The 246,204-nt window shown below is 34.3% G+C and overlaps 2 protein-coding genes across 5 annotated transcripts; both read left to right on the top strand.

Moving 5' to 3' along the window:
* Positions 1 to 26,184: 26,184 nt before the first annotated feature.
* LOC111046799 (homeobox protein abdominal-A homolog) lies at positions 26,185 to 158,478 on the top strand. Of its 4 annotated transcripts, none has more exons than XM_039433900.1 (4): positions 26,185 to 27,192; positions 39,228 to 39,260; positions 134,057 to 134,092; positions 152,224 to 158,478. In XM_039433900.1, exons 1-4 carry the CDS (start codon positions 26,580 to 26,582, stop codon positions 152,592 to 152,594), a joined length of 1,053 nt encoding a protein of 350 aa, XP_039289834.1. In that variant the 5' UTR covers positions 26,185 to 26,579; the 3' UTR covers positions 152,595 to 158,478. The 4 variants fall into 4 exon arrangements, with proteins under 4 accessions (XP_039289834.1, XP_039289833.1, XP_039289836.1 ...); XM_039433899.1 differs by having other exon boundaries at positions 152,221 to 158,478; XM_039433901.1 differs by having other exon boundaries at positions 26,192 to 27,192; positions 152,227 to 158,478.
* LOC111055187 lies at positions 48,178 to 50,928 on the top strand. The gene is made up of 2 exons (XM_039433898.1): positions 48,178 to 48,711; positions 49,183 to 50,928. The coding sequence occupies exons 1-2, from the start codon at positions 48,533 to 48,535 to the stop codon at positions 50,837 to 50,839; spliced, it is 1,836 nt and encodes a 611-aa protein (XP_039289832.1). The 5' UTR covers positions 48,178 to 48,532; the 3' UTR covers positions 50,840 to 50,928.
* Positions 158,479 to 246,204: the final 87,726 nt, after the last annotated feature.

The raw sequence follows: 246,204 nt of genomic DNA, 5'->3' as shown, positions 1-246,204 counted from the left end.
ACTATAATTCTATTTCATAAACACAAGAAAATAGCCCTGAATTCATACATTTTCTTTTAAAAAATATTGAAAATAGTTCAATATTTTGCAGTGTTTAGTGAGATTTTAGTGTAATATTCCAATTTGATCTTGGTTCTAATTAATTTAACTTAATGCAAAATTTCTGGTCATTATATTTTTGAACTGGAAATTGGACTAAAAGCTATTTGGTGATGGACATAACCTATTTCTGGACTTTTCAATCTGAAATTCCAATTGACAGAGGAATGACACAAGTTTAATCTTATGTTGCCTCTCCCCAATAATTCCAAGTGTATGAAAAATGAATGAATACAGAATTAATGACATTGTTTGATTATATCATCCGATCCAATCACATCATTGCCTTCAATAATGACAATGTAGAGAATTTGAAAGAGAAAGCTGAAATAACTATTGAAAATGATTAGCTCTCATCGTTTTAAAAGACTTTTCTGTGTCGAAAACTCACAAAATGACACTAATTCGAGCATTAAACTAAAGTTTAAAAGCATTTTCCGCAATCAAGTCCGACAAATTGCCGTGTCAAGATAACCGGCAAAACGCTTGTCTAACTATAAACGGTGGTTAATTGCAATGTAGAGAGCCTTGTACAATGTCATTTCAAATGAACGTAATCTGCTTTAGAACGTGTCATTTTAATTTTCATGGTTCTGCTTGAACTAGTAGAACGTCGAAATTGGAAAATGGTAACTTGAAATGTGAGTTCTATTGCCGTGAACATTTTAAAGCTTAGTAAAGTTGAAACTGAATATTGATGAGTATCCAAGTATTACATGCATTTATTTATCACCAGAGAAAAATGATTTTATTTATTTTTCATGCATTCAGTAGGGTAATCCTCATCAGATTATATCAAATTATTACAGTCAAATTAGCGAGTTATACGACATCATAGGAACAGTCACAAGTCTCTGGCCCGGTTGCACAAAAGCACATTTATTTATCACCAGAGAAAAATGATTTTATTTCTTTTTCATGCATTCAGTAAGCTAATCCTCATCAGATTATTACAGTCAAATTAGCGAGTTATACGACATCATAGAAACAGTCACAAGTCTCTGGCACGGTTGCACAAAAGCCGATTAAATTCTAATCTTGATTAATTTCACGATAACCAATCATAGAAGGCGTTTTTGGAAAAAATAGTTCTCGTGGCTTCTCTGATTGGCTCTCTTGTAATTAATCTCGGTTCAAATTTAACCGGCATTTGTGCAACCGGAACTGAGGTAGGATAATGAACGCGCTCATAAATTATGAATCTAACGGAATAATTCAATATTGACATCATTTGCCTAGCAGATAATAACAACTCTTACACAATAGACTTTGATATAGACTTGAAACTGCTTCTTCAGGTCTCTCACTGGAAGACTATTGAACTAGAGAAGGAAGAATACAATAATTATCGAGGTTAAGTTGCAAGATTAAGTTGTTCAAGTTGTTCAAGATTTAATCTTGATAATACAGGTTGTACTGTTTTTCTCTAATTGAACTGAGGAGAAATTAGTTTCAATCTTATGAGATAATTGTACTCTCCACAATGTATTACGATAGGCTCTTGATGTTAACAGAGTTTTAAATTCTGTACAACATTACTTCGAAGATCAACGATCCTCTACCTTCCTCTTTCCCTGATAAATTTCTTGTCGAGTCTTCATTGACTCACATGATAAGTTTATTATTGATTAATAATAACGATAGGCACAGTGGTAAGATTTCTGCTGATCAAGGTGAAATGAACTTAAGCTTAAATTAAAAACTCTCATTCCTGAAATGGATACGTAACTGAGCATGTAATTTATCTCACATATTTGAGAATAAAATTACAGATCATTTGAATATGATTGACATGAAACAATAACAAACTTCTTGGTTCAAAACTATTCTTCACCCAAATCTCAATTTAACAATCAATATCAGTGAGAATATCTAATGAGATATTCGCTGTTAACATTTTCAAGTAGTATGTTAGGGTAGAAAAAATTAGCTCATTAGTCTCCAGACTAGATAGCTAAAGTATTGTACAATAAAAAAAATCTCAATTGATTATATATTTTGAGTATCTATAAATTGAATAGTTCTGATAATAGTTGAACTTATCTATAAATATGAAAGTTCTATAAAAGAATCTATAAATTATATGTAGACCCACAACATAGAGCTAAATGTGAACCCGAGGCACTGTAACATATCAAATATAAAACATTTCGGTTGTTTTTTTCTCAGTGATAAGCTTCAACCACATTGTTTAGGATGACCATTTCTCCCCATGATAAAAAAGAGGGTGCCTCTGCAGCGCTCCCTATACCAGTGGCCACTTTTTTGTAACTTCAGGTTTGGGACAGGGTCCGATAGATGTCGCCACAGGGACCTCCAAAATCTCCTCTCGCTGGAGTGACCTTTGTTCCAGATCGGGCTACAGAATCCTCAAACAAGCCTCTCTGAAAACGCTGAGATGAGAGCTCAGGGAAGTTACTGGATAAGAATCTTGCATATTATTCGATTTTGAAAGACCATCTGGAATCTTTATAGGAACAGTGATGTGTCTATTTTCTTTAACGGCTATATGACAATGGACTTGATAGTCATGATTGTAAAGCTTTCGTTGGCAAAGATTCTTTAACAACATGGTAATATATATAAATCGATTACTGGAACGATTCATATGGATTTGATAGAAATTCAATGAAAAGTAATAGTTTATCACTCACGTAATTTAAAATTGGTCACTTCGAAACTTTTATATGAGGATGAAACGTTAAAGAAAGATAAATTGCTTAGACAAAAAATGATTGGATAATCAAGCTAAATCTATTCATAAATCGAACTGATGTATTTTGTAGTATTAACAAACTAAAAATCGACTCAAATTATACAAACTCATAAATCTGGGAATTGAGTACTTATAATTTGCTGGGCAAAAGTTTCAATAGAACGCTACTTCCGGATGAGTTAAAAAAGCATCATCAACTTTTTCAAAAGTAACTCATTTAAAATTATAACAATAAATGCTCGTCAAGTTATTGACGCTAGCTACTTACGAATCATATAAAAAATTCGTATGACTTCAAAAGAAATATTTCATGGAGAAAGTCAGATCTTGGCTTTTCTGGAAACAAGATTGAAGATTGAAAAACACATTATCTGAGATACAGTATATTAAAAACAAAATTTGACAGAATGGTCTAGCTTCAACATTTCACCATTACCATTCATATCCATGGATAACTTGGGTGGCTTAAGAATGATTGAACAGTTGAAGACTGTAATACAATTTCTTACCACAGATTCGTTCTAATATTCTCGATAATATTAAGTCGTGTCCACACTGAACAAAACATGTTTGTTGAGACAGTTTGGGCAAATTTTATTATGTTTGACAATGTTTGCCCGTGGCCAGTGTGGACGCATCACCAAACAAAATATTTGTAAGTGAGGAGAACAGGTTTCATGTTTTACACTGCTAACACTAAAAATGTTTGAAAAAACAGTAATTTCTTGTTTGACAAACAATGATTGTCCAAACTTTTTAAAATGTTTGTCCCTGAGCTCCTCAACAAACATGTTTGTCGAACATTTGTTCAGTGTGGCCAGGGCTTTAGGTACATGTGATAGTTATATTGGTTATTTATATCCAACTTATATATATATTTATGAAGGTTCTACATACATAAATATATCCCAGCATGATTTAATAACACACCTCCTATATTCTAGTTACCAACTTCACTCCACACTAAGAGCTCTGTAGCCAAGCCTTCATTGCGATCATCTCCACCCCGGGATGAGATAATTAGCATATCAGTTAACTGCAAATTGAAGACAAATTTGAGCTGCTAGAACTGCTGAGAGATTGTCATCATAGTTCTAATTGGCACTGCAAGGAGTGGATAATCTTTAAGCAGTAGGAAGCTCTCAAGTTATCTACGGATCGGAAAGCACTTGATTGCTCCACTTCACTCAGATCGAATCAGTTAATTAGTTGGGCAGACTGTTTCAACTCTAAATTCAAATACTCTGACAAATAGAAATTTTGTTATGCTCAATATTTCTTATGAATTGCTATCTCCTTATAATTGATCTATCCTATTTGTAGAGAAAGAACAAATAGTTTTTTTCCCTCATAATCTTTTAAATAGTTCGTAAAATATATTTATGATCTGGTGAAATGATTCAAAGTTCTTCTAGTTGGTTGAAATGTCTAGTATTAAATATCCAAGAATAACTCCTTATATAATATTGTAATCAAATAACTTGAATGTTCAGCATATTCTAATCTTTTCATTGAACTTTAAAAATAACTATATCATTATTTCAAAGTGAAGCTATATTGTACTTTCTGTCATCGATTTTTAGGAAAGTAATTTTGTGCTAATGAAGAACAATCTTGTCAGAACTGGTTGTAATACTGAAATATAATCAATAACAATAAAGTTTTTTCTATTTGATTTGAGATTCATCGATCCATAATATAAAACAATAAAATCTTCCACATTTTTTATATTCCAATAAATCAAAAGATTCCAAATAAATGAGTAGTTCATGGAATTCCATTACAGTATTTTGTTTCTGAGAAAGTAACAATATCTCTACTGTGAGAATATGAGACAATGGAGAACGCTTACGCTAGCATATTATGCTTCGTCTGTGATGGTGTTTCCTCCATCATAAAGAGTAATATCTATAAATCTAATTGACGGGGCAGGTTATGCATCCCGTCAAGCTCAATAAATGATTAATTTGTAATGATCTTTATTACAACAATTGAAGGAGCAAGTTATGCAATACCGTTAACAGGCCTATTAAACAAACAGTGGAACCTTTATTATAGAGAAACAATAGCATAAGTAGATATCCCATGGTATAGGGCGTTTATGTCGCAACTTTTACTGTTATCTCAAGCTGATAGTCCACGTAGTTCTTTCCTGTGAAGCTTTATGACGCTGGTAGTCTCTCATGTTGTGCCGTTCATAAACTTTTACCCGGTCAAAACAGTGAAAATCGACAATAATCGTCAGTAATCGGCTTGAGATAACAGTAAAAGTTGTGACATGAACGCCCTATACCATGGGATATCTACTTACGCTATTGTTTCTCTATGCCTTTATGATTATTTGGGATTTGACGGGAGTAGTGTTTACTATGAAAAGTTCGACAAGGTGAGGAGTAGGAGGAGGAGTTGTGGGTGGAAGAGGTGGAGGAGGAGAAAGAGAAGAAGGAGGAGGAGGGGGAAGAGAAGGATGAGGAGTATGAAGAGGAGGTGGAGAAGAAGATTATTCATTTTTTTCTAAAGATGAGTCTTTATTTTTGACCTGGGAAGGCGAAGTTAGGGCGCAGCCGGCCCTTTCTTAAGGTGCGTACAGATATACGCGTCGCGAACATGAGCAATTCACTTTAAATAAGCTGATTGTATCCGTATTTTTACAGATTCAGATATAAGAAACTTGGCATCAGCTGATTAAAAGTGAATTGCTCATGTTCGCGACGCGTATATCTGTACGCACCTTCACACTTAAACCCCCATACAATTCTATTTTACAAAGGTACAACTAGAACAAACATAATAAAACCATAGGTTAAAGTAAAAGAAAACAGAATAACTTCAACAAAAAAATATTGATAAAAATAAAAAAGAAAACTCTTTGAAATAGCAAATGAAAAAGAAAACTGGAATTTCTTTCGATTTTTAGTTCGTAGAAGGAGATTGAACAAGAGAGAGAAGAGAAAAAGTGTATACAGTGGAGAATGTTAACTATTTCAATAGATGATGGTAGAGAAGGAGAAGTAGGAGGAGTTGAAGAGGTAGGAGGAGTTGGAGGAGGAGGAGGAAGAGGAGTAGAAGGAGTAGGAGGAGGAGAGAGATGGGTATGGGTTGGTGGTGGTCGAGGGGGTGGAGGAGTCGGTGGAGAAGGAGGTGGAGGCTGATGGAATGTGATGGAGAAATAAATCGAATCATAGAATGCTGGATATTCGATGAATTTTCATGAATATCTATGTATATATATAATATAAAAGCGAAATGGCACCCACTCGCAGAACTGAAGATTTGCCGGACCAAAAACGTTCAAATTTGGTAGGTATGTTCAGTTGGCCCTTTAGAGGCGCACTAAGAAATCTTTTGTCAATATTTTAACTCTAAGGGTTGTTTTTAAGGGTTTAAAGTTCGTCTTTTAGCATCTATATTCTTCTTATTCTCTTAATTATAATTGAAAAATGTCCATACCATATGTTAATATAGAACTATAATCTAGAGAGAGTACCTCTTTGAAACAGTTGTTAACTGGTAACTAAATTAATAATTTTGTCAGGTTGGCATTGAGTTGAGTTGACTTTGTTAGGTTGGCACCAAGTTGAAGATTTAAATGCATTCATCGCGGAAAAATTGATTGGGCACTGCTACTTCAATCCTGGGAATATTATATTACTAGGCGTAAGGCTCGCTTCGCTCGCCATATCCGTTTAGCCAGACGTTTAGTCTGGACCCCCGACTGGATTGTCCTAACATATGATAAAAACGCTCAAATGAAAAATGCAGGCGAGCGAAGCGAGCCTGCTGATCTCATCCTTGGACGATCCAGTCGAGGGTCCAGGGGGCGGAGCCCCCTGGCTAGACGGATATGGCGAGCGAAGCGAGCCTTTCTGCTAGTTATAGATAAAATTGTAACATAATATTAAAATAGTTATAACCTGAAACGTTTTAGATGAAATATTATAAGATGAAATCTATTTTGTGATGAAGATTATTGCATTGAATCAGCCATAGATCATGAAATAAGGAATTTGCGTAAGGATTACAAATACCTAATTCACTACCGTAGGAACTGAATATAACAGAGCAAAAAGGAATGAAGTCGTATCACTCCAGTTCATAACTCCTTTTCGAAAATATTTATGCTCACCTAGTCGTCTATTACCTGCAAACATTCCACCTCTTCTCTCTCAGACTACAGCAGTGGGGTGGCAGCCATAATTTATCTGGTCCATTTCTCATGATAATTTCAGGGAATATATCTTGCGAAGGGTATGTTCTCCCATCGCATAATGCCTCATTTGAAATCTTATACGGGTTTTTGATATGGTACACAGGCTCGTAAATATCTCAGCGCCGGGACATCTCAAAGGCAAGAGGGAGACTTCTTCTTCTCCTTCTTCTTCTTCTTCTTCTTCTTCTTCTTCTCTTCTTCTTCTTCTTCTTTTCTTCTTCTTCTTCTTCTTCTCCTTCTTCTTCTTCTACTCCTCTTTCTGCTTGTCTTCCTTGTCATCTTCTTCTTCTTCCCATATCAATCTCCTTCTTTTTCTTATGGAGAAGGTTTCTTGGCTTTCCTACTCTAAGCAATCGGTCTCACTTTTTCTTTAAATCTTCACTCTCTCTACCCCTCTAACTCACTATCTCTTCCTCTGTCACTCAATTCTTTTCCTTTCCAATCTCTTGAATATACCCTCTCTATTCATTTTTCTCTCTTCTCGCGTCCTATCCCTTCATCTCGTACTTACTCTCTCTTCATCCTTCTTTACCTTTCATCTCCTCTCATCCTCTGTGTGGTAGAGAGGACCAGGAGTCCTAACTCCGCCCTAATAAAGGCATATAATCAATCAATCAATCCTCCCACCAATTCTCTCTTTCTCTCGCTTCCTCTCTCTTCCTCTTTCTTTCTCACTATTCCACTATTTTCCTCTCTCTTTTCCATTCTTTCCTCCATCTCATCCTTACTATCTATCTCTATTCCTTCATCTTCCTCTCTCCTTCTCTCTCTTACATTCCTCTCCCTCTCAATCTCTGAAAAAACTCGTGTAATAGTTAGATATGATGTAATGTAATGTGAATTGGTCTACAAGCCGAAATATATTGTAACTTACATGATTAGAACAGTAATCTAATGATTATACTGTAGAAATAATCAGTTCCCTCTTTATACCACTGTATTTGATTTTAATTATTTATTCATTTCATTATTATAGAAATCACTTACATACTTTCCATTCAACAGAGCTAGTTTCAGCACTCATTTTAACACTTGAAAATGGTATGAGTGCTGAAACTAGTTATCTATATAATAAGAAAGAGTAGGGTTGTGTTTGTTTGCATTGAAACATGTCAACTTGTGGATTGTATACCGGAAAAACTGGAATCATTTAGATCTCCAAATTTTGAACATAGTTACTAAAAATATCAGTCTCGTGCACCTCGATGCCCAAATTTCAATTTTCCTTGTAGATTTTTCGGAATTAATTTTCGAATTTCATTCATGGGACTTGAATACAACATATCATATGTTAATATAGAACTATAATCCAGAGAGACTACTACCTCTTCGAAACAGATTCTTAAAGTTTGGCAACTTTGAAACCATTTGCAAAATTAATAACTAGTCCAATTTTGTCAGGTTGGCATGAAGTTGAGGAAGATTTCTGAACAGGATTTGAGTTCCGTCACTTTATTATGTTGGTACCGTATTGAAGAACTTATCTATACTATAATAAGAGAAAGACCTGTTTATACACGTACGGGATAGGAAAATTTTGTTTGACGCATCATCACGTCTACTGGATTGAAATTAACTTGAAATTTCGCATATAGATTCTTAATTAACCGAGGATGGTTCTAGGCTTACTTAATACTCTTCAAGATTCCACTAGATCAAGTTTTCAGTTGGTCAAGTTTTCAAATAGACCCTCGCGAAGCACGGGTTACCTGCTAGTGTTGAATAAAAAGTATGAAGAGAGTACAAGTGATTTCTATAATAATGAAACAGTTCAAGTAATCAAAATACTAAACACAAACTCCAATCTAATATTATTCAAGTCCTCTCTCTTCCTCTCTCTTCTTCTCCTCTCTTTCTCTTCCTCTCATTTTCACTCTCTTCCTTTCTCTTCCTCTTCCTTCCCATCTTCCCCTCTCTCTTCATCCTACTTCCTCACTCTTCCTCTTTCTTCCTAAAATTTGCTCTCTCTTCCTCTTTCTTCCTAAAATTTCCTCTCTCTTCCTCTCTCTTCCTCTCTCGTCCTCTCTCTTCCTCTCTCTTCCTCTCTCTTTCTCTCTCTTCCTCACTCTCCCTCCAACTCCCTCTCTCCTCCTATCTCTACCTTTCTCTTATCCTCTCTTCCTCCCTCCTCTTGTCACTTCCTCTCCCTTCCCCACTATTCACCGCTCTCTCACCCTCTTACTTTCTCTCCCTGTTTGTTGCTCTCCCTTTCTCTCTCTCTCTTCCTCACTCTTTCTCTCTTTCTATCTTTTCCTCTCTCTCCCTCTCTTTTCCTCCCTCTTCCTTTCTCATCCTGTCTCTTCCTCCCTTTTCCTCTCTCTTCCTGTCTATTACTCTCTCTTCCTGTCTATTACTCTCTCTTCCTGTCTATTACTCTCTCTTACTCTCTCCTCCTCCCTCTTCCTCTCTCTTCTCTCCCCCCTCTTCCTCTCTCTCCCTCACTCTTCCTCTTTCTTCCTAAAATTTCCTCTCTCTTCCTCTCTCTCCTCACTCTTCCTCTGTCCATCTCTCTTCCCCACTCTCCCACACTCACGAACTCTTCCTCAACCTTACTGTCTCTCTCTCTTCATTCCATTCTCTCTCCTTCACTCTGATAGATATAAGCTTTTGTAGTCGATCTTCATCTGACTTTTCCCATTTTTTCTCCTCGATTTATCTTGGTCTCGAATGTTATGTTTGTCTGCTGTGCAAGCACATGGTGCTTTCTTAAGGCGTTGACCACACAGCTATCCATCATCCCTTGGAGAGCTAGGGGTGGTTCTTGGCAACTTGCAACCCTCTTCACTTCACAAGTCCACAGGCCGAGACCGAGTCTAACCCCTGGGAAGGAGGGCCGAGACCCCACTATGGCCGTAAAAATCTTTGACACCATATACACCCTCTGTCTTTTCCAGTATCTCTGTCCTTTATGCTCTTCTCCCTTATTTCGCTTCGTCGTCTCCTTCATCTTCATATTATACTCCTGATTCATTACTTCACCCTTTGCTCCATGCCCTCGACTAATTTCTGTATCGGAATATAACGATTCATTGTATTAAAACAAACAATTTGTGTTATCAATACTGTTCATTGTATAATGATTTATATCAAAAATCAAATCGAAATTTTCATTTGCAATACAAACAATTGCGGGTCCTGACAAACCCGTAGGTTTTTCGGCGGGTGCCCAGTTACGGAAAAAAACGATAAAATAAATAAAAGTGAAGAAAAGATAAATAAACTTAGAACAGAATAAATATTACACTTCAAAGATTTTAAGTATAATGGAAGGAAACAAATACAAATTACAAAAATGAGATATGAAATAAAAATCAGATTTTGATAGAGAATTAATATAAAAAGGAAAATATTGGAAAAGAATGAAATAAAAAGGAAAAGGGAAATATTGTCTTACACAAGTAATAATAAGTTACATTTTTATCGTTGAGGCAGGCGGCAGTGAAAATAAAATTTTAAAACTTCTGCCAGCAAAAATTGGAAAATTCTAATAATGTAAGCATATGCTGTCATTTTTTCTAACTTGACGTTTCTTAAATTATGTGTACGATTGTAATACTATCTATATAATATTATATAGTATTTATACTATTCTCATTCAATTTGGGTTTAAACTTTTCTGTATTCTAAATTCCTAGTCTTTATTATATTTTGAACTCAAATTGGACGAAGATCATGAAGTGTAAACATAACCTATTTTTGGGCAATTTCTGAATTCTGGGAAGGAACAGTTTTGGGCTAAACCTGTTGCTCCTTTTCCTAGTTGAGAATGATATTGTATATATCAATAAATAAATGAATAAAACAGATATATATTATTGAGCTTGAAGACACAAGGCTTTACCGTCATTTGAATAATCACAAAATTAATATTTCATATTTTATAATGACCTGATGGGCTTCTGTTAAATTTAGCTCTGAATTCTAAACCAATTTGAATTAATTTTAGAATTAAAATGGAATTAGATAAGAAGATATTATTACAAAATTTATGAGATTACCAATAAGCACATTCAATTTTCTTTTCTCTTGCTGCTAGCTATGACATTTCATTCAGCAAGATTCATAAGATAATCAAGTCAATAGGACAAATCTATGAGATTTATTGAATTTATCACAAGATTCAAGATATTTTCAATAATCGCATTCAGTTTCATCTCTCTTGCCGCTAGCCATGACATTTGTATTTTATTTAACATACTCTTCATATTTTTTCAAGCTTCTAGGTTTCATTTCATCTAGTTGTACTAGATGAGACGGGAATATTTCTAGATGAGATGAGAATGTCTCTAAAAATTTCAAGATGAGAAATAGCATAAAGTTACCTTATTTTTCCTTCCCCTATCTAATTGATGATGTACTTATCATATGAATCTATAAAGAATCAATAAAGATGAAATGTAGCCTACTTCCAACTCAATTTCCTATTTTTATCCCTTACGGGAATTTGAGAAATTTTCTCTGAATCTGCTCAGCTCCTTCCTTGATCTTCTTAGCATGCCTGATATATTCTTCTCATTATTCATCTATTACGATCACAAGAACAATGCGGTATTATTTTTCAATGATAATTATTGTCTCTTGATTTCCAGTAGCTTTCAATTCATTATGCTCTGATCTTGCTCTACCTTTATTTATCTCTTACTCCTGCCACAGAGTAACTTTATCCTCTTATCATTCTCTCACAAAATATTTCATCCACCATCCTTAACTTTTAACAATTTTTCTCCATTTTTGACACATCTCTCTCCCATTCTATATATAGGCCAGTTATTATTGTAACATACGTAGATAAAGAAATCTAATCTAATCCTTCGACATTCAGCAGCTTGAACCACTGGTTCTAATTTTTGAAAATCACCATCGAATCCTTCATCCTGATACCTTGTGGACCTTTTTTTGGAAAAAAAATGAATTTCTAAACATCCCTACCCTGACCCTACATCCCCTTCTCTGCTCACCTTTCGCCTACCTGCTTCTCTGCCCCCTATTTGCATCAGGAACACAAATTAGGCCACTCGACCTTCTCAATTCTCCTTTTTCCTTTCTTTGTGCCCTTGTTTTCGTTATGATGTTTTTGATACCTGCTTGCCGACAAAGTGGGACGGCTGCTGAGTTTTGAGGAGAATTTTTGGAGAGGGTATCATTCTCGAGGTTGTTTATTGGGTCGATATATTTGGATTTTGATTAGGAAGGTTCAGGTGAGGGAGTTTCCTATTCGTTATTTCAAAGATCATTCGAATTCCTGATGTGGAATGCTGTTGACGTCATTAGTCATACGTTTTTGGTTGTTTTCTCCTATTCCAGAATGGATGAAGATTTTTTGCAGCTTCAGCTCATCCAAGAATGTATTTTATAAATATATCATCATTGTAAATAAATAAATTTCAACAAATTATTCTTTAAGATGAACTATTTTATACTATTATTTCTAGTATTCATGTTATTTCTTGTATGTAATATTTTACGTGTATTTTATTTTGACTGGTGTTTCTTACATTAACCCTCCATGTTATAATATAGGTTGACTATGTTTGCTAAACAATAATTTCTGACGTTGTCCATAACTATTGTAATGTTGAGCGGCAATAAAATTATATTATCATATTTATTTATTTATTTATTTATTTAATAACTGAACAACACGTTAAAGGCTAGCTGCAGACAACGATTTTTGTTCGTACAATATTTTGTCGTCCTTATAAATTCAGATTAAATAGTACTTGACAAACATCATCTGTTTGAAATCATATGTTCAATCCAATAGAATTTTCAAGGACAGCAAAATATCATACGAACGAAAATTGATTTGTATATAGCTAGCCCTAATCTGATAAAATTTATAAGGACGGCAATAGTATATTTCGCACCTAGAGAAGAAAATGAGATTTTTCCGGCTCGAAATCGGGTATCAAGTCCAAGGCCGTAGGCCGAGGACTAAAAAAGATTGAGAGCCTGAAAAACATTTTTGCCCGTGTTGCGAACGCTATTTTTTGCCACACACAAAAATAAACAATATATATATATATGTGTGTGAGAATAGTTGTTTACTAAGCACTTCCGAAAGCAGAAGTGGAAGGTGATAGCTCTAGCAAATATGAGGTAGTCTGAATATCAGGAAATTGTCCAAGTATTTTTATTTCTTATTCTGATTTGTCTGAATAACCTAAAAGATTATTTTCAATTATGTGGGAGGTTGAGTTTATACTTTTTTATTCTTTCAAATGACAATAAGATTATATTATTATAAATGTTTTAATTATTGAATAATAAACACAAATAATAAAAAGTTTTTTTGATCAGCTGTTTTTTGATCACCTTTCTTAGTTCCATGTTAGCGGCTGGAAAGGGTACTCTTTCCGGCCTAGGCCGGAAAGAAACCTGTTCTGACGTCAGACGAGAGTCGTCTGCAAACAATGTCATTCAGATCTACGTAGAGACTGGAAAACAGCTGCTTTCTGTGCAGTGTGGCGAAAATTGATGTGTGTATAGCTAGCCCTAATCTGATAAAGTTTATAAGGACAGCAAAATATCATACGAAAATAATCGATGTGCCTGTACAGGGCTTTAGGGACCTATAAATCTACTTTTTGGAGATACAAGTCAATTTTGAAAAATTTAACAGGAACAATTAATATTACTTTAACATCATTGGATGGAATGAATTCGTCTATATGGATTGGGAAGAGGATACCAAAACTATATTACCCACAGAGAATTCATCCCTTATAACACAAAGCCATACAGCTCAGTTTAACTAGGTGAACATTTCCATTGTTGATACTTATCTCAAATTGAAAAATGCTGGAGGTGTTTGTTTCTGTGATACATACTACCCCAATAATGATATTGTAACTATCAATACATAAATAGATAGATAGATATCGAAAAATCATAACTTATCATCACTAATATCATTTATAGAAGTTTCTCAGCTTTGAAAATTCCCATGATCTTCGCTATGATTTGAATATTTGATCCAAACTGAACCTCAGTATCATTTCTTTCACAAATGATTCTATCATAATTCTCATAGTTTTTATGTATAATTTGGTTCATAATTTGTATATCTCTTCTTACTTGACTAGAATTGAAGCAGAATAAGTTAACCCAACGCACTGCCAACATACAAGGACCCTTATTTTGGCAATGCCGAATATTACATTGATAATTATTGTTGTGCAAGTTACAATCAATGTCTATTTGTAGATAATTGTATATTGCATACTCTAATGATTGTATTGTACAAGTATTTGTATGTGATTTTTGGCAATAGATACAATAATTCAATAAATTATTTAATGAAAAAGACTGAGAAATTGTCAAAAAACCACTGATATATTGATAATTAGAAAGACCTGTTTCGGTTATTACACCATTGTCAATCTCTGATAAACTAAAACTAACTGTAAACAGTACGCGATTATGTTTACCAACTGTTTACATTTGTGTTTATTAACTGTTTACAGTTAGTTTTAGTTTATCAGAGATTGACAATGGTGTAATAACCGAAACCGGTCTTTCTAATTATCAATAAAACAGTTAGTTTTAGTTTATCAGAGATTGACAATGGTGTAATAACCGAAACCGGTCTTTCTAATTATCAATAAAACAGTTAGTTTTAGTTTATCAGAGATTGACAATGATGTAATAACTGAAACCGGTCTTTCTAATTATCAATAAATCAGTGGTTTTTTGACAATTTCTCAGTCTTTTTCATTCAATAATTACCACAATATCAACTTCTCAACTACACAAAAACATTTAATAAATTCTATGAAAGTAGAAATTTCAGTTACAATCTCCGAATACCTGTACAACATCATTGTTTCCGGGGATTAATCCTGATGATTGATCCTGGAAAACGCAATTGTTATTCAATTTTAATTGAATAACTCAATGATTGATTTTAACTCAATGATTGATGACGACAATCATGGGACGAGAGTAAGGGTAGATAGTACCAGGGTTGAGGGCTGCGGAAGTTTGAAATTGGAATTTTCGAGACCGTTAGCTGTAAATCAATAGCTATGAATTGATGTTTAGACGTAGGGCCCCGTTCATGAATGAGAATGTGATTAAGGATAGAAATTTTCTAGCTTTGAAATCTGCCATAAAACAGTTTTTGACAATGGCGTGCCCGGCCAGACTCGTTTAATGGGCCATAAAAGCTGCACTACTGCTTCAGCTGTTAACGCCATGGTACACACGGTCACACAAACACAACCCACACCTATATACATACACATAGTCACTGCCGCAATGATCGTAAAGTCTCATTCTATTGGTTGTTAAGGTTACCACTTAAACTCACATAAAATCTTCGGACCCATTTTCCGGTCCGTAATTTTCAACTGTGTGCAGTATGCAACATCCGAGGACTCGATCTTACGAGATGTGGAGGCCTGATAAGTGACTGATTTGATGCGCAGTTATATAGGCCATCATTTCTTGATATTACTTGTTGATAGTTTGTTATGTTCATGGAATGGAGTACACTTTATTAGCGCACTAGCTGACCCTCGGGAGTAAACAAGAAGTTAGCTAGAGTAGGGAGTAATGGACGTCTTCTACAAATTTGATAGATGCTATGGGATTTACAAATAGTTGATGAACTTTATCGAAAATTGACAATAGACAAGAAACATAGTTTGAATAGAGGTGATTATTTGATCAAATTATTCCACAAATGGTTTCGTTTGTCTGATAATTGATTCCATACTGGAAAACGATGATGACTAACTATGAGATGCTGCAAAATAACATAAAATAGCAAGGTTAAGTTTGGTGTAACTTCTTTTTAACTTCTATTAGGCGTTACATGGAGAGTTATAGTTTTTTGAATGAAAAAGACTGAGAAATTGTCAAAAAACCACAGATTTATTGATACTAAGAACGACCGGTTTCGGCTATTACACCATTGTCAATCTCTGATAACCAATAAGAGGTTTATCAGAGATTGACAATGGTGTAATAACCGAAACTGGTCTTTCTAATTATCAATAAAACAGTTAGTTTAAGTTTATCAGAGATTGACAATGGTGTAATAACCGAAACCGGTCTTTCTAATTATCAATAAATCAGTGGTTTTCTGACAATTTCTCAGTATTTTTCATACAATATGAATAATTACCACAATATAAACTTCTATACTACACAAAAAGTTAAAGTTTTTTCCATGCATTTTCTTCCTTTTCCTTTCTTTTTTTTAATCTATTAAGCGTTACATGGAAAGTTATAGCTCGTTTTTCTCTTCGATATCTTTCTTCTCTGAACTTGCTTACTGATAGGAATTTTCTTTGGTATTATTATTATCATTCATATATGAATAGATATATTATACTTATTATTACAGTATTTTATTTTAGGCTATTTCTTGTACTGTTACTTCCCCACACACAGATCTGTCTATGTGGGAAAAATATTCACAAATTTGTTTTTAGATACCGTATGTTGTCTATGTATCTTGTGTCTTGTGTATTGTGAATTGAATAAATTGAATCAGTTTTAAAGGGATAGTTATTATTGAAGGAATTAAGATATTTTTGAATTATCGATCATATGCTGGGCGAATGAGGTCTCTTGAGCGGCTTCAATGTGGTCCGAATAGAGATTTTCTTCGAAGTTCCATGAAATGGTCTCTGAGATCGAAGTGACATAATGGAGGAATATTGATTTTAAAAAATAATCCCTGGTTCTCTATTTTCATGAAGATAATATTCAACCAAATCGATTTGTAGCTTTATTCTCAACTGACTAGCACTTTAAAATCTCTAACAATAAATATTCAGAGCTAGAACTGTACCAGCGAATGTATATGTAATACAGATTTCTCCATCCATGGTCAACTCTTGACTTGTAGGAAATTGGTATTAGTCTTCGATAAATAATAATGAGATGTGAGAGATATGCAATAATATTCTTGATATAATCAACAATATTATTGTATTGTTTTTCATAAACAATGAACTTATTCTACAAAAGTATCTTATTGTATATGATGGCTACTGAACTAGCAATACTATTGATGAATTGTTGATTACATTATACAGCATATACTTTATCATCGATTCATACAATAAGTATATCATCAAAATGATAGGGAGAGAGAAAATAAGGTTACTTTTTTATATTCCTCTCCCAAATTTGAAATAAGGTTACATATAGTCCGAGATAGTTTTGTCTTGTAGTTGTTTATTCAACAAAATGTTCAGTCCTTAATTATTATAACAAAGTCATCATCATCATCGTCATGAATTGGGCTTTATGGATTTTCAAAAAGTAGATTTTCAAATTTAGATCATCACAATATATTATCATTAAATTAACTTATATTATCACAATGATCCACATCTCCTATTAGATATAAGAAATTTCAAAGAGCAATTTGTTCTATCATGAGAAGCATTTCAAACCCTTTCCACAGTGCTGCAGAATAAAACCAGGGAATACATGTGCAAGATGATGGCTGACAATTGCTGAAGTGTAGACGATGTCACATGCAGACATAGGCTACAAATTATTTCAAGTAGAGTTGCCTGCGTTATATTGAGATGAGCAGGAGGCTGCGAATGATGAAGTGAAGAGCAAAGTAGCAGTTTGGAGGGAAAGCGAGACCATCAGGCATCAGGGAAAGAGTATATTCCAGGGGAACAATGGCGCTGATGTTATTGCAAAGGGTAGTAGTTTCCAGAGGAAACGTCAATACATAGGCGGTGCTAGGCGGGTGAACGGCTAGTACAATAAACTGAATTGCAATGTTTCAGAGCTCAGTTTGTGTTATCTAAAGTGCTGCCGCTATGGGGGCTTATCTCTCTCCCGGCAGGTAGTTGGGGATTCGACCCGTACCCCACCCCACCCTTGAAAACCCCCTCACCCCCTCCTGCACACAAGATTCACCTCCCATCAATTCTTTCCCCAACGTTCTACTGCTAGGCTTCCAGCATCAATCCAGGAACTCATTTTCCTCCTAAAATTCGTTTCTCTCCTCACAACTTTCCACGTTCTTCTCCCAGGTTACTCTCCGACTCTATTCCCTCTCTCACTCCTTCTGAATCTTCCTTTTCTCTCTCTTTTTCTTGCTGTCTCTTTCTTTTTCACACCCTCCATGTTTCCTCTCTTTCACATCTCCCTGATTCTCACAATTTTCCAAGTTTCTCAACACTCACATACTCTCACTCTCTCTGTCCCTATTCCACTCTCAATCACCCTCTCTCTCTCAGTCTTCCCTAACCTCTTATTTTTCCTCTCTACCACATCACCCGTTTCTCACAACTTTCCATGTTTCTCAAATGTTCTCTCACTCTATATTTTGGTAGAGAGTTAGTGGGGATTTGGTAGTGAGTTAGTGGGAAGGATATTTTTAACATTCTTTCCGGAGAATGAACATTGATATGTCCAAAGCTCCGCCAATTTATGTAGATGCATAACAATATAATTATCTATAGTTATCATATTACAAATTACTTTTTCATATCATATACAGTTCAATAATTATTTTCTTAGTCTATATTAACTTATGTAAATTCATCTATAATTTTGCTGTATTGTAAGCTATTGTATATAAGTGTATAAGCCAGTATATATTGTAATCTACATAAATAAAGTACTCAATCAATCAATCTATCTATCTCACTCACTCTCATTCACCCTCTCTCTCAGTCTTCTCTTCACTCTTATTTCTTCTCTATTTAGAATCTCTGTGGTTCCCAAGGCTTTCCAATCCCTCTCACTCGTCTGATTCCATATATCTTCTCTCTCTTAAACTCACTAAGATCTCACATCTTCCCACTGTATCACTCTTCTTATTCCTCATCCCTTTTCACTCTCACTCCAATCATCTCTCTTTCTCTTCCTCATTTTATTCCATGTATACCATCTCTCTTGCTCCCATCATGATCACACTGCATCACACTCTCTCACTCTTTGATTCCTTATTCCTTTTTCTTTCTCACTTTAACCATTGTACTTTCCTTCGCAGTGTCTTTATTCTCCTAGCAATCGTTGCTAGTACCTCTTTAGCACACATTTTTCTTCCAGCTTACCCGTATTTCTCCCACGCCTTTTTATCCCTTCTTTCTCAGTTTTCAAGCGCCTCTGATCACCACTTTTCTTTGTTGAATTTTCCATCCCAAGTTTACTTTTTCCTTCAACACCTTCGTTTTTGGTCAATGCTTCTTCCCTCGTTTTCACTCTCCCTTCTTCTCCTATAATATTCTTCACAGTTTTTTAATGTTCCGGATGAAAACAAAGAGCCCTCAAACGCCCAAATTCATCGCAAATCCTAAATTTTTGTTTGAACAAACCTCCTATTTCCTCAACAATTAACTGATATTCTCAAATCTTCTCTCTCATGCCAGAATCCACCAAGTCAAGTTTTGAAATTGATTGCTTTCAGCACCGTTCGTGAAAATTTGTACTGATCGTTGATATTTTTCGGAATAACTCCATTTCTATACTATATTTGTTCATTAATTCCTCTTCAATCATTATGATCTGAATCAATATCTTAACAATTATCTCAATAACTAACTCTTACTAGTTAGGAATAGAAGTATTGATGCTATTATTCTTCAATTAATTATTTTTTAGTAAGGAATGTTATTTATTTGAATTGATTGTGGTGAATTGTATGTTTGTTTTATAGGTAAATGTTTGTACCCACTATGTGGAAATAAATTTGAAATTGAATATTGATGATCTGGATTCTCAAAAGTAATGAAATTCACAGTTACACATTCTACTGATCCCTACAGCGGATAAAATTGAATTTTGCAATAGATGATTTTTAATTATACAATTAATCACATTTTTATCCAGTTCACAAATTTAAATTATACAATTAATCACATTTTTATCCAGTTCACAAATTTAAATTATACAATTAATCACATTTTTATCCAGTTCACAAATTTAAATTATACAATTAATCACATTTTTATCCAGTTCACAATTTAAATTATACAATTAATCACATTTTTATCCAGTTCACAAATTTAAATTATACAATTAATCACATTTTTATCCAGTTCACAAATGTTAATAGATGTAATCCATTATGGAATATAGCTGATCTTTTCCGAAGACGTATGATCATATTTTGATTCAGATATCAGTTGAAAATATCACATTCATGACTACTTTTTTCCAATGTCTGTCTGTGTATATAAGCATCGTGAAAGACTGAACCCCAGCGATAAGTAGACATTGAATACGGAAAAGGATATTAAATTGCAGTTTACGACCTGGTGATTACATCCCACCGCTAGCTCCAATTTGTCCAAGATCCTGCAGCGATTTAATGCGCCGGAAGCCACCCATAAATTATGGCCTGGACGTCACTAGACAGCGCTGTCAAGTGCCTCAAATTAGTAACTAGCTCTACAAAGATTGATTATTATTTTCAAGAAAGTTTGCTGCTTCAGACGGTCTTATTCCGTTATATTATGATAGACTCGTGTAATCTTTGTTACTCTTGTAATCTTCGAACATGGCGACCTGGCTTTGGTTCATATTATGCGCCATCTAAGTTAATCGCTAATCTACAATTGTACGAATAGATGGTTGCATTTGACATATAACGTGTTCCATACACAGTTTAAACCAACAGCTGATCTATCTCCGTTAGGGACATAATTACTATATCCAAGATAATATAGTTACTGTAGAGCATATGGACTCGAGGTCAGAAATGAAATACATTATACCATAGACAATAGCATAAGTAGATATCTCATGGTATAGGGCGTTTACGTCGCAAATTTTACTGTTATCTCAAGCTGATAGTCCACGTAATTCTTTCCTGTGAACCTTTATGACGCTGGTAGTCTCTCATATTGTGCCGTTCATACACTCTTACCCGGTCGAAACAAAAAGATTCGACAATAATCGACAGTAATCGGCTTGAGATAACAGTAAAAATTGCGACATAAACGCCCTATACCATGGGATATCTACTTACGCTATTGTTTCTCTATGATTATACCAAGCACGACCATGCCTTCAAGTAGATTAGCTTGAACGTAGATGAGGCATGATATGGCGTTTAGTGCCGGTTGCACAAAATTTAATTGAATTTCAATCGTGATTGATTCCACTAGAACCAATCATTGAAGCCTCCTTTTATCTGATGATTATTCGGAAATAGTTTAAATTATTTTTTTTACAACCAGGCCTTAGTCTTTTAGCGTCACAACTTGAGTCTGCACCGGTCTTGGGTTCGAATCCCATTTTATTTGGTATTTATTCGTATCATGCCTCATTTCATTACCGTCTTGCGAGTCATCAAGCAATAGTAGACATCAATAGTGGAGTAATATTTTTTCATCACTCATTATGTACCGTTCTTTCTCTCAAAAAGAACCTACCTATTCTTACATTGTTTTAAATTTGTAGGAGCAGTTATACCAACCACACATATTGTGTATCAATAACATGAATTTCATTTCATTTCATTCCATTTCATTTCATTTCATTTCATTTCATTTCATTTCATTTCATTTCATTTCATTTCATTTCATTTCATTTCATTTCATTTCATTTCATTTCATTTCATTCATTTCATTCATTTCATTTCATTTCATTTCATTTCATTTCATTTCATTTCATTTCATTTCATTTCATTTCATTTCATTCATTTCATTTCATTCATTTCATTTCATTTCATTTCATTTCATTTCATTTCATTTCATTTCATTTCATTCCATTTCATTTCATTTCATTTCATTTCATTTCATTTCATTTCATTTCATTTCATTTCATTTCATTTCATTTCATTTCTTGTCAAATTACATCAATTTTTGAGTAACACTCATTTGACTGGTGACATGTCAATACTAGAACAAAATTATATTTTTAAGACTTAGTTCTAACTTGTTGAAATTGAAATAAATAAATACACTCTATTATGTATCTCATCAAATTCACATGGGAATGAAAGTCACAAAAAGTTAAGTTACACTCCACTGCGCTTTTCACAAATTAAAATTCTATGATCTATGATGGAAACACTAGAATATTGTTTGATATCTCGAATTCATTTTCAATGAATCACATACATGTTACAACACATGTATCTGCTCTCTTAAAAAATTAATTCGTCATATCAGACATTATTCTAGTGTTTCCATTATCGATTAGGCTTTCTACATCTCTCCCAATACAGTATCAGAAGTTATATTTGATCTCCCGACTAAATTGAATAGAGCATCACAAGACAGGTTGGATAATTATGTTGAAAATTGGAAAATTGACGTCTGAACAAATATAATGAGAAATCTAACATGGAAATTCTTTTTTGCAGGTAGGAGATGTTCATTCCTAGAATTTACAGCAGCCATAGGTAAGTCAGCTCCAAAATATATTTGTCAAGCAGTTTTCAAATTTGTTATATTCCCAATTGATTCACATTCTCTACATCATCAAATTCCATTTTACCCTGACACATATAATTATAGTGGGGCATTATAATTAGAGTTATGTTTAGTATTAGCTACATTTCTATGTATAGTATAATAATCATGTATATGTTTTGTCAGTAAACTCCTCTGATTGCATTGGCAATCATAGAAATTATTATAATTATTATTTAAATAAATATTATGATAAATTTATGTTCAAGTCATCACTGTAACACTTAAATAAAACCAAAGATAGGAATGGTGTCAACTACACCTGAAATATGACAGTGGAAGGTGTAAATAATAATAATTTCCAATGATTGTCAATGATTGAGTTTGTATTCAAATTTTTTTAAATAAGTGCAATATTTCTAAAGTTTTTAATTTATTGTGATACATTCTGTGATTCATTTAGAGTATAAAACCAACCTTCAAAATTCAAAATTTAAAATCATCATTTCTGGACCAAAAATCAAGTGACGAAGCAATGTGTGATTATATAACCTTATCTTTCGGACAACATTAACATTTTAGAGAGAAATAGTACAGGCTTAGCCTAGTTTTTCCTCCAATGTCATAATTGTATTATGATTATAGTATTTAATATAGTATTTAATTGCAACCAGAAGAGTTTATTGACAAAATGATAGAGATTTTTAGCTTCATAGATCCATGAGAGATTATTGTTTCACTCATTCAATGAAAGGTGCTTTATTTCGTATGTTCAAGCTAAATCAAGTAAGACAGTAGCTGTATAACCTTCCATTGTTCCTTTGAATCGTCGCTTGATGTGGTTTTGGAATGGGATTCTAGATGGCATCTCTAAGGGCCGTCTGTATTCTCACAGTCCTTACTGTAGGGCCACTCTATTATTGGGTGCTATAGACCAATTTACGAACTAAAGCAGGTAGAAGATAAAGGACAAGTGGCAGATGTGAAAGTAGAAAAAATCGAGGGAAGAATAGAAAACATGGGCGGCAGTAGGGAAGAAATTTTTAAACTGGACGGGTATACGAGAGTAGAGTTTTAGGATATTTTCAATTTTTTTTCTAACAAAAAAAGTATCTTCACATTACACAACGTACACTGAAATACGTCTTCGGAAGAAGTCCTATAGCTGTCCTATCCCCCAACATTGAAATCTACGCTACTTCACAAAGACGTATATCAGCGTAACGTGAAGATACCTTTATACGTCATCATTCCTCATTGGAAAATATATATTTATTTATTTATTTGGTTAGCACAAACAATAAAATGATCGAAAAAGGAAAAAAACAGGCTATTAATTGCCTAAAACCATAGAGAAACGATAGCATAAGTAGATATCCCATGGTATAGGGCGTTTCAAATTTTCAAATTTCAAATTTTTTTTTTAAATTTCAAATTCAAATTTATTCAAGTAAGTTACAATACATTCTGGTTCATACACGAATCTAAAATAAATCACAGTACAACAGCCAATTATGCAACAAATTTCACATATTATGAAAACTTATTAATTACAATGAAGATTGAATGCAACATTAGAATATTGATAATATAGTACTGTAATATAACTACATAAATCATAATGGTGTTTCAACAATGAATGAATGATAATTTCAATGAATGAATATACACCCCACTATATATTATATGTGTTGTTTTATGTCGCAACTTTTACTGTTATCCCAAGCTGATAGTTCACATAGTTCTTTCCTATGCAGCTGTGTGACGCTGGTAGTCTCTCAAATTGTTTCATTCATACACTATCGCCCCAACAAAACAGTGAAAATTGACAATAATCGACAGTAATCGGCTTGAGATAACAGTAAAAGTTGCGACATAAATTCCCTATACCATGGGATATCTACTTACGCTATTGTTTCTCTATGCTAAAACTTTTCCAATTTCCTAATTTAGTTTGAAATTGTCCAAATATTATACATAGGTTATGTCTATTTCAATTTCTACACCAAATCGCAATCTGAGAATATAGATTAGAAAAAACAAACAATTTTAAATTTGTATATAGATTGATAGTAAAACTTTCGTAAAAACATGAAACAAACTTTAAATTCACAAAAAATAAAGAATGAAACCACTTAAATTTTGAACTCGAAAACATCACGTTCACCTTAGCTACATAACAGCTGATAATATAACAATAGTATTACAATCTAATGTACTTGAGTTGAGCAGTTCTGGGATAGGGTGACTATAGTGAGGTCCACGTTATAATGACAGTGGATGAAGATAGAAGAATAGCGATGCCGATTCTCTGCATTAATTAATTATATTTCTACACTGTCAAAAACATAATTGGCATCGTTGTGGACCTAGAAAAGGATAGTACCACCGGCTTCGTCGAATGATTGACAAGGATACCAAAACCAAAGTTGATCAAATACTGTCATTATAACATGGACCTCACTATAGTATAGGGTTATTATATGGAATAGGTATAGCACTATATTCATATATGGAATAGGTATAGGTATACTGAGTTCTGAAAACTTATTAAGAATGACAAGTACTGGCAAAATTGATTAGTTATTGAATTAAGAATCCAAATTTAACATAAAAGGTGGAATAATGTTTTTTATTAATCTATTATTTTTGTTTTCAAAAATATATTTTCTATGGAATATCTGGAGTTTTATTATTATTCGTCATACAGACAACCCTGGAGATTATTTATCGAAGAGTATAGAAGGGATTGTAATTTCAAGCTTTGAGAGTATTAAGCTTCGAATGGGATTAAATGATATGAGAATATAAACTTCAAATATAGAACTATAGTGAGGTCCACGTTATAATGGCAGTGGATAAAGATAGAAGAATAGCGATACCAATTCTCTGCATTAATTAATTATATTTCTACACTGTCAAAAACATAATTGGCATCGTTGTGGACCTGGAAAAGGATAATACCACCGGCTTCGTCGAATGATTGACAAGGATACCAAAACCAAAGTTGATCAAATACTGTCATCATAACGTGGACCTCGCTATAGCTTTGAAGTGCTTAAACATATATTAAAGGGCAAATTTGCCTCTTTAAACTAGCTTTGAAGTACTGAAACAGATGTTGAGAGGCAAATTTTATTGAATATGTAGCTTGAATAAGAGACCTCTGAACAAAGCGACGAGAGAAGAAAGAAACTGATGAATTACAAGTTTGATGAATTCCAGAAGAAAGTAGAAGTTTGAGGGTAAGGAGAGCAGATGAAAGGGAAATTGAATGAAGAGGAATTCAGTGGATCAAAAACTTAGAAATACATTACGATTGTCAAGTATTTATGTAATTTGGTTTCGAAGGACACAAAGAGATAAGTGTAGCATCAGCCTGTGTATAGGGGAGAAAGAAACTGATGAATCAGAAGTATGATAAATTTCAGAAGAGAGTGAGAATTTTAGGATGGGACAGCAGGTGACAAAGAAATGAAATGAAGAGGGATTCAGTGGTTCAAAAAATAAGGATTGGAATGAGGTTTTCGAGTATTTATATAATTTGGTTACGAAGGACACAAAAAGATAAGTGTAGACTCAGCCTGTATAGGGGAGATAGGGAATGCAAACATGGATGGCATGGAGAATGGACAGCGATAGGTTGCTGATAAACAAGGAGAGACTGATATGTGGGAGCATGTGTGAGATGGTGAAACATGGGTTAGGATGGAGTCGGTAGACAAAGAAAGAACGTGTGTGAGATGGAAGTAGTGTGATAATGAATGAGTGAGAGTGACAGAGGGTGTGTTGGTTGGAGTTAGTTGGCGGTGGCGTTCACAGATAGCGCTGCGGTCTCGAAGCGGCAACGAACATGGAGGCGGGTGAGACGATTGATCGAACACAACGAAAAACGACGAGTGAGTTTTGGAATCGACGAAAAAAGATGTGTGCTGGAAGAGGGGAGGGGTGAAGGCGGTGCTGCTCTGTGATTGGCTGAGTGTTAGATGGGTGGGGAGGGGGAGTTGAAGCTGCTCCGGGGTACCCCGGCCTCCTACAAAGGATTCTTGTACACTACTAGACACTCGGTCGTTCCACTAAAACCGTCGACGACTACAAAGGGTGCAAATTCGTCGTTGGCTGATCGTTGACGGCGCCCGTAACAACCGTCCGGGGCCCGCACCCCTCCCGCCCCCGCATATGTCGTCCACCGACCACTGAAACGGACATGAGTTCAAAATTCATCATCGATAGCATGCTGCCCAAGTACCACCAACAGTACCCGCACCAACTTCTCAACCCGGTCATCACGTCATCCTCGGGCTCCACCGATCTGTCACCGTCATCTGCGGTCAACTACAGTCTCACCACCAACAATTCATCATCATCCTCGTCTTCACCGCCCCCGTCTCTGGTGTCCACCGCCTCCAGGATGTACCCGTACGTGGCACACCACCACAACCACCAACAGGCCGTGGCGGCAGCCGCCTTCGCATCGAGCACCGGCTCCATGGTGCCAGGACCCTTCTCCACCCCCAGCAGTGCCCTGGCGGCAGTCGTGGACGCAGCAGCGGCTGGTGACAAGTCGTGTCGCTATACAGGAAACGTGCCGCCCCCAGAGTCGATGGTCAACTACTCGCTGCAACACCACAACGGTGCCGCCTCCAGCTCTGTGTCAGCCGCCTCCGCGACTATGGCCGCTGCTGCTCAGTTCTACCACCAGGCAGCTGCCGCCTCCGTTGCCGCGGATCCGCTGTCCTCCTGCACGTCACAGGTCGCCTCCGCGGCCACTGGACAGCCCATGCCTGACATACCTCGCTATCCATGGATGTCTATTACCGGTGAGTCAATACTCCATCATTCAATGTGTTAGCCTGCTAGATTGATAGGGAATGTGACCCATGTAGACAATATGAACTTCATTGAATGTGTTAGCCTGTTAGTTTAATAGGGAATGTGGTCCATGTAGACAATACTTCATTCAGTGCTTGTTTATAGGGAATGTAATGTGTGGATCGTCATTACTATAAATGACTGTGTTATCCTAGTAGTCAATTAGTCAATAGGCTACTTCATTCAATGTGTTAGCCTGATAGTTTCATAGGGAATGTGATCCAAGAAGTCAATACTTCATTCAATGTGTAACCTGCTTGTTCATAGGGAATGTTATGTGGATCGTCATTACTATATTAGATGTGTTATCCTAGTAGTCAAGTAGTCAATACTTCATTCAAAGTGTTAGCCTGTTTGTTATTAGGGAATGTGATCCAAGTAGTCATAATCCATTCGATATGTTGTCCTGCTTGTTTATAGAGAATGTGTAGATAAAGTAGTGCAGTTGATTAAAACGTAAATCCTTCAATGTGTTCTCAAATGTGTATTTCTAGTCTGTATAGGGAATGTGATCTAAGTAGTGTAGATGTCGGATGTGAATTCTCAATATTTACAACATGCGGTGTGTTAAAGAGTCGACAAATGTGCATTTTGTAGTCTGCATTGATTAATGGGGATTGTGATTTGAGTAGTTCAGTTTGAGTACGTGTAGCCTACTCTATGTATCAATGTAGTTGAAGTATGTGTAACTCACTCTGTGTTAGACTAATTCCATAGTCTTTTTAGACTAATTTCATAGTCTTTTTAGACTAATTTCATAGTATTTTTAGACTAATTCATAGTCTTTTTAGACTAATTTCATAGACTAATTCCATGTATCGTATAGTGGGGGATTTGTTCAAATAGAATACAAATAGTGTCAATACCAACCACTATTGAAATCACTATATCGTCTATATCGGAATCACTACATCCATTGTGTTGCGCTACTGCTCAATATTGTTTGATAGGTGTACAATCTTGTGGAATCCCATTAGTTTAGCTGTCAGATGTGTAGATTGGAGTATTTGTTGATTATTTGGGGGATAAGTTGAATTGTTATATGGTGGGGAATCTGTTAAACAAGTAGTGTAATTATTATCGAACGTTTATAGGAATTACTATACATTCATTGTGTTGACCTGCTGCTGATATTGTGTAATGGGAATTTAATCTCAAAAGAACACATTGAGTTAATATCAGGTTAATAGAAACAGTATAACAACTTATGGTACCCTTTATTATTGAAAACGTATTTAAATATTTCAACGAATAGTTTCGACCATAGGTAATTTTCAAGTTTTTATTGATTTGTACAAAAGTAGCCCATTATGTGAAGTGTTTTTAGTTATCAGATGTTTAATCTAGAGTTTCCATTGAACCGATATGGGATACGCGCCAGTTTTTTAGTTGTCGATTGTGTTTTGTATTGTTCAGTAGCAAATACTGTCTATTAAGACAATACTGTCTTTGTGTTCATTAATGGGGAAAAGTTTTTCTAAAACTAAAACCCAGCCTCTCCATAATCAAGGTTTTGTGCCACCCTGGAAGGGTTGAATAGCTTGAAATCCTCACTATATAATGGTTTTCTTTGAGAGGTTTTTGTTAGGTAAGAGTTACAGGAGAACACAAATAATTGGCCACTTTTTGAATGCTCCACTTGGTAGGCTTTTGTAGCATGGGTAGTTTGTGGACTCAGTGATTGTTTTAGTCTGTGATAGTTCTGTTTGTTGCTGGTAGAGGTTAGTTCAATGGTTTTATGTGCAATTTCATGAGCTATTCATCACAATGTGATTCAATTTGATAAACACCACAGTTTCGACCGATCAATAAAATAGTGTTATTAATTCAAGGGCCTTAGGCTTACCACATGATCAGTTGTGCTAGTAGAAGCTATAGTTTTCATTGTCTTCTAATCAATTTTAGTTCGAATAATATAATAATAAATTAATAAAATGAACTCACTATCCGCATAGAAAAATGAGTTATTTAGCACAGCTCCGCTCTGTACATTACATTGGATGCCTTGTTTCTATTTGTAAACAATATTGACTATTCTCACTAACAATGGTTTCACCTATGAGAAGATCAATGACTTCTACATGTGCCGTAAGATAAATTGGGCTATTAGGTTCTAGGTTTTAGCTATTTAGCTATTCAGGTGTTTGACTAATAGAGTGATTAGGTTTTTCTTGTGTCATCTCTTAATGTTCTCATTTTGTCTGATTTTCTGTCTCTTTGTTTTCATTAAGTTCCAGCTACAGTCAATTTCTGATATTAGTTTTGGAGAGGTGTAGCTTATGAATGGGAATTAATAGTTTATTCTTATACTATTTGTTTGTATTTGATAACAGTTGACTATTCTCACTCTGAATGGTTTCACCTATAAGAAGATCAATGACTTCTACATGCTCCGTAAAAAGAATTGACCTATAAGAGTGATTAGGTTTTTCTTGTGTCATCTCTTAATGTTCTTACTCATTTTGTCTGACCATTCTGTCTCTTTGTTTTCATTGAGTACCAGTCACAGTCAATTTCTGATATTAGTTTTGGAGAGGTGAAGCTTATGAAATGATATTAACAGTTTATAATTATGGTAACTGGTAATTAATTTCTGATTCTAATTCTGGAGAGGTGAAGCTTATGAAATGAAATTAACAGTTTATAATATGCTATCTGGTAATGGAGAGGTTATCAAGAGCATCCCCAATATGGTCTTGGTAATCTACTAATTACCAGATATCGTAATTATTAACCATTAATTTTATCTCATGTGCTCCACCTCCATTTAATGACAATTAATGATAATTGCGACATCTATATTCAACTATAATTGAAAGACAGTCATTATCTTTCGTTAATTACAGTTATGATAATACTAAATGGCGTGATTACATGAAAAATGAATTCAGATAATCAAACAAAGATAGCAATGGAAGAATATAGCTGTATGACATCATCCCTCTAACAAATTGAACGGGGCAACATTCAGCAAACTATTCTATGCAAAAATGGGTGTCCTCACTTGCATAACTTGGGCCGTATATTTGCATGCATAAACAACCATCTCCGAAAGCATTATTATCCATTTCTGTATGCAATTGCCAATGTTATCTGTCGGCTAATTCGTATCCGTGCATAATTCCTATCTTAGTCTGGTTCATGTTCCAAATTTCATGGTACTTACTTAATTCACAAGCTCATCAAATTTGCATATTATCGCCAGGTGTCTTCTGTACAGAATAGATTGTTATGGCATGTCTTCTATTAACCATATGCTGTATACATCTAATAATCTTCGGATAATTTTCAATTTTGTTATCAACTAGGCTGCACAGCTGTAGATTGTTATTTTTGATCTGATAGTATGTCTTCGTAAGGAAACTTAGATTTGATTGGATACTTGGAACTTGTGTTGATCGATTTCATACTCCACGTTACTTGTCAGTTAACAGAGTTCACTTCATATTGTTCTTTTATAATCGATAAATTTTATCACGATTTATGACAGTCAATAACATTATTTTATTTTCACCAACAAATGTCCTCAAAGTCAATTCAAGTTGCTTTGCAATTAGAGCTATTGCCAGCATTTTAGTTTGTATCTTATGTTAATCGATTTCATACTCCACGTTGCTTATCAGTTAAAAGAGTTCACTTCATATTGTTCTTTTATAATCGATAAATTTTATCACGATTTATGACAGTCAATAACATTCTTTGATTTTCACCAACAAATGTCCTCAAAGGCAATTCAAGTTGCTTTGCAATTAGAGCTATTGCCAGCATTTTAGTTTGGATCTTGTGTTAATCGATTTCATACTCCACGTTGCTTATCAGTTAAAAGAGTTCACTTCATATTATTCATTTATAATCAATCAATTTTATCATGATGATAGTCAATAACATTCTTTGATTTTCACCAACAAATGTCCTCAAAGGCAATTCAAGTTGCTTAGCAATTAGAGTTTCATTATTCAAAATTCATAACCCTTCAGGAGATATGACCATTTGAAAATTTAAAAATTTTATGTTTGCAGCTTCATTACTCACTCTGTATAGTAGCTGAGGCTGCCAAATTTGGCTCCGAAATTTCTCATGTCAATCTTTATCAATGGTGCAAATTTCAGCCAAATCTGAGATACTTTTTGTTTGAATAGAATTCAGATGTCTCATTATTTAGTTTGGGAATAGTGTTCCCATTCATCATAAAGAAGCCTAAACTACGTTTTTGAAGCATCATTACAATTTACTGTATGGAGCAAACAATAAATTACAATATTCATAGAAGAAGGAACAAGATATTGTCCAAAACGTCTTCTCCAATCAACTATCAAGCCCTCAAGATAAATATTATTATGATCACATCGCAATGATAAACAGCGATAATTCATAGCTATCGGATTGATAAGCTTCATTAATTGGTAATTCTTTCTCTCACATGAAGTGTTCACACTGAACTGCTCAGTACTCATATTTTGACTGTGTTTATGTTATTCAAAGTAACAGTTCTTCTTCGTTTTATGGAGTACTAAAAATTCAAGACCAATTCTTAATTAGGAATTTCATCAGTGATCATGCATAAAAACTCTTCATAGCTCTTGAGAATGTCGTTACAGACGGAATATCAATCGCAAAGTTAAGCTGCTTTTGATGATGATGACGATAATGTTCATTTTGTCTCATTCGCCTCTGAATTATTGTCTCATCTATGATTAACTTTGTATGGGGTTTGGATTCAGCTTTTTTTAGATAACTCACTAGTCAACTTGATCAATAATTATTCTAACAGTTAAAACATTCTCAGTCCAAATAGAATACTGCATTTTTGATGCTTATACAGCTGATTATTGTAACATCTACTCAATTTCTTGACAAGGTAATGGTATGAAATAGGCTGTCTTCTATCAGTTCAATTTATTTGGTATCAAAAGAATTATTATTTCACTTCAAATATTGTAGAAAATTCTCATCACTCTTGTATAGGAAACAAGAGTGTTTCCTAATTCACTAATTTTCTAATTCCTAATAAGAGTTTCCTGATTTCCTAATTCTCATTACTCTAGTAGGAAACTTATGGTTATTGTAGGTAACTTATTGTCGAAAATCACTCTAAAGATTGGTGTTTTTTTTTTCAAATGAGATGTCACTTTACACTGAAATCACAAAAACTTTCAAATGGCTCTAAGTTTTGTTAAGGCAACAATAATAATTATTATAGGCCTACATAGCCTACTATTTTGATAGTAAACTACGGGGATAGCCGTTCATAATCCACATCATGAATAGGCGAGATGTCACTTTACACTGAAATCACAAAAGCTTTCAAATGGCTCTAAGTTTTGTTAAGTAAACAATAATAATTATCATAGGCCTACATAGGCTACTACGTATTTTGATAGTAAGCTACGGGAATAGCCATTCTCACTCTACATCATGAATGGGCTGTTATTACTCTATTACACCATTGCCCGTTATTATGATCACTCGTTAATGATTGTTATTATTATAACCATAACTCATAATGCCAAAATGAAACATTAATTCAAATGCCTCTTAGTAGGATTTTATACTAATGTTTTTTATTATTAACATTCATTAATTTCTTATTCATGAACAATTATTCATAAAGTCTCTCATTCGAAAATGTGTTACAAATTGAATTTTATTCTTCTTTTTTCACTTTTTGTGTAGTTGAGAAGTTGATATTGTGGTAGTTATTCATATTGAATGAAAAAGACTAAGATATTGTCAAAAAACCACTGATTTATTGATAATTAGAAAGACCGGTTTCGGTTATTACACCATTGTCAATCTCTGATAAACTCAAAGTCAATCTCTGATCTGGTTTATCAGAGATTGACAATGGTGTAATAACCGAAACCGGTCTTTCTAATCATCAATAAATCAGTGGTTTTTTTGACAATTTCTTAGTCTTTTTCATTCAATTTATTCTTCTTCCTTGTGATATGAAATGTGATTTATTTCATAACGAATTATCCTAGTATGAATCTCTCAGTAGTAATAATTATTAATATAGACGCATATTTATCTCTCTTCTGTATAGGCTACCTGTGATATAAATAGAAAGAAAAATAAAAATCTCAGTACCCTTTTTGAATTATTTTATATAGCCTATATATTAATTATTTATATTAATTTACTTAAAGTAGAATTTACTTCATATCACTTGAAAATGGCATCAATGTTATTTATTTATTTATTTACATTGTGTACAAATACTTAACATGAGGAAAGGCACAACAGGCTCATGCCCAAAACTGTCCCATTTCCAATTTATACTATACTGTCCAAATCAAAATGTTGGTTATGTCACTTTCACTTTTCAAAATACAATTTACACTCTTCAATACTCAGATAAACGAGCAAATTTTGAATCTAATAGATACTATTAGAATCTGAAATTAAAAAATCTAGAACAGTAACTAAATAATTATTCGAAAAGTCCAAATTTTGAATGAAACTAGAAATTTTTGAGCTAAAAACTTCTCACTTTATAGAAAACTAGTCTTATTCGTTTTGTTGAAACATGTTGTGATAAAATAATTCAAATAGGGTACTGAGATTTCCATTTCTCTTTCTATTTGGACGCATATTATATGCTTTGACTTTCCATTATATTGGAGTTTGCATTATCCTGCAACTATGTCAGACAATGTAAACAAATTAATAATTCTGGTCACACAGCGTGAATTTTTCACATCGGCTCCAATTGTTTTATCAATCGTCCTGAAAACATTGAGCCTCTCTTTATGGCGGGCCATTCAAATCGAATAGCGAACTGCTTTTTGATGGCAATGTGGCAATAAATGTATAATGTATGGGCCAATAAAACGCTTTTATGCGATATTACATTAGGCATTGCCCGCTTGCTTGGTACTATGACTTTTCAATCTTATCGGCCATAAAATATATCCATCCATTATCGATGAGTGGAAAATATCGCATTGAAACTATCCCCTATAATCGAACCTAACTGGCCTATCTGACTCCTGTAAATTTATACAAATTGAAATTTTTAGTACCGGCTTAATAGCAATGATTACAGATTAAATTTTTCAGCTGAGTAATACTTCCAAGTTGATTCCAAATAACAATGAAATTGCAATGACCAATGGAAATATTGTTAACATCAATATTGTTGATCGTCAATATTACCATTCATATCCACCATCTGTCCAAATAATGGTATTTCTAATGATAGAAATGACGCTATTATAGGCGAGGTGCATCAATTGAATTGCAATTGGAGGAGGAAATTATAGGTAGCTACAACAATAAAATGTTGAAATTGCGCAGCTAAACTTCAACAAATGACTACAAGTACCATGCATAGGGATTTGTATGATAGTTAATTTTAAATTTCATTGTTTTCAATATTAACCATGCCAATAATTTTGCCGTTCCAGAATAGATACTTGGACTTAATTAACATACTACATTTGAAGTTGTAACAATTATTCTGTATTGGAGATTTTCATTTGTAATCTTCAATGATGTTCCGTTATTGGCGATATATATCGCGTGTCTTTGAAATTTGCAGTAATCTTCCCAGGTAGGCCTACACTCTAAAAAATATAATCAAATCTGTAAGAGTATTGCTATTACTAGTAGTTCTGTGAACAGTAGACCTCGCGCTCTGTAAGTTACATTGACCTGTTGTTATGTTTTCTCAAAAATAAATAGATAATTTATCAAATGTCTAAAAAAATACTAAATAAACATAGAGCTTTCTGTCCTATCGTACCGTTACGTGTCATCCCGGAATGTGAGTGTGAGCGCTGTTATCAGGTCTGGCTGTCGTCGATACGCGAAACCTATCAAACCATCAGAAAACATTGTGTTTTCATGACAGCGAAAAATCGGTGTGTTGAAATTAACAAAATAAACTACCATAATGCTGATATCCTACAAACTTCATTTCTCGCTTTTCATGATTTTAGAAATCAATTTTTTTTTCAATAATATTTGTTGCAATTTTAATCATCAGATTCAAAAAGAGAAATGTCAAAAAAGTTTTCTATCAACAACTCCAAACTTGGCCTCAGCTTATAGAAAGATACATTATCAAGAATGTTGGATGTTTTTGAACGGGTAGTATACCTGGTATTTAGGAGGTCCTGGTAGTATTATAGTCCACAAGACAGCTGATTTATGATGAATAATATTCTATTGTCAGATTTTTACGGTAATATTGGCGTTCGATGAAGACTCCTTTTCTTTTTGTATTATCCTTTAAATGCAAAATTTTAATATTGGCGTTCGATGAAGACTCCTTTTCTTTTTGTATTATCCTTTAAATGCAAAATTTTTAAAACCTTATGTATACGTCGACGCCGTACATACGTTAATATTGGTGTTCCTAGGAGACTCCTTTTCCTTTTGTATTATCCTTTAAATGCAAAATTTTTAAATACCTTATGTATACGTCTTCAAAATAGTACATACCTGTCAAATTTCATGAAAATCTATTGCTGCGTTTCGCTGTAAATGCGCAACATATAAACATTTAAACATAAAGAGAAATGCAAAACCGTCGACTTGAATCTTAGACCTCACTTCGCTCGGTCAACTATCAAATACATTATTAGAAGCTGGTGCCTCAAACAAACGCAGTTTCAAATTGGTCCTTTGAAAATATCCTATCAAACTATCAAATCTTTACACCAACACAACATCTTCTTCACAATAAACGTCCCAATATATTCTTCATGAAAATTGAAGCAATATTTTCCAAAATATTTTTGAATGACTTTAATCATAATTCTTCTTTGAAATAGAATGTTTCTGGAGAAGATTCTCAGTGAAACAGCACATTCTCAATGTTATCTTGATTGTTCTTTCTTAATAATGTCGCTCTTAAACTTGGATGACTAAATATAGTAACTCATAACAGATAAATGTACAGTTTAATTCAACTATTGGAAGTAAAGCGTTTGGATGATAACACATTGTTTTAATTACTCTCAATTCAACCAGAATGATTCTACGGGTCCAATGAGTTGTTGAACAACCATGGGACTGCTGGTTTCCCACCCTTAATTATATCCTATTAATTTGGAAGAGTTCCTGACTATCCTACTAATTTCAAACAGTTACTATTATTCTTACGTTCCTTTTAATTCGAAGAGCTATTGAATTCTGACTATCCTTCTAATTTCAGAGAGTTTTTGTATTCTGATTATCCTTTTAATTTCAAAGAGTTATTGTATTCTGACTATGGAATCAATTGAGAGTAGTCGATGGTGTATTTCCGGGCTCCTTTATAGTTACCCTTAGTAAGAATTATTACCCATTAGTTGTAACCCAAACCATAAGGGCTGTACTCAAGCAATAGGGGTCAATCTGAAGATGGGCGGTCTCTGAGCCAATTATTTCATTGTGGCCCATTGTACTAAGAGGCGATTGGTGAAAAAGAGCTCGAATCACACTCGACTGAGGGAGTTTAGAGTCCTGTTAATGGCTGCTTTTACAGATCATAAATGTCATCGTGAAATCGTCTTCGAAGCCTTACAAAAGCTCCGTAAATGCAGTGTCTGTAAATCATTCCGGGTTATCGTTTCGTAATTCCAAACCTATTGTGTGTGTGTAATTTCTTACCAGTATTGGATGTTACTCCTGAGGAGAATCTCAACTCCCAAAACGGAAGCGAGAAGGTGGATGATGGCCAATTGGTTTTCGGATCTATTTCCGGTCGTTGGTAGTCTTCAACGATAGTATAATAGCTATACTATAGTATCCATATAATATTCTTAAGTAGTCTTTATGTACTGTTTGAACAGTACAAACATTGACACCATGTTCTTCAGGTGTGCTATGGAGTGGAGCGGGTTCCTAGACCGGAACATTATGAGAAGTCTATGATTATAACAAGTCTACTTGACTGATGATTATTAACCCTTCTATTACCAAGTGGGGTAATTGCAAAGACCTTAAAGATGCATAGACTCACATGCAGCGCTAGTTTCGTACTTGGAATTGAAATCCGCCATTGAGGGGGCAACCCATAAGATTATTACATACCAATGCCACCAATGCCTTCGTGATCTATAATATTACAAATAAATAATATATAATATCTCGTGCTAAAATACCCCGATGGCGGCCTTCAATTTCAAGTAAGAGCTATCAATGGGAAGGCATAGGCATTGTTGGTCTATATCTCTTTAAGGTATTTGGGTAATTGGACTACCTCAACCCACATTTTGTCAGTTTTTTTGTAGATAATGTTGATATATTCCATTGAAACGTTGAGTACTTGTTAAAAACTTATCACTTTAGTTATTTTATCTCATAAAATCATTCCATTCCTTATACTTCTGGAATTATTAGCAGATATATCCTGGGGGTAACTCTATTACAACACTTGGTATTCCATGTCATGCAATTTTTTGGTATATCTTATCCATTATCAGAATACATAAGATATCAATTTAATGTTCATTTTTTATTTTATTGCCAAACCTGATTCATAATGATAACTTAGAATCTAAATAAGAAGAAATCGCTTTGCTGTAACCATAATTTAATTATTTCACAACATTTTCACTACAACAATATAATAGAATGCTCAATTGTGTTGGCCTGTCAGTTTTTAATTGAAATCCTATTTATCAACAGGAGAAACATATTTTCAATTATTTTAATAGATTTTGTGAAGCATTTGATTGATGAATTAATGGAAAAAATATGAAATAATTATATAAAACAGAAATCTTGTTGGGGTAACCCAGTTACCCCACTTGGTATTTCGTGTATGTAAAAAATGTTGGTAGTGGAAGGGTTAAGGGACAAATGAAGCATTTTTCTACTGGCTTAGTCTGAACAGTATCATGAGCCGTCTATGTTTAAAATTTATCACAATTTATAGTACGTGTGATACAACAATATTATTACTCACATCACTCTAAAGATTTTATTTTAAAACTATAGAAATTGAATATATTATCTTTTATTAAGATCATAGATTATATATCCTTCATAGAATACAACACAATTTGATTGTGATTTGATATAATAGAAAGGGTACTTGATAGCTTTTATTGTGATTCAACAATATTATTAGAAGCACATGAGGTCACCTGATTTCCAGTTTTAATGATGTTATCGAATTGGAAAACCCCAACCTTCCAGTCAAAGCCTATAACGTATTAAAAACGAGACTAGTATAATCTATATAACTTCCAATGTATTTGTATCATATAACTTCCAATTCTAGGGGCAAGGGCCTTATGATGTATTTTTGAAATACAGTAAATCATGAACACGAAGAAATATAAACACAATTTGATTGTAATTTGATATGATAGAAAGGGTACTTGATATAGTTTATTGTGATTCAACAATATTATTATAAGCACATGAGGTCACCTGATTTCCAGTTTTAATGATGTTACCGACATGGAAAACCCTAACCTTCTAGTCAAGGGCCATTACGTATCAAAAACGAGACTTTTATAATATGCAACTTCCAATATCTTTGTATCATATAACTTCCAATTCTAGGGTCAAGGGCCTTATAATGTAATTATAGCAGGAACGATTCTCACCCATACTTCAACTACTGTAGGTGAACAATAGTGCATACTCAAACTTATTCAACCACACGAATTTGTCAATAATTGATTGATTCATAAAATAATTACATCATAAAAATTATAGGGAGAGAAAAAATAAGGTAACCTTGTGCTATCCCTCAATATAGATCAATCGGTATATATGTTTTTTTATGATAAATGGCAGTTCATCAGAGTAGTCCTCAAGCATTGCATGGTTTTAAAAAATATTGCACGACAACGTATAGCAATAACTTTCTATTCCTGCAAGAGCTATTTCATTATTTTACAATTGTAGTTATATAGCATGCCAATTTCTGTATACAATTTGATAATATGGATGACTATATATTTTTTGCATTTTAGATTTCTCTACTTTTCATTTTAATTGAATTTCTATTTATACTGAATGCAATTGTTTATTTCAGACTGGATGAGCCCCTTTGACAGAGTTGTTTGTGGTAAGTTTATGTCTTTTATTTAAATAACTTTTACAGAATAAGTTAGTTATTATGGATATTTTTAATTTTCTGTTTTCATATAGTTAGGGTGGATAATATCAAATCATAGCTTCTTTACAGGTTCAATTGAAATCAAGTCAATAACTACTAGTACACAGGTTACATAACTATCACAGGCTCTATAATTATTCATGTTCAGGCTATAATATGTCAATAGTATGGTACTTTCATAGCTACAGATAAACATTTATTGAGAAGTAAGATGAAAATGAATTCGGAACTGATAATTTAGTAAATGATTGAGATCAATAAAGTAGGAGTCACTAATGCCCGGTTGCAGAGTCGTCACATAAAGTTAGAAACAGGCTGTTAACTCATTCACGAATCCATAAATAGGTATGTTATTTTAAATGGTAGCCTATAACATCACATCATGCTGTTTCATGCAAAAGTGCGCGAACATACTAGTTACAGATCAATCCCATACGCCAACAGAAAAGGTTTCTGTATTTATGAATACATTTATGTAATAAATATAATATGTTATAGATAATAATTATTATCAATGAATTTATGGAACAACAGGAAACCCAGCTAGCAGACTGCTTTCACAAGCAGTTCAATATGAGGTTGATATTATGCTTCTCATCAAATTTTGTGATTCAGATCTGAATCATTTCATCGTATTCTCAATTTAATGGCGCAATGATTAATTACTATGACAAATCCAGTGAATGATGGGAGTTCTCATCACAATGAAACAAGTAGTTCACAATAACTAATAATAATATTTTCTGTTTTTTCATAGTTAAGCTATCAAATGATAACTTTTTAGAGCAATTACCCTTCTCAATTAAGTTGTCAACCGATCTATTAATGTGGGAGTATAATAAATATATTTATCGAATTCAAACAATCCACATAAAGTTCATGTTATGAGCTGTAGAATTGTTCTATAGCTACAGACAAATTCGTAGGGTGGGGATGTTGAGAATATTCTTCCTAAACTAAGAAGTAAGTCTAGGAAACTCAACGGATGTAATTGCGTCTCAATTAAAATAAAATAGCGAATACAGTGGCATTACAACACTCTCTTACATCCGTGATTCTGTTCGGGCGCATTTTGTTCCACTTAGCTAATCAAGCTTCAAGCTTTCATCTCCGTTGTGAATTTTCCGACGTCAGAAGAAAAACAGTGGAAAGCGCTACTGCTGCCACTACACCAGAAATAATCTCACTCGCCGAAATCCCTGCGAGTTTTCTCCAGGCTTTTCCGGCGGCATTTCCCAGGCCTTTTTGCAAACAGCTTGCAAGTTGCCAAAATGAACTCGGCGTAGATTTTATCGTCGCTTTGCAGGAAGTTTGAAGAAAGTTATCGGACGGCTACACGGTAATTTACTGTGCCTTTCAGTGCGCCTGAAATTTTTACCGTTCTTTTTCATCAGCTTCAGTTATGCCAACTGGCTAAATAATAGGCCCAACCCTGATATTCTCAACAAAGATAAATGGGAGGAAATAGGCAGACTTGATGATGTCTCCAAGTTTTTTTCACATTCTTACGGTTTTCAAATTACTTTGGTATATTGTTATTACTCCAAAATTGTCTGAGGTTGCTAGGAGAGCTTAAAAAAAACTAAGAACAATTCTCCTCTGATGACATAATCAACTCCAAATAACTTTCCAATTACTGAAGGATATGATTACGGATTTGAAACTGTATATATCTGTTTGGAAATCTTATCTCAAAATAAAAAAATTGATTCCTTAACATGAGCTGAAGGTTTGTAGTTTGTCTGTAGTTCATCTACGAAATTCCTAATGAATGAAAATAACAATTCACATCCTTATCAACCAACTATAATTTACAATAAACTTCCAAACAGTTATCTAATCATTTTTTATTCAACTGATGGTTATTCCACATTGTCTGAAGGCTGGATTTTGATTTTGAGTGCACTCTGAAGGCGTAATTCCAAAATAACAACTAATAACTAAATGGCATTGGTTTTAAAATTTCATTTCAATTTTTCCTTAAATCAGGCCCAGCCTAATGAGGAGTACACTTAACTATTCTCATTTTGTGATTGTTTGAAAATTTAAAATTAAGTGAGTAAAATCACTCTACTCTAAGGGCTATTTTATTCAAATTAATAAAAAATCATATAAAACTTGTAGTACCCTCTTATTGAAACATTTTAATAAAAAATGTTCTCAAGTTTCTTAAAAGGGCACTACAAGTAGTTTTATATTGTTTTTTATTAAGTGAGTAAGTATACTGCATACCTTGCTGAACCTAACCATAGAGTAAATAAAGAGTATTCTATCCAAGATCTTATATAGGCTTGTTTAGACTTGGAGGATATGAAAAAAATATAAATAGAGTGATGGGATATAGGATTGAACTTCAAATTTTATATAATTTTGTTGTGAATGTTTTAGACAGTTATTCATAATTAAAAATTGAATTACTATTATTCAAAATTACAATATTACAAATCTTGAAACAACTATAATCTTTTCTCATATCAATCAGCTGAATCATATAACTGCAATGTATGTTCCTTTGTTGAGGTACTTGTTGAAGCATAGTAAATTCATAGTTTTTGAAGCATTGTTGAATTGCAATTCGAAATTCAATTACAATATCTGTAATTACAATTACAAATCTTGAAGCAACCACAATATATTCCTATGTTAATAAACTACATCATAAAATTGCAATGAATTCTCCCTTGTTTATTTATTTTACAAATCTTGAAGCAACTACAATCTATTACTATGTCAATCAACTAGATAATATTAGTGCAATGAATTCTCCCTTGTTTATTCATTTATTTAAACATTCAGAATTACACAACTTACATAAAAGTACCACAGGCTTATAAGCCCAAAACGGTTCCGATTCTAATTTATACAACAGTCCAAATGTAGCTAGGTTATGTGTCACTTCAAAATTTCATCCGTGTTTCGGATGGAAACGTAAAGCTGTTGGTCCCGGCTGCCTAAGAAGTAGTCGTTAGGTGATGTCAGAGGCCTGAAATTGATGAGTTGCGACCTGCAAACTCTGAAACCAGATCCTGAGCCAGCCAGGTCACTTCAAAATTCTTCTATTGCACACTCAATTTTCAATTTTCAAAACACACCAAAATCATTTTTAAATTAGAAAAATACTTCTTAATTGAATTAAATAAATTACAAATAGTTGTTGAGATGTTGTTGAAGCATATAGTTCATTCATAGTTCTTGAACTGCAAATTTTCAAAACACACCAAAATCATTTTTAAATTAGAAAAATACTTCTTAATTGAATTAAATAAATTACAAATAGTTGTTGAGATGTTGTTGAAGCATATAGTTCATTCATAGTTCTTGAACTGCAAATTTTCAAAACACACCAAAATCATTTTTAAATTAGAAAAATACTTCTTAATTGAATTAAATAAATTACAAATAGTTGTTGAGATGTTGTTGAAGCATATAGTTCATTCATAGTTCTTGAAGGATTGTTGAACTGCAGTTGAAATGAGCGTAATTTTCAAAAATCTCAGCAATCTTCAAAAGTCTGCACTGAGTTTTGAAAGGCAACAGCACAAGGCTAAGTGCGGTGCTTCCTTGCTGGAGTGTGAGGTAGACCCCAGCCAATGCGTTGTCATGGCAACGCTGACTGGGGCGTTGCCACGTTGTGCACTCACTGCTTCTCCGTCCAAATTATAATAGGGGGAAAAAGAAGGGAATGTCTGATCCAGGAATGCTTGAGACCGTCACTTGGCTTCTTGGTGCTTTTTGACCGGAAATTCTTACTAGTGTTATCTAAGTTAGTAAATTTGATGTGGTTTTCATCCACTTCTAATACAGTGTGGTAGTAAATCTGATTCAACCTAAGCTTCAATTTTCATCTGGCTGGAAATACATTATCAATCTATGGCCCGGTTGCACAAAAGCCGTTTGAATTTTGATCGTGTTTGATTTCACGAGAACCGTCTTTTGAAAAGACGGCTTCTCTGGATGGTTCTCTTGGAATTAATATCGGTTAAAATTTAACCAGCTTTTGCGCAACCAGGCCTTATCCTTTAAACTTGTGGCTTGAAGGAATCCTACAGGGTACCATTCTTGTAGAGGATAAAGATTCAGATAACCGAGATGCAAAGAATACAATGTTATCACAAGCATGCCAATTTTTCTCTTGGTTACTGGAATAGATCAATAAAGTAGGAAAAACAAGTTCTCTCACATCTAAAAGTCAAGTTCATTTATTTTCAAATACTTGAAATATCTAGAAAATAAAAAATCATAATATTTATGATTTCACGAGAACCAATCAGAGAAGATTTTTTTGAAAAGACGGTTAGTTCTCTTGGAATTAATCTCGGTTAAAATTTAACCGGCTTTTGTGCTACCGGGCCTTATTATCTAAACTTGTGGTTTGAAGGAATCCTACAGGGTACCATTCATGTAGAGGGTTAATATTCAAATAACCGAAATGCAAAGAATGCAATATTATCACAAGCATACCAATTTTTCCTCTTGGTTACTGGAATAGATCAATAAAGTAGGAAAAACAAGTTCTCTCACATCTAAAAGTCAAGTTTATTAATTTTAAAATAATTATAATATCTATAAAATAACAATATTCATATGAGCGGTGCCAGTTGCTGCAGTTTTCGAAAATAATATTCTTGAAAAAGGGGAAAAAGCCCTTGGGAGAACAATTTAAGGAGATTGTAATTTATTCATTGAGATTGATGTATAGAATTATGGTGTGATATTTGTTCATTGGGTTAGCAAAAATAATACAAGGTTCGGAAAAGAAAAAACAGGCTATCGCCCAAAACTTCTTCAATTTCCTAATTCAGTATCAAATTGTCCAAATATTATACATAGGTTAAGCCCATTCCAATTCCTACACCAAATCACAATCTGAAAATATAAATTAGAATAAAACAAACAATTTCAAATTTGGATATGTGTAGAAAGTTGACAATTTAGTCTGTAATCATATGGAGACTCAGAACAATCATGGTGTGAATATATTCACTATTTTAATACATTCACTACAAATAAGAGATTGTAAATTCATTGTAGTGAGTCAAAAAAATGAGTTCTAACATCATTGAAAAGCTGTAGAGCCCGAATAGAGTATATGAAAAATAGAATATTTTTTTAGAGTAATCATGGATTTCTGAATTAATTAATAAATCATTAATTGATAAATCATGATCGGAATTAGTAGAAAGATTCCACAAGAGTACCGGAGATATTTGCTCTTAAAATTAAAAAAAATTGAATAACATTCTGAAACTAGCCTATATTGAGTTAATGTTAGTAGAAAGATCCCACAATAGTACCGGAGATATTAGCACTTAAAATCCCAACATTCTGAAATTAGCCCACTATCCTGTTTATTTAAGAAACTGCATCAAAGAATGAAATATACTTTTACCGATTCTGATGTAGATGGATTTTGATTAAGTTTATTTCAAGCATTCAAACTCATATATTCGTTGTATCAAAAGGTTTGAATGGGAATAGACTAACCCATCAAGAGGTGCAAGGATAAAATGTAGCTAGATTACGAAATAGTACCGGTGAAATTAATCATTTACAATCATCCGTACAATCTGAGAAATTAATATCTTTATAATAATACTGAAAAACTGAATCAAAATTCAAATCTACTTCAGACAATTCCAATGACTCCGTGAACTTGTAGTGCACAAGTCCGAAAAAATCTGATTAAATCCAAAATTTATTTTTTGGATGTTCTGCCGACACAAAATTCGTAGTTTATTGTCAATTTTTTCAGACTTGATTCAGCTGCACTACAAGTTCACGGAGCTGATTCCAATGCCAGTTGTATTGATAAGCATTCAAACTCATATTTGTTGTATCAAAAGGTATAAATGGAACGATACTAACCCATTAGAGGTGTAAGGATGAAATAGCATTCATTCCAGTGTTTGTGAAGACATCGACTCTCTAAATCTCTAAAGTTTCAATACATTGTGATTCGGTCGAGTTTGAAAATCGGAGAATCGTCCCGCTTATTGTTTGTAAAGTTCCGATCCCGATTTCAGCTTTCTCTCAGTCTCTCTCTCCCTTCGAGAGCTTTCACCCCTTTATCGATTGCAACCTTTTGTGTACACTACTTTTTCGTCGCTATTCGCGATACAAACCCTTTCCTCCTTTCAGAGAACGGAGAGAGAAAACAAAAATAGTTTGACCTTCGAGGTGGTTTGCTAAAAAATGTGGGAACGTGATCGTGTGCTTGCTTCGATTCAGACTTTCTGCGCGTGTGACAAAAGCATGAGCTTTTCGAAATCTGAATTGGAATACATGGGGATTGTGGACATCATATAGATATTTCTCCGAGATTGTTATCGGATATAAATCTTAAATAGGGAACTTCAAGTCACACCATACAGCCCACTCAAGTTAGGTTGGCTTTACAACCCAACCTGCCACGAGACTCATCATAATAACTTAATACATTCAAAGTGCGGTGATATTAAGTGAAAAATTTTACTATAATTTGGTATTTTAATCATTCTAAATTCAAAATTTCTAGCTTATATATATTCTTGGACAGAACTTTGAACTTTAAATTTCCTCAGTAAGAACATAACCTATTTTTTCGGACATTTCATTATTTATCAAAATTTGGGAACAGAATAGTTTTGGGCTATGCCTGTTGTTCTACCCCGATCATATTCATATGATTTGTAATTATATCAACGAATAAATAAATAAATAAATAAATAAGTGAAAGTGGAAACAACAGATAATGTAGGCCAATCTAAAATAGTCATATGCATCATAGAAATCTTTCATGTAGAGAAACGTGGATTTAAAATATAATGCCGGCTAAAGGTAGGCGCACACAAATCGTCATCGGACGGACGGCACGCATCAGACGGATCGGAAGATTCGATTTGATGCATTGTTTTCAATAGATAGTCATATCCACAGTAACTATACACCCAGGTTATGGGTTATAGTGACTGTATGGTTTAAATAAAAAAATAAATCTCAGTACCCTTTTGAATTATTTTGTAACAACATGTCTCGGACATTAATGCCATTTTACTATATGGTTAATATAGTTACTGTAATCATATTGATTGATTCATGAATAAGTAAAACACCAAAATAATAGGGATATAGAAACATAAGGTAACCTTGTGCTATTCCTCTCCTCAATTTATATAAGGTTACACATAGTCCAAAATAGGTTAAGTCTTGTAGTTGTTCACTTCACAAAATCTTCAGTCTTTAATTATTTTCACAAAGTGGATTTTTGAATTTAGATGCTTCAAAACCATCATGCATTATGGTTGATGCACTATTTATTCAGTCATTATGCATCATAGAACTCTTTCAAGTAGATAAAGTGGATATAGGATATATAATGCCAGCTAAATTAATCATATCTATGTATTCATTAAAATAATTTCATAGTCTTTGTGTAGTAGAGAAGTTGATATTGTGGTAATTATTCATATTGGATGAAAAAGACTAAGAAATTGTCAAAAAACCACAGATTTATTGATACTTAGAAAGACCGGTTTCGGTTATTACACCATTGTCAATCTCTGAAAAACTAAAGCTTAGTTTAGACTTAGTTTTTAGTTTATCAGAGATTGACAATGGTGTAATAACCGAAACGGTATTTCTAAGTATCAATATATCTGTGGTTTTTGACAATTTCTTAGTCTTTTTCATTCAATGATTTCTTAGGATTAAAGCTATGAAGTATTCAAAACCATAGCTTGGGAATGCAATAAACATGTGTCAATTCAAATACGGTTTCCATTACAGTGAAATGAATCACCGTTAAGTCAAATAGCAGATTTTTTTACCAATAAGATTAACTTGAAAGATTTCTAATAAATTACATCATGGAATATTGAAGAAAGAGTAGTGTCAAGCAATGGTAAAATTTCTTTATCACCCTTTAAAATTAAAATCACCCTTTATTTTTAAAGAAACTTCAAAATAGTTCAATGACTAGTTTCGGTGTTATCACACCATCGTCAGGTTATAAAAAAAGAAATTTTTATTACTATCATTTTTTTTTTATAACTTACGATGGTGTGATATCACCGAAACTAGTCATTGAACTATTTTGAAGTTTTTTTTGAAAATGAAGGGTGCTATAAGATTTTATATTGTTTATTAAGAAATTGAATATATCTTTCATATTTAGTTCAGTTTAATTTTGTAACATAGAGCTGTATAATCGAGCAGAGCTCGCGCAGCATGTGATACGGCAGAACTTTATAATCTTACATTTAAAAGGAACAATGTTTTGATATTCTGATTGGAAATGACATCACTTTATTATTCAATAACAATGTTTGAACTTTCATGAAATTTTCTATGCCTCTTATTTATTGAGAATTCATTCTCATTAGTGCTTGATTGTAAACAGAAATCAATTACCCATTTGTGCCAGTACTTCACTTCAATTTATTCACGTATCATACAACACAATTTGTAAATATTGGAATAAGCTAGCAGGGGTCCAGCTAAGAAGATAGCCGATCTTGGCCGAATGTGATTTCAATTTCCGAGCATTGCCAACCTGACAAGTTGACAGCGCAAAGCGATCTATTTTCTTATAATAATATTCACTGATAATAAGATTAACAGACAATCTCTACATAATAATTCATTCCAACATAAAGATGAATATTTATATACAAAAATTGAAGACTTTGAACCATAAAAGTAAAAATCACGATAAAACATCTGAAACAGTTCTCATTTCTGTCCATGTTCCGTTCAGTTGGCATTGGTAATTTTCAATCTGTACAACTGCGTCGACTGCTTATGAGAAAGTTATTTATCTAGTGCAACGGTTTGTAAATCAAATAATTAAGAATGAGTTGATATTTGAATCGCTTCATGCAAAAAGGGCTTCAGTCATAAAAATGGCCAAATTGAGTTAAGAGCAGAATTATGTCTTTAGATGGTGGTTTCATCGTTCTATGCAAAAAGGAATTCAGTCTGACTGCTCTAACGTTGTCAAATCAGTTACCTACGTATAATATTCTATGCAGAAAGGGCTTCAGTCCCGGACTGAAGCCCTTTATGCACAGAGTGACGAAAATTTTTCCGATCAGCTGACTGAATCGTATATTGTGATTCAGCTGCTCTGCATTACTTATTCATTCGCGGTTTTTGCGTTGAGGTTAGAAGCTGTTGTTTTGAGTACCGTTCAAGTAATTATTGATTTATATTATTATTATTGAAGAAATTATTTTTAATTCATTATGGTTAGTAGTAGCGACGAAGACAATGACAATGAATCCAACATTGTTTTTGGAAAGAGGAAAAGGCACGAAGAAACGTATAGAAGAAACGTGAACAAACTGGCTAGGAACAGCGGTGCTGAGTATAAGAACTACAAAGGAAAAACTGTACATGCAAAACAATCAGGACCTCCATGCAAGTAAGAAAAATTAAAATTAACTTAATTGAATAAGATATAGTCATTTTTACAATCTTGGATTTCTTGATCCATCAAAGACTCCAATGTCAACAAAAACTTTTCACACTCATATTAACACAATAAACTGTCTGTGATGAAATATGTCATGCAGACATTGAATAATAATTTTCTCATTCAATGGTGTGTTCAATAGAAGTTTATCTTACCGGTAGTGAATTTCTGCTTTGTTAAATAATTTATTATTAAAAGGTACATCCTTTGTTAAACTTGTTCCTGAGCTTAATATCACCATTCTACCTGGTCTACCCATACCTTGTACTTACTGGTACTCTACCATTACTATTCTTTCTAGCCTAATGTACATGATTATCAGTATTTAAAATTTACTAAATTTTAGTATTGTATAAATCCAGCTTTACCTACCTAGCCTACCTACCTTATCTAATTTGAAACATTTTATTTTTGTTTCAGTTGCAAGAGACACAAGTGCTTTGATGGAATACAGGAGTTGGACAGAATCGACATACTACAACGTATTTTGAACCTACCTTCTAAAAATGAGCAAGATTTATTCATTCAAAGCTTGATTGAAATTCATGATGTGAAGCAACGACGTCCACGGAAGGATGATAGTGCACGTACTGTTGATAAGATGTATACCTACTTTGTTATGGTTGGTAACCAAAGGACTCCGGTATGTTACAAAGCTTTTTTATCATTACTATCAATTAGTGATAAGCGAGTGAAAAGACTGAGATCACTGGCCAAAGAAGGAAAAAATCCATTAGACAAAAGGGGAAAGGCACCTAGTGTTAACAGAATGAGTATTGAAAACCAAGAAAAAATTAGAAGCCATATTCAGAGTTTTCCAACTAAGCTTAGTCATTATGCTGGTAGGGCCACAGAGTATTTGGATGCAAGACTCAGTATTAAAACTATGTACGATCTATTGGTTGCCAAACACCCAGGAATTTGTAGTCCAGCATATTTTTATGAGTTTTTTCACGAAAACTTTAACCTTAGGTTTGGAAGACCCCAGATTGACACCTGTTCCACATGTGAAGAGCTTAGCATTAAGCTTAAGAACCCACACTTGAATGATGCAGCTAAGAGAGTTGCAACTGCAGAATTAATGGTACATAAAAGACGAGCAAAGAAGTTTTACAACAAAATCCAAGAAGAAGCCATGAACCCTAAAAATGAATCACATGTACTTTCCATATGCATGGATTTCATGCAAAATCTCAGCATTCCTCAAATTCCTGTCCAGCAAACTTTTTACCTGCGACAGATTACAGTAAATGTTTTTTCAATCCACAACATAAAACAAAGGACAGCAAAAGTTTATGTTTATCATGAGGGTGAGGCCAATAAGACCCCTAATGAGGTTTGCTCGTTTCTCTATGAATATCTGAAAGAGGTACCATCAGAAGTAACAGAGTTAAGACTTTTTGCAGACAACTGTGGGGGTCAAAATAAAAATCACACATTGACCAGATTTTTGTTGATGCTCACAGATACAGGTCGTTTTGAAAAAGTCACCATGTTCTTTCCAGTAAGGGGCCACTCGTTTTTGCCCTGTGATAGGGATTTTGCCACAATTAAACGGCATGTTAAAAAGTATGACAGAATTTACACTGTTGGTGAAATTCGAAATCTTATTGAAAGTAGCAGCACTAAGCTTGGTAACAATCCAAAATTTGTAGTAAAGGAAGTTGAAAGTAGTGATATTCTGAACTTCAAAGCCTTGTGGCCTACCTATTATAAAAAAAGTTGCATCTCACAAGAAACAAACAAAAAAAGCGTTCCAAAAGCAAATAAAATTCATTTTGAGATAAGCAGCTACAGACAAATGACTTTCAACAAAAATAAGCAAGGTATAATATATGCCTCGAAAATGATTGATAGTATTGTGAGTCACTCGTTTAAGATGTGTAAGGATGCGAATGCGAAGCCAACTTTGCCACCAGCTGCAGCTTATCAAAGTAATATTCCAATCAAAACAGCAAAGCTGAACGACGTCAGGCATCTCCTACCATATATTCCCCAAGAACATCTTGAGTTCTACAAAAGCATCATGGACTGGCCTACAGTAGAAGGAATCGATCCAGAAATACAAGATGATTGAAATTTAATTTGAAAAAATTAAAAACTTTAAAGTTTTTTATTTACTTTTTTCCACATGAGCTGATCATTAAAACTTACTGTTAAAAAATTCTCAACTGTATTGTTTTTAGTCAAAAATCCTTTTTTGTTCATAATATACTGCTTTCCAGTGGCAAAATATGTTGAATTTTGCAATATATAGTCACTTGAGTGTGAAAAAAAGTGTTATAAAGGTGAATTTACATGCAACAAGAGCTTTGCATAGGGTTATGTGCAAAAAGGGCTTCAGTCAACCAACAAAAAAAATTTTTTACTCAATAATTATAAAAAAATTATTGAATTTCTTTATAAAAATTCAATATTGAAAATATCTCCCTTCAAATAAAATAAATATGTGTTTTCAATTTCTCTGTGTTTTTGAGTGAGACAGTTTTTCTTGTTGAATAATTCATAATATTCAAAATGTATACGGTAATTTAATGAGTTCTCATTTTTATTTACTAGAAAATCAGAAAAAATATAGATAGAACAAATTTGCATTCAAAATACACGCCAATAATGTCAACAGCTGATTGGGATGGCTGCAATATAATACGCAAAGTATTAAGAGTACGCACTAGTGCGGAAAAGTGATTCTTTGCGTTCTGTAATCAGTGCAGGAATGGTCACTTTTCAAGGTAACTGTAGGAAAATGTCTTCCATTGTTGGATGATTAATTCATTATTGTTGGGTGATGAACACTGAAATAATAGAGACCAGAAAACACTGAAATAATAGAGAATTATGTATGGTGATAACAACTGAAAAATTAACTTCAATGTAGTAGTTGTCATCACATCATAAAGAGGTCCACGATTAGGTCGTCCACGACTAACTCTTGAGACGACCTTGATCGCACGATTTTGTGAACAGTGAACATGTGAGCTGCATGAACTTTATTATACAGTGTTGCCAGTTCTACAATCTCTTGAAAGTTGGCCGGCTCCATATACCATCTCAAGCTTCTCTGAAATAAGCCTGTATTAGCCTACTAACATCAATACAACTTGAAATTATAGATGCTTATTCAAATTATCGTTAACTGGAATGGAATTCAATAATAAATTGGAAGAGAATAATTTTGTAGGTGACGATTCATTATCTTAATTGATTGAATTTGAGAAGGCTTTTGAAATGTTGTTCAAAACTAAATGGTTGGATTGATTAGGGATTTTTATTCATCCTCATTCTTGAGTAATAGTCCCATAAATCCTGATATTATATATTAATCAATCAATCAATCAATCATTTTATTCAGTAAAATGCATTACAAAAATTGGTCCCGCTTAACCTAAAAGATTTTACAGCAGGTGCCAACAAATAATAAAATACATTAATAGAATGATATGCTAACTTTAACAATAAACTAAGTAAACAATTTTTTCCATGAAACTGGAAGTTTAGGAATTTAAAAAGGAGTATGGGGTATTAGATGGTCTAAGGATGATTAGTAGGGTACAATATAAATTAGGGAAGCTATTATATTAAATTTATACATTTTTAAAATTTATTTAATACATAATATTCAATAAATAATACACATATTTCAAATTTCAAGATGCAATGACCACTATCAGTAGAGATATACCTACCACACCTTCATAAATAACAGATTTAAAATATCGTAATAAGTGCTCCAAACAGCATTGAAAGATCGTATGAAGTGGAAGCCTCAATGAATATTGTATTGTAATGCACAGTAATTGAAATTATGTTTAAGAATTGAACAGACGACTCTCGAAGGACTACTAATTTCAACATAAATAAGTTGCTAAACAAACAAATTCATTGGATTATAATTATTGAAGCGGAATAATTACAACTAAAATGAGAAAAAAGTTAATGGATATTGTTATATTTTCATGACATTATTCATGGTATTGTTCATGAACAATAATTGTCTAAGGATATTTCTCGAACGCTACTGAACTGCAATATAAAATTGATTATGAAATCCATGAATCTGAGTCCACTGAAAAATGCGATCATTAAACAAATTGTTCTAATAAGCCTGTAACAACGTTTAATTGAGAGAAACTGGAATATTAGGTACCCGACATTCTTTGTAGAGTCGAGAAACAATAGTTGGGCTTTCTCCTACTCAAAGGTGGAGCAAATTTTATGCCAGCCAACGGCACGCTCTTGCATTGCAATAAATTCCCTCACAATGCATCAAAATGCTTTTAATACTCCACTTAACAGAGCTGAATGTAAGCTATGTATAATTTTTAGCAATTCTAATGCACTTATTAAATCCACTTTGCATGGACTCTTGCTTATTTACGTTTTATTGACCTTATTTGGCCTGAACAATTTGCTACTGCTAACGTAAAACCCGACATTTCATGACAAAGGTTATAAAATACTCAACTACACGAAGTGACTTGGTAATGTCCCTACTATACTGATTATACCGATTTCAGAACTATAAGAGCTGCTTTTGAGTAAATACCTCTCACAATGTAATTTTATCATTTTCTCACTCATTCAGGCTTTCTTATAACGTTTTTCCTTTCATTTCCCTCCATTTATCCTTCAAGGAATCTCTCTCTACCTCTTCACTATCTAATAGGAACGTAATGTTAAGTACATGGAGCTCCTTCATTCCTTTATAGTCTTTATTGTTTGATTTTAGTATTGAAGAGCGTAACTTGTATTTTAAAAAGAGAAAGTGACATAACCAACATTTTGATTTGGACAGTACAGTATACTTTTTGTGCAGTTGAGAAGTTGATATTGTGGTAATTATTCAATTATTATTGATTATTTAATTAGTGGTTTTTTGACAATTTCTTAGTCTTTTTCATTCAACAGTACGGTATAGATTGAAAATGGGACAGTTCTGGGCATGAGCCATTGTATACAATGCGATAAATAGATAAATAAATAAATAAATTTTGGTGGAGATTTCCATAACAGTAGGATCTTCTCCTCTCATTTGATTCATACAATAAGTAACCTACATCATCAAAATGATAGGGAGAGAAAAAATAAGGTAACCTTGTGCTATTCCTCTCCCAAATTTAGATAAGGTTACACATAGTCCAAAATAGGTTAAGTCTTGTAGTAGTTCACTTCACAAACGTTTCAGGCCTCGATTATATCCACAAAGTAGAATTTTAAATTCAGATGCTTCAATTTTATTTATTTATTATTATTATAATTTTTACAAGAAGCACTGAATGGGAGAGAAAAACTAAGGATACTCCTTGTACAATACTATTTCTCTCCCAAATTTAGATAATAATTTAAAAGTCCGAAATGAGGTTATGATTCCACTTTTCTGAAATTTAGTTCTTTTTCACTCAAAACCAATAAAACTAAGAATTTTGAATTTTAAAGGTTGAGATACTGGATAGGAAACAAAAATATTACACTCGAATCACTGATTTTAAAAACCAAACATCTCTGTATCAAACTCCGATTGAATCCAAAATCAGGGAGATATATTTCAGAGGAAGTACTTGATTTTGGCTAACTTCAGGACACCTGAACTTCAATAACTTATTTCAACTTTTTCTGTTATGGATTGGTTGACTTTCAATAGTCTAGGAAGTCAAGTGGAATGTGGTTGAAAGGTTGTAGAGTAGTAATGGCAATCAGTTCTGCAGCGTCATAGTTCATACATTCTATCTAATGAAGAAAATACAGTTACAAATGAGAAAATTTTGATCTTTAAATTGATTTCATTTGGAGATTTCAATTTAAAAAGATCGGCAATCCACTTTGTCACTGTATCTTCAAAATATTTTCATTAATTCACTAATCTACCGCTAATTGGATTTATATCATTATCACAGATTTAAGCCTTGATTCAAGATTTGTTTATCCAGTCTATGTCATTCATTATCGACTCTCAGAAGCTCGTTTCAATTATGATTCTATCCCTTTAAACTTTAATTACATAGAGATATCAAGTAGTCATTGCATTTCCCATCCAAATCACTAATGGAAATTATTCTCCACTAATTGAAAAATCAATCGTATTTTATTTTCAATTAAATCTAAACAAGTTGGGATTTTCTAGTTTTGGAACAGGTTCCACAACATATAATCCTCTAATCATCTTTGACTTCTAATGAGAGCACCTGATGAGAGATGAGATCCTAGTGAATCAAGATGTTATTGCGATCAGCTCCTTGAGATTCTGCATGGTTGTTACAAAAAAGTTGTAGATTATTCAGTCCGTATCTGGACCATGATTCTCTAGAAAACCTCTCATCTCGTACATAATTTTTCTTTCGCCCCACTTGGATGTAATGAGCTGGTTTTCGTGCGTCATATGGAGGCCGAAAATGATTGTTTTCTGACCAGGCCGGTAAAAGTTTCACGGCCCTAGGGCTGTAAAATAACCTTGAAATCAGCTGATTCTCATTTGATGTGAACGTGTTTACAAAATGGTTTATGAAACGGAATCAGTTTATGCTTCAAGAATTGAATAAGTATTCTGCAATAAGATACTATCATTTTATTTGGATGAATAAAATACAGATAAGATATATATTATAGATTATTCAAATTCGATTTTCAGAGTAGGATAGAGCTTCTAACCTAAACTTCCGAAGTCAACGACAACAAGCATTGTTGACGTTGACATTCAGATTGACCAAATTTCAAGTGTGCTAAAACAGCTGATCAAAAAACTTTTCATTATTTGTGTTTTTTATTCAAGGATCAAAACATTCATAATAATATCATCTTATTGTCATTTGGAAGAATAAAAAGTATAAACTCAACCTCTTACATAATTGAACATAATCTTTTAGGTTATTTAGACAAATCAGAATAAAAAATAAACATACTTGAGCAATTTCCTGATATTCAGATTACCTCAGATTTGCTTGAGCTATGTATGACCTTCCTGTTTTGCTTTCGGAAGTGCCTAATAAACAATTTTTCTCATATTTATATTGTTTATTTTTCTGTGTGGCGAAAAATAACGTTCTCACCATGGGCAAAAATGTTTTTCCGGCTCTCAATCTTTTCTAGTCCTCGGCCTACGGTCTCGGACTTGAAAACCGATTTCGAGCCGGAAAAGTCTCATTTTCGGCCCTAGGTGCGAAATATACTATTATATTCCTCTGTTGTCCCATCAAATTTGTCAATGACTCATTGATTTATATTGATTCACAATCAATGATTTATAAATATGAGTTGTGAGCGGTAAAATCGCAACATGGAAATTCCATTTTCCATTACTAAATTCGTGGTTTTTCTCATAATTTATAGCCTCATGTTACAGTAACATCAGTTTTATATGGAATTAAATCAAGTTTTATTGTTTACATCAACTTAGAACAAAGATATTACACTACATTAAATCAATCCTATTGATAGGAATCATCCTATCAGATATTACTACATTAAATCAATCCTATTAACACAAATCATCCTATCAGATATATCCGACAATATAAGGAGACTGAAATTATTTCAACTTTTCATGTGATGAATGAGCCATTCTACATGAGATAAACTTCAAGCTCTGTGTATCAAGCAGAATCCTCCACATTCTGAATTTTTTCATCAAACTCACCTCCTACATAATATACAAACCTGCAGAATTCCAATGAGCAAATATTCACTACATTATTTTTATTGACGTATGAGCCATTAGCAACTGCATGGAAGAGACTTGGCCAGATTTATTACGGCTATAAAATCACAGTTGCCTATGGAACTTTGATGTATTTACGACCTCGAGGCTGACATGCTTCGCTCTTGCCTGTAGCCTAATCCGGTATTTAATTGCGCGTCACGTGATTTATTGCCTTCCCAAAGCATGAATTTTCAATATGTTTCTGTGAAGCCTCCACAGAATCTGATTGTGGACTCAACAACGTAATTATTGAAGAGACTGCTAGGTGAGGTCATGAAAATATGAGTTGTGAGCGGATAATTTCGCAACATGGAAATTTCATTTTCCATTACTCAAATCTATCAGGAGATTTAAATGTTGTGCTTGAATACTTCGTATTATTTTAAAAATCACATTATCATTCTATAAAACTGATACTGGAAATAAATCCTATTCATTGATCCTGGATATTGATACTAGGGAGCAGTGTTTCGATTCTGTAGGAGATTATGGAATAATGTGTCTGATGATGACCAACAACAGGTCGAAACAATCATCACTACCAATGTGAGTGCATTTTCACTCCATAAGTGTTTTTTGAAATGCAAGTTTATAAAATAATCATAAATTCTAATCCAGGATGATCATATTGTTTGCGTATTCTCTGGATATCAATTATTATTCGATTTCTGAGTCTGTGATTGAATAATAATTGAATAGTATAGTGTCTGGTAACATGACAAGGATGATAAAAATTCAGATACAAGATAAAGGATTGTTGAAATGGAGATGAGGTTGGTTGGAATAAGAGGAAGGTTGAAAATTAAATAGTTCATTTATTCTCAATATCACAGAATAGTTTCTACAGATCGATATTTTTGGCATAAGATCCATGTTCTCGGAAAGAAATGAAAATACCGTGAAAGTCACAAAAAAGCATATTGTTTCCTAATTTCACACAAGAATATTGAAGGAATATGATAATAAATTGAATATTGAAGGCTCAATATGAGAATCTATTAGTTTTTCAGCTTCAGGCGTTGTATGGATAAAGGTGCGTACACATATACGCGCCGCGAACATGAGCAATTCACTTTTAATCAGCTGATGCCAAGCTCTTTATAGCTGTATCTTAACCGTTTCTGTAAGAATACAGATATAGTCAACTGATTAAAAGTGGATTGCTCATGTTTGCGGCGCGTATATCTGTACGCACCTTAAGAATTAGAGTAATATGTTATAAGCATGAGCAAACATTTCTTAGTATAGAACTCAAATAAGGTGAATCACTTCCTTCATCCCAAGAAAAATGTATGATTTAATAGTAAATAATACTATTGGAATTCATCAATCAGTCAAGGTTATTTAGTCTAGAGAGGTGCTCAGAGAATATGATAAAAAATGAATAAATTGGATTGGTCAGTGAAGACTGTAGAGAAAGAATCAGATAAAAATGAAGAGAAGAATTAGACAGAGATAGATGGAGAAATATTGAGGCAGGGACAGACAATAATAGCGAGAGAAAGACAGAGTGACAAAGATGATTTGCATACGAGAGATAGAAAGAGAGAGATCCTGAGTAAAGGAGAAAGAATGAGTGAGAGAGTGAGAGTGAGAGTGAGAGGATTGAAGGAGATAAAAGAGAGCAGTATGAAAAGACAGTGTAGTTATTTCGAAGTGGTCATTTCCTCCATTCTACAAGCCATCTGATGAGACAGAGTTCATTTTGAAAAGCAGAAAACAGTCCTGCAACATTCTTGTTGAAGCAAAAAACTGTTTCATCCATCATTTCTGATTATTATTAGCCAGCTTATGGGCGATTCGTCCCCCATAGCCTAGCTCTATGGCACTACCGCTTTACGAGATACGAAATTGGCCTATTCCTAGGAATAACAGGGTATTTCTAGAATTTACTTAGCGTTTTATGGAACTCGGTCGTTTGACATATCTGCGTAGAGCGACTCCGTATGGTGGGTGACGAGTATTATTGGTCTACAAATAGCCCTAGAGCACCGTGGAGTGACATAGTCGTACGGCTGATGGCAGTATTCAGCTCAAAACTGCTTCAAAACTACTAATTAGTGGAGGCTAATGCATGTCTAGGTCTAGAAAAAAGAAGGAAGGATATGTTTTGTAGTGTAGGGTGTGAGTGGGAGAGAGATATTGGGAAGGAGTAACAGTATGGAACTAAAGTAATAATAATTAGTCCTACTTCAATGTGTCCAGGAGCGGAGGAGAGAGAAAACATAAGATTGTATTGTGTATGAGTGGGAGAGAGATATTGAGGAAGAGATCAGTATGAAAGAAAACTACTAATAATTAGTCCTTCAATGTGTCTAGGAGCGGAGAGGGGAGAAAGCATATGATTGTATTGTGTGTGAGTGGGAGAGAGATATTGAGGAAGAGATCAGTATGAAAGAAAACTACTGATAATTATTAGTCCTACTTCAATGTGTCTAGGAGCGGAGAGGGGAGAAAGCATATGATTGTATTGTGTGTGAGTGAGAGAAACATATTGAGAAAGAGTAACAGTATGGAAGAAAAAATGGAAGTGAGGAAGTAATGGATTGTAGTTCCTGTATTAGTCATAGCAATCAGAGAGAACTTGCCAGACATACATATTATGACTATGTTGACCTGGAAATGCAACAACTTGCATCGAAAGAGACTAAAATTTGAATCTACAGTTCTAGTTTTTTGAATAACAATATCCATCATTTTGGAATCAATATCAGGTTACATTTATATTATGATATATTTTTTTGTTAACTTTGCTTCAAACTTGTAACATAATATGTCTGATTCAAAGCTGCTTTGAAGTAATCATTTAACTCATTTATTCAACTCATTTCAAGTCTCTGATATCATAGAGAATGTGTGAGTCATTAACTCATTCCAAGTCTTTGACTTTAATCATAGCCACCTCTATTACAAGGCCGCGGCCTACGATATTGCAACGTCGCAGTATAGGCCTGGAATCTAATACATGATTGGTGAAAAAGATCAGCTGGTATTCTTTTAAATCTTTTTCACCAATCATGTATTAGATTCTAGGCCTACACTGTGACGTTGCAATATCGTAGGACGCGGCTTTGTATTAGAGGTGGCTATGCTTTAATTCATTCAATATCATAACAGAAAATGGAATGTGTAACTTCTTATTTCTCTTTATATTATTCTCATAATCATTCCAAGCACTTTACAATATAATGGGGATCATGATTATTGATCTGAAGAACGATTAGTATGAAAAATTATTATACCAGTGAGAACTTGTTAATAAAAGTGCTTTCATTGGTTAATGTAAATGAATAAATGAATAAGCTAAGTGAACTGCAGCTGATTCCTAGTCAAGTTGTTCCATTCCTGAATACATTTAATTACACTTGATTCTTAAGTACAAGGTATTTTTATCATTATTTATTAATACATAAGGAATCATTTATTCATGTCTGGTTGAGAGCTATAACAGGTTTAGCCCAAACCTGCTGTTCTCCCAAACTTTATGAACAGAAATACTTTTATATTACAAAGAAATTTCAAAAAATAATTCCAATAAACTTTTGAAAATAATCCAGAAAAACACTACTACCTCTTGTCCTCAAACTAGTTCCACTGACAACCGATACTTATGGACAGTAGTCATGGTGGCCCAACAAGGCTTGCATTCCATTGGCCGTAGTTGACAGCTAGTCCAACGTTATTGATTTATATCCTAGTGACATAATATTTCCCAAACTACACCATAGGGCTCACCAAGGTCATTGTAACGCCCTTAAGTTACATACCACCCTTTCCTGAATAAACTATGCGACACTAACAAACAAAAAACAGAGAGTCCATTGTAATAGACGACTTCTGGTATCTAGTCCCCATCTATGAGAACAAAAACTCGACCTATTGTTTTCCTATTGACCCATTTTTTTTCAAGTTCATTGTGACCGTTGCATTTCTCACGAAGAGTTTTTTTGTGTCTGGAATGTCACCTCTGAGAAAGGTATAGAAAGTTCACAAGTCTAAAACCCTTTTCTTGAAGGCAAAATAAATGTTTATTCGTCCTTTTGGAGAAACTGTCAGAAGCAGTTTGACAAATACAGAGATATGTGTAGTACATGGTACAAGTATAATATGAATTAAATAATTCAGAAAAACACTACCTCTTGTCCTCAAACTAGTTCCATTGACAACCGAAAATTCTGAACAATTCATGGTGGCCAAACAAGTATTGTATTCCATTGGTCGTAACCTGTATAATATGAATCAATATAAACGAGGTTTATAAATAGAATGTAAAATTACTTCACTTATACAGACTACTTTATTCAAATTGATAAAAACAATATAACAACTGGTAGTTCCCTTTATTAAAAACTATAAAATATTTTAACGACTAGTTTCCACCATAGGTCATTAATTTTCAAGTTGAACTTGAGTTGATTTTAACTTGAAAATGACCTATGGTCGAAACTAGTCCTTAAAATATTTTAAAGTTTTTGATAAAGGGTACTACAAGTTGTTATATTGTTTTTATTGATAGAATTTAAATTACTTCAGGAACAAACATTAAAATAAAAATCATCGTGTTATCAGTTTGAACCCATTTTCAAAACACAATGGTTTTATTCAAAAGATAGATTTGAAAATAGTCAAAATGCTTCTCATCTATGTTGAATTTGGTTCAGAATTTTTCATATTCTAGAAGAAATCATTCAGCAAAATGTTTTCAATGAAAATATAGGAAGACAATAATTAAAGAAGTGATAATAATGAATAGAGCATGCATGTATTGCAGTTACCTGCATCAGAATAGGCTGCTCATGACTCCGCTTTGTTCGATCAATAAAACTGTTGTTTTGCCAACTTTCACTGAAAATTATGATGACTCAAATGTGAAAGTGATGATAAGCTTGTTGTTACCTTATTCATAATGACAATAATATAGGTATTTGAAAAAAATATAAAGCGAAATTTTCTTATGGATATGTTTAACACAGTGCAAAGAAAGATCACATTATTTATTTATTTATTTGTTGATATAACTACAAACCATATGAATATGATCGGGATAGAACAACAGGCATAGCCCAAAACTATTCTGTTCCCAAATTTTGATAAATAATAAAATGTCCAAAAAATAGGTTATGTTCTTACTGAAAAAATTTAAAGTTCAATTTCTGTCCAAAAACATATATGAGCTAGAAATTTTGAATTTAGAATGATTAAAATACCAAATTGTAGTCGAATATTGCACTTAGACTAATATTATTTGTGATAAATAAGAATATTATGTATATAAGTAAGAATACTAGCAATCGATGGCAGTCAGACAAACTTATGCTCCCCTGACCGAAAACTGCACAACATCTCAAAATATTTGGAAATATACAGTTTATATCTAGGCATTTGAGACTCATGAGCTATTATATTTGTTGTGTATCTGCCAAACGCTAAATAATAATTATTTGTGATTCGGTTTTGGGCTCCTTTCATTTATCATTTTCGAAAAATCATTGATTTATCTTGAGATGTGAGTACTATGAACATGGGGAAAAGAAAACATCAATCAATATCAATATTAAATATTAATATTATATCAATATCAATTATCGATATTATAAGGATAATTCACAATATAAAATCTGAAGTAATCTGTAGTCTAGAGTAATATTTAATCTCGGCTATGAATCACTAGAATATAGAATACCAGTCTATGAATGATTATTCGTTATTCATAGATTATTAAAACAGTTTTCCATCACAATTTATTCAACTCTTTCTCATCCATCTTCAATCATTATGATCTCTGAGACCATTTTCCTCCTGTAACATACTTCTATTTTGCCTATTAAACTTCCCTCTCACATTCCCTTGATTGCTCCCATAATTCTAAAACCTTGCATTCCATATTTCCCTATTTTATTACCAGTCTCCCATTCTACTCTAGTCCTGCAAGCTTTTACTACTTCTCCGCTTCCTCTACTTCTCTCTCCTACACCTCGCACTTCTCTGTCCTTCTTTTATCACTTCTCCGTTTCCTCTACTTCTCTCTCATACACCTCCCACTTCTCTTTCCTTCTTTTATCACTTCTCCGTTTCCTCTACTTCTCTCTCATACACCTCCCACTTCTCTTTCCTTCTTTTATCACTTCTCCGTTTCCTCTACTTCTCTCTCCTACACCTCCCACTTCTCTTTCCTTCTTTTATCACTTCTCCGTTTCCTCTGTTTCTCTTTCCTACTTCTCCACGTTGTCACAGTCTAGTTCAGTTCGTTAGTAATCGACTGGCATTATACACAATCGTCCACAGAATGAATGTGAGCGATAACTGCACTAAAAACCATAACAAACAAATGAGAATAGAACAAACAAATGAGAATAGAACAAACAGAAAACAATAACAATCCAGTAAGATCGATACAACAGCCTATTGTTTCAACGAGACGTGTAGTAGTGATATTTACCGATCATTGGTAAAAGTCATAATAACTGGGTCAGGTTCTCTCGAGCCGTGGCTCATTAGCTGACGTGTAATTTCGAATAAACTGAACGTTAAAGAAATCATAAAAATTTTATTGCACACTGGCCAGACGGCTTTATGTGCTTGTCACCCAAACAGTAGCTGAACTCGTAATATTTTTAGGTTTCTTATATTGTGCTTTGTTATGACACGATTTATGACTGTGTGGACCGTGGAAGGAGCATGCAAGTGAATTCCTGTCACAAGTCACATTCGTGGCATCAACTCAAGTTCCGAGACTGGGCGTTCAAGTGAAAATTCACTTAATTTCACTTAAACTGGAGTAGTGTGGCATGGACCAAGTTCTAGTGCTCCACCCTGATAAATGTGTGAATAGCTGGGTGGGTTCACAAGAGCCAATCAGTTTTAATCTATTGGGATTTGCAGAACTGAGGCCTCAATTATTTGATTTGCCGGAAACGTACATATAAAAATTAATGTTTCTTACACCGATTTGAGAAAGGATGTCTATATTGGTTGGATTTCTATATGTTTGGATGTCGATATTTTTTGACAACAATATAATATGAGGATAGCCTATCCATATGCTTGTTGATGTGACCAGGAAGTTAGGTGCATTCTTGAGCCGTTATTTTAATTTATAAACAATAATATCTCTGTGATTCAATAAAAATAAGTTATGAGTTATGATTCATCACAAGTATTGTGAATCTGTTCTTCATCATCATCATCCATCATGGACTAGGCTTGTAAAGCCTGTTCCGGTGTCCACCGCTTCCTCGGTCTTCCGACGTCCCTTTTCCCATCCAACTGTAACTTCCAAGCTTGTAGTGGAAGACGAGTTGGTGGCATACGGCGCAGGTGATTGTCCATTTTAATCTGTATTTTTTAATGATTGCTGTTAGTGGTTGCACATTGCACTCACTTCGAATTGTTTTCATTACTTATGTGGTCTCGTCTCGAGTATCCTTGAATGCTGCGCAGAAACCTCATCTCTGATGCCTGAATTCGTGAGTCATCATTCTTGGTCTTTGTCCATACCTCACTACCGTATATCATTAAAGGGATGGCCATTGTCCTATAGAACTTAATCTCAGTCTCTTTTCTGGCCTTACCCTTTAATGTTCGGTGAATGACTCCACAAATTGAGTTAAACTTTCCTATTTTCTGAGGTATATCACATTCTCTGTCATAGGATACATCACAGCCGAGATATTTAAAGTGCTCACCTGTTCCATTATTATATTATTCACAACTATTTTGGAACGTAAGGGCCACTTGCCCTGAAATGCCATTACTTTCGATTTCTGAGCTGATATAATCATATTGAAATCTGTACTTACAGCTTGAAGCTCATGAATTGACATCTGTAGCTTATCCTCACTTTCCTGAACTATCACTGTATCGTCAGCAAACATGAGAGAGTTGAGGAAGACTCCCTGCCCAATTTTAACACCTGAGTCTACTCTTTGTCGCCAATTGCTCATCAGCTCGTCAATATATATATTAAATAGCGTAGGTGAAAGTGGGCATCCTTGTCTAACTCCTTTGTTTATGATCAACTCTTTCTCAGGTTCACCTTTTATACTTATCAGAACAGATGTTTTTGAATACAGTTCAGCAATGATAGTCACCAGCAGAGTTGTCCAATATTTTTATCTAATGATTCAAATTAGATTATTGATAAATGAGATCAATAGCATGGAATTGAATAATTTTTATTCCACTAGATAAAAGATACAACATAGACATTCACGAAATGCATGTTGATTTTTTACAATCCTATTATATTAAGAAAGCAATTTCTGTATATCTGTTTATATTTTTCTATTTTTATATCTGGTTATCTGGCTATCTGATAGAATGTTATTTATGTTCAACGGATCTCGAAAACGGCACCAACGATTCTCACGGAATTTGGAATATAGTAGGTTTATGATATCAAAATTCGATTGCACTAGGTCTCATCCCTGGAAAAACTCACTGAAGGACATGAAAAGGATAATTCATACTTGGGAAAACAGATGATGATTTCGTCGTCTGTCGATAACAGAAGATGCGTGTGCCTGTTTGGGAGATCAGCTGTGTAATCAATTAGCTTACCGTATCTCGCGAGAAATCTAGAAATTTTCATCGACTCGATCAAAATACAGTAATCTGATTTGTTGACATGAGATGGTATATATCATAATATTCAAAGTTAATCATCATTCCACAGTTCTAAGTGATTAGTGAGTGTTATTTTATTATTCAATTTGGTATGTGAACAATCTAAATTAGAACTTTCATGTTTTCAAATATTTGGACTGAAAATTTCACCTGAATTCAAGTGTATGGAATATAAACTACTTTATAGTGTATAAATAAAAATTCAAATTCGGGGAAGAAACAGTTCTGGGCTGTGCCTGTAAGTCCTTCCTCAATCATTTTGAAGAATTGAGTTATGTTTATCGATAAATAAATAACAAGCAAAGCTCGGTGCCCCGATATTGTATGAATAATACAATCACCAAAAAATGATACTTATTACAGAGCTTGCTTGGAAGAACAATGTATATTGAACCAACTCTTGATATTATCTTGATCAATAAGAATCATCCAGCACAGCACAACAAAATGGAAATTGAATATTTCCACTTACACTATATTGAATAAAACAAATGTGGAGGAATCATGTATACGCCTGTCCTAGGGCAGAATACTGATGATGATGATTATGAATAAAACAAAAGTAGCTGCTCATTATTATGAGAGACTCTGAATGGATCTAGGAATTATTATGAAGGTTTGTAGTCCAGCATTGTCAAGGACTATGTCAACGTTTTGTACAACGTGATCAGGGAAGACTAACCTTGTAGTTCACATTTTGCCAAAAATTATTTTTCGTGTCCATTTTACAGCGTACATTAACAAGTTATGTCCTAATCTTGGCTGCTTTTAGACTACCCGCATTATCAATGCCTTTTACAAGGCAACTAGAGGTTCAATTTGTACTTTGGCTGATATTGAGGCGAAATGTGCCGGTCGAATTGGAAGTCCTATGACATTTCCATTAATGGTGACATTCAGGTTGGATGTCTTCATGCCGAAATATCAGTGGAGGGCACAAGAACACATGAACACATTTCCTGCGCCACTCAGTGACTGTGAAACAAAATGTAGTCCAGTTGACCAGTGCTTCCGGTCAAATTAATTATGATGTCTTTACGTTTTTAATACTCATAATCGCAATTTTCACATAGTTATCGATTCCTAATTTCAGTTTTTTGAATCAATATTGCTTTATGAATGATCACTATTCCTTGAATCCCTCATTTAACTAATCGAGTTTGAACAAACTTTTGTTTTAAAATCTTTATTAACATCTTAAATTACTCTTCAATGTTTGTTTCCATTATGAACTGCTTGTTAATGATCACCTATGAACAATTTAATTACGACATAGCAGTCAAATATTTGTAAATTAAGCTATTCGCGCCTATTTAGAGTTATGAGCTCTTTGAAAGCGCTCCACGAATGTGAGTAGAAGCTTCAAGAGCGGATATCTCAGAAACTGTGAGAGATATGAAAAATATGTAGAGAACAAAACCTGTTTGTAATTTTGTGAGCTTCAATTTTGCATGGGATATGAATGTTCATGAAATGCATAGTTTCCGAGATATATGCGAAAAATGAAAAAATGATACTTCAAATCACCCCACCCTTTTAGCACAGGGGGTGGGAGTGAGGACTTTTGATATGTTAATCCTCTTACCATCCTTGAAAGAGCTGTGAAGTTTTAAAATTATTGTGTTGCAAACTTTTCCATCTATACGTTTATTTGAGCATTCGTTGCCTGGACTATTAGCTTTTATTTTACAAATGCTTGACTGCTATGTCGTATCGTAATTTAATTGTTCATAAGTGATCTTAAATTACATTTATATTCTTGCAACTTCACTGCATATACAATTATTGTATATGGATCTATTATAGATCCACTATACAATTTAATGATGATTTTATACAAAAAATAGAATATTATTGATTTCTCTAAATTATGCTTAAAATACTATGTTGAATATCAATATTTGGTTTGCAAAATTCTCTGATGATATTCATGATACTACAGGATTGAAATGTCGATGAAACCCCAGATTATAATCCTAATATACAGCCATGGATCAACAACATACAATCTTTTACTATAGTGAGGTTCACGTTATAATGGCAGTAGATAAAGATAGGAGAACAGCGTTGTCGTTCGTCTGCCTTGATTAATAATATTCACACATTAATTAAAACGGATTTAGCAACGTTGTGGTTCTAGAGAACGATAGTGGTATTTGTTTTGTCGGATGATAGACAAGGATAGCAACAAGAAAGTTGATAAAATACTGCCATTATAACGTGGACCTCACTATAGTATCATTGCAGCGTAAATGTTCTTTCTGCTCATTCAAGTTTGTATTCTAATATTGGTAATCACTTGGTATTATTTACACAATTTCTTCACTTATTCTTCCACTTATGATACTGTTGACAATTCAACAGAATCATTAATAATATGTTCATTTAATGAAAACAATATAAAAACTTGTAGTACACTCTATTATTGAAAACTTTAAAATATTTAAACGACTAGTTTCGACCATAACTCAATTTTCAAGCTGAAATGTAGAAAATAAATAAACAAGTTGAAGTAAGTTGTGTAGTACAAGTTTTTATATTGTTTTTATTAATTTGTACAAAAGTAGCCCATGTAAGTGTAGTGTTTTTTCTATTTATTTTGATACAAGAAATACAGAATTTGCAGGAACGGACTATTCTATCTAGTATGAAAATCCTATGACTGCTCCATACATTAGTTTTCCTAAACATTCACAGTGGCTACAGCTGACCGAACAATAGACCGTCGTTATCACAATCCCTTCAATGAGTGTTCTAAAACTCATTGATAATCTTAGAAATAATCACATTCACAGTGGGTTCAGCCATAGAGAAACAATAGCATAAGTAGATATCCCATGGTATAGGGCGTTTATGTCGCAACTTCTACTGTTATCTCAAGCCGATAGTTCATGTAATTCTTCGCCGTGAAGCTGTGTGACACTTGTAGTCTCTCATATTGAGCCGTTTATACACTCTCACCCCAACAAAACGGTAAAAATCGACAATAATCAACAGTAATCGGCTTGAGATAACAGTAAATGTTGCGAAATAAACGACTTATACCATGAGATATCCACTTACGCTATTGTTTCTCTATGGTTCAACTTACTGGTCAATAGAGCCACTTTGAGACTGTAGTTACCACAATCCCTCAAGAGTATTCTAATGCTCTCATATTGGTAATCTAGAGAAACTTTGTTCGTACTTCTGCCTTATACATTTCACTAATATACGTTGTATGTAGCAGTGTTCTTATGTTAATTTATTAGACATAGTAAACATAATACAGACACCATCTTGTGCACATGTATCTCACCCTCCCAGGATTGTTGTCCCTAGCCCTATCGTCTCTAAGAAGTTCCCTTCCTTATTTATCCTTAGGGATGTTACATTGTTGTCATCCCTTAAATAATACGGCCCCACTTCTAATTGCTAACACCCGGTTTTCTCAAGTTCACTCAAGCCCCTCCAAAATTTCCCCTATTGCACTGATATTATTTTCAAACAGAGTCCTTGTTCTGAGTAAGTTTGTCTTATAAATTAATTAATTTCAGCTTCTCGATGTGGGAGAAGTTATATAAGTTATTACATATTATTCTCATCCTTAATATTTTATAGATTATAAAGTTGGAAATCCGTTCAAATATTCTTATGAAAATAGAGCACAACTTGTACATTATAATTGTTTATAGCCCTTCCAAAATTTCCCCTATAGTACTGATATTATTTTCAAACAACGTCCTTGTTCTGAGTAAGATTGTCTTATAAATTAATTAATTTCAGCTTCTTGATGTGGGAGAAGTTATATAAGTTATTACATATTATTCTCATCCTTAATAATTTATAGATTAAAAAGTTGGAGACCCGTACAAATATTCGAATGAAAATATAGCACAACTTGTACATTATAATTGTTTGCTGAAATTGAGACTGGTATGCATGAAAGTATATTGAGAACGATCTTAGCAAAGCAAGCTTTGGTTGCCTAGCAACCACCTACTAGAACCGTTTTTATAGGTTACTGTTATTACAGTTTTAAGTTGCTATGCAGCTATGGTGATAACGCTCTCAACAATCGTTCATAATTACGGTCATTCTACTGAAATTAAAACTCAATCATTGATGATTTTATGATTCAATAATTGGATCCCAACGTGAGGCTCCAAGAGTATTTCATTTTCCCGGGCTGGCAACTAATTTTTGGATAGTAGTTCTCATCGAATTTCCATCTAGCTGTTAACCCTGTTGTCAATGTCTGCAGTAGCAGAGGTCTTCGGGGTGATTTGCAGCATTTATTCAGGATTTTCGTTAAATAATAATTATATATTAATTAGACATAGTAAACATAATACAGACACCATCTTGTGCACATGTATCTCACCCTCCCAGGATTGTCCCTAGCCCTATCGTCTCTAAGAAGTTCCCTTCCTTATTTATCCTTAGGGATGTTACATTGTTGTCATCCCTTAAATAATACGGCCCCACTTCTAATTGCTAACACCCGGTTTTCTCAAGTTCACTCAAGCCCCTCCAAAATTCCCCCTATTGCACTGATATTATTTTCAAACAGAGTCCTTGTTCTGAGTAAGTTTGTCTTATAAATTAATTAATTTCAGCTTCTCGATGTGGGAGAAGTTATATAAGTTATTATATATTGTTCTTCTCCTTAATAATTTATAGATAATAAAGTTGGAAATCCGTACAAATATTCTAATGAAAATAGAGCACAACTTGTACATTATAATTGTTTATAGCCCCTCCAAAATTTCCCCTATAGTACTGATATTATTTTCAAACAAAGTCCTTGTTCTGAGTAAGATTGTCTTATAAATTAATTAATTTCAGCTTCTTGATGTGGGAGAAGTTATATAAGTTATATATTGTTCTTCTCCTTAATAATTTATAGATTAAAAAGTTGGAGACCCGTACAAATATTCGAATGAAAATATAGCACAACTTGTACATTATAATTGTTTGCTGAAATTGAGACTGGTATGCATGAAAGAATATTGAGAACGATCTTAGCAAAGCAAGCTTTGGTTGCCTAGCAACCACCTACTAGAACCGTTTTTATAGGTTACTGTTATTACAGTTTTAAGTTGCTATGCAGCTATGGTGATAACGCTCTCAACAATCGTTCATAATTACGGTCATTCTACTGAAATTAAAACTCAATCATTGATGATTTTATGATTCAATAATTGGATCCCAACGTGAGGCTCCAAGAGTATTTCATTTTCCCGGGCTGGCAACTAATTTTTGGATAGTAGTTCTCATCGAATTTCCATCTAGCTGTTAACCCTGTTGTCAATGTCTGCAGTAGCAGAGGTCTTCGGGGTGATTTGCAGCATTTATTCAGGATTTTCGTTAAATAATAATTATATATTAATTAGCATTCGAATAAATGCATTCTATATTTAATTCCATCTGTAAAGCCATAGTGCATTCTGGTGACGTCAGCACAGGTAGGGCTCCGACACCAATAGAAATTTGTTGATTTCAGCTGTTCTATATCAGCTAGTGTTTTTATTGGTGACGTTACCTATCTGTGCTGACGTCACCATCAACCACCTGTCATGCACTATGGCTTTGTTTACGGAGGTAGTGCAGAACTGAGAAGAATTGATGTGATATCTTTGATATCCCTGGTGGAAGTTGCAATAATTCATAGGGAAAGAGGAAATAGAACATAGCAGTTTCTTTCCAAGGGATATTTGATACTGTAGGACGTATGATTAGTTGATTAGTATCACATTAGTACTTGAATGATAGAGGTAGAAAAATAACATTTCTGAAAGAATTAATGAAAAATAGAAATACTTTATGAAGAAAGGAGAGAGAAAGGAAAAAAATAATTCATAGGAAAGTGGAAATAGATGTTTGATGAATGAAGACTAATTATTAATGTTTTGTTTCGGTTTAATATATGTTTGGACTTTTTAACATCAAAATGAACTTTATTCCGAAGTGAAAAGTGTCCTTAAGCTTAAAGTGTTTTAAGCTTAAAGCCTTAAGCTTTAAGTGTCCTTAAACTATAACCTTAGTGTCCGGTTTCCCATTAGGGAACTTTGGACTATATACGGCGAGGTGCAACTACCCTTGGGTCCTCCCCACCATTCAAAGCCATACGCTAATAATAATTAATGAATGTTTTTCTGAATGTTGGTAGAGGTAAATTAAGTGAGAAGCTTCAAATAAAATATTAATTAATCGGTTTCCAAAATTGAAAATTGATGATATAGATATGATTGTTATCATCCTGTTTGAAAATTGCAATAAAACTCTACTCAACAAAAAATGGTAGCCTACAATACGCTGGGAATTACGTTGATTTCTATCTGAATATCGGAATTACGTTGATTTCTATCAAAATATGATTTCTATCATCCTGTTAAATTTCAATAGAACTCTACTCAATAAAAAATGGTAGCCTACAATAAGCTGGAAATTACGTCCCTTGTCTATAACATGAAGCACACGACAATAGTTATTTGTGCAACTAGTGCGCAAAGTGACAGTTTGCTGCACCGAAAGAAACGTTTACGCCCGAGCCGTAGGCGAGGGCGGAATGGTTTCTTGAGTGCAGCAGAGGAACTTTGCGCACGTATTTCACATTAAGTTTTTCCTACAGTTACCATTGAATATGAAAAGTGAGTAATTATGGGTAAAATTGCATGAAATGCATCAAATGTTTTTCTGTGTAATTTTATTATTGATAAAAACCTTAATTTATTGTCAAATTGAATAAAAATGTTGTCCTTGGTTATAATATCTAATACTAATAATTAGCGCGTTGTGCTTCGTTGCACCTCTGCTCACTATAGCAGCCCAGTCACTGTTACCAACTTCATTTTGATTTTGCTGCACTGTTGCTCCATATAACCTACTAAGTATTTTGCGTTGCCATGTTGCAAATCTGGAGTGCAGGAAAATTTTTCCCGCACTAGAGCGGAAAAGTGATTCTTTGCGTTCTGTAATCAGTGCAGCAATGGCCACTTTTCAACGTAACTGTAGGAAAACAATATTATCTTACATCGACATCAATGTTATCTAGCAATATCATCAGAATATAAGTGCGGGTTTTTTGTATTTTGGGCTACCCGTATTGTGAGTTCTCCGTGTAAAACATCTGGAATATTTCCCAGTATGTTTGAAGGTTTCCTTAATAGAGTTATTTTCTCGTTTCCATGGTCTCTTCCAATGTCATAGCTCGTTTCCTGATCATCCAACTCACATAATATATGAATATAATCGAATTTACAATACTAGTGAGCCCCTAGGCTGGAGAACTCGCTCATGCTAATTGTACTGATCTCCAAATTCGCCACTTAAGGTCATATTTATTCATTTGATTTCCAACGGTTACACTAATTTGAAACTCTAGTACAATAATGTGAGAGATTACAAAATAACAAGACAATAATAAATACATAAATAAATAATCATTTTATTTGTTCACGGACTAGCCATACAAATACAGTTAAATAAATTACAGAAATACATGCACAAATTATTCTATAATTCAAACAATAACATCCAATAGAAAATTAATTCTAGAGTAAAGTGTCAGTTCATGAGAGAGCACGATTTCACTCTCTATGTTTCTTACCAATGTCTTCACTATAAATGTTGATTATCAAACAATAAATAATAATAGAATTCTACTGAATAACTGAAAATTTATAACATGAAACATTGGATCAAGACATCAATGGAATAATAACAATTTAAATGAGAATGATAAATATAATTTGAATAAAAAAAAAAGTATAGGTTACTCGAAACGTGTAATTTGTCTATTCATGAGAAATGATACTCAAGAATATCCTTCCCATCAATATCCCACTTGAAGAGAAAGAGAGAGTATATAATGTAGAAGAGAGCTAGAATAATAGAGAGCACCAAAATCATGACGTATGAATAACGGACCAATGACAGCAAGCCACGCCTCTCAGCTCTCCATACCCTCATCTGATTGGTGGATTGGAACGCTACTGTTGTGATTCTCAGTCCTGCCTGTAGGTGGCACCAGTTACTAGGTCGTACTTTATATGATTTCGGCTTTGATTCACAAGCAGAATTCACAATACTAGTAAGCCCCTAGGCTGGAGAACTCTCTCATGCCAATTGTACTGATTTTCAAATTTGCTACTTGAGGTCATATTTATTTATTTGATTTTCAACGGTTACACCAATTCAGAACTCTAGTGCGATAATGTGAGAGATTACAAAATAACAAGACAATAATAAATATATGTGAATCAATAGAACTCTATAGGCTACTCAATATAGATAATTGGTCAATTCTTGGGAAATGATACTCAAGAATATTCTTTCTGTACTTGAAGAGATTGATTGATTGAGTACTTTATTTATGTAGATTACAATATATACTGTATTATACACTTATATACAATAGCTTACAATACAGCAAAATTATAGATGAATTTACATGATATAGACTAAGAAAATAATTATTGAAGAGAGAGAGAAAGAGAGAAAGAGAGAGGGAGTGTGAGAGAGTGAGAAAGTGAGTGAAAGAGTGAGTTAGTGAGTGTAGGATCAATAGAGAGCACCAAAATCATGACGTAAGAATAATGGACCAATGACAGCAAGCCACGCCTCTCAGCTCTCCATACCCTCTTCTGATTGGTGGATTGGAACGCTACTGTTGTGATTCTCAATCCTGCCTGTAGGTGGCACCAGTGACTAGGTCGTACCAGTATACTTTATATGATTCGGCTTTGATTCACAAGCAGAAACTCGCTAACGTTCGTTCAATTAGTGTGAATATAACCTATTTTTGGACAATTTCTATCTAAATTTGGGAAAGGAACAGTTTTGGGCTTCAAGCCTGTTGTTCCTTTCCCAGTCATTCATAGTTGAGAATGATATTGTAACCTATATAGCAATGAATAATGTACAACAGTAATTTTGATTTCATTTCAAGTTAGTAATTTATTTATCTGCTCAATTATGAATCAAATTTCAAATTTATGAATCATGAAGTTCCACAATCTCTGAATGCCTTTTCAAAACATTACCTTATTCTCAAGTTAATCACTGGGATAACTCGAACGTTCAAACAGGATTAAGATGAATTTTTCCAATTTCACAGTGCATGGCAATCTAAGCGTTTCAAATTCATTCCATTCAAACGAATAGCAGCACATGTACATCTTCTCACTATCATAGCTCTGTTAAGAATCCGAAAAAGTACACGAAAACCTGATTTTATTGTCGTAATAAATTCTCAAGACCTGACGGCTTCTGCTGTTTTATTCATGAAGCCGCTATGTTTGTTTCCATTCTACGGAACTTGAAAATTTATCGTCACTGGAATTTTAATGATTATGAACTATAAATATTTATACATGAGATCTCCAATTCACCTTCCATCTTCCCATGTTTCAACAGAGCTTGCTTGGTTTATCAGTATAATTTTATCATTAGCTCTCATCGATTGATTCGATAACAATATTGGAAAAATAACTCAATTTCTGGAAATTACAGAGATATCTTCACACCTTACTTTGATGTTCCTACCATGTTTCAACAGAGCTTGCATGGTTTATCAGTATAATTTTATCAGTAGCTCTCATCGATTGATTCGATAACAATATTGGAAAAATAACTCAATTTCTGGAAATTACAGAGATATCTTCACACCTTACTTTGATGTCCTTGGGGTTCGCTTTCTGAGGATCTAGAGAGAAATTTATAGGTACTAAGCAGTGACTATGACCAAAGATGAAGGATAAGCGTGAGGATAAAGGATAAACTATATTTCTTGTCTCTGCTATGACTTATGACTGAACGAGCAACTTTCAAAAATTCAAATCAGCTAGTATCCCATGAGTTTACTGAATTCTGCAAGTTTCTGTGGGAAGTTGAGTGTTCTCATGACACCGATTATAATACACTATAAATTCGATTAAATGTCAGACTGTTTCGTACTGCCCAAGTCCCACCAATACATCTGTGGGAATTTTCTATATCTTGTACCTGTCAGAGGTCAGTGTTTTGAATATTATAATCTGCCATTCAATGTATAATAAAATATATACGATTTAGATATTCATCCTATTTGATCATTCATCTTTGGTAGTGTGGTGACAAACTATTACTAGAATTCCATTGGAAATTAGAATAGTATGAATACTGGAGTAATTGGAATCAAGCTAGAAGCCAGTTCAAATCAAATTTTATTCAATTGTTATATAACAAATTTCGTTACACAAATTATATTAAAGATCATCGAATACAATACAAATACAATACAGTTGATTAAAACAAATCAATATCATGACATAATAGATCCTTAGGACAAACCTATAGGATAATTTTTATTTGATAGTGTGATGGCAATCTATTACTAGAAATACATTGGAAATTAGAATAGTTGTATACTAGAATAATTCAAATCAAGCTAGTAGCTAGTTCAAATCAAATCAAGTTTTATTCAATTACATAACTCACATAACAAATTCTGTTACACAAATGATATTAAAGATAATTTAATACAATACAATACAGTTGATTAAAGAAAATCAATATCATGAAATAATAGATGTTATCAATATTTATGTTGTTCTTTCATTTAATAGGTTTTATGAGTTTTATCTGCAGTGAATGATCTAGCGAATTACCTCTATAAGGAGTGGAAATGATTCATGAAGAAGGTGGTCACATTATTTTAATGGAATATACGATTGGAGATCCATTAGGGAATGGTTATGATAGACATGTAAAATGGTGAATGATAGATATGTAAAATGGTGAATGATAGATTGAATAGAAGATTCACGATGAGATTCAAGATTCACGATGAGATGTTGGATAAAAACTAATTGATTTGTCAAAACCACTAATCAATTGAAACAATTCTAGATACTTTTCTCCGTTGTTACAACATTATCAATCTCCAGTGAACTGAACGCTGAGTAAACATACACAGTACGAGGAAAGGCCTACAATTGGCCGATAGCTGTTGACCAATTTTGTAGAAATATAGTCATGAGGTAAGATACGTTTGATTCAAAAAATCAAGAAATTTGCCTCATTTTCACAGGGATATCTTACCTCATGATTATATTTTTACAAAATTCATTCACCTGGCACGAAAGAGGAGATTCTGTTTTTCAAATGAAGACCAAGTACCATTTTTTATCATTTCGGGTTAACGAGATACACAGTTTTGAATATAGAAATTGGCCATTTTTCTGTGTATTAAAATAGGGGCTGAAATACACTAAAAGATGATTTTTTCATCAAATTTAAGTTTAATACATGATTTTGAACCGCCTTGACGAGCTGAGAAGAATGAGCTGTAGTATGAGGAGATCTGATAAAGTGTTAATGAATAAGAAATCTCAACGAATTTGATGATAGTTTTGTACGTTTCATTACAAAGACTTCATTAATTTATTCTTATGAGAATATGTGTCCTTCGTTCTACACCAATTGCCCTTCAATTCAACTAAATGTGATAGGTTGAAGTGGCATTCAAATCCAACAAATTTCCAAATTAGAATTGAAGTGAATAAATGAATAATTCGTCCCTCAAATTTCATTATTTTTGTTGACAGTAGGTCCACGATTTCGGTTGGAGCCAGGGCATTTTTCGTGATTTCTCGCCCTATACAACTGAATCAGAGGCAACATTTTAGTGAACTTTACTGTTACTGTACCGTAGAATAGCGCATTCTGCCCTGAATGGCTCCGTCTAACCATAGTATGTACATATACCTTGACACCTTCGTGTTCTACAATTGTAGCTTATCACGGAAAACCAGACCCGGGGCAAGTCCTGTTTTACTTCTTTTATGAAGATTAATTTCAACTTATCAGGCAATATTATGAATTCAAACCACAGTAGCTTGAATTTGAATGCCAAATCAATCATTCGGATTACCGTAATTTAGGGTAATTTAGATTGGAGGTGATCCGGAGTACTGCTTAGTACCAATTTTGCTGTACTATTTCAATGGTGAAGGGAATTCGGTCATTTCTAATATGGAAAAATTCGTTAATCGAATCATTCCATTTGAAAAATGACTTGTAATCCGAAAATTTTTCATGATTCGTGTTCCTCTACTCCTTCAGATGAAAGTTCATGAGAATGACTTCCTTATTTTAGGTATTGCACTTCAACAAGCACATTTTAATAATACATTTTACTCCTCTAAACAGTAATTTCCTGTTCCAAGCTCAGAGTACTGAATATTATTTGATTCCAAAGTATTTGAATATCAGTCTTGACATCAATTGGATTGGAATTGGTATCGTGGATACTAATTCTAGAATTAGTATTGAAATGTACTAGAATTAGTATTGTAATATAAGGAATGCAGCTTTAATATAATAAGATGTATCACCAATAAGAAATAAATTTCGACCTTAAAACAATTATCAAATCTTGATTTCCACTCATGAAATTCTATCACTAAAGATTTATAGGGGTGTGAGAGCCGAAACTAGTTTCTCGTTATCTGTTAAATGAGTAGCTGTGACGATTATTGTTGTTCCTGTAAAAATGTTAATTCATGTTATAAGTTTGTGTTTCTTGAATGGTTCCAAATTTTCTTAAGTAACTCAATATTATTCATAACAAGTGGTCATTGAGTGAATTTTTCTAATTAATTTATTAATTCAAACCATCTAAATTCAAAATTTATAGTTTAAATGTTTATTTTGGACTAAAATCTCATAAAAATTGTACACGTGAAATTCTAACCTTATCTTGGACTTTGTCACTTATAAATTCGGAAGAAAATAGCACAAGGACTGACTACCCTATTATTTCATCTTTCAATGTTATTACATTAGTGTCATTTGGATTGTAAATAAATAAATGAATAAAATGTATTTATATTGTGAAAATTGGTACTTGTAGAGTAACTGATAAATGAATTTGGATTTTTTTCTATCCAATCTCTTCCATTACATCGTCCACGTTCTGGCAAAACTCACTAACTACAAAATTGTACATTTTCAGTTATGTATTTCAATAGGCTTGAGAAATGTAGTTCTTTGAGTAAGCAGAACTCACAAAGTCATATCTTTAATTATTATTCCTATTTTTCCATTCTATTAGATCTCACTAAGTTGCTAGACACATTTTTCTTGTCTGGCAAAATTTACCAAAGTCGGTTAGTTTTCAAGGAATCGAATCATGGCCTAGCAAAATTCACTAACTATCTTTAATGAATTTTTGATCCGCATGAACACAGAGCCTCATCAAGCATAATTCACTAACCATCTTTAATAAGTTTTTGATCCGCATGAACACAGCGCTTCATCAAGCATAATTCACTAACCATCTTTAATGAGTTTTTGATCCGCATGAACACAGCGCTTCATCAAGCATAATTCACTAACCATCTTTAATGAGGTTTTGATCCGCATGAACACAGCGCTTCATCAAGCATAATTCACTAACCATCTTTAATGAGTTGTTGATCCTCATCAACACAGAGCCTCATCAAGCATAATTCACTAACCATCTTTAATGAGTTGTTGATCCTCATCAACACAGAGCCTCATCAAGCATAATTCACTAACCATCTTTCGTAAGTTTTGCTCCCCACAAACATTAATTATTAATGGGCAGTAATAATAGTTATTTGTGCATCTAGGGACTAAAGTGCAACTTCTTCTCCCTGAGGGAAACTGTTGTCGCCCGATGGCGTAGCCGAGGGCGACAATTTCCCTGAGGGAGAATAAGTACTTTAGTCCCGTGATGCACACAACATTTTTCCTCCACCTACACCAATACCTATAACAATGAATAATTTGTATATTGAATAATTAAATAAAAGTTCGCATAAACGAAAACGTACCTTTAGATGAACGCTCTCGTAGAGATGCCGATGACGTTAGAGGTGTGTACTTTTTCATATCCACGTTAGAGGTGTGTACTTTTTCATATCCACCAACGGTTGAACATAACCTAACAATCGAAATAGAGCTACTTATTTCCTAGAGCTAAAATATTCCAAAGATCGAAATAGAGCTCTTTTAGCACACTTGAAATTTGGACAATATGAATGTCAACAATGCTTGCCGTCGTCGACTGCGGAAAAGTTCGCATAAACGAAAACGTACCTTTAGATGAACGCTCTCGTAGAGATGCCGATGACGTTAGAGGTGTGTACTTTTTCATATCCACGTTAGAGGTGTGTACTTTTTCATATCCACCAACGGTTGAACATAACCTAACAATCGAAATAGAGCTACTTATTTCCTAGAGCTAAAATATTCCAAAGATCGAAATAGAGCTCTTTTAGCACACTTGAAATTTGGACAATATGAATGTCAACAATGCTTGCCGTCGTCGACTGCGGAAAAGTTCGCATAAACGAAAACGTACCTTTAGATGAACGCTCTCGTAGAGATGCCGATGACGTTAGAGGTGTGTACTTTTTCATATCCACCAACGGTTGAACATAACCTAACAATCGAAATAGAGCTACTTATTTCCTAGAGCTAAAATATTCCAAAGATCGAAATAGAGCTCTTTTAGCACACTTGAAATTTGGACAATATGAATGTCAACAATGCTTGCCGTCGTCGACTGCGGAAAAGTTCGCATAAACAAAAACGTACCTTTAGATGAACGCTCTCGTAGAGATGCCGATGACGTTAGAGGTGTGTACTTTTTCATATCCACCAACGGTTGAACATAACCTAACAATTGAAATAGAGCTACTTATTTCCTAGAGCTAAAATATTCCAAAGATCGAAATAGAGCTCTTTTACTTTTCCTCTACCGACCACGACAGTGTTGCCACATTCCTCATTCTTCAATCGCGGCGTTGTCGGACTTCTTCCCATGTTAATCTTATGGGTTTATTTTTACTCCCTTTGGAGTAAAAGTGATCACTTTTCCCGCTGGGAATTATTTTTAGTCCCATGGGAGGAAAAGTAGTACTTTAGTATTCGATTCCAGGGTGTAAAATGAGATTTTTGATAGTAGGTGGAGGAAAAATTATTTAGGAACTGGTGAGCTATATTTTCTGTTTTGTAGTCAGGCAAAACTCACCAAGTGTGACATTCCGATTTTGAATTACATTTTCTATTGAAATGGTAATTTTCTGAGTAATTAATTTTAAATGGATATCAAGAAAAAATGTGATTGAGATCATTACATGTAGTAAATTGAATGAAAAAGACTAAGAAATTGTCAAAAAACCACTGATTTATTGATAAATAGAAAGACAGGTTTCGGTTATTACACCATTGTCAATCTCATTTATCAGAGATTGACAATGGTGTAAGAACCGAAACCGGTCTTTCTATTTATCAATAAATCAGTGGTTTTTTGACAATTTCTTAGTCTTTTTCATTCAATATGAATAATTACCACAATATCAACTTCTCAACTACACAAAAAAAAAACATGTAGTAAATGTTGAAACCTGAACGCAATTAATCTTTGAAGCATAGTACTAATCTCCGAAAATCCTATTTATGTTTATAACTCAAAACTGTAGTTTAAATGGGGAATTTGCCAGTACGGGTACGCCTTGAAGTTAAGCCAATTACACAGATCGATATTCAGACGAGAGATTTTTTGGCCGTCCTTATAAATTCTACCAGATTGAATGGAACTTGACAAACACATGATCACATGTTATATTTGTAAAGTTATGTTCAATCTAATAGAATTTAAAGGGACGTCAAAAATCGTACATCCAAAAGTCGATGAGAATGTGACTACACTTAGAAGCATTTCAATAAGTATATTTGATTCAAGAGACTTGAAACTTTCTAAAAAGCGTTCCTAAGCTTCATTATAATATAGTTCATTTAGAAGCTACCAGAAAGCCCTGGGCATGGTTCATTTCTAGCCCTGGGCATGATTCATTTCTCAAGTGGTTGCGATGGCAAAATTGTAACGTGCTGTACATTTTCGGCTATAAATTTATTGTCTAAATTTAATATTTTCTAAATTTGTCTTAGTGGTTTTGGGTTTTGTTCCGGTTTTGTATATGTTTAGACTTTTTAACATCTGAATGAACTTTATTCCGAAAAGTGTAAATTTAAAGTATTGTGCTGACTATAACCTTAGTGTCCGGTTTCCCATTAGGGAACTTTGAACTATATACGGCGAGGTGGAACTACCCTTGGGTCTCCCCACCATTCAAAGCCATACGCTTATAATAATAATTTCTCAAGTCTCTATCAGAAGAGATATCACGTGCTCCATGAATAGTAATCAACATTAAAATCATGGAGATAGAATGATAACACTCCCAGGTTGATAGCAGAATTGATGACTGCCTTTATTTTTTCTAGAAGTGAAGATAGGGCGCAGTCGGCCCTCTCTTACACTCAACTCTCAAATGATGGGAGTTGATAGAATGATAACGCTCCCAGGTTGATTAGCAGACATGATTGGAGTTGATAGTGAAAAGATTGCGCTATCTCAGTTACATGAAGAGCCTAACATTGTTGTCAACAGGGAAAGATGTGAAATCCTTGAGACCCATCTTAATGTCACAGTCATGAACTTGTGAGCAGAAAAATAAGAAGAGAAAGGAGTAACAGTGGAGCAAACGATGATGTGCCAGCAAGGTTGATATCTTCGTTACCGCGGTCGGAAGATGTACTTTTCCAGCAGTAAGGTACTGTTTTTACAGTGTTACGTCAATTTCTCGTGCTACAAAGTCGTCTCAGCGGGCGTAAACAGTTGATAATACGCGTTTCGAGAGAGATTATTGGCAGTTGCGCTCGGAAAAAAGAAACTGAAGGAGAGACCGCGCCTGATTGATGTGAACGAAGAACTGAGAGGGAGTCAGAATAGAGCCATGTTGGACTCCAGAAGCTTTTACGGCTTTAATTACGTATTGTGGCGCTCTCCTCCCCCCTACCGCTCACCCCTTGTAGTAATCTTCTCCTTTCGACATTATCTCTCACTTGACTGCCATTGGTCCACGGGGTACCTAGACATTACTAGACTTTACACAGGCTTTAGACCGGTTTACATTATTACTTTTACTGGCAGGAAATTGATCGTCAGGTACACTTTAATGTCAGGCTCAAGATGGAAAGCGCATTCGCTGTAAATGAAAATCTATGTAATTATATTATTAGAGAGAATATTGTATCGGAGGTTGTGCTCCAATCCCCCCCACCACAGGTCTACACTACACCATCCTCAGCTATCCACGCTTTTTTCGAGAGGCTCAAGGAATAATAATGTTTCGCTTTTACTGTCGCTCGTAAAATGAGGTTTAAGTGCACCTGTGGGTCGTAAAATGGCCTCTCCCCACCCCTCACCAACCTCGAATACGTCTCTCTTTCATCTTCCCTCTCACTCCATTCTACTCTGCTGCCACCCATTCTCATTTATTTCTCTCTCCCTCCCCTCGCGCCAATTCTCTGGAAGATCGACGACTATCTCGCAGCCAAAACAAAACTGAAAGAAACAAGACTGGAAATGTCTCCTAAATTTGGAGTGAAAAGCTCTTATCGACTCTTCACAATGGGTTCACCTTTTAAATACGTGGCCGCTCGCTTCTTGCTTTGATATGTCGTTATCGATGGTTTTATGAAAGTATTGGGAACACTAAAATTTGAGTAGGTGATCCCCATCTCTATGACCTATAGAACTCATTGTGAACAAGGGTTATTGATTATTTCGCAAGTGACGTAGCTTCTAAAAGGTCCATCACATCGTATGCAATCTATAATATAAATTTTCAATAATTGATGATTCATAGAAACAAGGATTTTGTGGACCTACAATGGAAAGTACAATCAAGTTATGACTGATTAGTAAGTTTCATAGCTCGACCATATCTACTGGAGCTGTATTGTGAGCCTACTAGAAACAAAGCTTCATATTGTTGAGAATCATCAAAGTTATGGATATCCTCCAAATTCCAGTTGTTAGTTAAAATTCCAGTTCTCAATTTTAATCTTAACAGGGAGGTATAAGAATGGGGAAAGGGACTTATATCGTTTCTGAAACTGAGTGAATTAATTATTTTTAGGTTGTTGATTGGAGTATTGTGGTGGCGCATTTGAATGAGCAATCAGCATTCAAAAATATGTGCCTAGTGAAATTCCGGTTTCATCCTCGCCCAAGTGCTTCTAGACTATAGATAGAATAGAAATAATGCTTTATTTTACGAGTTAACACAATACAATATATAAAAACACACATTTACGGCTTGATTAAAAAATCGCTAGCCGGGGAGTCCAGAGTTCCTAGACTACAGCACAGAAAACGGAAACCACATTTTTCAATTTGCGACTACAGGAACCTTCCTATATCTGATCCGTCAGTTTCATAGTTACCCTCTAGTCCAAAATAATAAACGAATTACTTGAAGTTTCCAGTAAGGCGTTGGGGTGAGCACTGTAGAAAAATATCAAGTTTCAAAAATATCAAGAAGCACCAAGACATAGCAACTTCAGCGAAAAAGCATGAGCACTAGTAAACATAAGTGTCATCTCCCCTGAGTCACATTTGTAACTTCTGCTCTTCCGTTAATCACTGGTCGAAATCAGCCTTTTAAGGCGTTTTATGGGCGATAAAATAGTTTAAGTAGCGCTATAAATTAACAGCTTCAAACACCTTATCCGATAAAACTTTACTGCCTATAAAGATTTTTCGGACTTCCCCACTACTTCCGATTACTCAGGGAGATTTATAGATTTTAAATTGTTCAAACAATTTACAACTTTGGTGGTACAATGAGTTGGCATTTTGCAACTTGGTCGAATTGAAAACAAGGAAAAAACTTCGAGCAATTTTTCATCATTATATATATTTTGAAAACGTTTAGTTTTTCATTGCATTGAATCTGCATTTGAAATAATGACTATCTATCTATTCAACAGACTTAATGTCGATCAAGGATTACTCTCTCTGTCTATTTGAGATGGAATAGGAAATTCAATTTTATTTCCACGGAAAATATAAAAAATGTTCGTAAGAAGTATCCGTTCAATCACTTCTTCAACATTGGATTTCTTGAAAAATGTTTTTTTCAAAGGATTTAAAATTGGTTAGAATTGGAATACATTGGAACTCTTGGGATAAGTCAACACCGTTCTAATTTATTTGTTCAGTTGTATTATTTTATACTCATCTCTTTTTGTATAGGCTAGAGCTACTTTTATAGAAATAGAAAGAAAAATAAAAATCTTAGTAACCTTTTTGAAATATTTCAAAAAGGGTACTAAGATTTTTATCTCTCTTCCTTTTTTATACTCAGTTTATCCTCTGTCACAGTCTATTAACTAAATAATTATTGTCAAGTAAGTGCTCCACACATAATATTCTGTCGTGGGGTAATCAAAGTATGATGAACTGATCATATTCGCTCAATGCAAAGTAGGTTATTCTTGATTCTATACAGTATTCTGTGTTCCAAGAATCCAAACTTACAGTTGGTTGAAGTAGAATCAATTGATTTTCTGTTATTTAAACTATTAATTGGTTTGTGATTAAGCTACTAGTCCAATATTGCTCCCTACCAAAACTTGAAATTGTTACAGTTGGTTAAAGTAGAATCATAATTTAATCTACAGGAGCTCATTCTCAATCTACAGAGAAGATTCTAAAAGATTTCGAATCCACCTTTCCTGTTTCATCGATGACAGCGTCTTCAAGAATGCAATACGGAAGAAAATAGTCTTGTATTTTCTCTCTGATACAATTAGACAATTGGGACCATTTGTAGCTTGATTGTAAGTCTTCACTATCATTTCTAAATGAAAACTATTTCAAAAAATAATTGTTTATCATTGAATCAATAAAACACTGAAAAAGTCATTGAGTGCAATGTCTATGACAATACTGATATTTCTCTTTCCTGAGATTTATGATCAACAATGATTCAAATTCAGAAATACAAATCAGGTTTATGTAATCTTTTTATTATAGATAATTTATGTTGAAATGAAATGAAAAATATTTTATTCATCCAAAAACTAGTACAATAACAGGAAAATCTGTTTCTTATCATCGAAACATAGAAATGTACAGTAATAATGATGTAACAAAATAAGATTCTTTTATAAGAATGAATAAAACAAAAAACGCCCCGAGGCCTATAGTGAGGTCCACGTTAATATGACAGTGGATAAAGATAGAAGAATAGCGATGCCGATTCTCTTCATTAATTGATTATATTTCTACACTGTCAAAAACATAATTGGCATCACTGCGGACCTAGAAAGGGATAGTACCACCGGCTTTGTCGAATGATAGACAAGGATAGCAAAACCAAAGTTGATCAAATACTGTCATTATAACGTGGACCTCACTATAGCCTGTGTGGGGTGATATATACATAGAGTGTTGATGTATAGATATTTTCAGATGATGTATTTTGTGTGTAACTTTCTCGTCAATTTGCTCTCTAATAACCCATAAACAACGTACCATCAATAATTCAAGGGTACCGTTTCTGCATTCCCGGAAAGCTTCAATGTTATCCCAAAACTCATCCATATCTGCATCAAATTGCCTGTTTTGATGGCATTTGTGAAAACGTACAAGCATTTCAAAATCACAAAAATGGTTTTGTGATCCTCGGAAAGCTTCAATGTAACTGCAAAACTCATCTACATATTGGGAACATTGTTTCTAATAATGAAACGAAGCCACTGTAATTGCAGCTTGCCATATCTGTCAGAAGGATTTATCGATTATGGGGGGTTGGACGATAAAATAGCGGGTATTTGCCGATGGAGGTCCAGGGGTTGAAAACGGGTCTCATAACCCTTTTGCTACGTGTTTCATCCCGATGGACAGTGGAAGAGGGTAGGTGGGGAAGGGTTCCCCTAACACTACCACCCCTTGCGCGTCGAATATATTCTGAAAATGGGTGATAGTGGGAGCGCCCCAGCATAGAATTCATAATGAAATGGGGCCACCTATAAGCCGCGCACGTTCCACTATTACCCAGTTCTAGAATTCTCCCGGGCTCGAACCCTCCGCCCCTTGTGGAACCACCCCTATCTACAGGGCCGGACCTTTACTTCTTGCCTATTTAGGCACAACGGCATCGTAGCCGTGGGCGCATATCCCCATCTAAATTATAATCTAATGTTTGCCAACTCTGCTTATAACCGATGCAATTATGCAAAATAAGGTGCCTCTGCTGCTGCTGCTGTATTCGGAGCACTATTTTTGTCCCCACCCCCAACAGAGCTCTATCTCTGGAATTCGTTCAATTAAATACCTGTTCTAATTATATCTCCCCCGAAATTAGAATTGGACCGACATGATGCTCTGCCAAATCTAATATTGACTCTTGAAAGTATTCTGATGATTCTAGATAAAACAGAATGATGTACTATTACCATAGTGAAACAATAGAATAAGTAGATATCCCATGGTATAGGGTGTTTATGTCGCAACTTTTACTGTTATCTCAAGCCGATTACTGTTGATTATTGTCGAATTTTACTGTTTTGTTAAGTCAGTTACACACACATCGATTTTTGTTCGTACGATATTTTACCGTCCTTATGAATTCCATCTGATTAAATGGAACTTGACAAACATCATCTGTTTGAAATCATCTGTTCAATCTAATTAAATTTATATGGACGACAAAATATCGAACGAACAAAAATCGATGTGTGTGTAGCTAGCCTAAGGCCAGGGAGAGTGTATGAACTGCACAATATGAGAGACTACCAGTGTCACACAGATTCACGGGAAATAATCACATGAACTATCGGCTTGAGATAACAGTAAAAGTTGCGACATAAACGCCCTAAACCATGGGATATCTACTTATGCCATTGTTTCTCTATGCTATTACTATGATACTCTACTCTTATCGATTTATGGAGTCAAATGTGTAAATCATTATAATTTTTTGAATAAAATGAGAAATATGTTAGCTTGAAAGTAATTGTAGTAAGCTGTACTCAAGAAATTATACTCCATTCAAATTAACTTCCGACTTCGGATGGACATGCGCACTGCGCAGCAGAGAAGGCATACAGTGGCAGGGATACAACAGCGGCTATGTTTCCGTTGTTTACCGGGTAGCGTTCTCTAATTTCCAGTATTCAAGCGCTCATGTTAAACTAAGGAAGTTTCCTCTCTGCAATCACAGACTTGACTGACTCTATTCGACAAATTGGCAACTGCGCTTCCACCTATGATTCACTCCAACACTGCAATCGGCTGATCTCCCTCCATTTCTCTGCGTCGCAAATTCCTCCAAGTCTGAAGAAGATTTGCACGGAGTATAGCCATACTCGCATAATGGATATTGAAGTACAATATTGTCAAGAAAACCTATGAACATAAAAATTATGCTATCACATGTATTCTAATTGAATTGGATAAGGTAAAACATAGAAATTACAATCTATAATGTATTCAATAATTTTCATGATATTTTTTTTTGTAAATCCAGCTCACATTCTCATGACAATAATAAAATGAAGAAAAAATACTAATGAATTAATATTTTCTTTCTCTTCAAAGATCGCATCACATTATATACATACATTATTACTATACAGATATATCAAGGAAGTTTCTTCGGGCGTTTAAAGATGAACTTCTATTTTGTGTTACAAGAATCTATTCCGAACAGTACTTAAAAATACAATACATATCTCTGAGTAAATCATCATGGATCATTGTTATTGAATGTATGTTAATTAATGTATACTCTACTGTTCTTTTGTATCATACAAAACTTACAATACAACGTAATGTAATATGGTATGCTTATACCATAAGCATAAGAGCCCCAATATAATTTGGTGCACAGACATTTCGAATGTTCATTGAACGTATGCTCTACTAATAATTCTTTATAGCCTACAAAAGTTGAAACCGTTTTAAATCTAAGTATTATCATAGAGAAACGATAGCATAAGTAGATATCCCATGGTATAGGGCGTTTATGTCGCAACTTTTACTGTTATCCCAAGCCGATAGTTCACGTAGTTCTTTCTCTTGCAGCTGTGTGACACTGGTAACATCTCAAATAATTGTGCCGTTCATACACTTTCACCCCAACAAAACAGTAAAAATTGACAATAATCGACAGTAATCGGCTTGAGATAACAGTAAAAGTTGCGACATAAATTCCCTATGCCATGGGATATCTACTTACGCTATTGTTTCACTATGGTATTACAAAACAGAAATGTAACTATTACAAATATTAGTCCAAATATAATTTTATCTCCTGACGTTGTTATAGGCTGTAACAGACCACACTATCTAATACAATGATGTACAGGCACCAGATTTCACCAAAAGAAGGTACAGCAGACGTGTTATTAAAAACGTGTTTCGGATTCTAGCGCCTGGAAAAGTCTGTGGCGCTATAATCGGTGGTGGAAGGGGGTAACTGTGAACCCCTCTTGCAAGGGTAGGCTATGTATGGCACATTAGAGGGGGAGAGAGACAATTTCCACGGGTCTCAGATGGAAGCGAGTCGGATGTCAAACTACAGAAAACTGCAGCTCGTGGTCTGTTAGTGTGTGTGTGTGTGTGTGGTGTGTGTGTGTGTGTGTGTGTGTGTGTGTGTGTGTGTGTGTGTGTGTGTGTGTGTGTGTGTGTGTGTGTGTGTGTGTGTGTGTGTGAGTGTATGTGAGAGCTTACACGCACCCGCAAGAGCGCGTGACATCCAGGAACATTACGGCAATATGGCGCACCCGTGTAGAATGCAATTAATAAGGAATGCCACGACCCCAGTTTTACTCTACAATCCTCTACAGTACTTCACTCTTTTTCTTCTACTTCTTCCTTTTCTTCTTTTCTTCTTCTTCTTCTTCTTCTTCTTCTTCTTCTTCTTCTTTTCTTCTTCTTCTTCTCTTCTTCTTCTTCTCCTCCCTCCTCTTCTTTTCCTCTTTTCAAGTGTTTTCTCTCTAGCAATCATCAGTAATTTCTCTTCTTTTCCTTCCAATCTTCATCCTCCAATTCTTCTATCCTTTTCTTGTTATTAATCACACATATTATTCCCCAAAATAATCCTGCATACTTCATTCTTCTCCTGCACTCTCTATAAAATGAGAATATTTCACGTTTCCCTATGTACAAAGTGTTGTATTTATACAAATAATAATAAATAAATCAATGTTTATTTCCCAAAAAAACTAAAACTACAACATCAATTACTGAAAATATTAGATAAATTACAATTACATACAACAAATGTTGAGAACAACTCATACAACGTTGAATGATTCTATCATTTATTTATTGTTCAGGATATCCATTACTCTCACTCCATGCTTATCTCCCCTACATGATTATCTCTTAAGATATCATTATTATTCCCCAAATTTCTCCACCTTTCTCATTCAACATTTTCACAATTGACAATTCTGTTCTTGTAACAAGTTGTGTTCATTCTCCTCTGAATAGGCTCGGAATTGAACCGTGCATAAAGAATAGAGCACTGTCATATTATGATATATCACTCATTATTATGATATTCAAGAGTCCCTTCTTCATCGTTCAAATTCAGCAACATGCCAACATCATGGCAGCAGTTTTCCATTAAGCATTACATGTCTGCCTAGAAAAGAGAAAATTTGAAAATTAAATATTTGAAAAGAAACAAAATTTATGATATTCTACAAAGGGAATTTGATCAAAATGCAACTATAAGGTTTATAGACTGAGTGGCGCTTCCTGAATCAAGTTCATGAGTCATTAATCTTTCAAATCTTTATTTAAAAAAATGAATAAATGGTGAAAACAAAATGATGAAATGGTGGATCAATCTTTGCTAGAAAATCTGCTACAATACTAAAACTATATTTGTACAAACATACAGTCTGATCAGAAGTTGATTAATTTGATAATTGTTTTGAATGAAAAAGACTAAGAAATTGTCAAAAAACCACTGATTTATTGATACTTAGAAAGACCGGTTTCGGTTATTACACCATTGTCAATCTCTGATATCTCTCAGTTTATCAGAGATTGACAATGGTGTAATAACCGAAACCGGGTCTTTCTAATTATCAATAAATCAGTGGTTTTTTGACAATTTCTTAGTCTTTTTCATTCAATATGAATAATTACCACAATATCAACTTCTCAACTACACAAAAAATAATTGTTTTTCTTAATAGGTGACTAGTAGATTTTTATTATTTGAATCTAATAAAACTCAATGTAAATTCAATTTCTCCCATTCGAATAATGATTGAAAAATGTTGGAGTAACAAATGGGGAAATTACTCAGGCTCAAACCATTACCCAGCTGTTCCATGATTCATCATTGCGTTTCTAGAAACCTATAATCATGAAGCTTATAGTTTCAGTTCGTTCAAACTGCTTTAAAGACCAGTTCTACAATGAACAATGGGTGCTAATCACCACGTTTCAAACTATTAACCTTTTACAGCGTTGTAACCATTAGACGGCAAGCACAATGGAGCAATAGTCATTGCAATCTCAGTCTCTCAACTCCATTCAGACTCCCAGTTCACAGAAAAACATGAAACAATCTATGTGAATTTAGAAGAAAATCCTAGAAGGAAACATAAATTTAAGTGGATCGTCTAATTAATTTATATTTTAGAATCTGAGAATGAATAATTTTCGAGGTAAATAGTAGGATGGAAGTATGAATGGATGAGTTTAATGAATGGAGTTCACCCTGCGCTTTGCTATTGAAGGAAAATTCGCGTCTCACTTGTTTAGAATACGTAACCGTCTCAATGATAACTCAATTTGAAATACAATAGAGTGAACGGATGTTACTAATTAAAAGTAACCCTGTAAGGTATTAAGCGGCGTGGCTTGTCGGATGTGTGGGGAATGACCTTGGATATGGCGAACATGCGAAATTCAAACATGAATCATACCATATACAATTTGTTTACGTGAGGATTAAATTTCACTTGTATCCGAGAGAACTTTCAAGCATCAACTCGCAGATAGTCAAATATTATGGTATTGATTGCTTTATTTTTTCAAATAATGCTAAATACGAGTACCGTCATAGCCACCTCTAAAGGTGCGTACAGACTTTCGCACTGTTCCGCAACCGAACGTCACTCCAGCAGAGCGATTGATGATCGACCGGCGAGCAACAGTGGTTCGACCGGGGAACGCGAGAAGATCTAACATCTTCCGTAACGTTCATGATGGGTCCGTGGGCGGAGCGACTGTGGTTCGATGGTGGTACGAGGGCGGTATGAGGGCGGTACGAGGGAGGAGCGTGCTCGGTGCGGGTTGGAAGCGCGAATATGTGTACGCAGCTTAATACAAGGCCCCGGCCTACGATATTGCAACGTCGCAGCGTAGGCCTAGAATCTAATACATGATTGGTGAAAAAGATCAGCTGGTATTTTTTAAAATACTTTTCACCAATCATGTATTAGATTCTAGATGTATTAGAGTCGCAGGCCTACACTGCGACGTTGCAATATCGTGGGCCGGGGCCTTGTATTAGAGGTGGCTAAAGTACCGTTCATCACAATGTCTTGAGACCTACTTTTGAAAAACGCAAAAGATCGTAGAACTGTCAATGATACCTCAAGTTGGAAATTATCAATTTATATGATAATAGTTATTAATATGCTAGTACTAGTAGATCTGTGAATAGTAGACCTCGCGCTCAGTAGGTTACATTGATCTGTTGTTGTTTTCTCAAAAACTAATAAATAATTCAGCAATTTAAAATGTCTGCAAAAAATCCGAAATAAACATAGATCTTTCTGTCCTATCGTACCGTGACGTGTCGTCCCGGAATGTGAGTGTGAGCGCTGTTATCAGGTCTGGCTGCAACTGTCTACAACGTTGATGGAAAGATACATTTTCAAGATGTTCGATGTTTTTGAACGGGTAGTATAAATAAAAGTGAACTGTCTACTAACGTTGATGGAAAGATACATTTTCAAGATGTTCAATGTTTTTGAACGGGTAGTATTATAGTCCACTAGACAGCTGATTTATGATGAATAATTCTATAGTCTGATTCTTACTCTAATATTGGCTTATGAAGGAGGCTCATTTTTTCTTTTATATTATTCTTGAAATGCAAAATTTCCAAAAACCGTGTACATACGTCGACGCACAATTTAAAAAGGAACATACCTGTCAAATTTCATGAAAATCTATTACCGCGTTTCGCCGTAAATGCGCAACATATAAACACTAAGAGAAATGCCAAACCGTCGACTTGAATCTTAGACCACACTTCGCTCGGTCAAAAAACCTGACCCTCCATTTACTTCCCAGTCTAGCCTGAAAATCCTTTAGAGATCATTCATTAAAGAAATATTGTAAATTATTTATTAATTATTAAATGTGGAACAGAGAGACAGTCTAATTCCATGAAAACGTGATTTATCGCAACTCAAATTGGAATAGAAAATGATTGTCAAATAGGAAGATGATAGACAGATTGAAGTCTCGGGGTTGTGTGTGAATGGGAAGGATTCTTATGTGGGAGATAAGTCTATGAAAATCTATATGTCTTTCTGTCTGGAAAAAATATGTCTATCTAGAAGAAATATATCTATCTAGATAAATTTAGATAGGAACTCTAGATTTACGGGTGTTCTGAGCTACTGGAAAGTAATTTGAAACTCACAATTTATCAATAATCAGCGGAGAAGACCTCTATTGGTGTCGATCCGATACAAATACTGTGCGTTTGCCACCTATACTGATATGAAAGATTCAATGTCCATCAAGTGAACAGGCTCCACTTCCTCCAAAATCGCTTTCAAATTTTGTGATCTTTTTCGATACAATGATGCAGAAACTCACAACGAGCTGAAAATTTCAATCAGTTCCAACTCATTGTGGAGTATATCACTACCAACATAGAGCCCAGATTAGGGAAACAGTGCGGATCGGGTTTGAGGGATGATCCGGGCTGGATAAGGCGCCATTACACAACCATAAATAACGGTCCGGCCCGACACCATGAGGGGTTCATCTGCAAATTAATGCAGCATGGGCTACCATGTAGGGGTTGGATAGTGTACTGATTAGAAGGGATGGTTGAACAGGGCCCAGATGATGCCAACTGTAATTAGGGGTGATATTGTCCGGCAGGGGTGGATTCCGAAACAAAGAGAGAGGTACCCTTTATCGGGGTGGATTCCGATAGAGGAACAAAGAGAGGGTACGTCAAGGGTGGATTCCAATGGAGAAACAAACAGCCTTTATCAGGGGTGTACACCGATAGAGAAACAAAGATAGAAAAGGGGTAAGAGGAAGAGGTTGTATGGGCTATCAGATGCAAATGACGTTGTGGCTAGCTGTTGACGTGTATACTGAGTCAGTGTTGGTCAAATATGGACAGCATTGAAGCTATTCTCAAGGAAAGCTGACAGTTTAAGCTGAATCGAACCGTAGGAGGTACCATGTTGTCACATGCAGAGGCAGTAAATAGCGGTGGGATTTAACGACAGGGTTGGCCGGACAGAACAAAGGACAAATGCAATTATCGCGGGAGAGGATTATACAGAGTCCGACCGCCATCTTGTTTTCGGATTTCAAATAAATTAAGCCACCAGTAAATCCAGATCAGCACCTCGCTGGGTGCTTTCCAATTTTATTGTCGGACTGTATACATCGTGAGGACCGAATTTGCAAATGAGGATCAACAATGGATATTGTCCATTCACCTATAATGTGTGCGCTTTTTGAAATCCGATATTTGTCGGTTCTACTTTGAAATGCGGTGGAAAGCTATTGTTGTGATCACAGATGCTACAAATTTATGCCCAGGGAAGATTAGAGTCGATAACAGTTGTTGTTGGTCGAGATGCGAATGGGTTGTGAACTTCTGTTGGGTTGAACCCAAAGAGGGTTTAATCTTTTTAGGAATTGTTTATTCGTAATAAATAAATAAATTCAGGAACATTACATATTTTCATACATTTTCAATAATATGACAATATTTAAGGTTTACAAAATGATACCTAACTATATAATATATGTGTCGAGGTTAGGAAGTGCCACCTGGGAGATTTTGTAATATTCATATTTTTCATTTTCCATTTATTTATACATTGATGCATACAATATAATTCTCAACTATGAATGATTGGGAAAGGACCAACAGGCTTAAAGCCCAAAACTGTTCCTTTCCCAAATTTAGATAGAAATTGTCCAAAAATAGGTTATGTTTACACTTGATGATTTTTGTTCAATTTTGAGTCTAAAATATATATAAACTAGGAATTTAGAATTTAGATAAGTGAATAATCTTTAGTAATTTTATTGTTGGATTATGATTTGTTCATTCATAATATTCATATTGTTAGATTATGATTTGGTTATTTATCTTGTGTTCACGTCATTGATGAATAGAATGAAATTATATTAATAAATTATGGTAATGGATGAATCGTTAGACCCATGAAACAAAACTGGCTATGAGTATACTTACAATACTTGATGATAGAATAACTATGTAAGAATGAGTAAATGTCTATCATAGCCGGCAGAATGAGTATATAGTTAATACGGTAGAACTGTGAGACGTTTAGAGTATTAGTGCCGAATGCACAAAAGCCGGATAAATTTAAACTGTGACTAATTACGCGAGAACCAATCATAGTAGCTGTCTTCTCCAAAAGGCCTTCTCTGATTGGTTCTCGTGAAATTAATCACGGTTAAAATTTAATCGGCTTTAATGTGCAACCGGGCCTTGAAGGTGTATTATACTGGAAGATTGTGATATAATGTATAGAGAAGAGTCGATATACATTGATGGTGGCAAGCGAACTTTGTAGGAGTTAAGTTACAAATTTTATAGTAGTATTATTTGTAGTAGTTTCTGCAGAAAACTACAACAAAATTTCAACTTAATATCTGATGATAACTGATGATCTTATGATAACTGATGATCTTATGATAACTGATGATATCTGATGATAACAAAATATCAACTGATGATAACTAACTTTGAATCGTTGATACATTTTTCTTTAGCATTACCAGTATATTCGGTACTTTTCCAAAGACATCACTGGTTTTGGTCAATTATTATGATTAACTAGTAGTTCTGTGAACAGTAGACCTCGCGCTCAGTAAGTTACATCGACCTGTTGTTATGTCTCCTATAGAGCTTATACAAATACAGTAATAGACCGGCTTCTCCACACATCTGTGTAATCACTTGTCAGCTGATTTATGATGAAATAGTAGTTCTGTGAACAGTAGACCTCACGCAGTATTCTCATCCACAAGTAGTATCTGATTGAAACTATAGACCTTATGAAAATACAGCAATAGACTGGCTTCTCCACACATCTGTGTAATCACTTGTCAGCTGATTTATGATGAATGATTCTATAGTCTGATTTTTACTCTAATATTGGCGTATGAAGGAGACTTCTTTTTCCTTTTATATTATCCTTGAAAGGCAAAATTTCCAAAAACCTTGTATATACGTCGACGCGCAATTAAAAAAGGAACATATCTGTCAAATTTCATGAAAATTCATTACTTTGTTTCACCGTAAATGCGCAACATATAAACATAAACATTATTTTAAACATTAAGAGAAATAATGCCAAACCGTCGACTTGAATCTTAGACCTCACTTCGCTCAGTCAATTATCATTGGCCAATTATTCTATTATTGTACATTCTATCCATTTAAATGCCTTTTAGCAAGTTAGAATGTTTTTCGTGGTTGACTGTTGAATATTTCAATATATCTAAACTAGTCAAACTTCAAATCCTGAATAAGTTCCAATTTTGGCAGGAAAGGTGGTTATTGCTGCGTTCTATTCGAATGTATGTAGAATTGAGTAAATTTATAGATAAGAATTACAATTTAACATGAATTAACTCATCCTGAAACTTGGAAATGTTTCAAAACAAAAGCAGCTCCATGTAGGCTACCTTGCAACTTATCTTCTCCCATTTTCTCACAGTTTGCATTTTATCTGTTAGTTTGGTAGCTGGCATCGCTTTTTAAAACTTATAAAACAGCTTATCGCCACCATAAAAGCCGCCGAAACGAGGAATAAATGACTGGTAATTGATTCTCGATCGCTGAAAGTATAAAATGCCCAGGTTTATTGTGGTATTCAGGTTGGTACCTGGGTTGCACATGGGCAGTAGCGTTGACGGGAGGATAATCACATAATTAGGGTTGAGGAGATGTAAATGCTATTAGGTTTACGAATATATCAAGCTAAGTTTATAAGCGACTAGTCTTTTATTGGGTCGTTAACAGCCATAGTAAATAAACCCCTACGAATGCAGTATATTTGCTCCTTCTCACTTCGAAATGCCAAATCTCGTTTTAACGGTTCAGTCGTTAAATTTACTTTACGATATGGCAACCACTGCATTTCTGTTACATGGTTATTGATCACTTCTATATACTATCTGCTCCAACGAAGGGCTCCAGCAAGGTCGACTGTGTTACATATTATAGTTTTTCACCGTACCGTACTTAGATAAATAAATAATTGGAAGTGTAGTGAAAGAAAATCTATTTGCAAATCTTTTACTTCTTTCGGCACCTTCTCCATTGCGGATACCTTCTGTTTGCAAATAGGGGGTGATAAATATTATAACACTCAAGTAGTGAAACAATTATGTAGATGTCTCAACAAAAAGTTCAAGCTTTCAAGTCTGTAATAAATAATATGAGAATCATAAATAATATGAAGTGATGAATGTGAAAAAACTAAAGTGGGACAAAAAATATAATTATTACAATCACGAGTAGTTAGTTTTCTCTGCAAAAGGATGGTGTTTTTATAATAATTATCTACTGTTGTGTTTTACTAGAATCTTTTGTTTCTGTTGATTAACCATCCAACTTTATTTATAAGCTTGTGTGTGTATCTGTACAGTATTTCCTGACCTGGATTAGCTGTTTAATAGATTATCTCGTAATTTTTCAATGTACAGAAAATTTAATCTCCCAGCAAGAATGAGAAGGTTGTAACGATGGAAAATAGAAAGGCTTCAGAGAAGGATTTTTTCCAACCTGAAACATATTCAACCAACAAAATTCATGTGGTTGAAAATTTTGAATTAAAAGCACGGAATGAATAATTATATTTGTCTTGGTTCCGGAGAATAATCTGTTCAAGTTTTGTGTTCCACATGGATAACATGATGCACATGAAGATATATATAGATCAATAAATCTAGGTTTTTCAAGGTTCAAAGATTTTTTAATTCTCCATTGTTTCTAAATCGTATAATCAATTCATCTCAAATTTAAATTTATTCCACAAAAACGTACACATTACAAAATCAAAATACAAGTTCTCGAAAGCAAAATACATAGTTATTAATATACATTTTACACTGTATTATTTATTTTACATAGTGGATTTCTACTGGCAAAAGTATAACTTGTCCGCCAGTAGGAGTAGCAATAATTACATTATCTAATATGGAATCGGTCATAATTAAAAGAATTTATATTATCCGCAAGTGATGATATCAAAATTATAATTATTAATTGAGATAATCAATCACCTAATAACTATAAAACAACTCATGGCATAATGTATGGTTCAGACAAGTTAGTATCCAGTTTAGAACACAAATTATAGGTCTATTATTATTTAATATCGGGGCACCGAGCTTCGCTCATTATTTTTATTTATTGATAAACAGAACACAATTCTCTAAAATGATCGTGTTTATATTTCACAGCTGGCTATACGTCATCTTATGAATTTCGGGGATGCGATATTTTCATTTTTCACATACTCACTTTTTCACTATCCACAGCTGTTTCAGCCAACGATGAATTATCCTTCCAATGTCGTTCAGCGAGTTTTCTTAAGGATGAGACCTAGTGCCATCGAATCTTCATATTATAAACCTACTATGTTCCAAATTTCGTGAAAATCGTTGAAGCCGTTTTCGAGATCCGTTAAACATAAATAACCAGATATAAAATTAGCCAGATATAAAAAATAACCAGATAGCCTATATAAATACAGAAATTGCTCGTTTAATATAATAGGATTTATCGAAACGGTACTCAAGTTTTTTCATTTATTTATTCATTTAGAATGCAAATGACATTGAAAGATAAAATAATAAGATAGTCCTTGTGCTAATTTTCTTCCAAATTTATAGGTGAAAAAGTCCGAAATAAGGTTAGAATTTCACGTGTACAATTTTGATAAAATTTCAGTCCAAAACGAAAATTAAAACTATAAATTTTGAATTTAGATGGCTTGAATTAATAAATTAATTAGAAATATTCCACTAAATTACCACTTGTAACGAATAATATTGAGTTATTTAAAAAAATTTGGAACCATTCAATTGAATCTAAAATGCTTGTCTGATATTCCCTCAACACATCACACAGCTCTAAAGCTCATCATTCTCCTCCAATAATCGCCGAGCCACCTCGTTCCCAAAATCGGTCCCAAATGGGAACGCCGGCGTATAAATTAGAAGATCCTTCACCGACTGTAGTTCCCCATACCTTGCACTAATGGCGTCAGTTGAAGCAGGTCTGAAGGTATTTCGGAATTGGACATAGCAGGTCTGATGGTATTCTGGAATTGGACTCTGTTGGCATCTGCTTCCCCCCCGATCCATGGGGGTCATCAATTGTAACCAACCCTTCTTATTTATGGGCGCGGGAGAAGTAAGCATAAGATTGGAATTGGTTCTTCCCCCGGCAATACTCTCTGATTGAAAACTGGCAATGAAAGGACAGGCTGTGAGGGAGACAAATAGACGAGGAACAGATGAGAGAGAGAAAGAAAGGACAGCCAGCTGGAGTTAGGTGTGATGGAGACGAATAGAGGGGGAACAGACGAAGGGAAGAAAGAAAATTAAAAAAAGTGGATAGAGACCGATAACAAGATGGTGTGAGGGAGACAAATAGAGGGGAAACAACGAGAGAAAGAAAGAAAAAAGTGGAACAGACTGATAACAAGATGGTGTGAGGGAGACAAACAGAGGGGAACAGATGAGAGAAAGAAAGAAAAAAGTGGATAGAGACCGATAACAAGATGGTGTGAGGGAGACAAATGTAGGGGAAACAAACGAGAGAAAGAAAGAAAAAAGTGGAAACAGACTGATAACAAGATGGTGTGAGGGAGACAAATATAGGGGAGCAGATGAGAGGAAAAAAGAAAATTAAAAAAGTGGAAAAAGACCGATAACAAGATGGGTGAAGAAATCGTCGAATTTATAGCTTTGTTAATCAGTTTGAGTGTTCAACTTGACTGCAGCTTGATTTCTCCTTTCCTAATTCCCGTCAATGATACATGAGCATTCATCATAATTTTGATTCTAATGTTGAATACGTGATGGATAATTCTCAATTTTATGTAGGTTTTATCAGGAAATTTCGTGTGAATACGTGATTGAGTAATTCTCTATTTCATGTAGTTTTCATTATCCTTTATTCTTTATTGATTGATACAATAAGTACATAATCGAAATGATAGGGAGAGAAAAAATAAGGTAACCTTGTGCTATTCCTCTCTCAAATTTGGATAAGGTTTAACATAGTCCGAAATAGGTTAAGTCTTGTAGTTGTTCACTTCACAAAATTTCACAGTCCTTATTTATTTTCACAAAGTCGATTTTTAAATGTAGATGCTTCTAAACCATACATAAAATGAATATTTCACATTATCATCACTTAAATAGGAAATACTCATTCAAAAAATATAATGTATCATTTCATCATGTAATTTGTATCATGTAGTGGATGTTCGTCATTTATGAGAAGTACTTAGAATGTAGGTATGATTCCATGATCACTTTATAGTTTTGTAAACTTCTGTAAAAGTCATGAGTTCGACTTTCACTGTAGCCTGACGCACTTCTAATTGATGGGTCAATAATTTAGTAAACATTCAATTGACCCATTTGTCAGATTGCAATTACCCATGTATTAAAACAAACACACCATTTTGTGAGATTCATTAACAGGTTTATGGAGAGGTTCCAACATATAATGAATTTTAAGAGATTTTTATTGGATAATAATATGAGAGTACGTAATAAAAGGTTTTCTTTACAACTACTCACTTGTTTTATACAGTATTTCTGATAATTTCATGAGTTTTACACTCTATAGTATAACAAATCACAAACATAAACAAATAATGTTCAATGATTTTTGAAATTCGTTCCAACTCTAGAACATTTCCCATTACTTTACAATATCAATATCCAGATTTACTGGATTCGATTTGAGAAGAGGAAATAAGTGTAAGGAATAACAGCTTCAAGATTTCAAAATTTGATTGATAATATAGATGTTTGTTTCATTTTATTTGTCATTATAAAGTTATATTAAATTATTCGATTGATAACTCTTATGGAAGATTGGAAAGACACAACAAACTCAGCCCAAAGCTGTTTCTCAAGAAAACTACATTATCACTACATCACTTTTCAATTTTATATTACAGCTACATTTACTCAATCATTCCATCCATCTGAATTCAAGGAATGATTGGTTGATAAGATGTATAATTTAGCAATTCTACGACTATTCCAATCTCAATAACACCAGCTTCACTGAGAAAATTACAAAGTAATCACAATATATCTCTACGAGGGTTACCGTCAATAACTGGATTAAAAAACTCCAACATAACTCAGCTCTCATCTTGGGAACTGAATAATCAATTACAGTACTTTATGCAAAACTCATTTGCTGAGTAGAGAGCGATTATTTAATATCGGAGATTGTTTATGGAGGAGAGAAATGGCGTAGTTGGATGGCAAAAACTAGTGAGTTACCGCCATGCATAAGCAGAGTGGAGAATGTTGTAAAAATTGATAAGAGGGTTCCACTCTGGAAGCGGCAGTGTTGTTGAGTGGAAATATATGTACACTTCATTATATATTCTGTATTGCGAGGGATGGTTAGTGTAGAAGGGTGGTGATTGTGTTGAAGTGGGGAGGGGGTAGCCATTTTGAATAGCATCAATGTTTCACGTAATGAGTTTATCCCGCTGCTTCTGATTTTGAAGTTCAGCGTTTGCTACCCTATTCCCCTCTCACTCGTTCAGAATCTAAAACCTATCTCCCCCTCACTTCAACTTTAGTGTTGTCGACAATATAAGCTGCCATCTCAAGTAATATATTACCGGATAATGGTGATATATTTATATAAATTTCCCGGGAAAGTAATTTTCCCCCTACAGAAACAAAATGTCGGAAGCAGGGGATCACTTTTGTGCTTCCTGGATCTCCCCTCTTTCATCCCCTTCCCTCACTTCTTTCATCTTAATTCTCCTCATGCGCCCAGGTCCAGGAATTTTCCCGGGAAGAAAAACTTGCCAATATCTGCCATCTTAGCGTTATTTATTCGAGGTCCCACAAGAGCTGGCGTAATATGAGATCCAGATTAAAACTCATAACTCATTTTCTGCACCCTTTTTGAAGTGGTTGGCTACGTTTTCGGGTGTAATACTTCCGTAGTCTTCAGCATTGACGCATCAATATGAAGTTGTGGATATTGTGAGATATTACATGCTTTTCAGAAAATAGATAACCTAGCGTATAGAAAAATAACATTACTGAGTGGAAAAAGATACTCATCGTGTTCCCTGGATGGATTTCATTTTAGACTTGAAAGAAGTTTGAAATTTGAGGTGAAGTTGATGTAGATGGAAAAGCTGCTCTTCAACTTCTCAAAGTTTAGTCTGCAACTGAATACTCTTCATAATGCTTGAAACTCTCTCGTTCGATTGTCTCTGAAGATGCGTCAGAATTTACTTTTTGATTTATCATTTACATCATTTTTAACAGGTACTTTTCTCAAGCGATTTTTACTAATTGTATAATTCCTTGGAGTAGGCTCCACTTCATATATTCTCCAGCAATTAACGTGTTGTGGCTTAGCCCTAGTTTTGTTTTGAATGAATGAAGTTTCGATGAATTAAAACTGTTAGAAACCATATTTTTACTAATTGTATAATTCCTTGGAGTAGGCTCCACTCCATATATTCTCCAGCAATTAACGAGTTGTGGCTTAGCCCTAGTTTTGTTTTGAATGAATGAAGTTTCGATGAATTAAAACAGTTAGAAACCAGATCCTCTATTGTCGTTTCAAAAACCCATCAGATTCGCAGAACGGTAGTGGGTAATTGTTAATAAACTCACGTGCAATTAAAACAAAAGCTGTTCGCAATAAAAGAATACACATAATAATTGACGGGAATGCAAATTAATGTTAATGAAGGAAAAGAAGGAGGGAAGGTGTATGTGAAAGAGAGAGTGTGTGTGAGTGAGAGAGAGAGATACTATACATTGTCATTGGCGCCCACAGGAAAAGGGAAATACAAATTGAAGACAAACAACTCACCATTTGCATAAATTGAACAATATTCATTCAAAGTAAAACTCATGTTGAATAAATTACTCCTTTCATTTTCACTGCAGAGTATGAAAGGTCTACAAGATTCAGCTGGACATTGGTGATTAGATACACTTCATGTTTAACTGCAATTATAAACTTAACACCCTTGCTTTACAAGATTGTTAAGAAGGAGTGTTCTATTTATCGTAGTTGTCATAAATTGTTATCATTATTGGTGCTGTATAAAACTGTTGCCTCATTACTGTCAGGTGACTAGTATAATTTTATAACTGGTCGTTATCTATAATTTAATATATTGAGCTGTATTGAAGATGTAATCTGATTTACATGAACATTAATAATTCATATTTCAATTTTATAATTTTCATAATTTTCAATTTCTTCTTTATTTGATATTTCTAATCAACTCCCCCAGACGGCACTATGCCATGGGATGAAAACGCCTTTAATGATTTGTTTGTGTACTGATTTTTTTGTGGAATATTTGAATAAAGACCATTTATTATTATTATTGATAATAATAATTCATATTAATCTTTAATATTATAAATAATAGAATCTAGTTTGAGAACAATCTCCATACATTATCATTTTCATTGCCATTGGTTCTACGCAGTCTTAAGACTAAACAGGAATCAGCTCATGATTCATTCATTTTATTTAATCTTGTACGATAATACTCCATGAAGACCATAACAGGATTTCGCTCAAATCCGCCACCTATAATCGTATGTTATAATTAATGTTTCATTAAATGTAGAGGAATACTGTAGATAGTTCTGGAAGTAGCTGATGTTCCACTGTAACAGGTTCCTAAACTGATCTAGAAACTTCAATTTAGCTCTATAGATAATCACTTAAATCTATCTTCAATCTATCACTACTGGATAATTAACTATACTGTATACAGTAATTACAAGATTAATAAGTATTGAAGGAATTGAATATCTTAAGATTAATCTATGAACCTGTTGTATTACAACAAACATCACTGTTACAATGAACATGAAACATTGAATTCGCTAAAAAATATTATTGAATGAAAAAGACTAAGAAATTGTCAAAGAACCACAGATTTATTGATATTTAGAAAGACCGGTTTCGGTTATTACACCATTGTCAATCTCTGATAAACTGAATCAGAATTTGATTACTAGTTCGCTTATTTTTTTCTCATTGAAAGAAAACAGAAAACGTAAAGATGAATCAGTTTATCAGAGATTGACAATGGTGTAATAACCGAAACCGGTCTTTCTAAGTATCAATAAATCTGTGGTTTTATGACAATTTCTTAGTCTTTTCCATTCAATAATATTTTATAGCAATATCAACTTCTCAACTACACAAAAAATATAAAATATCATTTGGGGCAGAATCAACAGAATTTGATTACTAGTTTGCTTATTTTTTCTCTAAAAGAAAACGTGAAGATGAATGAATAAGTTATGTCCCATGCTTGTGAAGATAGATTTTCAACAATAATATTATATTTTTTGTATGAATGATAGTCCATTTTTATCACCTATGTAGTATCGATGATTACAGCATGTCTTCAACCAAATGATTATTGGAGAATCCTTTCTCTCAATAAAATCATTTCCAGTTATTTCTTCGGAAAATGTGTTTGATAAATTTATAATCATAGAACGTTTCTAGTAGCTCTGGATAGCTCCAATACGTAGGAATTTGAGCTTCAGATATTGATGTAGTGATATTTATCCTTGAGGAAACACTGATATGTTGTCTAGAAATATCAAGTATTTATTGAAAAATTACATACATGATTCAACATATTGGTATCATTGAATTCTCAATGAAGTTTTAAATTCTCACACTGGAGATGACACCATTGGTATAGAAACATGTATTAGGATATGTAATTTTCCAATGAATGTGATTTTTAAATAAATTTGTGATATTTCTAGAAAACATCCCAGTATTACATTATTGACCGAGCGAAGTGAGGTCTAAGATTCAAGTCGACGGTTTGGCATTTCTCTTAATGTATAAATGTTTGAATGTTTAAATGTTGCGCATTTACGGCGAAACGCGGTAATAGATTTTCATGAAATTTGACAGGTATGTTCCTTTTTTAATTGTGCGTCGACGTGTATACAAGGTTTATGGAAATTTTGCATTTCAATGATAATATAAAAGGGAAAAGGAGCCTCCTTCATACGCCAATATTAGAGTAAAAATCAGACTATAGATTTATCCATCATGAATCAGCTGACAAGTGATTACACAGATGTGTGGAGAAGCCAGTCTATTGATGTATTTCCATAAGGTCTATAGTTTCAATCAAAGACCTTAAAGAGATATAGACCCACAATGCCTATGCCTTCTCAATGATAGCTATTACTTGAAATTGAAGGCCGTCATTGGGGTATTTTAGCACGAGATATTATATATTATTTATTTGTGATACTATAAATGACAAAGGCATTGGTGGCATTGGTATGTAATAATCTTATAGGTTGCCCCCTCAATGGCGGATTTCAATTCCAAGTACGACACTAGCGCTGCATGTGAGTCTATGCATCTTTAAGGTCTTTGGTTTCAATCAGGTACTTGTGGATGAGAATACTGCGTGAGGTATACTGTTCACAGAACTACTAGTTAGTAATTTGGATGTTAAAATACTGCCTTATCGGAAAAGAGTAATAATTTTCGAACAATGAGAACGTAATTTGGGTACAAACACAATAATAATACAGGAAGTAGGTTGGATATTGAGACCGTCGATAAAGCTTCTATTTCGACCAAAAAAATATTGTCTGGAGCGTGTCAAATATGCTTGTTTGTAAGGAGAACAAAAAATTAGGTGAGACCATCAAGGCACGTGTGAAGAATATTGGGAATATTATCCAACAAAGCTATATTATTCCAGATGGACCTGAAAACAAAGAATAGCTTAACAAAGGAGTGGATTTGCTGGAACAAAAGAAACCCAACCAAAAATCAGAGTGGAAAGTGTAAGATTCAGGCAGCGATTGCTCGAATAATGTGCAGTAATTCAGTTTTTAGAGGCTAATGAGTGTGCTTTTGAATGTGGAGACGCAAGCTAAAAGCCACTAATGCACAGAAAAATGACCAACTGATTGTACAGTAGTGGGCTAATTTCACTCACTTTGTAGCCCGGGTTCAATGGTTGATCTAATCTACTGAACGACTAGTTTAACGGACCCTTAAAACGTAACGGCTTATTCTTTAGAGCGTGTACAACAGTTTGGGATGGTAGTGCACATAAAACCGGCCATATGCACGTATTAAGTGCGTGTATGTGCTGAGACAAAACATTTCGCCTCGAATGGAAATCTCAGTCCGCCTTACAGTTCAAGGCAACTAACTCGACTAACTTCTTAGAGACCACTTGTTTCATCTGAATATCATTCTCCTCTACACCTCCGCAATCCCTAATCCTCAATCTAAATATCCACTTCAAGCAACTGCGGCCATCCTTCTCAGTCCACACAACTCCTACAGTATGTTTATTTATGCCTCAACTCATGCGCATACCCCTAATCTCAAACAGCCAGTTACAGTCTATCTTTATCGTTCATCTGTAGACTACAGCGGCAAATTTCAAACACACATCACGTCAAGTTGAAAGTCACGCAAGCACAGTTGTATTTAATCATCCGAACTGGAAATTTTAAATTTAATTTTGTGCACGAAATGTCAACCGAACGACTTGATAATAACTGTTTGGAACGCTTTAAAAACTATTCGCACCTAACGTGTTTGTGTGATCTACTACAGTATAAAACTGGCGGAAGTTATGAAAATTACGTGGTAAACTATTTAAAATGTAATGGTGTTAGTTATGGGTTCATTATAGTTTTACTGGAAGACTTGAATGGGGGTGCTTGACTTCTTTGTTTTCAATAATACGCAGTTGTTTGAGTTGTTTCTATATTACCTATTTCTGTTATTGGGCTTGTTGATTTTTGATTCAAGAATTGATTTTGTGTGTTTATTTATACATATTTTTGGTTTTTGGTTTACTATCTTTTGGTTTGTATTTTAGAATATTATCACGGCAAATGTACCAATAATTTAAAGAATATTTTCGAACTCGTGGCTGGAGCTCAAGGCTTCTTTTTCCAGCCACACCAATGTATATTAGTTGATAAGTGTTATTTTGTAAATTTCCAGTGAATTGGTAAATAAATGAATAAATAAAAAAAAATTTAAAAAATAACTCTTCGTTTCACTGGTGTTAGATGGTTTGATTGATTGATTGATTGAGTACTTTATTTATGTAGATTACAATATATACTGGCTTACACTTATATACAATAGCTTACAATACAGCAAAATTATAGATGAATTTACATAATATAGAATAAGAAAATGATTATTGAACTGTATATGATATGGAAAAGCAATTTGTAATATCATAACTATATATAATAATTATATTGTTATGCATCTACATAAATTGGCGGAGCTTTGGACATACCATGTCCATTCTTCGGAAAGAATATTAAAAATATCCTCCCCACTAACTCTCTACCAAATTGATGGGAGAGAAATTGTAGAAGCACTGATGGATTTAAGTAGAATCGAATCATTAACTTATCAATTAGTCTAATTTACACATGATACAGTTTATAGGAATTCAATTTGATACGGATAATTAATTAATAAAGGCGATTGCCGACTTACAAAAGCAAGTCGCAGAATTATCTACTTCTCAATCACGTTGGGGTCACCAATATAGAAATTTAATTTGATGATTGCTATGTTGAAATTGTTTGAATGGAACTAAATGAATGATGAATTAATTTTAATGTTCGAATGACAAAATTGAGAACTTTTGATAAGTATGAAAATTAAACTGTTTCAAGTGACTACAAACTATGCTAGTTGAAAACATCACAGGTGGCAATCAGATGATTCGACACAAGTTCAATGACCAATGAGAATGCATATTGAATCAAATGATAATCAACAATATAAATACAAATTGGAAATCTAAGTACCCTTATCTTGATAATGGCATTATATAGCTGAAGCATGTCGTGATTGAACAATTTTAAAAGAGTAGGCTACTTAGATTTCTAATTCTTATTTATATTTAAGAGTAGCCCTAAATAAAAAAGACAACAAACAACAATGTTTAACGCAAATGATTTGATGCCCTTTAATCCTATTGAAAACTCAGAATTAAGTAGAAATAATTGATATTCTATGAGAGAAAATTGCCTATCAGTGTGATAATACTATTCATTCAATTTTGTTTGTGTGAGCTGAAATTTCTGCCTTGCAATTTTAAAGCTTCTTACTTGAAGACGAAATTTTAGACTCAGAAGGAAATTCCAATACATGCTTCAATTTTTATTATTCCAAAAAATCTGGTGTGGCGCACTCACACAACTTTCCTTGCCGTTATGAGAATTGATCACCTGACGCTAGTGTTCACGCGCATCTCAAGTCTACTTATAAACAAAGATGTGAGCCAGCTGGTGACAGAACAATAACGCTGGAGACATACGAGGTCTGCTATCTCTTCATAGTGAATCATTTAATAGAATCAACAGTTGTTTCTAAAGTTTGCAATTGGATAATCACATTTTCTCGAATTTCGAGCTTATTTTCAATTTTAGGTGAAATGTTACTGAACATTGATTATAGAGATTTTCATGCTCTTTGTGTAGTTGAGAAGTTGATATTGTGGTAATTATTCATATTGAATGAAAAAGACTAAGAAATTGTCAAAAAAGCACTGATTTATTGATAATTAGAAAGACCGGTTTCGGTTATTACACCATTGTCAATCTCTGATAAACAGTTTGATAAACCGGTCTTTCTAATTATCAATAAATCAGTGGTTTTTTGACAATTTCTTAGTCTTTTTCATTCAATATTTTCATGCTCAATCTTTTCCACTTGAATTTTTTTGTTCGAATTGTATCTGAAGCCTAATAATTAGGAGTCTAAAATCCAACTTTGTATAGATGGGGCGGAGCTCCTGTAACTTTTACAGATATGGGACTTGTGGCAGTTGATAGAGCTTATCAATAACTATTTTAGGTATGAATTTATTCAAAATCGTTGGAGCCGTTTTTGAGAAAATCGCGGAAAACCCTGTTTTTGACAACATTTTCTCCATTTTAGCCGCCATCTTGATTTGCATTTGATCGAAATTGTTCGTGTCGGATCCTTATATTGTTAGTACCTTAAGTTCCAAATTTCAAGTCATTCCGTTGAAGGGGAGATGAGATATCGTGTACACAGACGCACATACACTCATACACTCATACACACACGCACACACACACACACACACACACACACACACACACACCACACACACACACAACACACACACACACACACACACACACACACAACACACACACACACACACACACACACACACACACCACACACACACACACACACACACACACACACACACACACACACACACTTATATTAAAGAGTAGCCCTAAAGAAAAAATACAATAAACAACAATGTTTAACGCAAATGATTTGATGCCCTTAAATCCTAACAAAAACTCAGAATTAAGTAGAAATGATTGATATTCTATGAGAAAAAATATCAGTTTCATTATACTGTCACAAAGTGAATTTTTGTGACGGATAGAGAGCCGTCGTCCAGCGTAATTTAGCGAATTTATTTTATTTTAGAATAGGAATAGGATCGACTGCCTGATATATTTTGTTAGATTCGTAGTAGTGTATGCATTATCACCATCGCCGTCAACCCCTTTAAATCATCAGCAGCGGATTCATCTAACCAGATATTTCCAGATCTTGTTTACCACTCGGCTACCGAGTTGAGTCGGTATCGCTCTTCATGAAATTTCTGGAATAGAAATATTGTTACCGGCCTGAATTAGTGTAGCAATTACTATCATGGTCATCATTTGCTGCACCCTTAACATCAGGAGCAGCTGAATCAAACCCTGTCACATGACCAGTGGCGTGATCGTCTTTTCAGACTCTCATTGGTCAGGAAGCTCTCTTCCCCCGGCCTCCTAATTTTCAGCGACCCGGTGCAGCTCAAGAAGACCAGGGAGAAAGCAGTGGTTCGGTGAACGGGTTCGTGTACGGCTGCGTTCCGAGCGGCGCTCCTAATAGTGGTGTATTAGTGGGTTAATATTCTATTCTGTATTTTAGTGAATGGAATATTGTATGTCGAATTGCCGACTGTATTTGAAGATAGAACTTCCTGGGGGATTTTCTTTCTTGTTGGTTATTTTTCCTAAATTCGTATCACTGGGGGTGAACGAATTATCCTTGGTTTTGAAACCTGTAAGGGATCTCAAGTTTGCGCTACAAATAGTTGAGTGGGAAATTTAGCTAGGCTCTTATAGCAGGTTATTTTTGAGTACTTAATTCATAAGTCTCGACTCTGTCGCTTCACGACGTTTTTAATTATAATACGGGAAGTGGGAATCGGTTCGCTATTCTCCGTATCAGTATCCACGTCATTTCAGGTAATTGTATGTCAGGACTGGTAGTCCGTATATTTTTCCTTCTCTGTAGTAAGGTGGCCTTTAGTTTAAAGAGTAATTTTTCTCCATTGAATTTTTATTCTTGTAGGGAAATCCCTGTCCTTTTTAAGAATAGTTTTTCTCAATTAATTTTATTCTTGTGGGAAAATCCCTGTTCCTTTTGAGAATAGTTTTCTCGATTAATTTTTATCCTTGTAGAGAGATTATTATCATTTATGGTAAATTTTCCTTGCTTAGTTTTCATACTATAGAGTGGCCCTGTATTTTAAATTCGCTTAGCAGTTTCTGACTTGCTGTAATACCTAGTAGGAAATTCCAATCATTTCCTAGAGAACTCAGGTACAGCTTGAGTTCGTCCTTGTCGAAGTTGGTAGACTGCGACGTCCTTTCTCTTTCTTTCTCTTCACTTTCCCTATTCTAAAATCCTTCTAGCTCTCAGGTACAGCTTGAGGACTTCCTCGCCGAAGTTTCTAGACTGCGGCATCCTTTCTCTTAATTCTTCCTGTGTTAAAATCCTTCCTGATCTCAGTTTCAGATTCGAGATCGTCCTAGTCGCGGGTTTTCAGACCCGCGAATCCTTTCTAAAATTCTTAGAAACCTGTTTTCTTTAATAGCAAATATTATTTGCTGGTTTTCCCTGTGGAAAATTCACGAATTTTCCCGTGATCTCAGTTGCAAATTAGAGATCGATCTTTGGGTAGTCCTTAGACTGGCAATTACTTGGAAAAGTCTGTTGAAATCTTTTCCTGAATTAGGAGTCTCTGACTCGATATTTTCCTTGTGGAAAATCCTGGAAAAATCCTTTCCTACCCTGACAACGACAGACTGTTGTCTTCCCGATATTATTCTACAGACTGTGTCTGTGAAAAATCTTTTCTATCCTCTCATAATAGTCGACATACTGACTATTAATTTAAAAGCGTTTCGGACGATTGAGAGTGATTCCCATACCCTTAAGGGCAGTTACAGACTGGCCCTTAATAACCGGCGCGCAGTCATCAGACTAGTGCGGAAATCCTGTTTAGCAGTTCCAGAATTGCTGAAAATCCTTTCGCAGCTGCAGGCTCGCGATTCAGAAATCCTACACCTAAAACCTTATCCTCTAAATTTTAATTACCACTTAATTGAAATTGATATACTGTATTTAGCTAGCAGGTCCAGCTTGCTGAGAGCTAGAGCGCAATTCTCAGATTGCGGATTATTGAGCAGGTATTTATTTGCTGTAGAGAATAATAATCTTATTATTGATTCTCTGTTCCCTATACCCTATACCGTATACCTCATACCCTGTACCCTATTCTCTAAACTACATTCCGGGCTTGCAGGTACAGCTTGCTCGCCGTCAATTCGCAGTTGGTTCAGATTGCGTACTACCTTTATAAATAGAATTATTGGTAGGGATCTGATAGTCAGATCCGTCTCCTTGTATAGGGTTATCTTAATCTCCCTTAACACCCACCCTGTATTCCAAGGGCCGAGGGCCGAATCGGCCAGCAACGGCACGGGCAAACACTCTTCCCCTGAAAGTAAAAATCTCGCGAAAGAAGCAGAGGGTAAAGAATCAGGATAGAGGGAGAAGTGTAGGTCCGGTATCTCCACCTGTCAGTACGGCTACTGACCCCGACCCATATCCGACTGTAGCTAGTCCGCGTTGTAGCAATACTTCGCAATTATTAGGAAACCTAGAGGGTGGAATAGGTCATGCTAATAAAACTGGCGCCCAACGTGGGGCTAAGACGTCTGGCGCCCAAGAAAATCGCGAAGAGGGTTTAGGTGAATCCCAATCCGCGATGAGTGTACACGGAGAAGAGACTACTCATCAGGATGATGAAGTCGTACAGGCGGTCCGCCGGGAGGACCTCGCGGAACGCGAAGCCGACCCCAGAGTGTCGTGGGTGTATCGGCTGAATAAGGAGGAAGCGGTCGGCTACCTAGAGAGTCTCGGCCTGTCGGCAGCGGGGACTGTGAAGGAGCTGAGGAGGAGGATGGTCGAGCACCTTCGATCCCGGACCGCTGCTGCCTCTCAACCAGGTACAGAGCCGGCACTGTCCCGCTCTTCAGGCACGTATAGTCAGGGAGAAGTCTGCGACAAGGTAAGAAGTTGGAATTTACATTTTGATGGTGTATCGGATGCTCCCAGTTTCATCGAGAGGCTCGCGGAACTCCAGGGCGCATATGGGATCTCTGGGGAGCAATCTCTTATAGCCTTGCCGGAGCTGATGGAGGGAGGGGCCCTACTTTGGATGCGGAATCGTCGCTCCCAGTGGAGGACGTGGGCTGATTTTGTAGAGGCATTTAAACTCCGTTATTATCCTCATTCTTATAGTAACGACCTTGAGAGTCAGATCATTGCAAGGAAGCAGAGGGAGGGCGAACCGGCTGATGAGTATGCCGAAGCCTTGCTTACCTTAATGAGACGGTTAGGTAGTTATGAGGGGGATAGGATGCTTCAAAGATTGTATTTAAATTTATTACCACGGTATAAATTATATGTTCGTAGTGTAGGGGTTAAAAATGTGGATGAGTTGTTAGATGTAACCAGAGAGTATGAGGCGATTCGTGCTGAAGAGAGAAACGGGAGGTTATCTCTGAAAAACACGAAAAATGATGGAGAAAAACGGAGTGATTTTCAGTCTAAAGCCGCGCCGAAAACGCGAGAAAATAGGGTAGGAGAAATCCAAGAGCCTAAGTGTTGGAATTGTAATAAAGTAGGGCATTGGAAGTCGAATTGTCCCGAAATTTCTAGTTGTCAAAAGTGTAAAGAAATTTTTGATTATTGTAAATGTGTCTCACAAACCAATAAGGTATCAGAATCGCTGTAGTGAAGTCATCACGTGTTTTAAGTACGAGGTCAAAGTTGGGGGATGAGCGCATTTTTATTGATGTAGAAATTGCAGGGCAAAAATTTATTGCACTATTAGATATGGGAGTAGAGGTATCCTGTATTAGTGGAAAAGCTCTTAAAGTGTTAGAGCAAGTAGGGTGTGTTAGAAAAGAAAAGTGTAGTCACCATGAAGTATTACTAATGGAAGTATAATAATTTTTCCACAAAAATTATAACTAATTTAAAAGTAGAAAATATTTTAGTTTCATTTCAACCGGTAGTTGTAGAGGGGCTTTCCCACGATGTGTCATTGGGTATGTCATTTATGAAGCATCATAATATGAATATTCAAATGCGTAATAGAAGTGTAGAATGGGAACCTAGTATAGTAGATAATGGAGTAACAGGTAGCTTAAAGCGTGAAGGGATGTCTAAGTATTGTATCTCAAAAGCTGCTACAGTAGCTAGCGAGAGACGGGAGAGTGAGAGTGATGGAGATGGGATTTATGTCCATGTGGGAGTAGGTGGAATGGATCTCAATGCTTTAATTGATACGACGACAGATAAAACATTTATCTCTTCTGAAGTAGCTAACCGTCTTGGAGTAGAGGGGGAGCCCATATTACCGGTTATCGTTTGTGGGAAAAATTATAATTGGAAGGTATCTATCACACCTAATATAAATTCGCGAATGGTTTTAGGGTTGAAAAATCTCCGTGATATGAGAGCTGTAATAGAGTTACAGCCTCATGGTATTCGCTTAAGGAGTAGGGATGATGAGGGAAAATTATCAGTTGTCTCCGGGATGGAGAAGGTAGATAAATCCCCTGTAAGAAAACTTGAAAAGTTTTCACCTATCTCTGAACAAGCTCCTGTAAGCGGGAGAAAAGTAAAACTCCATAAAAGAATGGAATCTATTAGACTTTATACCTGTCCTAAAAATATAGAGAAGCAGGGGAATGCTCCAAATATTGAGAATAGGCAGGATAAAGTTGTGGTACGGGATGTACTGTCACGTTTTCCTCATAGAGAGGGGGGCGAGTCGAATAGAGCTAACTCAGGTTGTAGTGTAACTCATTCAATTGAAAATCGCCTTAGCGGTAGCGAATTTAGTGGGAAAGGAGAATTGAAAACCCGATCCGAGATAAGGAGATCAGGGGTGAATGATTTTGGGAAACAATTCATTGTATTCCAGCGGTCAACAGTACAGGAGCCGATGGAGAAGAGCGAAAGGAGTAGGTAGACTCCTAATGTGTTCCATATGAGGGGTGAATGGTACTCTTTTCATCTTCCATTTTTTTCTCTTTTTTCTTTTCATTTTTCACAGGTTCTGCGCCGCCGTTTTACTTTTCCTTTCCTTTCAGATTATTATACAGCTGCTTTCAGCCAGGGGCTGTCGTTATCGGTGTTATCGGGAGATAACAAGCGATGAGGTCTATTGCTAACTGCTGTTACAATAGTTGGAGCAACAGGTTGTTTCTTTTTCAGCGTTAGGTCATGCTTATCTTGTGGCTTGGGAAGCCTGACCTACTGCACTAATTATTCTTCTTTTCAGCTTCGAGGAGTCAACCGGTACCTCGGATGCTGTATTTTCTTCTCATCGCCAACCCCCCCCCCCTCCTTAGTAGGAGTGGGGTGTCACAAAGTGAATTTTTGTGACGGATAGAGAGCCGTCGTCCAGCGTAATTTAGCGAATTTATTTTATTTTAGAATAGGAATAGGATCGACTGCCTGATATATTTTGTTAGATTCGTAGTAGTGTATGCATTATCACCATCGCCGTCAACCCCTTTAAATCATCAGCAGCGGATTCATCTAACCAGATATTTCCAGATCTTGTTTACCACTCGGCTACCGAGTTGAGTCGGTATCGCTCTTCATGAAATTTCTGGAATAGAAATGTTGTTTACCGGCCTGATTTAGTGTAGCAATTACTATCATTGTCATCATTTGCTGCACCCTTAACATCAGGAGCAGCTGAATCAAACCCTGTCACATGACCAGTGGCGTGATCGTCTTTTCAGACTCTCATTGGTCAGGAAGCTCTCTTCCCCCGGCCTCCTAATTTTCAGCGACCCGGTGCAGCTCAAGAAGACCAGGGAGAAAGCAGTGGTTCGGTGAACGGGTTCGTGTACGGCTGCGTTCCGAGCGGCGCTCCTAATAGTGGTGTATTAGTGGGTTAATATTCTATTCTGTATTTTAGTGAATGGAATATTGTATGTCGAATTGCCGACTGTATTTGAAGATAGAACTTCCTGGGGGATTTTCTTTCTTGTTGGTTATTTTTCCTAAATTCGTATCACTGGGGGTGAACGAATTATCCTTGGTTTTGAAACCTGTAAGGGATCTCAAGTTTGCGCTACAAATAGTTGAGTGGGAAATTTAGCTAGGCTCTTATAGCAGGTTATTTTTGAGTACTTAATTCATAAGTCTCGACTCTGTCGCTTCACGACGTTTTTAATTATAATACGGGAAGTGGGAATCGGTTCGCTATTCTCCGTATCAGTATCCACGTCGATTCAGGTAATCGTATGTCAGGACTGGTAGTCCGTGTATTTTTCCTTCTCTATAGTAAGGTGGCCTTTAGTTTAAAGAGTAATTCTTCTCCATTGAATTTTTATTCTTGTAGGGAAATCCCTGTCCTTTTTAAGAATAGTTTTTCTCAATTAAATTTTATTCTTGTGGGAAAATCCCTGTTCCTTTTGAGAATAGTTTTCTCGATTAATTTTTATCCTTGTAGAGAGATTATTATCATTTATGGTAAATTTTCCTTGCTTAGTTTTCATACTATAGAGTGGCCCTGTATTTTAAATTCGCTTAGCAGTTTCTGACTTGCTGTAATACCTAGTAGGAAATTCCAATCATTTCCTTGAGAACTCAGGTACAGCTTGAGTTCGTCCTTGTCGAAGTTGGTAGACTGCGACGTCCTTTCTCTTTCTTTCTCTTCACTTTCCCTATTCTAAAATCCTTCTAGCTCTCAGGTACAGCTTGAGGACTTCCTCGCCGAAGTTTCTAGACTGCGGCATCCTTTCTCTTAATTCTTCCTGTGTTAAAATCCTTCCTGATCTCAGTTCCAGATTCGAGATCGTCCTAGTCGCGGGTTTTCAGACCCGCGAATCCTTTCTAAAATTCTTAGAAACCTGTTTTCTTTAATAGCAAATATTATTTGCTGGTTTTCCCTGTGGAAAATTCACGAATTTTCCCGTGATCTCAGTTGCAAATTAGAGATCGATCTTGGGTAGTCCTTAGACTGGCAATTACTTGGAAAAGTCTGTTGAAATCTTTTCCTGAATTAGGAGTCTCTGACTCGATATTTTCCTTGTGGAAAATCCTGGAAAAATCCTTTCCTACCCTGACAACGACAGACTGTTGTCTTCCCGATATTATTCTACAGACTGTGTCTGTGAAAAATCTTTTCTATCCTCTCATAATAGTCTACATACTGACTATTAATTTAAAAGCGTTTCGGACGATTGAGAGTGATTCCCATACCCTTAAGGGCAGTTACAGACTGGCCCTTAATAACCGGCGCGCAGTCATCAGACTAGTGCGGAAATCCTGTTTAGCAGTTCCAGAATTGCTGAAAATCCTTTCGCAGCTGCAGGCTCGCGATTCAGAAATCCTACACCTAAACCTTATCCTCTAAATTTTAATTACCACTTAATTGAAATTGATATACTGTATTTAGCTAGCAGGTCCAGCTTGCTGAGAGCTAGAGCGCAATTCTCAGATTGCGGATTATTGAGCAGGTATTTATTTGCTGTAGAGAATAATAATCTTATTATTGATTCTCTGTTCCCTATACCCTATACCGTATACCTCATACCCTGTACCCTATTCTCTAAACTACATTCCGGGCTTGCAGGTACAGCTTGCTCGCCGTCAATTCGCAGTTGGTTCAGATTGCGTACTACCTTTATAAATAGAATTATTGGTAGGGATCTGATAGTCAGATCCGTCTCCTTGTATAGGGTTATCTTAATCTCCCTTAACACCACCCTGTATTCCAAGGGCCGAGGGCCGAATCGGCCAGCAACGGCACGGGCAAACACTCTTCCCCTGAAAGTAAAAATCTCGCGAAAGAAGCAGAGGGTAAAGAATCAGGATAGAGGGAGAAGTGTAGGTCCGGTATCTCCACCTGTCAGTACGGCTACTGACCCCGACCCATATCCGACTGTAGCTAGTCCGCGTTGTAGCAATACTTCGCAATTATTAGGAAACCTAGAGGGTGGAATAGGTCATGCTAATAATACTATTCATTCAATATTGTTTGCATGAGCTGAAATTCCTGCCCTGCAATTCTAAAGCTTCTTAGACAACTTGGAAAAGAAATTATATACTTGAAAGGAAATTTCAACCCATGCTTCGATTTGTATTTTTTTCATTCAAAAATATTTTTCTTCATTCCAAAAGCTACTGTAATAAGTTCTGAGTTCGCCTAATTGGTTGATCCTTGCTTTTTACATTCTCCTATATATTCTGTTTGTTTGAATTCATATAATTCTCATCACTTTCCTGAATAGAAAATTTATAAAAAAAATAATTATTTATCAATTGAATTTTTTGTGAATATTTATTTTGCAAAAATACAAGATAATTGAAACAGATGTGGAATATAAACAAATAATATATACATCCTAATGTTTTGAGACATAGAGTTTCACAGGAATCAATTATTCTTTGTTTGAAGAAAGCGTAGAAAAAAGATCCCTCTAACGTCAAAACCTTGAAAATTCGGTAGCACTTGGCACTCCCCAGAAAAATCACAGTGGAAATTATGACTAACTTCACTGACGGTTATAAGCCTCTGGCTCAGTTTGTTTTTAGCCCGATCATGCAAGAATGAGTTCAGTAATGGTGATTTGGAATATCGAGGGAAGCGGAGTCTCCTCCAGAACAAAGCAAAACCTGCTGGGTTTTGGTCATTGACCTACAGTTTTTTAAATCTTCTCATACTTTTCCCCATTCTTCTCCGATCTCTTTCTTGCTGCATCTTCTTGAACGCTAGCTCTCTTTGTTGTATGATCCTTTCTCAAAGACCCTTCTTCCTCAATTATTTGATTTTTCTTCTGTGCTCTCCTCTCTTTTTCCTTGATAGGCTTCATTCTTATTCTATTCTTCCCCTTATGATCATCTTTGTTTTTACTTTTTCTCCATTCTTCTCCGATCTCTTTCTTGCTGCATCTTCTTGAACGCTCGCTCTCTTTGTTGTATGATCCTTTCTCAAAGACCATTCCACCTCAATTATTTGATTTTTCTCCTTTTTCTTTTCTTTTTTCCCCTGATAGGCTTTACACCAATATTATTCTTATTCTATTCTTTCCCTTCTATCATCTTTGTTTTTACACATCTTCTCTCTTTTCCACTAGATCACAACCTAATTATCTATCTACATCTCCTTTGAGATGCACTCTCTCCTTCCTCTCTCGATATATGCTTTTCTATCCGATCGATTTCACTCTCTCTCAAATTCTTCATCTCTTTCTCACGCTCTCTATTCCTTAATCACTCTCTCCCATCTTCCCTTTCCCTTTTTGACACTTCCATCATAATAATTTTCTCTCTCCGTCACCTTCAAAACTTCCTCTCTTGATATTTTACTCATTAATCAAATATATCTCATTCTCTTTCAATTTCTCTATTTCTCTTATTCTTTCTCTTCCATGCTCTCTCACTCTTCCTTTTATTCTCCTTTTCCACTCTGTCACAATCATAATTTTCTCTCTCGATCTCCTTTGAAACTTCCTCTCTTATTATAATATACATATCTATCAAATCTATCTCATTCTCTCTCAAGTTCTTTATCTTTCTCTCCACCTCTTTTCCAAGCTCTCTCTTACTCCCTCACTTTTACCCATCATCCTACCATGTTTCCCAACTCACTCTCTCTTCTAATTCCTCTATCTCTCTCATCCTCTTTTTTATCCTCTTTCTTACTCCCTCAATCTTACCCCTCATTCTTCCACTTTTTCCAACTCATTCTCTCTTCCAATTTCTTTATCACTTTCTCCCTCTTGTTTATCCTCTCTCTCACCTCGTCACTCTTACTCATCATTGTTTCACTTTTCCCAACTCACTCTCTCTTCCAGTTCCTCTCACTCCCTCTTTCTTATCCTCTCTCATACTTCCTCACTCTTACCCTTCATTCTCCCATCTTTCTCATCACTCTCTACCTTCTAATTTCTGTATATCTCTCTTCCCCTTGTTTATCCTCTCTCTTACCTTCTCACTCTTACCTATCTTCCTCTCATCTTTTCCAACTCACTCTCTCTTCCAATTTCTCTCTCCCTCTTTCTTATCCTCTGTTCTACTTCCTCACTCTTACCCATCATTCTCCCATCTTTCCCATCACACTCTCTCTTCTAATTTCTGTATATCTCTCTTCCTCTTGTTTATCCTCTCTCTTACTTTTTCACTCTTACCTATCTTACTCTCATCTTTTCCAACTCACTCTTTCTTCCAATTTCTCTCTCTCCCTCTTTCTTATCCTCTGTTCTACTTCCTCACTCTTACCCATCATTCTCTCATCTTTCCCATCACACTCTCTCTTCTAATTTCTGTATATCTCTCTTCCTCTTGTTCATCCTCTTTCTTACCTTTTCACTCTTACCTATCTTCCTCTCATTTTTTCCAACTCACTCTCTTCCAATTTCTCTCTCTACTTCTTTCTTATCCTCTCTCTTACTTCCTGACTCCTACCCTTCATTCTTCCATCTTCTCCATTTCAATCTCTCCTCCAATTTCAATATCTCTCTCTCCCTCTTTTTTGTCCTATCTCTTACTTCCACACTCTTACCCATCAGCCTCTCATCTTTTCAACTAATTCTCTCTCCCAATTTCTCTCTCTTCACTACTGATCTATACTACTTTATTTTTACTAGGTATTCTATTCTATTCTATTCTATTCTCTCCCTCTTTTTTATCCTTTCTCATACTCTCTCACTCTTACCCATCATTCTTACAACTCACTCACTCTCTTTCAATCTCCGTATCCCACTTTCTCCCCCTCTTTTCCATCCTCACTCTTCCTCTCTCACTCTTACCCATCATTCTTACAACTCACTCTCTCTCTTTCAATCTCCCTATCTCACTTTCTCCCCCTCTTTTCCATCCTCACTCTTCCTCTCTCACTCTTACCCATCATTCTTACAACTCACTCTCTCTCTTTCAATCTCCCTATCTCACTTTCTCCCCCTCTTTTCCATCCTCACTCTTCCTCTCTCACTCTTACCCATCATTCTTACAACTCACTCTCTCTCTTTCAATCTCCCTATCCCACTTTCTCCCCCTCTTTTTCATCCTCACTCTTCCTCTCTCACTCTTACCCATCATTCTTCTTTCAATCTCCCTATCTCACATTCTCCCCCTCTTTTTCATCCTTTCTCATACTCTCAAAATCTTACCCATCATTCTTACAACTCACTCTCTTTCTTTCAATCTCCCTATCTCACTTTCCCCCCCTCTTTTTCATCCTCACTCTCTTCCTGCTTCTCCACTTTCCCTCTCTATCATCCTCCACGTACACCAGCACTATTTCATTCTTGTTCCTCTTCATTCACAGGCCGGGGATCGGGGGAGGCAGACTCCCCTTGGTAGAACGTGACCAAGAAACATTAGAGATAAGAAGAAATTATGTTCTCCAAGTTTGCCTTTCTGGAACGAGCGAATGGTTTGCTAGCATCTATCCAAGCGCCGCTCTAAAAGCTCTTCTCTTGTGTTCTAAATGAGATGCGACTTTGCTGTCTTGCTTGTTATACTCAATGCTATTTAAATGTGAAACTCGAGCTCACTTCTATCATCCGGCGCACAGACTGGAATTGATTTGGATCCTCCTTGTGTCACTTCATTTGTAAGAAAAAGATTCAGAATTCATTTTTTGAATATACATTTTCGACACACTCGTCTGACGTCAGAACAGGTTTCTTTCCGGCTAAGGCCGGAACGAGTACCCTTTCCGGCCGCTGAAATTCAAGTGTACTACAGCTGATCAAAAAACTTTTCATTATTCGAGTTTATTATCCAATAATTAGAACATTTATAATAATATCATCTTATTGTCATTTGAAAGAATAAAAAGTATAAACTCAACCTCCCACATAATTGAACATCATATTTTAGGTAAATATTTTAGGCAAATCAGAATGAAAAATAAAAATACTTGGACAATTTCCTGATATTCAGATTACCTCAGATTTGCTAGAGCTATGACCTTCCACTTCTGCTTTCGGAAGTGCTTAGTAAACAACTAATTCTGTTTATTAGAATATATATTCATTTATTTATATATTACAACTAATATATTGTTTATTTTTGTGTGTGGCGAAAAATAGCGTTCGCACCACGGGCAAAAATGTTTTTTTCCGGCTCTCAATCTTTTCTAGTCCTCGGCCTACGGCCTCGGACTTGAAAACCGATTTCGAGCCGGAAAAATCTCATTTTCTGCTCTAGGTGCAAAATATACTATTTCTTATTCATTTTCTGTTTCCCTTCTGTGTCTTTCCCTTATTTCAAGTTAGTTGCTAGAAGTAGTAGTCCTGAGAGCCACCTATCTTATTAATTAATATTTATTCCATTATTATATTAGGGAAAAATGGCTCATTAGTCTTTTTAGTCTAGATTTCTATGAAAAAAATTTTTTTCTCTTCATCTGCCTCTCGATTTTTTTCACTTCAGGAAACATCCTATGAAAATAAGCAGATACAAGAGATAAATATATATAATGAAGCGTACATACTCATGATAAAACAAATAGCCTACTCTTGAGGAGATCATCGAATGTCAAGAGATCACTATTCCAAGTTTTGTTGGAAGAACTTCAGCGGAAACGTAGGCAAATTCCAAGAGAACTTTTTGGATGATATCTTCCTCAACCTTCCCCGCCTGATGGAATTTTTGTCGGTTCTTTTTCCTTCTTCCATGAATATCTCTTATTCTCCCTCTTCCATATTTAATCTTTGATCACTTCAGCAACACATGTCCCTATCCATATATATTATAAGTCGTCTTCTTCGACACCTTCTTCTTCTTCTTCTTCGACACCTTCTTCTTCTTCTTCTTCTTCTTCCTCTTCTTCTCCTTCTTCTTTTCTTCTTCTTCTGCCTCTTCTTCTTCTTCTTCTTCTTCTTCTTCTTCTTCTTCTTCTTTTTCTTCAACGAATTTCTCTTATTCTCACTCTTCTACCCTTAATCTTTGTTTGCTCTAACAACACATCTTCATCTCTATCCAAATTTATTTATTATATTTTCTATCCTTGCTTTCTCTCTTTCCTTCTCAGTCGTCTCCTTCGTCACCCATTTTGACTTACTCTTTTTTTCCATGAAATTCATCTCCTATTCCTTGTTCTAAAATATTCTAGAAAATACATTAAATTTCACTCGTCACTCGTTGAGGTGTAGTTTTCCATAAATCCTTCAGATTATTCTAAAAACAACATAAACTATTCATTCAGATTCATTGAATTCTTATCCGATTTGTGCTTTATCACTTCTTAATGAATAATTCATCTTTTGAATTAATATTCATGAATTAATCGTTCTAAAGTATTCTATAAAATTTATTCCATTTCACTTGTCGAGGTGAAGTTCTCCAAAAATCCTTCAGATTCATCTAAAAATAAAATATATTCATTCAGATTTCAACTCCTTTGCATTCTTCTCCCGATCTGTACTTGACTACTTCATCATTCATCTTTCGACTACTTTCATTGCTTTCTCCTTATCACGTCATTATCATGCTTCAAACTCTTGTACTTCCTCTATCCCTACACTAATTTCTCTTTCTCCCTCATCCCCTCTTCTCCTCCATCCTTCTCTTCCAACATCTCTTTTCTCCATTATTCTATGTTTTTTCCTCTCCATCTTCTTCTTTCCCTAAACAGATTTTCTCTTCCGCCTTCATTTCCACTTCTGCTCCATCCTTCTCTTCGAGGTGTTGGAAGAGAAGGATGGAGCAGAAGTGGAGATGAAGGCGGAAGAGAAAATTTGTTCAGGAGAAGAAGAAGATAGAGAGGAAGAGAAAATTTGTTCCTCTTCGAGGTGTTGGAAGAGAAGGATGGAGCAGAAGTGGAGATGAAGGCGGAAGAGAAAATTTGTTCAGGGAAAGAAGAAGACGGAGAGGAAAAAATCCATTATTTCATTATCTCTCCATTATTCTATGGATTTTCCTCTTCATCTTCTTTCACCTACTCGTTCCCTCCTTCTTTCTCTCCTCCTATCCATTATTTCTAACTCATTTTTACTATCCCTGAACAAATATTTCGTCTTGCTCCAAATGTCCTCCCCCATCTTTTCTCTCCACTTTCTTGAAGCGAGTTGAAGCAAGAACGCCCCACAGCAGAGACATAGTAAAGGGAGGCTGACTACAAATAAAAAGCTTCATTCCCCTTCTAACTTATAGCAGTATATACCGTACATTGCCATACAGTTGGAGCGAGCGAGGCGACATTTCAAGCCACTCTGGGGAACGATCATTCCTGATCAGAAACTTGCCTCTAGACAGACAACACTTTTTCTTCTCTCATCTCACTTCTCTTTTATCTTTTGTCTCTTTTATATTCTTCTTCCTGCTCTTCCATATTTCTATCCTTCAAAGATCCCTTATTCTTCCTTCTTCACGTATCAGCACTACGTAAGGATGTAAAGAACCTCTAGACAGACAACAGTTTTTCTCCTCTCATCTCACTTCTCTTTTATCTTTTGTCTCTTTTATATTCTTCTTCCTGCTTTTCCATATTTCTATCCTTCAAAGATCCCTTATTCTTCCTTCTCCACTTATCAGCACTACGTAAGGATGTAAAGAACCCATTACAATTCCTCCGTTTGTTTCTTCGTTTAATTCTTCTGAAACATCTTCTATCTTAAACCTTGCATTATTATTCATCTTCTTTTCTTCATAGAAGTCCCACTCATCATGGTCTTCTCCTTTCTCACTTGAGATCCCTCATTGACATTTTTGCTATGGATCAATATTTATAGCTATCTTATTCCTTTGAAGTTCCCTCAATCTTTTTTCATCCAAATTTGCTTTCTTCTAATGATCCCGATCTTCCAAATTTTCAAAATTATAATTCCAATTCCTCACTCTTTCCAGTCATTTTTTCCCTGAACAAATAGAACTTGCTCCTTCGAATATTTTTCGATATTCATAATCTTTCTCATCTTTCCTTTTTCTCCTTGGTCTTCCTCTCCTTTCTTCTATATTCTGTTTTTCCTCTCTTACTCGTCTTCTATTCATTTTCCGCTTGAATTGTTCTCTTTAGATCTTTCTTCTTTCGTTTTTTCTCTCATTTTCCTCTATCATCTATTATTTTCCTCTATTATTTACATCACTCATATACCCGTTCATCTTCTTCTTCATTTCGGCTTTTTGTACCTGTGTCTTATTTTCCCCTCTATTCTTCTCATTCTTCTTCTTCGTACTATTTCTAACCCTCTCCTTCTTCTCCTTCTTCCTATTCTTTTCTTCTTCTTCTTCTTCTCCCTCTTCTTCTTCTTCATTTCCACCACCCTCCTCCTTCCCCTTCTTCCTATTATTTTCTTCTTCTTCTTCTTCTCTTCTTCTTCTTCATCTCCTATCTCTTTGTCTAGCTCTTCCTCTTTGCCTTCTTATTATCCTACTTCTCTCCTTTCTCCGCCTTCACTAGTAGGAAAAGGAGCCTACTCTTCACTCTTTCTCGCTCTTCTCTCCCTTTTTATTTTCGTTTTTCTATCTTTCTTTCCTCTCCCCTCCTCTTAACTGCTTGTTGTTACTGTACCTCTTTGTCTTTTCATTCTCTCTCTTTTCTCCTCTTCTTCTTCTTCTTCTTCTTCTTCTTCTTCTTCTCCTCCTTTTTTCTCCTTCTTCTTTCTCTCCTTCTTCTAATTCTGCCCCTTCTGCTCTTTTCCCTTCTTCCTTTTTCCCTGCCACTTCGACAACGACACAGCAAACAACGTCCCCTTTAAAACATTAGTCTGTCGCATCCCTTGAGAAAACTAATTCCCACACCCTTTCTCGTCAGCACCCCAAGGGCTGAAGTTGAGAAGTTGTGTTGCTGCGTACTGTTTTCAACGCCTCCAAGAATGGCCTCATTGGACGGCTTATTTAGACATTAGTAATGAACTGCCAACAAAGTTGAAAGCTCATTCCAGCACTGTGCTCTGTGAACTGGAATAGCATGATTGCCTATTTTGGTGATTACTGCAAAGATAACGCTAAAGTGACTACAGTTCCTCTGTATAGTGAGGGTTGAACACAGAACTCTCCAGCATTTATTTTATTTATTTATTTTATTCGAGTATTAAAATAATGCGATAGTTTCCCTCTAGCTGTAAGCTATCTGAGGGATATATAAAAATAATCCTTTACATACAATAAAAAACAATCAATAACAATAATTATATTTCTCAATCACCCTGATTATATTTCTTCATTTTTGTAACTGATTGTTCTCTTTTGTCCATTGCATCATAGATTTAACTTAACTTAAACTGACTTAACTGAACGAAATAAGACTCATAGAAAAATACTTTACTTGGTAAGCGACAATTAACAAGATAATCACTCTGGGATATTACCTAATGTTTACTCACTCTGAACATAAATATTTATTAAATCATAATATATCTTCATTCAATGGAGTTGAAAAATTATAACTAGCGGTTTCAAAGCCATCTGAAACTGTAGGTCCATAAATTTTCTCATACATAACCTAGAGCTGATGTAGTGTGCGAGAATGATTATAATTGACATATTGATTATTTCAATATAATATCATATTCAATATCATGTTCTTCATGTTATAATATTTAAATTTGTATATTAATATTTATATATATATTCAAGTGTCCCCAAACAGGGTAGCCTATAGGGAACAAATTAGGAATAAGGAAGCAATATTGTATTTGCTTTTTGGAATGTATTGATTGTTATTTATCTATTTTTTTAATAAAATTAGTAGAATTGATGGTGATGTTGTGAAATCTCTCCATAATAAGAAAACAAAGATATTGTCAAATTCCCTAAAAATTTATTAAAAACTTAAAACAGAACCATGGTTCACGTAGAACCAACGCATCATCAGCTGTACTGAGGAATGAGGATACAGAAACATTCTTAATTAGCATTAATCAACATTAAGAATGTTTCTGTATCCTCATTCCTCAGTACAGCTGATGATGCGTTGGTTAACTACGTGGAACCATGGTTCTGTTTTAAAGTTTTTAATAAATTTTTAGTGAAATTTGACAATATCTTTGTTTTCTCATTTTTTTTTTTGAATAAAGAATAAAGAAATATTATGTACGATCATCATCCGAATCAATTATTTATTTATTTATTCATCATTTACAATTTGGTATTTTCAGTTTTCCTCTCCCGATCTGAGCTTCATTGTAAAAAAGAATAAATAAATAACTGGAGGACAAAGAAACAGACTACAGTCCAAAACTTCTTTTCATCCCAATTTTATAAAATAAATTGTCCAAATAAAAGTTATGTGCGACTTTTCAATTCTTCATCAACTCCCACATTGAAACATAACACAAAAACATTAAGAATAGGTATTGGTGTATAATTTATAATTCTGTTCAATTATAAATGCCATAAGTTGATTGATTGATTGATCAAGTGCTTTATTTATGCAGATTACAATATACGCATTGAAATTGAAATTGAAATTTATTTGCCAAATAATTTCACGGATATCTCTACAATCACAGAATAACATTAATGGAATTAACAAAGGTAGAAAATTTTAAAAGTATGCAGTATAAAGGTAGGCGCACACAGATCGTCATCGGACGGACGGCACGCATCGGACGGATCGGACGATTAGATTTGACGCATTGTTTTCAATTGGAGTGCGCATACCTATCCGCATCATACGCATCGGAGATCGGAAATGCCGTCAGGAACTCCGAGAGGAGCATTGAAGCCGACGGCTCCGTTCGGATTGAATGACTCATCGGCATTTATTTATTCCATTGCATAGTCTGTTAGAGTGTAGAAATATATATATGATATGGTTTTAACTTTTTTTAAATATATAATAAAGTTTTAATTGTTATTAAATATGTCCTAAATCAGAATCAAAATTATGTTAAGGACCCAGTAACTAGGTCCTTAACATAATAATGTATCAATATACAGTAGAGTAAAATATCAGCTATTAATATACTGTATTACATAAATTTACTATTGGTTGGTAATATATAATTAGTATATAATATTAGAATAAATAGAATTTCTTAATCTCACAAAAAAAGAGCATACGATATTATGTATAATGCCACTTAAGAGAGGGAGTATAGTTAGAAATTTTGCCTTATGTCAATGCTGATTTAAAAGTCTTCAGATGTTTTTAATCGAAATATAGAAAACCGTACATGAAATGGTTTACTAAAAAATTTTAAAATACGTACCTTAAGCAGATTGCTAATCTCTGTTTAGATGGGAGAGTCACGAAACAAAAAATGTAAATTTATCAAAATAATTATTTATTTTTAATTAATACGTTGGAAATGGAGTCCTGAGCCGAACTCACAATCTAAGATACCTCCTGAGCTCCCAGAGCTTTTGGAGCTGGAGATTTGCGAAACATTGTCGGAATCATATTTTCTCGATAGTAGTATGATAAAGAAGTAAATTCAAATAATGTATAATCGGAAGACTATCAAAATTATGTTTTATAGATAGAAGGAATAGTATTTTTCTACATATTCTTGTCACATTTTCGGTACAAGAATTCATTATAATTCAAAAATCATGGGCCCAGTTGCATAAAAGCTGTTTAAATTTTAATCGTGATTAATATTGCGTGGCAGACCACGTAAGCGGTGGCAATAATAGGATTTTTTTATGTTTATTTTAATAATTGGCTAGATGTGAGTCGGAACAGGTTAAAGCCTAATCCTTGTTTGTAAGAAGAAGATTAATGTCACAAGAACCAATCAGAGAAGGCTTCTTTTCAAAAAAGCCTCTTCTGATTGGTTCTCGTGAGTTTGATCACGATAAAAATTTAACTGGCTTCTATGCAACCAGCGCAAGATAGGATTCCAAGTGTAATGGAAAGAGTCGTTTCATGAAAGTAGAATAAAAGTTTTCTAACTGAAGTCAGGACAGGGAAACTCCAGGGCACGTGACTATAGATAATGAACTCTGTAAGGGAAGCCATTGCGTCAAGTAAACAGTTGTTCTAGACATCTAGACTATGATCTGTTGGAATAGGCTAACTCTTTCAGTATAAACATCCTCACTGTACAAGAGCATATCTTGTACTACAATCCAGTCAAAGTAACAAACTTGAGGAACACTCAGTGCTTGCACTTGCAGTAACGCCAATTACCACTTCCGTTCACTATAGTAAGTTCATTCAAAAGAAGTTCCAAACGAGGATGTTTCCATTTCTTTCTCTCTTCTATTATTTTTCTCCCATCAATGTTCATTATTTCTCTCTCTTTCCCCATTCACTCCTTCTCAAATTCTCCACTTCTTTCTACTGAACTCTTCGATCCAGTCAGTCAACACTGAAACATTCTATACTACTTCTCCATCTTCTTCCTCTTCTACTTTACATATATTCTTCACTTATTCTTCTCCTCTGTTCCATCATCTTTCAACTTCTTCTTCTTCTTCTTCTTCTTCTTCTTCTTCTTCTTCTTCTTCTTCTTCTTCTTTTTCTTCTTCTTCTTCTTCTTCTTCTTCTTCTTCTCTTCTTCTTCTTCTTTTCTTCTTCTTCTTCTTTCCTCTTCTTCTTCTTCTTCTTCTTTTTTCTTCTTTTCTTCTTCTTCTTCTTCTTTCTTCTTCTTCTTCTTCTCTTCTTCTTCTCTTCTTCTTCTTTCTCTTCTTCTTCTTCTTCTTCTTCTTCTTCTTCTTCTTCTTCTTTTCTTCTTTTCTTCTTCTTCTTTTCTTCTTCTTCTTCTTCTCTTCTTCTCTTCTTCTTCTTCTTCTTCTTCTTCTTCTTCTTCTTCTTCTTCTTCTTTCTCTTCTTCTTCTCTTCTTCTTCTTCTTCTTCTTCTTCTTCTTCTTCTTCTCATCCATCATCATCATCATAATCAGATCATCATCATCATCATCATCATCATACATCATCATCATCTTTTTCTTTTCTTTTCTTTTTCTTTTCTTTTCTTTTTCTTTTTCTTTTTCTTTTTCTTTTCTTTTTCTTTTTTTTTCTTTTTCTTTTTCTTTTTCTTTTCTTTTTCTTTTTCTTTTCTTTTTCTTTTTCTTTTTCTTTTTCTTTTCTTTTCTTTTCTTTTTCTTTTCTTTTTTTTTTTCTTCTTTTTTTTTTTTTTCTTTTTCTTTTTCTTTTTCTTTTCTTTTCTTTTTCTTTTTCTTTTCTTTTTCTTTTTCTTTTCTTTTTCTTTTTCGTTTTCTTTTTCTTTTTCTTTTCTTTTTCTTTTCTTTTTCTTTTCTTCTTTTTCTTTTCTTTTTCTTTTTCCTTTTTCTTTTTTTTTCTTTTCTTTTTCTTTTTCTTTTCTTTTTCTTTTTTCTTTGTTCTTTTTCTTTTTTTTTCTTTTTTTTTCTTTTTCTTTTTCTTTTCTTTTCTTTTTCTTTTTATTTTTTCTTTTTCTTTTCTTTTTCTTTTCTTTTCTTTTTCTTTTTCTTTTTCTTTTCTTTTTTTTTTCTCTCTCTTTTTTCTCCTTATTCTTATATTCTTATCCTACCTTTTGTTCTACTTCTTCTGCTCCCACTTCTCTTTCTCCTCTTCTCATTCTTTTCCTCCTGATTTCTCTCTATCATCCTCTCTTTTTCTTCCGCTCCCCTCCTTCTCATCCTCTCCCTTCCTATTTTTTAATCCTTTTTTTTCTTCTCCTTTATCTTATACTCTTTCTCCATTTTCCTTGTTCTCTAACCTCCCTGTTGATACTCTGCAGCTCTTTTCCTTTTTCTATTGTTTACCGATTATGCTAGGTTTGCTAGTTCTAGCTTCACTCCGGGAGGTCGTCTATAATATTCGAATCCGTAGCTGTGCTGAGGTGGGCTCTGGGCTGGTATAAGTAACTCAGCCTCACCAACCTGCCTTGAATAATAAACATTCCTGCATTCACCAGCAGACCAACCAACATAACAGCGATTATTTTTTGTTGATTTAAAATTTCAACCGGGAAAGCTCGTGTATGTCGTCAAGTCGACTACAATATAAATAAACATACAAAGTAAATGTATGCACCAACAAGACAATAACAGTACCAAGCAATTTATTGTTGCAATTTTATGGATCGGATGTGAGGTGTTTCCGTCAATTTGGCATCGGTCTATGACTTCCTACAATCTGTGTGGGGTCCTCCAGAAACAAAGATAAAATTGAAATTGTCGGATCTGAATTTCGATCTGAAAAAAAGGAAGAAACTGATAGTGAATGATTTCTTAAGATGCTTTATTGATCATAATAACTAGTAGTTTTGTGAACAGTAGACCTCGCGCTCAGTAAGTTACATTGACCTGTTGTTATGGTTTTCTCAAAAATTAATGAATAATTTATGAATTTAAAATGTCTAGAAAAAATCCTAAATAAATATAGAGCTTTCTGTCCTATCGTACCGTGACGTGTCGTCCCGGAATGTGAGTGTGAGCGCTGTTATTAGGTCTGGCTGCAACTGTCTACAACGTTGATGGAAAGATACAATTTTCAAGATGTTCAATGTTTTTGAACGGGTAGTGTTATAGTCAACTGTCTACTAACGTTGATGGAGAGATAAATTTTCAAGATGTTCGATGTTTTTGAATGGGTAGTATTATAGTCCACTAGACAGCTGATTTATGATGAATAATTCTATAGTCTGATTTTTACTCTAATATTGGCGTATGAAGAAGGCTCCTTTTTCCTTTTATATTATCCTTGAAATACAAAAATTTCCAAGAACCTTGTATATACGTCGACGCGCAATTTGAAAAGGAACAGACCTGTCAAATTTTATGAAAATCTATTACCGCGTTTCGCCGTAAATGCGCAACATAAAAACATATAAGCATTTAAACATTAAGAGATATGCCAAACCGTCGACTTGAATCTTAGACCTCACTTCGCTCGGTCAACAACAAGTGAAAGTGATTATTGACCGAGCGAAGTGAGGTCTAAGATTCAAATCGACGGTTTGGCATTTCTCTTAATGTTTAAATGTTTATATGTTTATTATGTTGCGCATTTACGGCGGTAGTAGATTATGAAGCGCGGTTATAGATTTCCATGAAATTTGACAGGTATTTTCCTTTTTTAATTGCGCGTCGACGTATATACAAGGTTTTTTGGAAATTTTGCATTTCATGGATAATATAAAAGGAAAAAGGAGCCTCCTTCATACGCCAATATTAGAGTAGAAATCAGACTATAGAATTATTCATAATCAATCAGCTGACAAGTGATTACACAGATGTGTGGAGAAGCCAGTCTATTGCTGTATTTCCATAAGGTCTACAGTTTCAATCAGGTACTTGTGGATGAGAATACAGCGTGAGGTCTACTTTTCACAGAACTAGTAATAGAAGGATGAAATATAGAGCTACTTATGGCAAACAGCACACGTTTCATCATGTTCAAAAGTCTATTATTTTCATTGAAAATGAATGTTTTGATAAGTTATTATATGGAAGATTGACGATGTTAAACTACTAGAAGAGTTGATAGAATTAAAATAATTAAATCATGTAATGAAATAAACTATTTATTCAAGTAAATCTCACATTCTAATGAGAATGAAGCTGTAAATTCATAATAGTTCAATGTATTAATATTATGTCAAATTGATCGCTCTATTCTATCAAGATTTGGCCATAGAATCAAAACTAGATGGCTAGATAATAATTATTGTAGAAATACTAATAAGAGACGTCTATTCCTCATGGTCACGCCATTCTCCCATACCTTTCAGTATCGTGCCTACATCACCCACAGTTTTCCATATTTTGTCCAAAAGTTTGTATACGTTCTCATCTGATTCATAGCTGGAATCCAGTCACTGGAAAAAAATTTGGGGAGAAGTGAATTAAAATTCATTTTTTCTAACGCGTGTGTATATAAGTGTGAATTTTAGCTACATCATACCACCACGTGAAGTATATGATAGAGTCAGAAGTGGAGTAAAAAGTGGCAAGCCTATTTTGGTCAAGATATCACACATGAAGTATATTTACAGGCTATTTATGTACACAGTATATATATATATATATATAGATATATATATTATATATATATATATATATATATATATAATATATACTTTGGGTTGTCGTGAGGCAGCTCCCATTTTTTATGTGCATGTTCTAACAGCCATCACGTTAGTCATTAAACGTAATTTAGTCAACGTATTCAACTACTGTTTTATGGCGTAATTTTTCTCGTTAATTATTCGTTGCTATCGTTTAATCTCATGTGTGGTTGTGAGTCGATTTTCAGGCAACTTAATGTTGCTTTAGACAAGTTTACAAACGTTCGCTTGGACTTAGCAACTTAGCTTGGCGACGATTCGTTTATTAAGTTGTCATAGTTGTTTGTGCTAGATTAAGTTTTCAACGTTGGAATCTATTTGGAAGTTGGCATGGATTTGACCTACAATCTTAAACATTCTGGAAGTTTTATCGGTTATAGCCACATTCAGATAGGATCTTTATTTCAGAGTCAAATTATTATTTATCAGTAGAAAAACATCATTTTTTAGAAACAATTATTTTCCATGGAAGAAATCAGTACCATGTTGAAGTTTTAATGGTTATCAATCCAAATTTATTTATTTATTTATTTACTCTTATGGCATTTATCGGCAGAGAGATCCTTTTGGATGTTCTGCCTTGCCGTATTACGCAATGTCATTTCATATCAACACTCAAGTTCATAGGTTATGTCTTGGGTTCTTCATTTTTCTCACTAAAAATTTGCACTTCCACTTCCTGAGTTCCTATTTTATAAATTTTAAAATCAAGAAAACTATTTTCAAACACAAAATCACATTTAAAAAGCAAAAACTATAAAAATGTTGATGATAATATTGAACTGGAAATTTCACATTACAATTTTATCCATGGCAATCAATCCAAATGGTTCTAATGGATATAGAAATCATCATTCATAACCATGAAGCTCCCGAACCAACAGTTAAAAGATTCTTTTCAGAACGCTATGAATGAGGATGAATCATTTTCAACATTTTCATGGGTATTATCAATTTAAGAATTCCAATGAGAGAGTCAGTTTCTTCATCGTCCACTATTTTTATATGTGGGCACTTATCACTGAGTAAATGACACCACAGAGGGGTAATACATGTCAAATCAAATCATCGTTTATTATCATAAAACATACAATATGTTGAGACAATCGTCATTATCCACTAATAGTTCTGTGAACAGTAGACCTCACGCAGTATTCTCATCCACAAATACCTGATTGAAACTATAGACCTTATGGAAATACAGCAATAGACTGGCTTCTCCACACATCTGTGTAATCACTTGTCAGCTGATTTATGATGAATAATTCTATAGTCTGATTTTTACTCTAATATTGGAGTATGAACAAGGCTCCTTTTTCCTTTTATATTATCCTTGAAATGCAAAATTTCCAAAAAACCTTGTATATACGTCGACGCGCAATTTAAAAAGTAACATACCTGTCAAATTTCATGAGAATCTATTACCGCGTTTCGCCGTAAATGCGCAACATATAAACATATAAACATTAAACATTAAGAGAAATGCCAAACCGTCGACTTGAATCTTAGACCTCACTTCGCTCGGTCAATTAAAAAATTACAAGTTGAAGTATAACTATCACAGTCAAACACTACACACTGTTTACACAGATTTAAAATAACAATTAATTTATGAGCAATTTCTATAGTACAGTACTACAACACAATAATAATGATGGTATTAATACATCAAATGTTATCATAAACAGGTGATACCTGAAGGTGTATGTGTGTTTTTCTGACAACATTTCATAGGCTACCACATGAATACCACAGGAGTTGTTCTTGCTCTTTGGTGATACTGTATTATAATCGGGAAAGATGAATCTCTTACAGATATTGACATTTAAACAATGTAATCTAATAAATTTATCAAAATTGAACAATAATATTAAAATATAAATTGCTACATACTTTTTTTGGAATGGACTTATATATAGCGTTAATATATCATTGGACTAATTCCATCAGGTTCAGCTTGTGAGTGGATCCTCAATCATCTACAAATCTTTTAGTAGCCTAATTTTTTGATGTTTTCTAGAGTGAATATTGAGATATTTTGGCTCATCCTCATCCCATTTTAGCAATATTTATACAAATGTCATTGACTAATAATTGATTCAATAATTCTTTATCGTATTATGCTGTAAAATTATTGTGATGTTAGTTATTGATTGTTAGTTTTTAATAAATATTTCAAATCTAAATTCAATAGAATTCTAAAATTCGTATTTATTAACGTTTGACAGGGAGAGGAGACTACCAGTTGGGCCTATCATTACCAGGTAGGCTGATCAACAGCTTTGATTTTCAAAATTTTTCTTAACAATCATTAATTTTTCAATTTATCTAATCAATTGATGGATGTGGGAATTAACTGTTCTAACCTAACAATAGCATAATGGTTCATGAATTTATTAACACTCAATATAAGTAGCTTAGTATAGAAATTTTTGTGAATTTTTTATGAATTACTTGTCTCTTTTCAAACATTTTTCTCAATAATCATAATTTTTTTTTCATTGAAATAGGGAAATTCAGTCATGGATGTGGGAACTCAACATTTAAAATATAATTATTATTTAACGAAAATCCTAAATAAATGCTGCAAATCACCCCGAAGACTTCTGCTACTGCAGACATTGACATCAGGGTTAGCAGCTAGATGGAAATTCGATGAGAACTACTATCCAAAAATTAGTTGCCAGCCCGGGAATCGAACCCGGTACCTCCCAATTGCCAGTCAGGAATGCTTACCCTTACACCAAACTGACAATCTCTGGATAGCAGCGCTCATTTTATACGAAGCCATAGCGGCCAACCAGTTACAGATAGAGAATGCATTTATTCAAATGCTAATTAATATATAATTATTATTTAACGAAAATCATAAATAGATGCTGCAAATCACCCCGAAGACTTCTGCTACTGCAGACATTGACATGAGTAGTAGTTCTCATCGAATTTCCATCTAGCTGTTATCCCTGATGTCAATGTCTAACCCTGATGTCAATGTCTAACCCTGATGTCAATGTTAACCCTGATGTCAGGGTTAACAGCTAGATGGAAATTCGATGAGAACTACTACTGATGTCAATGTCTGCAGTAGCAGAAGTCTTCGGGGTGATTTGCAGCATTTATTTAGGATTTTCGTTGAATAATAATTATATATTAATTAGCATATGAATAAATGCATTCTCTATTTAATTCCATCTGTAACTCAACATTTCAATCCACTACTAACATAATGGTTTATGGATTAAAAACACTTCACTTACATGGGTTACTTTTGGAAAAAAAATAAAACAACATGGTCATTTCAACTTGAAAATGACCTAAGTTAGGTTCGAAACTAGTCGTTGAACTATTTTGAAGTTTTTAAAGAAAAAGGGTAGTACAAGATTTTTATATTGTTCAAATCAATTTGGTTTATGGATATAATCTCATACACATGTTTAATCTCAACTTAGCATAATATAGGAATATTTCGAGATAGCTCAAGGAATGACTTGTCACTTAAATCATGATTTAAAATTTTAGATAATATTGGAAAGTAGCTTTAAGTTGAGGAAGTTATTTAAAGTCAGGCTTAATATGCGTTGACCTCCACTTGAGCTCGAGCTAAAAATAGTATGATAATATCTCAACAAGTCGTGAATTGAAATGAGGCCATTATAGTTAACTCTCGGTTAAATCACGTTGCTTGAAGCTTCAAGTTAATTATATCGAAGTTGATTCTAGATTGGCTGAGAAACTAATTTGACAACTTTTAAATTGCTTGTTGATCTATGAGATGGAATGAATGCTACCGGTTTGAAATTGATCTATAAACATCACTAACTGATAGATTAGTAATCAATCCAATTCCATCCTTATCACAGAATTCCATTTGTGATATCTTACGATTTCAATGGCCTTTATTATCTGCCATAAGTATGGAATTATAGTACATCGAATTAAATATATAGAACTAACATTTTTTTCTTTCCAATATGATGACTCTGAAGTAATAATCCCAACCAGGTGATGAGAAGTTACATTATTCAACAATCCTGTTTTTCAGCATTCGTCGTTTTTTACTTTCCTTGCACTATTACCATAGGTAAGGAAAGTATTGCTTTCCAAAAAAAATGTAAGGTACCCTAATTTCATGTTTTCCATACGTTTCATAACTTTCCTTGCCCTATTACCATAGGTAAGGAAAGTATTGCTTTCCAAGAAAAAGTAAGGTACCCTAATTCCATGTTTTCTATACGTTTCATTATTTTCCTTGCCCTATTACCATAGGTAAGGAAAGTATTGCTCTCCAAAAAAATTCAAGGTACCCTAATTTCATGTTTTCTATACGTTTCAAGGTCCCCTGAGTCCAAAAACATGATTTTTATAGATCAATGAGCAAGGAAAGTTGTGTGAGTGTACCACACCGGATTTTCCAAATTTGATATTATAATTATAATTCAGATTTAATTTGGTTTATTGTTTTTAATTGATTCAAGAAATAATTGGAAATTTGAGGTTATTATAAGATTTCTTGAAGGGAAGACCATAGTTATTAGATATGTTTACAAATGAGGTGGAAGGATCAGCCAATAATATTCAATAATCAACTTGAAACCAAGATATCAATCTTGAAATTCATGGGCGCACATGATTCATAAGCATTATCCACACGATAGAATCCCTTCATTCTATTATTCACTAATATATTGCATGATTTGTGTAACAACATAGCGTAGTTTATATTTCACCTAACCGTATTTGAATGTTAAATCACACTTGAACAAGTTAAGCATCACAAATTGATATTCATTTTATCATAACAACCAATTCTAATAGACTGCTCTTAGTTCCCTTAAAAAGGTGTTCCTTGCATGCTTTGTCTCACCAATGCTTCATTCCCTTATGCGGGCTAGTCTTATATTTGTATTTCGTTTAGAAAAATGTTATCTTCTGGAACGGTTACATCGATGGAAACTAAGTTGATAGTAAAAAATTCAATAATCGATAATCTAGTGAATGATTTGAATCTATCCACTGATGAAAAATAAATGCTGTATTATTCTTTGAAAATTACTTCATTTTCAAAATATTTAAAAAAATATAGAACACGGTTTTCTGACCATTTCAATGCAACTTTGCAACTCAGCTACCAATTATTTACTATTTTCTTATCTCTTTCATTTGTTGTTATGTTTTTCAGTCTCTCTCACTCTCCTTCTCCTCAAAATACTGAATTCTTCAACTACAAAATATTCTTTCATTCTTCAAAAATATTGTAGATTACCAACTAGTTAATCAAATACCAAACTGATCAACGGATCTCTCAAATCAAAACAAATGATTTATTTGCCATAATACAAATACAATTCTTTTAAAACAAAAACACCATCAAGAACTTATTTCAAACATAAACATGAAATAAATAATAATTCTTCTCAAAATCAGCTTACAGGCGTTGCCAGCAAAACCAGAAGTTTGTGTGCTGCAACGAGTATCAATCTTAGAAATCTTAACTTACAAAATTAATAAACAAACCATGATCTCTCATTCATTATTTTTCCAATTCTTTATTCTGTTCTCCCTATTGATTCTCACTAGGTTTTATGGTTCTCCTTTTCTTCTACTCCTCATTTGTTCTTACATACCCACTCTTTTCCTGTTCCCTGAATGATTGTAGTCATTGAACCCTGTTTTTGTTGTCTGTTTTTGTATCTTCTCTTTATATTTTTACCAATTCACTATACTTCACCTTCAGCACCACCACCATCTAACAGAATTCCTTTGTGTCCCGTTTTACTTTTATTTTCCAAAAACCTTCTCTTCTACCTTCTGCCCATTGTTTCTTCCCTCACCTCCACCTCTTATAGCCTATTTCATTCCATCAATAGTACTTTACGTAACATTCCGGTAACGATAATTTACCGCATAAGTATGGTTGTTTCTGCCCGAAACGTAGTTGAGGGCAGAATTATCATACGAATGCGGTAAATATGTTACCGTACAAGTTACGTACAATATTTTTTGTCATACTCATCTGAGAAAGAATAATATTGCTGAGAAACAGAAAACATTACCTGCTGCTGCTCGAGCTACTGCATTCTATAAACATGACCTAGCCCGTAGTTCCTAGTTCATAATAGACAGACCCTTCGAGCACAAATAAAATAATAACGTCCTAAATTATAAGATTTCAGATGAGTTCTTATCACTTGAAACTCTTCAAATGAGTTCTTCAATAATTATTTGAGTAGGTATATTAATTACTCAGATGTTATTAGGACTCAGTAGAGTCCTAACATACTCGACTGTAAAGAGAACATAAAATGATCTCTTTACAGTATAGTATGCTTTAATGAAAACAGCTGTTTACCGGCTTGATTTAATGCACGGAAAAAAGCTGCAATTGAACAAGTATAACAAAAAAGTTATTATTTTTTTTTTGATTATTTGAAAATCATGAGTCATTCGTTCATGAAGATATCAATGACCCTTACTTATGCTATGATCCACTTTATATACAATATTATGTGTTGTGGTATGTATATTAGGCAATGGTTTGCTATGCCATATTATATTGTCTTCTATGTAAAAACCATAGAACTGAAACATAGTATGAGAAGTTAGCACATATTTATGCTCGCTTCAAGGGACGTAGGCCTTCCTCTCTAAAACTCAAAATTTACATATTTACTATCACATACTACATAAAACCATAATAGTACTGAAACATAGTATGGAAACTTAGAACATAATTATCATGCTCGCTTCAACGGCCATAGGCCTCCCTCTCTAAAAATTAATTTACATGTTTACTATCACTTATTACCTGAAAAAATAGTTACTGAAACATAGAATTCATATGAATAAAAATAAAATCTGAGTACCCTTTTTAAATTATTTCGTCACGACATGTTATTCATTTATTTATGTCATTGACAATTACAAAATCATAATTATAATAAATATATTATGATTGGGAGAAGACAACAGGCATAGCCCAGAACTGTCTTCTCCCAAATTTTTACAAATAAAAGTTTCAAAAAGAATCTGGTTAAGATTCCACTTTCACTTCATAAAGTCCAATTTTCAATTCAAAACTAATGACAAAGCTAAACATTTTGAATTTTGATATTTAAAAACTGATTGAAAACAAAAAAATTCACTCAAATCTCTACAAATTGGAAATTGTTGAGTAATTTTGCAAATTTTTAAGCCAGAAAAGGAACACAACTTTACTATTAGCACAGCTGATTATATGTTTCGGCTATATAATGCTATTTTCAAGTAACAGTAAAAAGTCATATGAAAAGACATAGTATTCATTCATGCTCGCTTGAAGGGACGTATACCATCCTCTCCAAAACTAACACATCATAATAACCCTGATCCTCAAAATATTACCAACAACTAAATACTGGAAACCGGCCTCAAGCAACGTACTCAATCCTTCACTAACTATACTAAAAACTGAAATAAAAATAATACTAAATACTGAAAACCGGCCTCAAGCAAAGAACACAACCCCTCCTCGAACTATCCTAAGTATAAGTCTCCATAAGATTCAATGAAGAACTCCCATTTTTACCAATTCTACATTAAACTCTCATATTATATATTTATATTACATATATCCTATAATATTATATATATCTATATATATATATTATATATATATATATTATATATATATATATAAAAGCGAAATGGCACTCACTCACTGACTGACTGACTCACTCACCCACTCACTCACTCGCATAACTAAAAATCTACCGGACCAAAAACGTTCAAATTTGGTAGGTATGTTCAGTTGGCCCTTTAGAGGCGCACTAAGAAATCTTTTGTTAATATTAACTCTAAGGGTTGTTTTTAAGGGTTTAAAGTTCGTCTTTCAGCATGTATATTCTTCTTCTCCCAATCTCTTAATTATAATTGAAATTTCCATATCATATGTTACTATAGAACTATAATCTAGATAGAGTACCTCTTCGAAGCAGTTGTTAACTAGCAACTAAATTAATAATTTTGTCAGGTTGGCATTAAGTTGAGTTGACTTTGTTAGGTTGGCACCAAGTTGAAGATTTAAATGCATTTATCGCGGAAAAATTGATTGGGTACTGCTACTTCAATCCTGGGAATATTATATTACTAGCCGTCAGGCTCGCTTCGCTCGCCATATCCGTTTAGCCAGACGTTTAGTCTGGACCCTCGACTGGATTGTTCTAACATATGATAAAAATGCTCAAATGAAAAATGCAGGCGAGCGAAGCGAGCCGGCTGATCTCATTCTTGGACGATCCAGTCGGGGGTCCAGGGGGCGGAGCCCCCTCGCTAGACGGATATGGCGAGCGAAGCGAGCCTGACGACTAGTCCTATATATATTACATATATCCTATGTATAGTCTCATAAGATTCAATGAAGAACTCCCATTTTTACCAATTCTCTCATATTCTGGATGTGTTATTGAGCAAGCAATCTATACTTTCCAAAGCTTGTTTGTTCATGCGTCAACCCTCATGCTCTAAAAGCAGTCATAAAACGAGCATTCACAGAATTGCCTCCAATCCAGTGGCCTATTAATTAGTGTTAATTACACAGCTAGAGCCGAGTCTGCTGCTTTCCCTCAGTTATTGACAATTCCCGCTCTATGAAGAGACCAGTGCTTATAAAATAGAGGCGTTCATTAAACAGACCTCTATATCATTCTAATGGCAATGATATAAATTTTATGACAGACATTATGCTGTCGCCTTTCATTTGTACTGACTATAAATATTCTTGCAGGCCTGGTGATCAGTCACATAACTTGAGCCATGTTGTAATTACTTTTGATTGCAATGTTAAGAACGTTCAGTCACATATTATTACTTTGAATTCATATTTTAATAGCTATTCAACTCAGAGAGACCAGTGTATGATGTGTATTGTTGAATATTATTGCAGGAAAGATTAGATATTATCGGCAATCTTGTTTGAAATTGACTCCGATTCCTATGAGTCATTGAAGTAGATAAATTGTAAGTGGGTCAGAATATTCCAATGAAAATTTTCTAGTCGTGAATATACTAATGCAGCTCTTTAAAATCGATGAACGATTACTTGGCATGAAGGACTTGGATTTCAAACAATGACCGATTTTTTTGAATTGAGTAACCAATTAATTTTCTTAGATGTCAAGTAAGCTATTATCATTTGATTGATTGATTACTTTATTTATGTAAATTACAAGATATACTGGCTTATACACTTATATACAATAGCTTACAATACAGCAAAATGATAGATGAATTTACATAATATAGACTAAGAAAATAATTATTGAACTGTATATGATATGAAAAAGCAATTTGTAATATAATAACTATAGATAATAATTATATTGTTAAGCATCTACATAAATTGGCGGAGCTTTGTTGAGAGATGAAGATGTATGATTGAGAAATGATGAAACTATAAGTTGGAGTGGGTTCAAGATTTTGTTGTTCTAGGCTTCTTCTGAGTAGCCTCTTTCAAGTGTATTCAAGCAAATCTCTTCGACTCAAACAAGCTCAAAGCTTAATTTGTATTTCAAGACTTCAAGCAGAAGATAAAACTTGGTAGTGTATCGTTAAACATAATAATAAAACCTAATATGATATCCTCAAATGTACGATAATAGGCCTTAAGTATCCGGAATTGAAACAGGAAAATATCTACAGTATTGTATACACAAAATGTTATTTTCTAAAATTTCAAAATTTTCATAAATAGTAGGCTTTAGGTGTGTTCACTTCCAATTCATTGTGACTGAAGAATGCAGATCAAAGAATGAAGTGGTTCAGATTTGATTCGGATTGAACTCAGTTTGAAGTGAATTTTGTTGTAATCCAAAATCAAATTTACACACATTCCCCAAAAACATTCAGAGTTTGAGGGTTTTTACAACAAAAACAACAACATTTCTGTTCTTTATTTGAATGTATTAATGCTATTAACTTACCGTACTTCAAACTTTTGTATTGTTATTATAAAGTATTTGATAGTTTGACCATGCTAATCGCTTTTTGTAAATTTTTTTGTAGCAAATAGAATTCTTGATTCTTGATTTTTAAAGTTTAATCTTCAAAATTTCCAATGAATCTTCCACAGTCTCGAATGAGGAAGTTTCTGGTAGTTTCTATTACATGGTACTATTTTCAACTGTAAATCAAAAGTTTTCCCTCCAATAATTCTTGTCAATCCCAAATCATGAATGCAAGTGACTGAAAATCAATACTGCTTCACGGTGGGACATGGGATTCCATGAATATGAAGCTACCACTTACCCCTTCATAATCTGAAGATCTAAATAGAACAATTCCTTTTCATTCTCACCAGGTTTAGATAATGGAATTAGGCTATCGCAAAAGTATTCCTTCCACGATGGGAGTTCTTAGCTCTAACATCATCTTACTCACTCACTCTCTCTCTCTCCCTCTTTCATTTGGTAGAGAGTTAGTGGGAAGGATACTTCGAATATTCTTTCCGAAGAATGGACATTGGTATGTCCAAAGCTCCGCCAATTTATGTAGATGCATAACAATATTATCTATTTTACCTACAGTTATTACAAATTGCTTTTTTTCATATCACAGCTCAATAATTATTTTCTTAATTTACATTTTGTAAATTCATCTATGATTTTGCTGTATTGTAAGCTATTGTATGTAAGTGTATAAGCCAGTAGGCTATATATTGTAATCTACATAAATAAAGTACTCAATCAATCTCATTCCCTCTCTCTCTCACACACACTCTCTCTCTCTCTCTCTCTCTCTCTCTCTCTCTCTCTCTCTCTCTCTCTCTCTCTCTTCATATGCATGAATAAAAATAGCAAATCTGATTTGATCCCTGTAACAATCTGAGTGAAACAAACCCTTACAATCGATATAATACATCAACTAGCAAGATCACGAGAAATATTGTTCTCGAAGCTTTTAGGTTCACTAAAACAGAACGTAAAGTGTGAATATATTCCTCGATCATGACTGAAACAACTCCCTAATTCTCGAAGTAAGTTTACATACTGCAGAGGTGTTACAGCGACACTTCAAACTTTAATACACAATTGTGAACAGGTCCTAAAGAAATTCAGAAAGGAGAATAAGCGACTATTTGAGCAAGTGTGATCCTACCGATAGTCAGTTTGAGAGCGCTGAGAATAGGTTGAAGCCAGAAGAAGAGAGTGAAGAAGGAGAAGTGAGAGGGTGATTGAAAGAGTGAGAAAGACTGATATACAGGAGATATTCTCCTGTATTGTGGAAGCTTGATAGTGGGGGTTCCTACTCGGAATCCTATTGGAGGGTAGTTCCGTTGCCATGGCAACCAAGTCCTCAGCCTCCCAAAAACTGGCGGCCATCTTGGATCCAGTCTCTCGTCACAGCCTTTTCCCGCTCAAAGCTTATTAATCTGAAGACCAATTATGTCTACAATTCCTCACGGTCTCCTTCTCTTTTCAACTTGACGCATCGATTATCCTTCCTCTCAGTCTTATGAAATCAGGTACGCATTGTATCCCATCATCCATCATTGTAGACTATTGTTTACGGATAATTTTTGCTGCAATTAAACTCGTTACTATTGAGTCCTGTCCTTTCACAATGGTTTATTGCTAGAGAATAGGCCATTGCAAATTTAAAAACGCTCACAAACAATGCTCGCCGCAATTTTCCACAATTTTTCAACAATCTTCTATCATTCTCATAATCATCATCATCCAGATGATGTCTTATCAGCTAACGCAATATGAACAGTCATAACTTTTATCACCGCTTCAACTGATTTGCTCATAAAATAGAATACTCTCTCACGATATTAAGCGTGGTTTACTTTGCATTCGACTCCGTTTTAATCTATTTTATGTGGACTATCCTACTTCGTAATGTCGCAATAGCTGGTTGTTACTGACAGGCTCTTGAAATCTGTGGTCTCTAGAAATTTCTCCATTTAAAACAGATATCAACTTCCATGTAATCACTCATTTCAATTCAAATTAGTAGAACCTTAATTATTGAGACTTGAAAGAAACACAATTATATACCTTCTGGCTACGGCCAGTTGCACACACATAGATTTTTGTTCGTACGATATTTTGCCGCCCTTATGAATTCTAGCAGATTGAAAAGAACTTGACAAACATCATCTATTCAATCTTATAGAATAAATAGGGACGGCAAAAAATCGTACGAACAAAATCAATGTGTGTGTAGCTAGCCTTAAGCTTCGCACACACACATCGATTCTTGTTCGTACGATATTTTGCCGTCTTTATAAATTCTATCGAATTAAACAGATGATTTCAAACAGATGATGTTTGTCAAGTTCTGTTCAATCTATTTATATAAAAGCGAAATGGCACTCACTGACTGACTGACTGACTGACTGACACACTCACTCACTCACTCACTCACTCGCAGAACTAAAAATCTACCAGACCAAAAACGTTCAAATTTGGTAGGTATGTTCAGTTGAACGCGCCTGCTGAGTGCGCCTTTAGAGGCGCACTAAGAAATCTTTTGGCGATATTTTAACTCTAAGGCTAGTTACACACACATCGATTTTGGTCGTACGATATTTTGTCGTCACTATGAATTCTATGAGATTAAACGGAACTTGGCAAACATCATATGTTTGAAATCATCTGTTCAATCTAATAGAATTTATAAGGACGGTAAAATATCGTACGACCAAAATCAATGTGTGTGTAGCTAGCCTTAAGCCTCGCACACACACATCGATTCTTGTTCGTACGATATTTTGCCGTCTTTATAAATTCTATCGAATTGAACAGATGATTTCAAACAGATGATGTTTGTCAAGTTCTGTTCAATCTGCTAGAATCCATAAGGACGACAAAAAATCATACGAACAAAATCAATGTGTGTGTAGCTAGCCTTAGTTCACGAAAATTGAAACGGTTTTGAAAGCTTCACAACTTCAAAACACAACAGCATCAAAAATTCAAGAGATTGAATCAAGATTCCTAATTCAATATATAGATTCAACGGGATAATCCAAGAGATTCAATCCGTTCCATGATCGTTGAGCATCATATACGAGTATTATTTGTATGATTGGGCTTTAATAGAATTGATAGAATCAGATCGTGATCAGCCTATGAAATCCATTGCCAATCGTGATTGGCCTAAGATTGATTAGCCTATTAAAATCCATGGAAGTTACCATCCAAAACAGATTGAGTAATTTTTAAAAATATATTTCGTGCTTTGTAATTGCCAAAAATTGTCATAGCTGGTTTATAATTGTTTAGCTGTAGCTATAATTTAAATTTGAGGTTAAGACTCAGAAGTAAAGTTACTGAATCAAATTGAAATGTACAGAAAACTACTAGTGATACCTCAACCCCAACACACAGTGTAGTCTTTGTAGGGGTATTCCATATATTTCTATTACAATTATTGTAATTGTATTCATCATTGTATAAACGTATTTTCTAGAATGAAGAATATTTTCAATTTGAATTTGATTTGACTCGCGGATGAATCATCCAATTCAACTGTATTCAGATGTAACAATCATTTATATGAATCACTTTTTGCTATTAGAAAAAACGACTAGCAGTCAGATATCTGCAGCAAAAAGTGATTTAATAATAAGCAGTTCGTGATGGAAGACAACATTGAAGCATTTATATGACTTTGAAGAAAGCTCATTTCATCGGATTTATTATGTCCTCTTAAAATTCATTTTAATTGAAACCATTCAAAAAGCTTTCTTTGAGAAATATGCTGGGTAAAAACAGTCATGCATTATCAGGCATACATTACTTTCAAGAATAGACCATGATGTTGAACTGCTATAACAAGTTTATAGAATTTTAGACTTAAATTGACGTCAATAATTGTTTCGAAAATACTTTGTTTCTTATCGTGCGAATCTTATGTTGGGACTTGGCATATTTTAGTTTCGTCGGATACGAGCAGAGCCTATCTGATTGGCTTGCAACCATCTTCGCCCAGGGTAGTGAAGGTCAAGTTTAAAAACAAGATATTCTCGGACTTTATCTCTGCCAACTAAATGCAATGGAGTAAAATAGCATCAACGGATTGTACACACCGTACTTTGTACTTAGTTTTCACATTTACATGATCCTATTCACATTCATGAGATGCTGATCAGATTATTATGATGATTCTATTCTCAAACTGATCAATTTTCGGTTACATTGGAACTAAAAAGGGAATTTAAATATTTATTTCTAGTTCCCCCTCCACATTTATATTGCAATTTTGTACTCTGACTCTTTCCATTTATATATTCACTTTATATTTCAATTATTTGCTGATTGAGCTAAATAATAACTGATTTGTGTCTATACTCATTCTTAAACATATCCTCAGTATGTTCCGATTAAGGTGCGTACAGATATACGCGCCGCGAACATGAGAAATTCACTTTTAATTAGCTGACTATATCTGTATTTTTACAGAAACGGTAAGATACAGATATAAAAATCTTGGCATCAGCTGATTAAGAGTGAATTGCTCATGTTCGCGGCGCGTATATCTGTACGCACCTTAATATATACAGCTCAACACAATAGGCTATATGAAAATATATTCAATTAAGCTTTCCAAAACGACTTCTCTTCTCATAATTGGCTTTGCTATTCGGGTAAAATTATGAGTGGCTGTTCATCCAATTACAATATTTCTCTCATTACTATTCTCTGATGAGAAATAATATAATTGCTTCTAAGATGAGAATAGAGTTGATTCACATTTCTAGTAAATCTTGTAAATCAAGTCAAAAACTTTTGGAATTATAGTTCCCTACTTTTACTAGTTCAGTTTCATCATTTTTCAGATTCAACTATGACAATAATTGCTCTGGCTGCAATATTGCATGAGATTTTCAATTCAATAACAATCCAGACTCACAATAGATCATCAAGACAGTAATAAATTTGACATATATCAACATTCAAGAGTGTCTTGGAATTGGATGGAGGGATTCGGCCAATGCCAACTTTATGTAACTTGTGCTTTGGCAGTCAGACGAAGTTTGTTACTGACATTTTCTTTCCTATCAAATCAGAAGAATTGAGAAATCAGCAGTTCTATGATAGCAATTATGAGTGAATTGAATTAGATTTAACGAGTCGGCATTTTCAAATTGATATTACTATAGTCTGAAATACGGAGTAAATCTTACCATTCAGTTTAAACCAATCATCTCCAACCGTCTCCTAATCCCAATTGGCATCTTATGACTCTTTGAGCTTCATTCGGTCTGAAATGCTTATCTTGACCTGGAAATAATAAAATGAATAAATTAAAATGAATCTCAAAAATACTTGAAAAAGTGTATTCGTCATGTAAAATAATATTATTCGTAGTTTTCCAAATCGCTATTATATGCAAGAATTTCCAATACCATGTCTACGTTATGATTGTATTCTAGAAAATTCCTATTATTATTGAGATATGTGGAATTATTTGAAAATATTCTAGTTTAACCCTTTATTCTCTCTCATCTTGTGGGTTACATGGAAGAGGGGGCTTCTATTGACTCAATTTCGCCCACATCACTTTTATTGTAAAATGTAAATAAAAGACATTTATCTATCTATTTTCAGAAATGAACAAAGTTCACACATACTGAAACCTGACCCTAACCTGAAACTCATTCCCAACTAATAGCCTAAATAATAGAATGCCCTGAAAAAAATATATTACATATCAAAAGAAACCCTATGATACTCATTTGTAACTATAGAAATTATATGGAACTCATCAAAAGAAACTATTTGAGACACATTCGCAACTGATAGTCTACTCAGAATACCCTATCAAAAATCTATAAATCCCTAAGAAGCAAACCTATCAAGGAATTTTCTAAAAGCACTTTATCCTCCGTCGACTGGCTACTCCACCAAATGAGAATACCAGAGTAGAAACCCATCGACTGAAAGGGTAGAGAAATCCACGTGTTTCTTGTCCGAGGTGACTTATTCCTGTTTTTTAGAACAAACTTTCTCCTTTGGGAACCCTCATTGATTTATTTGCACCGCACCTGAAGGCTCTTACTTCGTCAAGGGTTAAAACAACCCTTTTACCTTTGTTCGGGATTTTTGGCAAGGTCTAAAAAAGAAATCTAGAGCCAAACAGTGCCTTGGACAATAAGCCATTGCGACTTTACAGTCCTCTAAGATCCTTTTTTATGTGGAGAAAGCGTTGCAGACCTATGCCGGACGGGAATGAAGTCTGTTGATTGCAAGGGACCTGACCATGAAAAAGGCAACCACGGGATCCTGTAGCTCTTTTATTACAGGTTCAATTGAACATTGAAAACAATGGAAGAGACTCAAGCCTAGCCATTCCATTACTGTTAAATACTTGATCATTTGAGGTTTATTACTCCGCAATCCACTATCTAGCCATTATTGCTCATTTGATACAGTTATTATTTCTACACGTTATTTTTCCAATATCGGGGCACCGAGCTTCGCTCGTTATTTTCATTTATTGATAAACAGAACACAATTCTCTAAAATGATCGTGTTTATATTTCACAGCTGGCTATACGTCATCTTATGAATTTCGGGGATGCGATATTTTGATTTTTCACATACTCACTCGCTCACTTACTTTTTTACTATCTACAGCTGTTTCAGCCAAGGATGAATTATCCTTTTAATGTCGTTCAGCGAGTTTTTCCAAGGATGAGACCTAGTGCAATCGAATCTTTATATCATAAACCTACTATGTTCCAAATTTCGTGAAAATCGTTAGAGCCGACTTCGAGATCCGTTAAACATAAATAATCAGATATAAAAATAGCCAGATATAAAAATAACCAGATATAAAAATAGCCAGATATATAGATACAGAAATTGCTCGCTTAATATAATAGGATTGCATCCTATCATTCAAAGGTATGCGCTTCCAGTAAATTGAATACTGATCCGTTTATATCATCAACTAACCTAACTAAACTCGCTCAATATTTTCCGAATTATTTGTTTACCGGGTGAAAGTTACTAGCAGATAACCCGTTCTCCGCAAGGGGTCTATTTTAAAACTTGACAAACTGAAAACTTGACGTAATGAAATCTTGAAAAGTTGGAAATATGCCTATAACCATCCTCGGTTGATTAATAATCTATATACAAGATTACAAGTTAATCAGTCCAGTAGTTCAGACGTGATGATGCGTCAAACCTTATTTTCCTATCCTGTACGTGTATAAGCCAGTTCTTTCCTCTATCATGGTATAGATTATGAACCATTTAAAGCTATGCAAAGGCTGAAAATAAAATTTATACTGGTGATATTTTTCAAAGTTTTTCGATTTGTAAATCATGAAGCTATCAAAATGAAAAAGGTTTCTCAGGAAAACATTTTTTTCCGATCATTACTTTTTGAGATATAAGCGCCTAAAGATTGAATTTTTGGGACAGAACATTTCAAGGTCGGTGGGAGATAAATCCATGTGATTTAGAGGATCGATTCTTGATGCTGCTGTTAATCTAGTAAATTGAAAATTTTATAAAAATATTGATTTTTGAGAAAGTTATTCAATCTACTAGAAATGACAAAAAAAACTTTCAGTTGAGTTATTTTTGGTCATTTTTAGTAAATTGAATAACTTTCTCAAAAAATAATATTTTCAGAAAACTGTTGTTTTACTAGATCAACAATACCATTAAGAATCGATCCTCTGAATCACATGGATTTATCTCCTACCGAACTTGAAATGTTTAGTCCCAAAAATGTAAACTTCAGGCGCTTATATCTCAAAAAGTAATGATCGAAAAAAATGTTTTTCTGAGAAACCTTTTTCATTCTCATACCTTCATGATACACAAATCGAAAAGAGTTTGAAAAATATCACCAGTAGCAAGTTTATTTTTAGCCTTTGCACAGCCTTGATGAATTAACGAGCTCATTGATTTGAAAGTATAATTTTCGATGTAGATTGTAACCAGAATGATACCAATGCTGCTTAGATACAGTTCTTAGTGGATATCATCACTGGAGATTATTTATCAATTGTTACTGATGGAATAAAATGAAAATAATTTTCATCAGGTGGATTCAGGATTTTAATTCCTCTCTACCAGTCAACCTCGAAATACCAATACAGTGAACAAAGCAACCAATCATCAATACATGGATCCATTTCCTGATTGGAGCTTGTATCCATGATTCATCAGAACTGAATTAGCCTCAATTACACAAAATAATTGAGAGTTTTTGAAGTTTATTCCTGAGTGGTCCTCGGAAAAAATATTCTTCTAGTAATCTCTGAACTTCTCAAAATGATCAAACATCTTGCTCCAGGCCTCAGACGTTCACACACAGTCAATGAATACCCTCCAAGATATGAAAGCCTGATTTGAATTCCTTGAGTAGGGATCTCCTGAAAGGTTTTTAATATTTATTAGGCTTCAATGTGATCAAGGTGAACATAGAGCGAGAGAGAGAAGGTGGGAGAGAGTGATGGAGTGAGAGAGAGCCGATCAGATCGTCAGAAAGCGTATAAAACATTTGACACCGGTCGTAAAATCGTTTGTTTATTAGCCATTAAATAAGCTAAGAGCCTCCATTTCTGTTGCATCATGCATTTCTTTCAGTATTTGAATTGATTTGTAGAATCAAATAAATCAGGAAGTTCTGTACAAAAGCTTCGGAGTGATTTGTTTTCAAAGTGGATGAGTTATTTCCTTCCCCCAAGATGTTAGGACAGAGGGTAATTAGAGTTACATCGGAGCTCGAAAGCACTTATTTGTGTTTTGTTATCAACTACAATCATAATTAATGAGATAATCTTGAGAGTATTCTCAATAAAACAATCACTCATCTTCTATTTATTATCTATGGATCAAATATAACATTTATATATATTGGTGGAGATGAATGTTGGAAATAATTGGATATGGATTCTATCATTGGTTGAGCTTTGTAAAATAGTTTCCTTGCTAACTACCCTAACTTTCAACTTCTACTAACCGTAACTACCCAACTCCTACCCTATCTACTAACTCTAACAGAACCTTCAACTAACACTAAAACTCAGAAGTTAACAACTAAACCTACTTTGATTCAATCAAGATCATTTGTGTTCAGATTTTAGAGTGTTTCATCACTGTTCATTCAAATGATTGATCTTGTTATTAGTGATAATAGATTTACCACTAAATGTATAGTTAACATAGATTTGAACAGTGTTATTGGAATACTATAATTATTATGAAACAACCTTACAATTTAGTGAATGTTTTGTGAATGGTTCCATGAATCATAGAGATGAGGCAGACTCACACTCATTTCGGGCTCTGATCATTACCTACTATATTACTTCTGCATTAGTAGGTAACAGAAGTAATAATAGGTATTGCTCTGATCCATCACTAAACATTTGAGAGATATAAGCCCTGATTATAATAATTGGTCAATCAATGAAGCACTCCATTATCCAGTCTATCATTGTTCATCCCCTTGCTCCTCATTTCAATTTTAATTCGACTTATTTTCTTACCTTTGTCATATGAATTTATATTTTGAAACTTTTCATAGTGTTATTTTCACCTCAAACATTGAATTAAAATAACCTTGCTCCTTATTTCAATCTTAATTCGACTTATTCTCTTATCTTTGTCACACATATAAATTTATATTTTGAAAGTTTCCATAGCGTTATTTTCACCTCAAACATTGAATTAAAGTAACCGTTAGCTTCATCTCTCAGAATATCTGATTCATTCAGAATATATCCATTCACTTGTTACATTTCAATATTTTTTTTTACAATTTCTATTTATATTTTAATGAATACCCGGTGCCTTTTTGTTCTCAAATTCCTCTTAGAATAGATAGTAATCCGTTTTCATTTTTTTTTCATTGAGTATTTTACCAGTTAGAAATTCAGTAATTGTTTCAAAATTTTTCCAAGGAGAAATAATTATCATATTTTCAAGTTTTAGTTGATTTTTTCATACTCTCCAATTCAGTTATCGTTTTTGGTTCTTCTGGTAAATAGTGGACTGTATTTTGTTCACTAATTTTGAGTCTTACCTCGTTTTCACCATAGTGACTGACAAATCCATGGAACCAAAAAGGTCACCTCAACAACTCTATCCCGCCATCACCATACTAAATCTGAGTATTTTGACAATATGAAAGGGGAGCAAGAGAGAATAATATTGGGAATTTGGAAGGAGAAACACTCAAACCTGTCATGAATCTAGAATTCTTTTTGAATCAATATAATTCTGCTTTAATATCCTCCATCAAGTATATTCCTAGTTTTATTATTTTCAGTTTCAAATTCGGTTGTAATTTTTGATTTTAGATTATCCTGTTTTTGTTTTCCCTTCAAGAGTATTTTCTGGAAAAACAGATGTATAATCGAAGATTGTTTGTCTGTTTGTTGGAGCAGGACCGAACGGCTGTCCACGACGCCGGGGCCGACAGACGTACACACGCTTCCAGACCTTGGAACTGGAGAAGGAGTTCCACTTCAACCACTACCTGACGAGGCGACGGAGAATCGAGATAGCGCACGCTCTCTGTCTCACCGAGCGTCAGATCAAGATCTGGTTCCAGAACAGGCGGATGAAGCTGAAAAAAGAGCTGCGCGCCGTGAAGGAGATCAACGAACAAGCGCGCCGCGAACGCGAGGAGCAGGAACGCTTGAAACAAGACAAACAGGCGAAATTGGGCGGCGAACATCACCATGGCATGCACGTGGGTTTGGACAAATCGGGCAGTGCTGATCTCCTAAAGGCCGTCGCCACCAAGACGTAGAAGAAACACTAGTGACTGTGTCCTTGAACTTATATAAATATATAAATATGACGCTGACTTTATGTATCCATTTTTCTAGTTAGTGATAGTGATTATTACTCGCGGTGCACCTGAATGTTGCTGGCAATGTCGATGGAATCCGGGGACTTTCTGTTTTGTTCGTAGATTGTGGGAGTTGAAGTGAAATAACATTGATAAAGCTGAAAGGAGCATGCTGTTTTTGTGAAATTTGGAGTGAAATAATGTTGATAAAGTGAGAGGAAACATGATTGAAGTTTAATAACGTTGATGAAGTGGAAAGGAGCAGATAGAAGAGAGCAGAAACATATATGAAGTGGATGGGAAGAAGGGAGAGGATAGATGAGATGAGTGAAGGGGTTGGGGACTCATGAGGATGGGAGCATGATTCAACGTTGATGAAGTGGAAATGAGCAGATAGAAGAGTGCAGAAAGATATATGAAGTGGATGGGAAGAAGGGAGACGATAGATGAGATGAATGATGGGGTTGAGTAATCATGAGGATGGGAGCATGATTCAACGTTGATGAAGTGGAAAGGAGCAGATAGAAGAGAGCAGAAAGATATATGAAGTGGGAGTTGTGAAGAAGGCAGTGGATAGATGAGAAGTAGTGGAGGGGTTGAGGAATCATGAGGATGGGAGCATGATTCAACGTTGATGAAGTGGAAAGGAGCAGATAGAAGAGAGCAGAAAGATATATGAAGTGGGAGTTGTGAAGAAGGCAGTGGATAGATGAGAAGTAGTGGGAGAGTTGAGGAATTATGAAGATTAGGGAGTAAGAAAAGGCTAAGAGAAGTAGGAGGCAAATCAATAGAGAAGATTCAGGAATGAGAGACGGCTAAGGATTAGAAGAATCTAGGAAATGATTTGGACTGAAGAATAAAGGAGGCTGAAAATGGAGGAAGCTAAGGTATAGACTATACAAAAGGGTACAGTATGAAGAAGAGTAAAATGATTCTACGAAGAGTAAAGGATGGAGAGTGCAATAGATGAAGAAGAGGATTGTTAGAGATAAGAATGATGTAGAGGTTAGAAGAAGAAGTGGTGGAGTTGAAGAATATATTGATGTGGAGGTGGAGAAGAGTGGTAAAAAATTATACGAAGTAGTCATACTCCCAGTTCAACAAGGCATTAAATGCTTTAGATAGAATATGAGTGTGTAGAAGAAGTACAGAAGAGATTAGTGGAGAGGGTAAAAGAAAGAGGAAACGTAACTGTCGATTGTTGATTGATCATTGATGGGGAGAGATTTAGATTGATGATAGATAAGAGTATCTGTAGAGTAGGAATATTCGATAAGAAGGGAATTTGAAAGAAAGATAAATTAATAGTGAAAGATGAGTGAATCATGGGGATCTTCATATATCGTGAAAGAAGTTGAAGATTGCAGAGGGAGAAGTAATTATTGATAGTGATGTTAAAATTGTGGTAGACGAAGAAAATAAATCAAGAGAGAATGAGGGAAGGGGAGGATCATGTTGATTTCAGATATAAGTATAAACAGTTGGTGGTTTGAAAGAATGAATTAGGAGGGGAGGGTTAAGAGGAGATTGAGAAAGACAGGGGAGGAATTATAAATGCGAAAAAACAGAAAACATTTCGGCGCCATAGTTTGATCTCTTTGTCTAAATGACTTTGTATTTTCGTCCAGAGGATAAGAGCTACATGGAATTAAAAAATTAATAATCAAGGTCTACAACTGATGACTGTTGTTTGCATCAGACATTGAATCAAGTCAATCATCAAAAAGCTAACAGACTTTTGGTTAGATCGTATTTTTGTGTGACTTGGTGGTTGCTATAACTTTATGTTATCTTGACAGAACTGTTGTCAGTCATGTTAAGATAACAGATATCTTCTATGATGGTCGATTGTCGACTAATGTTTTAATTTGATCAGATCATCATGTCATTGAAACATGTGAATTCTCATTACTGCAGACAGGAGTGATTGATTAATCAGAATGTCGGGTTTTTCTTAATATTTCGAATCAGAAACTCTTCATAACTTCAATAGCATCTAATTTACTGGAGTCTGATAGCAAGAAATATATCTAATATACTGGATGTCCCTTGATGCATATTGGATATGAACCATTCAAACTTCAAAGACAACTAAAACAAAATATACGGTACTTGAGCTGCGTTTACACCACAGTTAAAACGTTTATTTTTCCGTCCTTATAGATTATATTAGATTAAACGGAGCTTGACAAACACATATGAATGTCATGTGTATGATGAGTTATGTTCAATTTAATATTATCTATAAGGACAGGAAAATAAATATTTTGTTAATAACTTAGACGTGAACGCAGCTTTACTGTAGGTGGTGCATTTCCCAAAAAACAGACCAAAGTTAAATTCTACTTTTTCATCAGTCCTGAAAATTATGGATGCATCCTTGATTCTTGTGCAATATTATTAAATGACAATCAAGTAATTCTTATTATTTATTTTGGAAAAATAGGAATATACTAGATTGGAATCTTTGAATTGGAAAATAGTTCTAGTATGGGTAGACATTCTCAAATTTGAATTAATTTTCTCAACAGATTTATTCCTGTGTGTATTTCTCTTGGGAATTTCATAGTTATTACAATGATTGTTTCCTTTCCATTTGATGAATCATTGCGAAGTTATTGTGAAAAGGTACGATGAGACATTCGTTACAGATTGATAATCAAATAATGGGGTTGAAATCTCAGTATGGTTTCACTGGTACACGCGCATTTCAAAGCGGAAACTTCAGTTTTGAAAATACATTCATGATCTGATCAAATTATTCCACAATTATTCTGGAAATTCCAACGATCTATGTCATTCTCCATTCTAAAGACTAACTTCAGATACGTACATGTAAATAGATAAGCAATAATATTAAGTTTTTAACATTTGAACAAATTGTTGATGGAGAAATTTCCTGTTATGGTGTACTTCTAAATTGAATTGTTTGTCACCATCATGGACAAAAATCAAGTTCAACATAATTCAAAGCATGTAAATCATGCTTAAAATCGACTTAATGTGCATTTTCGTTAGTAGGCAGTAGATCATGTTTACCATGGACTATATTATATTCACGTAACGAAACGATAATAATATTCTATTGTATTTGTATTGCTCAGTGTATATGTTGTGTTATTGAAGAGTGTTGAAAAACAATGTTCCCAATTAATTGAGTTCCAACGAACAGTTTAGTATTTTTCTATACCTAGCCTATATACATAGACGGTATGATTATAGTTCTCTTTTATTATTAAAGTAATGTATGGATGAAGCTTTATTTCAAATATTTCGTTTCGTTTGAAAATTATTGAATTATTGTGTTCATTATATAAGTTTGTGTTTTGAATGGAAAGTATGTTATATTATGTTTTTGTTAAATTATCTATTGTGTTTGTTTTATGGACTAACAAATTTTAATTATTGATGTTTTGTGTTCTCATTATTATGTTCTTAAACAGAGATCTTATCTCTACTGTTGATTTTTCCACCATGTTCAATATTAAACGTTAATCAATTCATTTAGGAAATTATCATACTTAAGGCTTAAACAGGTCACCTAAATCGAGTATCAACAATAATTTTGAGTACAAGTCTTCTCTTCATCTTTCAATAAATTTTCTGATGATTTTTGCAAACCTTGGAACAAAATTGAGGCTCTTAAATTCTTTGTCATCTGATATGATTGAGTATAACAAAAATTTAATACAATAAGCAGCTAGAGAGCTGATAGAAGAATGGTTTATTCAAATTTTAGAAGAAAATCATCATCTTTTATACTATATTTCCTGTCTTATACGTAATCTTGATGTCAGGGTAGTGAATGATTGTTTATGTATATACTAAAATTCGAATGAGAGTTGAGGAAAAATCGAGAATTTTAGACTACTATTTTAGATAGTATTTATTCCAAGAGTGATTCAAAACCTGTGTGATAGTGTATAGGGCTAGCATTTTCTAAAATTTTGAAACACATGTTTAAGAAAACAATTGGTAGATCCACCTCCATTGATTCCAATCAAGATTATGATTTCTCAATTTTATCTGGAATTCGATTCCTATTCAATTATAAACATGTTTTTATTGTAACTCTTCTCACTAGATGTGCTTAACATAATATACGTAAGATAACAATCATTTAATTTTCAAGTTATTGAGAAATTACTCGTTTCAATGAGAAATTCTACAAATTGAGGTAGCCAGTAACTTTCAAATACTAATAATTATCGTTAAGATTTTATTCATCCAGGAGAAAAACTAGAATGGGCGAAATAACCAGATATCCTGACATGAACAAAATTATATTTGATTTCGAGAGTAAACTATTATTTTGTCAGATCAAAAACAGAATCCTTCCATAAAATTTATCACAGAAAATTGTGATTCCAGAATGGAAATAATATACGTAATTCGATATTAGTACAATTTTCAAGAGTATTAGCTCTAAATTTGGAACAAAAATTATATTTATATAGGATTATTTTGAATAATGTCTTATTGTAATGTGAAGCATTATCTTTTCTCTTGTCAAATTTGTGTGAATGGATAGATGTGAACATTTTAGAGGTTATGAGTCAACATGTAATATTTAGAGTAGTTAGATGATGAATGAATGTTAGATAGTAATAGGCTGAATATAAAAATGATATAATAATAGTTTTTGATAAGTAATACCCCCTCGCATAGTGATTAATTTGAATTCATTTTTTGGGACTTTGTGGAGACAAACCTCAAAAAGGAAAATCAAATTGATTGCTAACTTGCAACACACGTAATTTGTTTGTAATAATTCTTCTGCTGTGAAAGGGGTATTACTCTATATAAAGAACTTCTCTTCACCGAATTAATACTACCCATTCCAAAATCATCTTCCCGGTAAGACTAACGGAAATCATACTTGTCTTATCAAAACATAACGTGGTCTGTTCATTTTATAACTTGAAGATAGCAAATTGAATTTTCATCATTCAGAGAATTTTCTATAATTTGAAAACATTTTCAGATACAATACAACCCTTGATAGACCTAAAAGATATCACCCTGAATATGAAATTTGGGGGCTTATTTCTTCAAGTTTTCTATAAATTGACTCCAATCATAGATTTTTTGGGAAAAATCCTTTTTCTCCTCCAGTGATGACAAACGTATTCTTGTAAATATTCATGCCATAGGGAAGTTTAATCTTGTTCTATAGGTGTATAATCGTATTGTGTTGATAATTTTAACTCAATAATAATTAGCTGACAGATTGATTATGTCAATAAAATACGTAAATTGGATTGAATAGAAGCGCAATGAAATTAATAAAATGCTATTTGATTGTGTCCTAGCTTTAAAATATGTATTATAATAGAGAGAAAAGCTTTTTCCGGTGTAAAATTAAGTTTTCGTTTTATCTTTTCTCTTGTTACTATGTTCTGATATATTTCAACGCATCTTCGGAAATTATTCTTGTTTTGTTGAATTTTTATAAAGTTTTCTACAATAGTAAAATGTTTTTGTACTGTGAGAACAAAATATTATTCAAATCTTTGAATTATTTTTGTTGTATGAAACTGGGCACTGTGCTTTAATGTTATTATTAAGTTAGTATTTCTGTTTGTTTGATTGTTTTTCTAATTCTGTTTAAGCTCTCGTATGTTTGTATTGTACGTAATTCTAGTTGTAAGGAATGCCAACGAAGAACCTAAGTAAAAATAAAAAGTCCAAGACTATTTTAATCGTACTGTGTATTATTATGATTAATCTATCTGTTGATCATAAACCTTTTTTAGAAATCAGTAGCCATCTTATTTTCGTTGTGTAAATAAGGTTATGTAAACAATATATATGAATATTATAAAATTAATTTATTTGAACATTTATTCTATATTAATTCTCTCTAACTTCCTATCCTTGGAAATACCCTGAATTTAGTGTGACAATATTACTGCCAACTTCTAGAACTCAATAAATTTACCAACAATGAATTAATGAGATCATAGAGGGTGAAGAGGCAGTAATAGAGTTGAAGATAAAGAAACAGAATAGAGAGAGAGAGAGGGTTCTCAGAATTGAATTGAATGGAATAGAGTTGAATTGGATTTATTTCCAAAAATTACAAATACATATTTGTACAATATCAATTACAAGAGTATACAAAACAAATAGACATTGATTTCAACATGAGTATAACTTGATGTTTTCAGAACATCTCACTTCTTGAGCGATTGATGTTTCAATTTTTCAATAGATCATTCCTCAAAGTTAATTGATTGAACAAATCCACAATTCTTGGGAGATTTCAAGAACGAGGAAGAAGCTTGGACTTTCAAAATTGAATAGGAACTCATCTGAACTAAACTCAATCATACACACACATTTAATGGACTATTAGGTCGTCTGTGATTCAAAATCAGAATCAAACCAATTTATTCTACATTTATTCACAATATATACAGAGTATGACATTACCATAGCTACTGAAACAATTACCATATAACTAAAAAATCACAATCATACCCTGAAAAACTCAGTTTCAGTTTCAGATTCAGTTCCTATAATTCACATCATACTAAAAACAAATTATCATTCTTCACTTTTACCGTAATGATACAGTATTTCACGTGCGTAGTGCCTACAGAAACGAAGATTCGGGTAGTGCCTGATTCCTATGATTCTCACAGAAATCCTTGGTGAAGATGTTAGTGAGTTCTCAGCTTCTGCCAAAGACAAGAGAATATCCCTCAGTATCCTAGTAGTATTCTCTTCTCTATGATTTTGCGTAGGAGATGAGAAAGATAATGAAGCTGAGACATGAACACACCTACAGATTTTCAGGTGTGCTCTGAATTAACGCAAGTATTGATTTTTGAATTCCCAACTGGCAAACTGACCAGAGGTGTTTTCTAAAATTAAAGAGAGTATTCAAAAAACATTAATTAATTTGATTGAAAATAAAAAGTCCAAGACTATTTTAATCTTAATATGTATATAATCCTTATTCAAATTTGGGAAAGGAATAGCACAAGGTTACCTTATTATTTCTCTACCTATCATTTTGATGATAATTTTTTTTTTCATTTTGATATGATATTGTACATCATATAATGAGGAATAAAAAGAATAAAGAATTCGCTAACCGCTGGATTTCTTTGATGATGTAATTATTGTACATCATATAATGAAGAATAAATAGAATAAAGAATTCAATAGATTTCTTAGTTCTTCTCCAATACCATTCTACTAGGATAACATTTTTAATACTCACGCCCGGTTGCACAAAAAACTATTGAATTTTAATCATGATTTAATCCACGAGAACTAATCAAAGGAAGCTCCTCTGATTGGTTCTCTTGGAATTTAGGCCTATCCCGGTTAAAACCTGACAGTTTTTTGTGCAACCGGCACCAAACGTTAATTGCTAAAAATCTTTGAAATTGCCTTGGTAAGTATTCATTCCATCAACCAATTCTTACCAATTAAGCTTAAAACATTTCCAATCCAATTTTATGTTACTTTTGAATAGAAACTTGTAGGTTATCATCTTGAATATCTGTGAAATCGAACACAGTTTCTTATGGTTATAGTAACAAAGAAACAATAAGATATCCAAAGTTTTCTTCAACTGGAAAATGGTACTAACTCTTTTACATAGCAAAAGCGAGAGTCAAAACTCTCGTAAAAAGTTTAGTTGTCCGGCTCAGTTTCAAATTCGGCTCAGTTATATTGTCAGTTTTATATTTAAGAAGAGTTCTCTCATTGGTGTTATGAGAATGTCAAGATCAGTAACAGAATAGGAATATTTAGTTATATCGATTACAAGTTTCCTTGGATCTACATCAATATCGATAGGAGTACATATCTTTATAACTTTTTGATTCTTCACTCACTTCCTTCGATAAGGAAAATGTAGATGTTTGTCTTCACGTCTGCAAAAAACTCTGGAAGCTTTGGTTCTGAGAAATAAAAATCGAACCAAAAATATATTAGGAGAAAGTGTGCATTGTCAATAGCAGAAAAGTAAAACACAAAAGAAGTTCACATAAAAAACGAAAGGGTTAACAATGGACCGAATTGAATTTATGTGCTTAACCACCTTTCTATTGTGACCGATTGTTTAGACTCGTGTTAAAAAAGAGTTCAGTCCTAGTTCGCAAAAGAGAAAGTAGTTGCAACCCTTGAAAAGGTGAACAACAATGAGTTGGCAAAAGGGGTTTCCTGACTTTTTTAGTGCCTGGAGGGATGAAAGGGGTGAGCTGCCAATACAGTGGAAAGATATCTGCAAACAACTGATCTCTCTTGAAAATAGTGTCACAGTTTTTGTGTTTTTATCTCATCATTCAAGTCTCCTGAAAGGCTTCACTTTGAAGAGTAGAATAAAGAGTGAAAGAAAGTGGCAAAGGAAGAGTAAAGCATTGGACTACACTCTGATTGAGCATTGGGCTACTCAGAACATGGGAGTAGATGGAAGTATTAGGAACATGATAATGATTAACACAGAATACAAGATAATGTACGATAATGAACTACTTCATTGTATCGTGATGTCGTGGTTTGATCATTCTCACAGCGTTCAGTTTATTAGGATACAATTTGAACGATAAAGACTAAGAAATTGTCAAAAAACCACTGAAGAAAAAAAAAGGATACAATTTTCTTGATGATGATAGATGGTTCTTGCTGATTATTGTGCAAACCAAATGAAGGATCAATATTATGTTGGGTGAGTATCAATATCAATAAGTTTAGAACTTTGAAATCTTTTTCTAAATTCTTGATAACAGATGATGAGGAAAACTGAAATAGGATTTGAAATAATATAATCTAATCAATATTACGATCCCCAATCCAGTGTTTGGAGATTTGAAGCCAAATCCAAATTTAATAGGCCTATTACAAATGATAAAATAATCCCAATTGTTGAAATCTTTAGACATGTACGAGAAATTCTATCAATATTTATAATATTCATAACTCAAGTGATATCGATTACTTGTCTAAAAATGACTTGGTTATGAGGGATTATCAATTGTGACTCAACTAATGCATGATTGTTATTGATGAGACGAAGCAGTCTCCAAAAATTTTCTCAGATGAAAAGAGATAAGATAATCATAAAATATGCACCCAGTGATCTCTTGACTAGGTGTCACAGTAGAGGAAATGTTACTTGTACAGAATATTAATAAGACTATTTGTTATTCAGATAAACATATCATTACATGAGAGAGAAGACTGGATAAGTTATGATACGCTCCTGACTATTGGAAGTTATCTCATATATTTTTTTCTTGTTTGTAACTGGGGGGATTATGAATTTTAGTTGGGAAATAGTATAGGATTACAGCAAACACTTTGAAAACTTGTAGGCAAAGTTCCTACTCTAAATAGAACTAAATCACTTAATAGCGAGATTCATTTCCCACTATTTTCGAGATTCATGAAAGATAACATTAACTTTTCCCATTCGACCAATGCTCAGATCTGCAAGTGACTCATCTTGACGAAGTTTCAACAAAAATGTATTTTGTTTTGAAGAAACCTGCCCTTTGACCGATTTCCAGAATAATTTGTCATCCCAGGGTTATCGGAGGGACCAAAGAGGGGTTAGAATTTTATCTAATTTATCACCAACTTTGGGCGACGTCTAACTAATTAGAGCATCTATTCTCCTATCAAGAATGCTCTTCAGAATTTATGTATCCGGTTTTCAAAGTTTTTTAGTTTTAAAATCTCTTTTCAATTCACTATAGCTCTGATGATAGAGTGTAATCAACAAATTACACATAATTCAATGATGTTATTTGATGATGATAATAAGTTTCCAAAAATTTGTTTTACCAATATTTATTCTTCTCTCTGTTACTGTTTAAAATGTTGACTGTGTAATTACTGTTTAAAAACTGTGAAATGTTACTGTTTAAAATTACTGTTTAAAATGTTGAAGGTGGATCGGAATAATAATAACTTAATAAAAACAATATAAAACTTGTAGTAACCTTTTATTAAAATATTTTTAAGACTAGTTTCGACCTACTTTGGTCATTTTCACGTTAAAATAAACTTCAACATTTCAACTTTGAAATAAATTCTAACATTTTAACTTGAAAATGGCCAAAGTAGGTCAAAACTCGTCGTTAAAATGTTTTTAAGTTTTCAAAATGTTTTAATAAAATTAAAAAGTTACTACTACAAGTTTTATTAGTTTGAATAAAGTAGCGCATATTATAAGTGAAGTGACTTTAATAATGACTTGTAATGTGGTGCTTTTTTGTCCCATTTTCAATTAGCAACAAGATTTCAATCATCAATAATGAATTGGACAAATGTTTAGCCTACTTATTAAGATCAGCCAATGTGCATCATTTTAAAATCTTCTTACAGTTATCTTATTGAATTTGAAGCTCCAATAACGTTCAAATATATATAATCCTTCATCGAATACATAGATTTCCATTGCTACTAGGTCGCAGGTTGATAAACTGTTTATTTTTTCACTTACATCATCGTGCATCTCGGTTTAGATAAACAGATTAATCAAGAATCATTCTAAATATAGCCTCCAATCACAATCATATTAGCATACTCATAGAATTCGATAATGGATAAAAGGTAAACCTAACATATTTGTAATGTAAAGTATGATTGCCAAGGCTATTATATTTTGATGCACTACAAACCCGATGGGAGAAGAGGCGTCGGACGACCGATGAAGAAATGGATGCCGGAACAGGCCAACAGATCGAATGACGATGATGATGAAATATGATTGCTACATGACTCCTAAAAGTTGTCATATCCATTTCAATCATAGATTCCAACGATTTATCAGCCTTCTATTATCAATCTTCACCACAATTTCTATGTTAATTGTATGCTTAAAATAGTCTCATGATGCTTCTCGCCATGAATTCAAGAGGGAGAGTGAAATATTATCATAATTAATCCTCTCTTTTTTTTGAATATTCAACCGATCATAAGATTCGACTACAAGACTTTTTTAAAGTTATCTCTCTCGATTTACATCATTATCTCGTCGTTCCATCTGAATGTCCACGTATCCAAGATCATTCATCAACGTTTATGTCCAATTCTTTTTTAAGAGTTTTTTTTCTCGATCTAAGCGAAATTTACGGCTGCGATCATTGACCACCGCTGCTATTCAGCGAAACTCTCATGTCGAAAGACTGGAAACTGGCGAATCGGGCAAGAATGCCGTTCGGTGGAATGTTGCGGTAGGGTATTGCTTTGCCAAGTTTTATGACTTTGCTGAGAAAATTCAATGATACCTATCTAGTCGAGTAGGCACTTGATGTTATTACGCGACAGACTGACGATGTCAAACTATTCATTCCATAGGAGAAGAGAAACTGGATGGAGTAGAAGATGGAGAAGAAGAAGGAGAAGAAGAAGGAGAAGAAGAGGGAGAAGAAGAAGAAGAAGAAGAAGAAGAAGAAGAAGAAGAAGACGGTGAAGAAATAGAAGAAAGAGAAGAAGGAGAAGTAAAGGTCGATGAAGAGGAGAACAAGAAGGAGAAGAAGACAAAATGCAGAAGGAGCGGACAAAAAAGAATCGAGCAAATGACATGCATGTCCAGTTTTTTCCTCATCCAATCAAATAGCTGTAGCCTGAACTGCCTTTATGTTGACGTTAATGGCTACAGAAGAAGTTGAATTCTTTGAAATCGAATCCGATTTTTAATTTAGAAGAGATCCAAGTTGAATAGACTCTGGAATGGAGTTTGAATGTCACTCTCAACGAGTCTGAGAATCGTATCTAGAAAACATAATATTGTTTTTCTCTGTAGAAGAATCCAGTATTGGAAAATAAGCTCTGAAGATATTATAGATCATTGGTATTGGCTTGAAATCAATATATTCAAATAATATCATTACTCAATATGTATCATATACTAGCAGTCAGGCTCGCTTCGCTCGCCATATCCGTCTAGCCAGGGGGCTCCGCCCCCTGGACCCACGACTGGATCGTCCAGGAATGAGATCAGCAGGCTCGCCTGCATTTTTCATTTGAGCATTTTTATCATATGTTAGGACGATCCAGACGGGGGTCCAGACTAAACTTCTGGCTAAACGGATATGGCGAGCGAAGCGAGCCTGACGGCTAGAAATATAATATTCCCAGGAATAGCCGAATCAATTTTTCCGCGATAAATGCATTTCAATCTTCAACTTGGTGCCAACCTAACAAAGTCAACTCAACTTAATGCCAATCTGACAAAATTATCAATTTAGTTACCAGTTAACAACGGTTTCGAAGATGTACTCTCTCTAGATTATAGTTCTATATTAACATATGGTATGGACATTTTTCAATTGTAGTTAAGAGAATAAGAAGAATATACATGCTAAAAGACGAACTTCAAACCCTTAAAAACCACCCTTAGAGTTAAAATATTGGCAAAAGATTTCTTAGTGCGCCTCTAAAGGGCCAACTGAACATACCTATCAAATTTGAACGTTTTTGGTCTTGTAGATTTTTAGTTCTGCGAGTAAGTGAGTCAGTCAGTCAGTGAGTGAGTGCCATTTCGCTTTAATATATATAGATAATTATATACATTCAAATCATTCCCATTTGAAACTGTTCATAATTCAGAAATAAATAATTAAATCTATTTTAAATAAACCCGGATTTTCCCCGACGTTATATTTGATGAATTCAAGGTTTTGACAGTTGGACAGTTATATATGTTAAAAATTTAATTGAATATTCAATAAAAAATAGAACCAATTTTCCATGCACCAACAACTCATTAAATTGACATCACAGCTTGAGACCTACTTCAAATAAGTATTTGATATTTAATACTAATATTGAAACAATTAGACAGCAGCTTAAATATCTAATTACTAATATAATCAATAAAATTCCGGATCATCATCTCAACAGTACTAAAATTACAAAGAAAATGCAGCTGGAAATCATAAATTGGATAAAAAGAAATTATTTTTTTAATCTTTAAATTATTGTAACCGTTACCTGGATCGTTAATTCACATCCTATCTTCCCTTCCCACAGCCCTGCCTATCTACCTACCTTCTTCCACTTTCCTATCACACACCCTTCCCTTTCAATTATACCTTATCTGCCTATTACATGGGAAACCAAAGTTGGCAAGGTATTTTCCCCCTCTTTCTTCCAGCACACAACATTTTAGCAATATTGTCTTTTAATGTGTTAATATCATTGTTACTGTTATTGTTATTGTTTTGTTGTATACTGTCTTTTCTCACTGTATTTTCGTGTGTTGTGAATGAATTTAATTGAAAAAAAAAATGAATATACTGTTGCTAAAGAGATATTGTGATATCTATCAATAATGAAAACACTGGGATTCTGGCAAAAAATATCACTTATTTATTGTAAAATAACTAACATGTTTCGACACCAAAGGTGTGAAAATTCAAAACTTTGGAATTGCAGGTTAGGATACACACAATGGGGCTGTAAAAAAGTTGGAGATGAATTAATTGAGAGAGTAAACTATAAGTGGGTGATAAAATTATGCAAAATATATAAGAGAAATGGCACTCACTCACTGACTCACTAACTTACTCACTCACTCACTTACTCACTCACTCACTCGCAGAACTGAAAATCTACCGGACCAAAAACGTTCAATTTGGTAGGTATGTTCAGTTAGCCTTTTTGAGGCGCACTAAGAACGGATTTGGAGAAATTTCCAAAGATACGCCCAAAATTTGCGTTTTTCCAGCGGTTTTTTTAGCGTTTTCTCAGCTTTATCGAGTACAAATGAACAGAAAATGTTCAAATTTAGTACAAAGCTCAGCTAGGGTGTAATAATGTTGTGTTGGAAGGAATTTGCAATAACGTCAAAGATACGCCTAAAATTAGCGGGTTTTTGCGTTTTCTCAGTTCTTTAATCAAGTAATAGACAGAAAATGTTCAAATTTGGTACAGAGGTTTAGCTAGGGTCTGAACATTTTGTGATGAGGTGACTTCAATATTTCATCAAGATATGCCCAAGATCAGCTTTTTTCCAACGTTTTTCTCAGCTTTTCTGCGTTTTCTCAGTACTTTGACTTTCTGATGGAATGAAGCATGCTAAATGCAGGTGAGCGAATCTAATAATGGTAAGATGATTTAATATTGATAAGATAATAATATACGTGAATGATAGAAAATGATATAAATTTTTTTTTGAAAATGAATTCATGCCCAGAATACGGTACATTTCAATCAACATTCCATTTGTAATATATAACTTCTTCTTCACTAAGTACCGTCTCCATTTCGGAGGTTGGCAATCATCATGACAATTTTTACCTTGTTCACAGCCGCTCTAAATCGGTCATTGGTTGTGCAATTAAACGCTTCCCTCAGGTTTATCAACCAAGATATTCTTCTACTTTGAATAATAGAAGGATAAAATATATTAAGATATAGAGCTCCTTATGGCAAACAGCACACGTTTCATCATGTTCAAAAGTCTATTATTCTCATTGGAAATTAATGTTTTCATAAGTTATTATAGGAAGAAATGACGATGTTAAACTACTAAAAGAGTTGATAGAATTAAAATAATTAAATCACCCAATGAAATTAACTATTCATTACCTTCTAATAACCTTTTGAAATAACTTCTTGTGTAGTTGAGAAGTTGATATTGTGGTAATTATTCATATTGAATGAAAAAGACTAAAAAGTTGTCAAAAAAGCCACAGATTCATTGATATTTAGAAAGACCGGCTTCGGTTATTACACCATTGTCAATATCTGATAAACCTCAGTTTGACAATGGTGTAATAACCGAAACCGGTTTTTCTAAGTATCAATAAATCTGTGTTTTTTTGACAATTTCTTAGTCTTTTTCATTCAATATTGAAATAATCTATTTCATTATGGAACGGTTTCACAACATTGACAGTGACTCAGTCGAATTTCTATTAAATAACATGTTAAAAATTAAAAATTTTATTATAACAAAACACAGAATTCAATTAATGAATGGAGAAGTTGTGGATGAGATCACAAGGTAGAAGAAACACAAAGGATCTAATTATCATAACACTTTATAGTGCGAGGGAGATCTCTAGGTAGAGAAAAAATCTGGTGTGGCGCACTCACACAACTTTCCTTGCCTTTATGAGAATTGATCCCCTGACGCTAGTGTTCACGCGCATCACAAGTCTACTTATAAACAAAGATCTAAGCCAGCTGGTGACAGGACAATAACGCTGGAGGCATACGAGGTCTGCTATCTCTTCATAGTGAATGATTTAATAGGATCAACAGTTTGCAATTGGATAATCACATTTTCTCGAATTTCGAGCTTATTTTCAATTTTAGGTGAAAATGTTACTCAACATTAATTGTAGAGATTTTTATGCTCAATCTTCTCCACTCAAATTTTTTTGTTTAAATTGTATCTGAAGCCTGATAATTAGGAATCTAAAATCCAACTTTGCATAGATGGGGCGGAGCTCCTGAAATTTTTACAGATATTGGACTTGTGACAATTGATAGAGCTCATCAATGACTATTTCAGGTGAGAATTTAATCAAAATCGTTGCAGCCGTTTTCGAGAAAATCGCGAAAAACCCTGTTTTTGACAACATTTTCGCCATTTCAGCCGCCATCTTGAATTGCATTTGATCGAAATTGTTCGTGTCGGATCCTTATAGTGTAAGGAATTTAAGTTCCAAATTTCAAGTCATTCCGTTAATTGAGAGATGTGATATCGTGTACACAGACGCACATACACTCATACACACACACACACATACACACACCACACACACGCACACACACACACACACACACACACACACACACACACACACACACACACACCACACATACAGACCAATACCCAAAAACCACTTTTTCGGGCTCAGGGGAACTTGAAACGTATAGAAATTTAAAAATTGGGGACCTTAATTTTTTTCGGAAAGCAATACTTTCCTTACCTATGGTAGTAGGGCAAGGGAAGTGAAAATGACGATGTTGAACTACTAAGAGAGTTGATAGAATAAAAATAATTAAATTACCTAATGAAATAAACTATACATTACCTTCTAATAACCTATTCCATTATGGAACAGTTCTACAATATTGACATTGGCTCAGTCGAATTTTTATTAAATAACATGTTAAAAAGGGAGTGTAATATTGTAACAAAACACAGAATCCAATCAATTAATAGAGAGGTTGTAGATGAGATCACAAGGTAGAAGAAAAACAAACGATCTTATTATTATAACACTTTATAGTGCGAAGGAGATAACTAGGTAGGAAAAAAACAATGGAAATACTATATAACTAGTATCATAGAGAAACAATAGCATAAGTAGATATCCCATGGTATAGGGCGTTTATGTCGCAACTTTTACTGTTATCTCAAGCTGTTAGTCCACGTAGTTCTTTCCTGTAAAGCTTTATGACGCTGGTAATCTCTCATATCGTGCCGTTCATACACTCTTACCCGGTCAAAACAGTGAAAATCGACAATAATCGACAGTAATCGGCTTGAGATAACAGTAAAAGTTGCGACATAAACGCCCCATACCATGGGATATCTACTTATGCTATTGTTTCTCTATGATACTAGTTATATAGTATTTCCATTGTTTTTTCTCTACCTAGTGATCTTCCTCGCACTATAAAGTGGAATAATAATTAGATCGTTTGTTTTTCTTTTACCTTGTGATCTCATCTACAACCTCTCCTCCATTCATTAATTGAAATCTGTCTTCTGTTACAATATTACTTTCAATTTTTAACATGTTATTTAATAAAAACTCTACTGAGTTACTGTCAATGTTGTGAAACCGTTCCATAGTGAAATAGGTTATTTCAATAGGTTATTAGAAGGTGATAAATAGTTTATTTTCTTAGGTTATTTGATTATTTTTATTCTAGCTAGTAAAGTGAGAGTTTTCATTAGTTTGTCATGTTTATAATGTGCTGAGAGTTTAGAACTGTTTCCAGGAAGCTTGACAGATGAAGAAGTGAAATGCAGAAGAAGTTCAGTGGATAAAGAAACGTTGAACACCATTTCCTCAGTTGTTGCGGTCCTTTAGCAGCTAGAGAGGATAAAAGAAATTGCCTGATATGTTTGCCGAGTAACTTACATACAGCGGCGCTGAAAACTTCAGAGAGAAGGTAATGATATCTGGAGACCGAGGTGTATGCAACATCGTATATGGATACGAGTAAAATAAAAGCAAGTGACGATGAGGAGAAAAAGGACAGGGGTGAAGTTTGAAGAGAGAAAGAGAGAGTGTGAGGAAGTTTGAAGAGAGAATGAGTGAGTGTGAGGAAGTTCGAAGAGAGAATGAGTGAGTGTGAGGAATGGAGAGGGAGTGAGTTGGCAATCTGAGTTGGTTATGAAACATATGTAAGGAGCGTCGCATATGGACGCGTGAAACAGATATGCCATTCAATTTTCTGTTTATGGCGTCTATGTATTGGGCTGTAAAGTGCAGAAGCCATACAGGCGTACACTGGAATTTGGGTGGATAGTTTTTTTCGGGACGATTTTCGGGTGGGGTATCACCCACCAGTTTCTCGAGAGAGGGAGAGAAGGGTGTGTGTATGTGTGAGAGTGAGAGAGGTAAAGAGAGTGAGTAGGGAAGGAGTGAGAAGAAAAAGGTAGAATAAGGATCCAAGGTGCGAGAGATTGGAGAAGACCTTTTTCCACTCTCTTTTTTTCTTCTTTCACATCCTCTTCTTCATTCCTACCTTTCGTTTTTCCACGAATTCTTCGTAATCTTCTTTTTTTCTTCTCTTCCTATACTGAGTATAGGAAGTGGGAAGAGGAGGATAGCAGAAGGAAGAAAGAAAATAGTAGGAGAGGGAAGAAGGAGAAGGAAAAAGGAAGAGGAAAAGAGGAAAGAGAAGAAAAGAAAGAAGATTACGGAGAATTCGTGGAAAAGCGGAAGGAAGGAAGGAATAAAGAAGAGGAGGAGGAAGAAGAAGAAAAAGGAAGTGGAAGAAGGAGGATAGCAGAAGGAAGAAGAAAAATAGCAGGAGAGAGGAGAAGGGACGGGAAAGGAAGAGGAAAAGAGGAAGGAGAAGGAAAAAGAAAGAGATTATGAAGAATTCGTGGAAAAACGAAAGGTGGGAATGAAGAAGAGGAGGAAAAAGAAGAAGAAAAAGGAAGTGGAAAAAGGGTGATAGCAGAAGGAAGAAGAAAAATAGTAGGAGAGGGAAAAAGGAGAAGGAAAAAGGAAGAGAAAAAGAGGAAAGAGAAGAAAAAAGAAGATAACGAAGAATTCGTGGAAAAACGGAAGGTAGGAATGAAGAGAGGAAGAGAAAGAAGAAGATAAAGGAAGTGGAAAAAGGAGGATAGCAGGAGGAGGAAGAGAAATAGCAGGAGTGATGAGAAGGGGGGGAAAGGAAGAGAAAAAGAGGATGGAGAGAAGGGAAAAAGATGAAGATAAGGCAGAATTCGTGGAAAAACGGAAGGAAGGAATAAAGAAGAGGAGGAGAAAGAAGAAGAAAAAGAAAGTGAAGGAGAAGGATGAAAGAGAAAAATAAAAATCGGGAAATTGGGAAGGAGAGAGAATGAGAGAAAAAACAGAAAAAACAGACAAAAGAGAACGGTGAAGAGGAAGAGCAGGAAGGAAGGAGAAGCGAGAGAAGAAGATGATGAGGAGAAGGAAGATGAATAGTGGAAGGAGGAGAAGAAAAGGAATGAGGTTACGGAGGATTGGGAAGCAAAAGTGGACGGTGAAGAGGGATACGAAATAGAAATGGAAGAGAAAGGAGAAGAGAATATAGAAATAGAATGACTGCCTTCATCTTTAACCCTAGGAGGGCGGAGTTAGGGCGCAGTCGGCCCTCTCTTACACTTAACCCTCCAACCTTCCAATACAAACCGATTGATTGATTGATTGAGTACTTTATTTATGTAGATTACAATATACTGGCTTATACACTTATATACAATAGCTTACAATACAGCAAAATTATAGATGAATTTACATAATATAGACTAAGAAAATAATTATTGAACTGTATATATGATATGAAATTGTAATGAGTAATATAATAACTATAGATAATTATATTGTTATGCATCTACATAAATTGGCGGAGCTTTAGACATATCAATGTCCATTCTTCGGAAAGAATATTAAAAATATCCTCCCCACTAACTCTCTACCAAAACGATGAGAGAGAGGAAAGTTGAGAGAAAGGAATGAGGTATAGAAGCTTCAGTGAGTAGTGCTATGATAAGACGGAAAGAAAGACCGATGAAAGTGGATAGAGAGAGAAAGTGCCAGTGAGAGAGTGTGAGTATGAAAGAGAGAGAGGGAGTGAGTGGGTGCAAGAGAGGAATGAAAGAAGTGTTTTTGGGGTGATATTCTGCACCGACCCTGCAAGCTCTTGGTCCGGGTCTCAGCTACACTCTTTTGGAATGTTTGAGGTCCCAGTTGTTGTGCTCGCTACGCGCGGCGCAGAGGGGTCGCACACACACGCGCGCACACGCGCACCCCACAAATAACATCCCCCAAAGGACTCGTCACGGATGGGTTTTCGGTTCCTTCCCTTATTGATCTTGTTTCACCAGTTTCCCCTCCACACCAGAGGTTTCCACCATGGGGTAGACACACCCCAACTTACTCCCCTTCCCCCACAAGATCCCCCAACCCTGGAAGCAGCCCCCGGTAACTATCGATCATCCACGTTTATCCACACACACGTTCTTCCCCGTGTTCCTCCTACATTCTTTCTAGTTATCCGACTTTCCATCTAGTTCCCCCGTTCTTTGTCGAGAGTCAAACTAAGGGATCTTTCTCTTTCATTCAAAGTTCAAACTAAAATAAACGTTTCTCCTACTATAGTGAGGTCCACGTTATAATGTCAGTGAAGAAAGATAGGAGAGATAGGTTGCCAAGTCTCTCCATTTTGCCACTGATTCTACACAGCTGTTACTCAATTCATCCCATTAAATTTGATCTAATAATAATAATTATTTCCTTGATAAAATAATCAATTTCATGTCAAATTAATCAAGAAAATATATTTTTCCTACAGTTACGTTGAAAAGTGGCCATTGCTGCACTGATTACAGAACGCAAAGAATCACTTTTCCGCTCTAGTGCGGGAACAATTTTTCTGCACTCCAGATTTGCAACATGGCAACGCAAAATACTTAGTAGGTTATATGGAGCAACAGTGCAGCAAAATCAAAATGAAGTTGGTAACAGTGACTGCTGTGGCTGCTATAGTGAGCAGAGGTGCAACCAAGCACAACGCGCTAATTATTAGTATTATATATTATAACCAAGGACAACATTTTTATTCAATTTGACAATAAATTAAGGTTTTTATCAATAATAAAATTACACAGAAAAACATTTGATGCATTTCAGGCAATTTTACCCATAATTACCCACTTTTCATATTCAATGGTAACTGTAGGAAAAACTTAATGTGAAATACGTGCGCAAAGTTCCTCTGCTGCACTCAAGAAACCATTCCGCCCTCGCCTACGGCTCGGGCGTAAACGTTTCTTTCGGTGCAGCAAACTGTCACTTTGCGCACTAGTTGCACAAATAACTATTTTCATAATTTGATTAAAAAATTTGCTTCCATAACTAACATCAGATTTGTATTCTTATACAAACCTGAAATGGCGGCAAATTTAAAAAGCTGTGGTACACCAATCTGAATTTCAAAACAACAGAAATTAAGTTATTTGGTAGGTATTCTATTCCAATCTCTTTTAAAAATGATAGAAAAATAGAAGTCCTTTTCAAAATAAGTAATTTCAATGAAAACAATTCTGAAATAACCTTTCAATGTTATTTATACCGGTACGAGTCGGTCTAACCCTAACGTGTAGGCTAACTGAAGCATGGATGAAGTCTACGATGGTTAGTTATTAACTTTTAAAATGTCATTTCAGGTATTTTAATTTGTGTTTCTCATACATCAATGTCTGAAAATTATTTCATTGTTTAAAAAATACATTTTAAATCAATTATACGACTTGTGTACCAAAGTATTTTGATAGAATGAAGAAAAAATGGCGGCTGAGTTACCTTTGTACAGTCACTGTCAAAAGTAGAAATAAAATATTCTGGCAAACAGACAACATTGCAAAGCTAGAGAGGGATAGCGCTATCTGTTTTGTTGTATTATAGAAAAGGACGGCAACAGTATTGTCAATCGTACACTGCCATTATAACGTGGACCTCACTATATATTCTTTCACATTTCACATTATATGTTCGTCTTCCTTTTTCCTGATTCAACAGATTTTTTGCTTCACCTCTGTAAGTGATTACTATATCACTCTCTCTTCAACCTTCCGGTAGTCGCTCCCTCTCAATCACACGAGCAGCCGCGTGTTGTATTTTGTACAACATCCAATTTTCCAAGTGTAATGTACACTGTCAAAACATATTAATTAATTGTATAATTACTTTCCCATCTTCTTGAATTATTTTACACCTATGAACATTAATTGAAAACCTGATAAATTAATTGAGGTTTTGTCAATATCAAGTCTTTCCCATTCAATGTGAATTCCTACTACAAAAATACAGAAAAATAATGTAAATAATCCATGAGAAATAATTCCCAAATTTTTTTTTTTTTAATTTTGAAGCCTATTGTGAGGTGCACGTTATAATGACAGTGTTTGATCAATTTTGGTTTTGCTATCCTTGTCTATCATTCGACAAAGCCGGTGATACCATCCTTTTCTAGGTCCATAACGATGACAATTATGTTTTTGACAGTGTAGAAATATGATTAATTAATGCAGAGAATCAGCATCGCTATTCTTCCATCTTTATCCACTGCCATTATAAGGTGGACCACACTATAGTTTGTAACACAGGAAGCAACCGTTTTCTGATTCTCACTGTCGATATAACTCGATGACACATGATTCAACAACAGAGCACACAGAAAAGTCCCATCTAAGAGTCAAAAAATGAGAAATAGTCAAGTCAAGCCTTGTTCAAAGAGGGAAACTCTGAATTAACTGCATGGTAAACAACGATTGTCACGCTGCCAGCCACTTATTGATCATTGCCACCTAATTCATTTGCTTTCATGCATTTCATTCACGCCAGTCATGGCATTTTATTAATGGTTGATGATATCGTGGGGAATCTCCATTGTTTGACTGTTTCTCTTGCCATTAAAAGCAATATCAATTTGATGAGTTCTCACTACGTTCGTGCTTTCTTTTTGTTTCTCACAAATTCATATTTTCCATACTGTTTTTTTTTAATTATCTGGTTGCTTCTTCTGATTGAAATAAAACTAATCATTCTCTATACTTGCCTATTTTCTCTAGTAGTGGGTCCTCTATCAGGTTGGGTATTTTTGTGTCGATACGAATAATTTGTCATCAATAATATTCATTCTGATTTTTAAACATACTGATTCATTAATTCATATATTTTTTCAAAGAATGGAGAAGATCCAGGGAGTTTTTCTCACATTCATTGATTGATATTTAGAGATTTTCGATTGACCTCATATCTTAAGGTGCCTACAGATATACGCGCCGCGAACATGAGCAATTCACTTTTAATCAGCTGACTAATCTGTACGCACCTTTAGGCTTATTCATCGTCTTTGCAAGGTTCAGAAGCTTTCATGAACACCGTTATCTTCAAATCTCACAAAATTAGTTACAAATATTGAATATTATTCGCAGTAGAAACATTATAGTCCATGATGAATAACATTTTCATATTGGAAATTGAACTGATACGTATATTTGTGATCCGAAAAGAACAAGTTTATTCTCAAAACTTTAATTTTATTCGCAGAAGAAACTTCTTGATCATTATTTCATATTGGATCGTCTGTAATTCAAGAAATTAGAAATCGAATAACTGGGAAAGGATTACACCAAAAATAAAGATAAACTAAGCATTATGAAAAAGGTTCATTGGAAACTTTTAGAAAAAGATTCAAAAATGAGTTATAAATTGAAGTATCTTCACTTCTATGACAAAAAAACGAGTTATAAATTGAAGTATCTTATATATTCATCAGCCGATTTGTGAGCTGTCTTGAAGTCCGATGAATAAGTTTTCTGTCCTATGCAAATGTTGAGTTATCATGACGTGAATATCCAGGATCAAAACTGGTGTTAATCGGTCTTCAATTCATGAAAATGTGTCACTCTTGGCTCGACATAATCTTTCTTATAAATTCAACTTCAACCTCTATTTCAAGTTGTGTATCAATAACCTCATAATCTTTTTTCAAGTGAACGACGATCCCTGTTTTTCTTTATTATAATAATAATTATTTTATTAATGGAGACAACAGGATAAACCCATTTTGCCTCCTTCACACAATACAATATTTTCAACACATTATACAATTTGAAATACAAGAAGATAAAAAATGAAGGAATATACAATTAATATGAAAGAATACAAATAATCATTGAAGTAATTGTAAACAATAATAATTGATATCGTAACATACGCCGGCGGCATCGACAAGTGATCAAGTGGTGTAAGGCTTCGCAACTTCACCCTGCTTTGCTCCTCCTGGTGGTGGGTTCGAGTCCCACTCGGTACGGGGCCATGATTCGATCATTTCATTTCATTACCCATTCACAAAATGGGGATCATCAAGTCAAATGTGTTGTCCAATGTCATTGAATAATGAAATTAATGATGATCAATGTCATTAGATCATCAGATTAGATTATTTCTTGTGATAATTTTGAATCAAATGTGATCATCTTGTAATATACTCTGTACAAAATTACTTCTTACTTGAGATGGACATACAGCGGAATAAGCTGTCGCCGTTGTAAACCGACTAGCGTTCTCTAATTCCCAGTGAGTATTCAAGCGCTGATGTTAAACTTAGGAAGTTTCCTCTCTGTAAGCACTGACGCGACTGACTCCAATCAACAAATTGACAACTGCGATTCCACCTATAACTCTACTGCAATTGGCTGACCTCCCACTATTTATCTGCGCCGCACCAAGTCTGAAGTAATTTTGTACGGAGTATATAAATATGTTCCTACTGTGTGAGGATTTCATGATGTAGATTACCGCGTGAATCAACACGAAGATATAATTATATTGTATTTTTTCCACAAAATGCTCAAGGTGTATGAATATAACTCACAGCATCACACCTCTATAACTGAGGGGTTATATCATAGATAAAACCCCACTTACTCGAAGATAAATTGATTATTTCATGAGATGAATTGGAAATCCATTCTCTTCACATTGATAAGCCGCTACAGTAGGTTGAGAAACGTTCATCTCGGAATAGATAGGCTGCTAGATTAGAATATTCTAGTATACACTGATAATCTATATAAATAAAAATCTAGCCTCAAATTTTGATATTCAATAACTTTTTTATGTGTGCACCGAATTTGATGATTTTTTTCAGTTGTGTTCGTTATGTTCAGGACCAGGTTTATGGCCTAACAAATTTTTAATTCGACTTCAGGACTCTTTCCTACGGTCCTTTGGAGTTTGCATGTAATCCTTATGGGAGAAAATTTGTGGGCTGGCCACACACAGAAATAAAAATCAGCTGTTATAATCATTGCGTCATCTAACAGGTAGGTAGCAGACAAGAATGTGTGCTGCTCCATAACCACCCATGTATTTTATTCTAAACGCCCTGACTAAAAACAAAATAACTGTTCGGTGTGTAACCATCCAGCAGTGCGGCCTCAGGTTAAAGACTTACATGCTCCGATGAGATTGCTTTGTTTCGAATAATTGTGCTGTCTCCAGTGAGAATTAATTGATTTCGAGTAAATTATCTTTTTTTTATTATTAGACTATTTAGTTCGAGGAGAATAGAATCACTTTCCAAATAATAAGTAATGAAAAAATACAAACTGCTGCACAACTAAGCACATAGGAATTCCATATTAAGGTATAAATGTAAATACTGATTGTTGGATAATTTTCATAAGAATATAGTGATGCATCAGATAAGGCTAAGCGGACCTGAGGAGGCGCGGCTTGATGATACGCGTGTTGATCTTATGGAGATCGCCTTATCACACCGTTCGTCGCCATGCCCGATTCAGTGGGTGTGTGAGTTCTTCCATCCAAACCAATAAGCATAAAGCACCTGGATGCAAAATACCGCATCACCCTTCCACAGGTGTGCATCCAGATAAAGTTTGTCATGAGATGCATTAACTATTTGGTGGTAAGAAGTTCGCCGGGCCAGCTAGTATTGGGATAAAATTGCGATCTTACGTGAAAAAAAAAACCCGTTTGTGATATCGATTAGTTGGTAGTTCATGAAGGATACTGAGGATCAGAAATCCAATCAATATTATGAAGCTACTACATTTTTTTATGCAGTAACTGTGATCAATATAAAACCGGATATATGTTTATTTAGATACTTTTTTCATATGTTGGATTTCTGTCATTAGAATCACATATATCTTCAAGATATCTCTTTGACACCGGAACCGCATTTACAAGCACTTCTCAGGACTGCATCAAATTAATGCAGATTGTACAGTAGATAGAGAACTGCTCAATATATAGATATAGGCAGAGGAGAAGTATGTGTAGGATGTGGCGATACATACAGCGGCAGGTTTGTAGCCTGGCATGGAACTAATTTAGGCGTTTGATTTATTTGAAACGCATTTTCAAAAGCAAAACTTGGAGTAACCGCTTGCTGTGTTGGCGGCAGTCGTGGAGATGAGAAAATGAGAGAGAAGATGAGAGATGATGAGGGGAATGGGGTGAGAAAGAGGGAGAGAGAAGATGAGGGGAATGGAGTGGGAAAGAGGGTGTGAGAAGCAGAGTGTGTGAGAGACTGACAGAGACATAGCGAGGTATTGTGGAAGAGAGAGAGTAGGAGAGACAGGTGGGAAACTGACAGAGGCGTAGTGAGAGAGTGCAAGAGAGATAGTCGTAGAGAGAGAGTGCAGGAGATACAGTGTGAGAGGGAAGCGATGAGAGAAATTCATAATAAGACACACAAGAGTGAGTGATTCAGTAAGGCTTATAAAAAGAAAAGGGGAATGGGAATTGCTGGGAAGGAAGGTTTAGAGTGAGAAGAATATTAGAAAATATATGGAAAAAAGGTATAAGAAACTGAATAAGATTGGAGAAGACATCATGCTAGGTGGTAGAAGATCAAAGAAAGAGAGGAGGTTATTGGAGAATAATAGAATGAGATGAGGAGAAAAATAAGGTAAAAAGAAGAAGAATTGACTGAATAAGTGGAGAATGTGTTGAGGTAAAGCTAAGAGAAGAACGAATAGGAAAGGAGAAAGAAGAATGAATAAAACTATAAATAGAGAGAGAGTGAAGTGGAGAGAAAACATGGAGAAAGAGAAAAATTGGGGACAACTTAAAATAAACAGAAACAGCACTAGAGTAGGAGTAGAAGCGAGATATGAAGAAAAAAGAAGTAAAAGAGGATCGATTGATTAGTGAGACGGAAAAATTTTACTATCAGTCAAAACTTTCCAATCAAAATTTTCTTCACAGTCAAAATTCCACAATTAATTATTAGTAATGTGAAGCAGAAGAGGGTAAACGAGAGGAGAGAAAAGTAGGAGAATGATGAGTGTTGAAGATGTTGGAGGAGAAGGATGAGATGGAAAATAGTGAAGTAGTGTTTCTTTTCTGGCCCAAAATTTCGCAAAATTACTCGAAAATTTCCAATTTGTAGAGATTTGAGTGGAATATTTTTGTTTTTAATTAGTTTTTGAATATCATAATTTAAAATTTTTAGCTCAGTCGTTATTTTGAAGTAGAAATTGGACTTGAAAGTGAAAAGTGAAATCTTTTATCTATTAATATAAAAAGACCTTCTATAAAGACCTCATTCTTTTTTGAAAATTTATTTGTAAAAATTTGGGAGAAGACAGTTTTGGGCTATGCCTGTTGTCTCTCCCAATCATATTATATTATAATAATTATTATGATTCGTGATTGTCAATGAAATAAATGATAAATAAAAATAACATTGATAGGTAAGAATTCACAGAGGACAAAAGTCGTGAAGAAGGTAATTGTCAGGAGAAGGTGATAAAATAAAAATTATGATAAAATAATTTAAAAACGGACATGAGAGAGTGATAGATTGAAAGAGAGTATAATGGAAAAATAACATTGATAAGTAAGAAGTTATAGGGGATAGAAGTCGTGGAGAAGGTCATAGTCAGAAGAAGGATTTTGATAAAATAATTTGAAAACAGAACAAAAACGGACGTGAGAGAGTAATAGGTTTGGAGAGTGTATAATGAGTGAGAGGTAGTGTATATGTGGGCGTAGGATGGGAGTGATAAAGACTGCAGAAAGAGAGGGAATAAGCAGCTGTGTGAGAGAGAAGAAGAGTACATTTGAGTTGGAACAGGATTGGAACAAGTCCGGGTGGGTATACCTGTGATTTATTCTCTTGTATCTTTGTCAGAGACCAGCCGACATGCCAGTAAGATAATGGTGGCGTGTTTTTTCCTGAAAGATCTCTTCTCTGTCTTCCATCCTTGTTCTGTAAACTGATTCCGAAGTCTGCGCTCCTTGTCGCAACGTCACAGCAGGGCTGGTAACCCTACAGCAATTTACGAAGCGCTGGTGGCGCTATCTAGCGGCCGCTCTGCGAAGCTGGAAGCCATTACCTCGCTCCCATTGGTTGGCATAGTTACCTTACAACTTTAGTCAGTGAAGTCTTAGTTTTTGGAAACTCTATTGAACGGATTTTCAGCGCAGCTACGTCGCCGTTCAACGTCTAGATCACCGGCTTCTTGGCCGAGAAAAATACTCGAAAATCTTCTAAATTCATCCACAAACTAGTGAAGTTTCCACGGGGAAGGCACCAACCTGCCGGGAGAGACTGTTCACCAGGGATCTTGGATCCTGCTCGATTCTGTAAGTGTTTCACACCTTACTTCCACTAAACTTATAGGTCATTTCACATAACCTAGCTCTAAAAATATCCTAGTAATACTTTATAAACGTCTGTCCACTAACCAAACGTCAACAAACTATAGGTTAGCCACTAACAATATCAAAATATCCTCCACGGCATCTAGTCACCTCTTATCAACGATAGAAATCTTTTAATACGTTACACACGTTCAAATTTACATCGTAACCAATTAAAATAATCTATAATGTGATCTCTATTCATATTTGTTGATGATTTATTTAATAAATTGTTAGTATTTGAAGGAATTGATGTGGTCGTAAAGCTGTCATCATTTATAGGTTATGTTTGCCCATTATCATTAGGGCCATAACAATAACATTGTTACATGACAGTTGTTGTTTATTATTTATGATAGCTATTAATGTTATTGTTGATTAGTGATCAGTGAGGCTCTCATTAAGCTAATTAGTTGATTTGTTGCATGTTTTATTACACTATTAGTCTATACACTTTGTAGGTATTCAAGTTATGTTGGTCCAGTGTTAGGAGCTATGTAATGTTTCTAGTACATTGTAAGCTCTTCAGTTCCGTTTATTGTTGCACTAAAAATAGTTTTGATTATATGGGGTTATCATTCACTCCGGTGTATTAGTTTCGAAATTGAATGTGTCTTAGGAATATTCACATATATTCAACTGATAGGCTTACAATGACTTTGTTCTTTCAATTCTATTTCAATGTTAACTACAATGTATTTTATGCCCAAAGCTATGTTGAATTATTTCAACTCAGTTTCCAGGTGGGGAATAGAGACTGTTATAGGATAATAGAATCACTGGAGACAGTTTTCGTGGCTATTGAAATAAGTTCTGTCCCAATATTTCAGTACAATTTGGACTGGAATCGAGTTTATACTGATGTTGACTCTTTTTTTCTAGATGAAATTTATAGAATAGTACAATTATAATAGTCTCAAAATATTGTGTATTGTAATAGAATTGAATTCATCATGATACACACAATTTGCTATGACTAAGATTCCAGAAGATAGTTTTAGAGGTATTGGAAGACGTTGTGTATCATTATGTTCATTGACTCTATCCATCAAACTGATTGATTATTACGTTAATCAGGTAAATTTAGATCCTACAAATGGACTGAGAAAATCAAATTATATAATAGTTATTCTTGAAGATTCCCTACTGAGATTTTAGATAGCTCTATAATGCTCATGATTGAACTAAAATTTTTCCAGTCCAGGTCATGTTTTTGTAGCACAGAGGCTCGATCCAATTCTATAAAGGGATGATTTCACATTCTATTCCTTTGGATAATAAATTGGAAACGTCAAGAAATCTTTATTGAAACAGAAGAATTTGTCAGAGAGTACTAATCCAGTTTTTCAATTCGAAGAATTGATCAACTATAGCTGGGTTTACACGAAAGTTATAAACAAAATGTTAATAACATAATCCTTATAGAATCTATTAGATTGAACGGAACTTGACAAACACATATGTTTATCATGTGTATGATAAGATATGTTGAATCTAATGGAATCTATAAAGATTAAGTTATTAACATTCTGTTATTAACTTTGGTGAAAACGCAGCTCAAGATCATACATCTAACATTAACACTATGTATCATATTTACATCCAAAACAATCCCTTAATCTACAATATCCAAGGTCCCTGTAATTTCTATAAAAGATTTCAATTAAAAAAGCTTGACTGGGAAATCTACATCCTTTCCAAAGTTCGATATAGGGTTTTATTATGATGAAATTACTTATTCAAACCCGTAATTGATAAGGGACCCTGAAACTAACCTACAAAAGCGATAAAAGTCACGATGGCAGTCAATTCATATCAAGCTAGTTCACTGTTTTGCCACCAGAGTCTACACTAAAATCAATATCTCCATAGGTGTGGTTGGAGTGGAGGGAATTGGTTTGCTTCCTGATACATAGGGGTGCATTCTGGAACTCTAATTCAATGACACGAGATGAAAAAAATGCTACCTTCATCAATGTATTCATACATCAACAACATGAAAACATAATCATAGAATCAAAATAGAATGATTGGGATTTGGAAATCAAGGCTTAGTGCCGGTTGCACAAAAGCCGGTTGAATTTCAATCGTGATTAAAATAGTAAGGGTAAGGCCCGGTTGCACAAAAGCCGGTTAAATTTTAACCGTTATTAATTCCACCTGAAATAATTATCTTTAATGTTTGATTCAATTACGAACTGCTTGTTAAATAATCACTCTTGAACAATTAATTACGACATAGCAGTCAGTTACCTGACAAATAATTCTCGTGAAATTAACCATTTTATAAGCCATCTTATCAAAAAGACCTTCTCTGATTGGTTCTCGTGAAATTAATCACATTTTAATTTAGCCGACTTTTGTGCAACCGGGCTTTACCCTTACTATTCCATTCACAAAGTGGAAGCTACAAATATCTGAATGTATCTCTATTTCTTTCTACGATCTGAAATGTATCCTACACAAATGTATAATCTTGGTCATTACTAAAAAAACTTCATCAGGATTCGACTGTTTATTCATTGTTTAATTGGCCTTATTATTATTCCTTTTTCTTCTACCCAAATTTGACAATTGTATTATCAGGGGTTGTGGTAAGCTAATAAAAAATATCAAATAAAAGATTTTCTTCTACCTAAATTTGCCAATTGAACTATCGGGGGTTGTGGTAAGCTAATAAATATTGAATAGAAGACTATGAAATTGTTAATTTCATTTTAATATGAACAATTACCACACTATCAACTTCTCAACTACACAAAAAAGAAAAAAAGTAATAAATATTATTTAATTTGAGCAGTAGCACAGATTGGTCATAATAATGCCCAAAATATTAACTTATGATAGGAAATGAGGTTAAATGGTTTAGAAATGGAGAATAAACATAGGGTGAACATAAGAGATTTGTCCGTTTTTTTAGAACTGCTCCCACAAGCTAAAAAAACTGTAGTTCTTTGTCAATCTGTATGGAAACTCGGTTTTCCAACAAAACACTTCAAAGCAAACGTTGCTTACCGCTCTGCTAGGGTGGTAGAAGAGAACAAGAATTATAAAAAATACATTCTATTTTTATTCGCTAGGGCTGTAGAAGTACTCAACACCCCCCCTTTACCAAGCCAATGTACACACCCCCTCTACAAAGCCAATGTACACACCCCCGCCCCTAAATGAGGAAAGATTCAGTCCCTCCAGGATTTGATTCTGAGCTTTTGAGCCTTCTCCAAGAATTTCAAGTCCAAACCTCTTCCTGCGGGCACCCCTGCATTAGACAGCTGAGTCCGTAAATACTGTTAATGTTGAAATTGATAATTAAATTTCAAGAGTGGTTGCTACTGATCCAGTTCATCATCCAGACACAACACTCTACAGCATATTCAATCTACTCTAATTCTAGCCAAGCATTCGACTTACACAATGAAAATGATTTTGATTTGATTTGAGATGATTAACACAATGAAATCATATTATTACTAGTAGTTCTGTGAACAGTAGACCTCGCGCTCAGTAAGTTACATTGACCTGTTATGTTTTCTCAAAAAAAACTAATTATCAATTCAAAATGTCTAGAAAAAAATCCTAAATAAACATGGAGCTTTCTGTCCTATCGTACCGTGACGTGTCGTCCCGGAATGTGAGTGTGAGCGCTGTTATCAGGTCTGGCTGCAACTGTCTACAACGTTGATGGAAAGATACATTTTCAAGATGTTCGATGTTTTTAACGGGTAGTATTATTGACCGAGCGAAGTGAGGTCTAAGATTTAAGTCGACGGTTTGGCATTTCTCTTAATGTTTAAATGTTTACATGTTTATACGTTGCGCATTTATGGCGGAACGCGGTAATATATTTCCATGAAATTTGACAGGTATGTTCCTTTTTCAATTGCGCGTCGACGTATATACAAGGTTTTGGGAATTTTGCATTTCAAGGATAATATAAAAGGAAAAAGGAGCCTCCTTCATACGCCAATATTAGAGTAAAAATCAGACCATAGAATTAATCATCATAAATCAGCTGACAAGTGATTACACAGATGTGTGGAGAAGCCAGTCTATTGCTGTATTTCCATAAGGTCTATAGTTTCAATCAGGAACTTGTGGATGAGAATACTGCGTGAGGTTTACTGTTTACAGAACTACTAGTAGTCCACTAAACAGCTGATCTATGATGAATAATTCTATAGTCGGATTTTTACTCTAATATTGGCGTATGAAGGAGGCTCCTTTTTCCTTTTATATTATCCTTGAAATGCAAAATTTCCAAAAACCTTGTATATACGTCGACGCGCAATTCAAAAAGGAACATACCTGTCAAATTTCATGAAAATCTATTACCGCGTTTCACCATAAATGCGCAACATATAAACATTGAGAGAAATGCCAAACCGTCGACTTGAATCTTAGACCTCACTTCGCTTGGTCAATAACTATAAGCTACCTCATCCTTTTTCTCAGTTGTCGTGGAGGGTTGATATATGACTACAATCTTCTTCTGAAAAGAGTAATCTAATGATGCACCTTCTCAGAACTTTGATTTATCACTAAACCAATGAACGTCCATAAATTCGTTGAACTCTAATATGAAGCAGCTGTCACAACAGACCACCACCTTCTCCCAATACCGGAAGGGATTCACCAGTTATACGGCCATATCGGCCATGCTGAATTTATGGATGCGGTTACAAACTGCATGGTACTTGGTTTGACCCTCTGAACGGTTTATGGTATGTTTACTGCTTTTGAAGTGATCATAAAACTATAAACTGTTCCCCGTATCTGCGAAGACGCGACGCGTGGCCATGGTGGAAGGTACAAATCGAATTTTGATTCGACAAAGGCCTTTGAAAGCCGTTCGGATTTACAGAGAAAGAATTTCAGTTGAGGGTGAAATAAAAATGCGGGGAGGGGTAGTTGGGAAAGTGTTGGCGACATTAAAGCGTCGCCTTTCTCAAGAATGCACAGGGTGGCATTCGCTGTAGGGGTTCGACAGTGGTGTGCTTCAAGGAGACACTCTTTCTCCGGTTATAAATGGCCGTTTTTAACGGCGCAGTTAAATTTTAACTGCCGTTCTTCGTGCTGTAAAGGTGTCACTGTACACGCGTTTAGTTCGCTTGCGGTGAATTTTCTGTCGCAACATGAACAAATCTTCGAGGCGCATTCTGGTGGCGCTTGGCGCAGACAATAGCCCTTAAACTTGACACGAAATAGGCTGTTAATTGAAGAAATAAAACGTCTGCTTATATCGACCTGTTATGTGTTGGCTACGACAGCGATACTAATGTCGATCTTACATCTTTTAATTGAGTGGTAACTTTTAATGGGTCATTAATTATTTTATTGCAGGTTGGGCTCCAAATTGGCCTGTTTTCTCGAATCGAAGTACTTTTCTCCTGACACGAATTCAAAGGCTATGAAGAGCTGATTGTTGACCGAGCGAAGTGAGGTCTAAGATTCAAGTCGACGGTTTGGCATTTCTCTTAATGTTTAAATGTTTATACGCTTATATGTTGCGCATTTACGGCGAAACGCGGTAATAGATTTTCATGAAATTTGACAGGTATGTTCCTTTCTTAATTGCGCGTCGACGTATATACAAGGCTTCTGGAAATGTTGCATTTCAAGGATAATATAAAAGAAGAAAGGAGCCTCCTTCATACTCCAATATTAGAGTAAAAATAAGACTATAGAATTATTCATCATAAATCAGCTGACAAGTGATTACACAGATGTGTGGAGAAGCCAGTCTATTGCTGTATTTACATAAGGTCCATAGTTTCAATCAGGTACTTGTGGATGAGAATACTGCGTGAGGTCTACTGTTCACAGAATCACTAGTATTAGAGAATAGCAAGTATGGCATTGTATTTATTTATTTATTCAACAACAATGATAAAACAACTTAAACATTTAATTATTGGAAACAGAAAAACAGGCTTTGTATCTATCAGGGCTCTTGTTTTTTGAATTTTAATTGAGTGTTGAAAATCGAAAATTTATTATCAACTTCCTATAATAATAATGTCAAGAATGAATAACATGACAGACCAGTATATTTTATAACCTATCGCAAACAGCAACAGACAGACGGAGAAAAAAATCATACGTCTGCATGGAGATGTGAGCAGACATAAAAAACGTATGCAAACAAAATGTGTGCGTTGCAACATTCAAAAACCTGAGTAGGGATTTTTTTTCCGTCTATCTGCATACGTTCATGTGTTGTTGGGGACTTTACAGGAGGGGAAACTATCATTTGACAATTTCACTACTACACTCTTTATGATCATAATCAGTTGTAATAATTATAATTGGATTAATTTTAATGATAGCACCATCTTCATCTTCACTTCAGGGATTAGGTTTATTAATGAACCTGTTCCGGTACCCATCTCTTTCTTGGTCTCCCTACATCTCTTTTTCCTGTAGGTCCATAGTTTTGGACTTCAAGGGGGCATTTTTCCAGGTGGCATTCTATCCAAATGACTGCACCAGTTGCGTCAATTTTGAATAATTCTTCCATGTAGAGGAGCAACCAATAAAACCTGTCTTATATCAGTATTTCTGATTCTATCAACTCTAGTGCAACCAAATACACTCCTCATACACTCCTTAGACTCCTTAGAAACCTCATTTCTGCAGCTTGAATTCATTGAATTTAATGATAGCATCTTATTTAAATATTTATCATAAATGGGAGAGCCATAATAGTCACCATAATATTGAAAGCTTATTCAATAGTCCTCAGTCACTATCTCAACTTCCAATCAATAATAGTTCGTGATTAAATTCATTCATTCATAAAACCATTTTTACAGTAAAAACTGGACAATATCTTATAATAGGCCTACAAATGGAATATTCTGCAATTAATTTAATGGTTGATCATAATTTCAAAATTCATTACTCTGAAGACTATAACGATCAAATTTCAATAATTTTGATATAATAGATTCAAAAATGTAATTGTATAAGCTCATAGTTCATCAATTATTATTGATCTATTTATTGACTACTTCTTCTATCTCTACTTATTCTTCTTGTTCTACTCTTCTCCTCGTTGTTCTTCTTCTTCTCCTTCTTCTCCTTCTTCTTCTTCTTCTTCTTCTTCTTCTTCTTCTTCTTATTTTCTCCTTTTTCGTCTTCTTCCCATTCTCCAACTTTTCCTTCTACTACTCTGCCTTATTCTTCATCTCCTACTTGTCCTCCAATAATAATATTTGAATAGAAAATATAGTTTATTAGTTTCCAAAAACATTAATAAATTAGTTCCATTATATTTTATACATTATATACTAGTAGTTCTGTGAACAGTGGACCTCACGCAGCTCTCTCATCCATAAGTTTGAAATGTTAAAAAACTCACTTCACGTTTGAATTTGTATTCCATATGATATAATTCATCCAGTTCCGTGATAACCTTTCCATCTGATGAAAATTGATTTTCTACAATCAAAAATATTATAATTTATTCAGCATTATTTAGTTCATTTGATTATGTTCAATCACCTATCAAATTTGAGAATATTGATACTGATTGGCACGCATAATAATACCATGACTGCAAAACAAAATATTGAAACCAAAGACCTTGAAGATGCATAACTCTTTAGCCATGTCAACACTGAACAAATGTTCTACAAACATGTTTTGTTGAAAAAAAATTTGGGCAAATTTTATTATGTTTGTCAAACAATGTTTGCCAGTGTGGACGCGTCACCAAACAAAAGTAATTGTAAGTGGGAAGAACAGGTTTTATGTTTTAAAGCTGTCAACTCTGAAAATGTCTGGAAAAAAAATTCTTTGCTTGACAAACAAGATTGTTCGAACTTTTTAAAATGTTTGTCCCTGAGCTCCTCAACAAACATGTTTGCCGAACATGTATGTCGAACATTTGTTCAGTGTTTACACGGCTTTTGATTGAAACTATCCTATTATATCAAGCGAGCAATTTCTGTATTTATATATCTGGCTATTTTTATATCTGGTTATTTATGTTTCACGGATCTCGAAAACGGCTCTAACGATTTTCACGAAATTTGGAACATAGTAGGTTTATGATATGAAGATTCGATTGCACTAGGTCTCATTCTTTGGAAAACTCGCTGAACGACATTAAACGGATAATTCATCCTTGGAGAATCCTTGGAAGATGCGTGTGCCTGTGTGGGAGAGATACAGAAAATTATTTCCAGCTGTTTAATCATAATCAATCAGCGAGAAATTTTATCTAGCTAGATAATTTAATCGTTTTGATCAACATAATCTGATTAGTTGACATGACATGAAAATCCTCCTAAACTAGAGTATATCACAATTTTCAAAGTTGATCATTATTTTTGACAATAATTTCAAGTGATTTGTGAGTGTTATTTTGTTATTCAATTTGGTTTGTATATAATCTAAATAATAATTTTTTTGTTTTCAAATGTTTGAACAGAAAAATGAACCTGAATTCAAGTGTATGGGAACATAACCTACTTTCTTTACTATTTATAGTGTATGAATCAAAATTCGGGAAAGAAACAGTTTTGGGCTGTGCCTGTTAGTACTTCCCCAATCATTTTAAAGAATTGTGTTCGGTTTATCAAAAGTCAATAAATAAATAACGAGCGAAGCTCGGTGCCCCGATATTAGACCTTATAGGAATAAACACGGCTTCTCCAGAACATCTGTGTAATGCACTTGTCAGCCGATTGATTAAGTTATGAATAATTCTATAGTATGATTAAAATCCTATCTTCAGAGTAGATCATTTATATAGTGATATCAGAGTATGGAGGAATTCCTTTTCTTTTCATATTATCCTTTTAATGCAAAATTTCAAAAAAACCATGTATACATAGACGCGCAGTTAAAAAAGGAATATTCCTGCCAAATCTCATCGAATTCTATCAACGCGTTTGGCCGTAATCGCGTTACATACAGACAGACAAACCGAGTTAAAACATTGACCTCACTACGTACGGTCAATTAGTTTCCAAATACATTAATATTAGTTTCCAAATATTCATATCCAACCGCTTTCAAATCATCATTCATCAATGTTCAACAATATAACGCCACATGTGTAGAAACTCAGTCGGCAGTAATTTTGAAATTTTCAAATGAGCCGCCAAGCGCCGTTACCATGGCAACCGGCCACCGACACGCCGCAGCCATCAATCGACTGCCGGCCGGCAGGTAGGCACGTCGCTTTGTCATAACTTGTCAAATTTTGACGGTCACCTCTTCCTTTGTTTGATTCAGTCGCGTCGCGTATTTCAAGTGGAACGGACCTCTATGTCGTCGCGCTCGTCAATTTTGCAGTTCTGACCAATATTTCCGGTATCTGGTGGCTCGTTAATGGATCAGGAACTTGATGTGAGTATTGTCTTTGATGTACTAAGTGTTTCCAGTTGTTACCCAAATTTTAATTGGATTTATGACGATGAAATTCAAATATCTAACCTATTCTACGTGCAAAAGAGATTGATTGAGGCTAGCAACTACATCAATCAGCTAAAGATTTGTCGGTAGCTAATCTCCCAGATACATATCGAATTGGTTAATCTAGACAAAATAGTTGTTAACCAAATTTGAGTTGATTTTTGAGTGTGAAATTCGAAAATCCAACCTATTAGCTACCAACTACCAGCTATAGATTTGTATAGCTACAGATCTAACCTATTCTTCGTGCAAAAGAGATTAATTGAGGCTAGCAGATAATCTATCAGCTGAAGATTTGTCGGTAGCTGATTTCCCAGATACACTACGAGCTGGTTTAATCGAGTCAAAATATTTGTTACCCAAATTTGAGTTGATTTTTGAGAGTGAAATTCGAATTCCAACTTTTTAGCTACCAGCTACCAGCTAGAGATTTGTATAGCTATATTATAAGACTTTACTAGTTAGGTGTAACCGACTCAAAAATCATTCTGTTCTCGTGTAGTTACAAGGATAGGCTATTAGATATTATTTGGTTGTAGATATACTAACAGTGATAGAAGCTTGAAAGAGAACCATTATTGATTGATTGATGAGTCAAATGATTGACTGATTGATCACGTGGTTGACTATACAATTTGTTGTCAATCTTAAAACTGATTCACACAATATATTATCAGTACCGGAGTCAGTGACCAGGACATCGAAAATAAAATCCCAATGATTTCTAATTTGAATATTCCCACTTGAAAGTTTTATTAAATAGAGCACTTCTCATTTTCTCTAAAACGTGATTTTTTAATTTTATTTTAATCTTTTGACTTGATAATGGGATAAGTGAAAGTGACATAACCAACATTTTGATTTGGACAGTATAGTATAAATTGGAAATGGGACAGTTTTGGGCATGAGCCTGTTGTGCCTTTCCTTATGTTAAGTATTTTTACACAATGTGATAAATAAATGAATAAATACCCAAAACTGGTCGTGTCTCAAAGAAAATGAAAAAAATACTAGTGTTTTCACTAATTCTATGTTTTAGAAATAAAATGAATGTTTATTTGACGTATAATAATATTGATGCTTATTTTCAGATAAGTTACAATTTATGTATTACTTTACTGAATTAATACACGTCGAAACAAAGTTTCTCAGTTCTGTAGCAGCCCCTCCATTAGTACAGGGAAGCTTCCCTTGCATGCCAGAATTTATTGTAATCATTTCAATATTACAGTTCGAACACAGTTCAAGACAGATTCTAAATTTGATCAATTCAAGTTTTAATACAGTTTAAGACAAGTTCACTGACCTGATTCTCAGCTTCAAAATCACTCCCTAAGTTTCAACATTGATATCATTGATATGAAACCAAGATCTGGAATCTATCCTATATCTGGAGATAATATACATTACTACAGTCATATTTACTCTATGTCTCAATTCTTTGAGTCATTTTATATGACAACTAAATAAACCTAAATCCAATTGTGATTGTGTTTGTTCAAAACTTACCTAATCCAGTGATATGAAGCAAATGATGAGAGGAATACATTTGAAATATTGAAAGACAATTAAAACGAATTGAGTGAGTCCATAAATCATCTATCTGTGATAGTCAAAAGCACTAAACTTTGCACAATGTTACAAATTATTTTATAAATCATAGAAAACCCTTTTAAGGCTACTTCTTACTTGGCCCCTGATTATATAGAGAGTATGCTCTTCTTGCTACATCACTTCAATTTCAAGCAGTTCCTTTCTATGTTCCGTCCATGTGGAACTATTTAGTGGCAGTGAGCATACGGTTTCCATCCAACATTCTAATTAGTTTCCAAGGAAGGAAATGTCCAATTAACATTTCATGCCTGGTTTTGTGGAGCAGCCACATTTCATGCTGTACAGGAAAACTATTCTTCAAAGTATTGTAACTTACAGTTGCATAAGTTAATGGACAATGCAATTATCCTTTCCCTCTATGTTAAGAACATCAGAACTGAAAGTCATAGGTTCCTTCCTTGAGGGGCTTCTCTTATAGGAAATTATGTGCTTTATTATATTCCAATTAATTCTCATCTACTAAAATTTAATTCATTGTAATCTATTTCATCAAAAATCGGAATGTTCCATGGAGTTTTAGGATTTCCTGAGGGGCTTCCCTTATAGGAAATTATGTTCTTTATTATATTCCAATTGATTCTTATCTACTAAAATTTAATTCATTGTAATCTATTCCATCAAAAATACGAATGTTCCATGAAGTTTTAGGATTCTACTTCTTAAGTTCTAGTCTTCTCCTTCTTCTTCATTCAATCAGGGATTAGGCTATTGCCTGTTCCGACTCATATTCAGCTTGTAATTAGAATAACATAAATAATAATAATAAATAAATAAAACACTTATTGACATGGGCTACTTTTAAATTAATAAAACAAAATAAAATCTTATAGCACCCTTTATTTTTAAAAAACTTTAAAATAGCTGAACAACTAGTTTCGGTGATATATTACACCATCCTGTAAAATATGGTGTATATGGTGTAATATATAATATAGGATGGTGTAATATATCATGAAACTAGTAGTTCAACTATTTTGAAGTTTTTTAAAAAATAAAGGGTGCTGTAAGATTTTATTTTGTTTTATTAATAGATAAATGTATAAATTAATAACATCAATATAATCCAATCTAATAACATCATTTGATTTGTAGTATCTACACTAATTAATTAATCTGAGTGCTGGAAAATGTTTCAAATAGGTTACTAGAGGAATAACATCTTAAAATCTGGCTATCGTTGTTGGAACAAGAAGTAACTCATTAGACTTAGTAGAAAAAAGCTTCCTTTAGCTATTTTTAGGGCTTCTTTTAATATAAATAAAATATAAATCTCATTACCCGTTTAAATTATTATGTCACAAGATAATGACTTGAAAATGGCATAAATGTCCGAATGATGTTGTGACAAAATAATTTAAAAGGGTACTGAGATTTATATTTTTATTTATATTGAAAGTAGCCCTAAAAAAATTGCAATCGAGATTTATATTTTTATTGCTATTGCTAATCTGTTTTCACTACTATGTCAAATCTTTTCTATTGTCACATACGACATTACCAGTCCGATAATATTTCCTCTCAAACTTTAAATGAACTTTTTTAATACAGTCATCACATTTAAGTTTATTGAGGATGGATTGATTGTCCATATATTATAATGTTATAATATCATTATAATTATAATATATAATGTTCCTATCAGTGTTCACTAAAACAAAAATCTATTTCATCATTCTCAAGTGGAGGGTACAAAATTTAGTTGGAGCTTTTTAACTTAAGTTTGGATCTGCGTTCAGTTTATCTTACCTAATTCATTAGTGTTCCATCATAAGTTATTTCAAAAGTGGATTAATAAGTAGCCTACTATTTCAATAAAGATTCAAACTTATTGATAATAGAATTCATTCATGAATATCATATTGAATTGAATCTATTTATTTCCATAGAATAATACAACATATTATAGGATATAATACATACACAGGGTATAGCAACTACAAAAATTCAAATTAATAAAATAATTGACAGAGCGAAGTGAGGTCTAAGATTCAGGTCGACGGTTTGGCATTTCTCTTAATGTTTAAATGTTTATATGTTGCGCATTTACGGCGAAACGCGTTAATAGATTTTCATGAAATTTGACAGGTATGTTCCTTTTTAAATTGCGCGTCGACGTATACACAAGGTTTTTGGAAATTTTGCATTTCAAGCATTATATAAAAGGAAAAAGGAGCCTCCTTCATACGTCAATACAGTATTAGAGTGGAAATCAGACTATAGAATTATTCATCATAAATCAGCTGTCGAGTTGACTATAAATTGCATGCAGTTCAATATCTCAATGTAACTTGGTAAAAAATTAGCAGCTGTGTAGACTATAAATTGCATGCCTCATTGAATGCAATTTTTATGCACTATTAATATTAGGATGCAAAGAACTTATAACAGCTCGTCTGGGCGTCTAGATGTCTTCTGGTTTTCTCGCGCTAAATTCCGGAAAGCGTTATATGATAATTAAATCTTGTGTGAGCATGATCTGATCAAATAAATAGTTGGTGTATCAGTGTGGATGTGCTTATGGTTTGGGACGTCGTTATAACTGTGCGAGGTCTACTCTTCACAGAACTACTAGTTAATTAATTAATTGAACAACCTTATAAGTGTTTTACCAGAAGTTTTCTTGAAAGTGAATTGATAACTACTATTTCAATGAAGATTCTAAACTAGAATATTGCTAGAGATATTCATGTATATGATATTGTACAATTTTCCCTTACTGGTCTTTTTTTCGAATGAATTTCAAGTCTTCATCTATTTCTCTTCCAGGATGTGCCTCTGTTTTTTAGTGCCAACCTAATCCTTATTTATCAACTCTCCCATAATCAAAGATAACAATACGTTTTATTTCGTTGGAGTTGATCTCTGTGAACATCTCTGGTATTACACATAGAACCCACAATCCATTTTCAGAAAGTTTATTTGGAGGTACGTTGGGTTGGAATTAGCTTTGGAAGTAGTCTCCTCTATTTATCAAGAAGATCAAGCCAAGTTTATATCTATTCCACACATGAGTAAGCGTTCAGCTTGGCAACAGCGCATCGTAAAAGATATTAGGGTCGGGACGATCTCTAGCGTCATGAAAACAAACCACTAGCGGGATTAGTTCGTCGTAATGCCGCTAGATGGCCCTGCTATATGGCAGCCATCGCGCCGTGGCGCCTAATTTGAGATCACAATGTTACAGCAGCTGCAGCTATTCTATCTCCTTTGTGAACTGTGAACTGAATAACTTGTTTTCATTTGGTAGTCAACCATCAGACCTATGTTCTGTATTCTCCTCTGAGCTTTTACAGTAAACCTGGAGTTGTAAAATAGCTTTGATTACCTCTCAGTTATAGAAAATGATGCTAAACACCTTGTTATGATCGCATGATGTTTATGGGAAGACCTTATATGGGACTTGAATCATTACTAAGAATATAATAATTTATGTAGGCTATTAGTTTGATCTCTCCTAATTGAGGATTACAATATTCCCCATATTCTGTTGAATTTGTTTATATTCGAAGTGTGTATTTTTATTACTTATCTATTATAATTTATAAATAATACATAATGGTATTCATTCATCGTATTGCTTTCGATAAAAATAAATTCGATTTGAATTTGAGCTTCATGTCAGAGGAAAAACTTTGAAGAACCAACAGCTCTCTCATATTCTATGTTATGTTTTTCTGCTTTATGATTTTTCATGCTATATGATATGTCAGAGAAAAAGCTCTGGAGATTATCAGTTCGATGTTCTTTATTCTCCTCTGAGCTGTTATAGCAAACCTTGAGTTGTAAAATGTAAAATTGTTTATAAAAATTTTCTCAGTTCTGAGAATTGTTGTTAAAAATCTGGTTATGGTCCAATAATGTTCATGGAAGCATCCATGATGTAAGAGAGAACTGAATAATTAGTCTACAACTAATTAAAAATTCGACTGTCATTGTCAATATTGTAGAACCGTTCCATAACGGTTGACAACATATTATCTGTGTTTTTATTCAATTACTACAACTAATTGATGAAATAGTATGTTATTAATTTGATCTCTCTTACAAAGCTCACCATTGAGGATAATTATGAATATTCCTGATATTCTATTCAACTTCAAATCACTATTTCAGTTTCATGCTATGGAATATTATAGGGAAAATAAATTCTCCAGAATTTATCCTCTGAGAATTTTTCTATGAATGAGCAGGAATTTGAACGTGATCAATGCTGAGAGTAGACTGAATCATTCATTCAGAGAATAGAGTACCGTAGTCTTCTCTCATATTTTTGCTGTACTTGCACATTCTATTGTCATGGATGAGCATGGGCTATCACATTCCCTAGCTTATTGTCATGCACTATAACTACAGCTGTATCATAAATACTGTATTTATATTATTCGAATTGTGCTGAAAATAATCATAAACAATGTCATATTGTTTCATTGATTCATAGAACTGAAAAATATTCAATTATACAAAATTATATTATTCACTTCTTGGAATAAATACTTGAACTCTACATCTCTACTATTTTTTGGGGGGAATTGAAGAGCTTGTCAAGTTTTCATTCAACAATATTCAACTATTGAACAGATCTCTTAAACAAATTGAAAAGTATCTCTGGTAGCATTTGATCACTCAGAATGTTTCATGCTGCATGCAGAAAACTATTCAATAGAATATTAATGTTGAACATGGTATATTGAATGTTGAACATTCAATAGAATGCTTCGATTCAGCAGGATGTTTATTAGTTTTTAACATTATTGTTCAATATATTGACAATTGCAGCTTCAGCTATTCATATATGTGGAATTTCATTGATACTATTGAATTATTCCTTTGAAGTCGTGAGCATTCTACTTCAGTGTCACAACATTCTTAATCAGAGTTTACAATGTAACTCTATAATGTCATGTAACATTCTATACTCCCTGGCTAAAATACTGTGGCAGAATGTTGACTAATCATGCTATTGGAATTTATTGATCACTTTTTCTTCAACCGTGATCAAAAAATTCTTAAAACATACCGTTAATCGTTATTAAAAAAACGAACAGTGTTCAACAAATTCTTATAACATAATGACTACATAAGAAAATAATAGATGAGATGCTTAGGATAAGTTTTTATACCTATTTTCTGAAAGATGAACTTGATATTATTATTTACATTCTGTTTTGTTTGATTGTAAAGTTCCTCATATTTTCATTTTTTCACCAAATTGAATTAGTGGAGTCTGGAGTGAAACAAAATATTTCTCTATAGAAAACTACAAAACATATTCCTCGTGAACAACCGATGCACAGTCAATATTCATTAATTGTCAGAAAATAATGATTATTTTCTAGTATCAATTCATACCATAATTATTATTTAGTCAGTATGTTTGCTCTGAATCTTCTCTACAGTATTTGGCTACAATATTTTCCCCTCCACAATACTACAGTTTTCTAATGTAGAAAGTATTAATTATCCAGAAGCTGTCATTCATGAATGGAAGAAGTCAATAATTTTACTGATGATAAAAAACATGAATTAGATAATTAAACTAATCCTTTTGTTGTTTTATCATGAAAATGATTTTATCATTTGAACTTTTTCAGTACAGAAATCATGTTCAATAATATTTCAAAGCAGGATGAATGTAAGAATAAGAATAAGAATGCTTTTTATTCCTTCAATGCACACATACAATGCTATCGGAAACGTCAGTCAACAATATAATACATAGATTTGAGTTTTGAATTATACAGTGAAAGTTACACTTAGTACGATTTGATATGACAATACAAAAAAGTAACAATGTATCGAATAAATACAAAATTGTCTTGCATTAGATGAAAAACTGAGGAAGAACAATTAAGTACATTTACATGATTAGTAGCCTATTGAATTATTTCACTACCTATTTGACTTGAAAATAGTCCTTCACTGGTAGTTGGAAGAATTCTGAAATTGAGTATAAAGGATTATTCAATAGTAGGCGCTCTAGGTTTTTCTTATAAATTGGCATTGGTAGGTTCCTGGCTATCTCGGGTAATGTGTTGTAAGTAATGTAGTAATGTGGTAATGTAGTAAGTTACCGGCTACAAATAAGTAAAAAATTCACAAATAATCATTCAGAATTTAGATAATTCTATGATCTCGTGCTATTTTTACATTGCAAACAATCGCGTTGCTGTACTCTCTGTAGTCGATGTCCCTGTTGAAAATAGTTTATGAAAGAAGCAATAGATGGCAGTGAGATGTCATTAACCGAGTCGGGTGTCACCCTCTAGAAGCCTAGGGTGTTTGAATCCCCTCTCAGACGTTTCATGTTTCTCTTTCTATCACTCATAACACTCTTGAGTATGATATTTTTAGGTCAAGCTCTAGGCATCCCATAAATTAAAAAAAAATATTCAGTCTTTCAATCTCCAAATAGCCTAAAAGTACAATAATTATCAACAATAACTTGTTCAAAAATGTAAAATGAAAAACTCAACTACAGAACCACTCTCTGAAGGGTAAAGGGTGAATCAAGTCATTTCATTACCAAAGTCGTTATCATTTTTAATCAGGCCATTCAGATTTTCTTTTCTTAATCAATGTAGTATTATTGAAGATTCACGACATGAATTGACAATTTTTGAGCTAAATTCAGAAAGTTTCAAGTTTGTACAATGACAATAGAGATACTCCACTCTGGTCTTTTCGAAATGAGGTGACTGTATTGAAAATTTTCATCTACCTTCATGCATTGCAATTAGAAAAGAATTGAATATTTACAGCTTGAATGAAAGAGTTACGGAGAATCGGCATCAATGGAGGGAGCATATCCGAAGAATGTCATCTTAGAGAATACCATAAGTCTATGATTATCAGCCAGTAGGCAAAAGAGATGTTAGCAGACCACGCAAGCGGTGGCAATAATAGGACTTTTTTATGTTTATTTGAATAATTGGATAGATGTGAGTCGAAACAGGATATAGTTTAATCCTTGTTTGCAAGAAGAAGAAGAAGAAAAGAAGAATAAGAAGAAGAAGAATAAGAAGAAGAAGAAGACGAGGAGAAGAAGAAGAAGAAGAAGATCATGCCATGATTCATTACAGGTTCTTTTTCTAGCGTTTTGATATAATGGAAACTACACTATACCATTCATTGTAACAATTGCACTCCATATTCCGCAACCCTGAATACTGCTGATGTTGTTGGAACATCGATTTTAAATTATATTTATCAACTTCGGATATGACTTTAGAGATAAATACTGACTTACATAATTGATCAGTACTTCTACAGCAGTGTTACCAATGCAATGACTATAAAATAAGATAAATTAATGTGATATCTATTCTTATAATAACAGATCAATCGCAAGAGAAAATGAGATGGATATTTTGTAGATCTATTGCATATACAGATGGGACATACTAATGATCAAGTAATTTTCTTATTATCATTAATATTTTAGCACCTAGTAAGATACTGATATGCTATTTTATTTTGATTTGAATTCATAAGAATTTGATACAGGTCCAAGTTAGATACAGGTCTGCTTCCTCGAGATGGGCTAACACTCATTGGCATTCTATTCTGTAATCTAAGTTCTATTTCAAGTTATGCATGAGTCTACAATAAGATACGTTCTAATTGACAAAATTGTATTGCAAATTTGAATTGGAAAATCCTTGCCAATAAAGATTTTATTCAGTTTCATTACACCTCAACTTAAATGCCGGCGAGATAGCCGAGTCGACTAAGGCGTTGCACTCTGCTAGTGCTACCTGGTCACGGGTTCGAATCCTGTAGAATAGTCATGGACGTTTGATCATCTCATAACTCATCACCCATGCACAAGCAAAAAGCTCATGTGGGCATCATCCCCGCAATAAAAAAAAAGATTAGCTTGTTGATTCCTCTAGAAGTTTGTTAAGGCTCATTCTGACACATCGATATCCTAGAATATCAATCTATTATTGTTATTAATATTATTATCACTACTAATATTACTTTTTTATTATTATTTCATCCACTGACCACCTGTAGAAGGGGTATAAGGATTTGACAATTTGTCATTAATCAAACAGTATAGAATGTTATCTATCCTCCTTCATCAAACTTCCATCTTGAGGTTTGTAAAAATCTTCATATTCCTCCACCGAGTAGGCACATTATGGATAGCAGCTCTTTTTTCAATAGAAGTCCGAAAACTTGACCTGACGTTACTTTTATGTGAGATGGCAATAAAGTGTTATACTTGAACTCCTTATCCCTCGCTCATACATAGAACTCCGGTGTGCATCATGACCTGACGTTACTTTTATGTGAGATGGCAATAAGTTGTTATACCTGAACTCCTTATCCCTCGCTCATACATAGAACTCCGGTGTGCATCATGACCTGACGTTACTTTTATGTGAGATGGCAATAAAGTGTTATACCTGAACTCCTTATCCCTCGCTCATACATAGAACTCCGGTGTGCATCATGACCTGACGTTACTTTTATGTGAGATGGCAATAAAGTGTTATACCTGAACTCCTTATCCCTCGCTCATACATAGAACTCCGGTGTGCATCATGACCTGACGTTACTTTTATGTGAGATGGCAATAAAGTGTTATACCTGAACTCCTTATCCCTCGCTCATACATAGAACTCCGGTGTGCATCATCTCTCAAATTATTTCTGTATCTGGTCGAATATTGGTGAAATGTTTCTCCTGTATTAAATTCATTGTGTTTTTCAAAAAGGAGATTGTTTCCAGAAGGAAACATGGGTTGGGAGTGGGAGAATTCTTTCGATTAAGCTAATCATTATCCTATATTCAATATTTTGAAAATAAAGTCTCCAAAAAATGTAATATTCAATATTTATATTATTCTAATCAATATTCAGATGATGACCAAAACATCTTATCTCTGACAGACCTAGAATGTGTCAACTGTCAACGTCTCTGCTGATATATGTCTTATATTCTTTAGGCCATCTTTACTTATCCTAATACTGATATACTGATACCAGCTACTATATTATTATTTACATTATTACTTGGAACGTGGGCTGAGTAACGACTGTAGATCAATCGCTCAAGAGAGCAGTGAGAGTAAGAGCGAGATATTTGAGAGAGTGTGAGAGGGAGCGAGAGAGTGGCTGTGAGCGGAGGTGGCACAAAAAGCAGATAATATAATCTCTTGGCATCCCTTTGCGACTCGGGCCAAAGCGATCGGTGGGTTGCATGAATAATTGAATCAAAGCTATATATCATCGGTCGGTACCATGGTTTGTTCGCTTCAGAGAAGCAGAAAATCTGGAATTGCGCCAGACCCAATTAGGAAAGATGCCAAATCCTCTGTACCAATGGTTAAGTCCTCTTTTTACCAGAGACACACATCATCTACTTCTGTACGGGCAGTGCTAGTCCTGGACATTAATTCGGTAACAAGTAGTCGGGATGTAACCAGGAGAGGATCCTGCTGGTTTCATAGCAGCTCAGTCTGTGAAATGTTTTTCGAGCTGTTAAGATTTTTCTACAATTTGAATGATTGTCACGAATCTCAACTGATATTTATTTTAATATTGAAAAAGACAATAGCATATTTGGGGATAGACTAGTTTTGAGCCAAGCCTGTTGTTCGTTCCCGATCTTATTAATAATAATTGATAAAAACACTTCACTCGCTTGGGCTACTTTTTAACAAATTGATAAAAACAATATAAAAATCTTGAAGTACCTTTATTTTTTAAAAACTTTAAAATAGTTCAACAGCTAGTTCAAGAACTTGAAATGACCCAAGTTAGGATCGAAACTAGTTGTTGGACTATTTTATAGTTTTTAAAGAGTAAAGAGTACTTCAAGATTTTATATTGTTTTTATTAATTTATTCCATTGAATGAATAAATAACTGGCATTGTCGCTATATTATATTTTTGGAAGTGGTAGGTTTCGCCGTGAAGCCCAGGTACAATAAATTCGTTACAGTTGTGTTGTGAGTGATGTTGTGGTATTTTTCCATAATGAAAACACAAATTTAAAATTGTCAACCACTTTTTATTATTATAAATTATTATAATATATACAGAATCTGTGGAGATGATGTGGCTGGTAAAGCCACGAAACCTGGTTCTGTATATATTATAATAATAAAAAGTGGTAGACAATTTTAAATTTGTGTTTTCACAATAAATTCGAGTTGTACATGACCCAGGTCATGTAAAGTTTTCTCGAAAATGTATAGTGGTAGTTACTATTGACAATATCAATGACTTCTTCTTCCTATTGTGGAGGAATACTATAATTAATTTCAACAGTCACACTATAATTAATCTCACACTACAGGACATAACATCTCTCATACAATCAATTTCTGATATTAATGAAATAAATCGGAAATCATGACATAGATAGAAGTTTAAAAAAGGGATTCAAATGACAAGAAAAGTATACCCATAAGTATAAGGATGAGCACGTTAAACTGTCGGTCCCGGCTGAAGTATGACAGTCGTAAGGCCCATTGACGCCTTAAATGATATATTCAGGCGGTGGAACCTTCCCGCAAGGGACTCCCCACCAACAAAAGCCATACGAATTTACTTTTTAGTATACCCTTAATATAGATATTGTTGTTCGAAATACGATCATACTTTTCTTAATGAATTCATCTCATGAATTTGAGTTCGAACTTCCAGTTATACAGTACATCAGAAGTTTGAAATTCATAGGGTTTAGTAATCTCAGGTTTTCTATTGCATATAGGCCCAATTTTCAGGACAGTTATTGAATTTCATGGACCATTTAATCTGTATAAAGTTTTAATATAGATTTAATGGTACATTAGGTTTGGAGAGTGTCTCAGAAACCGTGCAATAATGTTATTGATTCTCCAATGTCTAATGCTTAAATCAAAAATTGAACATTTTGATGAAATTGTGGAAAGAATATTTGAGTGGAGAGAGAATAATTAAGCCTAATTTAATCTATCACAAACCCACCTTCAACAGAACTATACAGGAGAGTAATAATTGATATAATTATAATTATGATAATAATAATATACAGCTGTTGTAGCTGTGGTGAAAGTGATATTTTCGAGCTCAAAATTTAAGTGATTTTATTCTATATTTTGTGAATATTTGAAGTTTGGTTTTTGTTTTAACGGGAGTTTCATTATCAATCTATCTAAATTTGAAATTCTTTGTTTTATTCTGATTCATAGTTTCAGATTGAAGATTAGGTGTTGAAATTGAAGTGAACATAACCTACATAATATTTGGACGATTTGTGACAAAATCAGGAAATTGAAGAAGTTTTGGGCAATAGCCTGTTTTTTCTTTTCCGACTATTGTATTGTTCGCTCTATCTAATAAATAAATAAATATCGAGTGACCTGGCTGGCTCAGGTCTGGTGTCGTCGCAACTGATGAATTTCAGTGCATCTATTTCAATAATTTCAGTAATTGATCATATTATTTACTTGACTGAACAGATTGAAAGAATTGATGAACAACCTACCAGGAATAGTCAACTTTGTCGCTCTCTCTCTCTCTCTCTCTCGCTATCCTTCCGATATACTTCCTCACCCATTGCGTTGCTCCCATCTTTTTTCCTTTTCCTGTAGCACTCCACTCACATTCACCACTCTCTTTAGCTACACACTGGATATGTCATCCTCAATCTCAATTCAAAATTATTCATTTCCAATATTATAAAAACAGGATTAGAAATATTATTCTTGAAAACAGAACCAGATAACTAGAGGATAACGTGTTATTAGTGGAATATAACGTCTACACAATCCCTCAACACATACTGAACTGAAACCTACAGGAAAGGTTCTGTAAGAGAAAAGGAAAGTTATGGAAACCTTTCTACCTGTGGAATAATAGAAAGCAACATCTTTCTCTATTTGGGGAATTGTGAAGACTTGTGAAATCAGGAGACTTGTTTTAGTCATTTGAAGAATTCTATTTCCTCCAACCCTTCCACTTTTATTGTTGAATACACGTCCCAAGTTGTATGACAGGCAAGTGTTCTGTTGCTATTGTTTAGTTAGTCTCTTTTTCAGAGGTCAACCCTTTTTTAAAGGTTTCAAAGGTTTTTTCACAACTCACTCCGTTCATTGTGAAATGGGGAGAAAGCTTTACTTCCTCTTTTCATTGTTTATTAGAAAAAAACTCGTAAAAGTTGTTGTTTATATTGGGGTAGTATCCTGTACGTTGTAGTACCTTTGTATCTATTCTCCATTGACAATGGCTGTGAATGAAAATCTGCTCTCCTGAAAAAAATGTTGAATATGTTGTGATTATTGATTTGTTACCAACTTATACACAAGTATAGTAATAATTATTGTAATACATAATTTATTCATTCATTCATTTATTCACTTAGTGGAGTAGTTTCCTAAGTATTTTTTTTTCTTTTCAAACATTAGTTTTATTATCTTTTTTTTTATTAAACTGTACAATGCACTTATTGTTGTGTTAAGAAAACATATTTGACACAAATATGTTTTCTTATTAAACTGTATAATGCACTTATTGTTGTGTTAAGTAAACATATTTGTGTCAAATATGTTTTCTTATTAAACTGTATAATGCACTTATTGTTGTGTTAAGAAAAAATATTTATGTCAAATATGTTTTCTTAACACAACAATAAGTGCATTATACAGTTTAATAAAAAAAAGACACTAAAACTAATGTTTGAAAAGAAAAAAAAATACTTGGAAAACTACTTCTAAAACATTCCTTAATAGAGTCATTATACAGTTTGATAAAAAAAAGATACTAAAACTAATGTTTGAAAAAAAAACTTAGAAAACCACTTCTAAAACATTCCTTATTAGAGTTGATGGTGAAAGTGATGGTGAATGAATTAAAATGTATGAAATCAGGGCTACTTTCTTGTATTTATAAAATAGAATTATAGTACCCTTTTGAAATTAATAAAATATTGAAAAACAAGAATACAAATTGTAACTTAACTACTAGTTTCGGTGATCACACCATCGTCAGGTTATAAAAATTATTTTGTTTTTTAATATTTTATTAATTTTAAAATGGTACTATAATTCTATTTAAAAAAAAGTGAAAATGAATATATGAAGTTATGAAGGAGAGGTGTTATCCATTATAAATATAACAATAATAATTATTATCTTAATAAGCTACATGATCAAATACATTTCACTATGGTTTTCAATGCTTGGAAGCTGCATGATAACTAGCTTATTGCTTAAACTCTACCACAATCAATGTGAGGGGGCACAAAAAAGTTTCACTTCCCTCAATCTCGATATGCTCTTCTCTAAGTAATGCTGTATCCTAAACAAGCAATTTCTGTTTATAAGTTTATTTGTTTAGATGTTTAGATGTTTAGATGTTTAGATGTTTAGATGTTTAGATGTTTAGATGTTTAGATGTTGAGATGTTGAGATGTTTAGATGTTTAGATGTTTAGATGTTTAGATGTTCAGATGTTGAGATGTTGAGATGTTTAGATGTTGAGATGTTTAGATGTTTAGATTTTTAGATGTTTAGATGTTTATATGTTTGTATTTCACCGGATCTCACGATCCGGCTCTAACGATTATCACGGAATTCAGAACATAGTAGGTTTATAATTATAAAGATTCGATTGCACTAGGTCTAATCCCTGGGAAAACTCGCTGAGGGACATGTACTCGCTGAAGGATAATTACTATTCATCCTTGGAAAAACAGCTGATAATAATTATTTCGTCGTCTGTTGATGATGGAAGTGAGTAAGCGAGTTCATGTGAGTGGGACTGTGTCAAAATTATGACTCAGCTGTTGAACTTTTGTAATCATTCAATCAGGTACTTAGTGCCGGTTGCAAAAATGCCGGGCTATTTTTAATCCTGATTAATTACAGTAGATCCATCTTTTTGGAATGGTCTTCTCTGATTTGGTTCATGTGAAATTGATCAGGATTAGAATTTAACCGGCTTTTATGCAACCGGGCTTTTGTGAGGGAAATTTCTGCATTCCTCTGGGAATTAATCTCGATTTACTGTGATTAGATAGAACATTTCTGTATGAACTATGAATGTTATTATTATAATTTCTTCTTTCGTAATAATTTTTTTATGCTTTTGTACTCCAGAGCGAAGCTTGGTCGCCGTTATTAGTATTAAACAGCTTAATTGTTGTATTTCACAATAGAAATGAATAATAATAATAGAATTATAGAACTTGAGGGATCGAAGTGGAATTATTCAAAATAATACAAGTTAATACAATAATTTGAAAATAAAAGATTGAACTGTAGCGAAAGCTCACGGCAGTGGACGGATGGAGGAGAATCCCTCCCAATGTATTCAAATGTAGCAGCAGACACAGACGTCCGTCTGTCTCCATATCATCTGTGTGCTCTCGTCTGTCTGCCGCTGTGCGCGTTCGCCTCAAACTAAGAACCCTTCGACGCTAAGTGAATGAATACTTTGTTGGAATTGATTGTTTTGTTTAATATTCTTTAGAAAATAATTATAATCCCAATCTCCTCAACCTAATTGAAACTTGAAAATATCTCTTGATAAAGTAATTTGTATGGAATTAAATTCAAGGGAACTATCTCAACACAAGAAAAGAAACTGGAAATTATTTTTCGATAAAATGTTTTCCAATCAAATAAAATTCAAATTCAAAATTTAAAACCTCATTTAAATATTCACCATAACCTCCTCTCACCAAATCAATTGCTCATGACAGTTACACAGGAACGGTCCATTAGTTTCAAATCAAGCGAATCCAAAATTGAAATCCGCTGAGATGAATTTAATTGTTGTCGGTTTGCAGCTTATATTTATTCACGCGTTTGCGGTGTTCTAATGTATGATGGTGATCTCTCTTTTTCTCTGTTTCTCTCTTTCTCTCTAACCGAGCCTGCACAGTGGGTTACATTAATTATTTTGGTACCCAACCGCCAGACAAAACACAGCCATCTATATCTATATCATGTTTGTTGGAGGGTATGTATATAGGTTTACACTGCAAGCTTAGCCGGGAGAATATACATACAATGCGCTGCCTTTATCAAAACATAGTTAGTGAGTACCATATGGTGTAGTGTAGTACAGTGCTGTAACTTCCGCTAGAATCAGGAAGAGGCTCACGAGTTATCATATCTCACACTTTCTCTCTTGCTCTGTTATCATTCCTTATCTGTTCATCTTTATCTGCTGCAATGCGCTTGAATTTATTGCTTTCTGCTAGACGAGAGCGAATCTGTGTACCATTTTGTAGAAATAGAAGATAGTAGCTATCTGGCTTATAGGATACTAGCTTTTATATCAGATACAGTTGCTAGTAGCATTTTGTTACTTTGTATTTCTACATTGCATGGTAACACGAAAGCGAATATAGTTCCTCTATTTCAATCTTGTGTGCGGGAATAGAATTGAATCTCATAGTGCCTTCAACAAAGTTGATATTTTCAAAATATGCTCTGATAACTCCTTAATATCAGGGCACCGAGCTTCGCTTGTTATTTATTTATTTATTGATAAACAGAACTCAATTATTTAAAATGATTGGGGAAGGACTAATAGGCACAACCCAAAACTGTTTCTTCCCTGAATTTTTATTTATACACTATAAATATTCCAAAAAGTATGTTACGTTCCATACACTTGATTTCGGGTTAAATTTCTAGTCCAAACATTTTAAAATCTGGTGTGGTGCATTCACACAACTTTCCTTGCCGTTATGAAAATTGATCAACTGACGCTAGTGTTCCCTGGTGACCCGTTACCGAGCATCTCAAGTCTACTTTTCTAAGATATGAGCCAGCTGGTGACAAGACAATAGCGCTGCAGACACACGAAGTCTGCTATCTCTTCATAGTGAATGATTTAATAGGATCAACAGTTGCCAACAGTTTGCAATTGAATAATCTTATTTTCTCTGAATTCGAGCTTATTTTCAATTTTAGGTGAAAATGCTACTGAACATGAATTGTAGAGATTTTTATGCTCAATCTTTTACGCTTAACTTTTTTGTTCAAATTGTATCTGAAGCCTGATAATTGGGAATCTAAAATCGATCTTTGCATAGATGGGGCGGGGCTCCTGAAATTTTTACAGATATGGGACTTGTGGCAGTTGATAGAGCTTATCAATGACTATTTTAGGTATAAATTTGATCGAAATCGTTGTAGCCGTTTTCGAGAAAATCGCGAAAACCCCTGTTTTTGACAACATTTTCGCCATTTGAGCCGCCATCCTGTATTGCATTTGATAGAAATTGTTCGTGTCGGATCCATATAGTGTAAGGACCTTAAGTCCAAATTTCAAGCTATTCCGTTAATTGGGAGATGAGATATCGTGTACACAGACGCACATACACTCATACACACACATACAGACCAATACCCAAAAACCACTTTTTTGGATTCAGGGGACCTTGAAACGTATAGAAATTTAGAAATTGGGGTACCTCAATTTTTTTCGGAAAGCAATACTTTCCTTACCCATGGTAATAGGGCAAGGAAAGTAAAAACAGTAAAGTTTTAATTTATATTGTGTACAAACCAAATTGAATAACAAAATATCACTCACTAAACACTTACGACGAAACTATTATCTGTTTTTCCAAGGATGAATAATTATTATTTTCGTGTCCCACAGCGAGTTTTCCCAGGGGTGAGACCTAGTGCAATCTAATTTTTTTATCACAAACCTACTATGTTCCAAATTTTGTGGAAATCGTTAGAGCCGTTTTCGAGATCCGTTGGACATAAACAACCATAAATAGATATAAATAACCAACAACTAAATATAAAAATATATTACGATATACAGAAATTGTTCGCTTAATATAATAGGATAACAAGGTATATGAATAAGGTTCCTATAGACCTTGCTTATACTATAATAATTATCATTGAAGAATAGTTCAATGATAATTATTGTAAGTTTGATTTTAGTTCAGCTGTGATTGAAATAACGGAGAATGAATAATTCTAACTACTTCACTAAGTAAGATGAATATTATACTATAGTGAAGTCCACGTTATAATGGCAGTGTTTGATTGGCAATGGTATTGCTATCCTTGTCTATCATTCAACAAAGCGGATAGCGCTATCTCTTTCTCGCTTTGCTCTGTTGCAAGATCGTTTTTCAACAATGTAGAACTAATAATTGATAAACAAAATATTTCATCTTAATTATGAAAATTCATTATGAAATTATTAAAAAAAAAATAATAATATCGAGTGACCTGGCTGGCTCAGGTCTGGTATCAGGTTTTCAGGTCACAACTGATCAATTTCAGGGCCTCTGACATGACCTAATGACTGCTTTTTAGGCAGCCGGGACCGACGACGACTTAACGTGTCCATCCGAAACACGGGAGTGGCCCGAGATAAATATCTTGCCCGGGCCGAGATTTGAACCCGGGCCTCTGAATCATAAAGCCAGCATCTGATTCACTCGACTACGGCCACTCCTATGAAATTATTGAGAAATATAATTTTTGCTTATTAAAATCTTATTGATTATTTTAAATGAGAATGAACAGATAATATTACATTAATAAACCTGTATCAGTTACGCTTAACTTTTTTGTTCAAATTGTATCTGAAGCCTGATAATTGGGAATCTAAAATCGATCTTTGCATAGATGGGGCGGGGCTCCTGAAATTTTACAGATATGGGACTTGTGGCAGTTGATAGAGCTTATCAATGACTATTTTAGGTATAAATTTGATCGAAATCGTTGTAGCCGTTTTCGAGAAAATCGCGAAAACCCCTGTTTTTGACAACATTTTCGCCATTTGAGCCGCCATCCTGTATTGCATTTGATAGAAATTGTTCGTGTCGGATCCATATAGTGTAAGGACCTTAAGTCCAAATTTCAAGCTATTCCGTTAATTGGGAGATGAGATATCGTGTACACAGACGCACATACACTCATACACACACATACAGACCAATACCCAAAAACCACTTTTTTGGATTCAGGGGACCTTGAAACGTATAGAAATTTAGAAATTGGGGTACCTCAATTTTTTTCGGAAAGCAATACTTTCCTTACCCATGGTAATAGGGCAAGGAAAGTAAAAACAGTAAAGTTTTAATTTATATTGTGTACAAACCAAATTGAATAACAAAATATCACTCACTAAACACTTACGACGAAACTATTATCTGTTTTTCCAAGGATGAATAATTATTATTTTCGTGTCCCACAGCGAGTTTTCCCAGGGGTGAGACCTAGTGCAATCTAATTTTTTTATCACAAACCTACTATGTTCCAAATTTTGTGGAAATCGTTAGAGCCGTTTTCGAGATCCGTTGGACATAAACAACCATAAATAGATATAAATAACCAACAACTAAATATAAAAATATATTACGATATACAGAAATTGTTCGCTTAATATAATAGGATAACAAGGTATATGAATAAGGTTCCTATAGACCTTGCTTATACTATAATAATTATTATCATTGAAGAATAGTTCAATGATAATTATTGTAAGTTTGATTTTAGTTCAGCTGTGATTGAAATAACGGAGAATGAATAATTCTAACTACTTCACTAAGTAAGATGAATATTATACTATAGTGAAGTCCACGTTATAATGGCAGTGTTTGATTGGCAATGGTATTGCTATCCTTGTCTATCATTCAACAAAGCGGATAGCGCTATCTCTTTCTCGCTTTGCTCTGTTGCAAGATCGTTTTTCAACAATGTAGAACTAATAATTGATAAACAAAATATTTCATCTTAATTATGAAAATTCATTATGAAATTATTAAAAAAAAAAATAATAATATCGAGTGACCTGGCTGGCTCAGGTCTGGTATCAGGGTTTTCAGGTCACAACTGATCAATTTCAGGGCCTCTGACATGACCTAATGACTGCTTTTTAGGCAGCCGGGACCGACGACGACTTAACGTGTCCATCCGAAACACGGGAGTGGCCCGAGATAAATATCTTGCCCGGGCCGAGATTTGAACCCGGGCCTCTGAATCATAAAGCCAGCATCTGATTCACTCGACTACGGCCACTCCTATGAAATTATTGAGAAATATAATTTTTGCTTATTAAAATCTTATTGATTATTTTAAATGAGAATGAACAGATAATATTACATTAATAAACCTGTATCAGTTACAGTCACTATAAAAGGCGGTTGTCAAGACAGAAAATCGGCAACGTTGATCTCCTATCTTTCTCCACTGCCATTTCAACGTGAACCTCACTATAGTTAACTTAATTGATACTATGGAACCAAAATTTGGAAGAAGTACAGTTTTGAGCTGATTCTGTTGCTCTTTTCCAGTTATTGCTAAATGATTTTTAATTGTATTTATAAAACAAATGAGGGAAGAATCCTCTCTAAGGAATCAGCGATGATAAATTTCTATTAGAAAGCAGTTCACAGGTTTCACACATCACCACTTTTCTGGCGTTGACATATGAGTAAATCTACCCAACTTATGAAGGCAACTCTAATCTGCATTAGTTTATGAATTATTTCTGGCGTTGACAAATGAGTAAATCTACCCAACTCTATAGTTGACTCTATGAAGGCAACTCTAATCTGCATTAGTTTATGAATTATTTCTGACGTTGACAAATGAGTAAATCTATCCAACTCTATAGTTGACTCTATGAAGGCAACTCTAATCTGCATTAGTTTATGAATTATTTCTGGCGTTGACAAATGAGTATATCTACCCAACTCTATAGTTGACTCTATGAAGGCAACTCTAATCTGCATTAGTTTATGAATTATTTCTGGCGTTGACAATAATAGGTAAATCTACCAACTCTATAGTTGACTCTATGAAGGCAACTCTAATCTGCATTAGTTTATGAATTATTTCTGGCGTTGACAAATTAGTAAATCTACCCAACTCTATAGTTGACTCTATGAAGGCAACTCTAATCTGCATTAGTTTATGAATTATTTCTGGCGTTGACAAATAATAGGTAAATCTACCCAACTCTATAGTTGACTCTATGAAGGCAACTCTAATCTGCATTAGTTTATGAATTATTTCTGGCGTTGACAAATAATAGGTAAATCTACCCAACTCTATAGTTGACTCTATGAAGGCAACTCTAATCTGCATTAGTTTATGAATTATTTCTGGCGTTGACAAATTAGTAAATCTACCCAACTCTATAGTTGACTCTATGAAGGCAACTCTAATCTGCATTAGTTTATGAATTATTTCTGGCGTTGACAAATAATAGGTAAATCTACCCAACTCTATAGTTGACTCTATGAAGGCAACTTTAATCTGCATTAGTTTATGAATTATTTCTGGCGTTGACAAATAATAGGTAAATCTACCCAACTCTATAGTTGACTCTATGAAGGCAAGTCTAATCTGCATTAGTTTATGAATTATTTCTGGCGTTGACAAATAATAGGTAAATCTACCCAACTCTATAGTTGACTCTATGAAGGCAGTCTAATCTGCATTAGTTTATGAATTATTTCTGGCGTTGACAAATGAGTAAATCTACTCAACTCTATAGTTGACTCTATGAAGGCAGCTCTAATCTGCATTAGTTTATGAATTATTTCTGGCGTTGACAAATGAGTAAATCTACTCAACTCTATAGTTGACTCTATGAAGGCAACTCTAATCTGCATTAGTTTATGAATTATTTCTGGCATTGACAAATTAGTAAATCTACCCAACTCTATAGTTGACTCTATGATGGCAACTCTAATCTGCATTAGTTTATGAATTATTTCTGGCGTTGACAAATGAGTAAATCTACTCAACTCTATAGTTGACTCTATGAAGGCAACTCTAATCTGCATTAGTTTATGAATTATTTCTGGCGTTGACAAATGAGTAAATCTACCCAACGCTATAGTTGACTCTATGAAGGCAGCTCTAATCTGCATTAGTTTATGAATTATTTCTGGCGTTGACAAATGAGTAAATCTACTCAACTCTATAGTTGACTCTATGAAGGCAACTCTAATCTGCATTAGTTTATGAATTATTTCTGGCGTTGACAAATGAGTAAATCTACTCAACTCTATAGTTGACTCTATGAAGGCAACTCTAATCTGCATTAGTTTATGAAGGCACATCACTACTTTTCTGGCGTTGACAGATCAGTAAATCTACCCAACTATGATGGCAACTCTAATTTGCATTGGTAATTAGTTTTCTAGAACTTATAATCGGGAGGTGATTACAGTATTCAAATAGAGAAACTCACCGAGATACTCAACAATAATTAGGAAAGATAGATTAAGATCCATCAGTCAGATTCCACTATATTCTAGGTATCCAGCTAGGTATAAGACCTGAGTAGCAAAGTGGGTTTAATTATTGCTTTCGGCTTCTGTATTGAAAACATTCCTTCTAATTAGCCAATATCTAAAGGACCACCCAAGAAGACCAAGAAGTTGAAACGGACTACTCTGTACTATAGTTGTTTTCACTAACTCCGACTTTATATCGTTCTCTTTCAATCACATGCTTTCTTTCTCTTGCTATTTCATTCTATCTTCCATCACATACATTCCTTCTATAAAATCTTTCCTGCTTCACTATCATGACGTAAGAAATATTGAGCTGCGTTGTTGAGGAGCTTAATCGTGGTGACTTGGAAATTGTACGAAAAACATCTATCACTTCTCTAATAATAATAGTCTATCTCACTTACTATTTCTATCTCACTCGATTTCTATCGTTAATAGTCTATCTCACTTATGTTTCTTCCGTTTTCATTTTTCACTTTTTTCTTATTGTATCCTTTTCACTGATTCAAATTAGAAAGAAATTTTGTTTTTTTTTCTTTCTTTCATTTGCTATTTGAAAGTTTTTTATTTTGTAGAATTAGTTTTTTTTTATCTTAAAATCTTTGTTGTAAAGTGTTTTAGTTTTGCTCAGAATTGTATTGGAGGGTTAAGTGTAAGCTGCGCCCTAACTTCGCCCTCCTAGGTTTTCAATAAAGGCAGCTAATCAATCAATCAATCAATCAATTAATCACTTACTATCAATTTCAACATACCATAATCTTTGATATTTTTGAGTGTACTGAAAATATCTATATTATGAAAGGACAAAAAGTTTATTCTGATGAAGCTTCAAAAAGAATGGATAATTTTCAAAGCATTTATGTAATTCCACATCGATGATAATTTATTTTTGGAATTGATTACTGCATGTAATTATTCAGGTGAAGAATCGTAATTGAATGAATACATCACAAGTTGAAGATAACTATTAGATAATACTCGGATAACACATTTTTTAGTCACATTTTAGTAATTTTTCAATTCATTAATTAATTATTAATTTTGATAATTCCAACACAGATATATTAACTGATTCAACGATAGTTGACACAACATGATATGGGTGATGAACCAAATAATTGTCATCACATATTTTTTGGAGAATTTTGAAAACGTTGACAATATTCTTGAGTGAATAATCTACGTTGTCCTACTGCATTTTGTTGGAGGCATCAAAACACTTCAACACTTTAAACATAATCACTTTTCTGATCTTGTGTATCATCACTTAGTGATCCTGTGATTGTATTCTTGTGTATCATTTTTGATACACAGATCTTGGTAGCTCTAGACTATGGCTTTGTCATTTATAAAATAGAATTATAGTACCTTTTTTGAAATTAATAAAATAATAGATTGAAAACTCTGCCTAATAAAGAATTTTTCATTTCATTTCATTCAAAAGTGTTTTATCTATCATTCTATTAATTTCAAAAAAGGGTACTATAATTATTCTATTTCATAAATAGGAATAAGTAGCCCTGAATACATACATTTGAAGAAGGTTTTTATCATAATTAAATAATCAAAAGACTCTCATTGGATAGTTGAAACTGGGATGTTTCTTCTTGTTCTTCATCACACTTAAAGTATGAGAATGTTAATTATTGTTCATCCAATGCCTCATTGCAAATTTCAATCCTACAATCACCGTTATTGTCTCAATAGTGTAATCTTAGATTCAAATTGCAAATAACGGGAAGTTAGTTTTGTAATGGTGCATTCTCTAGTGCAATCATTGTTATGTAAGAAATGCAAAGCGTAAACGTCGGTTAGACGAGAGGGGTGGGAGAGTGAATTATAGTCCTTTTTAATACACTTTGATTTTATGCTTCATAAATGTTAATGTGTATTCGTTGGCTGAGGGAACCGAGGTGGGGAGCGGAAAAGTCTGGTAGACACGAGAATTTTCTTTGGAACGTTAGCTTTTCCCGAGTGGTGGAAACTCAAAGCACAGCTGTGTGGATCTACTGCGCAGCTGCTAGAAAATAAGTTTTTCCTTTTTCTTCCCTCTTCTATCAGTATTCTCTTCAGATTCTCTTTTTCCTCAAGTTATTCTTCTTATTCCCTCTCTACTAAGTTACTTCTGGTGATTTCTGTCGCTTACTTCTTCCTTCTCCATTTCTTTTCGCGTTTGTTCATCTTTCCTATTCTCTATGCTTTCACTGGAGTTTTTTTCATTTTCTTTCTCGGTTTTTACCTTTATTACCCCAACACATATATTCATCATTTAAACACCCCATCATTTATATTGGGGTGTATATTTATTCATTGAATTATTTTTGCCTATTAAGAAATTATTCAATGCATGAAACTTCATTGTATCAATTTTTATAGTATTCTAATTTGTAATGTAATTGTTTTTGATGAATGAATTTTATTTGATTTGATTTGATTTCGTTTCTATAACTCTCAAACTTCTCCACCCATTATATTATTTTCTTTTCACACAAAATCTTTCCACACCATTCTATTCCTTGCATCCACAATCTTTCATCTCATTTTAACATTCATTCAAATTTCCTTATTTCTCAACTGTCAAGTGTAATATTCGATCATTCTATTTTTTTATTGTTAGTTTCTCCATTTAACTCAATTGAGTTTCATTTTCACATTCATTTGTAACTGTTTCATCTTTACTGACTTCAAGCTTCATTTTTTTTTCAATTTTTACTTGACTAATTCAACTCTTCTTCGGATGTTCATCCTTTCTCTGACTTTCTTTTAAATTTGCTCATAATATTTTTTTTCGTATATAAAAAAATAGAAATTGAAGTACTATCAAGTCTTGATTATTATCAAGTCTTTATAGTCTAATGGCATTATATAGCCGAAACATGTTGTGAGGGTTCTTAGATTTCTATTTTCATTAATAAAAACAGTATAAAAATCTTATAGTACCCTTTATTTTTTAAAAACTTTAAAAAGTTCAACAACTAGTTTCGACACTAACTTAGGTCATTTTCAAGTTGAAATGTAGAAAATAAATAAACAAGTTGATACTATATATAATATGAATTGTTTATTTATTTTCTACATTTCAACTTGAAAATGACCTAAGTTAGGGTCGAAACTAGTTGTTGAACTATTTTCAAGTTTTTAAAAAATAAGGGTACTAGAATAATAATAATAATAATAATAATAATAATAATAATAATAATAATAATAATATTTTATTCTCAACAAAAGTATAAGAAAAACAATGTAATACAGTTGAAAAACGTCACAGATAAATAGCACAATAACATAAAATATCAATCTTAAAATAAAACTCTAATAACATTTAATAATTCATTAAATTTAGATACATGATTTATATTTACAAGATTTATATACTGTTTCTATTAATTTGTTAAAAAGTAGCCCATGTGAGTGGAGTGTTTTTTCTATTTTTATTCAAATTTAAGAGTAGCCCTAACGGAAAAAATACTATTTCATTCATTTTCCAATTTTCATTCCCTACTCCGTTCTCGTATAACAGTCTTTATCCTCCTTCTTATTTTCCAACTCTTCATTATCCTTCTCTTCTGTGTCACTTTCTTTATCTTCTTTGCCTTTTCTCCCTCTCATCCATTCCTCTTATTATCTATTCCTTCTTTAATTCTCTCATTCTGCTTCTTTCTCTTTCAATTCAGTTTTTCCTTCAAAAATCACAAGAAATCAGCAGAAATTGAGAGCGAAGCAACGACGATCCACTGCGCAAGTTTTTCCTTTTCTTGTTCACTCACTTCCTCTTTCTCTGTCACTCTCTCTACTCCTTCTCCTCTTCTCAACCCACTTCTTCCTTTCCTCCTACATCTCCTTCGTCTTCCAACGTCTTCCGGCACCATTTGCGTCATAGAGTTTTCTTTTTTGACAATTTACTGAGCCGAACAGCGTCGCAATGTTTAATGGACCATCTCTAACTGCTTTTGCTCAGTAATGGACTTTTGCCTCGCTGGAGGCTCCCGGAAAAGTCCCATCTAACTTCTCCCCCCCTTTCCCACTCAGGAACCCCCCCCCCCCCTGGCAACCCTCGCCTTCAACAAAGCGGAAAACACACACACACACACAAACACACAAACACACAAACAAGTCGAGACAATCTAACTTCGCAGACCCCGACTTCTGACAACTTCCAGTAAATTGGAAACATGTTAAGGTATTTTATTTCCAGTCCCACCCCCCACCAACACCCCAAAAATCCACGCCCATTTTGATAGTTCCCTCGATTTCAACTTTGACAATGAGAATTGTCGTAACGCTTCCAAACTTTGATAGGGTGTAAAAGTTGCTTTTCAAAGCGATCCCAAGAACCATGTGAATATTTGGATTTGTTTTCGAGTTAGACAACTTCAATGATTTGCTTACGACTGGATGATGTTTGTGGAGAATGGGAATTGGCATAGGATGAATAGATTTGGAAAGTTGTGTTGTGATGGGGGTTCTTGGTCTCTATAAGTTTAGTAAGGAAATGGACAGGAATTGCTGTATACTCTACTTGTGTGAATGATCTTCGAATCAAATGAATAGATGAGGTTCAGGAAGTTGTTACAAACAAACTATTCTCAAATACTGTATATTGTTTGACAAAACTAAAGCTTATCTGATCTTGATCTGAACTATGAGGCATTATTCCTTAAATTGGTATTTTAGTTCATTTCTAAAGTTTTTAATCTATTGTGATACATTCTGTGATTCATTAAGAGTATAACATCAACCTTCAAAATTCTCAAATAATTATTTCTGGACCGAAAATCAAGTGAAAAAGCAATGTGTGATTACATAACCTTGACTTTTGGACATCATTAACATTTTATCAAAATTTTTGGAGAGGTATAGTACAGGCTCAGCCTAGTTTTCCCTCCAATGTCATAATTGTATTATGATTATAGTGTTTTATACAATAAATGAATGAGTTCCTCTTATTATATAGAACTAATAGCACCCATTTTTAGATTTTTGGAGAAACGACTAGTTTTGGGTATTCAACCCAGTATCAAGTGACACTTGATAATATTACTGACGTGGAGATGAATACCCGAAATTATTCTCTCAAAGAAGATGGAGAAAGTGCACTGATAGCCCTATTGATATGAATGATATTTTCCCTATAGAACTATTCATGAATTTATCAGTTCGAACTTTAATAGATTTCTATATGTTTAGCTCGTTGATTCATGTTAAATAGTAGCATATTACACACTTTATACAATATGAATTGATTCAATAAATTCTTCTCTATGTTTTCTGTGTACCAAATCACATATATTCCATAGCCTCAAGTCCCTGAAATCTATAACCAATTTTATTATTTTATTGGAACACCTCCAAACGTCTAAAATGTAGAAACGAATTTGAAGTTCAAAATACCTTACTTCTCGACAAAATACACACTTTTCATATTACAATTTTCAATATTACACAATTTTTACAATATGAATCAATTTAATGAATTATTCTCTGTGTTTCCTGTGTACCAAATCACACAGATTCCATAGCCTCAAGTCCCTGAAATCTAAAACCAATTTTATTATTCCATTGAAACACCTTCAAACTAATAAAATGCAGGAACGACTTTGGAGTTCAAAACACTCTCGACAAACTCTGTTAATATTGGAAAATCAGAGTTACGTTCTTGAGTACTTTATCAGGTCTTTTTCCTCCATCATAGCGTTCAACCATGGAGGTAAGATAGAAAAGCCTTCATCAAAGACACCTTTTAGAGGAAATATCTTCATTACTCATCTATGGCTTAACCTTGCCAAGGTTACTGACATCCGAAAGAGCTTGTAGCTATTCATGTCACATCTTAACTCTATCAATTTCTACCAATGTAGAATGTTCTAGATTGTTCTCAATCAGTTTCCACCAATCTACACACAATGTTGTATGTATAACATAATTTGTATCATGTTGCATGTTTTCAACTTCTTTTGTTTCCTAAATGATTTATTATAAAAATGTTCAAGAATTTTCTTTTTCTAGACTGTCTGTTTTTTGTTCACAGGTGCGTTCGCGATCGCGTATTCCGTGTGGTTAGGAAGTGGTTCTGTGGCATGGTTCTGTGGCGTACTCGTTTTTCGGTGAGTACATTTCCAAATTTCCTTTCTTACTTGGTTTGACATGGTTATAATTTAGCTCAAATTCCCACTGTACATGATAGGAATAGAGGGTTAAATCAGGTTTTTAAATGTTTTGAGATGAACGATGGTATTACAATAATTGTTATATTATTGTACACACTTTGAATAATTGTTATTTTATTTTAATACCATCGTTCATCTCAAAACATTTGAAAACCTGATTTAACCCTCTATTTCTATCATGTAAATAACCTGAGATAGAAAGTGTTAACTCATACTCATGTCTTTGTACTGGTGCTTATTTTATGTCCATTGATGTGAGTATATTTTCAACAATTCCTCAAGGAATGACCTGTGACTGGACGATATTCAAATGTATATTGTATTATATGCTGTGTTGAAAAAAGAGATTAATCTTATCTTATCTTATCTCATCTTACCAGTACCACTATGATAACTGTCAATATTATGAGAAGTTTTCACTTGATAAGCAGTGAATATAGTAAGAATATTTTCTAAATTATAATTGAGCTATAATAAAAGTAGTATTTCCAAGTTTCAAAATCTTGAAGCTATAATATGAAGCTGATATAATGGAGCTATAATCAGGAAACAAGAACACGAACAATTATTATAAGGCTAATTTTACAACCTCTTTTAATCTTACATCAAGGCTCTAAATCTTATCTGTCAATAGTCTGACGATATCAAGTCGATGAAAGCTCACATTCAAAGTTTACATTTTTCTAGACCTGGCATTTATCAATATATCAACCAACATCATTCATACAACATGATTACAATGCAAACTTTAGACTCTCCAAGCTCTCAATCTGATTTGAAAACATGATGAAATATTATTATCAATCATTTACAATCAACTTAAGGACAAAGAAACAGACTACAGTCCAAAACTTCTTTTCATCCCAATTTCATAAAATAAATTGTCCAAATAAAGGTTATGTGCGACTTTCCAATTCTTCACTAATTTCCACATTGAAACAAAACACAAACACTTGAAACAATCAATTTAAGATCCGAATTGATAACAAAATTCCCTCTATTCCCTCTACTCAAAACTGTAAAATAAAAATTAATATGAAATATTTTGTTCCGAAAATTAAAACAATATGTAATGTATGTATTTTCTTCATTTTCTACATAATTGAAAACAACTATTATAAATACCCTCCAACTTTATATCCAATTACTTTTATAACGTTCTTTGTTAAGTATTCCAATAATGTGACCCATTTTAAGCATTGTTACAACTCGAGATAAAATCCAAAAATTCATTTTCTATACAAAGAAATAAATAGAGAAGCTTTTAAACCACAAATAATAGGATCAAAGTTATCATCCTATTTCTCTTTATTGCTTTAATTTATCATTCTTGTGGTTTATAATGAACTAGCCGTCAGGCTCGTTTCGCTCGCCATATCCGTCTAGCCAGGGGGTGGACCCCCGACTGGATCCTCCAAGAATGAGATCAGCAGGCTCGCTTCGCTCGCCTGCATTTTTCATTCGAGCATTTTTATCATATGTTGTGACGATCCAGTCGGGGGTCCAGACTAAACTCTGGCTAAACGGATATGGCGAGTGAAGCGAGCCTGACGGCTAGTAATATAATATTCCCAGGAATAGCTCCGATTGAAGTAGCAGTGCCCAATCAATTTTTCCGCGATAAGTGCATTTCAATCTTCAACTTGGTGCCAACCTAACAAAGTCAACTCAACTTAATGCCAACCTGACAAAATTATTAATTTAGCTACCTGTTAACAACTGTTTCGAAGAGGTACTCTCTCTAGATTATAGTTATATTGACATATGGTATGGCCTTTTTTCAATTATAATTAAGAGAATAAGAAGAATATACATGCTGAAAGACTAACTTTAATACCTTAAAAACCACCCTTAGAGTAAAAATATTGCCAAAAGATTTCTTAGTGCGCCTCTAAAGGGTCAACTGAACATACCTACCAAATTTGAACGTTTTTGGTCCGGTATTTTTTTAGTTCTGCGAGTGAGTGAGTCAGTCAGTCAGTGAGTGAGTGCCATTTCGCTTTTATATATATTATGTAGATTATGATATTCTCATGTATTATATCACTCAAATTTAGACATTTTCTTACACAGCGTGTGAATCGCTCATCCACTATTCGACATTGTGGAACCTACCCCTTTAAATCCGCTCCAAACCCATTGAAAATCGATTCCATTTCAGCTCGTTAGAGTCTAAACCCGTAAAGTGTCGCCATCTCATGGTGGATTACGGAGTTTCAAATCCATGCTGAGCGGGTTGCCTACCCGCCTACTATCAGGCGCTAGAGGCTATATATCTATATCCGCATCCCAGAGTACACACACCATATATCTGTATACAGTCATAAGCGGAAGCTATACGACCCTATCGGCAGTTGTCAGAGTCGATAACGGCCCCCTATAATTGTCAACACATCTAGCATAAATTCGCCCCGATTTAGTAAATCCCACCCCCGGGGGCTGAAGGGGGGCCGAGCCGCCCCCGAAGCTATTAGCTCGTCTCTGATAGCGTTTGCAAACCGTTAAGCTAATAACATTTCCGTTCATTTTGTGTCTCCGATACGATAACTTGTGTCATTTTTATACGTTCTAGTTTATGTGTAGCAGAATGTTCCAAATTCCAGCGCTTCATGCTGATAGCAATATGTTTTATCCGTTTTGTTGACATGGTCTCACTTTTTCAGGAGATTTTTGAAGAAATAATAAATTATTGAGCTTTTAAATTTAAAAGCATGAAATCATGCTGATAGCAATATGTTTTATCCGTTCTGTTGACATGGTCACTTTTCTGGGAGATTATCGAAGAAATAACTATTGAGCTTTTAAATTTGAGATTCTCCCATTTGCATTTCCTAGATTATTATCTTCTACTGACTCATTCATCACTATCTCCTCTCACCTATCTCCTTCACTCCTACTTATTTATTCTACATTGTTTCGTATTCTATGAAAGTATCTTTGTAATTTTTCAATCCTCATCTCTGTTCATATTATCTCAAACTAGTTACTAAAAAAGTTACAGAGGGCAATAATATACACAAATTCTTGTGAAAAACTTGCATGGATTGATAAATGGTAATCTAGTTTCTCGATTATGGATTATTTTTGTTCAGCTTATCTATTATTGTGAGAACATTTTTGACCAACCCCAAGCTAAAAACGTTGAAGGTCATCCAGCATCTTACGTCATCTCCTGAAGTGTTCTATGGTTATCACTCTGATTCATCTCTGTTCATAGACTTTCCGTCATTCATCAATGTAGAATATATTCAATCTTATAGAGTTTTCACAATACACTCAGTACATTATGCCTTGCTCCAGAATGCAGCTTAATGTAGAATATCTATTCATCAATGTAGAATATATTACTCTCATATAGTGTTCACAATACACTCAATACAGTATGCCTTGCTCCAGAATGCAGCTTAATGTAGAATATCTATTCATCAATGTAGAATATATTACTCTCATATAGTGTTCACAATACACTCAATACAGTATGCCTTGCTCCAGAATGCAGCTTAATGTAGAATATCTATTCATCAATGTAGAATATATTACTCTCATATAGTGTTCACAATACACACAATACAGTATGTCTTGCTCCAGAATGCAGCTCTAAAGACATGATCTTTTTATCTTTAAAGACAGAGCTGTTAGAACAATTGAATACTAATCTAATAATTGGCATATAAATCACATGACATGCACAAACGAAAAAGTACACTCAATTTTAAATAATATGCTATGTTTCATTAGTAATTGATTGGATTGGATTCCTTCAAGTATCCTGAATCAAATTCAAATTCAAATTCAAATTTATTCACACTCATAAATACATAAATATACAGAAACCAAATAGAGTCTAGCTTGACAAATACAACAATAATCCATTAATAGATTGTAAGTAATAGTATATAATATAATATTAATGTGAACAATAACTGCTCACAAAGTGCTTCATGAAGCACTTGTCCGTGAGCAGGAGTTGAGGTTTAATCGGATATAGGAGGAGAAAAAATCCTACACACACACACATTCAATCACCATCATCGAGTAATTTTATTGATTGATTGTAGCATTTCCACTCTTTAAATATACTTCTATTATGAAATGTAGTTCAAACTGCGAAAGAATGGGATGAAGAATCACCAGTATAATTTTTTTTCAACATAATTCATGACAAGAGAGGGAAAAAAATGAAAATCTCAAAGAATGCAAATTCTTGTTGCAGCAGTCCGAAAGAAATTTACTCTCGAGGACTGCACTTGAATCCTAATTACTCTTTCCATTAACCTTAAACGTTACAGAGCTGTAAATACTCCTTGAACTCCCAACAAGCAAATTTTCACTGGCTTACATATTTGGATGTGAAGTGTTTCTGAAGGCAAGGATTATACATTTTCTTCTATAAGTCCCTGAAAGATTGAGTTTACGAACTTATCATAATTATTGTTTTCGGCTTCTGTATTAAACAAGATAAGAGTAGTCTAGTCTCTCCTTTCTCATGACTAATTCCTTCAACATAGATTTTTCATTGGGAAAAGGGAACTTACATTACGTATGAAGCTCAAGTAATTTCAAATAATAATCACCACAACATATTACATTATTGTGTTTTCTCTCATTGAAACTCTTAGAAAATGGGTGGGAGTAAGAATGGATGAGAGTGGGAAAAAGATTCAAGAAAAACAAGATTGGAGGAGGAGAGAAGGAGAAGATTGATTGATTGACTGATTGAGTACTTTATTTATGTAGATTACAATATATACTGGCTTATACACTTATATACAATAGCTTACGATACAGCAAAATTATGGATGAATTTACAAAATATAAATTGAGAAAATAATTATTGAGCTGTATATAATATGAAAAAAACAATTTGTAATAACTATAGATAAAATAGATAATATTTTTATGCATCGACATAAATTGGCGGAGCTTTGGACATATCAATGTCCATTCTTCGGAAAGGATATTCGAAGTATTCTTCCCAACAACTCTCTACCAAAAGAAGAGGAGGAAGATGAGGATAAGAAGAGGAGGAAGAAAGAGAAGGATAATAAGAACATAAAAGTTGATTGTGGAAAATTGAGAAAAAAGAAATAAGGTAAAGAGGACGCTGATGATATTGAGAAGGAAGAAAAACAGAAATAGGGAGGCCGCTAAGAGGACTTCGTTGATCAGGAAAGCAGGTAGAGGGTGAAGATTTACATCTGAGTCGGAAGATTATAAAGGGGAAGCTTCAATAACTCACGAGTTTCGTATAAGATGTTGCAGCGGGCAACAGCCTAATCCTAGGGGGCGACTCAGAACAATATCGTCTGAGGTCTTTCTCCTTCTCCTCTTCACTCACGCTTTCTCTTTATCTCTCTATCTTACTCTCTCACCATCTCTCTTCTAGATTGGACGACCCTTTATTTGCATCTCTAGCCATCGAAGCAATTGTTAACGGACCATTCGGCTGATGAAGACATTTTCGAATCTCAGAGCAAACAAATCTTGTCATTGTAAATCTTGATCTATGAGTAGTGATTCAAGATTCTAACAATGGCAGTCATTGAAGTTTTGGATCGATGCAGATATTCTGTTGGATTTGATTCCAACGATTTTCAAAGTGGCGTTATAAGAGAAATACTTTTTACTGTATGAATAATTTATGTGAATAAATGGTATTGTAGGAAATGGACTAATCTAACAACAGTGTCGGTTCAAATTTTAATGAAAATTGAATTTTTGGAAGGACAATCCTGCTGCCATTGACTAAATTTCTGTGAACATGTAGATTTTTCCAGCTTAGAGAGAAAGAAAACGAAATTCGTGTTTGAACTCATTTTCAACCCTCAATATTAATTTTGTATATATTTTTTCAAAGATGTATAAATAAGTATGGTTTCTATCCTATGAAGGATTTACATAATATAATCCAATTCAAAACTCTATCACAGCAGTATAGGTCTATCGAATTTCATATAATATTATACAAGTTATAGAGTTGAAGAGCTCTTCAGAAAATTGAACTATTACAGTATTCACTTTATATTTAATTTTTTTTTCTTGATTTTTATAGCACCTAGTTAAAGACTAATAAGCTATTCTATTTTGACATAAATTGATAAGAATATTGTTTGCGAAGGTAAAACCCATTGGTTAAGCCTTCTATATTGGTCAAGGATTGAATAGAGATTATTTTTAGCATAAAAGGATACAGTATTCTGCCTTTGCATTTCCAATTGAACACTTCAGCACTAAACTAATTCGTGTGGCTTTCTGCGTTGCAGTCTTCTTACTCCATGCACGTTGAGCAGCTGGATTGCTTCCACGTTCACATGTTGATGAAGTCTTTTCTCATGTTTTTCTGCAAATCTTTGGATTTCACTGGTGACTGTCGCCACTCCCAGGTCGCGGTGGAGATCAGAGTTCCTGATGTACCAAGGAGCGTCTACACAACTTCTGAGTACTTTGTTCTGGAAGCGCTGGATGATGTCGATATTGGATGGTCGGGTGCAGCCCCAGAGTTGAATTCCGTAGGTCCACACCGGCTTGAGAATCTGCTTGTAGAGAAGCAATTTGTTATAATTTGACAACTTTGATGTCCTCCCAAGTAGCCAGTACATTTTCTTGAATTTCATGCCAAGCTGTTCTCTTTTCTTCTTCACATGCTTCTTCCATCTAAGCTTGGCATCCAGCGTCATGCCTAGATACTTTGCAGTGTTGGAGTATGGTGCAATATTCCCATTGAGTGTTAAGGGAATATATTGAACTCTTCTGTTTGTAAAGTTGACTTGAACTGATTTAATAATATAAAGTTTTAAAGATTGCGAATCCAATCTCTCCCCTATGCAATGAATCATTGAAGTTTCAAATGGTTATCAATTTAACAAGAGTAGAGTCTATGCGTCTGCTGATATTATGATTTCCTATCTTTTATCGTGGTAGGTGAATCATCCGTAGATAGATTGTCTCTTTTTCTTTTGTGATATGGTATATTATTTGGCTCAATATGGAAATATGTTTTGCGGATACTCAGATCATAATCACGTTCCATGACTTTAAATTGTTTTTTTTGTTACGGTTACTCTTTAATAAAAATACACAATAAAAATCCAAGTTCTTCCAAGTTCCAAGCATGAACATACTCATCTCTGCATGAACTTATAACCAAGCATGCACTGAATTTCTGAAACATTCACAGAAAAACACATCACTGTATCAATAATTATTCAGATATTCCTCAATTACCTGATTACATTGATAGCTTTTACCAATCCAAGAATATTCGCAATTTGCATTAGATGCGGCGTTACAAATAGTTTCAAGAGTTCACTTTCCTCATTGTACCTCCAGATCTCCTCATTAGCGGCAGTACATATTTGAAACAATATAAGGACACTCAATCGTAACTGATAGGTTTGAAACTTATCTGGAATTCAATCTTCTTGTAAAAACACAGAGGTTGGGATTCATGGTGGAAAGGAAATCCAGTATCTTTGTTTCTTCTTGTTTCTGTCTTTATTTATTCTTGTTTCTATCTTTGTTTTGTTGAGAGACACACCAATCACGTGGAGTTTGTTCTCTACAACAAACTTGTCCGTCTCATATTTTCCTCCGGTTTGTCGCCGTGGAATGAAAGGGAAAACAAAAAGAAGCGAACCCACTCTAGAGACAAATCCATATCAACCAATCAGAAGCTCCCTGTAATGGCCGTGGGGTTAGTTATGTGACAAGGTGACTGGTAGAACAAAAGCTGGGCAACAGGATTTACCGTCCAATTATAAACGAGTATTATCAACATTTATCTAAAGTCGGCAACATTATACCGGAGCCGATAATGGGACATCTTGTTAACGGCTGAAATATGCTATCAACGTTTATATAATTTCAGTTTTATATAGTTTCCAGTAGACAGACTCTCGAGTTAACAAGAACGACATTCCGATAGCATCTCGGTCGAGTTGTATTGTCGATTCAAATTGGAGCTGTAGCAAAGATTTATGTGCAACATGTGTTCTGTGAAACTCTGTGGGATTTGAAATTAGAATTAGGTATAACAAGTTTGCGATTTCGTTCTATTAACTGATTTCATTATACAATGATTCAGAGGAAGATAAAAATAGGATAAAGTTGTTTTTCATGGTTTGGGCAGAAAACCGTAGGACGTCTTTGTCTACTATGAAGAAATAGATTTGAATAACAAGATTTGCATAATAGTGGTGAGTGGTGAATTCGGTTGTTAAAAACAAGAAATTCCTTGTAATTTTGTAGTTCCTGTTTCATTTGGTTACAAGTTATTTAGAACGAATATATTTGAGCAAAGGTTATGTCTATTCCTCATTTTCTAGATTCATTTTGAATTTTGGAATATAGTATAACTACACAAACCGGGAGACATTCCAATTAGACTTTTATTCTGAATTCAAAATGATTTCAATCATGCGAATCAGATGACTATTTTCCAAACTATGATGTTTTAGGGTGGGCACAAACCAGTTAGTCAAGACAAGACGAGTCACGATTAGTCACAATACTTCACTTTTCACTAATCACGGAGTGATCCGTGGTCTAGTGGATAGAGTGCTTGCGTAGCAGCATAGAGATCCGGGTTCAAACCCTCTCATTACCAAAGTTTTTTAACCAGATCACTCCCGTGTTATCGGATGGGCACGTTAAACTGTCGGTCCCGGCTGAAGTATGACAGTCGTAAGGCCCATTGACGGCTTAAATTATATATTCAGGCGGTGGAACATTCCCGAAAGGGAACTCCCCACCAACAAAAGCCATACGAATTTATTTATTTACAATACTTCACAAAGTTGCTTATGAAGCAACACACACCGATTAGTCATTGCAATTAGACATGTCTTCATAAGCAACTATGTGAAGTATTGTGACTGAACGTGTCTGATCATGTCTTGTCTCTTCTTGACCAACTGGTGTGTGCCCACCCTTATTTTTCAAAAGAGGTAGCTATAATCAAGGCTTGCTTCCTCTGAGAGCGTATTTTCATTGTATGTAAATTCTATAATATTCATTGTACATTAGTGTACATTAAGGCAATGAAACTGAAATCATAAAAATTTGATTGAAATTTTTAAAAACATATAACTCACCATCGAAGAGGATTTCTGTATCTAAAAATAATGAATAAGGAAGGGAGTGAATATCTATATAATAAGAAAGAGTAGGGTTGTGTTTGTTCGCATCAAAACATGTCAACTTGTGGATTGCATACCGGAAAAACGGGAATGATTTAGATCTCCTAATTTGAACATAGATTCTAAAAATATCTATCTCGTGCACCTGGAAGCCCAAATTTCAATTTTCCTTCTAGATCTTTCCGAATTAATGTTCAAAATTCATTAATAATACATACGATTTCATAAAAAAATCACCAAATCATATGGTCGGAATTAAAAAATGTTATATATTATTAAAGAACTGGATTATACACGTATGCAGGTGTAAAGTAGTATAGGAAATTATGTTTGACGCATCATCATGTCTGAACTTGTACTGGACTAATTAACTTGAAATTTTGCATATAGATTCTTGCTTAACCTAGGATGTTTATAAACCTATTTTAAACTCTTCAATATTTGATAACATCAAGTTTTCAGTTTGCCAAGTTTTCAATTATTTGTCATGCTTTCAGTTGTTGTAAGGAAACAAAGGAAGCAGCAGAACATTTCTCTTAAAAGGGAAATTAGAAGATAGTATGATTGGGGATCCTTTTCGAATGATAAAAACAGGTTTGCCGTCGCAACCAAATTTTTTCCGCCGTTTTGAACTATCATTTTGAATAAAACTTCTTTTTTTATTGAAAGGAGGTCATATGATACATGATTCCGATACAGGATTCCCAGAGTAAAGGTATGGTGAAAACCGCACATCGATATCTCAACCCTTTCAAAATCTATTCTCATTTATTTCCTTCATCATAGTATAGAGGATGATAGATAAATAGATGATATATCCATCTATCTATCATCTTCCATACTATAATAGAGGAAAGAACTGGCTTAAAGACGTATAGACACACGTGTAGAGGATAGGGTAATTTATTATGTTTAACGCATCATCATGTCATGTCAACTACTGGACTGATTTACTTGAAATGCTGCTTATAAATTCTTAATCAACCGAGGATTCTTATAGGCCTATTTTCAATTCTCCTGGATTTCAATACGTCAAGTTTGAAAATAGACCCTTGCGAAGCACGGGTTACCTGCTAGTTATTCATAATATGGATTAGTTGCAGGATAGTCTCTCTATGGAGCGTTTCAAATAGTACTCAGCTCAATGAGTTTCAGTAGTGATTGAATAATCCTTATAAATAACATACAATAATACAATGCTACAGGGGTTGTAATTTTTTCTGGCTTTTATACTTGGTTCGGTAATTTTCATTCTTCACGCTCTTGGATACTTCATCAAATTCCAATTTCCTCTATAATTTTCGAATGAGCTAGCGATGAGAAGCAGGCTGTATGTGTAACTTAGAAATAGGAATAATTATATTGGAATATAATCAGTTGAAAATGACTTGATTAATCCTCTGTCCGAAGAATGGACATTGGTATGTCCAAATCTCCACCAATTCATGTAGATGCATAATAATATAATTTATTATCTACAGTTATTATATTACGAATTGCTTATTCATATCATATACAGTTCAATAATTATTTTCTTAGTCTATATTATGTAAATTTATCTATAATTTTGCTGTATTGTAAGCTATTGTATATAAGGGTATAAGCCAGAATATATTGTAATCTACATAGATAAAGTACTCAATCAATCAATCAATCAATCAATCAATCCCACTGCATACTGCTGTATATTACTGAAAGTTGATAACTCTGATCTACTTTCAGCCTACTTCATTTTATTAATCAATTATTTGATCTTATCTACCTTTAAAATTATTTTACTTTTTCAATTTTCTGTTTTTTTCTCTTAAATATTCATATTAATTGAAACTTTTACAATAATTCCACTAATAAATAAATCCTTAGCTTAATTAATGAAATTAACGTTTTGGTAGAGAGTTAGTGGGGAGGATATTTTTAATATTATTTCCAAAGAATGGACATTGGTATGTCCAAAGCTCCGCCAATTCATGTAGATGCATAATAATAATATAATTATCTACAGTTATTATATTTCAAATTGCCTATTCATATCATATACAGTTCAATAATTATTTTCTTAGTCTATATTATGTAAATTCATCTATAATTTTGCTGTATTCTAAGCTATTGTATATAAGTGTATAAGCCAGTATATATTGATATCTACATAAATAAAGTACTCAATCAATCAATCCCAAGAATTCTTTCCACATTTCTTTATAATCTCCGAATCCTAATATTTATTTCTACATCGATTTTCATAATTCACCTTGTCATAAAGAGGCCGGTACATGTTACGTTTCTATTCACTATTTTTCACATTTTTGAAAAAAAAAACAGTCTCATTCTTTCCAATTCAAACGTCAATAACAGTTCTGGAATAAAAGTGGGATTGGAAAAAACTTTGTTTCTTTCAATTATGGAGAAGTTCCACATCAACACATAATTAACCAATTTTTACTTTCCTTGCCCTATTACCATAGGTAAGGAAAGTATTGCTTTCCGAAAAAATTTGAGGTACCCCAATTTGTAAATTTCTATACGTTTCAAGGTCCCCTGAGTCCAAAAAAGTGGTTTTTTGGTATTGGTCCGTATGTGTGTGTGTGGGTGTGTATGAGTGTATGTGCGTCTGTGTACACGATATATCATCTCCCAATTAACGGAATGACTTGAAATTTGGAACTTAAGATCCTTACACTATAAGGATCCGACACGAACAATTTCAATCAAATGCGATTCAAGATGGCGGCTAAAATGACGAAAATGTTGTGAAAAACAGGGTTTTTCGCGATTTTCTCGGAAACGGCTCCATCGATTTTGATCAAATTTATACCTAAAAAAGTCATTGATAAGCTCTATCAACTGCCACAAGTCTCATATCTGTAAAAATTTCAGGAGCTCCGCCCCATCAATGCAAAGTTCGATTTTAGATTCCCAATTATCAGGCTTCAGATACAATTTAAACAAAAAAGTGGAGTAGATTGAGCATGAAAATCTCTACAATTAATGTTCAGTAACATTTTCACCTAAAATTGAAAATAAGCTTTAAATTCGAGAAAATATGATAATTCAATAATTGCAAATTATCGTTGATTCTATTGAATCATTCACTATGAAGAGATAGCAGACCTCATGTGTGTCTTCAGCGTTATTGCCCTGTCACCAGCTGACTAAAATCTTTGAATAGTAGCTTTGAGATGCGCGGGAACACTAGCGTCAGGTGATCAATTTTCATAACGGCAAGGAAAGTTGTGTGAGTGCGCCACACCAGATTTTTTCTCTTGAACATGAGGTTATATTTTGAGATGTTTCGATTCTTGAAGTAATTCCATGCAATGTATATTTGCATGCAATTCAGCACTTTCGTATTTTTCGTGATTCAATTGAATATCAAGTTGATATCCGGGAAGTCTAAAGAAGCCACATTGCAAATTTAATTGATCGGCTTTTCCTGAGGTACATTTCTGATTATTATTTGAAATGATGTACAGATACATCACTTGTTTTCAATGTTCGATCATCATATAAATAACTAGTACACTTTTTAAACTTTTTTACATAAACAAATACAGCAACAAAAGAAACTGTTTATGTAAAAATGGAGTGATCCGTGGTCTAGTGGATAGAGTGCTTGCGTAGCAGCATAGAGATCCCGTGTTCAAGCCCTCTCAATACCAAAAGTTTTTTAACCAGATCACTCCCGTGTTATCGGATTGGCACGTTAAATTGTCGGTCCCGGCTGAAGTATGACAGTCGTAAGGCCCATTGACGGCTTAAATTATATATTCAGGCGGTGGGACCTTCCCGCAAGGGACTCCCCACCAACAAAAGCCATACGAATTTACTTTACTTTTATGTAAAAAAGTTTAAAAAGGGTAGACTACTAGTTATTTCTATGATAATGAAACAGTTTAAGTAGCCTTATTAAAATACTGTATTCAATTTATTTTTGCAAGCAATTTATTTATATTTTTTTCTGCTTATCAATTTATTTCAATATCAAGCTCCCATTTGTGAGTCTGAAGAAGCTAGATTACTATTGATTGTCCGTTTCTGGAAAATCTAAATGATGGACCAATCAGGTCAATTCAAGTTACTTTTTGGTATTCTAGTTGCATTATTGTTGGGAATATGGTTAATAAAACACGAACAGGAATATACTTTATTGATTCAATCAAGCATCATGAGGGTGATATAATTGAACCTATTTATTCATTGGAGTTCCTCAGTTGTTTATCTATAGATAGTTCGACAATTTGTGAAACCGGACTCTCCAAACTCTTATAATAACAATCAACAATTATAATAACAATAACAAATAACTTATTGTTATAATAACAATTAACTTATTCATACAATCTGATAACTTAATTTTCCAATTATAATTGACAATTAATAATAACAATTATAATAACAATAACAATTAACTTATTTATACAATCTGATAAATTAATTTTCCGATTATAATTAACAATTAATAACAATTATAATAACAATAACAATTAACTTATTTATACAATCTGATAACTTAATTTTCCTTGAGTTTTGAAGATCACATTGACAGTTCAGGCAAGATTCTATGGTATTTTACTAGTAAATGTCTGGTAAGATGAATATATAATGTTTGGCAATAGGCTGAAACAATGTACCTTGAATACCCATGTACCTTGGGCTGAAACAGTGTGACCTTATTTACGTTATTTATTTATTTATATTTTTCACAAAGAAGCACTAATTGGGAGAGAAAAATTAAGGATACTCCTTGTACTATCTCTCTCCCAAATTTAGATAACATTTTAAAAGTCCAAAATAGGGTTATGATTTCACTTTACTAAAAATTAGTCCATTTTCACTCAAAAACGACGAAAACTAAAATTTTTAAATTTTGACGGTTCAAAACAAACTAAAAAACAAAAATATCACACTCAAATCACCATTAATTGGGAAAATTTCCGAATAAATTTTACAAAATTTAGAGCCAGAAAAAACAACTCCCTATTCAGCACTGAGTAGGCAAGATGGCATACAACAATATTTATCAGATTATTATGTGCCATGTTGAATAAGTGCTTACATGAAGATAGGACAACGAGATCACAAAATAATGAATTGAATCATTCATTCATTCATTCATTTATTGTATAAAACACTATAATCATAATACAATTATGACATTGGAGGAAAAACTAGGCTGAGCCTGTACTATTTCTCTCCAAAAATTTTGATAAAATGTTAATGTTGTCCAAAAGATAAGGTTATGTATCTCACACTGCTTTGTCACTTGATTTTCATTGTTATTGTATGAATTTCTTTAATACTTATTATTTGAAAAACCAAGACCCAAACACAAATTCTGTATGTCATTCAAATTTAAAATGTTGTAACTAAATACTGAGATCCGATAAATCTCTAGAACCACCCCAAAACAACTGCGTCTTAAATGATCTAAGAACCTACCCAATATATTCAACCAAAGTTTTTTTTAAGGGGTATAGAAGAACAAGATAGGCTATAAAGTTGCATCATAGAAAATTGAGATGTCACACAGACGGACGATCAGAAAGAGATACTGGACGAGAGTGTAGAATAGAGTTATTAATGGAAGTGATAAGGACAGAGAATAGAGATGCGAGAGGTGGATTGAGAGCAACAAAACATGCATTTTTGGAAACTGGAGTCTGAAAAAAGAAAGGGAGAAAACGAAAAGATGTGAAGGAACAAGATGTAGAAAAAACAAATAATCTTCGAATGTCAGGTAGAGGGATTTGGGAAGATGAGCAGGATTGAAAATGGGAAGACAAATATAGGAATAAGAGAGGAAATTATAGAGTTAGCAAAGATGAATGATATGAAAATGTTGATAATAAGTGGAAGAATATGAGAGAGGAGGATAAGACGATAAAGATAGAAGAAGAATATTTATAAATAAATTTGAAGAATTGAGACTAGAGAATGAGCGAAAGCAGGAAGAGAAACAGTGGAGAATGATGGAGGAGAAAAAGAGGGAGAGGAAGGAGAAGGTGAAGGAGAAGGAGAAGGTGAAGGAGAAAGAGAAGGTGAAGGAGAAGGAGAAGGAGAAGGAAAAGAAGAAGGAAAAGAAGAAGGAAGAAGAGAAGACGATGAAGAAGGAAGAGGAGGAAGAGGAGGAAGAGGAGGAGGAGGAGGAGAAGAAGGAGAAAGAGAAGCAGAAGAAGAAGTAGAAGGAGAAGGAGGAGAAGGAAAAAAAAGATGATGATGGGGGAGAAGAAGTAAGAAAAAGAGAAGGAGAAGCAGAAGGAGGAGAAGGAGGAAAAGACAAAGACAAAGACAAAGAGGAAGAAGAAGAGGAAGAAGAAGGAGAAGAAGAAGAGGAAAAAGAGGAAGAAGAAGAGCAACCTTTAAGACCGAATGATATGACAGAAAGAGTGTGATGGAGTGCAAAAGAAATAGGAATAACCTGCGTGTATGAGGAAGAGAGACTGATATAAAGGACGATAGAGTGAGTACAAAGATGAGATTGCATGAGTGTGCCAGTGAGAGGGTATAAGATAGAGAGAGAGGGATAGATGATAGTGAAGCGCCTACGATAAGAGAGACAGAATGAATCAGAGGGTTGAATTTAGAGAAGACAGCGTGCTGCACTGAGTTATATGAATAGAAGCTATGGTGAGAGAAAGAGAGAGAGAGTTATATGAATAGAAGTCACGGTGCTAGACAGAGAGGGTCGAGCCGCCATCTCGGGTTGCTAGGCAACGGCCAATGGGAGACATTCCCTCCCGCGACCCCAAAGCAAGCTACAGCATGTCATTCATCACCAGTCGCCCAACTAATTCTTCGATCCTTCTCTTTTCTTCTTCCTCTTCTTCTACTCATCCTGAGCCTCTCTCTTTCCCAAGACGTACTTCGTATTCTTCTCTTTTTCTACCCATCCCGTATTCTTCTCAGCACTCCTGTCTTCTCCAGAACCCTTTCTTAGACTTTTCGCAGAGATGACCTTCGGTGTCAAGAATGCCCGGGAATTCTATTTTCCGTCCTCTGGTGTTCTTTTTTCTCCATCCTTTCTGTAACAGACAATAGAGCGAATTCCAGTGAGCAACATGTTTTTTGCAGAGTAATAGATCTTTCAGAGCTCTACTCTACAGGAATCAAGGGTTTCAAAAAAGAGGGTGGTAGCGGAGAAGACGTTAGACGGGAAAAGTTTCAAGAAACTTATGCTTCACACAAAATTATATGTGAATTCAAAATATTTCATCTTTATTCGTTATTTATTCATACAATAAGTTCATCATAAAAATGATAGGATGAGGAAAAATAAGGTAACCTTGAGCTATTCCTCTCCCAAATTTCTAAATGATCTATTACTCAAATTTAGATAGGGTTGAAATAGTCCGAAATAGTCAATGTATTGTAGCTCTTCACTTTACAAAATTTTGAGTCCTTAAATATTTTCACAAAGTTGATTTTCAAGTTAAGCTGCTTCAAAACTATTTTTTCGGACATTTCATTATTTATCAAAATTTGGGAAGAGAATAGTTTTGGGCAATGCCTGTTGTTCTATCCCGATCATATTCATATGATTTGTAATTATATCAACGAATAAATAAATGAATAAATAAAACCATCTATTTTGATTAGTAATTTAGTGAGTTTTCCTCGTCAGAATATGAAATCCAGTTTTCTTGAGAGAGTATTCGAATCAAAAGATCAAATCCACTTCTCATTTGTAAGTTTTTTCTACAAGGAAGTTAATTATCCTTCAGTTTTGAAATGGATTTGGGATTTTAGTTTTGGAACTAATGCTTCATTTTAAGGAACCATTCACAGTTCCCTATCCAACGTAATGGGAATTATTACAGTGTTAACGTAATTCTTCTTTACTACTCAAGATGATGATTGTATTATTTGAAGAATCAATATTCATTTGCATAAATAAAAATAAATACATACATGTAGACAACAGGTGAAACCCTTATATGTCTTCTTGAAACATCACGAAATTCTTCATTCAAAAATTAGATTTAAAGTAAATAGCAAGCTAAGAATAAAACAAAATTGAAATAAAATAAGTCAAAAAACAAAAAAATTGTTTTCCTGTCATCAAGAAGCCATTCTTCACCAAATGATCCTGGAATGTTACATTTTTTATCCTATTATGACCCCATTTTATACTTGAAATTGTTTTTGCCATGAATTTTAAATCGTCTGAACACCACTTCTCAATCAATATTATTCCAATCTATTGATATCATTCATAATATAATAGACTAGCCGTCAGGCTCGCTTCGCTCGCCATATCCTTCTAGCAAGGGGGCTCCGCCCACTGGACCCCCGACTGGATCGTCCAAGAATAAGATCAGCAGGCTCGCTACGCTCGCCTGCATTTTTCATTTGAGCATTTTTATCATATGTTAGGACAATCAAGTCGGGGGTCCAGACTAAACGTCTGGCTAAACGGATATGGCGAGCGAAGCGAGCCTGACGGCTAGTAATATAATATTCCCAGGAATAGCTCTGATTGAAGTAGCAGTGCCCAATCAATTTTTCCGCGATAAATGCATTTAAATCTTCAACTTGGTGCCAACCTAACAAAGTCAACTCAACTTAATGCCAACCTGGCAAAATTATTAATTTAGTTGCCAGTTAACAACTGTTTCGAAGAGGTACTCTATCTAGATTATAGTTCTATATAGTAACATATGATATGGAAATTCCAATTATAATTAAGAGATTGGGAGAAGAACAATATATATGCTAAAAGACGAACTTTAAACCCTTAAAAACAACCTTTAGAGTTAAAATATTGCCAAAAGATTTCTTAGTGTGCCTCTAAAGGGCCAACTGAACTTACCTACCAAATTTGAACGTTTTTGGTCCGGTAGATTTTTAGTTCTGCGAGTGAGTGAGTGAGTCAGTCAGTCAGTGAGTGAGTGAGTGAGTGAGTGCCATTTCGATTTTATATATAGATAATAGCATGGTATATAGAAAAAGATAAAAAGATTCTATATAAGAAGATTCTTTCATCTAAATACCGTGGATAATAGTGACGAAGAATGAGCTATTAATGATGTTAATGTAAGAATCATATACCCAACATTCCAATAATTTCTCCTATCAATCTAAAATACGGGATTTCGGATCCATTCTGTGATTTCTCTCTCAATCATTGTTTAGATTAGTGCATAAAAGAAATAATTTTCATTTTTAATACAGCTCCTTATCATTTCGGACCTAATTCTTCAGGAAATGTCATGATATTTTATCACTTTATAAAAGTGTTCTCATAACCTCATTTTTGGACTATTCCTATCAAAATTAGGGAGACAAACAGTTTTGGGTTTATCCTGTTGATTCTCTCCCAATCATCAATTTTATATTGTAATTGTGGAATGTAATAAATGTAATAGAAGATCACTGACTTTACGAGTTTTCAAGTAATTTCTATATTGATCACCTCAATGGTTAGAGTCAGTGCAGTTCAGAGTCCTGTCAATTCTAATGGTATATTACGGTAAGCTACACCCATCAACGACTGCAATATCTTGTACCCAAGCATTTGGAGAGGATTACACCGAACGTCCTGCTGTGACATTCGATATTGGGGGAAGGGGGTCCCAGAGAACCCCAAAAAGGGAAGAGAAGAATCAGAGAGGGTTGGTGACACTTTTTTCAATTTAAAGTGTACGCGTTGTCGCATGTCTAAGGGATGAATTCGCATTCATTCGAATTTATTCATTCGATCTCGGAAGCGCCATTGATGGAGGGGGGAAGGGTGATTCGTGAAATTTCACAGTTGGATACTTTCAGGGTTTAATATGCGTCCCCTTCACATGTCTGGACCCCTGATTGTTTACGATATGCACATTTCCTGCCACGAGACAGCGTTGGGCTCCAGGGCTTAGTGCTTGTGCAACCCCAAATCAAATAACCTCAACACTCAGAGGCGAGGTTTAAATTATCACATCTGCATTGTTGTTAACAATACGTTATGCCGGGGTTTTAGGATTGTGTTCTCCAGTGTGGAGTGTGATGAAATTGCTCTTCACCAGCAATTCCTATGATGAAAGGATGTAACAGTATTGTTCAGTTTTTTGTTCAATATTGGTCTAGAATGTGTCTCACACATATTCAAATCATTCATGGAAGATAATCTTGATGAGATGTGATTCTGTGAGGGTGTAGTTCTCCATTCCTCATTATTATTGATCATCATATTTGATTTTTTATTTAGACAATTTAAATGTTATAGTTCTATAAGTTTATTCATTTTTTTGGTTCTGAACATTTTTAAGGGAAAATCAATAGAATATTTATTTTCACCTACTTTAGTACATGGGTTTCCCATAGTTGAGTAGGTTAATTTCCAATAGAATTAAATTCCATATTTTAGATATTTTGTATTTTCTATGTTTCAATTGCTTGTTTGTATTTTCTTTGGGAAATAAATTTATTTTTCATTCATTACTTAAATTTCAATATTTTCTCCCTGTTTGCTGTGTGAAAATTTGCATTAACCACATTTCTTGGTGTCTATGAATTTTATGATCTATTTATTGTAGTTCAAAGATCGAAACCTAATAGTAAGTTTTTGTTTTCTTGGTTCCTACAATGAATTTGTTAATTTTCCAATGTTTTTTAGTTTGAAGATAAAATTCAATAGTTAGTAAAGGAAAATAATTTTTTATTCTCAGCTCAATTTAAAGATAAGCTGTTATGAGACTGACAGTACAAGGAAATGAGATATGGTGAAAATGACTGACTATGAAAATACCTTTATACTATATTAGTGTAAATTCTACAAAGAAATATGAAAGAGAGTGTAATCGTTCAGTGATAATAGATGAAATGATAGCATGTGTCGTTCAATCTGTAATCGAATTCATTATTTGTCAATAATTGGAGCTTCAAATTCATTGAAATAATTAGGAATTAACTTGATTATTAGTCATTGATGAGTCAATCTATTAGAAACCTGCGCACAGGATTTTTCTTCCAGGTGATTGTTTTCTTATATTTTTGCTGAACGTTTTGTTTTTTATATTTTTGTTCTGAAGAATCAATAAAGAATTTTTGAATTGGATTGAATCACTATCGATAGAAGATTCCAAGATACGATGTTATGGTGCAGCAGTTAGTCAATAAGACATCGTATACAAAATGGTAATGTGGCAATTGTAAATCTAAGATGAACAAGAATATTGTTCTCATAACTCAGCACAGCATAATTCTCGTGAATAGCACTCATGAAACCACATGTGAATAATACTTGAAGTGATGGCGAAGATATCACCACATGAATACACAAGCTGTGATAACTTCTGTTAGTGTCGGGTCGTTTACGTCTTCTATTGTACTTGCTACGATAAAATAAAGTGGAAGAGATTGTCTTCTGTGAGGGTGTCTTGTTGACGGTAGGGTTGGAATGAGAGCGGCTGAAAGGGGTGTGCAACGAAAATGAGTGATTGTAGAGAATATTTGGGTGAGGTGAGAGAGGGTGTTGTGCCGTAGAGGAGGGAAACGTGCATAATAGAGCGGTAAAAGTACTTGAAACAAGTACCTCGAGATCGCGGTTAGGTTAGGATGAGACAAGGGGCCCAGAATGGCTCATTGTCGCTCAACGCTAGACCGAAATCACGCTGGAATCTTCTTCTTCAGACGCTGCAGCAACAGAGCTCACTGTCTGCCAGGGTAGTCAACTCTCAGACTCATATAGACATACAATTGGCTGCCAACCCCAGTTTGGTGGAGGTGCATAGTAGGGTGAATGGTATTATTGACGTAGTTTGTGACTGTCCCCGTGACCTCAAAACGGTTTGTATTGATTGATGTGGCAGATTACTGGGGTACGAACTGGAGAAAATAAAGTGGTCATTGAATTTTTTTAAAATAGAACTGTGGTAGGGGAAAGTCATTTGAGTTTGAAATACGGAAATATAAAGGTGCGTACAGATTTATGCGCCGCGAACATGAGCAATTCACTTTTAATCAGCTGATGCCAAGCTTTTTATATCTGTATCTTACCGTTTCTGTAAAAATACAGATATAGTCAGCTGATTAAAAGTGAATTGCGTGAATTAAAACGTGAAGGGTACTTGTAATCTAATAACAAAAAATATTACTAGAGATATCCTAGAGATCCTTTAAAGTATGATTCCCAATGTATCTCTAAAGGTGCGTACAGATATACACGCCGCGAACATGAGCAATTCACTTTTAATCAGCTGACTATATATGCATTTTTACAGAAACGGTAAGATACAGATATAAAAAGCTTGGCATCAGCTGATTAAAAGTGAATTGCTCATGTTCGCGGCGTGTATATCTGTAAGCACCTTTAGAGATACATTGGGAATCATACTTTAAAGGATCTCTAGGATATCTCTAGTGATATTTTTTGTTATTAGATTACAAGTACCCTTCACGTTTTAAAGACATGAACGGTCACAACCACTAATATTGTGAAATTATGGATAGTTTAAAACAAACCAAATCTTGCAATGTATAATATCTCTCACTTGGAAATTGAAGGTACACCATGCTCAAGAACTTTGAATGTTGTTTGTAGTTAAAAATAATAATATCGAGTGACCTGGCTGGCTCAGGTCTGGTGTCAGAGTTTTCAGGTCGCAACTGATCAATTTCAGGGCCTCTGACATGACCTAACGACTACATTTTAGGCAGCCGGGACCGACGACTTAACGTGTCCATCCGATACACGACCTGTAATATATTCTCTCTATGTTTGTAGTTGAATACAGTTTTATTAAGATATTCTCCGTGAAACGAATTATTGATTTTGAATGAAAAAGACTAAGAAATTGTCAAAAAACCACAGATTTATTGATACTTACAGAGACCGGTTTCGGTTATTACACCATTGTTAATCTCTGATAAACTATAAACGATATAGAGTTTTTCTATTTCTCAGTCTTTTCCACTCAATATGAATAATTACCACAATATCAACTTCTCAACTACACAAAAAGTAAATATTGATTATTGAAGAAAAATGATTATCTCTACGATCCCGATAACTTTACCGTGTAATGAAATATCTATAGACAATTTGATTGTAAAGAAATCAATCAACTGATATTTTATTACTTTTATTTTGACACATTATTTACTCCATGATTTATCATGGAGAAAATATAGCATTATGTAATAAGATAAGGTAGAATCACTCATGCTTCATTCTCTCCTTGAATGAACTCAGAAGTAGGAGCCGAATCTCCAATTTATTTACTAAGTATATTTATTAATTTTTTAGTATCCGACAATCAGCATTAGATTCCATAGATTTGAATTTAAAATATTCTATTCAATTTGATCTTCGAACCTTTTGGGGATTGGCTGGAGCTGACCGTGTCTTCAAAAAAATCCAGGCTACAAGAAATCACATAAAAATAGTTATTTGAGCAACTAGTGCGCAAAGTGACAGTTTGCTGCACCGAAAGAAACGTTTAGGCCCGAGCCGTAGGCGAGGGCGGAATGGTTTCTTGAGTGCAGCAAACGAACTTTGCGCACGTATTTCACATTAAATTTTTCATACAGTTACCATTGAATATGAAAAAGGGGTAATTATGGGTAAAATTTCCTGAAATCCATCAATTGTTTTTCTGTGTAATTTTATTATTCTAAAGACCTTAATTTATTTAAAATTGAATAATAATGTAGTAAATGAATGAGGGCGGATGTCATCGTTGTCCACTGCCTTAATATTATTATAACGTGGACCTCACTATAACACAGTCACTGTTACTAACTTAATTTTGATTTTCCTGCACTGGTGCTCCATATAACCTAACTATTTTGCGTTGTCATGCTGCAAATCTGGAGTACGCAAAGTATTACTTTGTGCACTAGAGTGGAAAAGTGATTCTTTGCGGCCTGCAATCAGTGCAGAAATGGTCACTTTTCAGGGTAACTGTAGGAAAACATACAATACATTCCAATTATTATCTTAAATATCTCTCAACACTCTAGTCAACCTAATTTTCAAGCAGCTCCTCTACGCTACTCACATGTAGGAGAAAAAGCTGTTCACCAGAATTGAACAGAGAAAAAACGAATTATTGATGAAAATAAGAAAGAAAACGGAAACGAGTTATGAGCGCAAGGAGAGCCGTTTATGTAGCAGAAGAAGCGTTCTCAGTAGATGGGTTCTGCGATGGATGGCGCTAAATATTTGGAAAGGAGCGCACCTATAAAGGGAGTATGGATGTTTTTCTGTTGAAGCTGGGTGTTTGAGAGCTGGGATGAGGTGGGAAACGAAGAGAACAGGAAAAGGAGATGTAGGGAAAGGAGAAAAAGAAGAAAAGGTGAAGAAGGAGAAGAGTAAGATGAGGTGAAGGTGTAGGAGGACGTGAAGGAGAAGGTGGAGAAGATCATGGAGGAGGAGGAGCAGGAGGAGGAGGAAGAGGATGAGGAGACAAGAAAGAGGAGCAAGGATCTGTGGGACGCCTGGGAGGATGCGAGAGGCGAAAAGTGCCTGGAAAAGGAAGATTTGTTACAAAGGCGACTTTCTAGAAGTATTTTAAGCCTAGGTGATGATGATGGGATGAATGATAATACAATGAAGGTAGAGTTATTAATGAATAAAAATTATAGGTTATGCTATCCACTTGAATTGATTTGAGTCCACTTGTCCACTATAAAAACATATTCCTCATCTGGAACTTGAAGGTACATCATGCTCAAAAACTTGAAATGTAGTTCGTAGTTGGATGTGATCTTGTTGAGATATTTGTAAAACGAATAATAGAATTGAACCCAACTGATCCTAACTGATCCCAAAAAACTAGCCGTGTGAAATTCTGAGGACATTCTGATTTTGGTTGAGATGATACCATGAAGATGAATCTATCACTTATAATAGATAGCAAACTTAGAAAGAGGATCACAATTTTATAGTTATTCATCAATCGTCTATTCAAAAGTCAGCATTAGATTTACTGGATTGAAATATAAAATATTTCGAAAACACTGTTCCTACTGCCAGATTCATTTTTATAGTTTTTTCCAATAAATTATGATAAAACTCCACAACATCAATGTCCAACATAATTGAAAATATTCCATTTTATTCAATCTTTGATACAGCATTACTTTCTGAAATTTGTTATTGCGTTGGAAATTCACATAAATACATGCGACTCAACAGTATCAAAATTATTTATTCACCCAGACAATGGGGAAGTGTTACATGTTCATGAAGATATTAATTAGATTTTTTCTACAGCTGCGCGTAATACAAGAATTTACATACTCAATTCTTCTCGTAAAACAGCTTATTTCTGAGGAGAATCTACTTTTTCGCTCGCTAACCATCTGCGCGAGCGCAGTAGATTCTCTTTACGCTCGCTAATCAGCTGTTGATAAGCAGCTCGCCAAAAGTAGGTCAAATCTTAACCTAAAAAGTCGGTAATTGACAATTGTACCGGACTACCGGTTCTGCAGCCATAATGGATATCAGTGTAGTCGAATTATTATTAACTCCCCAGATATAAGTAATTTAACAGGTTTGCAGTTTTATAAAAAATGTTGTATGTAATTCGCGCTTAATGCTTCTTTATCGCTCTTGCAAAATTATCACGCTCCGCTTCGCGTCGCGTGATAACTGTTTTGCGCGAGCGATAAAGTCGCGCGTTACGCTCTTAATACATGAATAGCTATTATAGAATCGATAGAACCTGTTGGTGATTGGCTGAAACCGGTAGTGTCTTCAAAAAAATTGAATGTTACTACATACTATTGATTATTTGAAAAATTTATATTTAAATTATCTATAATATTATTCAACACTCTAGTCAACCCAACTTTGAAGCAGCTCCTCTACGCTACTCACATGGAGGAGGAAAAGTTGTTCACCAGAATTGAACAGAGAAAAAACGAATTATTGATGAAAATAAGAAAGAAAACGGAAACGAGTTATGAGCGCAAGTAGAGCCGTTTATGTAGCAGAAGAAGCGTTCTCAGTAGATGGGTTCTGCGATGGATGGCGCTAAATATTTGGAAAGGAGCGCACCTATAAAGGGAGTATGGATGTTTTTCTGTTGAAGCCGAGTGTTTGAGAGCTGGGATGAGGTGGGACAAGGAGAGAACGATGGAGAACAGAAAAAGGAGGTATAGGGAAAGAAGAAGAGGGAAGAAAAGGAAAGGAAGTAGAAGAAGAGGTGAAGAAAGTGTATGAGGAGACGGTGGAGAAGATCGAGGAGGAGGAGGAGGAGAGGAGGAGGAGGAGGAGTAGGAGGAGGAGGAGACGAGAAAGAGGAGCGAGGATCTGTGGGACGCCTGGGAGGATGCGAGAGGCGAAAAGTGCCTGGAAAAGGAAGATTTGTTCGTTGGAAGGCGGGAGCATCCAAGATGGCGACTGAGTTATCGCCCGATGGGATGTTTTCTCCAAGATTGAGATATTCCAAGAGACTTGGGACGCCCCATGGCTCCTAAATACTATTTAAAGATGATAACGGGAGCTTCACTTGCCTCGCAGCGCGTTATTTAGCCAGCTCGAATAACCTATACTTTATGTAACGTTACTCGTAAAATAAATTCTGTTCGAACAATATGCAAGCACGCTTGTAGCTGGCTTAAATCACCGGCAGATACGCCTTGAATGCTGCTATATTCTGGTATTTCTCATGTTGTGATAATGTACTTAAGGCTGTTTCAAAGCAAATACATCACAGGAATATATTCAGGCTTGTTTTTAGCTAACATTTACTATCGGAGTTATAACCATCTTGATGGAGTAAGTCATCAAGGATGAGAAATGTTGAGGAAAATATTTGAAGAATTAAAAACACGGATTCTGAGAAATAGAAAACGGTGATTTATTTATTATTTGTTGAATGTTTTCCATTCAAAACTACTCCCATCTATTTATCTCTTTTCTGAATAGGGCTACTTGTAATAAAAATAGAAGGAAAAGAAAAATCTCAGTACCCTTTTTGAATTATTTAATCATAACAACATGTTTCGAACATTGATGCCATCTTCAAGTGATATGGAGTAAATTTTATTTTTTTATTAATTTATTCACAATGCGAATGACACTAATGTAATGATATTGAAAGATGAAATAATAAGGTAGTCCTTGTGCTACTTTTCTTCCAAATTTATAAGTGACAAAGTCCAAGATAAGGTTAGAATTTCACGTGTACAATTTTTATAAAATGTTAGTCCAAAATAAACATTGAAACAATAAATTTTGAATTTAGATGGCTTGAATTAATAAATCAATTAGAAATATTACACTCAATTGCCACTGTTACAAGTATAATAATATTGAGTTATTTGAAAAAATTTGGAACCATTCAAGAAACACAAACTTGTAAATAAATACTCCTGGAAGATTTTTATTTTGATCATATGTTAGTGTATTCATATGATTTTATGAACTAAAACTATAAATTTTGGATTTAAATTCGCATGATTCTATCAAAAATGGGGTTATTGGTGTCTAATTGGATTAGACATTATTAGGTTTTGCTATTAGAATGAATCTGTGAACTAAAAAACCTTTACAAAAAATAAATTCATTTTAGGTTATATGACAACAAATAATGCATTCGAACTCGTAAAAAAAAATCAAATTTGAATGTACAGCAAGATATATATATAAAATAGGATTTTACAGTGATTCACCGTCTTCCTTCTTTTAGTCGAGACCTCCATCTTTGCCTATCCTCCCATTCGCCATCCCTTAAAGGGAGTATGGATGTTTTTCTGTTGAAGCTGGGTGTTTGAGAGCTGGGATGAGGTGGGAAACGAAGAGAACAGGAAAAGGAGATGTAGGGAAAGGAGAAAAAGAAGAAAAGGTGAAGAAGGAGAAGAGTAAGATGAGGTGAAGGTGTAGGAGGACGTGAAGGAGAAGGTGGAGAAGATCATGGAGGAGGAGGAGCAGGAGGAGGAGGAAGAGGATGAGGAGACAAGAAAGAGGAGCAAGGATCTGTGGGACGCCTGGGAGGATGCGAGAGGCGAAAAGTGCCTGGAAAAGGAAGATTTGTTCGTTGGAAGGCGGGAGCATCCAAGATGGCGACTGAGTTATCGCCCGATGGGATGTTTTCTCCAAGATTGAGATATTCCAAGAGACTTGGGACGCCCCATGGCTCCTAAATACTATTTAAAGATGATAACGGGAGCTTCACTTGCCTCGCAG

Source organism: Nilaparvata lugens, chromosome 8, assembly GCF_014356525.2.
Source record: "Nilaparvata lugens isolate BPH chromosome 8, ASM1435652v1, whole genome shotgun sequence".
NCBI classification, from domain to species: domain Eukaryota; kingdom Metazoa; phylum Arthropoda; class Insecta; order Hemiptera; family Delphacidae; genus Nilaparvata; species Nilaparvata lugens.
The sequence above is the reverse complement of the archived record's forward strand: the minus strand, read 5'-3'. Positions and strand labels throughout refer to the sequence as shown.

What these genes read in the sequence shown, in the direction of transcription:
- LOC111046799 (XM_039433899.1), top strand. Translation starts at nt 26,580, where the DNA reads ATGAGTTCAAAATTCATCATCGATAGCATGCTGCCCAAGTACCACCAA. An exon ending in TCCATGGATGTCTATTACCG is followed by an intron (nt 27,193 to 39,227) that starts GTGAGTCAATAC and finishes TGTTTATTTCAG; the next exon opens with ACTGGATGAGCCCCTTTGAC. An exon ending in GTTGGGCCTATCATTACCAG is followed by an intron (nt 134,093 to 152,220) that starts GTAGGCTGATCA and finishes GTCTGTTTGTTG; the next exon opens with GAGCAGGACCGAACGGCTGT.
- LOC111055187 (XM_039433898.1), top strand. Translation starts at nt 48,533, where the DNA reads ATGGTTAGTAGTAGCGACGAAGACAATGACAATGAATCCAACATTGTT. An exon ending in CAATCAGGACCTCCATGCAA is followed by an intron (nt 48,712 to 49,182) that starts GTAAGAAAAATT and finishes TTTTTGTTTCAG; the next exon opens with TTGCAAGAGACACAAGTGCT.